General features: G+C 33.6%; 2 protein-coding genes and 1 long non-coding RNA gene across 6 annotated transcripts; all 3 read left to right on the forward strand.

Annotated features, from left to right (window-relative positions):
* The first annotated feature begins 12,600 nt into the window (after positions 1–12,600).
* Positions 12,601–212,320, forward strand: dtn (transmembrane protein 132C dtn). Its single transcript, XM_085819326.1, has 10 exons — positions 12,601–12,793; positions 95,661–96,534; positions 137,150–137,311; positions 160,970–161,171; positions 187,566–187,709; positions 190,455–190,657; positions 192,687–192,795; positions 194,118–194,348; positions 199,768–199,959; positions 209,746–212,320. Exons 1-10 carry the CDS (start codon positions 12,745–12,747, stop codon positions 211,054–211,056), a joined length of 3,477 nt encoding a protein of 1,158 aa, XP_085675452.1. The 5' UTR covers positions 12,601–12,744; the 3' UTR covers positions 211,057–212,320.
* Positions 212,321–228,797: 16,477 nt separating this feature from the next.
* On the forward strand, positions 228,798–255,650 carry LOC118186104 (uncharacterized). Of its 4 annotated transcripts, XR_015041802.1 has the most exons (5): positions 229,174–229,343; positions 229,510–229,729; positions 243,815–244,088; positions 250,146–250,201; positions 255,410–255,650. XR_015041802.1 is itself a non-coding variant. In XM_035356127.2 (3 exons), the coding sequence occupies exons 2-3, from the start codon at positions 229,529–229,531 to the stop codon at positions 243,965–243,967; spliced, it is 354 nt and encodes a 117-aa protein (XP_035212018.2). In that variant the 5' UTR covers positions 228,798–228,949; positions 229,510–229,528; the 3' UTR covers positions 243,968–244,797. The 4 variants fall into 4 exon arrangements, 2 of the variants coding, with proteins under 2 accessions (XP_035212018.2, XP_035212019.1); XR_015041801.1 differs by lacking the exon at positions 250,146–250,201; XM_035356127.2 differs by lacking the exons at positions 229,174–229,343; positions 250,146–250,201; positions 255,410–255,650 and adding an exon at positions 228,798–228,949 and having other exon boundaries at positions 243,815–244,797.
* Positions 255,651–263,698: 8,048 nt separating this feature from the next.
* LOC118186106 (uncharacterized) lies at positions 263,699–269,744 on the forward strand. The gene is made up of 2 exons (XR_015041800.1): positions 263,699–266,341; positions 269,401–269,744. It is a non-coding gene; the product is annotated as an uncharacterized LOC118186106 (long non-coding RNA).
* Positions 269,745–288,358: the final 18,614 nt, after the last annotated feature.

Here is a 288,358-nt window from a genome sequence, read left to right on the forward strand (position 1 = left end):
AACCCAAACCGCACTGGCTTACTACGTATAAATTGTTTGAGGTAGTGATGGCCATATTAACGAACCATTTGTTCGTCAATGCTCAAACTTTCAGAAAACACCCCAAATTGTTGAAATTTGTCATTCAGCTTGTCAATCAATGGGCGAATCTTGAAGAGGTTATAACGTTCACCTAGTGGAATCCTTTCTAAATCGGAGTTGTCACTGATATGTAGGTACCGTTTAATTTCCAGATACCTATTCCGACTCATGCATGCTCTAACACACAGAATGTTCATGTCTTCATCTTCACACCAATATAATTGTTCCTGCGGAAGTGAATGATAGCCAGTGAAAAGAAGTATTCCAATAAATATTTTAGGCAGTTATTAGAAAGCTGAAATTGATGATTGTTTTTCTGTCTGTCGTATATTACAGACTGCTGGACAATATAGGTGACAGTTTCATTATCAAAAAGTATTTCAAAACACTCTACTGGGGATTTTCCCCTGAGTTTTCTAATGACATCTTTTCGCCTTGTCTCTATAACGTCAGAATTTTCATATAGTTTCGAGTACTTAGGTTGATTCTTTTTCCAACTGGAAGTCAATACTTCTTTTCTCTTTTTAGCAGGTAGTAAGCAGGTACCTTTTGTTACTTCATTAGCTGAAGATTCAGTTGCATTCACTAAAACATTTGCCTCAAATCCTGCCACACGGTGAATTTCAACACACCCGGGAACATCAAGTGGTTCTTCATCATCAATTACGTTGTCATCCATGTCCTCATTATCAGAAATTTCATCAACCCGCTTTGGTGAAATTTCAACAATATCTATGGGGCTATTATCGTCGTCATCGCCAGATGCAAAAAAATCATCAGAATTTACAATTTCTTCTGTTTCTTTTAAAAAAAGATATCTTTTACGCGACATTTCCTGGAAAAAAAAGAAAAACAGTTATTTTTACAATTTTAGTCAGTATCAGCCATGATCCCCAAATGGGGATCGATATATCTAGGTTCATTGTACCCATCCAGATTACAGTATGAGGCTAAATAATATATAAATACATTAATTACTTACCAATGATCAAGGCAAATTCAGTACAACAAAAATAGTTGTTCCTAAGTAACTTTTTTGTGCTTTGAAAATAACCGTATTATTTTTCTCGTGAAAAGTAACGAGAGAACAAGAAAAATAAACTCGTGAGCTCAACTAACTGAGTCCACGTGTTTGTTTAAGATTTTCTACCCTTAGTTGCAATCTTCAGGAAAGCATAACCACCCGTAAGGGGCCACCCATGTGCAGCATGACGTCACAATGTATACAAATGTAGGTGATCCCCATATGGGGATCATGTCAGGGAATGGGTTAAGGACATTTCTAGGATGTCTTAAAACATATTATACTTCCTAATCCTTCGTTCATTCATAAATTACTGTAGCCATAGTAACGTAAACTCGATGACGTCACATATAAACTCATTCCAATCTTTTTCGATCGTAAAAACAGATCGATTTTCACGTTCACCATTCTTAAGTTTTTTTTCCTAGAGTTTAGACTTAGCATTCTTTATATGCGAAACAAACCACGCCCAGATAACAAATTATTACTCCTCTCCTAGTGGCAACACACACGCCATCTAGTATGATTCAGAAGAATTAGATCTGAATGATTGATAAAGTTTGATTGTTAAAGTGCATATTTGCCCTCTTTGTTTTCGTAAGAAGAGTTATCTAAGAAATTGTCTACTAACAGTTTTGCATTTAAATTGATTTTCGTATCGAATGAATATATATTAAATTCTATTATTTTATTTATAGATGTTGAAATACTTTGCAGAAATTAAATTCAGCATGTGAAGAAAATGCAGAATTCAAGAGTATGTTTATTATTATTGTAAAAATGCTCGATATATGGCTGCAAAGAATGATGCCATTGTTGTTGCTTCTTCTAAGCTGAAAGAAACATTCGTAACGTCTTTTCAGGACTGATAATATCTTAATTAGCATCAACATCGAATTTGAACAATAAATGAGGCACAGAATTATTTTCATTATCGTCTGTGTTTGTACTGCGATCTTAATTATGGCTTTGTAAGCTTTGCTGAGCTGTTCTATTGATATGCCTGAATTTTAAATCTATGATCACACAAGATTACTACTTCATATTGTGATAATCATGAAGGAGCTTCAAAGACTTTATTTTCTTTTAAAGATGAAAATAAAGAGCTATTTTCTAAGCGGTTACTTAGATAGCTTTCAAAGCAAAAATCTTTTGCACACTCAGTAATTTCATTATTTATTTCTTTTCGAATAACACTGAGTGATAGCCACCTGAATTACGAAGCTTATTTTTGATTGTGAAAAAGGAAATAATCATTATTTCAACCATTTAGCTACTATGTAAAGACTTGCATTATATATAGATCATAACTTGAATGCATTTTTGAGTTCCTACATAATATTCTTTTGGGGTGTACTTGTTCCTATATTTTGCAAGGAAAATTTTTGAAGTATATTTATACCTACATTGTAGTACTTGTTTTTCAGTGTTATTTCTGAAAAATGGTTTAATTGTAATTAATCAATAATTTATTTGAACAGAAACGCTGTCTTCCAGTTCAGATACGAAGCATTACGGTCTAAAACGCTATTCATAGATGCTTATGAATTTATCTCTATGGCGGGGTGTAAAATTCTTGTCAAGGTATTCTCTCCCTCCTTTCTGCATGCCTTCGTGGTGTAATGGTGGCACACTCGGAGCGTATTCGAGAGGTCCAGGTTCGAGTTCCGGCAAGGGCATTGCACATTGTTTACTTCTCCTGCTTAAAAATAGCCTAATGTCTCTTCAACCTCTTCGAATTTAATTTAGCTACTTTTTTATAAGTAATTTTAAGATACAATTATTCTGCAGATGAGTTTAGCGTACACCCCTGTATGTGCTGTCGTGGCTAGCATGTCCAGCTACTATAGTGGAAGATACGTGTTTGGAATATGTGCGAAGAAACAGTTAGGTATCAAATGTCATACCTACCTGTTATCAAAAAAACCTAAAATGCCACTACAGTGTCGCCTGAAGTAAAAATATGTTGTATGATAACTCATAACCACCCGGACTAGAGTAAGTGAGTCTCGCCCCTCTCTCCAGTCGTCTTTTAACTGGAAAAAAAATAGAAGGAATAAACACAATGCTCCCGTGTTTGCCGTTGCTGTGTAGGTAGTTAACACATCAGCTAGCAAACTGGAATATCCGTATTTCGAATCCCAATAAAAGCAGAGTTTAATTTGCTGTATTTTCTGCTTAAATTCTAAAATGTCTGCACACGTTTATACATATCTGTACGTTATATTTATATTGTTAAATATTAAAGATGCTGTACGTTTGTATGTATGTTCCTCAAAACTCCAATGTCAAATTTTGAACACACATTATCGTCCACCCGAACATATGTACCTCGAAGCTGAAATTTTGGATAGGAATTTTTTTAATTTATTTCATATTTTATGCGAATTTAATGGTGTTTTAATTAACAAATTAGGCGATTTAAAAGCAATATGTTGCCGCTCTGGAAACCGTAAGACTTTAATGTTTCAAATTTACTCAGAGAACTGGACGATTTGAAAGAAATATGTTGCCACTCCCGAAAATAAAATATGTTTACCTTCTACCAACCATTCTGTAGCCATTTGCAAAGCAATATTTAATTTTTCTTTCAAATAATCAGTCTGCTGTTTTTAATAAAATAAGAAAGTTCTTCTTTTCTGTTATTATCAATTACTATTTGTACCCGTGAAATGACACTAGCTGGATTCATTAAAATTGTTTGATATATTTTTTATAATAACTATTTTAGGCCGCTGGTTCTCGCAAGTAATGAAAAAATGGACGAAACCCATCATTCCTTCTCATAATAGTAAATTTTACGGTGGATCAAAATGCCATAACGCGAATTAGTTCTAGGAGTTCAAGGAAGATGTTCTGATCAAAGATGTGCTTGATTATTGTTCAACTTGGAAAGAATTTTCAATCATTTTTATTATATATTTATTTAGCCATAAACAAAGTTCAGATCATAAAGTTAGAACTTACATGAATAAAATTATTTTTACAAAAAATCTGATTCCCGAGCATGTGATCTTAATGTAAAATCAATGAGGAATAACATATCTGAAATATCTGTATGGCTGCCGTTCTGAGTTATCAGTCAGAACAGCAAATAATTCCAAAAAGTTCCTGATAATAGCAAACTTTGTTGAATAAAGGTGGTCTAGACCGGAAGTTGTGAAGACTTTTCCCCAAACTTTTACGACTTCCTCTCAATCTGTAAAGTCTTGATTAAAGATGCTATCGGTGTTATCGAAATATTCCAGAGGAAGGAAGGAATTTCAAATGAAGGAATTATAGGAATTATAACGACTGTCTCCTGAATTTTTGAACTTAAGAGATCTATATTGGTCGAGAGAAATTAATCTGCAACAAGACAAACGAAATCAAAAGTAAAGTATAAATTAATGCAAAACAAATGTACGAAATCAAAAGCTGCGATTGATAATGAAGGAAAAACAATATCGAAACATGATTTCATTACAGGATATTTTGGCTTTCTTGAGATCGATAAATAAACAATTGCGCTAAAATTCTAAAAGGTCTATAGATTATATGAAGCCATCATACAGTATGCATGTATAGTGAAGCGATATATTTTCATTGGATAAAACAATTATTTATAATTAGAGAAGTTAACTTCTTGACATCAATTTTCCTAACTATCTTCGAGGATATTAGATCTTCTGTAATTTTGCGATTATAAAATGTTTCACGTATTTCGAAAACGTCTGGGAATTTCAGACTTTTTCTATCACTTTTTAATTATCTGAATTATTAAATTATTTTTCTTTTTTAATTGATTTTAATATTTCTTCCTCTAAAACATATGCAAACTATGATCTGAAAGTTAATTCAGATCAATTAATAAATTCAGATTAATTAATAAAATGCAAACAAGAACATTCAATTTAAATTTACTATTCCTCAGTTTTGGTAGTTTCCTGAAACACTACACAAGACAGTTTTCCTAAGTTGCGTAAAGTAACCTTCAGTTGGCTTATAAGGTATTTCTCCCGCCTTCTTAGCATGCCTTCGTGATGTAATGGTCAGCACGCTCGGCGCATATTCGAGATGTCCGAGGTTCGAGTCCCGGCGAGGACATCGCTCATTTTTCACATCTTCTCAGCATCAAAAATCCTAATGTCTCTACAGTGGCGCCCGAAGTAAAAGGTGGCGGATGATGATTCTTCACCACCAAGATTTGGCGATTGGGTCCCCTAATCCCCAGTCGCCCTTTAAAAGGGGGGAGTATATAAGACATCTTTCTTTTCTTATGAATAATTCTTTTTCTCTAAACTTAAAAAGCCTGCAACCTAATGTAAAATATCTAGTATATACACATAGATTTCATTATTTATTATAAGAATTATGTATACTATATCATATGTGTACACACATATAAACACTGAAAGTATAAATATCTTCCTTATACGGCCTATTAAATTATACACGTTTAATGCCGCATTTCATTTAAACTTATTTCCTATAATTTCATTAGCGATATACTTCATTATTCAGTCAATTCAGTTCTCATCTCGCAGCAAGGCAAAAATGCATAAAACTCAAAAAATCTTCATTAAAATTAAGGACGTCATAGAGGAAATTTGAAAGGTAAAGAAGCTACTAGTTTTGAAAGGGGAAAAAAACTTTTAGAACAGAAAAGGGCATAAAGTTAAATTTGAAACTATGTGGTACGTACATATTACTTTTCGCATTTGATAATTTATGTATTATTTAAATATACTGAATAAAAAGTTTAAAATAAAAAAGCATAAAATTATTGAAAGTGTATTAAATTCTCTCATTGCAAGTTATTATAACCTAGTTTTTATACTTTTCGTATTGCATTACTTTACATTACCATTTTGCAGCGGAGTCGCTTAATGATTCATGCTGGTCGACAATCTACCAATTCTCAAAGTTATTGACATGCAAGTGAAGTACAAGTTTTAATTGATCCTTTATGTTATAACACATCATTACTTACAGTTAACTATGATAATTATTATTAATATAAGCCCACCAGCGGTCGCTGAACACTGGTAGTTCGGTCCGAGGTTCGAATCCCGCGAACGGGCTGGCTGCATGGGCGTTTTCATGGTTTTCCCCATGTGTAACGTGTATACAAATCAGTTTTCCAGAGAAAGTCCTCCACGAAGGGATCCCTCCTCTTAAGCAGATAGCCCTAGTGTGCTTTGCCATAATTAAATACACCAAAAAATATTATTAATTATATTAATAATATTAACATTAATAACAGTAACTCGGTTTTAGATCTCATTTTCTAAACTAAAAAATAAACTGAATGTTTCCGTATCTAACTTAAGACCTGAATATTTCCGTACCTAACATAATTCCTCTTCTTAAAAAAGTTTGCAGTCTTTCGTTTTACGTTAAAATAATATTACATATATAAAACAGTAATTCTTCCAGCCTTAGTTTACGCCTGCTCCATATGGGGACATGCTGCCAAAAGAAAGCTTTATAAAATTTAAATTTCGCAAAATAATGTCCATACAGAAATAGCTGATGCTTCTTTGTTTAAAAGGCACAGCACATACAGATTTAAAAATCAAAACTATCCCAAAATACATTTTCAAAAATTGCTCATATTTTTTACGAGAATATTAAATATAATCAAAACACTGTAATTTCAATTCAAAGTCATTGAATTACGGCCATAAGAAAAGCATGCCTACTCAGCTAATACTTTTCTTATGTAACAATTAGCATCATTTTAAGTTGCCGTCCTCTCGTCTTCGGACAAAGAAAAATTTAAATATTCTTGACTGACATCCCACTGCACTTGACTCTCCCCATCTGCAGTGGAGTAGAGGGAGCAACTTTACAGATGTTCAAAATACTATATATTATTTTCTAAAATGAAAAAAAGACAAATTCAGAATTCAAGTTTGACGTGTATATAATCCGGTGTGTGTGTTAAAAAGTTGGTGGCTTTAGGTGCTGTCGTTTTTTCATTGCAAGGAACATGCATACATATGTGCAGATTCTTCAAAATTTCATGATAGAGACTTCTTAAATTTTTAGCATCAGCATTTATTTAAATAATGCCTTCATTCGGATAAAAAAATCTTTTAAGTAGCCAAATATATGAAAGTAGGTACATACTTTGCTAACTTTTCAATTTACATTACATCACTAGAACAATCGTAAGGACAGTGTAGAAATAAACAGATTGGATTCATTGACCTTCCAAATGTCGACAGCGAAATTCCTTTCGAATACCTAGACACCTTTTATCTTTAAGAAGATTGTAACATACTCTTTTCTGCAGATAACATTAAATCACAAGAACAACATGAGGTTTATTACTTGCTCTGCCGATAAAGATTGATACAGTAGGTTTCGAAAGGAGAAGCAGGTTTTACTTGCTTGCAAGGTTGCTACTTTACAAATACAACAATGCATCTTAAACATCTAAAGGGGAAAGAAGAAAAATTACCTTCAGTTGCATGCAATGTATGCTATTAAAAACAGTTGTTTTTCACTCCTAGATTGGCCAGAGTGTGCAGTGTTATGTTCATTGGCTTCTTCAAGTTTTCAGATATGAATTATTTGTGATTTTTCTTTCAGCAGATTTATCATAGACAGCATAACGCTTATCCTTGTTTAACACACTGCCAACTTCTGTAAAGAATTGTTGCAGCAAAATATTTAAATATTGCTGCGCAACTGGCACCTGAATGACATAAAAATGGCCATCTTTTTTATATGTGTAAATGGAATGTAAGGAAAGTAAAATTTGCCTTTTCATTTCTGAACCGCGTTCTAGTAGTTTGACTTAGAAAGTCCTCCTCGAAGGCACCCTCCCTTAAGGCAGATAGCCCTCGAGTGTTCTAATTAATCTAATAAAACCAAAAAAAAAATCTAGTAGTATGAAGCGCCCATGACACAATTTACTTGTCTAATTTTATTTATAATTGCATATATCAATTTCAATATTACTTTTAACATTATTTTTTTTTCTTACACAAAATACTTTCCTATTTGCGGACACATTTTACACTGTTACCTTAAATTGGAAAGTCTAAATAATATGCTGAACAAAGGAGGAAAAGTAAGCGAGGGGGAGAAATAAGCAAGTAAATATGATAATTAGTCAACACAAATGGAAAAAAAATTAGTTTAAATTCATATTTTTGGAAACCAAAGTAAAACTTTATAGAGTTCTCAAAGTTAGACAACATTGGAAAATTGCTTCTCTAAAGCTGTGAAACAATTTTGAATTATTAAATTTTGCGTTATCAATACTAATAATGAAAATTATAAAAAAATCTGACTGAAAGGTTTTAGTCTTTGAGCTCGCTCTATCAGTCTGTTGTTACACTCACTCTTACTAACTTTTTTGTGTGTGTGTGTGTGTGTTTTTAGCAATATTTGCTTCGACTTACGCCATATAAAACTCAACAGCAAAATTACAAAAATTTTAAGAACAGCACAGCAGTATGCGTCTAAAATTAACGACGCAGGCTTTGTCCCTGAAGGACTATTGTTTTAATTTTGCGATTTTGCGTTGAATCACCATAAATGCCCGTTCCTGCATTACATTTAAAGAAATTAAATAATGAAAAATCTGCATAAATGTATGTATATTTCTCGCATTGTGATAAAACAACGATTCATAGAGCCATCGAATTTTGAATGACGTAATATGGGCATGTAGAAGACCACATTTGAAATTTGGAATTTGTCTTATTATTGGTTTCATATTTTGTAAAACTTTAACGAATTTTTGAGTAACAAACTCGACGATTTAAAAGCGAGCAATGGCAACACTCTACGGGGGAAAACTAAAATCTTTTTATCTCCAGCGGACGCGGAACTGTGTATCGGAAATTCTAAAGATAGGACCATTTTAAAATTATTTTGCGACATTGCTACTGAACTGAATTTTATAGTTTAAGTGATATTTAATAAATAAATGTAACACACAAAACGTTAAAAAAACGCCTCTTTAGACGTAATTTAAAATCTGAAACCTTTCAATTTTTTTTTTAAATATGATTTATTTTAGTTTTTTCTCAGTTTATCATACCAATGCTCATTCATTTTATAATGATTATACAATAAATGTTTAATGAATCGTATAATGAATATTTAGGTACTAATATGATTGATTTAATGGCTTAATAATACTTAGCTTGGGAAATATATTAAATTTTGCATTTCCATCAACATTTGAATTCAAAAAAACTTCAGTCATATCATATAGAATCATTGCATTTCTAAGTATTTAATGAATACTTAGATTGGGAAATATATTAAATTTTGCATTTCCATCAACATTTGAATTCAAAAAAACTTCAGTCATATCATATAGAATCATTGCATTTTTAGTGAAAAATGTAAAGTTATTATGTTAATTTTATTTATGATTTAAAAATAAATCAAAAGTTAAAAAAATATTTCGTTATGACTTTAATACATATGCGTTATGCTTAGTGTTAAAATGCAGTGGGTGCTTACACATTTTTAGAATATCGATAAAGAATTTTAAAAAAAGCGAATGTTTGGAATAAGAATTTCTGGCAGGCGCTTATTATTTGAAATGAGAAATATCGTCAGCTGCTTTTAAATTTATTCTTCTTTCAAACTGTTGCATCTGAAGAAGCTGTGGATTATGTTTCTGCTCTTTCCGAAGAGAAATATTCCAATTCCATAATTCAAAACCGATGTAAAATACATGGTGTTAAAATTTCTAAGTGTAGAATAAACAACATTATTAATTGGGAAAGAAAAAAACAATCATTGCTGAAGAAGACTCCAAATGAAAACCGAGATACGTACGTACTGTCTCTAATGTTTCTAAAGTTAAATCATTGGCAAGAAAAGAAATTTCGCCGACGCAGAAATCAATTGCATAGTTTTTAGATACATCTGTAGCAATAATAAATAAACCAAGATTTATGTCTTGAAAAAGCTAAAAACCACAATGTTCACTAGCTTTTGCCAAGGCATGCGGTTTAAGGCAGAACAATTTGTAGAACCTTGTATGAACCTATGTACTATTTAGCAGGAGATAAATGGAAATACACTTGATGAAGCATGGATTTACCTAAACGACTGAAGCAAAAAAAGTTCTATTATCGAAAACGAAGAGAAAAACATGTACAAACTGATTCCGTTAATGCAAAGAAAGTTTTAGTAAATTCTTTATGATTGTCAGAAGAATTTATAAGGTATTTTTCCCGCCTTCCTGGAGTGCCTTCGTGGTGTAGTGGTCAGCCCACTAAGCCGGTACTTCAGAGGTCCGTGGTTCGATTCCCTGCGAAGGCGACTGCTAATTTTTTATCTCATCTGCTTCCCCCCCAAAAAAATACGCCTAATATCTGTACAGTGGCGCCCAAACTAAAAGGATTGTGGACGATGATTCTCCACACCCAGGATTTGGCGAATGGGTCCTCTAAAAACCTCAATCGCCCTTTAAAAGGGGGAGTATATAAGGAATTTCTCCCGCCTTCCTAGCGCACCTTCGTGGTGTAGTGGTCAGCACACTGAGCCGGTATTTCAGCGGTCCGTGGTGCGATTCCGGGCAAAGACTACTGCTAATTTTTCATCTCGTCTGCTTCCAAGTAATAAAAAAAATACCTAATGTCTCTACAGATTGATTGTATTACAGAGATTCCATTTCTTTATTCCAGTGACCTTCAAAGAGTAAAACTTCGTCAAGATAAAACAACAAGTCTTACTTTGAAAAGTACCACTGCCTTCCTCGAAAAAATTAAAACTGATACATTATTGCTCATGTCAAGTTATTCCTGCGAAGTTCCCTGAGGTTTCAGCTGTGGGCTATTGTGCATTTGGTCTCTTAAAAAGAGCTCTAAACGCAAAACCACTAAGATTGCAAAAGCAACATGTTTCAAATCGAAAAGTACCACTACATTCCTCGAAAAAATTAAGACTGATACAGATATCGCGTATGTACCTATGTACTTATTTCTGCGCAGTCCCCTGACGTTTCATCTGTGGACTATTGTGCCTTTGGTCTCTTGAAAATAGCTCATTCTAAGCGCAAATCCACCACGATTGATGGACTCCGGAAAGTAGTGGAATTTTACGAAGCGCCCTTCTGTCATGGAAATCATGATGCACACTTATAGTCCAGAAAAAAGGCTATCAGATCGAACATTTAAAAATGTGCTCTTTTCATTTCAAACATAAATTAAACGCTCCGAAATCATTATAAAAATGTGTAAACCCTTTCTGCATTTTATGAATTAAGCATAGAGTAAGAAATAATAAGTAGGTCAGTTTTGATCAATAGTTGCAGTTACAGTTAAGTCATCAGTAAAGACATCAAATTGCAGCACAGGCAGTTTTTAGTTTTAATTTCTTTACTCCTCTCCTACTTTAATAAAAAATCCTTAAAATTTTATTAAAAAAAAGTTATTTACAGTTATTAGTTATATATAGTAGTTTATAAAATTCTTTTCCCTATTTCTCACTATTTAAAAAAGATTCAGTAAATTATTTGAAAAATGCACTCTTACTTTTACATAATTTAAAGATTATATTGTATTAGCAATGTTTAGTTTTTCAGATACCTTTTTTTAAACTGAAATAGTAAAAACAGTGTAAAATTTTGAAATACCATTTATCCGAAAATGAAAGTAAACTATTTTGAAAATTCTATTACGCTTCTTATCTTTTATTTTTCTTTCAGATATAATCCTTTGGGAAATTATTTGAATTTAATGCAATACTTAAGGTCGAAAATACTATAAAAGTTATTTACAGTTATTAGTTATATATAGCAGTTTATAAAATTCTTTTCCCTATTTCTCACTATTTAAAAAAGATTCAGTAAATTATTTGAAAAATGCACTCTTACTTTTACATAATTTAAAGATTATATTGTATTAGCAATGTTTAGTTTTTCAGATACCTTTTTTTAAACTGAAATAGTAAAAACAGTGTAAAATTTTGAAATACCATTTATCCAAAAATGAAAGTAAACTATTTTGAAAATTCTATTACGCTTCTTATCTTTTATTTTTCTTTCAGATCCTTTGGGAAATTATTTGAATTTAATGCAATACTTAAGGTCGAAAATACTATAAAAGTGTATTTTAAAACTATCAAAATATATTTTAAAGCAATTTCATATTTTCATAAAATAGATTGTATAATAGTAATGAGTAATACTGCTCAGTTTTTTTTTTTTTTTCCTTCGTAAAATTACAACGCTTTCTCTGAAAAATTACAATGCTAGAAAAGTCTTCAGAAATTAACATTAAAAGCGAGAAAGCCAAACGTAGAAGAAGGAGAAAAAAATCAATCTATTCCAACTGCATTTCAAACAATACTGCTAATTTCTTGGCGAACGCTTTCGAATTTTGTACAATTAACGAATGCTAAACAGATACAATTATCGCAGCGTAACAATATAGTTCCCTCCAGCTACACTGACCGACGACGAAGCACGGCCCCAATTTTTCCGCGGATGAATACAGATCTTTCACTGAACGCAGCGACTCAAAGCAGACAACCGAAGGAAAACAAGGCGGTCCTAGCAGTGGCCGCCATGACAGTCGATAGAGTAGCTTTCTGCGACGGCCGATCTTCTAAAACAATGCTATTTTCACTATGTTTGCCTCCGTGTTTGAAAACCAAATCTTGAAAGAAGAAACATCATGTCTGAACGGATGTTTTTCCTTCTGATTTTTCTATACGCCGTCGCAGGTGAGTTTAGTTTTTCTTTACGCGAAAAATCATCTGATCCATAGAAAAGGGGAGGGGTATGGAGAGCGCGTGAAACAGTAGTGGTGTTATTTTCCCTGCAATACAATTCTTTCAAGAGTAAATTGGGAATTTTGAGAGGATTCCGTTTCGCATTCTTTAAAGATTTCGCATTAGTAACATTTAAAATTTATATATTACAAAAAATATGGCTGAATTTGTTTTGGTATTTAATATATCTTCTAAAACTGTTCCGATCTGAGAAATTTTTCTGTAAAAACATTGTGGTTTATTTATTCTTTTCTTTCCATCTTAAACTGATACTTGTTTTTATGAGTTTGAATATTACAGATAAGAACAATATAAAAGCACATGTCAATATTATTTTATTCTTATAGTACTTTAAAAACATTTCATTTAGTTTAGATATTTAAAGCTAAAATTAGTAAATAAATTACGTAATTAAAATTAAAATATAACTACGATTGTAAGGAATAATTTGGATTCGGGGAGGGGAGAAAAAATCAATCTGTCTCAAACATAAAATATTTTTCTGTGAATTTAAATATTTCTCTTTGTTACCATGAAATTTAGTATATAAATTCTGCAATGTACTAAGAAAAATACTTACTTACTCTCTCTGTATATATATAATAAAAAAACTATAAATTATTTCAAGCTTTATTCTAAAATATCATTTTTTACTGCACGAAATATGTATAATTTTTTTATTGTATCAAACCATATTTTACTGATATTTTCATTCGTGAATCTAAAAATAACTCTCCTAAATTTTTTTCCCATGCTTAAGTGCTACAGCATTATTTGGCCAAAGATTAATTATTAATTAGTTATATATTTATTACACTCTGTATACTTTGTAATTGATGCTAAAATGTCTTTATAAAATATTTTTAAAAACATGTATTTTGATTTTATAAGTAACTTGTTAACAGGTATAATAAGTAAGTTAAAGCACTTAATATATATGCAGATTTTTTGCTTGGTTACTAACTTATACTTTTGGAAAAAATCCGCAGTTCTGCCATCTTATGACTATTTTTTTTTTTTTTTTTTTTTTTTTTTTACCTTCTATTTTTAATAGGATATACTGGAATGTTCTTTAAACATTTCTGTGTAAGTGGATTGCTTTAATGTTTCTAGATATGTAAAGAGTGACGGGTATATAAAATCAGCATCCGTATTAAATGATTGTTAGAAAAAGCTATAGCTAAAAATTATTGTTACCTAAATGTGAATGTACAAATAAAGAAAATATTTATTTCCAAAAAATTAGGCTGAGTTGATAGAAAGATCATAACATTGGGACCCCGCTAAAATCGCAAATATGAAAAACCGTTATTCTGAAAAAATTGTAGTTAAGGGTGGACATTTTAGAAAAACAGAGATGGGAAATTTACACAGTAGCTCTTTTATACGCGTGTCTATCTTTTGGCATAATGAAAACATTGAACATTTGACCTGCAAAACACATTTAGGCGAAAACAGGAAAAGAAGAAAGATGCAGGACTTTCACCCGATGCAAGTCAGAACTCTTCTGTATTTTCACATTTTACTTCATTTAAAACACTAGCCGCGCGCGCAGCTAGCCGCCTAAAATTGTTATTGTAAAAAAAAAAAAAATATATATATATATATAATAATTTTAATGATTCCAGTTAAAGTAATATCACAAGTACAACTAGTAATTAACAATAAGGGAGATGAGAAATCGCATTTATTAATTTTAAACCCTCAGTTTGTTGATCAATAACATATAAATTACATATGAAAAAAGAAAAAAAGTCTGAAAGCTTTCAGATTTTACAACGTTTTTCTAACGTTTTCTATGTTACCTTTATTTATTAAATATCATGTTCTTCGCACTTAAACCATAAAATTCAATTCAACAGCAATAACGCAAAATTATTTTTAAATGAGCATATTTTGAGAATTTTTTTTTTTTTTTTTTTTTTTTTTTTTGGTACAGTGTTTCTATTTTCTCGCTTTGAAATCGTTGAGTTTGTTAGTCAAAAATTTTGTTAAAGTGTTACAAAATAAAACAAATTCCAAATTAGGGCTTCCAGATGCCCATATTCAGTGGAGGATTACGTTATTCAAAATTTGATGACTCTAGTTACCGTTGTTTTAATACAGTGCCAGAAACATACATACATTTATGCATATTCTTCATTATTTAATTTCCTTAAACGGAAATAATATTTGGTGGCAACGATTTGAAAAGTGAAACTGGCATTTAAAGTTTTCAACGCGAAACGCCAAAACAAAATTAATACCCCTTCTGGGCTAACGCCCTTTCGACTAAAAAATAAAGTATTTTACGCTTTGCCGAATGACAATAACCGGCGCTTGGAAGATAAAAACTAAATATTTTATTTTGCACAGTCGCAACACGAAGTCTGTTTATTAAATTTGAAACATAAATCTCTTACCTTTTGCCGAGTGGCATAACATTTTCTTTAAATCGCGTTGTTTCCTCATTAAACCTGAAACTTATATATCTTATGATTTGCCGAATGGCAAGGCTTTGCTTTTAAATCGCTTAGTTTGTTAATCAAAATTTCATTACGTTCGCACAAAGAATACAAGAAACAAGTTCAAAATTCAGTATTCGGCTCAGTGCTGAATATGTTCGGGTAGAGAACTTCAAGATGTTCATAGGCTGGTGCTTTTTCCCCCAATGCTAGGAACATGCATGCATACATACAGAAGAATTCTGCATTATTTAATAACAGTGAGGATTTTCCTCTGTTTTTTGTATATTTCTATCATTTCAATTGCTCTCAAATATTAAAATAGTGTTTTAAATAAATTAGTAAAACTTTAAAATGCATTTTTTTCTCTGCTTAGGGGGGGATAAGATATTTCTGACAATATTGCGTGCAATGTAGAGTTTCCATAGCATCAAAAAAAACATAACTAAAGCACTTCATTCTAAAATAATTATCTCACCGACGTTTGATAATGTATTTAACTATTTCTTTAACTATATAATAGTTTAGCTACTCATATGTTTGATCACCACAATGCATTATTAGCTTTTCGTTTAAAGAAAGGAATAATAAAAATAATAACTCTTTGATTCATATTAAATTAAACGTATTTAACTACAGAAAGAATAAGAAATTGTCTCTTTCCCCCCCTTATAAATATTCTTCCAAGGTAAAATATATTTTGCATACATATTTTGCATATATTTTGCATATATATATTTGCAAGATATATATATATATATATTACGATATACATTGTTATTATTCATATCAAAGAGAAATTTTGGGAATTATCTTCGATATATCAACCAATTCAAGCACGGACATGTCAAAAGATAAGTCGATTTGTTCTTCCAATCGGATCATGTGCTTCACCAGCGCCACCTACAAGCTTTTACTTGTTTCACCGTAATTCGATCGTATTATAAGTTTTAGGTATAAACTAGTTAAATTGATATTAAATGCGTTTGCTATGTAACTGTATCAAAAATTATTGGAAATCCTCTTATCCTTTCTGAATGTAGAATTTGCATTATCTTTATTACTCTGTTGTAAGGCTCGTAAGAGAAGTATATCAATATTATGGTAAATACATTTTATGTACATCGAGAAAGAAGTTTTCCGTTTTACATTTAATATAGTTCGAATTTTCTTTTAATTTACAAAGTAAACTGAAGTATCCAAAGACGAAGATTATCACGATTTGGAATGCGCTTGAAACAATGTACGCTAGCTTAATTTAGTTAGAAATTTTTTAAAAAAGTAAGTAAAGGGCAGTAATAAATAAAAGCCTTAGAGATTTAAACTGTTTTAAAAAGTTAATGAAAGCAGTTGCAACTTCTTATATTTTATTTATTTCTGAAGTAAGCACTGATTGACAGGATCCTCTGATTTTTCAAACAAACTCTGCAACTTGGAATTGTTTACATCCAAATATTCTTACTTGTTGAGGTTATTATTTTACATCTAACTAAACATTAGGATAAAAATATACTATCAAATAAGTGGTTCTGAAACGACAAAAGCATTCCCAAATTATGACAAAGCAAGTAGAAACATAGTTCGATTTTACGTTTTACAAATTGCGCTTTTATCGAAGAGAATTATGATTGTTGAAAACATTTTCATATATTTGAATTCGATAATAATAACTATATGCTTTATAATTTGATTTCAGACATGCACTTGCAATTCAGCACTATTAGTAAGAGGGTCTTGTAGTTTATTCGTTATTGGAAGTACAAGTGAGAAATAAAATCCACAGCCATTCTTTTTGAAAACACTGTATATAACGTTTCTTAGAACAGTACCCGGCATTTGTTTTTACTTCCTTGTACGAAGTAAAAAGGAAGTATTGTAATCGCGAAAAGCTTCAGGCAGCATATTTCAACGAAAATATCCAATTTGACCGCTTTTGAATGCAATTTAACGATGTTTTTGCGTGATATCTGTGCGTAAGGACAGAATAAAAGACTCTTTTCCTCCAAAAAAAAAAAAAAAAACTAAAATAACTGTTTTAAAATGAATTCTGAAGAGAATTTTTCGTGGCGTCTGTTACGTACGTATCTCGTATAACTCAAAAACGAGTAGCCTCAGAACGTTGAAATTTCGTATATAAGATTACTATAACATGTAGATGTGCACCTCGTATTTTGGTTTCAATCGGCCGCGCCAAACGTTTATAAATATATTTATAAATATATCCACTCTGTTACCCGGCTCAGTGATCTCAGTTTCTTTACTCTTATATGTTTGTAAATTGTACATTTTTTGCTTTAAAAATGATTGAATTATGTTGTTTTTATCTTCCGGTTAAGGGCTTTATGCCTTTAGTAAATCTGTATGCAATATTTTTAGAATTATAAACAATTTTAAAATTGTTTAAGTGCCGCTAAGCCTAATTTGATGGCGGCCATTGCTCTTGTTTACATTTGAAACAGCTGAGTAGCGGATTTGTTGCCAATCTAGAGAAAATTAGCTTCGCAACAACAAAGATAAGGCCTTCATTTATTATTCAAATTATGCTTAATCCTTTCTGGATTTTTTTCGAGAAAATAAGCGTTTAAGAGTTACTTCGTAATATTTAATACAGATATTTTGAGTTTTTATGTATTTTTGCCTTGTCGCGAAGGGAAAACTTAATTAATTGAATGAGAAATACTCAATTGTCTGTGAAAAACTGCTTCTTTTTTGTTTTGTTTGCTTAATTTCTTTTATACATAGTTCTAGCTTTATTATAGTATTTGAATAGAACATGTGGCAACGATTAGATAATTCTTTAAATGATATAAATTTTGTGCATTCTGAGTTATAATATGAACGAAATGTAGTACTGTTAAGTAAACCTAGCGCCAGAGTGTCGCTATGGTAAACAAAGTGAATTTTAAAGAATGCATTTATTCTATTGTAATTTATGCGCTGTCGGCGAAGTAGGTTTAATTAAATCTAATAAGTTTAAATAGAAAAATGCAAGAAAAAATGTGTATAATTATTTTCATTATATTTTTTTAGAATATCTTACTTTATTAAAAAATTCTAATAAATAGACTTTCGGAAATTTTTTCTAATTTTTATTTTGACATTTGTTAACTTATTCTTTGCAATGCATCAAATAATTCCGCATTATCTATCTCAAACAAGAGTATAGGCAAAATTTTGGTACCGCTAGACATGTTTTAAATCATTCTAAATTTAATTAATTGAATTGTAATAAAAAACCCTGTTTTCTCCTCTTTTGTAAATATATTAAAAATAAAATTTAGTCACTTACAGCCTACAGAAAAGAAAAAAATAAGTGTTTTCAACGTTATGCGTTTTAGGTGCATTCTTTGCAGAGTAGCGTTAGTGGCCGAAGAAAATACCAAAGAGGCAAAAATGCTCACTTAGCAATGATATTCAAAAATAATTTAAATTCCTAAGCTATGTTAATTTTGTAAAGGTAAAACAAAAGCAAGATTAGACTGTTTTTTTATGAGCTATTTTATAAATGTCTCCTTTAGCTTTTAGATTTTCTCTACAGTATGTGGAATATAATCTTTCCAGGAATGTCTATTTACATTTGGTATATTTTTGTTAAAATGGCCAGTAAGATACTGCTTCTTAACAATGTTTTAATTACCTTACATTTGTTGTGTGCGGTATTATATTAGCAGCTAATCCCCATGTCTCTTGTGTATTATTCTTATACTATTTTTAGCACCAGAAGGTATATTATTTTCAATACTCAGCTTTGCGTTGAATCATATTTGCAGAGTATCACTTTATCAATCCAGAGTCGCCCTTATATATATATGTGTGTGTGTAAGATAAAAAGTATGCAAGCAAACTACTAAGTTTAATTTCCTTTATTCTTCATTTTAATTTGAGTACTTCCCCCTCTGTCCTAAAAATGGTAACTATTTATAATATATCAATCTAAACTGCTTTATTTAAAAACTCATCCGGATCATACTATCTTATGTAACACTGCAATGCAGATGGCGTTTAGCTAATCAGATTAAAGACTTCAATTAAGAACGGATACTTTTTTACTCTTATCGCTCATTTTTCTTCTGAATGCTTAGTCATTTTTAGCTTCTGCTTCGTTCTTGCTAACGCGCACCGCTCGCTTCTTTGTGTCGTCCATTGTCTGAAGATGTGCTAAGCTTTAAAAAATGTGGGGGTGCATATTGTGCCCATAATTATGTGAATCAGATTATGTGGCTCAATAATTAGCTTTATCCAATAATAAAATTATGCCGAATCGACGGCTTAACTATTACATAAACATGTGGAAAGCAAAGTGCAATATATTGTTGGTAGATACTGCTTCGTAAAAGTACTTTTTGGATCTAATAAAACAATAATTTTATTATACCAAATTAATTCGATTTAATTTGCTTTATCGTACGGTTTTATCAAATTTCGCATTGGTAATTGGTGCTTCATTAAACAACTCTGGTATTCATAATAGTCAAGTGCAAAATTTTATCATTTTTCTCAACTTTTTCTCACAGTTACAAAAGCTATAAAATGTTTTAAAAAAACTGTGAAGAGTAGTTGAACCTGAGAGAATAATCGTCACGGGTATATATGTTTATTGAATGAGAATATATCTTCCATGAGATAAGATTACGAAACGGAGTTAAAAAAGATAAAAATGGACGGTCATTCATTGAATGAATGAAGGCACTGTTTGATGGAAGAATCCAGCTGTTGCTGTTTTAAAAGAGAAACAAGAAACTGATAACGAAAATCATGAAGCTTGAAAATGTTAAACGTAATCGGTCTCCTTTTCCTTCTTTTCTGTTTCCCCTTTCTTGGGGGTGGGTTGGGGAAGGGAGAATTTGAAATCAGAAAGCTATAGATTACAGTCTAGCACCTCAGAGGAGATTTTATCTTTAAAAAAAAAAAAAAAAAAAAAAAAAAAAAAAACCTTACTTTTTCTAAATGATGAAATTAAATCTTTAGCGTTAAATAATATTAAAACTCAAATAAAGGATTTCTGTTTCAAAAGTTTCAATATCTGTTTCTACCTTTCTTACATGAAGGTGCCATAGTATAAATATATAGTAAAGTATCAAAATATGTGTACTAAAAAATATAACACTGTTTGAATAAAGTTTCAAAAAATAATTACATGCAGACGATTGCAATATATATATTTCTATAAGATTTTGTCATTTTATTGGAATTTATTTTGATCAGATTGTAGTGTACATTAGAAATATATTTTGAAAGTTTGCAGCTAATATATTATAAGATATTAAAACAGAGTACGCAATAGAGAATATATTCTATGATGTATTATAGGCTATAGGATATAAAACGTGTTTATTTAATACACTAGTAATATTATATAATACTTATTATTATTAAATTAGCACAAAATATTATTCAGAAGATTGATATTGATTTAAAATTAAATATTTAAATAATACATTTTCTTATACCGAGGAGGAATGAACTTTTACAGTACGGAAGAGAAATGGAGGGGGGGGGGAATTGTTACTAACGATAAAGAATATGTTGCTGTTACTAAGTGTACCTTCCAATTTTGGTATAAATCTCATTAGTAAGTTATTATATGTATATATGTGTCTCATTATTATATGTATATGTATACGTATATGCATGTATGTGTTTTATTATTATTATGTCTATGTATGTATGTGTATGTATGTGTCTCATTATTATATGTATATGTATATATGTGTATACCCACTCTCTTACCCGGCTTCATGAGCTCTGTGTTTTTATTATATGTTGATAAATTGTGCATTTTTTTATCTTAAAAATGATTGAACTATATTGTTCTTATGTTCCGTTTACGTTATGTTTTCATGCTTTTAGTTAATATGCATGCAACAGTTGTAGAATTATCAATCATTTAAAAGTTTAACTGGCGCTAGGAATACCAAGGCCGCTGTTTATTTTTATTTCAACCTCTTAAGTAGAATCGTAAATTAAGTCAGTCGGTGCACCAGCTTCAGCGTCTTTTTGCGCAGTTGTACCCAAATTGTTTTTTAAACTGTTTTCAACTGTATTAGGTTTTTCTGTATTTCACAATCTTTAATGAATATTGAGTTTTTATGTATTTTTGCCTAGCCGCGAAGTGATAACTGAATTGATTGAAAGAGAAATATATCTCTAATGAAATTCGAGGATATAAATTTAAATGAAGTGCAGCAAAAAATGTGAATAATTTAATAAACCTTAAGATAAAGTCATGTGGTGTACACATCAGATATTTTGTAGAGATATTAGGTTATTTCGAAGCAGGAGAGATGAAAAATTAGCTACGCCTTCACCGAGAATCGAAACGTGGACCTCTCAATTACGCACTGAGCTTGCAGACCACTACACCATGAAGGCTCGCTAAGAAGGTGGGAGAAATACCATATAATCTTAATGTTACGTTATCAGTCAAATTACTAAATTGTGAAATAATTTTTCAACTGTGAATAATCAATCGTTTACTTCCAACAGTTATTTACGCGAAAACATCCAGTGATTCTGCCAAAAAGAAATCAGAAATTACGTTAAAATTTCTTATACATTTCATTTGAAACACTTTTTTTCGCTTTGAAATGAATAGCTTATTTTTGTAATAAATTAAAAATCGATGATAAACTTCCGCCCATAGTGATAAACACCATGAGTGAACTACCTAAAAGCTTATAATGATAATTATAAATGATGCATCCTGGATGTCGTGCTATGTAAAAATTATAATATTAAAATTCATTCATCTGTTGTTCAGAGAGTTTCCTCTTTAAGTAAAAGAAAATCATCAGTTTAAAAATGATTATGAAGCTAAACAGATAACTATCTGTTTCACATATTCTGCTGCTCTTCCTTTAACACATCAAATTGTTAAAATGTTATTGTTACTCCTATATGTTACTCATGGAAATTGTTACTCCTCTCTGACCATTACCATTAAGAAAAATGTCAATTTAGGGAGAATGCATATCGTTTTTGCAGTCTAATCTAAGAGTAAGTCTTAATGATCTCAGGGATTTTAATGTATCACTACGTCATACAGAAGCGAAATGGAATAGCATAATGTTAAGGGGTAGTTAAGGGGTAATGGAAAGTAATGGTTATCCCACTTACATCGCAAATTCTGCCCTTAGTGACTCAGCAAATATAAATTATATCTTTCTTGTAAACACGCTCCATCCATTCTCTTTTCAGTATCATCCAGTTTATCTTTTCCAGTATTGTATATACCTAGTATATCTTCTGGTGATAATCTTGTCACGGAAACGACTTATAACATTCTATAAAAAAATACTTCTTTTAAATGCTATAGAATTATGGCCTGATTCTTGATAAATCAGTTTAGAGATCTTCTATCAAATTTTATAAAATTGTAGACATAGCGTCTATCGAGTTATGTATAGAGATTCTATACAGATATGTGTCGACATTCTACACAGATTTGAGCAGCTATTCTTTAAATAATTGTACAGTTTCTAAAGATTCGACATGTGGAATGTTATGCAATGTGGAATAGAATCAACTAATAGAATTTTAACTGAAAATATCAGATTCAGAAAGCTATAGAAAACTGAGCTATAATTCCGAAGAATTTTAAGCAAGTTCTTGGTTTTGCTTTTCTGTAAAACATTCCACAGAGAATTTTGAGGATTTAAAAGTATTATAAAATCAGTAAAATTTTCTTTTAGAATTAAAATTTTTTTAAATTTCATGTTATGAATGAAACTTTTTAACTTTGTTTAATAAAGTATGTTAAAAAATGTTTCAAAATAATCTATGGCAAGGCGGAAAATAAAAATTTGGAATAGACGTGATTTTTTTATTGACAATACAAGATTTTATTTCATTTTGATATGAAAAGGTTTAAATAAAAATGAATATAATTTTAATGATAATTAAGTTTAACTAAAATTAAGAAACCGTTTCTTTAATCGGCGGTACGCATACAACGACTAACAGGATTAATTTCACGAATTGAAATTTTATAATTAACAGCGTGAATTCAAGCCTTTAATTAATTTTTAGAATTTAAATTGATTTTACTTTACTTTTTTAGAAAATCTAATTTTTTGTGTTATATAATCAATACAGTGTAAAATAATTTCACAAACTATTACATAAATTTAGAATTTCAAAAATGTTAAACTAGAGAGGTAAAAAGGAAAAGTTTCCATTTAATAATGATTCAACACTTATCAGTAAAAAGTATTTATAAAAAGTCTTTATTTTTGCTCTGCTATATCTCATACAGTACATCAAAAACTGAAAATTTGCTTTCATTACAGTTTAAAACTGTACATATTTCTACAGAATACCATGTTCTATAAAGACTTTATAAAATTTCTATGAGGTTTTGAAAAGCAACATTCTATAGAGTTCTAATCTGTAAAAGCATTATAAAACCTCTATACAATTTTTAGAAAAACATTTCTGTAGAGTTAAGTTATATAGGATACCTATACGTTATATAGGAATTTATGTAGTGCTTTGTCAACTTTTGTAAAAGGTTTCGTAAGGTCATGGAAGTGTGTCATATCAGTTCCATTAAATTTCAGTACAGGAACTACCTAAACTACTGGAACATAACGTATAAATTCATAAACTCATTAGAAAGACTTCCCGCGACATCATTCCAATAATTGATACCGTCAGACAATCGGCATCTGCACTAGTAATCTATTGAATTATTTCATATTGAAACTGGCACGAAGTCATCTTTGAAAGTAGACCGAGGATCAATTATCTACTTTGAGATTTGCACTCAGATGACTAAACAATACCATAATGTTTGTACACGAACTTTATTTGTCCTTTTATCCAATCTAGATCATAAAATAGGCAGATGTCGGGTCAAAAACGGCATGTATATCGAGAATTAGTAAGGTCTGTAACAAACACTGAACCTGATATTTTTATAATTTTTTTTCTATGTCACCCAAGTCCTTTTCAGGTGGGTAATGCTAAAACCCAGCAGATTTTTATGATTTATCCTACAAGCGTGTTTATTGGTGGTTTATTTAGTTCTAGTATTGTAGAATTAAACGTGATTAATTCCGATGTGATTGGTAGTGTAATTAGTATTAATGATTAATAAGATGTCCGCTGCCACATCGGTAGTCGCGGACGCGAATCCCAGAAAATGAATGGATATTTGGAATTATAAAGTGTTCGGCAGAAATAATCTACCACTTTCAGCAGTTGGTAGCTCATGCGCCCGCATACTGAGTTTAAAATTGAGCAGGGGTAGAGTGGAGAAAGAAGGATGTTATTGTAATTGTAATGGATCGTTGGACTAAGACGCATAGGGCTTTAATGATCAAAACGTATTTCAAAAGTAATGACAGTATAGCAGCTACGCTGATGAAATTTCGACAGCAATTCAACATTTGTAGGCATGAAAGAATACAAGAACGGCTCACAATATGGAGGTTGGTTAATCAGTTTCGTGCTAGAACAAGAAGCTACCGAGAAAGCCGAGGACAGGTCGTATACCAGAAAACACTGAGAGGGTATCAAACGCTGTTGACAGGAGTCCTATGAAAGTTTTAACTTCATAATAGCAGGCCATCATTTAAAAACTGAAATTTTGAAGAATATCGTACTTTAATATTGTACTGGTTATCATCAATTAAGGAAAAAATCACAAAAATGAGTTACATAAAATGAGTTTACAAAAAAAAAGTTACATGTAAAATTTAATGAAACTCATAGAATTAATTTAATGAAACATAGTAGGTATAAAATAACACAAAAAATATCATATAATTATGGTGTTATAGAAATTAAAATATGTATAAAATGAACAAACCGGATGTGTCAGTTTTGTATAGGAAAATTATTTTCAGTATGGAGCACAACCTAGAAGCAATACAACCTACAGCGATGTGCTTTGCTGTCAATTATGCAGTCTATCATTTCTGTAGAAAGTGAGAGCCATTTCTCTTGCACAGGCAGTTGCAAGCATGGCAAAGGTCGGAAGAGGAGGACTGAGAGCAGCTATAGCTCTTCTTAAAGCATCCCAAACATGCTCGAAAGGATTCAGATCCGGTGATCGAGCTAGTCACTCCATGTTTGCTGAATATTTGCTGGAGATAATTATCCAGGATGCGAGCTCTGTGCGTCTAGCGTTGTCATTCTGTAGCAGGAAGTTACCACCTATTGTCCTGGCATAAGGGCGAACATAAGCATCAAGGATGTCATCTCTGTAGGCCTGAGCATACATGGTGCCACGTGGAAAGACATGGAGGCCTATGCGCCCAACCCAAAGAGGTACCATCCCTAAGACAGACACTGCCTTCTCCGTATGCATCCTTTCACGGATGTTTGGTGGATGATAACGTGTTCCAGATTCTCTCCAAATTAAATAATGCCTACTATCACTTTGGAGGTTAAACCTGGATTCATCCTTGAAGAGAACAGCCTTTAGCTGTCTAGCGGAGATATTGACGTGCCCACCTCAAACGTTTCGTTCTATAACGTGGCATGAGCGGCACGCAAATGGCTGGTCACCTCGCATACCGACCTCCTTCATGAAGCCTTCTACGTAAAGTTGACGTTGTTACCAACCTTTCGTTGGCTTCAGCAAGGGAGTATCTGAATTGAGTCGGAGTTGAAATTCTATTCCTTTGTGCTCATAATAACAAATATCGGTCATCAGCATCGTCGTGGCAGTTAGCCGTCCTTAGTTGTACCTCCTGGATGCCGAATCTGGGGTTAGCAATTGTTGTCAAAGTCTATGAACCGTAGAAAGACTCGCATTTAGCCATCTGGCCACTTCTGTCTGACTTTGTCCTGCCTCTAGTTTCTTAATAACTCTCCATCGCAGTTTTTCGGCCAAATGACGCCTGGAGGTCATTGTTACAAATTGGTTATTCCAGATTTCATATCTCAGTATCACAGCGAAATTTGCAGGCTTGCTCTGAAACATTCAATTTTATGCTCCCCACAGATGACGTATTTCCATTGCAGCGCCACTAATTTGTATACTGCAGTTTTAGTTAGCAATTCTTACTTGACAACATATTCAAATTTTATATGGATTGGCTTATTTATATGGATTGCTATTTTTGTGATGTCTCCATAATTTTTGGAAGCCATTGTATTTAGAAGTTGCTCATAGCATATTGAAGAAACGTTTATAAAAGAACATTTCTTCTGGAATTTAGCTGAAAGTACATTTAAATGGTACATTTAATTTATTTTGTGAACTTGGTCTACCGCATATGAAAGTTACTTGTCATATTTTCTTAGGAAAAGTAATTAAGAATAAATACCAGTTTTCGATGAAAGAGAAAAAGTAATAAAAGGGAGGAATATGAAGCAGAAAAATGATAAATGAAATTACAAGGAAAACTTTGGAACAGTCAAGTCACGCTACTGTAACAATACTTCAAGATGGAGGTTTGTTAGCACGGAAAATAGGTGGAAACTTAATCTAAAATTTGTTTCCCATGAATTATTTTATTGAAAATTTTGTGAAGGGAAAAATTTTCCAAGAACTGCAAGTAACCTTTTATGGGCGAATTGCCAAATTAGAAAAAATAAAGAAACGAAGTTCCTGATAATAATATATTGTTGAAAGTGTAATGAAATTCCACGGAAATAGTTCTTTTGTCTCACAAGAGTCGTGAAAATTTTCGCCGAGATTATGTCTTTGTCTTTAGTGACAAACTGTTAAAACGTTATTCTGAAAATATCTGTTGGACCATCTTCTCACTTTCCCATCTTCAGTATATTGAAGATTCTTCAGTATGTCTTTCATCTTCAGTATGCGAACTTGATTTATAGTATACTTAAATATGACTGAATAAAATGTATGTTCGCTGTTTATTTTAAAAGTAATACTCAGCTGGTATCGTGAATCATTTTGAAGATTCCTAAAAGAAGTTCAATGATACATTCAAATTCCAGTTGGATAATTCACATTGAAATCCATTACAGTCAGAATATAAAAGAAAATATTTGTTTCGTTTCGATTTTGTTAATCTTTAATCTTTCTATTTTTCGCATCATGCGTAGCTAATCTGCAAAATACAGCAGGTACCATGAATCATTTTGGAAATCTAAAAAAGAGGCTCAGTGCTACATTTAAATCATAGCTGAATAATTCTTATTAAAATCCACTTCAATCACAATTTAAAAGAAAACATTTTTACTTCCTTGTAAGAAATAGAGGAAGAAGTGTAATCGCGAAAAACTTAAGGTATTACATTTCAACGAAAATATCCATTTTGGCCATTCTCGAATTTATTCAGGTTTTTTTGCGTGACATCCGTACGCATGGACAGAATAAAGCACTCTTTTTCCAAAGCGGATTTTAAAATGGATTCAGAAGGGACTTTTGTAATTACGTATGTATGTATTTCGCATGACGTAAAAAAGATTAGTGAAAAATGATTTAAAAGTGATTGAACTATGTTATTCTTACGTTCCGGTTAAGGTTTTTATGCCTTTAGTTAATATGCATGCAACCGTTGTAAAGTTATCAACAGTTTAAAAATTGTTGTAGGTCGCCATCGAGGCCTAGCACAATCGAGGCCGCCATTTGTTTGCATTTGAAACTGTAGTAGAACTGTGAGTTAATTCAGTTGGGACACCAACTTCAGTGTCTTTTTGCTCAGTGAGGCCAAAATTTAAATTTCAAATTTGTGCACCGAAAATTGTCTTCCTGCCCGTTGACCAAATATTTGTTTTGACGTAGAAATTCTAATTTTAACTTTAAAAACATTTTTTTAACTGCGTTTTAGGTGTTTTTTTTTAACTGCGTTTAATATAAGGGTGTCATGTGGTGTCCACATCAGATGTTTATGTTCCGTTTCACCGTTCTCAGTGTTTACGTACTATATGCATTATATATATAATTAATTACACGTATATAATTACAAAACAATTCTTTTGAAAACAAAACACAAACATGCCTAGTATTTTCGCGCATTAAGCTGAAGAAAAATTATCGTTAAAGATATAAAGTAAGAAATTTAGAACTAATATTTCACAAAGACCAGAAATTGAAATTCATAATTAATAAATTTCAAATAATTAGGCTGCTAACCTAAATTAAAGTTTATGGAGGAAAACTTTAACCCTTGTCTTTGTGATGTTAGTTCTTTTCATATATATAATTTTTTTTGTATGATTTTGTAAAACATTATTTTTCTATGGAATTCTGTTCTATAAGAGGTTTTATAAAACATTTCTAGAGTCTTGTAGAGAAGTATTTCTATAGAGGACTACTTGAAAAATTCCACAACAATTTCTGTAGAGCTCTATTAGCCTCTAAAAAACGTTGCGTAAGGTTTAGCTTGAATTAGAATCTGTCGTGTGCTGCAAGTCTTGTGTATTTCTCTACCGAAATCTGCATCAGTGAGTAAAGAATAATATTTAGTTGAACACTGCTCGAAGACAAAAGATTCGTGGATTGATTACCATACAGCCCTCAAGAGCATTTCAGCAGGTGCGCAACGAAATCTAAAAAGCAGGTGTTCAAGTAACACTTTTCAGTCTGGTTTTCGTTTTCTTTCTTTCTTTCTTTCTTTTTTTTCCCAGTACCTACATCTTGTCAGACGGTGACCAAGGAAACGACGAAATGACCCCTACGAATGATGCAGATGTTTACTTTGTGAGGAGCGTTGGAACATCTGCCGTGAAGTCCTTTAAAAGAAGAAATTCGTTATGTCCTTTTAAAGTCCGAATTAAAATCCTGTGCAGTACTATATTTATTAAATTTACATTCAGCTTATATAGAGCTTACACGTGTATAGAGTTACAGATAAATATTCTTCGCGAAGAACGATTGTATTTTACTAGCAATTTACGTATCCCAATATCTCAGTGATCATTTATTTAATTTTATTTTTATCATATATTGTTACTGTTAGTAAATTCTTGAAGGAAATCTCTTCGAGGTGTTTACTGTTTATTCACAGCTCATTGATTTCCCTTTAAATACAACCACAAAATGCTTTATTGCCTAGCATAAAATGTCACCGAATGGTTTCGCGCCTAGTCAAAATGAGATAACCCTGTACGTTTAATATAAATAAAAGAGTATTATCATTCTTGAAGAAACACAGAAAAGTTCTGTAATTCCTTCGTATTTTTTCAAGGAAGCTGTTCTGCCAATTTAAATTTACTAGTACTAAAATCATCAATGAATGATTAAAATTAATTCCTTTGTTAAAAGTTAAAAATACTAACTTAACAAAAGAATTTAAAGAATCTGTTAAAATATTTATATTTTGACTTCTTGTGCTAAGTGACAGTAGACGATCTTTTGTACTCCGGGGGGGGGGTTAAAAATATAATGTGCTTAAAGTCAGTCGATAATTCTATCAGTGGTGTAAATGTTTATAAAATATAGCTAGACATATTTAAGAGATAGATAGATTAGATATAGCACAAATTTCATGCGATATATATTTTGTTAAAATTCAAAATAAATAAAAGATAAAACTGATAAACAGTGCTTATATCTGTGTACTGGTATAGAAGTAAAATTAAAAGTCTTCTCTCTCAAGATAAGGCTACGGCAATTTGTAAACTTAAAGCTTTCTTGCTAACTACTCCGCCAAATGTTACGTATTACAACATTTGATAACTTCTTGCACTTGATGAGAAGACCCCCTTTCTTTACAGGGAGGCCTCCATTTGTTGGTATTGAAATTAAGGAGTGCTTTTTTTCAATTGATGCAATTTTAAAATCGAATGAAATGCTTATGAAACAAAATCATTCCATTTCTGGTAGCTAAGTTTCCTAATAAATCATGTAAAAGACGATCATGTTAAAAATAAGTATGATGCATATGGAAAAAATAAAATAGAATATTGTGCGAAATACTCAAGATTCAGAGCAAAGAAAAAGTTCTTACAAATCCTTTCAAAATCTTTATTTAAATCTGTAAATGATTTCTTTCGTTTAGACATATTTTTAGTCCAAAGGGACTTGAGTCCCGAAGGACTATTACTTTCGTTTTGGCATTTTGCGTCGGACGGATAAATGTCGGTTCACTTTTCAAACTGTTGCCATAAAATGTTAGAGTCCTGCATTATATTTGAAGAAATTAAATAATGAAAATCTGCGTAAATGTATGTATATTTCTCACATTGTCATAAAATAACGGTACATAGAATCATCGAATTTTGAATAACGTAATCCTCCAACGAATATGAGCATGTGGAAGACCAAATTTGAAATTTGAAATTTATTTTATGATCGATTTCCTATTTTTTAAAACTTTGACGAATTTTTAATTAACAAACTCAAGGATTTCAAAGCGAGCAATGGCAACGTTGTGCAGAAAAAACATTTTTATCTCCAGCGCATGAGTCTCTGTATCGGAAATTCTAAAGATATGCTCGTTTTAAAACTATTTTGCGATATTGCTGTTGCACTGGATCTTATGGTTTAAGTGCGAGGAACATGATATTTAATAAAGAAAGGTAACACACAAAATGTTAAAAAACGCCCCTTTGGACGTAATTTAAAATCTGAAACATTTCAGATTTTTTTTTTTTATTTTTTATTATTCTATAAATTTGTAAAAATAATTAGTTATACTCTCTATGTAAATCATCCTTCATAAAGAAATAAATATGGCAATGATTCAAGAATGAAAACATTCGAAGCAAACAGCACGGAAATGTATACTGTAAAGAAATATCTAAGGTTATATGTAAGAAATATGTAAGAAAACTGGCGGAAACTGGGATGCCACGGACTATTTGAGTAATTAATAACAGATATATATATGAGTAATTTTAATCTTAATAACTTTACAGGGTTACAGAGGTAACATTTAAAAGTTACAGAGGTTTGACATGTAATGTTACAGGAAGTAACTGTGAGAGCAAAATGTAGTTTTTGTATGTGGATTACAAAAGGATGTATCTGTAACACTTACAGATGTGCATCTGTAAAAGTTATAGTTGTTTGATCTGTTATGTCACAGGAAATAATTGTCTGAGCATAATATACTTTTCGTATGTGGAGTATCGAAGAATGCATCTAGGGTTACATATGTTTGATCTGTAATGTTACAGAAAATGATACTGCAAGCAGAACGCAATTTTCGATAAGGATTAGCAATAGCTCTATATGTAAATTACTGGCATTCTTTTGTAAGGTTACTGCAAGTGATTATGTAAGCAGAACATGTATTTTGATACGAAATATCAGAAGATATACAGTGGAACCTTGAGTTACGAGTTTAATTCGTTCCAACATTGACATCGTATAGCGAATTTCTCCTATCTAGAAACAAACTTCTTCATTGAAAATAATGGAAATCTAGTTAATCCGTTCCACACCCCCAAAATATCAACATAAAAATCAATTTTTCTAATAAATAACAGTGGTAAATAATATAACAGTAGTTTACCTTTTTGAAGAGTCCTTACTGGTGATAAGGATGTGGGAAAGACGAAACGGTTTACTATGGGGATAAAGAGTCCCCCTTCTGATTCAGGAAGGCTTTCTCTTCTCGGGAATTTTACCCCACTGGAAGCAGGTTCTGGGTCAGAATCCCTTACCTTTCTTTTAGCTGCAGGCTGCTTTACCAAAAACTTATCTAATAACACTTGCTTCTGTCTGCTTTTTAAAATGCCTCTAAAATGCGACACTACATTGTCATAGAGCTTCTTCTCCTGTTCTCTCCTCCTCTAACGAAAGCTCATCTACCGCCTCTTGCTCCTTGTGAAGTCTTTAAGCTCATCCGTTGTAAGTTCTTCACTATGCTCTTCCATTAACTGACCCAGATCAGCACCATCCATATCCAGACCCATACTTTTGCCCAGAGATACAATTTCTTCGACTAGCTTCACTGTGTTGCCCACAGGTTGAGGATCGAAACCTAAGTCAGGAAAACTCTGAGGCCACAGTTTTTTCGATGTTGAATTCAGGGTCCTCAATGAGACTTCTTTCCAAGCCTTATCAATGAGGTTAAAACAGTTTAGGATGTTGGAGTGATCCTTCCAAAATTCTCTGAAGGACAGGCTTGTATTTGGAGTCACTTCAAAACATCTTTGAAACAAGGCCTTCGCGTACACCTTCTTAAAGTTCGGAATAACTTGCTGATCCATAGGTTGGAGAAGTGGAGTGGTGTTGAGAGGAAGAAACGTGATTTTATGAACTGAAATTCCTCCAGCAAATCATCTTCAAGGCCTGGAGGATGTGCAGGAGCATTATCAAAGGTGAGCAAAGCCTTGAGTGGCAACTTATTTTTATGAAGGTATTTCTTCACTGAAGGACCAAAAACTTCATTGACCCACTCGATGAAAAATTGCCGTGTTACCCAGGCTTTGTTGTTGCCCTGCCACATCACACTCATTTGGTTTTTCTGCACCTTCCCCTCTTGAAAACTCGTGGATTTTCTGAGTGGTAAACGAGCAGACGCAAAACAAGAGGGTAGCCTATCTTTCATCGGCTTGTGGTCAGGCGAAGATTTCTCCTCTTGCGTGATGTACGTCCTCTAAGGCAATTTATTCCAAAAAGACCTGTTTCATCACAATTAAATACTTGCTGGGGATGAAAATCCTCACTAGTAATATATTGTAGGAACTCTGGCCGAAGTTTATCAGCAGCAGCTGTATTAGAGTTCGCAGCCTCTCCATGTCGTACAACAATGTGAAGACCATCCTGTTTTTAAATTTTTCGAACCATCCACGGCTTGCCTTAAATGCTATCTCAACTTCAGTCGACATTCCTGGTGGTTTTCGAAGAAGGGCCAAGTAAAAATTCTTAGCCTTAGCGCAGATGATAGCTTCCGATACCGAATCGCCTTTTAAATGCTTCTTATTAATCCGCATGAACAACAGCTTCTCAACATCTTCTAGGAGTTTTTGACGGTGCTTGGAAGTAACGGGTTACCATTACTTCAGTTACCATCAGTACAATGCAGATCGTCGATGTCGAACAGCCGTCAGTCTGCACCAATTCCGTCATCTCTTACACCACGCTTATGTTTATCTATGATTTTTTCCTTAATTTCAACAGACATGGCTTCCTTCTTTTTCTTTGCAGCACTATCTGAGGCAACAAACTTCTTGGGCGAACATTATTTTCAAGTTAAATGTAAAAAACAACTCACAAGCGCGCAAACACGTAGATCAAAGAACGCTGAGTGATCTGACGAGGGGATTCCCCGAGTCGAGCCGGATCGGGAAATGGCGCCATGCATACCAACAGTGCCACGCATGCACGTACTCTTGTATTTTTAATTTTCCGGCTTAGCTTTCCTTTAATATTCGTCACGCGCTACACTGCACGAGGAATAAAACAATTTAATTTATAATTCAACTAACATTAGCTATTTAAATACCAAATCCGTAACAGTGTTTAAAGGATTTATAGGGGGATATTATTTACCTGTCGTTACAGAGCTTTTCTCTGACTCTCTTACCTAAACATCATAATTGATATCAAAGTTATAATTTAATAATAATTATAAAATCCTGTCGTAGCATACAGGCTGCACTTGTTTGTATGTTTCCTTCTTTCTTCGGCTCTAGTGTAGAATTGGGTGCTCCTTCGATTAGCGACAATTTTTTTTTTTTTTAAATTTTGGTGATGAAACCTCATTTCTGGTTACCACGATAGTTTTAACTTTGTTTTAGCTTCCTGAGTTTTTTTAAATGAAAAGAGATTGATGTGTACATGGACAAATTTAAGGCAGTGCTCAATGCTAGTTTGTGCAATTCTGGGATTTTTTTAAAGTGAAAACAGATCGATGTGTACATGGACACAAGAGTTTGTGCAATTCTTTGACTTCTTGCTTTGGTTTTCTATAGCGGACATCTTGAAATTGTGCCTTCCTGGCGCCGATTTTGGCGTCAAAAAACAATCGCCAAAAACAAGGTGCACCCAATTGTAAACTTTAACCTTTTCTTCTATTTCTGTTTTTGAATTTCATTATCAGAATGATTTTTGACAGTGTTAGAAGATTCCTTATATCGCTAATGCAGTTCAGAAACGTAATTAATTTTTAACGTTGAAATTATGAAAAGCAACATGAAATAACACGAAAATATTATGAAAAATTTCTACTAGTACAAATGTTTCTTTACTTATTAACAGAAATAGTCTTTATGTGCTTTTTAGTTTTACGGTCTAAAAAATTCTTGTTTACCTTTACAAATTTAACTTGGCTACTTTTATGATAAGAAAGTTTTACGAAATAATTATTTTGTTGTTTGAGTTTGTAAGGATTTAGCCCATATGCCTGCGTATACTTTCGAGATTAGCACATACAGCTAGCAAAGTGGGTATCTGCGCTTCGAATCTTTAGTTTATTAAATTTTCTTTTTCCAAAAACTAAAATTGTTTCTAAAAAGACTCCAAATTAAAACTGTTGTGGATGATAACTCATCATGACATAGGTTTGAACTACTAAGCCTACTAAGTCTAACTACTCAGTCTCTCTTCAGTCGCCCTTTAAGTGGGGAAGAATATAAGCACTTACCGCAGTGCCCCGCATGTGCTCTCCTGGTGTGACTGATAAGCATATCAGCTAGCAAAGTGGACGATCAGTGGTTCGGATTCTGGTAAAGACACAGTTTAGTTTGGCACATTTCCTACTAATTAAGACTCAATAACACGCCGAACAAATACTCAACGAAATTCTGAATCAATATTTCCTACTTCCAAAACGTTTAAATGTCTCTACAAGTTTACACGTATACTTATATTATTTAATATGAAAGAAATATTTTGAAGTAACTGGGTTTTTTAGTTTTTTTCATTATAACATTCCTCAGGTTAATTTATTTGTTGCATTTTGTGAAATAGTTATATTTGTATTTTCATCGAAGGGGGGGAGAGTCTGGAGTAAAAACACGAGAGTTAACAAAGCCAAATATCTCTTTTTTTTTTTTTTTATTTCCTTTTTATTAGCTATTAACTCTACGAGAGCACTATAAATATAGCTAGAATATTTTAGGTATTTCAGTACTCCACGCCTGATGAAATGTGATTGGTTTTTCCCCTCCAGACGTCTCCAGACCTTTAATATAGATTAATCATTACAAAAAGTGGAAGATGATAATTTACGCTGTGAAGCAATTATCGTCTTGTTTAGAAGAATGCCGTAAAGAATTGCAGCATTTCTTTAAATAACATGATAAGCAGGTCTAAAAAGGACGTTGTATATTTTTTACGCACGAAATTGTATTATTCTTTTGCTTTTATCAGTTCTTTTACCAGTTAAATGTATATACATTTATATGCGCGTGAAGAGATATTTTTCGACGTTTTTTAAAATAACTTTGTCAATAAAATTTGTGCTTACTTAACAATTGGCTTTAACTGCAAGGAACAGAGGCTCAAATTTATTGCAACTATCTTATTATATTTATTTATTTATTTATTCATTATTTAGTTTTTGAAATTAACTAAGAAGCACAACCTTTAAAAAGAAATATTATAAAAGCCTTTTGCATGAATTGCCTAATGAAATCGAAAATTCGTGGAATACTGAGCCATCTTTTCATGATAATGCTGTTCATTTGCTGTCGTTGCTAAGGAAACAAGGGTTCCAGGAGTTGGAGCATCCTCTTGAAACCCAAATTTAACTCCAAATGATTACTATTTGCTCTTCAAACTGAAATCTGACTTGTGTGGAAATACACTTGATCATGATATTGGCGCAGAAAGAGCAGTTATCGAACATTTTGAGGACATACCTTCAAATTTCATATTCAGAGGGTTAGTATTGCTCATTTTTAAACAATTTGAAAAATGTACAAAGAGATTATATTGAAAAATAAACTATATATTTCCCTGTCTCTTTTTAGAAGTATCAGGCCTGAAACTTTTGGTTCTACCTGCATATTAATCTTGGCATTCAGTGGGGACGGCGAACGGTTGCTTACTTGCCAGTAAAATCTGTATCTGCCACTTTACAACTAACCAGAGACTGAAAATTATTGTAACTGTTCCAGAAATTTTCTTTCCTTCCTGTTCAAATTAATTTAGATTATCATGGAATATTATAACATTTAGCAAGGACGGTGAGGATTGCTTAGTTTTTTTTTTTTTTTTTTTTTTTTTTTTTTTTTTTCATTCGCACAATAGATATATCCTGCGTAATTTGCTGCTGTTTATGCTCTTATTTCTAAACAGCAGGCATTGTTAATTTATTGTTATTTCATTTTTAACGCGGTGTCTATGTTGTAACTAATAGCAGTATTTTTGGAGTATTTTGTAATCTGAATAGAAATAATGCTAGGACTCACTTTTATAGCAATCAATTATATAATTTTTATGTAGTATCATTTCTATAATAACATAATTTCAAACTGCACTTCGTATTTTAGAAAATAATAAATAAAAAGAAAATAATTTTCTTCCTTTCCTTGCTTCCTTGCCTCCTGTGCCCACTTTTAAAGCAGATAGCGGTCATCCAAACAACGGAAAAGGCGAATATGTTGGCAGTGTATTGTATTGATTAGATACCTCAAATATTATAGAACAACGTAACGATAGGTGAAAATGTAAACTGCGCAGAATGAAAAATACTAATTTGATGATCCAATTCGCATGTAATGAATGAGTCAAATGATTTAAGTCGAGATTTGATCTCTGCAGATTGACTTTATATTGATTCTAATGTGGAATTCTAAGTGGAATTGCTATTTTTTGTGTAAAAACTTGGCAAAAACTTCTTTAAAACTAATTCCCTGTGTTAAAGTGAACTTTTTTCCTCAGCTGGCGCTATACCTTCTCATATTTTTTTTTAATTAAAATTGCCAAAGTATGAATATTTTTTGTGTCATTAAATTTTCTTTTTCTTTTCTTTCTTTCTTTCCTAAAAAAAAAAAAAAATTGAAATAATGTCTGCTGCCAACGGTTGCGAAAAAAAGGGCGGGTAAGGACATTTGAGCTCGGCGTGTAGTTAATAAGGATTGTATTCCATAGAAAAATTAATTGCTTTTTATTATGCCGTTACTTCACTGCTATAGTCAACTAACACCAGACATGTGGTTTCCATTTTCGACGCTGAATGTCTACCACCACATATTTAGCCAACCCCACAGTAGGAAAGGGGAACACCCTACTCCCGTCTGGCTTCCCACTGGGTATTCCGTCACGGTTGGTTCCCTGATGAAAAAAAGACGTACCCCGCTTGTCACGAGACAGCTTTTTAATATTCGCGAGCATCCCTTTCCGACTCGCAAACCACTTTTCCTCCTCTTGCTGTGCGACAAGAAGTAAAAAATAATAACAAATTAAACGCCACCGCACGCAAATGCCGATCGGCTGCTGTGTCTATTTGTTATTGGGCAGGACAGAGGTTAAGTGAATTAATCGTTTGTGGTCATGCCATAAGAACCTCCTTTATAGACTTCTCGGCTGCCGAGCGAAGGTGACTTAAAGAAGGCACGTAAGACTGGGCGTTCTAAAAATATTAAAGCATTTTAAGTGAGGCTCGAATGACTCTTAATCGTTCCCATTGAGAAAGATAAAACAATGCTACGTAACCTCCGGACATCAAGTTCTTCAGATTCCAACCAAGTTCAGTTTAAACTGCTCAGAACCGGCGAAAGGAAAAGAGATGTTCTCCCCTCCGCCCCAAGCGCCCCGAAAGTATACGTACATCTGGTTTCCCCGTTAAGCCTAATTTCATCTAAAATTCCTTTAAAATCATTATTGCAATTAAATACGCTGAAATTTACAGTTTATTTTATTGATAGTATCTGCATATACTGTAATACAATCTATTAAAATGTCTGTAAATGACAATCTATCTAAATTATAATATAATAAATATATCTAAATTTTTAAAAAAATCTGAAAGATTTCAGATTTTAAATGAAGTCTAAAGGGGCGTTTTTTTAACGTTTTGTGTGTTACCTTTATTTAATAATAATTAATAATAATTAAATATCATGTTCTTTGCACTTAAACCATAAAATTCAGTTCAATAGCAATGTCACAAAATAATTTTAAAATGAGCATATCTTTAGAATTTCCGATACACAGCTCTGCGCGCTGAAGATAAAAATGTTTTTTCCCCGTAGAGTGTTGCCATTGCTCGCTTTTGAAATCCTTGATTTTGTTAATCAAAAATTCATTAAAGTTTTACAAAATATGAAATCGATCATAAAACAAATTTCAAATTTGGTCTTCCACATGCCCATATTCGTAGGAGGATTACGTCATTCAAAATTCGATGGCTCTATGTACCGTTGTTTTATCACAATGCGAGAAATAAACATACATTTACGCAGATTTTTCATTATTTAATTTCTTCAAATATAATGCAGGGCTCTAACATTTGATGGTAATAGTTTGAAAAGTGAAACGGACATTTATAGAGATTCAACGCAAAATCGCAAAACGAAAACAATAGTCCTTCAGGTACAAATATCCTTTGGACTAAAAATTTTCATGATATTAAAATTAAATTTTTTAATTTAAAGAAAATGGTTTCATTTTAATAAAAAAAAGTCCTATATACTGCCGGGGGAATGGGGAATGTACACATAAAACAGCACATTTTTGAACAAATTGCTAGTAAAACTAGATGACATAACCAAACAAATTTCAGAAATATAAACCAAATGAATGACTTTTCGCATTTATAAAGTCCGATCAGCCTCTATTCTCTCAAAGAATCGAACACGTGAAATTGTTTACACATTAAAATTTCCATAATCAAAAAAAAAAAAAAAAAAAAAAAACACCTCGAAACCTAAAGCGCAGATTTAATTTCCATCTAGTAAAACTAGCCAATTTGAAATTACACCGGTGTGATCACGGGCCTCAAGACTCGGAACGTCTGAACGGGTTAAAATTTAACAACAACAACAAAAAAAAAAAAAAAAAAAAAAAAAGGATTTAGATTTTACAGATTTCCAGAGGAATTTCAAATCATTTATCCAAACATATGGTTCATCAAGGTCACAAAGTATTTCCATTTATCTCCTGCTGAATAGTTTCTCTACAGGGTTCTACAAATTGTTCCGTGTTGAGCCGCATACCTCGGCAAAAGCGTGTGAACGTTGGTTTTTTAGGTTTTTTAAGACGTAAATCTTGGTTTATTATTTTATTTATTGTTGCTACAGATGTATTGAAACACTTTGCAAGTAATTTCTGCATCGGCGGAAATTCTCTTGATACCAATGATTGAACTTTAGAAACATTCTAAAAAGTACATACGTTTCTAGGGTATTTGTTTTCCATGTTTCTCAGGTTTTTTCCCATGTAAAATCCACGATTGGCGGTTTTCTAGTTTCCGATTAATAATGTTGCTTATTTTGCACTTCGAAATATTAACACTATGCATTTCACAACATTTTTGAATTATCGAATAGGAATATTTCTCTTCGGATGATCCACAGCTTGTGTACATGCGACATTTTGACAGAAAAATAAATTTAGATATTGATTTAGCACATTGAGCTAGGAAAGGGAAGAATCCTTGCAACAGCTGAATGAGATTTTCCCGTTTCCTTCTTGGAAGACCCAAGTGAGGTATTTTGTAACGTACCGTTGCTTTGTAACTACCGTTAGTAAAGTGTTTGTAAATACTTTAGTATTTAAACTTCATCAACAATGCAAGTTATATTACATATTTATTCAGATTAATTATATATTTTGAATTCTTCCCAGTGTTCTGGCCTTAAAAGTATTTTACATTACTAAAGCATTTATTATTCACGCCATTTTGCATCTGTTAAACTTAAAAAACATGGTTTTTAATTTATCTTCGACGCGACATAAGAAATATCAGGTTGAAATAGGATGAAAAACATACCATTGTAAAATTTCAAAATTGGTAGACAAACATCCTTAGTTTTGTTGTAAATTTTATAAGCTCTGTTGGTTTTGAAGGTAATCAGACGCAGGCTCCTCAGAAGGTAATAACCTTCTGAGGAGCCTGCTTTCGAATTATAATATAAAATGGTAAAAAGATTCTTTTTTCAAAATGCGATTTAAATTGTTTTTAAATTTGATGCTTCAACGATTATTCGCACCTATCTTTGTCTAATGAACAAACTAAAAATATCAGAAATTTACTGTTTGCACCATGGAATAGAGCAGGTACGTATCTTTCAAATAAAGAACGTGTCGGAGTTTCAGCATAATTTTAAATTTTTCGACATACGTTTGATTTTTTAGAGTGTTTGACGCTCATTATTATAAAATTTCGATATCTAAAAATGTATTCGTTCCAATATGTTTAACTTTTCACAAATTATAAAACAAACTCGTAAAGTTTAACTCTGTTGGGTATCATCCAATGTTAAATTCTAGATCTGATGGCAGACGAACTAGAAGACTAAAAATTAATTAGAAATACTAGATGCAGTATGAGAGTACTAATAATTATTTGTCACCCGGCCTCTGACTAGCAATTCGAGAGCTTTTGCTTAAAAAGCATTAGCAGACATTTCTTGGTAACACAAACGTTTGCTTTATGAAAAGCTCAAGATATTAGTCACGGTGTTCAAAATTAATTTTAGTCTGGACGGTTGAAAACTTTTGAAGCTGCATCCTGTGTTATTAAAACGGGAGAAAAGAAATAAGGAAAACGAAAATTCCAATTAAATGCCCCATTCGCAGCCCTTTTCACGCCTTCGTACGTGCCCGTTTCTCACCATCTTCCCTAGACCAAGATAACGTTTCTTTTTTCGTTTGGCTGGGGTCGCGAAAATTATTTGAGTGTCTGGAGCGAGAATGGAGAAGTATAATGAGTTATTACGAGATGGGAAGAAGTTTCGCTGACCGTGCTCTCATTTATCATAATTATTTTTCTAAAACCTATAAAAAGAAGAAGGTTGGTAATTATTTGGCTTTCGTTTAAAATTCTAATGAGCACACGAGAAAAGAAGTAAATCATAAAAATATATGAAAAGAAAGTATTTGGCTAATTTGAAACATATACATCATATGCGTAAAATTCAATTTTAATTTAATTTAGAAATTAACTGTAGTGCATACAATTTAATAAAATGCAGTTATCATTATAACGATTCTTTGTGTTCTAAAGAAGAACGTTTTAAAAGCGACCGTTATAATGAAAGTGGGTCTAACATATTTAAAACAGACGGGACATTTTGCATCGATCGTTGCACTGATTGGTAGGTTAATTCGTTAAGCCAAAATAAACAGTGCCTGAAATAAGAACCGAGCATGAGCAACACCGCTTAGAAAGTCTAGAATGTGTTCGTAAAATACACTAGGGTACGGATACATTCGTGGAAGTATTTCAAAGGAAAACTGATTAATTTTCGTGTTAGGCCCACCAGCGGCCAGGCGGTAAAAGCCGCTCAACACTGGTAGTTCGGTTTGGGATTCGAGTCTCGGCGAATGGGCTGACTACATGGGCGTTTTCGTGGTTTCTCCCATGTATAACGTGGATACGAGCTAGTTTCCCTTAAAAAGACCTCCACGGAGCATCCCTCCCTTTCCGTGTAATGTCTAAGGGCAGAGCACATAATAAAGTGAAAAAAAAGTATTCGTATTACATTTTTCTTCATTGTTTAGTTTACTCACATTTCTGCACAAATCAAATCTTATTTATTTTATGATAATTTGCAATAGCGATTTTGATTATTAATTTGTTTTATAAAATTCTGAGCAACTGGGCAATACATGTATTAACAAAATGTTTATATTATGTAAAAAATTATAAATACCTTAAGATACCTTTAAAATTTCGAAATATCGCGAAAATATAATATACTTAAAGGTCATTTTCCTGATAACTAATTAATTCCTCCAAATGTGAAAATTTGTATGCTTCTTTCGATATCCTCGATAGGGTAGTTGCTACTTTATGTTCCAAATAGGTCAGGTTAAGCTTTTTTAATTTTCATTTAATTTATAATTATACATATCTGCGCAAAAATTCTGATATAAATTATTGTAAATTTCTTTACTCGATAAATATAGTGATGCAGAGAAAATAAAGATTTGCTCATAATGAAAATGGAAAACATTAAATCGATATGAGTATTTATGCATCTTCATTTTAAAAATGTATTTGCCTTTAATTAAATTTATTAAACTTTTTGTTTATTTTGGAAATGATGGGTTTATTGATTCACAAACTCATGTGAATGTTACTGTGAAGTAATCTAGTTATTAAATATATCTAAATTTATAATGATTATAAATATTATTTAATAACCTTAGCATTTACTTCTAAACATAAATTTAAATTCTGTCGTCAAATATTATAAAACTGTTTAGGCAAGAATTGTTCATACAGGAAAAACATCAATTAAAAGGTATTGTAAAGCACAGTCCATGAGATGCGCACTTAAGGAAGTTGTAAATTAGAATTTATGGAATGTGTAGTGTTGAATTCAAGAATTATAAAAATTGTTCTATAAATATTAAAAGAGTTATATCCTTACATTTGCTAATTCAATTACAAGTTTTAAATAATATTAATAAACTCCCTTTTCTTAACCCTTCCGAAATCCTCATAGAAAGTAAAGTACATGGAAATCAGAAATCAGCAACAATATTTAACGTGCTTCACTATTAAAATAAAAGGTGCTTCTAATTTGAAATGAAGGAAACAGAGCATTAATTATAGAATGACTATAATTTTGGATTTAGAAGATGTCTCAGAAGCCCAAAATCATCTCATATTTGAGAAATTTCAGAAAGAGTCTCTGTAAATAGAAAACGAAGTAATGCGAGATTTGAATATTAATAATACAATAAACTTTGAGTTTAATTTTTGTAATCGTTAACCGAACAAAATCGAATTACCTTAAATTTTCATTCTAATGTGGTTAGCGGAAACTTTTGAAACCATTCCACTCAAATTTAAGCAGTTATGAGCACGGGAAAAATATAGCGTTTAATTTCGTTGAGAATTCCATATTATTTAAAAATGTATTCTTTCACATACTTAGGATACTAAAATTCTTTCACATACTTAGCATACTAAAATTCTTTCACATACTTAGGACACTGAAATGTTGTAGAAAAAGAAAATATATCCATTTAATACTTATATTTACAACGTAATTAGAAAATATTTATCTCCAAACGTGTCAAAACATATAGATCTTAATGGCAAGTCATTGAACATTTTGATAAATAACAATTTGTGTCACTGCATTAGCGGGAGTGTATGGAGAAAACCAGTTCGTGCCTTTCCTTTCCTTTCCTTCCTCCATGACCAATATTCAGTGGTCTTCCAGAGGACGGACTGGCTGCATGGCCTGTTTTGCGGTATATGCCGTAAAAATGAGCTAGTTTTCCATAGAAAATTCTTCACGAAAGCCTCCATTCCTAGCGAGATAACTCTTGTGTGAGTCGCTGTAATCAACTTTGCGCCGTCGGCAGAGCAGTTAGTCATCTTAGATGGCAGCTTATTACCGTTTTAAGCCCTACTTGTCGGATTTTCTGTCTCCAAATGACCTTTGTGCATGCATCCCAAGACTATCATTGTCAGAACAAAAAACGCCGAAAACTCACTGTAATTAAATAAGTGACTGTGCCACAATATGCCGTATTATTTACTATACACCAATGGAAACAGAACAGAATATAATTACTAATGCACAGTCCATATACAAACACGATGTATGAATGCATGTACAACACGGTAGGGTAAAAATTACAGCGTAGGAGGAATTAATTTAAACTCTTAAAAATTCTCCTTGCTATGCTTGTGCACTAAGCATATATTGATTCTTGCAGGTGTTTTTTGCCCAAGCATATGTTTTACAATGTTAGAAATAACACTTGTCTCTGGGCAGTTAAGTTGGGTGGCCGGAATTTCCGGCCACCTAACGCGTGTAAAGGTCATTTTATAACAAGCTAGAGAAATAATTTGTATTGGCAGACTGAAATGTTTTATATATGTTACCGGCAATGTATGAAATGCAGACATTTAAAATTCCTTCAACATTCTATCACATCCTCCGTGTTTAACAGCCAAATGAATTTTATGAAGTACGTGAAATAACTGACGCCTTCTTTAACAGGATAAATTAATTTACTTTTGCTTTCCACAAACATCACATCATAACGATTCAGCAACCAATAGTCTCGTGGTTCCTTCTTAGCAGTCATTTTAGCTTTTTAACGTCATTTATTAACTTCTGGTAAGTAGTTTCAGTTATTCGAAAAGAATCGCAGGTGCATTTCATACTTTCCCGGTTTGTCATTTGGCATTCTATAAAATGCCTAGCCAATGTGTGAAATGTTTAATCGTTTCATACAATCCTGGCCAGTTTTCTAGGCATTCTATAGAATGAAAGATTTCATACTTTGCCGGTAACATATACAAGCATCAAAATTTCAGAAGGGCACTATTTACATAAGTACACTTAGTTGTTGCACAAATGCACAAACAAAAAAAAGGGGGAAGGAAAGTTCTATATTTCTCATTCTACTGCGTCAAATGACGAAATTTAAATTACTTTTTTAGGTCTCAAAAGTGAGACTTAAGATATATATTAAATTTATAAAATGGCATTGTTCAAAGTTATGTATTTTGACACAAAATCGGACTTTTTCTGGAATATCATACCGATTTTTTTTTGCGGTTCAAATTATGCCAAAGTGACAATTTGGTGTCCGCCGATAACATCGCGGCAAAAACATCGCAGACGAAAACGTCGCGGAGAAAACAACGCAAGGCGAAAACGTCGTTCTACAAAACATCGTGGGTGAAAACATCGCAAAGAGAAAACATCGTGGTACAAAACATCGTCGTCGAAAATAAAGCGGTTCAAAAACTTCGCAGTTTAAAAACATCGTCGTCGAAAATATCGTGGTAAAATATAAAGTATCTACAAATCATCGCATGACGATAACATCGCAGACATACTTTTTTCAAGTTTTAATAATTGTAAATGGATATTCCCATAATGATTTGTGAGCGCAAGATGTAAAGAAGGATAATTTTTACTTTCATATTTTTTTATTAACTAACAATTTTTTTTCTGAAAAAGTAAGAAGGAAACTTAAGCATAGAAAATTAAATGCAACTTATAGATTATACTTTTCAATAAAAATTACCAGTAAAACTTTATAAAAAATCATTTATTAATGGCCTTTGTTGATTAATTATGTCGGTTTAAAATTCTATTAAGTGCTATAAGCTGCATTAATTTTCTATGCTTAAGTTTCCTTCTTATTTTCTCAGCAAAAATATTAGTTAATAAAAAATATGAAAGTAAAAATTATCCTTCTTTCCATCTTGCGCTCACAAACATTATGGGAATTTCCATTTACAGTTATTATTAAAACATGTCTGAGAAAAGCATGTCTGCGATGTTATCGTCATGCGATGATTTGTAGATACTTTATTTTTTACCACATTTTCGACGCCGATGTTTTTAAACTGCGAAGATTTTGAACCGCTTTATTTTCGACGGCGATGTTTTGTACCACGATGTTTTAGGAATGCGATGTTTTCTCCCACGATATTTTGTAGCACGACGTTTTCGCCTTGCGTTGTTAAAAAATTAGCTCCCAAAATGTTAGCTCCTCAGTGCAATTGGATTTTTTATATATTTATTACTATCTCTTACTTTAATTAAACTTAACTTGATTCCTTCTTTCACAACTCTCAGTTTAAGTTTAATCCAAATAAAATTCTCAGATATTTTCTAATTTATTTTCAAGATTTGTATTTTTTAGTTATTTTTATGAATTTTTCGAAAAAATTAAAATATAATCTGTAAAATTTTCTATTTGAAATGTAATTTAAATTTTTTTCTATTACTTTAAAGTAGATGTATTTCTAGGCATACCTGCAAAAAATTAGAGTTCTTTATTCAAAATTTCTCAAGGTTTTCCAAGGTTAGAAAATAGGTTGCCATAAATCAAGAATTACGCCAAGAGAATTATTCTTGACGTAAACTGAAAAAAGTGCGCCAAGATAAATTTGTAAACTTCTCACCATATTTTACAAAATTTAATATTTAGGCATAATTTAAGTCGTAGAATTGAAATCGAAATGTCCTTTCAGGAAAAGTCCTATTTTGTGACAAAATACCGCTATATTTGAACCTAATATATGTTTTAAGCCTATGTTTGAACCTAATATATTTTCAAGACATGAAAAATGTAAATTAAATTTCGTCAATCGGCCCCCTAAAACGGGAGATATAGAACTGTTCCCTCTCTTTTTTTAGCCCAAAGGAGCGTTAGCCTAGAAGAGCTACTGGTCTCGAAATGGCATTTTGCGTCAGTTCACTGTAAACGGCGTATCCCTTTTTAAATTGTCGCCACTAAATATTATCGCCCTGTATTATATTTAAAGAAATTAAATAATGGAGAATCTGCATGAATGCATTTATGTATGTTTCTCGCATTGTGAAAAAACGATAGTACTTAGAGCCATCGAATTTTGAATAACATAATTCACCACCCAAACATGGGCACCTCGAAACCCGAATTATGAATTTCGAATTAGTTTTATTACCCATTTCATATTTTGTAAAACTTTAACGAATTTTTGATGAACAAACTCAACGAAAGCGAGCAATGGCAGTACTGCAAACAATGAAAGATTCTTATCTCCAACGCTATCGGAAATTCTAAAGATATGCTGTTTTTAAATATTTTATGATATTGCTGATATTGTTGTATTGTTTATGTGGTTTACGTGCGAATAGCATGCTATGTAATTAATAAAAGTAACACATAAAACATTAAAGAAACGCCCCTTTTGGGGGGCAATGTAAAATCGGAAAGCTTTAAGTTTTTGTTGTTATTGTTGTTCAGAGTGTACACTTAGCTATACATAGGCCACTGAAGTGGAACAGTTGCTATAATAAACGGTTGTTATAATAAGCAGAAAGTATATGCATGATTTGTTAAAGTTACATGCTTTTAGCAAGATGCATTATCCTCCAAATTAATTTATTCCCCAGGTTAAATTGCATAAAAATACAGGCAAATAGTTAATATTTTTCTACTAAATGTAATATGAGTTATTCCTCATTTCTGTATGTTTTTTTTTTTTTTCTGCTGTCAGATTAATCATGTTTTGGAGTTAACCGAAGACCGAACCGAACCGAACCGAACATGTACACCGGTTCGGTTTTGGAGTTAACCGAACCGGTGCCCATGTTCGGATAAAAGATGGAATCTCAAATATTACCACAATTCTGCTATATATTAGTTTGATCGAATAGTTATTTAAAGAGGCAGTATTATGCTGGGATTAAATTCAACACCTCTTTTCCGCAGACAGGTTATCTTACCAAGTAGATAATCCGGAACCCTTAATTAGCTCCCCATAATTTCAACCACGAGAATCGCATATTATTAAAGTTGATTGATCTAACCTTAATACATATTTATCACAACTTCAAATGGCAATATTATTAGAGTTTTTCGTTACATACCAACATGGTGGTAAAATTTTTCGAAGCATAAAATATGTGTCCTAAGTTAGTTGTAAACAAAAAACTAAAATAAAATCACACGCTTCAAACACTGTTTACTGACAACGTTTATTCTGAAACAAAAACATTATTATAAGAGACACAAAATAATACATCTAATTTTATGAAGACAACTAGAAAACGATGTTTGGCTAGAACTATTAAAATGGATGCTTATTTTTATTCCTACGTCTGTATTTGAAATCACCTAAATTAGAATCAATTGAAATACAACTACTACCGTAGTGTACTTTAATTTTATATAAAAAATATTTAAAAAATGATAACCTAAAAATTCTGAAAGGTTTTCAGATTTTAACAGTCGCCCAAACAGGTTTGTTATGGTTTTTTACGCTCTCGCTGAGCTCGCAGTCTACCAATCTCTGTTACACTCACTGCTATTGCTCACTGCTGCTTTGTAACATCACATGATCAGCGAATCCCCCTTCCTCATAAAATACTAATGTAAATTCTTTATCACGAAATTTTCCCGCTATTAGAGTAAATGCTAAAGTGCAAAAGTTCCACGAATTTCCACTTTTCATATCGCAGCTTTCCTGTGATTTTGCCTTTTTTTCTTCATTCCTGCGATAAAATTACTGACGTTATTACTCGTATAATCTAGTACTGAGTCAAGCGATACTGCACAGCGTAAGTGAAATTTAGGCTTTTCAATAACGTATTACAGAAGTTTCAGAGAATGAGAGAAAAATAAGGATTTTATTCTGCCTTTCTAGTTGTTGTTTTGTGTATGATGAAATAACAATACAACAAAGCCTCTATTAACCGGATCTCTATCAAACAACGCCTCTGCTAACCGAGCTGGCAATCAATTTAAAGAAATAATTGGGGAAATGTAGAAACCTTAAACATTAATAGCGAAAATAAGTATCATTCGCGAATTCCTGAAACTGCCTGCCGTACCCTGGGGTTACACGTACCACAGTCTTGAAAGACACTGTTTATCTGTATCTAAAAAGAAAGGCTTTTACTGAGACCCTGACGTTGCCTTCTGAAACATTCCTACCTACATGATTCGAAGTAACTTTCTAATATGTTAATTTCTGTAGTAGGCAGCGTTAAAACCATTACTCAATAGAGAGTATTAAAATTAGAGCTCTTGGATTTGGCGATCTTTTTTTCATTTGCATGTGGAACCCGAGTAATGATCTTGTTTATGAAAGCATTTGATTCATCCATGCCTCTCCCAGCACTTTTCGATGTTCCAGAGTCTATATAAAGTACTAGATAAAAATGTGAATATTTCAGTAGTTTAGAATTCTTCATAAGAATTAGTTATAGGTTTAATTAGCAATAATATTTTTTAAAAAATCTGAAACCTTTCAGATTTTACATTACGCCTAAATTACGTTTTTTAACGGCTTGTGTGCTGCCTGTATTTATTAAATATCATGTTCTTTGCACTTAAACCATCAAATTCAATTCAACAGCAATATCGTAAAATAATTTTAAAATGAGCATATCTTTAGAATTTCCGATACACAGTCTCGCGCGCTGGAGATATTTTTTTTTTTTTTTTTTTCGTACAGTATTGCTATTGCTCCCTTTGAAATCGTTGAGTTTGTTAATCAGAATTTCGTTAAAGTGTTACAAAATATGAGATCGATAATAAAACAAATTCCAAATTTGGGCTTCCAGATACGCATATTCGGTGGAGGATTACGTCATTAAAAATTTGATGGATCTAGGTACCGTTGTTTTATCACAATGCCAGAAACAAATATACATTTATGCAGATTCTTCATTATTTAATTTCTTTAAATATTACACAGGGCTCTAATATTTGGTGGCAAGTGAACTGACATTTATAGTAAACCAACGCAAAATGCCAAAGCTAAATTAATAGCCCTTCTGAGCTAACGCCCTTAAGGCTAATAAAATCACAGAATACGAATTATAAACCAGTGGTTATGTTCTGCCACGGTAACCATACTCAGTTGACGTTCCTTTTCGACTTACGCGATATCCAACGCAAGATATGGGCGTTTTCGAGGTTTTTCCCACGTGTAACGTGTTACAAGCTAGTTTCCTTTAGAAAGTCCTCCACCAAGGCATCCCTTCCTCTAGGCTGATAGCCCTCGCAAACTTTGCCATAATTAAATAAACCATACCAACACAAGACAGCTGCAGGCTATCGACTGACTGACCGATCACCCTTCCAGTTAACTGCCTAAATCCCAATGTTCTTCTCAAAATCTGCATAACCCTCTGGAAAGAACGAGCTCATGACTAAATTCTATGTGATAGAATAATATGCAAACTGTCATGAATTTCGCAGGCAGTTTGTGAGGGTTTATCTTTGTTAATAAGACGAAAGCAATCACCATATAGACGAATTCTTTTTAAAATTGAGGGAAGCTCGTTCTCTGAACGCATTAAAAAAGAGAAATTTACGCAAATATTTTTTTAATTTTCATAACCTGGGTCTAAAACGTTGGTAGGAAAAATACGCGAGAGGAAAAAATATGCAAGGAAATACAGTCTGTTTGGTTTTTCGATGTAGTGACTTTATATTTAGAAAGAATACCTCTTAGTGGTAACTTTTGTGGTTACTTTAGGGTGCTACAATTGGATATCGGAGGATCAAAAGTTTTTCAGCATTTGGTGATTAAATTCTTCTATGCTTGTTTTCAAAGATCTCGATTACTATATTTTTCTAAACCAGATAGAAAGAGAATATTTCAATCTACCGCTTATCATTTTTCTTTCTCTGCAACTTTAATCTCTTAGAAAAAGGACTTTTGGACTGGAAACGAAATTTGCCTTTTGAATTGAATAATACGAAGATTCAAGAGCCAAAGAAGTATTCATCTCAATAAGAAGTGATTATTATTCCTGCTTAAATCAACAAATAAAATGTCGCCTTATTCTTGAATAAAGATTAATATCTCAATAAGTGGGTGAAGAAAAATCTATTTCCTGACGCCTCCATGGTTCGCAACCCAACCCAAGGGCCGGTCGGTGTCACGTTCATATCGATCGTGCTCATCTCATTGAGAGTAAGGAAAGAAGATAAAAAAAATATGTGGACAAGATGTCTTTCGTGTTCGAAATAAATTTGTTTTTCTTAAAATTGATCCTGATCGAAGAGTGGCGGAGGGAAAATTCGATTTCGGAATGTGTCCCACTTTATGGTGGACAAGTTCTAGAGAATTTTGGATTGATCACCGCTGTACAGTTCTTTTGGACATGGTGGGTTGTGTTTTTTTCTCTTCTTTATAAAGAACTTTTTTGGTAATGAATAATGGACACTTTTGTCGGTATTTACTTATTGCATCTAGTATGAACTTCTTTTCTGGAAAAGTCTGAAATTTCTGCTTTTCAGAATGGGAAATAAGTGAAGTTTAATTTTATACAGCTTGGGCAGCCAGTCCACTAGACGGGGCCAGTCGGACATGGACAGTCAGTCAGAATATAACCGAACTGCACACTATTGTAATTGGAATACATTGTAGAATTTTTGTAAGTTACACGGAAGTACACTTTTATGTATAATAAAATAAAATTTAAAAATTTATGCTTATAAGTAAACGTTTTTTGGCTTAAAGTATAACTTAATAAATCGAATGATTTCAGACTCAACTGCATGCGGGCCGAATGCATGTTCTGAAAGCACCTGACGGGACGGGATTTTTTTAACAAAATGAAAGTGAATTGAAGGAGAAAATATATTACACTATACTTACATCCAATAACCTGTGTAACTGGATAACCTGTGTTTCGCGTGATGTAACCTGGATAACCTGTGTTTCGTGTGTGCTGTGTTGCATCAAGTTTTATTAAATTTATAATATACTTGGAAATTTTAATTTAATTCTTTTTTCTCAAACATAGTTTAATTGAAAATTGATTCCACTAATGTTCAGTTGCGTTTTCTACATTTCTACAATGTTTTTCTCTACTGTGACTATTTTATTTATCAAATTTACATTTTAATCCCTACCTGCCTATGGCTAAAATTACAAGACTCTTTCGTCCGGTTTTTTTTCCCTGTTTTCTTCAGATGCCCAGTCACAGACTAATATTTATCAAAACATATACAAACAATAACCATAATTCACACGATTATTTAATTGAAATCTTAAGTTTGGCATTTCAAGAAATTTCTGTTGGTTGCACTTCTCTTGGTCAACTCAAACGTATTGACAGCTAAATATTAATATATATCATTGTAAATTAATATAGTATATCATTGCTAAATTTATAGCATTGTTCTAATCTAGGTGTTTCAACACAGAATCGGACTTTTTCTGAAATGACATGCCATTTTCTTCCATGTTTCAATTCCACGACTCAAATCATGCCAAACTGCCAAGTTTTGTAAAAATCGCTCGAGTAGTTTTTAAAAAATTAGTTTTCAAAATCTTAGCTCCTCAATGCTAATTGAATTTGATATATATATTTATTAATATCTCTTTTTTTTAATTAAACTTACTTGATTCCTGCTTCCAGAATTCGAAATTTAGGTTCAATCCAAATAAATTTCGCCCATTTTTTATGATTTATTTTTAAAATTTGTATTTTTACATAATTTTTTTAAAAATTTTTCGACAAACATTTTGAATTATAACTTATAAAATTTTTAACATCACCTTGAAATAGATGCATTTCTAAGCATACCTGCAAAAAATAAGAGTTTTTCATTCAAAATTTACTAAGAAATACGTGAATTTACATATTGGCGCGTTTTGAAATTTGGCATGTTTGTTATAAGTGATAATAACGCCAAATGTGGTTTACGCACTTTGGGAAATTATTTGAAATAATGAACGATGACTTTTTTTCCGCTCGTTTACAATTAAAAAAAGGAAAGGAAAGTAGATTGCTATAAATTAAGGAGTTCCCCATGTGGGGAAAACTGAAAAAAGTGCGCCAATATAAATTTCTGAATTTCTCTGTAAATTTCGCACCAAATTTTACAGAATTTATTATTTAGGTATAATTTGAGTCGTAAAATCGAAATATGGAAGAGAAAATTGGTATGTCATTTCAGAAAAAGTCCGATTTTGTGTCAAACTACCTACATTAGAACAATGCTATATACAAATCTAATACATAGCCGAAGTTGCGCATTCGAGACATGAAAAAAGCAAGTTCAATTTCATCAATCGGCCCAGTAGAACGGGATATATAGAAGAGCCCCGTTATTTTATTTATCTCTTTATTTAGTTATTGATTTTTAGCGCAGTGTACATTAATGGGTTAGTTATTTCCTAACAACCCAAAGTGAATCACACCTTCCATTTCTCATTGCATGCAGACCCACCAGCGGCCGAGCGGTAAAGTCGTTGAACAGTGGTAGTTCGGTCCGACGCTCGAATCCCGCGAACGGGCTGGCTGGATGAGCGTTTTCGTGGTTTTCTCTATGGGTAACGTGTATACGAGCCAGTTTACCTTAGAAAGTCCTCCGCAAAGGCATTCCTCCCCTTAGGTCGATAACCCTCGAGGCTTTGCCATAATCACAGACACACACATTGTATGCAGAAAAAACCTTTCTTCGATGCAATCCTGTTTTTTTTTTTTTTTTTTTTTTTTTTTTTTGTGAGACTTCTTTTTTGCACTCGCTCACTGTTTTTCCGATTAATGTTATCTTTATGATTAATAAGAAGCATTAGGAATTTCACTACTTCGGAACCCACGAGTTCCTATTCGAAAATCCGTGCATTGCAATCTCTCTATGTGCAGTTTGAGATCATCAGTGACATTCAGAATGACTATGTTTAATCATTTCGCATATTAACAGCCAATTTCGTGCAATTCGAGGATCGCAATTGTGAAAATTTGTTAATTATAGGTATTTGAGTCCTCTTTTGCGAACATCCCACCCCGAAGAGGCTATAAAGAAGTATTACTAAAACTACAGCCGCCCAGACGGTATCATGATTAAGGAAGCCTACTGCGCTACCGAAGGGTACGGATTCGAATCCCGGAGAAGGCATAGATATTTGTTAGTATCATCGTGGCATGGGGGAACTCTAAATATACGGCCAGCTGAAAGTCCTCTTGTGCGGTTTGGTGGTAGGGAAGAGGGGGAGGAGACCCTTGCACCATCCCCCCATGGTGTTCCCATGGAGGTAGGAAGTAAGAAGGAGTCGCCCTAAACAAGTTTCTCCGTACCCTGCTCTGAAGCACCGGCGATCCCTACGTGGTGACCAAAACATTGGGTCATTTACCATTGAGTTCTATGGGATTTGACGCGTTCGGGTGTAAATATTTTGTAATTACGTTGCAAATATACATATAAATGTATATATTTTCTTTTTCTACAACACTTCAGAGTCCTAAGTATGTGAAAACAACATATTTTTAAACAACATTTCATTCTGAACGGAATTAAATGCTATACTTTTCTCAGAATGGTTTAATTTGAATGAAATATTTTCACAAGTTTTCGTTAATTACATTAGAAAAAAAAAAATTAAGGTAGTTCGATTTTATTCGGTTAAGGTACAAAAATTAAGATCAAAGTTTATTGTATTATTAATATTAAAATTTTGCATTATTTCTTTTCTATTTATAGAGCTTCTTCCTAAAATACTTTCTTAAATATGACATGATTTTTTGGCTTCTTTTAAATCGAAAAATGTAAGTCAATTTATAATTAATGCTCTATTCGGTTCATTTTAAATTAGAGAATTATTAGGAAAATAGTATTTGACTTTCTCTGAACATTTCTGAAAGGGAATAAAATAAGTGTTGTTTTTTTTTTTTTTTTTTTTTTTTCAAGTATTATTTAAAACTTGTAACTGAATTATTATAAAATGTAAAGGGAATAATTCTTTTAATTATACTTATCAGATTTTTTTCTTTTTACCCTTCATTTCAACAATACATATTCCAAAACTCTTTATTACGTTCTTAAGTGCGCATCTCATAGCATTTGCTTTACAATACCTTTTAACAGATTGCTTTCCAATACGAACAATTCTTGCTTAAATAGTTTTATAACTTATTTGTCAACTGGATTTCAATTTATGTTTACAATTCAATATTAAGGTTATTATATATTTAGATAACATTTATAATCATTATAAATTAGATACATTTAATCATTAGATTTCTTCACAGTACTATCACAGTTGTTTATAAGTGAATAAATTCTTCATTTCAAATACATTTATAAATAATTTAATGAATATTTAAGTATTTTGTCAAAGGCAGATACATGCTTTTTGCAAGCACATGCATAAATACCCATACATATTTCCTATTTATCATTTCCGGCATGTGCAAATCTTTAATTTCTGTGCATTCACTATATTTTTCGTGTAAAGTAATTTACACTAATTTAGCATACACCCGAAAGTTTTACGTAAAAAATATATATGAATATAATTTGAATGAAAATTATAAGTATTATTTTTAATACCCACTCAAAGGTCAGTTTTTCTTCAAAATTCCCCCACGATGGCATCTCTCTCTTTAGGCAGATAGCCCTTGCATGCGTTACTCTATTTAATAAAAACTTAATCTGACCTATGTGCCTAATTACAAATATTTTAACATACATAATTTTATATTTACATTTAGCCATCAAGTTTCAAACTTTTCAAATCTTCTAGAAAATAAATTTTGGCAGATCTCTTTTAGCAATTTTCTTAAAATCTATATTTTTGTAGTGCAACTGCTTAGAATTTTATAAAACAAATTCATAATCAAAATCGCTGTTGTTAGTTATCGAGAAATAACCAAGATGTGATTTTTGCGTAAATGTCACTAAACTATACAAATTGCTATTATCCATCCCACTATGAATGTTTCTTTCATGCGAAAGTGTCCCTTTTTCGATTTTTATGGAACTGTCGTGTGTCGAAATACTATCAGAATTTTGTCAAGCGAGCTTCTGAATGTAAACAAAAAACACCCCGTCTGGTGACCCAAACTTCAAAGCAGTGCTTCACTTCTAGCGCGGAATGGCCCCTCCTCCCTTTCCTACCTCCATGGGTGTTCCCCTTCAAAAGCCGGGGTGCAAGAAGAAGTCCAGCCTCCTTGAGTGTCTGGCAACCATTCTCCCATGAAGTACATGGACAAGACAAAAACAACAGCAACTAAAACTACAAAGTAATGTAATAGAAAAAATCAAATTTAAGCATAGAATGAGTTATTGCCTTTAAATTACTTTTTAAGTAAATAACTGAAAATTTTGTTTCTTGTATTTTATTTTCAACAATTGTCACTATATAGCTAAATCACATTAATTTTCAAATCACTAAACACAGTTTAACTTCCTCTTAATTTTATTACTGTAACTTTAAATCGATTCACAGAAAGAGGGAAAAAAAACCTTGTTGACCTTGTGTCTTTCGTGAGTAGAAGCTTAGATAAAAAAAGTGGAATTTTAGATTTGCTGTCAACGAAGCGTTTGCTAATGGCCTTATATTATGGGCATAAATTAATTTTTTATACCTTCATACAAACTGTCCATTGCGTTCGCACAACTTTAATATCGTGAATAACGTATCCTTTCAAAGAATATAATAAAATTATAAAGAAATATGAATTTCTAAATTTAAGCCATAATTTAACAAAACAACTTAGTGTTTATTTAAAAATAACTAAGTTAGAAAAGTAAGTAAAAGCCTCAGTAATTTTTCTCGTGTATTAAGTAAAATACTTTAAACTTGAATTTTCAATTTCTTAAATGTTATCTATTTGAATGTAGATAGTTCCTTATAGCTTGTAAGCATGTAATGCTAGTTTCAGATTACTGACATATTTTTTTTCTTACGTTTGGCTTTGTTTTGCCCACTTAAAATTCAAAATACTACAAACTGGACTCCAAATCCCCTAAATTTTGTAAAACATTCAAGGTTCAAAAATTCGAATCTTCGCGTGTTTTTCGTCAGTCGAACCGTTTGAATTGTAGTTTAATATGCCATCACGCGTTTTAACATAAAATACTGAAAACTTTGTCAAAGGATTGGTGTCATTCTTGTCCAGTAAAAACACATTTATTTAAAAAAATTGAATAAAATAAAAAGAAAGGAAAGAAAGAAGGCTCTTGCAAATTTAGTTACATTGGATCACTAGCAACACCTTCTTGAGGACAACACTCCTAAAGTTTTAAAGATAATTTAACGTTTTATATTAAACTGCGTCTATTCTTGAAATAGTTTTATTTTTTGTGCACTTGGTTTGATTTACAAATATTCTAGAAAGATGGAAATTGTTAATTTAAATATTTTTTCGAGTTAACTTTTTTTTAGTGCTTGTGTTGCTTTAGGTATTTTTCTACGAAGTATTATTAAACCATTGCCCCGGTTTTGCAAGCGAATTTCTTTTTCTTTGATTAAATTAAGAGTACAGTAAATTAGGCAGAAGTAAAGTTGATGATATTATAATAATTTTATATTCATATTTACTTAGGACATTGAAGGATTTATATTGTGAATAAAACCCCGAAAACGTTTATAGGTTTATAAATGAGTGCTTTCAATCCAACAATGTCGAAATTTCAGGTAGTTGCCTTTATAAATATTACTTGAAAGTTCAAGATAATCTCTGCGTACATTAAATGCGAAATGTCTTTAACGTATTAAATAGATTATTCCTGAAATAGCTAGACCCAGAACTCTAGATGATAGCCATTCGTAACTCTAGCTCCCTCTCAGTGTGTGCCTTTGTATGAATTTCTGAGTTTTGGTGGGGGTTGACATGTAATCGATTGCGAGTCTCTAAATTGGAATCTCGGTCAGCTATAAAACAGCGATGCTAGCATTTTCATTGCACCGTTCCCTCTCCAACTGTAATAAATCTCCTACGAGTACTGAATATCATATCGATCGGCGTATGGGCACTTGCCAAATCAAGTCCTTTCCTTATATTCTATTCTTTTATATACCGCTCTTCGTTAAGTTGGAATATAATAACTGATTTAATCTAAGTGACCGAATAAGAAGATCTGGCCTTAACTGAAGTGGTCCATTTTCCTTGGTCTACTTAACTGTCTGGCATAAAAGCAAAACAGGAGAATGCCCACACATTTTTTTTTTTTTTTTCTGATTTCCATTTTGTTATTCGTATTCAGTTAAAAATATAATTTGACACGGTTATGTTTATAGAAATTTGGCAATGCACACAAGGGCTGCGTGCCTACGGGCAGGGATATTTTCATAGAGGAAACTTTCCAAGGGAAAATGGTTCGTATGCACATTACACACGGGAAAAATGACGAAAACCGAACGGAAAAATGACCATCCCTTTCGCCTAGAATCGAAATCCTAGTATTCAGCGTTCTGAACACTGATTCAGCACTACTATAGGACATATAACTTGATGCAAAATCTCTAAAGGAAGAAAGAACTTTTAAAGCTTTCTATTGTTGTGTAGTTCAGTTTTCCCCGCTAGGGGGGGCTGCAATCTGTAGGATGGTGAAATGATGATCGGACCGATTAAAGGGTTTCGTGCGCTCATGTTTCACGAGACTAAACACATTACCAGAATGAAAGAATATTTCAGAAGAATGAAAAGACTGTTCGAAGCAGACCATCAGATCATATTTAATGTTAACGATTTATTATCAAGGTATAGTGCATAAGCAAAAAATTGCTGTCGATAGTTTATAAACTTTGGTGTTGGTGTTGGTGTATTTAATTATGGCAAAGCACACTAGGGCTATCTGCCTAAGCGGAGAGATGCCTTCCTGGAGGACTTTCTAAGGGAAACTGGCTCGTATACACTTATAAACTTTGAAACAGTTCCGAAAATGTTTGTGCACTGGCTACACAATTCTGTCTGCTTTACCGTAGGGAACTCAGTATTTTGTGGTCAAATGCTTGGAAAACTCTAAACCTTTTTTAGCTTCGAATACATCGAATTCAGATTTACAAATCTGAATATCTACTGGCAGTGTGGTGCGTTTCCATTTCTGGCACTAGTTCTTCGACAAGTTAAATGATCGTGATATGTGTGTGTATAGGTTAGTTTTCGCTAGTGATGTTGTGGCATTTTATTTAACTTTTTTTAACAGTTTTGTGATTCGTCACCTACTCTCTAGCCCAGACGTTTATGAAGATTTAAATTAAAAGGAGAATGAAATTGTAACCAGTATGATTCTGAGTAGGAGGTTGGCTGCTTCCCCAAGCAGCCAGCCGCTGATCCGAGTAGAGTGTATGTCTGCCATTGTCACGGTTGCTCATTGTTGAAACTTCGTCTTTCCAACCCATTTAGTATCGTAGCTTCGCTCAAATTTACTGGAATTAAAGCTCAACTAATATGCTATAAAGATTCAGCAAGTTGCTTATCATCAGAGATGAAAAATGTTTTGTATTATCTTAAAGTCAATATCTTACAAACCGTAAGAAGTAAAGTTTTATGTTAACTTTTACGTTTTGAGTTCTTGCGTCCATAGTAAGAAGAGAGGAAAGACGATAACTCGCCGACACGTAGAAGTAACTCCTAAATGAAAGCAATTAGTTACAAATAGTTAGATATCTTCAATTGTTATAAAGTGTCGTCACTCTGATCAGTGTAGTGGTTAATGCTCATAGCTGCGGTACTGTTCCCCTCGGGTTCGAATCCCCGAGAAGGTATGGATGTTTATACGTTTGTAAGTGTAAATATGGTGGGCCAAATATCCTCTCGAGTAGTTTGGTGGAAGTGTAAGAAAGAAGGAAGACCCTCACACCTGAAAAAAAGGGAGACCCGGCATGTTCTTCATCAAAACTGGGGCGGAGTTTAAAAGCTAGTGCTATGGGAATACACCTGTACGACCAATGGTGAATTTCTGTTGCCTCGCCCCATTTATACCTGCTCCTATTTGAGGTGTCATTTAATCTATTGGGAGTCATCATAATGTGAAAATCTGTAAAACACATACATGAAAAGAAATTCTCAAAAGTGAATTTTTCTGTGGCTATGTTTAAGAAGAAACTGTATGGCTAATTTTTCTTCTTGGAATACATTATCACTTATCTTAACATACTATCTGAATGGTTAATGTTAGAGGTGAAAAAAAGAATTCAAATTGTAATCCTCCGGCAAGCTGAAGCCGTTCTGCGTTTCAGTGCTTTCATAAGAAACTACTTTGAACAGTACCTTCCACAGCAATAAATTGGATATGGAGGTCTAATGGAAGAGCTTCTAAGATTCCCTGACATAAACATTCCGAAATTTCTTTTAATGGAGTTTACTGAAAGATAATGTATGCATCTCTCTCTATAGCATTACTGGAGTTGAACACATGGTCCAGAAATGATGTATTAAAATTAATTATGAAATACTCCATATTGTGTATGAGAAACTAAATATCAGTCTGATGTAATTAAGAGTGCTTTTGGCATTCCTTCCTTAACTGACTCTGATGCACAAAACCTTTGTGATTTTTCTTTCTCTTCATATGCGTTTTGTAAATCACATTGCAAATGTTGCTTGAATAGTAAAATATGATATTCAGAAAAAAGCATTTATAAACACTTTGTGTTTCTGGTGAGAAACGTGTGTAATAATTCCTATAATTTAGCTACATTATATTTAATTGAAAATAAGAAAGGTAGGTATTGGATTTTCCCTTACGAAAATATCTTATCTTAAAACATGTATCATAATTCTTATATTTAGCTACATTATATTTAATTAAAAATAAAAAAGGTAGGTATTGGCTTCCCTTACGAAAATATATTCTATAAAAAATTCCAATGTTAAAACTTCTTTGGAATCTTTTATCATTATGTGCTGCAGAATTGCATAAAATTTGAAGTATAGCTTTTACAAAGTTATGTATAGAGGTTCTATATAGTTATGTTTAGATATTTTATAGATATTTGTGCAGAAATTACATAAACATTTGTCCGATGTATAGAATCTAATGTAATGTGTATAGAATCAACTAATAGAATGTTACTGAAAATATTAGATCCAGTTTATAAAAAACTGAGCCATAGTTCTAAAAATTCTAAACATGTTTTATTGCTTTAATTTTCTGTAAAACTTTCCATAGGAGTATTTCAGAGCATTATAAAATTAGCAAAAATATAATTAGAGATTAATGTGAATGAATTAATTCTTTATTTCTGAAGAGAATTTTAAACCTAAGTTTTGAAATATTCTACTACATTAGGGGGAAGGGAGAATAAAAAATTTAGGAACAGATGGGTGAATTTTTTTCCTAACAAAAAATTTCAATAAGTTTTGATTTCAAAATAAATTTAGATAAAAATGAGAACAATTTAAATAATTTAATTTTTAATAATTGTAATTAAGAAACTACTTCTCTTGTCAGGGGTACATGGAAAATAATTAGAAGCATTAATTTCAGGAATTAAAATTTTATAATTAACGACAAACAAAATGTAATCTTTTAATACATTTTAATCATTAATTTAAATCGATTTTACGCTTTCATAAGATTTTATTTTTGTATCATATAAGCAGTACAAATTTTCAAATCACGTAACATAAATTTAGAAGCTAAACAACGGTAAGCTAGAGGCAAGCATTTCAATTCGAAAACTGAATCAACACTTTCTTTAATGTGTTTGTTTTTGCTATTCTGTATGTTATGTAGTACATCAAAAACTAAAAATTTAACTTTGATTACGGTTTGAAAACTTTGCAGATATCTAAATACTTTATAAATTTTCTATATGATTTTCAAAACAATATTTCTATGTAATTCTATTCTGTGAAAAGTATAAAATGTTGTATAGAGAAGTATTTGTTTCGAGAATTGCCTATAAATTTCTGTAGGAATTCCTCTAGAACTCTATCAGCTTCTAAATTTTTTTCATGAGGGAAAGTAAGGTATGTCATACGATTTATCATGAAAATATTCGAATAAAGAAATTCTGTGATATATCTAAGGTCAGTGGAAGCATCTGTTACGAAAGAAAATCGGAAAAATGCGTGTCCTCGGTTGGAAAATTAACCAGGAACTAATTCTATTCTGTGAAAGCTTTAATTTAACAAAATTTTATAGAATTTCATAAAGAAGCATTTCTTTCGAGTGTTGCCTATAAATTTCTATAGGAATTTCCTCTGTCAGCCTGTAAATTTTTTTCATGAGGGAAAATAAGGTATGTCATATGATTTATCATGAGAATATTCGACTAAAAAAAATTCTATAACATATCTAAGGTCAGTGGAAGTATCTGTTACGAAAGAAAACTAGAAAAGTGCGTGTCCTAGGTTAGAAAACTAACCGGAATGGGAGAAAGTACAGGAAATGAAAAGTCTTGTTTAACAACCGGTTCCAGCGAAGTTGAACCGAATTTAATTCTTAGGCTTGATAAACTTTCTATTCATTCTTATTTAAACACTTTTTTTTTTTTTTTTGGTTAATATTCTCTAGAAAATTTACTTCATTTCAATGTCTAGAGGTTTAGTAATAAATATCCATCATATTTCTTTCAACAACGCCGAATACTATAATTAGTAGCCAAAATGTGACGAAGGATAGGAATCTTAATGACAGCTAGATGCGTTTCCCAAAGAACTCTAGATGGATTTGCACCTATTGGGCTCAGCAAGCGTAATTATGGGAAGTGGTGATCCCCACCCGTACACGCTGATGATGTCGCTCAGCGAACATTAGTGGCCGCCATTTTCTGATCCTAATTACGCCCTTCCGTCTTTTACAATTCGAAGGCGTCGCGATAATTACAAATACCTAATTTCTTAGTGGTCGTAAAGCATGGAATTGCGTGTAAGTGAATAGAATATTATCATTTAAATTTTAAAGAAGAGCATTCTTGGAATTAGTTGTTCTCTTACGCTGCGCATTTTTTCATCAGTAAAGATCAAATAGTCAAAGTCATCTGCATTAGGAACGAAATCATCTAGTTTAACTTGTCACATCGATTTCCTATCAAATAACTAATGTTTTGACGTGACTGCACACATCAGCACGCTTTAGCTGGGCACAAGTCAGTAAATAAATGTAGTCGATCTATGAAAAACATAGACGCTGAAAGTCTGAAACAGCATCGCTACAGTTACTCTCTTATAATTTTGAATGAATTAAATGGTTTTAAATTAATTAAACTGTACAGTCATTATTTTTTTTAAGCAGGAGATGTGAAAAGGTTGTAGTGCCCTCGCCGGAACTCGAACTCTGGACATCTCGAATACGCTTCCAATTACACCACAAAGGCAAGCGGAAAGGAGGGAGAAAATACCTTATATATTACCCCCTGTTAAAGGGGGATTGGATTAGGGTACCCAAATCCTGATGGTGATGAATTGTCGTCTACCACCTTTTTAGTTCGGGCGCCACGGTAGAGTCATTTTTTTTTAAAGCAGGAGATGTAAAAAATGTGCATTGCCCTCGCAGACACTCGAACCCTGGACCTTTCGAATGCGCTTCGAGTCTTTTTCCAATTACACTGCGAAGGCATGCAAAAGGAAAAAGAAAATACCTTATAAAACGTCAACTACAATTTGCAGTTTAGTGTTGAATGGATTGGTTTGGTTTATGTGATTACGACAAAGCCTCGAAGGCTATCTGCTTAAGGGGAGGGATGCCTTTGTGGAGGACTTTTTAAGCAAACCGGCTGTATACACGTTACGCATGAGGAAAACTGCGGAAACGCCCATGCAGCCAGCCCGTTCGCGGGATTCGGACCGAACTACCAGTGTTCAGACATCTTACCCCTCGGCCGCTGGTGGGCAACGTAAAATGCCAATTAATATACAACTCACCCATAAAAGTCTTTACCTAGCCTTCGCAACCGCTATTCACAAACATAGACTACCACTTACAAAAATGTTTCAAATGACGCAAAGATTTCTGCTTTTGTGTTTCTAAGTTTTAAAAATTTAATTTTTTATACGATATGAAACTTCACTTTTTATACATTTCCCCGATCTTTACATTTGTATTTTAAAAAACGTTATACTCATTATAAAACATAAAAACGTTGACTTCCATACGACAAAAATTGGCTTAGGTATTAAAATTCAAAATTCGTAATTTGCATTAATGAATCTCTTAATAAATAAATCAGAACAATTCTAGGTTGATTTCTCACCTTAAATGTAATTCTGTCTGTTCCTTTGTGTTTTAATACTGTATTTAATTTATAATTTTGTTATTACATATGTCGAAAGAATTTTCACTCAGGTAGTTCATAAAACTGAAAGTACGTTATTAATATTTACATGAAGTTTTATTACTTTAGAATCAAAATCTGGAATCTGGAGATCGGGGGAAAAAAAATTAAGGTAAAAATATTCTTTATTTTTAATTAAGGTGAGTAATATTACGAGATGACTGTGTACCAGTACTGAAGCCTGCCAGTGTTTTCCAGAACACGAGTTCTATAAGATTCAGTGAATAGGTGTCCGCCGATAACATCGCGGCAAAAACATCGCGGATGAAAACGTCACGGAGAAAACGACGCAAGGCGAAAACGTCGTGTTCCAACGCATCGTGGGAGAAAACATCGCAGGTCTAAAACATCGGGGTACAAAACATCGACATCGAAAATAAAGCGGTTCACGCAGTTTAAAAACATCGTCGTCGAAAATATCATGGTAAAAAATAAAGTATCTACAAATCATCGCATGACGATAACATCACAGGCGTACTTTTTTCAAGTTTTAATAATTGCAAATGGATATTTCCATAATGATTTTTGAGCGCAAGATGTACAGAAGGATAATTTTTACTTTCACATTTTTTTTATTAACTAATAAATTTTTGCTGAAAAAGTAAGAAGGCAACTTAGGCATAGAAAATTAAATGCAAGTTATAGATTATACTTTTCATGAAAAATTACCAGTAAAAACTTTATAAAAAATGATTTATTAATGGCCTTTGTTAGTTAACTATGTCGGTTTAAAACTGTATTAAGTGCTATAAGTTGCATTGATTTTCTATGCTTAAGTTTCCTTCTTATTTTCTCAGCAAAAATTTATTAGCTAATAAAAAATATGAAAGTAAAAATTATCCTTCTTTTCATCTTGCGCTCACAAATCATTATGGGAATATCCATTTACAGTTATTAAAGCCTGAAAAAAGCATGCCTGCGATGATTTGTAGATACTTTATTTTTTGCCACGATATTTTCGACGACGATGTTTTGTACCGCGATGTTTTAGAACTGCGATGTTTTCTCTCACAATGTTTCACGACGTTTTCTCCTTGCGTTGTTTTCTCCGCGACGTTTTCGTCCGCGATGTTTTTGGCTGTAACCATCTCCATCTTGAAAAAATTTATATTGGTCAATACTTTTCCCAATAATCTGCATAGAAAGGTCGTCACTTAGTCTCTTGGCATCCGAGACATTTTTCTAAGCTTAAAATTTTACGTTTAGTTGGGTACAAATGCAGACATTTTGCTCTCTAATCTGCGTGCGGCCTGAATATGATATCTGATGTTAGTATATAATATCTCGAATAATTTTTGTAGTACGGAAATCACTTATCACACATTAGTGAACTCTGCACACGTAAAAAGGTACCGTTATATATCTTTAATTCTATTGGGTCGACTAACAAAATTTAATTTGCGTATTACATATTTCGAAAACTCGACTTAGGATATGCATTAGATTTATATATAGCGTTATTCTAACGTAGGTATTTTGACACAAAATTGGACTTTTATGAAATGACATGCCGATTTTTTCCATATTTCGATTCTGTGACTCAAATTATGCCAAAGTGCCATGTTTTGTAAAAATCATGCTAGTTGTTTCTAAAAACCTAGCTCTCAAAATTTTAGCTTGAGCTTGCTATGTATTTATTAATCTTTCTTTTCTTATTAAAGTTAATTGGTTCCTTTTTCACAATTTCGAATTTTGGACCTATAAGTTCAACAAAATAAAATTCGAAGATATTTTCTAATTTATTTTTCCAGTTTGTATTTTTTAGTACTTTTTTATAGATTTTGCAAAAAATTTGAATTATAACCTATAAAATGCTTGTCATCACCTTAACGTAGATGTATTTCTAGGCATACCTACAAAAAAGTTGACTTTTTATTCAAAATTTCCCAAGATGTACGTGAATTTTGGCATATTTATTATAAGCGATAGTAACGCCAAATATGATTTACGCACCTTGTTTCATTTGAAAGAATGAACAATACACCTTTTTTACCTCCTTGTACGAAGTAAAAAGGACGTATAGTAATCCCGAAAAATTTCAGGTATCATATTTCAACGCAAATATCCATTTTCACCGCTATCGAATGCAATTTAACGATGTTTTTGCGTGACATCTGTGCGTAAAAACAGAATAAAGGATTCACTTTCCCCCAAAAAATTAAAAAGCTGATTTAAAATGAATACTGAAGAGATTTTTTTTCGTGGCGTCTGTACGTACGTATTTCGCATAACTCAAAAACGAGTAGCCTCAGAACGTTGAAATTTTGTATATAGGACTGCTATAACATATAGATGTGCACCTCGTGTTTTGGTTGCAATCGGCAGCACCCCACTCTGTTACTCGGCTCAGTGAGCTCAGTTTCTTTATTCTTATATGTTTGTAAATTGTGCATTTTTTGCTTTATTAATGATTGAATTATGTTGTTCTTATCTTCCGGTTAAGGTTTTTATGCCTTTAGTAAATCTACATGCAATATTTGTAGAATTAGCAACAATTTAAAAGTTGGTTGTGTGCCGCTAAACCTAATTATTTTTCCCATGGCGACCATGTTTGTTTATTTCTGAAACTCAGCAGAATAGTATACTTGTTGCCAATTTAGAGACAGTAAGCTTCACAACAACTAAGATAACGCCTTCTTTTATTATTGCGAATTAAATCATGCGTAATCCATTCTGGAATTTATTCCAGGAAATAAGTGTTTAAGATTTACTTCGTAATTTTTAATATAGATATTTTGAATTTTTATGTATTTTTGCCTTGTCGCGAAGTGAGAACTAAATTAATTGAATGAGAAATATTGAATCGTCTGTGGAAAACAGTTTCTTGTGTGTGTGTGTGTGTTTGTTTGCTTAATTTATTTTATACATCGTTTTAGATTTATTATAGTATTTTAATAGAACATGTGGCAACGATTAGATCATTCTTCAGATGATATAAATTTTGTGCATTCTGAGTTATAAAATGAATGAAATGTAACGATGTTAAATGAACCTAGCTCCAGAGTGTTACTATGATAAACAGATATAGTGAATTTTAAAGAGTGCATTTATTCTGTGGTTTATTCGCTATTGACGAAGTAGATTTAATTTAATGCAATAAGTTTAAATGAAATGCAAGAAAAAATGCGTATAATTTAATATTCCGTACAAAGAAGTCATGTGGTATACACATCAGATTTTTTCCGATGGTGCACGCTGAGAGAGAAAGGAAAATAGATTATCATACATTAAGAATTTTCCAAGTGAATTATCTATGTTGCAAACTTTAAAAAAAAAGTGTTCCAAGTTAATTTTTTAAATTTTTGACTCAGTTTTACAAAATTTAATATATAGGCCTAATTTGAGTCGTAGAATCGAAATACGGAAAAATATCGGAAAATCATTTCAGAAAAAATTCGATTTTGTGACAAAATATGTAGAACAATGCTGTATATAAATCGAATATATATCCTAAATCGCGCTTTTGAGGCATAAAAACTAAAATTAAATTTTCTCAATTGGGCCAGTAGAATGAGAGATATATAAAACTATCTTTTTATTTTTTATTTTTTATTTTATTTTTTTTTTTTCCGAGGGGCGGGGTTCCAGAGTGTACTTTTTTTATATAATGTGTACAACATTTTCCGAAAGGTAAATATAGGGACCAGAGAACCGTATAAAGCTAGATTTTATAATTTTTGCGATTTTTTAGTGTTTAAAACTGCCAAAATATGAATATCTGCTTTTTACGAAACATTTTAAATCATGGAAAATTGGCCGTAGGAATATATATCATAATTATATTAATTTCTTATTATGACAGATATTGATGAACAAAATGTGAAAGACCCTACTCATTTAATGGTAAATAACCACTTGTAAATTGATCGTAGGTTGCTAATCGTTTTGACTTCTACAGAGCGGACATAGCATTAAATGAAATGAAGTTAAAAGTTTTCTTAATTATAGCTTAACTATGTATTTCCATCTATGAACTAGATATAAAGACGGTATCGTTAGTTGTTTCACGGGTTCGAAATCCAGTTTTATGTTATAATTAGAACACAGATAAATGAAAAGCAATTTCTGCTTATTTCCTTGTCTTTGTGTGGGAGAACTAGATAGAAAATATGCTGAATATAAAATTTCACCTGCGTTTGTGCGTTTAAGCGATGCAGATTTCGAACACTTCTGAAACTTTTAAACTTTAATACCATTAAAAAAATTTTATCAAACATAAAATGTTCAATCTCTTCTACTCAATACAACATAATCTGTAAAAAAAAAAAAAAAAAAAAAAAAAAAAAAAAATTACCTGCTTTACTTTTTTCGGTTTTAATAAATTAGATGTATAAATGTTTGGTTAAATGCCAGTTAACCTTTCACTTGAAACTAATCCGCCCAACCGACGTACTGAGGGGTCCGGGTTCGAATCACAGAGAAGGTCTGGATGTTTGTAAATGTATACTGTCTGTGCGGCATGGGGGCACTCTAAATATGCAGGAAGCCGAAAGTCCTCTTGAAAGTTAGTGGAAGGGGAAGAGGGGGGAGACGCTCTAACCGCCCCCCCCAGGGTGCTCTTCCTTAAAATTGAGGCCAGAACTGAGCTAAATTGGGGCTGTCACATATATGGAGCTCAAGGCTCATGCTAACGAAAGGCGCATTTGGCTTTTTGCAATTATGAATGTCTTAGTTTTCTGAGATTTATCAGGCATAGAATTGTAGCAACAACAACAACTTGAACTTAATGTGTTTGTTTATATCATGCATAGAAACTATATTTTCGATAAAAAATTTTTAACTTGTTTGAGCAATCCAGAAATATGCTCAGTTTGGAGGATCAGTTTAAAATTGAATGTGTAAAGATTAATTTGCAAACATTTAAGTGGTAGAGCTTTATAGAAGGCTATTAGTAAAAATTTTATAGATTATAATTCAATTTTTTTTGAAAAAATATAAAAATTATTTTAAAATACACATTTTAAAAATAAATCATAAAAAATGCGTGAATTTTATTTGGAATGAACCTGAATTTCGAAATGTGAAAGGAAGAATCAAATACGATTAATAAAAAAGAGAGATTAATAAATGTATACCTAACTCAATTAACATGGAGGAGCTAAAATTTTGAGAGCTACTTTTTTAAAAACTATTCGTGCGATTTTTACAAAACTTGGTACTTTGGCGTAATTTGAGTTGTAGAATTGAAATATGAAAAAAACATTGGTATATAATTTCAGAAAAAGTCCGATTTTGTGTCAAAATACTTATATTAGAACAGTAAATTTAATACATATCCTAAGTCGCGCTTTCGAGATGTGAAAAGCGCAGTTTGAATTTTGTCAATTGGCCCAGTAGAACGGGAGATATAGAACTGTCCCATTTATTTATTTATTGCACAGTGTACCTTATTCAAAATTTAAGGGCTCTAGGTACCATTGTTTTATCTCAATACGAAAAATATGCATACATTTATGCAGATTCTTCATTATTTAATTTCTTCAAATATAATACAGGGCGATAATATTTGGTGCAACGGTTTGAAAAGTGAAAAGGGCATTCACAGTGATTCGACGTAAAATCGCAAAACGAAAACAATAGTCCCTCAGGGTCAAAGCACCTTTGGACTAATAAAAAAAATAATATTAAGTATCACAGCAATTATATCGGGAACACTAAAATTTAATCCCAAAATATTCCATAATTTTTTTTTAATATTTTGGAGCAAGTTTATAACCGGAAGACTATTTTCTCCCTGTATGTCTATAAAATATTTAAAGAAATATCAGAGCCGGACTTCGGCTAAATCTCAGAGTAGTTTACTTCAGATGGCATACATAGTGGAAGCTGACTGACTATTAATAAACCACGTGAAAAATAATTTAAAGGAAAAGTGTTTGGCGCATTGGAAATACTTGCCAAGTCGCGTGAATGATAAATGCATGCCAATATAACGTAATAGTCCAATATAAAGTTCATTTTGATTTTTGTAATTAATTATGCACATATAGCTGCAAAAGGAAAATAGAAGTTCTCGTAAAATTCATAAAATAAATGCTTTAATTTTGCGCAACATTTAATATCAATATAAAATATTTCGAATATTTCTTTCATTATTTTATATACAGAACAAGACAAAAGTTAGCAATAATTAAGCATAAATACAAAACTAAGGGGGAATTATTTTCCTTCTTGGTAGACAACTCAGTCAAGCCTAATTTAGCTATTATTCGTTGGCAACTTAAACCTTGGCGGATTAGCCATTTTTAAGATGTAATCAATATGTCAAGCGCATGCTACAAGTGTTTAAAACTTTTTTTCTACTTCACTTCTTCCATTTGATCTTAATTTTTGGCATTGAACTTTCATTTCCTTTTTTGATGGATTTTCTATTGAATGTTTCAAATATTTTAAATAACTTAATTAATCTTTTAAATAGATGACTATGTAAAACGCTGAAATTTTGTACTGCTATAATATCTAGTTGAGCACCTACCTTTTTTGTTGTAATATGCCGCACCAAACATATAAGTAGACAGGCTCGCCTTCTTACCCGGTTAGGTGAGCTCTGTGTGTTTTATTCTTATATGTTGGTAAATTATGCATTTTTGCTTTAAATTATGCTTGAGTTATGCTGTGCTTATGTTCAGGGGAAGGTTTTTATATCTTTAGTTAATTTGCATGCAATAGTTGTAGAATTATCAATAATTAAAATGTTTAAGCGGCACTAAGCCTAACATGGCTGTCATTTACTTACATTTAAAACTCTTAGTAAGATAGTGAATTAAGTCAGTGGGTGCACCAACTTCAGTGTCTTTTTGCCTAGTGTGACCAAAACTTAACTTTCCATTTGAGGCACCGAAAATTCTGTCTTCCTGCCCATTGACTGAATTGAATGTTTTTGAGTAGGAACTCTTAATTTTAATTGTAAAATTTGTCTTTTTTAACTGCTTAAAACTGTATCTGGCGTTTTAGGTTTCTCTGTAGTTTACAGTTTTTAATGATGATGTTTTGAGTTTTTGTGTATTTTTGCCTTGCCCCGACGTAAGAACAGAATTGATTGAATGAGAAATATGTTTCTAATGAAATTCGAGGAAATAAGTGTAAATGAAGGGCAGCAAAAAATTTCTATAATTTAACAGGCCATACAAGAAAGTCAAGTTGTGTCCACATGTGATACTTTTATCGTAAAAGGAAAAGCCATCTCGGTGACAGCATTTAATTAGATGAATTAAATAATAAATTAATTATTGTTTGATTACTTAAATTAATGATATCCAAATACTTTTCAAATTCATCTCATTCAAATATTAGAAAAATAACCTCTAGGATTAATTCAGTAAATTCTAACCATTTGAGAAAGAGTTTAACTGAATGTATAGTGTATAATTCCTCTATTTTGGAGCTCATACTTCGTTGTTGACAACTTTTATTTTTATTGTTCTAAATATATATAAAAAGTTTCAGTTAATTTATTTGATTAACTATTTTGAAAGTGTTCTGTAATGTTTGTTTACTTGGTGTATTATCGGGGAATTAAAAATAAAGTGATATTCGAAGCATAATATATAACTCTCTCTATATCCATTTCTTTTGAACTAACTTTGGAAGGGGGAAGGATTGATTTACGATTCTCTCTTCAAGGATACTGCTTTATGATGCATTCTAAGTGTTAAGCAAAAATATACATTTTAGAATACAAATTTTTTAAAGATTTATTTCAGTTTGAAAGCCATGAGGTCATACAGTCTTTTGATAAAAAATATGTATTATTCCTTTATCCTTTATTGTTGGCTTTACACACAAACGAGTTAACGATATTTTTTTCTTAAATAAATATTTGATAAAACTAGTAATGCTCTACAGGAACTCTTTTATATCTACTCACTTAAACCTAAACCTAACTCTTCTTTGTGCATCAAGCGTCTTAAGTAAAGACGAAAAAAAGGGAAAATGCGTTGTTCCCATATAATTGTACGTCATCTCCCCCCTCCCAAAAAAAAGGGGTCATCTTACGTTTGAGGTACAAAAAAATCAAATAAATGGCTATTGTGGACGTCGAATGATGCTACTAAGACTCCTGAAATACTCTTTCAGAATCCAGTGCCATGCATTTTTCAGAAGCCCTCCAAAAGAAAAAAGATCTGCTCTCTATTAGAATAGCACGGGGCCCCAGCTTAGTAGCGGCGACGACGAAAATCAATGCATCCGTGGTGACGTCACATTCTGAATCATTAATCTCCAAAGAGCCAAAACGGAGGCCCGCTTCCTCTTCTGAACGAACACAATAACAATTTACGGGGACGCGTTTATGGTGCTCACGTAACGGACTTTTATCACGTTAAGGGGTTGGGGGAGGGAATTAAGTTCTGCTAGGTTCTACACATTAAACCCCTCCCCAAACAAACAAAATGAACCTGGAATGAGATCCAGCAGTACTCCCATTATGTTTTGGAAAGAATCTCTTTCCTCCTCCTCCTCCTCCTCCCCTCGTGTATATTATAGTATAGCTGAAGATTCTGGGAAGTACATTTTGTTTAAAAGCCGTCTGCACACGTGAGGTGAGGTTATTTTCATACAAGCCACAAGAGATTTAGAATGTGAAAATAGTCATTAAGGGTTTAATGCTCAGTAAAATGTAAGTGAAGTTTCTCTTGTGTTAATTTCGCAGTTTTGTTATAGTACTGAAGCAAAACCATCATCAAAACTTCCCATAAAGAGGCCAGAATAGCTTGTTTCGTATAACGACTATTACTTACTGTAAGATTAATTTCAAAATAGTTGTGACTTTTCTCTCACCTTCATATGACCAAAAAATCAAAAGTCACTTTAAATTCGTGTAAATGATACTCAAAACTTTTCTGTCATCTTCAGATATACGAAATTAATTTTTTATGAACATTTTTTCGGAGAAAACAGAGAATATCTTTTATTCCATGAAAAAGCATTCATGATTTATTGTTGTTGTGATATCCTTCTTTTGTGCTTAACAAACTAAATGAAGTATTTAAGACTCATTCTGTCTCTCTTTTTTTTTTAATTTCTTGTACGAAGTACAGGAAGTATTCTAATCTTAAAAAATTTTGGATATCATATTTCAAAGATAATAAGGAAACATCCATTTTGACCGTTCCCAAATCATTTGGACACTTTTTTTTTCGTGACATCTGTACGTACGGACAGAATAAAGGTTTTTAACACAGGACAATACTATTTGGAAAGTGAAACGGACATTTAAAGTTTTCAACGCAAAATGCAAAAACTAAATTAATAGTCCTGCTCGGCTAACGCCCTTTAGGCTAAAAAGTTATATTTCGAAAAATAGCGAAATTTAACTTTTAATGCGATCTCCCGGTTCCTGTACTTATATTTGGGAAAGTTTTATACTCGTTGTGAAAAATAAAACTATGAGAAATTTGCTCCCGTATGACAAAAATTGACAGAGATATTTAATTTTCAAATTTGCAATTTTTGATGTCATTTTCAACTTGCCTTGAGAAACAGGTTAATTAAATTCGAATAATTCGAGGAAATAAGTTTAAATGAAGCGCCGTAAAAATTGTGTGTAATTTAGTAGGCCGTAACTAGGACGTCATGTGGTGTCACATTACATTTTTAAGTTTTGTGGACGCAGAACTGATTAAATAGAGAGCAAACAGAGCATGCGCTGCGGTCTTCTAGTTTTAGGCGGGCCCGGATTTCTCTTATAAGATTTAAATTATGTTATATTTTACATATTTTACGAATTCTGAGTTCCAGAAATACAGACTTAGAAGTATGAAAAAATTTTAAACAGTAGAAAGGATTTCTTCCACGAGGGAAAGCAAGTGAATTGTTTAACTCTGCATTTTATTCATTTATTGGATTACACTAATTCCGTTGTCTCTCTTTAAAGTAATGTTTGTAGAGACTTTATTACGAAGTATGACCAATCAGCAATCCGAAAGACAGGGGTTCGAATCGTGACAAGAGCATCGTTAATTTTTCATGTTTCACTAGAGATCAGTTAGAAGGAGAAAATATGAAAAATCAGTGACGTTCTCACTGGGATTCGAATTCGAGACTTATCGATTATTATCCAGATAAAAGTTACACCACTTTAGCCAAATTTGAGTTACATCATGAAGGCGGGCAGTTAGAAAAGTTGAAAATTCTTATATTGTTCCCTATTTATCACCCGCCATATTTTTACTCGATCGCCACTGTTGAGCAACTTAAAATTCTTTTAACGACAGGCAAGATGAAGAATCGATAATGCTTTTGTCAGGATTCGGACTCCGAACCTTACAATTGTCAACCGGACATGCTTCCAAAGCCGGACATCACGAAGGTACGCAGTTAAGAAGGACATAATTTATTATAACTTATTAGGTTTTTCAGAAGCGGAAAGTCGGAATCAGCTTTGTTCTCGCCGGAATTTGAGCCATGGATCTTCCCTTCGCGAATAGGGGGCTATTAATCGCGAATAGGGGGCTAGTATTCAGTGGGTGAAACCACTGAATACTAGTAGTTCGATTCGAGTTCAAATCACTGAGAACGGGGCTGGCTGCTTGAGTGTTTTCGGATTTTTACCTGTCCATAACATATATACAAACTATTTTGATTTAGAAAGCCCAAATGCATCCCTTTTCTTAGGAAGATATCCCTTGAGTACTTTGCCATAATTTGTATTTGTAAATTGGATGTGCTGAGCACTTACACTATTAATGTACGCAAGGGTAGTGTGTACATTAACGGTGCAAGTAATTCTTCACAGGTTTGTAACCGATAATAATTATAATAATTCTTTACAGGTTCGTAACTGATAAGAAATCGGTGGTTTTAGGTTCTTTCAAAGGAAAAAAAAAAAAGGTTTGAAATGCATTAAGTTCGTAATTTTTATATATACATATATAGATTGAAACATTCATGTGAAATTCAAACATCTACAATGTTTCAAAAGTTTCATGAGAAATCACGTTTTAAATTAAAACTATGAAAACGAAGCGTACGAAGCGAACAGTAAATATATCTTTTGCATATATCTCATCTTTCAATAAAATATTGAACTACTAGCTTATTTCATAAAACACATTTATGTAATTCGGACACGTATTATCCATCGCACTGAAAAGAATTAGAAGGGGTGCCTGCGTAAGAGGTCTAGCATAATAAGATTATTTAATATTACATGAAATTAATCAAATTATGATCAATAATAATCATAATTGTATATATGATTATTATTGGTCACGATTGTAATAAAATATTAAATAATAATTGATGTAATTATTATTTAATATTTTATTACATAATGTATATTAACGTATATATTAAGTAATATAACTAATAAATATACTACTTAAATTTTAGCTATTTTAATTATTATGTTAATTAAATTAATAAATTATTATTGAACGTGCATGCTAATTATCCAGTGTTATTTTCATCAGAACATATCGAAATATTTATTAATTAATATTAATTATAAATATTTATTAATTAAATATTTATTATACCTGGGCAATGTATGTTTTGTCGATGAAATTAAACTCCATGAAAAATGTTTTCCTTTCTATGCCTTTACCCAGCAGTAAACATCTGGCTGTTCGCATGCGAGATCGGTTATATCTCGTAGAAGAAATACCATTTCACAAGAACACTAACTGTTTTTGTGAATCACAGGAATGCGTGATGGTTGCCAGCGTATTTACTAAATGTCAAAGCAAAATAAAAAGCAAACTTTGTAAATAGACAAGCAAGTTTCATTGGTGTATGTTGAAATTATGATTCTGGTATGTGTTTTATCTCAATTACTTAATGAACTTCTATCCTTCCAGCTGGAAGTGAAGACTTCCAGTCCTAAAGAAGAGAGGCTCCCTTATGTGAATATTACTTTCAGATTACAGTAATTCATCATTTATATTTCATTAAGAAATGGTTTACAAACACTTTTCAGACATTAAACATTAATTTCTTAGCTCCAAAATTAAGAATTTAAAATTGTGATTGGATTTACAATTGAATATGTTTGATTTCCCCTTTTTGTTCTTTTTATCTCTGAATTAGTTCTAAAAAATATTATCTAAAACGGCAATGTGTGTATTATTACATAATGAAAAAAGAATCTGTATCAACGAATGTAATTCCTCGCGCTGTGGTAAAACCGCAAAAAACAGAGCCACCAAATTTTGAAAACACGTAATCCTCCATTCGAACATGTTCACCTCGAAGCCCGATTTTCGAATTTTTTTTTTTTTTTTTTTTAATTGATATTTTGTGCGAAGTTCATGAATTTTTTATTCTCAAATTCAGCAGTGTGTTGCTACTTGGCACAGCATAAGATATTTACGTTTTTCAAATTTAATTAGAAAAATCAACGATTTAGAAGAAATATCTTGCCAATCGCCAAAACATAATATATTTGTATTTCAAACTTAATAAACAAAACTCAGTGATTTAAAAGAAATGTGTTGCCCTAAATAAAATATTTTTATTCTTCCGCGCACCAATATGTTGCCATTCGACAAAGCGTAAGATAGTTTATTGTTCTTTTAAATTTAGTATGTTTGTTATTGATTAACAAATTAAGAGATTTAAAAGCAAATTCGCAGTTTTTTTTTTAAAGGAGAAAATATTAATTATTAGTTGGAATCTTGAAATTATGCTTAATGGGTAAAGTATTTTAGGTTGCCGTTTCAAGCTTAAACAATTTATTTATCAGTGTTTATTTATTAAGTCTTTAATTGTTGACGAGTTTATTCCGACCATTGAAAAGTCTCATAAGCTAACGGATAATAAAAACAAATGGATGAAAGAGAATCAGTTAATAGAACTTTCCCTTTATTTGTTTAAAAAAAATTCATGAGGAATTAAAAAATACAGATTGAAGATAGCAGCATTCTTTTAAAAGTCATGACAAAAAAAGTGTTTTTGAGAAACATAAGCGGTCACAAGTTTGGCGGGATTTCGCAGTTAGTTACAATTTAAAATGATTTCAGTTCAGAATGATATTTGTAGGAATATAATTCAGATCCCAAAATAATCAATTATGGTACAGTTTTCTACAATAAAATTAATTTCTGATGCTATTGATTTAGATGATTTTTGTTGTAAACTCCAATAGGTAACTCCTGTGTGAGAACTGTAAGAGTAGTAACTTCACAGAATAAGGGTTAAAAGTAAACTTTATTATTCTTTAAAATTTACAATGCGTTATTTTTGACGCTAACAAACTAAGCCTCTTCTTGGGTCGTAACTGAAATTCAAATAACGATCTTAAAAATTTAAAGATATGTACAAGTAATAGAACTACGTTATAGGGCTCAGCTAAATCCCGTTTCTTAAACCCCCGTCGAAAACTAGTGGCAGTAAATAAATGCAATTAAGCCACGCGAACCAGCAATAACTCTGGGAGCAAACGCTCAAGCAGTAGAGGTGACGGCAGTAGCCTAACTCCCCCTCTTTCCTACTAAAACTCTGTTTTTAAATTCCTTCTTCAACGCAGAATTTGCATTCCTTTACGCGCGTTACCAAATTTAAATATTCTGGCACTGACAGTTAGGGGAATGAAGGCTTATAGGAAAGAATAACAAATTAAATAAAACTGTTTATTTAAAATAAATATAAATCCTTACAATGTAATATGAGAAATGTTAGATTCAGTTCTCTGGAAGTTGCTAAAATTTTTTCTATTTTATTACTGTTGTAATTATTACAATGGCTGTTTACAAATTTGAGATCGATTTCTATTCTCAACATACTATCAAGTTTTACTTCAGATATTTACACGAGAAATTCCATTTCTTTATCTTAAAGACTTCATCAAGAAAAAGCAAGATTTCCTTCTCCAAAATATGCAACTGCATTTCTTGGGAAAATGAAGACTGATACAGGTATTCCATATATACATTTTTAAGGCATTCCTTCAAAGTCCTCTGACGTTTCACCTATAGACTATTGCGGCTTTGACGTCTTGAATAGAACTCTTTCTAAGCGCACACCCATCACGATTGATGGAATATGAAAAACGCTGAAAGAGGAACGGAAATCAATACTCCTGGGAAATTTGCAAAAATCCCTTCTTTCGTGAAAATCACGATGCGGACTTCCAGTCAAGAATCCAGCCACAGATTTCAAGTTGAACATTTTAAAAAATACTCCATATATTTTAAATATTAATTAAACATCAGTCCCGAAATCGTTCTAAAAATCTGTAAATACCATCTCTAGTTTAAACATTTTAAACGTGTTTTAATCATTTGCATCTGCTTACTGGTGTAATATATGGAATTATTCAAATATAAGACTATTTTCCATTTTTTATCTTTTATCATAAATTAAATTTATTTACATCTGCTGACCAAAAAAACGCTGCATATGCAAAACAAAAATTGTTTTGAATTACATTATGAGAGCGAGAAAGTTCATTATTTTTAAGTTGCTGGAATTCTAAATGTATATTCTAAATGTATATCCAATTGAGTCATTTTGTTGAAAATGGCAAATAACGATAAGTAAAAAAATATAGAGATTCTTTCAAAATTAAAGAATCAAGGTACCAAAGGCATCCTGATTGCATAAAATTCTCTTAAGAATGTTGACAATATTAACTTATATTATTAAACATTATCCCCATATTTATCTAGATGGTCAAAAATTTATAGACAAAAAATTAATATTGTCACTCTACCGCAAAATTTCCATTGTGTCTTTCCGAAAACGATTTACATCCCTTATGAAAATTCTGACAATACTTATTGATGAAAGTAATCATTTCCTTTCAGGGAAAATGAAAAGAAATTTTCTGCCAGAATTCTCTTTTGTCAGCTGCTAGCTCTAAGCTTCGTAAAGATGAGCAGACTGCATAATTCAAAGGGTATAATTTCTTTGAAAAATTCCGATTAGGCGCTCAGAGAAATGGCAGCGGATAAAGAGAGTTCGTAGAAAAGAAACAGAATGCTGTCTTTCGACGATTGGAATGATTGATGAACGGAACAAAATTCGCTTTCCATTCCATACTTTCTTAATGAGATCACCCTATTTTATTCCTAATCGTTATTGAAATTTTCTCTAACTGCTTCAAAGTATGCAAAATTTTACGAACTAATAGAACTAAGAAGTAACTGAGATCGCTTCTTGAACATCTTGCAGTGGAATGAATAATTTTGAATCCTTGAATTCATCGGCTGAACATTGAACGAAATATTATTTGTTCCTTAAGTTCTTATACTAAAAATTAGCGGGATTAGAAAAATGAAAGTACACAATGTTTAAAAATTGCCTCGAAGAAAGAGCGTAAATATTTCAGAATACTGTATTGAAATTCTTGTTTTAAAGAACAAATTACTTTTAAACAACTTCGTAAATCTATTCTGAAAACTGTGTATCACATTGGAGTAAAAGAGTATATTGCAAAAGGATTTAATTACATCTTGAAACTTTTCGTGTTTTTCAAAATGGTTTCTGAGATAAACTAAAATTTATAACAAAATTATCAGATTACAAGTGATGAACAAACTAAGTTTTAAAATTCTATTATAATTCTTAAAATAGTATGAAGCTTATGTCCCAAAATAAAAACTACATGCGTTTTTAAACACCTTGTCGAAGTGTTTATTTAGTAAACAGATTTAGCGGTCTCATAAAATATTTGTTGCAAGCATCGAGCGCAAGCTATTCAGGGAAATGAATGTACAGTTATATTTTGAATAGTTAAATCTTTTCTTTAGTAACTAAGCCCGTAAATTTCCGCTATAGCTATAATTTGTGATGAAATAATAAAATAGCAAGTTTTTTCCCAACGATCTGGTATATTACTACTTTTAACAGTTAGTTTTAGATATATGCTTATGCTCTACATCTTGATATCCTTGGCTAATTAATACTTAAGCTAGTAGGCTAATCTTAACTATTTAGCTTCAAATTTATTACGCGTTAAATTAGAATCAATATATGAGGATTTTATTGTAATTTTTTTAGGTTTTAAATATTTTGTTAAGGTTTTAAGATTTTAATATAACTCTACATAGTTTTAGTCTGGAAGCTAAAATTTTCAGATTGAAATTTCATTTTTTTTCATGTGATGTGTTTTCATTGAATCCTAAAAATGCTTCAAACATTTTTTATCATAAAAATTAGTTTTTTTTTTAAATATTATTTTTTAATATTTACTTGTTATTTTTCGCCAAAACGTATTCAGTAAATGTCTTCCAGTTTTCAACTTAAATTCTTTCAAAGTTTTCGTACAGTTCAAAAATAATATCTTTCATTGCAATTTTTATTTTTCCTTTTTTTCTTTCGAAGATGCTCTTATTATCAGTATAGTAATCATTTTCTTTATTACTTTACATTTTAAAAGTAATACTTATGAAATATTTGCAAGCACTACGCTTGTTGCTGGCCTCTTAGCGCTAACTTAGAAAGTCCACCATGAAGGCATGTCTTCTCTTATGCACATAAAATTCGTTGGTTTGCCGTAACTTAATAAACAAGTAAACAAATGTAATGTCGGTATCATAATAATTATCATTTTATTTATTAAACTGTATTAATAAAATTCTTAATTATGGAAACTATTACAAATATCCTTAGTGTTAACAACCAGTAAATCAGAAAACGGCAAAAGTACCAGAAAAAAAAATCAATGTATTTGTTATGATTATGGAGAAGCAAATTACCCAGACTTGTTTTCGATCTGAATTAGAAAATAATTTAATGCACAATCAATTAAATGATGGTAGAATTAGTTCCCAGAAATGATTAAAGAACAGGAAAGGAATCGAATGCAGAATCAGTCGTCTGAAAACTACAAAAACGAGCTCTATTTCGTAATTAGCGTTTTGAAAAAGAAGACAAAGATTTATTCTGAAAACGCTTTTTAAATGAATAAATAATGTGTATCTGATAGTTTTTCAATACCTACTTTTGTTTTCCTCTGCTGATTTTCTTTAAACAGTTTCCAGGTGAATAAATTTTAATTTGAATATCGTCTAAGTATTTTTCTTGAAGCAGCTTTCTTAGCATTTTAAAAATATATTTCTCCTTAACCTAACAAATTATACAATAAAACAGTGCTAATTTCCATTTCCTGACGAAATCTGAAAGGCTTTATAGTTGCTTCAGTATTATATAAATATCAACCATCTTCCCATACAAATGTTTGGTTAAAACTCTTGTTTTCCTCAAGAAATAGTGTTCGAATGGTTTATCTGTATTAGTTTATGTAAGATTTGTAATCCAACTTTAAAAACTGTGATTGTTAGCAGAATTCTGTCATTTTGAGATGCAAAAATCTATTATAAAGGCTCAGGGGTATTTCCAGAAGCAATCTTACTTCTTCAAAAGCAAATAATTCAAACACAAGCAATTTAGAAATTGCTGCATCGAATTCCATAGACATGTAGTGCTCTCTATTAAACAATGTACCAAAAAACATAACAATGTATACAAAATTATATAAGAGCTGAGGTTCATTATTGTTAACTAATGAGAACTGGAACTAGGAATTAATCATTAAAAGAATTTTATTATTAAATTTGTTATTATTATTATTAAATTTATTTTTATTAATCATGCAACTACGAATTTTTTGGAAGAGTTTAACAAAAGAAATATTTTTTTAAAAAATGGTTGATCGACGTTTACGAGTAGAAGCTCCCTTATTTTCTACAGTAATAGCATATTCATATCTACTTCATTTTGTTTAAACATAAATCTTAATTTGGCACATGTCGTATTAATGCATATTAAGAGGATTTGCTAGAAATTCATAATAATACATAGAAAACAATAAGGCCTGCAGAATCATTTAAAGAAGCTAGTCGCAAAAGGAAATCAAAAAGAATGTTCAAATTCGGGTATTGTTCTGCCTCACCGTTTTGCCAAATATTAAAAAAAAATGGCATAAGGATTTTTCCATTTATTTCATCCGAAAAAAAACTGTCATATTTAGCTAGTACTAGCTTCGACTTTTCCTTTTTGGAGATAAAGTACTGAAAAAAAAGTTATTACCGATAATTAAAAAAAAAATCAATTAAAAGTATTTAAATACAAATTATTTTTTTAAGAAATATATAGAGCTTGCAATCTATTTGTTGCAACGAAATTTCATCGTAACCATAAGATTTTATTGCAGACGATAATGTATGGAATACGTTTTAAAGTTTTTCAGCCGACTTATTGCAGTATATTTATTTATAACACTCGTGATATAAAGTAACGAGTGCTACAAAATGTTTTTTAGAAATCTAGATAAAAGTGACTTTTTAAATGATTAACTTAACGTTGTAATCGGCAATGCACTTTCATATTTTCGAAGATAAATAAAAGATCTTATTCATCGCCGATTGGCAATAACATCTTATTCGTCAGTAGCGATTTTATTGAAATCGGAACAATAACCACTGAAAAAAAAATCTATTAATTAGAGGAAAACAGCAATAACTAACAAATAACCTATGAACATAAGAATTATGAATATAGTTATGCTAAACAACTTTTTATATCTTATAAATTAAGTTTTTTGGACGATATAAACACGAGGTTGCGTTAATAAGGTTTACAATAATAACTAATAAAAATATCAATTTAAAAAGAATCGTATTTTTTTAAGGAATTCCTCATTCGAAATATTTTCTGTTTTCAGTCAGCAGATTTAACGTCTTAGCAAAATGAAAAGTATTATAACTGGAGAGAAATATTTATTGTCAGCCTCGTACCCCGCCCAGTGAAATAAATTCATAGTTGTTTCGTAGTTGTTCATAGTTTCATAGAAAATGTTTTACGCTGGCAATTTTCGTCATGCTTGCCTCATTCTAATGCTATTTGTGGCTTTTTAATGCGCCGATCAATTTGTGCAGAAAAAAAGTAGGTGTTGTCATTCGAAAATTTCGAAATTTTTTCACTGTAACCGTAAGTGGGAGAGCTCTATTTTTTTAAATCATCACAATCTCGAACGCATACCGTCAAATAACAATATTGAGATCTTTCATTTCGATTGGTTAAGCGGATATGCCGTTAGGGGTTCATATATCGTGCACGCTTTTTATAACCACTATATATATATATATATATATATATCTGATATTTTGACTTGAAGAAAGAAAGTTGCAACGGATTTGCGTTGCAGAGGTTTAATTGCGTAGTTAGAAAGATGACACTCGAATACAGACGTGGCTGCTTGGAATCATAATTTTATTCCATGATAATGCACATCAAAATCATTTTTTGTGGACAAGATATTTCTCGATCATATTTAAATACAATAATGTTTATGTACACGGGTTAAAATCGACACCAAAGGAGGAAGATTAAGCAGAGCAGAGCAGCGATGTTTTGCAGAGCAAGAGAATTTAAGGAAAGGAATGCTCGAGAAGCAGTATTTATACAGTACAAAGTCCGAAATCTGGACGTCCATTATCTGGAATGAACTAAAATCCGGATCTCAAAACCACCAACATCGTTTTCTTGTAGCCTTTACGCATACGCATTTGTTCCCCCCCCCCTTCGCGCATAATAAAAATCTGGAGAGTCACGATTCTTAATTTCACTTCGACACTAATAAAATACCTTGTTATTAAAGAAAAATCATTTTAGCATAAATTTCTAGTGCCGGCGCTCAGTAAGCCTTAAGTATATGCGGGAATTCATTTATTCAGGACTCAGATAAGCATGTGCAAGGAATAGGCATAAGTATAATAAATAAGTAATACAATTCAGGCTTAATTGTCTCAATGCGCGATGGAAGCAAGATAAAAGTTAGCAAAACAATTTGCCTATAAATATGTAAATAATCAACCAAAAAGTCAAAAGAATTAAAGGAAATGTGAAATACAAAAACTACAGAAAATGCATAGGAAGAGGGATGCAATCAAATCTGATTTAACTTTATCAAGAGCTGGTGCATCAGAATGAATTGAACTCCCCTGGAAAACCACTGCGTTCCTGTTCATCCAAAATTAGTTGAAGAACCATTTTAAATCAATTCATTGTAACAGGTAACCCGAAAATGTTGAACTCCTCTTCGATACGGAGGCAGTCCATTAACCTAATCCATATATAAAAAATTCTAATGTCAAATAAAGTAAAAGAAATTAATAACTTGCGATTCTGTAATATTAATATATATATATTATATATACACAGGATGATTCTAAATTGTTTTTAGAAATTAAGAGGGATGATAGTACCCATCCAGACGAGCAATAATTACGATAGAACATATAGGGTCGCATTCCACTCTGAGATGTAGAAATGAGGAAAGTAAAAATGTGTGGGAGGAGGAACAAGGAGACTATCTCCTAAGACTATCAAGAATTAACCTTATGCAAATTTTGCACCGAGAAGAAGTAGCATTTTGCTCTTAGCTGGTGCTGGAGAAAGCCAATCAGAACAAATGGTGTCCTTGAAACCGGCACAGCAACATCGCTTCAACTACACTGGTTATCATAAATTAAGGAAAAATCACAAAAATAGCGATAACTCCCTCAAAAATAAGCCAAACCATGTAAAATTTGAATATGTTGCCAAGTAAGAGCAGCTGAGTAAAACTCCAATATGCAAATTAGTGGCGCTGCACTCGGAATACGTCATCTGCGAGGAGAATAAAAGTCCATGTTTGAGAGCAAGCCCACATATTTCACTGTGACAGTGACATCAGAAATCTGAGATAGCCAATTCGTAACAATGACCTCCAGGCATCATTTGCTTGCTACGATGGACAGCCATTGGGAGACTAGAGGCAGGATAAAGTCAAGCAGAAGTGGCCAGATGGCTTAATGTGAGTCCTTCTGTGGTTCATAGACTTTGGAGGTGATTTCAAACCACAGATTCGGCCTCTAAGGAGGTTCAGCCAAGGACGGCCAACTGCTACGACGAGCGCCGATGACCGATATTTGACATTATATGCACGCAGGAATAGAACCGTTCCGACTCTTCTTAGATCCTCCCTTGCTGCAGCCACCGGAAGGTTGGTGTCAACGTCAACTGTGCGTAGAAGGCTTCACGAAGGTGGTCTGTATGTGAGACGACCAGCCATTTGCGTGCCGCTCTCGTCACGGCATAGGAGGGACCGTTTGCAGTAGGCACGACAACATGTACACTAGACGCTTGATCAGTGGAGGGCTGTTCTCTTTACGGATGAGTCCAGGTTTATTCTAGAAAGCGATAGTACGCGCTATTTGATATGGAGAGAACCTGGAACCCGTTATCATCCGTCAAACATCCGTTAAAGATATGCATAAAGAAGGCAGTGTCTGTGTTTGGGGTGGCATCTCTTTGGGTGGACGCACAGACCTCCATGTCTTTCCAACGGAAACCGTGAATGCTCCGGTTTATAGAGATGATATCCTTGATCCTTATGTGCGCCCATGTGCCGGGTGATACTGTCCTGTTACAGGACGATAACTCAAGGCCACACAGGGCTCGCATCATAGATGATTATCTTCAACACAAAACAATTCTGCGCATGGAGGGGCCAGCTCTATCGCCGGACTTGAATCTTATAGAGCACGTTTGAGATGATTTAGAGAGACGTCTAGCTGCTCTCAGTCTGCGCCCTCAGACCCTTGCAGCGCTTGCAACAGCTTTGCCAGAGCAATGGCTCTCGCTTTCTATGGAACTGATAGACCGCATAATTGAAAGCATCAGGCATCACTGTACACTGGTGTGCAAAAATTAAGGACGAGACAGTTTTTTCAATATAACTTACTAAAAGAGAAATCAGAGGGATAAAAAGAAGCTTTATTGAAAAAGTAGCATGGAGCGCAATGCGACTGAAGGCCGAAACATCCCTGTGATGGGTGTCCAGCAAGAAACATCCGGTCACTAATAGGGATATGATCTCCCCTGACTGCTAGGCAGGTTTCACAGCGTCTGCCCATGCTGAGAATGAGGGTGTCAATGAGTTGTTGAGGCATTGCTGCCCATTCGTCTTGCAGCGCCAATCGAAGCTCCGGAATCGTTACTGGTGGTAAGGTACGAGCTGCCAAGCGTCTGCCTAGAAAATCCCATACATGCTCGATGGGATTGAGATCCGGAGATCGTGCCGGCCAATCCATACGTTCAATATCCTCACTCTCTAAGAGCTGTTCGGCAGCTACTGTGCGGTGACATGGTGCATTGTCGTCCATGAAAAGGAACTGCGGACCCATAGCGCCTCTAAAAAGACGCACATATGGAAGAAGAATCTCGTTACAATAACGGGTCCCGTTGACTGAACCTGCGTCGAAGATGTGAAGGTCTGTACGACGACCAAGCATGATGCCTTCCCAAACGAGAACACCGCCACCTCCATACCTGTCCCTTTCAATGATGTTCGAGGGATGATTGCGGCTTCCCCGCTCTCTCCAGATGAGTATGCGATGAGAATCGCTACTCAGACTGAATCTGCTCTCATCTGTAAAGAGTACTCGTCTCCATTCATTGTCTCTCCAACTCCGGTGTTCCCGGCACCACAGAGAACGCCTTCTCCGATGGGCAGGCGTTAGAGGTACACACCGTACAGGGCGTACACACCGTACAGGGCGTACCGTACAGGTACACACCAAACAGACCACCAACGTGCAGTCTTCTGTCCACGGTAAAACACGATATCGGTCGTCCAGTCGCCTGTGTCGTGTGTCTAGCGATTTCTCCCACTGTCTGCCGCCTGTTTCTTCTAGCCTGTAAGGCAATATACCGGTCATCTGCGGGTGTGGTTCCTCGTGGACGACCACTACTAAACCCCCGGATAGCTGTTCCTGTAGTTTGAAATTGTCTCCAAAATCGTGAAACGATGCTGTGAGCTATTCCGAACTCTGCAGCTACACTTGTCACACTGCGGCCTTCCTCCAACTTCCCAATGATTCGACCTCGGGTAAAAGCATCCAGATGTCGTCTAACAGATCGATTATTCGCCATTTCTCGCTGAGGCAGCAACTCGGTGTGATTTTAACTGCTATACGACGTGCAATCTATTTGCCAGAAATACTGATCTTACACCGACAACATGCTTTATACTACTCAGACACTCCCCCATTACGTCTACCTGCATGTCTGCGCATGTGCTACCGTACATCACCTTACTTAATCTCCGGATTGGTCTTTCTGTCGGCTCTGCCTCTTCGTTCAGCTGATATGCTAATTTTTCGACTTCGTCCTTAATTTTTGCACACCAGTGTATGTGCTGTATTGCTTCTAGAGGCGACCATATTCCCTATTGAAGGTGCTTTTCCTATAGCAAACTGACACCTTCGATTTGTTCATTTTATACATGTGCTAATTTCTATACTACCATAATTGTCTGGTAATTTATTTTTGTGTTATTTGATACCTTGATATGTGTTGTATATTGTGGGTAAGTTTTATAAAATTCTACATGTAACTTTTTCAGTAAACGTGATTTTTGTGATTTTTCCTTAATTTATGATAGCCAGTGTATTAACTTGGTAACATCGTCCGCGAATGCTGTGGCGGAATACACGGACGTCGTACGAGGAACTGGCAGATATTCACTTCACATACGGTGAAGTAAAAGAGAATGGACGCGAATCACGACGATTGTACGAACAGTGGTCGAATTCCAACTCGTCGGACTCCAAGTCATCCAACTTTTTCTAGTGTTAATCGAAGAATGAGAGAAACTAGTTCTTTTGCCATCTCAGAAAGCAATGCAGGACGTTCCCAAAATTCACGAACGCCAGAAATGAAAGAGCGAGTTATCGGCATTTTGAGGACATTCTGTGAGTTTTTCACTAAACAATATATCTGATTGCGCAACCTTTGGTCTCGTTCGTTCACTTGTGACTTTAGGCTGGAATTCTAATACATAGTCCGTCTTAATAGACGGAAAAAATAACAAAAGAAAACGGAAAAAATAACAAAAGAAAACGGAAAAAAAAGCATTTGAAAATCAAAATATTATTATAAAGGGAGAAAATAATACTGAAATTTAGATTGAAAAAATCGTTTTACAGAGGTTTATTGTTCTAGAGAATATAGCAATATTGAGGGGAGATTAACATTAGTTTATATGAAAAATCACCGGGACCACAAAACATTATTGTAGTAGAGGGAGTTATTGTTGTATCGGGTATCGTTGTAGCGAGAGTTTACTGTATTCCTCTTTTCTGCCTATCGAGTAGAATGCGACCCTATGTTCTATGGTAATTAATTGCTCTTCTGAATGGGTACTATCACCCCTCTTAATTTGTAAAAACAATTTAGAATCACACTGTATATATATATAGATAGATATAGATAAATAGATATGTATATGTAAAATAGTCGCCCAAGAGGATTTGAAAACCGTGAGGTCGACTTAAAAAATCTGAATCCATTCAATTTCTTTTTCTTTTCTTTCTTTGTTTCTTTATAACTTTTTGGTTTTATTTATTTATTTTTTGCTTTATATTAATTAAAAAAACATAAGTAAAAATGTTAGGATCGAAATTCATTTTTATTGCTTTGCATTATATCTTAATTCTAGATTTTCATTCTTTCGTTCCATCTTATTTCCCAGTTTAACTATCCCAGAGTATAGAACCTTCTCCAGGATCATTCCCTTTGTATTTTAAGTATAGAAGGAAACCATTTCTATTGAAAAAGAAATCGGAGACATTTCCTCTCTATCGTCTGATCTCTTCTTTTCGCTATTTAAGGATGAGGGAGGAAAGCACATTGTTGGATGGTACCAGGTGGAAGACTTTAGGGAGCAGGACACAAGAAAACTCTTATGTCAACAGTCGACTGGGAAACAAAAATGCAGAAAATAATATCCCACACGGAAATGGGAAAGAAAGAAGTTTGGTGTTGTTTGACATTTGATGTTGGAAAATAGGCGCTTGGTTTTTAAGAGTTGAGGATGGATGACTGCGAGTTTATATTACTGTAAATATTATTTCTTAAATATATTACAGAATGCAGTCTAAATTATATAGTCAAAATTTTAGATAAAATAGTTCTTTCGAACTATATAAAATTGGAAAATACGTATTTTTTAACACATCAAAGAGGTTTTTCTGCTTTCCGTGCGTGTGGATAATCGTGGGCAAATAAAATAGAAAGCTGCTCCCAGTCAAACCAGGATAAGATCTTTCACTTATCTTAAAATTACAATAGCAAATTTCTTATCAGTTTAACTAAGCGAGTTATTAAAAATAATACTTTTACTCTAGTATTTTAGTACCTATAAATTTGAGTACTTTTCGATGGTAATGAGCCGTACGAAATATGTAACCATAGCCTTATGGTAACTCATATAATTAACGAGTGTTAAAGAATATTTATACGTTATATCACAAGGTCATCTATTATAAAGTCGAGATATGACTATAAAGCCGAGTTATAAGGACCGATGAGAAACAAATGCACCATTGAAAAAGACCTTATAGCCAACTTTACAATTAACAAGCGTTGTAAATATTTATCCGTTATAAATTATATATAATTTTATGTTATAAAAATATTGTTATCACATTTGAATATAGAAAAACATACGAGGCAAATTTCCCCAAGAAGAGAGAAGCCTTGGTGGAGGACTTATCAAGGAAAATTTATTCTTATTAACATAAAGAAAACCACGATAACTAACCACACATCCAGCTAGTTTCCCTGGGATCGAACCAGGGTTGAACTCTCAGTATTCAGCGGTTTTACCTACTCGGCCACTGGTGGGAAAAGAGTGAATAATAGCACTTGACGCAGGTTATGCATCCTATGGTTTGTTTACTTCCAACGAGCTGATTGCATGGCATCGTCACTGTGGTGGTGCGTGACGTGTAATAGACGCAGCAGGCATCGTCACTGTTGTTCCAATGTATTACAATAATATAAGACAGTTTCCCTCACGAAGTCCTCCTCGAAAATATTCCTCCCAAGACAGATACGCCTCGAGTGTTATGCCATAATCTCTTAATTAACCAATGGACGGAAAAATATTGTGGATTACAATATTGTGGACTACGTAGAATCATTGCGTGGAATGTTGCAATGTCTGCGTCGTAGTCTGGAAAGTTTGGCAGCGTTTACTCTAATAACCCCCCCCCCAGGAGCCTGGATTTTCCTGTTCTTAAAGTACTGCTTCTTTCTCCTTTGCATTCGCCATTTCATTTTTACCCCTTGGCAATCATCAGTAAAATGTGAGCAAATATTGAAAATTGCCACAGCTTCAATTTATAAATAAATCGCTTTTGTGCAGTTCTGAATCCTTTTATTTTTTTACCGACTGAAAAAACAAAGAATTTGGCTTGCTGGTAAAGAAAGCATCTATAAAAACTATGAACGATCACAATGGAATAACAAAGCGGACTCTTTTTCTCTTACAAGGCAACTGTAATTATTCATGTGAACTAAAAACGATCAGTTTCGTGAAATTCGAAGAATCGTGGGAGAAAATATGGAAGGAAACGAATAACAGAATGGCAACTTTAACATAAACACTCATATCAGATTTAAAGGAAGTTATTAAATTCACTGAACAATACGCATATGGAAGAACGGGAAGAAGATATACTATTCAGTTCAGCCTAGCAAAAAGAGAATAAAGGATGACTTTTGATGACGCTTCTCCTAATATTTAATTTCTAAGGTTGAGTTTCAGCAGTGCAAAAAAGCGTTTAAGACTGAATCATTTTACATAATAACAATTTTTATGAAGTGTAATATTATAATGGCGAATGGTATTCTATATAGAATTATTCTGGTTGCAATGCCACAAAATTTGATTAGTGTTTCCTTCATAATTCTTTTGTCATGATAAAAGAAAACAGGTCGCGAGATTTATAGAAGTTTGCTATTTCTTTGTTTGGTCTCGTATATTACTAAACTTGATGAATGCATCTTAACGGCAGAAATTCTAGTGCTTATTTGCTTAATTTTATGAATGTCTTTAGCGGAGTCTTTATAGAATTTCTGAAGTGTTACGCTACACTAACTTGTATTTATCATTCGCACACTTTGGCAACTGTTTGTACTGCCCTAAATATTACACTACTCTGCATCAGTAAGTGTGAATCGATATATCACAAGAAACATACAACCTATAGGTGACCTGTAAACAATAGCTATTATAGTCACCGTTGTCTTTGAATTCAAATAATATTTTAATAATCTATTTAAATTTATTATCTGCCCCATACCGGTCGCTTTGTTAACTACATGTGACTGTGAATCCTAGGTCACCAGTGACCAATGGCTTAAATAGCGCTATTATTTTTTTAATAATATAGCTAAATTTATTGCCCCTCGTTCCACATTAGTGATCATTGAGTTGATCACCAATCCCGTTGACATCAACAGTGTCCTTCAATTTATTTTATTCATCTCTCTAAACTCACTGCGTTGTCCCACACTAGTGACCTATGAGTTTACTAATTTTAACTGACATCTATACTTGGAAACCGGTAACCATTTTCCTTGAACATCACCAGTTACCTTGGTTTAATTTTGGACCTGTGACCAGTGGTAGAGATGGTCAAGAATCACAGATCACCTGTGACCTTCAGATACAATATTCCCCGTTGTTTTTCAGTTTAATTTTATTTTAATAATGTACCTAAGTTTACTCGCAAGCGCTAGGTAACCGGTGAAACTTATGTTACCGGAATCCTACGCACTTTCAGGACACTGTTACCTTTAAGTTTAATTTTTATTTTAATAATGTATCGAAATTGATTGCCCCCAACACTTTTGATCAGAGAGTTGGTCTCCAGTCACCAACAGTATTGACATCAGCGATGTACTTCAACAGAATTTAAGTCTAATGGCCTGTCTAAATTTACTGCGCTGTCCCATATCAATCACCTATGAGTTGACTGCATGCAACTGTCAACTATACTTCGTCACCGTTGACTATGGTCTTTGAAGGTCACCAGTTTCCTTTGGTTTCATTTAGACTTCTGACCAATAGCTATGATATCAAACCGTAGGTAACCTGTGACTAAGACTTACAATGATCATCTCTGTCTTTCAGTTTATTTTAATTTTAATATGGTATCTAAATTTAATACGCTTCTCATACCGTCCACCTGAATTGACCACAAGTGACTATCAGTCCATAGGTCTTCGCTGTTAATAGCCTTGATGTCCACCTGTGTCCATAATTTTATTAAAGCCACGGGTCATGTATTGATGAAGTCAAGGTCACAGGTCATGCAGTCAAAGGCCTTGACGTCATCAGTATCTTTCTGTACAAATTTTTACTAATAATATGTTTAAATGCAATACTCTTCTCGGTACCGGTGACCTTCGAGTTGACTACTTGTGAATACGACTTGCTACAGCTTTCTTAAAGATCGCTGGTATTCTTTGGCTTAATTTGAATTTCATACGGTGGACGGAGGTGTCTAAATTTACGGCATCGCCTTACAATCTGTGACCATCAACCTTTAGGACGGAGGCGGCCTGTGGCTTCGCATATAACACAAAAACCTTCTCAAGATATCTTGAGGGTGTTGCTGACGAAATCAGCGCACATCTCCAGGGATACCCAAAATATTCTTTTAACTTTCTAAACACAACCTTCCGACTGCTTAAAGTCTGAGGATATCGTGACTATCCACAATGTACGGATATTATAAGGATTTAAAGTTATACTTATCGCATCCTCTCGACGTCCTATAACATCCCCCCCAACTTTCCAAACACATCCACTTGAGTGTTTAATTTCATATCCCAGTATATACTCTCTCCTCGACTCAGTTAAGTCTCCTCGACGGTATGCAATATATTGTAGTCTTTCTTACCACAATCTCGAGACATTCCGAAATACTCCCTTCTAAATATATCTTTCCAAATGTTCCCATTCGCATAACAACCGTTAGGTCCTGTCGGCAGTGTATGTATGTATTGTGAGGATTTAAAGAGCTGCTCACCAACTCCCAGCGATGACCATCCATCGATGGCCTTTAAGTATGTTATTTCCTTTTAATGATCTATCCAACGGAGATTTAATTTATAGTCTCCTTATTTATAGTCTTTTCGCGAATGTTTGACACATAATTTTAATTAACAAAAGATGCTTCTAATGCTGTAATTACGTATCTGATACAGAATTGTCTGATTTTTTATAAGCGATTTATGATAATGAATTAAATCTAACGTTACCATTTGCATTTGTTTTTAACTTCTTTTCTGCCCGATCATTCATTCAACAAATCTGAAAGGCGACATAAAAAACCACAATGAGGCTATAGCTGAAAAATTGTTTTTTGGCAATTGCAACTTGCAAATCATCAAATATTCTGCCCTTTGGAACATTGTTAATGCTTGAAAATGATTTATTATTGAAGCATTTGAATCCAGATTAATGAGTGGTGGGGAACTATCTGCTTTTTTTTTCTTTTATTCACTGTAGGATTGCATACTCAACTGGGAGAAAAATCGTTAACGACTTCCAATAATACCCATAGTTTTTTAGCTTTTTTTATTGATGTGTGTGTGTCCATTAGTTCTCATGGAAAAACACGATTTTAACCGCATTTAAATAAAGAGTTAAGAAACTAATTAACTTTTTGCGCTGTAATACTGCCAAAGAAATCATCAGAAGTTCGTCCTAGCTGTTGTTAGAACGCAGATGTATTTTTCTTTAAACCATTTACAAGAATAAATTACCAAGTTTTTTTCCAGAGAAGCTTTACTGTTTCATGCTAATATCCAATCAGTCTTTAGTATAATATGTTAACTTTTGTTACTATGGTAACAAATATCGACGTGCTTAGTCATTATTCATGCATGTGCTGTATTCTTCGTGTAGTTACAAGGCTAATGAAGTATTTAATTCTTACAGATGAATGCATTTTCCGTATCTCTTATTTTGAAGCAATTACAGAAAAGTAAAATTTGCATATCTTTTTAATCTCTAGGATGATATGATTTATTTAGTTATATTTAATCACAGTCAGTAGAATTAAGTGAATGAAATTGTAGTATAAATAATAATTTATCGTTCTTGCTCCCTTCCCCCTCAAAAAAATCGCAGTTTGTAAAATTCATATTACAGTTTAATATCTAGGCAAAAGAAATTACTACTAAAAATTAAAAAAAAAAGAAAAAGAATTAAGAATGATAAAACGTAAAAACAAATTAGAGGAAAAAATGATTTTGCATCAGCTAACCTACATGTGACGTTAGAAATATCTTTTATGAAATAAAGCTAATAAATATTTTTACGAAAATTAAAGTGAGGATTTAAGTGTTAATGAATGCTTTTATTGCTACAAAGTTGCTCAGTTTATTCAATAATCAACTGATTAAGCATGAATGGTAAAATCATGATCTTGTGTTTCGATGAATACTAATACTCTGAGAATCGGTTATGCGTGAGAATACGTTTGGAGGATAAAGGAAAAAAAACTTCCATTTCGCGCAGTTGCAATACAATATCTTCCAAATTTCTACTTTTCTTCCAAAAATTTCTTTTCTCCGGCTGAATATTTATAAAATTAAGTAAAATCTAAACTTAAATTTCATGTCGATTTTACAGAAAACCTGTATACATTCTGAAAACAAATTAATGCGATAAATTTGTATGCATTCTGAAAACAATCAAGAACGATAAATTATTATTTATACTACAATTAAAAATAATGTCGTGAACTGCTTTTGTTGATAGGTGCTTTAAACAATTTCTCTAATATGAAATAACATTTTTCTATATACATTATTGGCCGCTTATTAAAATTGCGTCCGTTCTAAACGCATATGAGTTTATTAAGCGGCTGAGTTTAATAGACGGCAGTTTGTGTCTCCATTAAGAAAAACATTAATAAAATCTGTATTAGATATACAAATAGTGCGTTCGTTGGTCTTTAAAAGCGAGCGGCAGCTTATACAGGTTTTGTCTGACACAGTTTTAACAAAACCACGTCAACATAATATACCTATATAGCTTCTGAGTATGGAATTAATTTCATGTTAAATTTAACTTTAACTTGATTTTTTTGTAACTTTATTAACTTGATTTTATTGCTGCAATCATATTCAATGTTACCAGTAAATGCCATAATGTGTACCTTTTCCCATAGGAACTTAATATAATTTATTTTAGTTAAACTTATTTTTCTACATGGTGCATCAGAAAAAATGTAAACTCACAGATGAGATCTGCGTATTGATTTCGAAGTTGAATTGAATTATCTTTGCAATATGGAGTATGGTGTTTGGCGACACATGCCGGTACTCTCAAGTCTGTAATATGTAACTTACAATGTATGATAGCTTATCAAAATGGCCTTGGAGGACCTTCGTATAAAGCAGGAAATCGATTATATTAGAAGTCCTTCGTCAAGCAATTACAGAGGCATGTGCAGCAAGCAATCTCCATGAAGACATTGATCAATGTTGTTCAAGCAACTGCTTGTAGCTGGGCAGTGTGTCTGGCCGCTTCTGAAGACATTTTGTGTCTGGTCGCTAAAGATTATGAATACATTAGCTTCGAGTATGCTGCCAATGTTTGATCCCACTCTGACACTTTAAGGACTTCAATTAACTGTACACGTAACAACTGTAGGAAAATTGTATTAAACCTAATTTATGATAGGTAATATTATATTAACCAAGCTCGATACTAACACTCAGGAAAAAAATTTCTTTCGTTTGCAGTGGAGATTGTTACGTGATTCTGCCTGTATTTGATTTTTAGAACATTGCCGGGTCTCGTGACGCCAACTTTAATTGTGGCATTCGAAAAAATTGGTCCCTTGGTCTGGTTTAGTTATTAGGTAATGTTTACCAATGGAGAGTGCCTGTAAATTAAATGTTTATTTGGTCAATGCTACCCGCAAGGACAAAACCTCTAATCTTCCGCTCTGTAGCATGACGATTTTATCGATCACTCCGAAAACAGCTGTCTCTGGAGAGAGTCGTATATACCGTGTTTTCGTGAACGGTGCTTGCAGCGCCACCGCATGTTAAGTGCGCATACATTTTTCTGATTTTTTTCTTCTTATTTTTGTTATTACTACGGTTTCCTGCCATCCATTATAAAAATGGAATTTTCTTTTATAGCGGGAAATGGCAAAGTCGATGTTACGTTGGACGGACGAGACGGAGGTTTTTTCCTACGGACCCATCCTTCGGACGACAGAATCATCGGCAGCCCTGATGACGAGGAAGAAATTCGGCGTTTTACTTTACTCCACTCTAATGCACCAGTTACTCTTCGGTCCCAATTCGGACCGTTCGTTGCAAAGCAAATTGTCCATTCTGCCTCATCTCTCCCAAGATCCAATGACAGTAGTTCTGGAGATGCCAGAATAGAATCTCTTCTTCAGTTTACTGGAGACATTACAGCACGCCTGGTCACTCGGGAAGTACGACGGGACAGACCTGTACTAAGGGTGCTTTTCCACAGTGCAAGAGCATCGGACCCTAAGCGCAGACCAGGAAATGTGCCCACCGCTGAAGACGCAACTGAAGGGGGTAAAATGGCCGTCGCTGATTCTTTGTGTGTAGTTCTTTATGTGCACAACCGTGATCAGCATTTAATGGCTGCCTGCAGTCCAAGTGAAAGTCGTGACGGTGTATGTCTAGCTCAAGCCACGTTACCTGTGTCCTGGTGGCCTCCATTAGAATCACCAGCATGGAAGAGTCCGAAAACCCAGAAGACGTGGGTTCGAGTGGAATATGCTATTCTTCAAGGTGGATCTTTGGAATGCAGCGATACCACGGCGCTTCCAGTAGCAGTACCTGCTGGTTTACCGAGTGTATATCTAGAGGAGATCCCATTATCTGGAGCGCATGGTAGCTATGAGGAGGTGAAAAGTGATGATGTTGTTCGCATCCTTGTACCTCAAAGTCCTGTTTACCCACGGTCTAAAGTATACGTTCCAGTGTACCTTCAACCAAATCCTGCCTATCCTCCTTATGTGTTTGTTATTAGGTAAGTATATTCTGAATTTTATTAATTTTTATGTTCAAAGGATTATCGAAATGTCATGTATTCTGCAGAATTTTCTAGGCCTCTAAGCCAATTTTTTAAAGTTGGATTTAGTGAAATTGTTTTCTACTTTTGAAAGCAGGCCAATTTTATTATTATTATTAATATTAAGAAAAGTAAAATTTCATTTATAAATTTATCATTTTTTTTCATTTATATTTTATTTATTTATATTTGGAATTTCATTTATGAATTAATTTCATGGTGTGCTGCTGCGAAGAAAAAAGTTTAAAAAAAAGGTTAAAAAAAGTAAATGAAATATATTTGAAGATGTTCTAAAGTTTTAATTTAATCCATTTTGTTAATATTAAAATTAAATTGTTAAAGATTCCTACCGGTAAGAATAAAACTGATCCAGAGTTTGTTCAGATTCAGACTGATTCAGTAAGGTCTTTGATTTTATGGTGAGCGAGATTTAAATTTCCTATGGTAAGATTATAGTTTCAAATAGGTAAGAATTTTACGCGTACTAGCCCTATATAAGCCTTTTACGTATACTATACTTTTACGTGTACTATACGTGTAGTAGATTTGAAATTCAAAGATATGTTTGTAATTTTAGCCTAATTTATTTTGGCCTTTTCACACCTAGTAGAGGACAGTTCATTTGAGACTTGCTGAATGATTTGTAATAAATAGTAGTATTTTTTTTAATATAGTAAATTATCTTCTTCACTGCGTACCTTCGTGACGTAATTAGAAGCATGTTCAGCTGCCAGTTGGAACTTCGAATCCCTGCGAGGGTACAAATGATTTCTCTACGTTATTGCGCTCCAAAAATTCTGTTTGCTGTATAGTAGTGAATTCTCGACTAAAATGAGTTGCCTCCTAGGTCCTCTTCCTTCCCAGTCGCTCTTTAATTGGGAGAAAATATAAGGACCTTTCTCCTTCATCACTTCACTCATTTACATGCGCGTTGTAATTGGAAACACATCGCTGGCAATCGGAAGTTTCGGATTTCCAATCCTGGTGAGGGCATCATTGATTTTTATCTTCTTTCCTGCTTCAAATAAATATCTAATCGCTATACACAGTAGTGATAGCTTCTGCGTCCAATGTGACAGTCCCTTGCAGCGAACGAAAATTCGCCGTAACTAATAGGCTCCAGATATTGAGCCTGATTAAAAATATAATCTTAAATTACATTGGAAGAGTAGTTAAGTAAATAAGAAATGTGGTAAAAAAGAAATTTGCAGGTTATCAAGTTAAATGAATACAGGGACAATTTCTAAACCTTTTAGCAAGTTTCTAGAGTTTAACTTCTTCTTTTGGCTAGATCTCTGTAATGTCACATCAAAAAAAGAGCTCTGTTTTCCCCCCAAAGGAGATTGGGAGGAAATTAAACGATAGTATCAAAGAATCTGTAAAATCGAATAAGTCTGTTATGGTAAAATGCTGGATAGCTATTTATCTTACGATACCTGCCCACTTTTTGTATGGGAAGTTGAAAATTGTTAGAACAATAGTGTAAGCTTTAAAATTAAAATAACTATAATAGTAGCAGTGAAAACATTAATATAAGAAGCACCGTTACTTGAAAAGTGAAAAATGCTAAAATCAAAATATTAGTCTCCTCTATTTAATGTTCCAAACAGAACTTTTCAATAGGTAAGTATTTTAAACACCGAACTCGGTCGATTAAGAGCGCCGAATAATATGTTTCGTTCCTCTGGATAATGTGAGATTTTAAAACATTTTAAATAAGCCCTTTTTTGAAAATGCAGATCACAGAGTCTCACATTTACTTGAGCTTTCCCTATATGCTATCCGTACTCTGAGAATTAAACTCACGAAAAAATAAAATTGCTAATAGCAGTATTGTGAAAGAAAAATTGGTAGAACTGTACAACTTTGAAACCTTCGAAAACTTAATTTACTTATTTATATAAAATATTCAACATTTACGAAGTCTCACTTAGAGGGATATCTCGAAATCTTGAAGTCCTATCTTTCTTTATTAAAACTTGTAAAATTTACAGTTGCCGTATCCAGATGCGCTGCTCAAAATGGCTGAATTTGCTGGAAAAGTAATACATATACAAAGGCAGGTTGTCAAATTCTATGTTTGGAACTCGGCTTAGCCGGGTTGCCATATCTAGAATCATTAAACAATCGTTGAATTTGGAAGGGAGACATAAGTACATGGTGTAAAGCAAAGAAAAAGGGATGCTTCCAGAGTGGTGCATTTTGGCGGGCTGTTGGCTGTATAATCTTAGTCCAACCGTGAAAACGTGTTTAACATATGTGAGGAGATTTCGGTGAGCTCACAACTTATGGGATAGTAAAATGGCATCATATCATACAAGGTCGTTTTGAAAACAAAATGGCCACTGGTCTTAAACGTAAGAATTTCGATGAAAACCAATTCTTACCAAAAGCAGTGGAATAAGATAGTTAAAAAAAAGATTGAAGCCTTCACGTAATCGAGCTTTAATATGTTTTTGAAAAGAAATTGGCCCTTTATTAGTAAAAATGAACGTTGCCAGAATAGTTGTTTCTAAACTAAAAATTGAGAAAATACATACATATTTTACAAGAGAATAATTACATTAAGAAGTTATATTATACAAAATTAATTACATATGAACTTTAAATTACCTGTAATACCATCCTATTTTACCCGCCTCTCAATTGAAAGTAAAATAATCATATCGCTGTAAACATGTAATTTAAAGATTGTAGTTAATGCTTGCTTTTTTTAATGTTTGGAAACTTTTAAATTTGGGAATTCTATTTTCTGTGAGCAGATTAATTAATAGCAGATTAATACAGATTTTCATATATATAAGTAATAAATGAGCATTGGAAAAAGTCCAGCTTAGTGCTTCTCGTATTATAACTGGCTTACGCAACAGTTGCACGAATAAAATTGCGTTCTATGAAACAGACCTTCAACCCCTTAGCCTAAGAAGAAATGCTAGCCTTGCAAAATATTATAATAAATTTTACAGTTATGGCTCCCAATACAGAACTTCAGAATTCCTGCAGCACTGGAGTAATAAACAAAGACTTAAGAAAAATTGCCCACTTAGTCAAATTGAGTATGCTGGTATAATTGACCGTAATGTTGAGCAGCATTCCTTGAAACAATGTTTAGATCCGTCTGAGAGACTCCCTAGAGTCGAGTTTCATTCGGAACTTTTGTCTTGAGTTTCCAAGAAAAATGATATTCCGGCCCTGTTACGACAATCTGCCTTAAAAACTATACATGCAATTCCCGCTGAAGCTACCCTTATCTATACTGATGGTAGTAAAAGCGAGGACTCTCGTTCCGTAGTGGAGTTGTCATTAAATGCACAAATGGAAATATTGTTAATACTGTCTTTTTCTGAAAATAAGACATCCTCCGAATATAAGCCCTATCGTGATTTTTGGAACTTTTTGTAAAATAAGACATCCTCCAAAAATAAGCCCTATCGTGATTTTCGGAACTTTTTTGTAAAATAAGACATCCCCTGAAAATAATCCCTAGTTAAAATAATGTGACAAAAAGAATTCGTTAAAAAATGCTGTTGATTTATTAAGTATAAGTAATAATATGTTTAGCTTTCCTAATACTCGTATTTCAGAGAAATGTTTGAAACAAAATAGTCCGAGAAATTAATTGTTTACCTCTACAGTTCGTTTCAAATTAATTCTTGGAATTTATCTTAACCAGCTCACCGTTTGCCCCGAGAGAGATACGTTCACAGGCAAGGCATCGTCATCCGTTAGCGTCGACAGACTCTCGTCGGAATTTGGGCTGAACCGTAACCCCCGAGACACATACGACGCAGCGACGATAGCTATGTCGCAAGACATGAGAGATTCGGACCAATGATTCAACAGGAAATGGATTTCGAAGAAAATCCAAATATAATTCAGAATTTTATTTATGACGATGTTCCAGAAGAAGATGACATGACTTTAATTGAATAAATTTAAATTTCTGTATTCTGTGTAAAATAAATATTAAATAAAAATATATAAATATACTTTTATTTTTGCCCTCCCCCGAGAATAATCCCTAGCGCGCATTTTGGACCAACTAAAAGAAAGTAAGACAGTGTCTTATTTTCGGAAAACGACGGTATAAAAAAAGGAAATTCTGACTTCTGTTCGGTTTTTAAGAATGAGCTTATAGCCATCGAAGAGGGACTAAACGCCGTTTTGTCCTTTACAGATCTTAAGGCAGTATGGTTTTTGTCTAACAATCATGCGTCATCCAATATCTTTCAAACTGGCGGAGAGTTGGTGATAGAGTTGGAATTGCAATTCTTAGCAAGCTTAAGCAGGTCTCGTCACTCTGCGAAATGCACCTTCAGTGGATTCCTTTCCATGTTGGCATATGGGGGAATGAAATGGCAGACATTCTGGCGAAGGAGGGTTCTGAAGAACCATTACTAGTTACCAATTCATTGACATATCTTGAACTGTATTCCATTAGAAGATATGCAGACAGGCAAATTTGACTCGTTACCCCAAATCATCCCTGGTATCAAGCTGATTGTCCTGGAAGATCTCTTGCTATTGATTTGCCATAGATGTGTTGAGACAACACTTTCCCGATTCTTCAGTGGACACCTAAAAGGACTTACTTTTGAGAGAGGTCTCAAGATTCACCCAATTTGATCTAAATGTCAAAATGCACCGGCATCACTGGCACATATCCTTGAGTTGCCTGGAGATTGTCTCTTGAGGACCTTTACAAGTCTCGTAAGCTTGTTTTCGATTTTCTGAAGGTGAATGGACTCGTGAACCTTGTCTAGTATATTCCTAGACATGGAGATTAGTAACAACAACAACAACACAAATGAGCAACATAATACATAAAACATAAATGGACTTTAAAGGTAAAAATCTTGCACTATCGCTTCTAAGACTATAAATTTAAGGTAAAGTAATAATTTTTTTTCTTTTCGATTATCCCCTAGGAAATGAAGCACAGAAATCTTGTGAAATCTTATTAAAAGTTAATTCTTTAGAAGATTGAAAAATACTTAGTAGAATTTTAAAAATGTAATGGAATTCATATTAAAAATTCAAACTAATAAAAAATACTTACCAAAATAAAAATACAGATCAAAAGAAAATTAATTACTGTTGATCCTGTGGAAGAAGGCTGATATTTCAAAGGGTATTAGTCTTTTTCCAAAGAATTCTCAATAATTAAGAAATGATCACGTTTCGCCTCTTCATATATTTGAATAAAATTTTTTCAAACTTCAAAAACAGTTAAGTAGTATAATATTTTTGGATTTAAATTAGAAATTTTCATATGCAGGAAGGAAATGGGCCGACGAGATTTAATTTGACGCATTTACAAAATAGTTTTACTGTTTTCCTATTTAATTTTCCTAATCTTGCCAAAGGGAGATAAGAACTCCCGCCTTCCCGACCTCGTCCGTACCATTTTTATTTTCTTCGTATACAGCCTATCAGAAAGCTTCTTTCGTATTAATTTCGCGCCATTCCAAATCTACATATAACAAACAGCTCAAAACGTTCTACATGTTTTATAGATCCTTATATTTTATTATCCTTTTTATATCCTACATCTTTTATAGAAACTCTAACCGTCCTTTGCGCGAGTTTTAAAACGAACCTCCTTTTCGAATAAAGACAAAGGCGATGAACACAAGCAACTAAAGAGTTTAAATTGCAAGTTAAAATTTAATTTTTTTGGCCAAGATAGTTTCCTTCTAACTACTGCTGTTTTAAAAGTGTATAATTTGATTTGATTTCTTTCGTTTGTGTGAATTACCGACATGTGCATAAATTGAATATTCTCTTTATATTTACCAATCATCAGTTTAAAAATATTTTGTAAATATGTCGAATTAAATAGTGTCGAAGGATTTCCTTCGTGTATATGAAAATGTCTGATTTAAATCTAAATATATTATATTTATCTTTTTTTTCGGCTTTTGAAAAGAATTTCATTCAGATATACGAAAGAGACGAACGAAATTTAATTATTGTATATTCTATGGAAGAAGACTAATCCCATTTGAAAAGTCGTCCTTCTCTTGTGGGATCAACAGCAATTAACATTTTATCTATATTTTTATTTGATATGTATTTTGTATTATTTTGAGGTTTTAATATGAATTCCATGTACATTTTAAAAATTCTACTAAGGATTTTTCCATAGTCTTGTCTCAGTCCTCTAAAGAATTAACTCTTAATAAGATTCAAAGAGTTTTTGTCTTATTTCCTGAGGCATAGTCGGAAAAAAAAAATGATGTGATCACATGACCTTCTGCAAGGCAAAAGTACATAAAAACTCAGAATACCTTCATCAAAAATTGAAAGATATAGAAAAACATAAAACACCAAATACAGTTAAAACAATTAAAAAAACAATTTTTACAATTAAAATTACAGTTTCTACGCAAAAACAAGCAAGAAAGCAGATTTTTCGGTGCACAAAATTAAAAGATTCGTTTCGGTCCCGCTCAGCAAAAAGACTGAAGGTGGAGAAAGACTTAATTCAAGTTCTAAAAACAAAATTAGACTTAATATATATATGAGGTGAGTGGGTGTATGTATATGTACTATATTGAAAATACTTTTCGTACGGCTGATTGCAACCAAAAAGGTAGGTCTCAGCTACATGTGATAGTAATCCTATATAGAAAATTTCATCGTTCTGAGGCTACTCGTTCTTGAGTCATGCAAGATACATAAATACATGCGTACATTCGTGCAGACGCCAGGAAAAAAAAATCTCTTCTGAATCCATTTTAAATCAGTTTTATAATTCGTTTGGGGAAAAGAGTCCTTTATTCCGTCCTTACATACAGATGTCAACCAAAAACATTGTTAAATTAATTGCATTCGATAGCAGTCAAATTGGATATTTTCGTGGAAAGATGGTACCCGGAATTTTTCGTGATCACAATACTTCGTATAAGAAAGTAAAAAAAAAAAAAAAAACTATAATTATATAATACAGGGTAATTCTACGATCATTGGACAAACTTGCAGGGGAGACTGAGCATACTAAAACACGTATTTTTTGTATAGGAGTGTCGGGTCTAAAGTAACGTGTTAAGGCGCGAACGCCAAAAATGACACGGGAGGGAAAATGTGTTTATTTACAAAAATCAACGCAAAGTTCTTCTTTGCAGCAATACAGTATTAACAAGAAATGTTCAAAATTGCGTGCACCAACACTATTACATTCTTGGTAGCGTCGTAGAAGGGATAGGCGACCACTTTGAAAATGGCAGCATTTCGCACACGCTTGTAGCCGCAATATATAGTCGTGCAACGACGTCCTCCAAGTGGGTCTACGGAGTCGCGGAAATATGCGCTATATAAATCTGGCTAAAGGGGTTGCCATCGGATTGGTCGACCACGCCCAATCCATCGAGCCGCAAAATTCGCATCCAAGTAATTCCGGACCACCAGGTGGTAATGGGCTGGCGCACCATCATGCTGGGACTACATGTGATCACGAACGACAGCCGGAACTTTCTGCAACAATTCCAGTAAAATTTCTTGCACAAAAATATGATAACGTGAGTTATTGAGACATGCAGGTAAGATGTATGGGACTATGAGGTACCCGTTAGTAATATCTGCCTACACATTCACAAAGAAGCGGATTTGGAATGCATGTGGACGTGTGATGCGTGGATTATCAGTTGCCCATAGGTGACTGTTGTGCATATTAAAGACGTCTTCCTGTGTAAAATTGCCTTGTCCGTGAATAGCGCATCCGATGTAAAATCCGCCTGCACCGCACTATTCTGAAAGAACCAACGACAGAAATACCGCTCAAATGGTAATCTGTCGCTTGCAAGGATTGGTATTTCTACAGATGGTATATGTGCAAGTAATTTTCAGTAATTGTCTCCAGATGGTGGGCTGATTCACACGCAGACGACGCGCAATAGCTCTGCTGTTCCCATGAGCAGCGCCATATATTATACGCATGTCAGCCCTTTCCACCATGCGTAAACTCACCCATCATGCTCGAAATCACAGTTGCGAATGACATTCTTCCGCTGATGCATCGGATAGCGGTTTGTCCAGCTCACTACCGCTTTCTACCCGTTGCATTGCCAGCGAAGCACAGCTGTAGTTTGTATTACTGTTGGTGATCGAAATTTTGAACATTTCTTGTGAATACTGTATTGCTACAAAAAAGCATTTTGCGTTGAATTTGTAAATAAACATTTTCCTTTAGTGTCATTTTTTGCGTTCGTTCCTTAACACGTCACTTTAGACCCTAAATTCCTATACAAAAAATACATGTTCTAGTACACTCAATCACCCCTCCAAGTCTGTCTGATGATCGAAGAATTGGCCTTATGTAATGACTTATGTAAAGCCTTATGTAAAGGAATGCGCAGTCGAACGCTGGAACTCTTAACAGCTTTCGATATCCGTCATGGCTGATGGTTAAGGCATACCAACGAAGGTAATAAAAACTGGATTTCTATAACTCACCAAGCTTTATTTTCGCACATAATCAAATCATTTCTTAGGAGATAGGATATTTCTAGATTATAAGCAATTGCAATATTTTTCATATGCGCTTTATATCATCTTAGAATAAGAAAAAAGGATGGCATAGCAAAATAGAGATGTTCGCTAGGCGGAAGCTAGGAAAGGAAAGCAGCATAATAATGACTTATTTATTGTGCCAAGAGTATTTATACTAAGTTTGTTGTAATTGTAGAGACAAGCTATGATTGATTAATGTTAGTTTTAGTTGCCCTTTTCCAGCAGCGTTACATAACGGAAAGATCTCGAATTTGGGAGAACAGAGGAATTTAGCGGGAGAGCACCAAATCTAGAATGTTAATTTTGAGATCGCCAATTATTTTTAAAGCAGCTATCGTATTTTATTATATCTTACATATATATATATAATTAACAAGCAATGTAGTTAGTACAATACCATAAGACCAATTTTGTCTAAATAATTTTTTTGCGCAATATGCTGCAAAATTAAAGATATGAGAAATTGTAGAAAGCTCGCCAAAAAGTTACCAGGAGCTGTGGTTCCAAAAAAAGTTCAACACATTTTTTAAAAAAACAATGTCATTGAAGGGTGAAATATTAAGCTACACGTTAAATTAAATACAGTAAAATACTAATCTTTGGAAACTAGTACGGCAAAAAATACAGTAAATACCTATCGATGTGACAAGTGTAAAGTTAAAACATAGAAAAACCAATCGATGGAACAAGTAAAACATAAAACAAACATAAACATATAAAAATATAAAAATACAAAGCTGGAAATTTCTAGCTGAACGTCGAATTAAGCTAACTCCATTACGCGTTTCGTCAAAACAGACTATTGAAACTTTTGCGTTACAAATTTTAATTAAATAGACGAATTGTCTTTGAAAATTTATTAGTCTCAATTCTCTGTTCTAATTTCCCGACACGTCCTCACAAAATGACACATTAAGGTGTTAAAAGATGTAAAAATAATTTCGATTTACAAAAATTAAGATAAAAATAAAAATAAATAGCAGTCTGCTATTAGTAAAAAAATACAATAACTTACGGGCTGAACCTGATATATGTATGTGTGTGTGTGTTTGTAAAATATAAAATATCTATCTTTCAAATAATTTCAAATAATAAATTAATAATATCCCTTTAACTTCCGTTTTCATTCTAAATATTAACAGTGCAATAATTTTTCTGAATGAACTCCCTGCAGTTCTGATGCGCACTTATCGATGAAATCTGAACCCAACATCTGGACATTAATCTGCCGTGTGATCTGAAAGGTAATTCGGTATAAAAGGCAACTACGTAGCAACTCCCCCTCTGTTCGCTCTTCTCTTCTGCTTCTTTTTGCCCACCAGCGGCCGAGCGGTAAAGACGCTGAACACTGGTAGTTCGGTCCGAGGTTCGAATCCCCGCGAACGGGCTGGCTGCATGGGCGTTTTCGTAGTTTTCCCCATGTGTAACGTGTATACGAGCCAGTTTCCCTTAGAAAGTCCTCCACGAAGGCATCCCTCCCCTTAGGCAGATAGCTCTCCAGGCTTTGCCATAATCACACACACTTCTGCTTCTTTTGTCTGTATTGAGTTTGCTTTTCCAATTTTCGTCCATTGTTTAAAAAATGTAAGCTGTATAAAACTGTGGGGTGCATGGCGCACCCATTGTGATGATGGGCATTATCAAGGAATAAAATTATGGGTAGAATTTACCATTATGTCTCTCTTCGAGTGTCATGTTTCTAACTACGCAGTTAATCCTCTCCAACGTCAATTCGTTGCAGCTTTCTTCCACCAAGTCATCTTATTACATATACAGAGACTGTTCACACATTTTTAGACGATGTATATTGTATTCACAAAGCTAAATTACATAAAATTCTTGGGCTTTAAATGTTCTATTTGACATCCCTTATTCTGAACTATCTTTCGACGCCGCAATTTCCAGGATAATAATGCCTTTTGAAGTGGCAGAAGAGGTATTCTATCCCATTCCGCCCGAACAGCTTTCCAGAATCCTGTTAAGGTTTTGGGACAACGTTTGGATAATGCAGTTTTTAAAAGTCCGAAAGCACAAAAATCCATAGGTGACACATCGGGAGATTTAGTAGGGATATCAGTGAAGGGTATGACCTTGATACCACTTTTTTGTTCCATTTCTTTTAGGAAATTTACAGTGGATTTTGATGTGTGATTTCTAGCTTTGTCCTGATGGAGTCTCACAGATTGATGGCACTGTGGGTAAAGCGATGGTACTTCATTCAGAACAATTGGCGATAAAATATGTTCCTGATAGTATTTGGAGTTAATCTTGACATTTTTTTGCACTCTCTTTATTTCTAACTTGCCATTATAAGAAAAATCAGCAACAATCATGAATCCCTTAGAAAAACTTTCTTCCGATTCTTTGAACCATGTACTTAATTTTTTTTCTCCCCTTTTATGGTAATAAATGGCTCTTTTTTTGTTACAATCATTTAAATACACCCATGCTTCATCTATCGTGACAATTGTTTTCCATTTTTCTTTGGACAAGTGTTTCTCATATAGAATTCTGCAGCGTGTCCTGCCTTGAGCGATATACTTTGGAAGAAGACGATGCACATTGTGTTTTTTCGCTTTCTTAAGATTTAAATCAACGTTTATCACTTTGTTTACAGTGGACACCGAGCATTTTAAGTATTTTGCATCTGTCCTTTGGCTAGAGGGATTTTCTTTTAACATTAAACAACGTACCTTTGCAATAGTCGAAGATATCACAAAACCATGACTCTCACATCGTTTTTTGGATAACGCTGTATGCATATTTCTCTTCGGAAAGAGCGTAAATGTAGCCTTCGAACCACTGCTTTGTTAAATTCTCCATTTTGAATAAAAACAAAACTTTCAATCCACAGACGATAATTTGGGCTTATAAAAACATAGTACAATTGCAACTACTTCTTTTGCAGCAAATGATGTTTTATTACCGCTTACCAAAATCGTCTAAAAAATGTGAGAACAGCCTCTGTATATGATAAAAACTTGGAGTAAGCTGCAACAAATTGACAATGGTTCTCTGCATTATAACTTGGAGAGATTTTACTGCATAATTAGAAAGATGACACTTGAAAGAGAGACTTCTAGACAGACGTAGCCGAATTGAACACAATCTTTAATGCTTGACACGAACTAATTATCGAAACCGTATTTTTTATTACACCTCAAAAACACAATACACTCACCACAATTTATATAACCCCGTTCACATGCAACGCTCCGCCGTTTGTAAATATCAGGGAGAAAGGGGGATATGAAGCAGTTTTGCCTTCTTGACCAATTCGAATGCACATCGTCTTCCATCCCTTAACCCACAAGCCACTGCGAGCAATAACGCCAGAAACGTGAATCTAATTGGTGGATTTCTAACTTTTTTATATCTTTTTTGACATTGTTTGCTATTGCTATAGAACGCTATTGGAGTTTAACTCTTTAAATAATCAAAATACACCTAAATTAATTTTTGGTGCAATTTTAGACGAGACCAAATGGTTAAAAGATAAGAAATAGCATATGCTGGTTTTAAATAAAATGTTTTATGTCTGTTAAAATTTCAAACTTTGCTTTTTGGAAAAAAAATGAATAAAACGGCAAATTAATATTATTAATATTAATTTATTATAAATGCTTTAATATTGATTATAAATGTTTTAGAAAATATATTATAATTGATTCATGTATGAAAATTGTTTTGAACGTATTTTACAAAGATTTTAAAAAAAAAGCTTGTAATTTATGTTTATATTAACCAACTGAATAGCATATATTAGGAGAAATAACTATGGTTAAGAAACTGGCTTGGGTTTCTGCATACTTTCCATACCAGCCACGATCCTCTGACACGGAAGTGCTACCACACACACACAAAAACACATACATATATTTCGCATAATTTTAGGAAACAAAAAATTTTCTTCGTTTTTATTTTCTAGATAATTCTGTAACAAAATTTTCTTTTATTTCTTCTTGTTATAGGGTAATTTTCATTTCTAGTTTCCAAAATTCTAAAAAAGACTTTAACTTGATCACACAAGTTATTTGTCTTTAATTTTGTAGGATTTGTATTTTTACAAAACACTGATAAAATGCCAAAAACCAGTGACCTTTTTACTAGGCAACGGAGGTTTTTTGATATTTTGTACTTAAGCACCTCCCAACCATCAGCAAATTAGTCACGCTGATTTGTCGGAGACGCCATGCCAAAGATTTAATTCAAGGTGTTATTGTCTTATTAAATACTGTATCATATTATTAGACATTTATATTGAATTGTTTTCTTAAGGTATTATATCATAATGTTTTGCATTTATTTTTTATATTCCTCTAAAATATGTCAATGTATTGTTAATTAACTACATTGAAAAGGTTATATGACATTTGAGGACTTATTTTTATCTTGCGGAGTTACTGGCATCAAGAGACTTTAAAAAGCATTGTCATTCGACTTCAACTAATTTTATGAAAGGACTTTTTTAAAACAAAAATTTCAATGGACATTTTGAAGAAAAGTAAGGACTTTCTGATTCTAATTTATTATTTAGTATTATTCTTGCATGTATTATTGTCTTATAATTCTAACTTATATGTTTATTTATAAATTATATGTTTATTTATAAATCATACCTTCCATTGTAAAATTCTATAATTAAGCATTTTCTAATTATATGACAAAGATCATGAGTTATGAAAGGGCATAGTTAAAGCCTGTAAGCTATGTCTTGGATGTTTTCTTCATGTCTTTCCTCATACTCTAAATTTCTTCTTGCTTCACTAATGTACTAATGCTTTGCTCTCCCGGCCTCTCGTTTTGAGGGGGCGGGGATGTAAAATATAAAAAAGTGCGATGGCTTTGCTCTACGCGAACAGGTAACCTTTAATTAACTTTCCGCAATTTCAGAATCTTTCCCCTAGACCAGTACTTTCGAGAACATTCTGGCATGTTACGTAATCGCTACTATAAATGAAGAGGTCGCACCATTTTTTAGTCAGATTGCTTTTCTTCTCCTGCCGCTTAAGCCATTTTTGCTGCCACTTCTTCTTCCCTTTGTTAGAATAGTTATGACGTCGAAAACTTAACTTTAACCTTATTTTAATTTAAATCATTATTGGATATGTAGTTTTGGAGAATCTAAAAGAATAATGATCTGGCTATTTTAAGTGAATAGATATGGAGTTTTAAAAAATTCAATCTTTCTGTGTCATCATTTCTGCTGTAAGCCACTCAGTTATGTCTGGAATTTGATGCCAAGCTTCATTTATGTGCCCTGCTGCCAAAATATTACACATATGTGTGTTTGTATTGAAATTCAGTAGAAAATTTTTTAAGAAATTTGAAATGAATAAAGGATCATTTAGCCAGTTTACATTCTTTAACCTGCTTTTTCTAAGTTTTTAGAATAGACAGGGAGAATTAAACGGTTACCGTTAGTTTAAATGACAATTTTTGTTTGCATATTTTTTATCTTATATGTATATTTCATCTCATTGATCTAAATTTCGGATTTAAATTTAGATTTTCAAATGTGCTGTTATGTTAATATTACTGGTTAGCTGGATGCTGATTACGAGCGAATTTACTGTTTAATCAAGACGTTCATTACTGCAATACAACTTCGATTTTTTAGATTTATCCGCAAAATACATTATCACTTTTGCCCATGGCGTTTTCATTCATTTCTCTCTCACACTTTTTTTTAAAGAAATCATACAGTGTATAAGCGCTTTTACAGCCACGTAACTCTGTGATCCATACGCTTTCCGTCCCCCCCCCCTCTCCAAAAAAAGAAAGAAAGAAAGGCCGCGGAGTAATGAAAGATACTTTGTTTTTCGGCACTATTTCTCAGTGATAAATAACACCAACATCAGTTTGTTTTACCAATACCGCATCGCGTGATTCTTTATCTCTTTTTAACTTAATTATTTAGACTGTTGATTGATATGTGTTTTTCATCCACGCATTAAAAACTATCTTTTTCGTAACTGGTCACCGCTCTTTATAAAATAAAATTGCTGTTATAAGAAACATCCATAAACCGCGGAAAATTTCTCACATGTATGACTTTCCATCTTAGTGTCCGCGATCGAGTTTCAGTACGTTAGGTTATCAAGAGGAGAAAAAAAACTCTATTAGAACCTTTTTTTCTCTCCCGTCCCTCTAATCATCTTCCGAATTAGCTCCAACCGCGTTTTAGTGTCAATTTTTGCTTCCGGTCGTCAGAGGGTCGAAGAGGGATGTCTTCTTGAAGACAAACAGCGAACAGCCGTCTCAAGAATTATTCTCCATGTGGTGGCCGCAGATGTTGTGCACGTGTTTCTTTTTTCTACCTTCGCAGACAGTGACCCTCTTGTGATTTTTGACATCTTAGCTATTCGTTTTAAAGTGAGCAGGTGTATATGATAAACCTTTACGGCTCTCTTATAAATGTGATCACAATTAGTACAATCTTCTTGTTTTTGGTGCGATGAGTTCTTAGGTTTTATTCATTAAATTAGAAAAACAAAATTCTTTGTATAGGTATATAAGAAGCGCTTTTTATCGGAGCGCTGTAAGAAATTAGACTCGTAAATTATTTCTTAACATCAATTGGGAATGTTAGATTTTCTATGGGTATTTTTGCATTATAGTATATTTTCAACACACTTGTCTCTTTTCTATTTTTTCTATTTATTATTTATTATTTTTGTTAATAATATTGTTATTTTAAATCTAAAGGCACTTGAAGGTGGATGCGTCAAAGTACTTCTTTTCCTCTTTGAATAACAATGATTTCCATATTATTTCGCTTCATTCTGTCTCCATGTGATGTTCGTTGTTCTTTCAAAGGGAGCAGGTGTTCGAAAACGCTTCTCAAGTGTTTGTCTCTAGAATATTCATTAGATTTACTTAGACGTCTGGACACCCAGCTTCAAAAATAACAAGCCGAAGAGGAAATTTATCTTGCGTTTAAAAAAACGCCCGGAAACGAATGACTTTCTTTTCAGCATTTTCATCAAGCTAAAAAAAAAAAATATCGTTGACTCGGTATTCACCATCCAACTATGTTTATCCTTCTGTTCATACTACAAAATACCAGCAAATCGAATTACGCGATATTGCTAAAGATCGCATATTTTATTGAAATGTGTAACTGAAAGCAATATATCCATTTCAGCGTTATAGAAGATAGCGGTGAAGTCATGATTTGCCAAGATGATAGTAGAGAGAAAGTAAATTAATGGTTATTCAAATACAGGTCTAAAATTTTTCGAGAATTAAAACAAGAAATGGAGGGTGGCTATATTACATAAAATGTAAAACAATTTAAAAGGTTTAACGTCAAAAAGTCCATAACAAAATAAGAATATTTTATGACTGAAATTGAAACATCCATTTCGGCTTGTCATGTTTCACAGAAATCCGTTAAATGTCTTGTTGCTCTGGATTATATTTCTTAATTTAGGCACATTTTTCTCGCTTTATAATTTTATAATTTTAATTTTTAAATCAACATAAATATAACGTATTTTAAGATCGAAATATTACAACGTCTTATATTGTCGGTTACCAGTGTCAGATGCCATTTAAAGAGAAAATTTGTTTTTGTAATAGCTAATGCAACTATATAAATTTTAGCTGGTTGCATTACATAAGCTGTTTTTAAATTTGAGATAGATGTAATAATATAATCATTGATATGTAATAATTTAAAAGATAATGGGTTAAATTCTTTGAGCAAAATGTATAACTTAAATGCATATTATTCTTTGAATTATTAACGATTGTCTATAACAGGGTTACTTAAACGTTTTTGTGTGGGAACCCTATAATATTTAAGAAAGTTTTGTGGGACCCTCCCCATAAGCGTTGCGGAAATCTGACACACGCCGTGAGTGAAACTATAAGTTTCTTCACTTGTAATATCCTATTGCAATTTTAGGTCATTAACTTAAATTTTTTAAAGGAAAGTTTCTATTATAAGAAATGCGTCAAAAAGTTTTTGGTTTTTTCTTTATCTGTATTGTCTTCTTTTTATCTATTTTCAGGTACATTATGTAAAAATATTTGGTAATTGTAAAATTATTATAATAGTTTAAACAAATATTAAAACAGCTAAAATTTTTGCTGACCCCTTACTGCAGGTCCCGCGACCCCAACTGGGTCGCGACCTACAATTTAAGAAACTCTGTCTATAATATTGTTGTTTGCTGCAAGTTCATGGATATTTGTCAAATAATTAAACCATATGAACAGAACGACTTGAAACTTTATTGAGGGAAACAGCAGCTCATGCAGTAAGATAAACAGCTCTAAATAGTCCAAAGAAAAGAAAAAGCATACATAAGGTAAAATTCTTAATGTAGCTGTTAACAGTCGCAAACCAAACAATTTTAAAGCGTTACTCAAGTCAGGAGCTCAAAACAGTCACATAAGTCGCTCGAAACAGTTGCATAAACTAACTGACTGCAGCTCACAGTCTTCTGTTAATGGGGATGCTCAAGGAGGTGAGTAAGTACTTCTGGAAAATTATTGCCTCTAGGGCCTTTCATAGCACTTTTCCCGGAAATTTCCAGAATGTTAAAATGGTTCATTTCCTTAACAACGTAACAAAGTGAATTGTAATCGGGTATACAGTGCAGCCCTCTTTCTATATTTCTTTTTATTCTCATATTTAATTAAAACAACAGAACTTTTTATGGCGACTTTTTATGCAAAGCGATATGAGAAGACAAAAGGCCTAATCTACAATCAAAAATTGTTAACGCAGGCCATTTTTTAAATTAAAGCGAACAATATTCAACTAGCAACTATCTGTTGTTTAAGCAAACACCACAAAGCTCACGAGATTTATCTACCTAAGGGCTTTGTGCAGGCTTTTCTAAGCGAAAGTGATTTGTATGCACATAAGGCATGGGAAAATCTACAATTAGTGGAGTATAAGAGGTTAATTTAGTGTAAAGCTCTAAGTTATTGCCTAAAAAGTAATTTTATTTATTAAGTATGTTGTTGTAAAAAGTAAAGCGCAAAAAAGGACACTCCTGGTACAGAAATTAACTGTGATTTTTAATTTCAACATTTGCGGTTTTCGACGTCATTTTTGGCTTACTTACTTTGTATTCTTTTGTGATTTACCCGTGTGAAAGATTTTTTAGTTTATAACTGTGTTATTCTGGTACACCAAAATAACCTTTCACACAAGTAATTTAGAAGTCTTCAGTTGCTAAAATTGTCTTATTCTCGTGAAGTTTTATTATTTTAGAATCATATCCTAATAAAAAATAATTAACCTATAAATATTTTTTATTTTTTATTTATGTAAGTGATGCTATCAATTGCTGGTGTGCAATACGGAAGTTTGCCACTTTTTTCCAGAGCACGAATGCTATAAAATTCTGAGATAAGGAAAACGTTATACTGATCCGTATTTTTCAGAATAGTCGCAACTAATTTTTAGCTGTGTACAGTTGGAAATATTTCTTACTGCAATTTATGTACACCCCTCAACATGATCTGTTGTTGTTTTGTCCAAACATCAGTGCAGATAGGTCAGTTAGAGCCAAAAGTATCTAAAACAGCCATAGCGACGTCGATGATTCTCGAAGAATATAGGAACTGGCACTCCGGGGGAAACAAGACCAATTCTGAAGAACCTGACCCGTACGGCAGGACAGTCAAAGATGCGTGCTGGAGAAAGTCGTGTACCAGGAAAGTGACCAGGATTGTGTACTAGGGCAGCAATTATAACTTCGCTGACCATCAGAGGATATTTTCATTCCTTCAAAGTGTTCTGTTCTCAGTCTGCCTATGGTAGATGAAACAATTCGACTGTAGTTTAGCTCGGGAATAGAATTTTTCTTCACTTATTGGGAGATGAGTCTTCGCCTGGCTTATGCATTTACATCGGCAAGGGGTTAAACTTTGTAAACAGGAGTAGCATTTCGGGCTTCTTTGTCGAGGGAGTCGGCCTGCTCATTGCCAGAAATATCAACGTGTGCTGGAATCCACTGAAGGGTGCAGGCTTTTTGGAACCTCTATTATTGTGTTTATGAGCACAACAATGTTCTGGGCAAGTTGAGAGTTGCGGCGCTGAATCGCTTGGAACGCAGATTTAGAGTCAGAAAAATTATAATGCTATTGGAATTCTGAACTGCTTTGGAGTGAAAAAAAATCCAAAGCACCCTTCATAGCAACCGGCTGGCAGGTATAATTTGAGGTAATTTCTCCAACAGAAATTTTATGAGATTCATGTTCGCCATTTACGTGTATAAAATAGATGTAAGAGCCTCGTTTATTGAGTCGATGTTAGAGGAACCATCTATGTAGACAACTGCTAGGCTGTGAGCTGAGTTTGTAAGATCATTTATGTTGTGGGTGCCTTTCTCTCCAAGTAATGCCGCTGATTCGTTTTTAATGCAAGTTTGTATTGGGGGACCCAATCGCCAAATCCTGCTGGTAAAGAATCATAATCCAACTCCTTTTAGTTCGGGCGCTACTGTGGAGTCATTTAGAAAGGAAATGACGGCCAGGAAACTGAAGAAATCTGCATTGCCTTCGCCGGGACTCGAACCTGGACCTCTCGAATACGCGCCAAGTGTGCTACCGTTACACCACGAAGATATGTAGAAAGGAGGGATAAAATGCCTTAGAAATTGACGACAAAATTTTTTTGCCCAATTAGAAGATATTTAATTTCTCTTTCAAATTATTTTGGTTAATCATTAACACTTAGCAATTCAAATACAATAACCGTAGATAATTTCAATTATTATTAATTACTAACTATATCAGTGGAAATAGACTGAGCGCCGCCTGAAATAACCACTGACCTGACTATGTTGTAAAAGTCTTACAGTGTTAATAGTCATCCTGGCAGAAGGGGATATTTCTTCCGCATAAAAATATAAATATATATATTACATGGACATACAAGGCCTGTATATAAGCATAGATATGTTAATTACAAACATTGTCTTGTACAAGTTACATGTGATAGTTACATAAAATCATGATAGTTATGTGCACATTTAAACATTATCTGAATTCATATTTACAATACTTTCACTGAGATAATCAAAGTAAACTTGTAACTCATTTACACGTTGACTGGATTTTCAATGTCATTTTAAACTGCTTTACAATATTATTTTTATCAAGTACATACAAACTGGATAGTAATATGCTTACATTACGATAGTTTTGCTGTTACTATTCTACGGGGTGAGCTATTTTTCTAGTGTTGATTTTCAGTTGTCGCAGTATTTTGATTTGCTATTAAAATTATACTGAAAAGATGCAATTCTCTAGGGAGGAGGAGAATTTCTTAGTACCTTGCTGAGCAAAGCCTGATCACCTCCTCTATCTTGGTTTTCGTCTACTTGTTACCGCAGGTATTCGCATTTTTAAATGCAGTTTATCGGTTTGTGGGCAGTGAAAATAGACTAGCTGATGTAATTAAAATCATCTATATATATATAAAGAAGAACGTTTGTTTGTTTGTACTTGTGTATTCATACAAATCTGCAGTTTCATTCCAAACTTGATGATATTTTGCACACTCAGTTTTCAAAAACAAGTAGGTCATTGCCTACATAGGATTTGTGAAAACTACCCCATGGAGTCCACATTCAAGGTGTTCATATTAGAAAGCTGGGCTGATGTCACCCACCTTACGTTGTCGCGTTCCCTCTATTAGTGGATGTCATTTTTGTTAAGCAAGGAATTTATAATTGTTTGCTTTTAAAATTAAATATTAATATTTCTATAAAGTTTCAATTTTGAAATCACGTCGCCTTTGTTACGTCCCACTATTAGTTCTTAAAACGTTCGAAGTCAGAGGCTGTTTAGAACAGTGTGGAATTTTCCAGAAGAGTGCAGAACCTGTAAAATTTAAGTTTTTCACGAATCTATAAGTTTTTCAGGAATATTTCGTAAGTAGTAAAGAAAGTCTAAGTGGATGGTTATTTTTCGAAAGATCATTTCCTCAAAAAGACATAATAACAAAGGAAGTACCAGTTCTTATTAAAACCTTTACGTGGCGCAAGTTAGTTCTACATTGTTGTAGTTTTATTTGAACTTGGTAAATTTTTCCATTGTCTGCCTGAGATTTTGAAAACAATACCCATTTCTTCAGTCAACAGAAACCCTGGGTAACGCCCGGTACTTCAGCTAGCAAAGAAATAACTAAATAAAACAATAAGAATATTACAAAACACAAAAAATAATGATGCATTCGAATGAATTAAAATATTTAGAACAAATTTACTACAATATCAGGTTATCTCCGGACTATACTGCTATATAAATCATTGTTTTTTTATATCTGACTACTTTAATAACACTTAAGCATAGCAGTTTTACTTCTTTAGGCATCTCAGTTATAAAGACGTATGCTATTATTCTTAATAGCTTTCGCTAAATGAGGTGCCATTTTATGAATGTTTCCAGTTCTTAACTTAAACTCCTTTTTTTCCCGAAGGAAATGATTCACTATTATTATGGAAACTTAAAATATGTGCATGTTCATCTTTATCGGTTGATACGTAATTATTGTATTTGTCTAATTCTTATTCGGGATTCTCTTTATTTATTCCCAAAGGGATCCATTTTCGATGTAATACGTGGGGGCCATTTAAGTATGGTCCCGAACCCTATCATAAAGACAAAGTAGTGTATTAAATTTCAGTAGTGTATTATTCAGTGTCTTGATAGAAATATTTATGAATTGTTGAAACATCTCTTTAAACGTCACATTCTGTTTCGCTAGGGTTTCGGCTAATCGATAAGTTCTGTATCGACTTTGGGGAATATCGATTACTCACCTCTTCTTGTATTTGGAATGTCGACAACAAATTGCAGCAACCGTTAGTGTCGGCGGTAAAGATCTTAAAAGATGACTTTGCTCACGAACTACTGCTGCAGTATTTAAAAGTAAAATCGCTGCATATTTGCGCTTCATTTTTGTACGGAAAGACATCGTTAATCATAGTAACAGCTACGAATAAGAAAAGAACCGATATCACTTTCGGTGGCTTTACCACAGAACTTTGAAAATGACTCATTCAGAAAAGACTTGATGGCGTCATGTTTTGTAGGTGTAACTTACTGAATTCATTCCATCACGTGAGAAAAATAATCCTTCTTATTCGCAGTTTTTAAGTGAAATGAACATTTTGTCACTTCTTCACTAAAGCTTTTTGCTGGCATTTATGAAATATGGTATATAACCACATGATTGTTTTGCCCTGTATGAAATGTATGGTATTATAAAATATTTCATTAATTGCAACCATGTTGCATATGTTAGTAAGCTTTGTCAAATGAATATATTACACAAATTTAATGTTTATAAATTGTATACACTGTTGTGCACTTCCGAGAGCATAGAGATCTCCTTAATAACTTTCTCAGACGAACATGAAAAATTTTAAACTTTATTGAAATAAATAATAGCTTGTTCAGCAAGGTAAGTAGCTATAAATTACCCAAAGAAAAATAGGTAAAAAAAATTTCCTTTAATATGTGAAGAATAACACAGATCGCATATATCATTCACGAGTAAAACTCTAAAGCAAGAGATATAGAGCTCGGTATAATTATATAATTCTGATTAGACTCGGCTAATTTTCTGAGCTAACTCAATGATTCCGAAGACTCAGACGCAGCCGTATATACAGATTCTCCTAGTATTTTTGGAAACATTGTTCCTAAAGCTCCAAAAATTAATTTCCTGAAACTTCCAGAATGATGATAAATTAGTAAAAAAGTACCAAATATCATTGAAGTCCATCAGGAAACTTTCTGACTCTGTCTCAGTTTCTATATTCGCAATTAAAGCATCGTTCGACTCAGAATAACTACACTATTCAGAATTTAGACCATAATATATTAAATAAACTGTTACAAACACAACTTTTGATCACAAATTTCATTAAACAAAAATGCATAACAAACTTTATTGCATGAAATACACTAAATTAATTAATTAATTAATAATTTTTATAAGGTAGACTGCGAGCAATTAAAATTGCTACAGCTGGAAGGAAAGCGGAAGCAGAATCTTATTTATTATGCACTACAGTATAATGGGAAGACATGATTAACTTCAGGTGCTTTAGGGCAGTGGTCTTAAACCCAAACTATATGCGGGCCGCATGCATCATCTGACAGCAGTAAGCAGGCGACATGCACGACGTGAAATCATCTAAGGAGGGGGCCTGACATTCTTAACGAAATCCAAACTACAAGCTAAATCTTATCCTAATTTGAAAATTCACTTACTAAATAGTTATCAAAACATACATAAACAATAATGGTTGATCTTTACAATATGGTAACTGGTAGTTTGGCGACATTTTGGAGGCGATAAAGGTTACTACCTGGGACTTTGGTAATAATGTGAGCAGTACTCAGTTCCGATTACGCATTATTTTGTGTGGGGGAAATGAGAAATCATGGGATATGTCATGTGATATTAATGGACGAATTACGGTTCTTTAATCGGAAAAGGGGGGAATTTGGACAAGTATCTGTGGATGTATATTATTTTGTATTAAGCTTCATTGTGTGAAGTAGGGTTGAATAATTTTGGGATTGTATGGCGCTGTCTAAAGTGAATTGTAGATGTGATAAAGATAATTTTTTTTTATCAAATTCTGTCAAATTCGGAAAAAAAATCGTTCAGTAATTTTATTGAATCCATAATAAAAGTGTATCCACCATGTAAGGAAGATTCGGAAGAAGATTAGGTTAGTTAGACTTTGTTAAGAATGTGAGTAGTATTCAGTTCTGATTACGCATTATTTTGTGTGAGGGAAATGAGAGATCATGGGATATGTTATGTGATATTAATGGACGAATTACTGTTCTTTAATCGGGAAAAAATCTGGCAATTTTGTATTTGGCTTTATTCTGTGTTGTGTGAAATAGTGTTTGTGAATTTTTGGATCCCATGGCCGTAACTAAAGTGAATTCGAAATGGGTATTTAGTGGTATTGAAAAGGATAGTAATAAATGTTTTTTAAGGTTGTGCGAGAGAGAAATAAAGATGTTTTATTATGTTATTTATTTTACCTGGTATCTTGCTTTGAAAGATAAGTATGATTTTAAAGATTCTGAAACAGAAGGAAGAAAAGTGTATCCGCCACGTAATCAAGATTCTGAAAAAGATTAGGTAAGTTAGTATTTTTAATTATTTGAGGATATTATTTTTATGCATTGTTGTAAATGTATGGTGGAAAGGAATTTGGTATTATTGGGAAAATTGTTATTAGCAATGATTTAGTTTAAAGTAATTAGGATTGTAAGGTAATTTTTATTAATTTAATGTATGTGCTCATTTATATTTTAAGTAGTGTTTTTGAATTTAATTATATTTTAATGAAATGATAGTTATTTTGTGAATTTTATGTTTGTAGGAATTTGGTATACGTTTAAGTTGAAATATACGTGCATGGAAATAATTTAAATATTTGATACTAAGTATTTGTAATGCTTTTGGTATGAATTTGTTGGTGACGTGTATAATGTAATAGATGATTTAGAGGTAAAAGTTTTTGGATATTTTATTTATTTTATATGTGGAAATGTTCATATTTGTAAAGGGTAAATACTTTTTCGCGATCAGGTAATTTCATATATGTTCTTTTTACCGGGTTTAAAGATTGAGAAAAATGTCATGTATTTTCGTGAAATTTTTGTAATTTATGAGAAAAAAGTAGTGTACATGGATATAGTGAAGAGGGTGCGCAATGCCATTTTTGTGCAATTCTGGGATGTTTTTTTAAGTAAAAATAAGTCGGCGTGTACATGGTTTATGTGTATGTGTTATTTTGAAAAATGCGTAAGGAGAATGGTATTGTGCAGTTTTTCCTAATTTTGCAGTGAATATTTGTCATGATTAAGCAGTTTTGTTTGATAAAATTTCTAGCATAAGTGTAATTCGGCTAGTAGATTGTTGGAAGAAGTGTTCAGGAGATAAAAAGAAAAGAAACATGTCTTTACTTCGTGAAGACAAAATGGCGGCGGGGGAAAAAAAATAGAGGGTTGCTGTAGGAGAGTTGGTCGCCAAATTTTCGCCAAAAAATCGCCAAGTTACCATAATGTAAAGATCAACCACAATAATAATAAGACAAAGTAAAACATTTAAATTTACTGTGCTTATTTTCTATTTGTAACAAATTACTGTTTCTACGATGATAACATTTTGCAGATGGTCATCTTCGCCCATGATACTATTTCAATAGGCTTCATGACGGCAATCATTAGACACAACAACAACATCATCATTAGAAACGACAACAACAACAAATTTCTGTTAGTCACATTTCGTAATCCAAATGTACTAGCAACTAAATATTAAATTTTGGAATTGACATTTACTTCAAATAATTCTAATATGTAAATTAACCACTAAATAACTTATTTTTAACATAAACAATTATGAAAACTTACTAAATTTTCAAGTTACTAAATTTTCAAAGAAAACTTCCCCACTGGAGCAAAACTTGAGAACACATCCGACAACTTAATCTTTTTAAGTATTAAATTTTTTATGGATACGTGCAGAAACAAAGTGACACTAAGGCTAACAAGGCCGCCATTTGTATACATTTGAAACTCTAAGAAGAATAGCGAATTAAGTCAGTTGGTGCACCAACTTCAGTGTCTTTTTGCCCAGTGTGACCAAATGTTAACTTTCACTTTTGTGCAACGAAACTTTTGTCCTTGTACGCGTTGGGCGAACTGCTTGTTTTTGAGAGAAAACTCTTATTTTAATTGTAATTTTTTTTAATGTTTTAAACTGTATTTAGTGTTTTAAATTTTTCTGTTTTTTACAATATTTAATGAAGATTGAATTTTTATGTATTTTTGCCTTAATGCTAAGTGAGAACTGAACTGGTTGTATTAGAACTATATCTGTAATGAAGAAAAAATAAGACTAAAAGAAGTGCAGCATAACATTTGTATAATTTAAAAGACTGTGAGTCTATGAATCAATTCAGCTTTCATTTATGCTCTTGTTACAAAGCGAAACACGCTAAACGGAAATGAAGTGGAGGAAAAAAGCAATTAGGGAAAGTGCTAAGCGTATCGTTTTCATGGTTACGAGATAAGCCGATTGGGAAAGTGACCGTGAAATGCCTTTTCTAAAGTAACAAACTATAGCAGTATTTCGTAGCATCTGACTAGCAGATACCAATGGGCCCAAGCATTGTAAGGACTGGAAAAGAATGGCTCTCCAAGTAAAACTGATTGTAAGAAAACACCGCATTGACTGGATTAGCTTTATTTTCCGAGAAGTGCTTTTGTCGTTTTAACGCTATTCTGTTCTTCAGTTAAAACTCAATGAAAGACAAGTACCGCAAACAAGACGATAGATTAAAGTTTTCGAGAACTCAACTGGAAATCAACCACCTTCTGAGAGGAGTAAAAGGGAAATAAAAAAATGTAGTATTGCCATCTAAGGAACGGTGTGGTGTATTTAATTATGGCAAAGCACACTAGGGCTATCTGCCTAAGGGGAGGGATGCCTTCGTGCAGGACTTTCTAAGGGAAACTGGCTCGTATACACGTTACACATGGGGAAAACCACGAAAGCGCCCATGCAGCCAGCCCGTTCGCGGGATTCGAGCCTCGGACCGAACTACCAGTGAACAGTATCAGCGTCTTTACCGCTCGGCCGCTGGTGGGCCCCATCTAAGGAACGAAAAATGCAATCAGAAATGCTGTGCTTGTAGATGGAAGGACGTGTATTTGGATAATGTTTGCAGAAGTAAAATTGAATTTATTCCTTTCAGTTCTAGATTAAATAATCTTTAATTTATTAAGGCTACAAGTTATGCATAAATGCTTATTCTTATCTTGAAACTTCAGGAGTTTCCTATTGGCTGTTGAGGGTACAAACGTATTTATTTAAGAGAAAGTGTCTTAATATAAATCAGTTTTAAATTAAGTCATAAGTTTTCTATTATTTCATTTATATTCTTCAATTCTTTTTATTCTGGAAATTGTAGGAACTATTCTGCCCTCATTTGCGCGCATATTAAGCGAATTTATATTTGCAGATAAGTAAAAAATGCACGAATACGATCAACTATATACATTCTGGAAATAAATGCATTTCACTGCTGCTTTTTTGATATGAAGACAAAGCAACTGCTTCCAAAAACCATCCTTCATATTTTTACTTTTGGGGGGCGTCATATTTTTTGGCAAAGAGCCAGCCAATCTTTACAATTTCCAGAATATAGCATATCGATCTCATCTCCGTACCCTACGCCGGATAGAATAACAGTTACTCCTTGTCAGATTATTGCACCGTGTGGGTTATTGTAAATGATCCATGATGCAATCTGCTATCTCCGGAAAACAGAGAATTTTTTTTTATTTGTCTGCTGCGAAATTTTGCGTGTTTCAGGACACATCTAGCATTAATGTGGCTTTTGTATCGAAGTCAAATAATATATGAGAAAGCATTGTGCTCCTCTCTTTCCACTCTCATGCAGAAAGAAAGCTGAAATATTCCCGAAAAAGGCTGGCAAATGTAGGCCTACGCTTTTTCAAAGTTTAGGACTGAACTTATGAAGTATCAAGGCTCAAAATAATCGAATCATTGTTTTAGTCTCCTGCATTTATTTCATGCTTTTGACACGTTCGTACAATTTCTGGATCGCATTGTAGAAGCCAATTGTTAGACTATACTCATAATTCCTCTTCCCCTTTCAGTTATTTTTCTGAACTTCTGATATTATCTAAAAATATTTTGGAAGATTTTACTTAAAAGAGAAAATCGTCTTCGGATGCCAAATCTGGCGAATTAAGTAAGTACATCATACTGGCGAGTCAAGTATGTAAAAGTTACAATTTTTTTGCTACAAACTTTTTAAAATTAACTGCAAGGTCTATAGAAGCGTTATTATATAATGCAAGCTTTTACCCAATTCATCCATTTCTGGTCTAATGAGCCCACCAGCGGCCGAGCGGTCAAGACGCTGAACACTGGTAGTTCGGTCCGAGGTTCGAATCCCGCGAACGGGCTGGCGGCATGGGCGTTTTCGTGGTTTTCCCCATGTGTAACGTGTATACGAGCCAGTTTCCCTTAGAAAGTCCTCCACGAAGGCATCCCTCCCTTTAGGCAGATAGCCCTCGTGTGCTTTGCCATAATTGAATAACCCATAACCCATAACCCTCTGGTCTAATGTGCAGAAAGAAAACTTTTCAGAAACTAATCGAGTACATCGCCACAGAAATAATTTTTAATGTGTATAGCACAGACGCAGGTTTCTTATGAACATTTTATGGTTTTTTTTTTTTTTTTTTTTTTTTTTATACCTTGTATGTAACATGAATTGAAACAGTTTCCGTTGCAAAAGGCTCTTCGGAGGCACGCTTCTTGCAGACAGATAACTCTCACGTTCTTCTTTGTGTATCTTAAATAAAGCCTGTGTGGCTTATTTTAGCAAACCGTTATACTTTTGTGCTTTTCTTTAGAAATGTTTTTCCCCCCAATGGCAGATTGTGAACAATTACAAATGTAACCCAATCCATTAATCTATACAAGGCCAGATGTGGTGGTCTCTTTATTATGGAGGCACCTAATAGGTGGGCAACCATCGCCTTTCCTATGAATGGGGATAGACAGTTACAACCATGCCTTCTCCAGGATTCGAACCCAGGCCCTTCGGTATCGCAGTCAGCTTCCCTGACCACTATACCGACTGGACGGCTAGGAATGGTTGTAGAGATTTAACAAAAAGCAGTTCATTTACTGTGGCGTACATCTTTTGCCGATCTAGCATTGGTGTGAGACTCAGAATTTGTTAAGCGCTTAGGTCTAAAGCCTGCTGTAGCTGCATTCGGATTGATTAGGTAATGAATACTGGTATGCAGCAAGTGACAATTAATAGTCTCTTACCAGTTGCTTAGAGAATCCCAATTGGAGCATGGTTAAATAAGTTGCAGTTTAATTGTTAATTAGGTTTAACCTTACAAGTTATGAGAATCTGCCATTGGATTTTACAAGCGTAACATCAATAGGGAAAACCTTTGAAGTATTGTGTAGACTTCTATGGCGGAAGACTGAATAGATCAAGTTCCCACTGCAACATCGTCGAGCTTCCAAGTTGGAAAAACTAAGACTATTTGTCTTTTTAATATTTATTTAAAAAAATAACATAGGTTTTATTGGTTAATTAAAAGTAACGTTATATCATTATTACAGAAGGGGAAAGATAACAGCTTTCCTGACGCATGATGCGTCTTACTCTCTCAGCATATCTCGACCGACAACGAGTTAGTTGCCGCAAACAACAAGTTTATATTAGAGAACTTCATGTTCCTCTAGGAAAGGAACAGCAGTGTCCGCCATGGGCCGGTGAAAGTGATGAAGGAAGAATCGTTAAGGACACTCTCCCTAGCGGTGTATAACCATTACTGGTCTGGTAAGCGAAAAGAAAGCGCTGTTTTCTCCGAGAACTGCCGACAGGGTAAGATACATCATACATCTCGCGTCGAAAAATGCTGACGTCTTTCCCCATCTGTAATAATGCTGTAATGTTACTTTTAATTAACCAAGAAAGTCTACGTTAAGTTTTTAAATAAATGTTAAAAACACAACCGGTCTTAGTTTTTCCAACTTGGAAGCTCGGCGACGTTACATAACGCTTTCTGGGTGTATGAGTTAGGAAACAAAATATTAGCAGTTCAAACTACAGAAAGAAAAACCTTGGCTAAGAAGATTTATATACGAAAAGTAAAAAAAAAGGAATATTTTGAGCAAATTTCTTGTAACCCGGAAGTAGCACTGTCAAGAATTCGTATGAAAGAGTCGAATGAAACAATGTTGTATGTGTTCCTGTAATGTAAGTAGTTGATACGCCAAGCTAGCAATAGACCATGGTTCGAATCCCAGAGAGAATATAACTGATTTTTCACATTCGAAAATCTAGTAATCACTGTAGATATTATATACCGTCATGATCGTTATAGTGGTTTACTATGCTAGCTGTTGTATCTTTGGGCTTGGCTTCGAATTTCGGAAAAGGCATTGATGTTTGTTAGTACATAGTGTCTGTGCGGTATGGGACAATTAAAATACTGGCATGCGCAAAAGTTCTCTCAAAAGATTTGGTGCATAGGAAGAGAAGTGGAGAGATCCTTGAATTTGTTTCTCTCTGTAAAAACTGAAGCGGAACTGCGTAGGCAGCTGTATGACCAGTGGTGAAATTCTGTGTCCACTCTCTTCTACCTGTACCTGTAAAGTCTATACTGTAAATATCACTTCTGCCATGACTGAATACCGATTCAGGCAGTTCCTAGCTAGGCCGGGGTTAGGTATTTAAAAGCCCGTTGCAATCTCTGTGGGTCACCAATTCTATTGCTGAGCACTTCCCTAAATTCTAAAAATTTTGCTGCCATGGAATTCTGCTTTCCATTGCCTCTCATATATTCTAAAAATTTTACTATCCCAAAATTTTGCTGCCCCTAATTTCTGCGTCAATTTGATACCGCACCGTTTGCACCGGCCGTGATGCCGAGCCTGATTTTCATCTATATTTTGGAACTGTATTTCCAACAAAAACCTCAGAGGAAAGGATTTAGTTATGTTCCCAAAGGGCACGATAGGAGAACTCCTTCTCATAAATATAAAAGGTAATGCCTCTCTTAAAAGGAAAAAATGAAAAATGTTATAACTGTTAGATCGGTAGATCCTATGCTTATTTCAGTTTTTATACACATGTTTCTAAGATTTCATGAGTCATCATGGGCATGAAATATGGGATTTTTGGCCCATTTTATTTACAGTATATTGATTCATTTTTCCTAGAATCCTGTGGTAATCAGTAATTACTGTAGTGTATGTGACATAACCAGTAACTAGTGTAATGTACGTGATATATTCAGTAACCAATGTAGTATATGTGATATAACCAGTATAGAATGTATGAGTGATATAGTATATGATAACCAGTATAGTAAAACCAATTACCAGTAAAGTATGAAAACCAGTCTATTTAAAAATCTGTGATAACCATTGCCACAACACTTTACCAGCAGAAAAAAATACATGGAACTGATATTATGCTTTGGTCCTTATGAAAAAATACATACAAACGGTTTGACTGTTTTTGCATAAGAAGGAAAGATGAGATACTGAAAACTCATTCTTCTCACATATATACTTGAAAGCCCACCAGCGGCCGAGCGGTAAAGTAGCTGAACACTGGTAGTTCGGTCTGAGGTTCGAATCCCGCGAACGGGCTGGCTGCATGGGCGTTTTCGGGGTTTTCCCCATGTGTAACGTGTATACGAGCCAGTTTTCCTTAGAAAGTCCTCCCTTTAGGCAGATAGCCCTCGAGGCTTTGCCGTAATTAATAACCTAACCATATATACTTGATGATGAAATCAAAGCAAAATGGATCAATGGGTAATTCAGATTTCAATTTAGTTGGGGAAAAGTTGTATCGGTATATCATCACCTTCCACTAATCGCCTTTTGAATGGGAATGAATGCAAGAATTTTTTGCGTTCTTCTGTCCAGGCTTCTGTGATATAACTAATTAGCACATCCACATAGCAAATGGAACATCCGTGGTTCCAAGCTCGCCAAGGGCAGAGTTGAGTTTTCCATGTTTCCTTCTCGAAGTTGTCTAATTATCGCTAAAAGGGCGCATAAATTAAAATTGTAGCGGACAATAACTTGTCACCAGCTGGATTTGATCCACTGGCTGTCATGTCTCTTTCTAGTCACCTTTCAAGAACAGCATAATATAAGGAATTATCGCATTTCCCCGTGTGTGCTGTTAAGTTCCAAAAAAGCATAATAATTTTTACAAATTTTCTGTCACTATAGAACGTAGATATTTCTACAAAATGTTCAAAGTACCTTATAGAAGCATCTATGTTTAACAGAAGCAACATCAAAGCAAGGCATTTTTCTCAATCCATATAGTAAAAGACTTCTATCATATGATCTACTATTCTGCTGTCTGATTCATGTCACTCGATAGCTTTCGTTTTCATTTCAGACGTCATATGATTAAAAAAAAAAATATTACAGTTCCATCAAAATAGTGGTTACCAACGCTAACGCTTCTTGGGAATAATAAGAACCTGTACCGGAAAAATTTAGAGCTTTAGGATTCTCGGAAATATTAAAACTCATTTCTTGAATTCGCATTTGGACATAACGCAGAAAATTTTTATGGATGAAGTAAGTGAGCAGAGGAGAGAACATTTCCATCAAAACATTAAAGAAATGGAGGAAAACACGTAATCCTTTAAAACGTATGTTGGAAAATTATTCCTGGGTGCTGAATATTTTAAATCGGGAAGCATGGAATAGAAGAATAAGCAACAGAAGCGACTTACTTCACTGTCAAATGAAGAAAGGGTTACTCCACTTTTTAAATTGCGTTTAGGAGATACTGTACGAATCGCACGTTTGTAACAGTCCTGCATCGAGTCAGTCGCTTTGTGCCATTTTGCCAACTGAATTTGCTCACCTTACTTCTTTGTATCTCATTCTGGTATCCATAATATTTAAAACTTTTTCAAGTATTCCTTTATTATTCCAGTCAGCTTTGATTAAACGGCGCTAACGTTTGTCGTTAACCGTCGCCAATTCCGACTGTCCTAAATGTGGTCATTCAAAGTCCGCTTGCCACGAAAAGAACTCTGATCAGGGTGGCCATTTTGGAGCAATATATTGAAAAGGGAAGATAAAAGGCTAAAAGATTTAAAATCTTTCACTGCTGTAAACTGTGACTAAACTTTTGATAAACATAAAGCGACTTATCGGAAAGTCTAAACATAAATACAGAAGTTTGAAGAGGGTGTAAAGACCCTTTTATTTTAATCTCAATAAGATGAAAGGCACTTTAGTGCTTACGGATCCTCCAAAATTTATAGCGAGAAACTCAAAACAGAAGTTCAAATGTAAAGCTAACTTTAAATAACTAATAGCCAAATGATACACAGAGGAATTTAATCGCGAAATTGACTCGGTCGTCGGCGTGATTAAACTATCGGCAAGTAGCAAAGCCGAAGACAGGAACTCTTATCTAGAATAGCAAACCTAGTAACCCAGCCTTCAAACGGAGGAACACGCTCCGATCTTACAATCTCAAACCCTCACTTAAATACACGCGAGTTAATTTGCATCCTGGTGGGAAAATGAAAAAAGAGAAGTGACAATAGACATCCCAATCATAAAATAATTGTTACGTAAAGTAAATAAACCCTACGTTTTTCGCAGCCAGGATTTAAGTAATCGCAGTAAAACAACCTTTTTTTAACAATCTTTGTAAACACTTAAATTTTAACTAACCCAAGAGCAATTTCTTACAAGCAAGTAACTTACAAACTAAACTTAACACTAACTTACATATTCTGGATCTCCACAAGAAATTTTCATCCTAATACTTTTTACATTCAAAATGCTTCATTTACCAAACAGTACGTTTTACATTTAAAAACGTTTGCAGCTACTCTCCTTCCAGAATCTGGAAGGAGAAAAATTCTAGCAGCAAAATGTAACACATTTTACATCATTTTGCTTTTCAAATTACTTTATCCGAAGCATATGTATAAGTGTTTCAACACTACCATCTAACCGAAATCCTACATATTAGAAACTTACACACACTAGACCTCAAAAACACCTTAATTTCAAAACTGCACTTAATGTGCTAATACAAATAGATCGTTAAACTTTTGCGTTGGCTGGAGAGCCTAACTTTTAATTACAGGCTTACCACTAGCTTTTGCTCTAACTCAGTGTTATCTTACTTTGCTGGCTTACTTTTAAACATTTTCTTCACACTTCAAGAATTTAGCTTTTACTTTAACACATGGATTAGCATAACTTTTTATGTTTGCAATACTAAACTACTAAACATTCATTACATTATGAAACATTCATTACATTAAGAAAATTCTATTCAATTTATACTTTACGTAACATGTACATGAGTTTCTCAAAGTTATTTTACAATATCACGAAATTCCGTCAAAATCAGAGTCTTGGACTAAAATATTTTTAGACTAAACTGACAATCATTGCACATAAATGCTTAATTAAATTCAAAATTTTTTTTTCAATCAAAACGGAATTGATCTTGCTTGAGGCAAAACTTAAGATAACCAACGACTGTTGCAATTTTATATATAAAACAAGAACTGAATACATGGAGAAAATTAATTACACTTATCTTTTACTTCTCTGGCGGTCGCTCATCCTCTTGGCAATGAACTCCTGCCATAATGGGAAAAATTTGGTCTTCTGCACTCGTAGTCATCTCCAACATACTTTTGTAGCTGTGAAAAATAAACGGCCTCGTGAACTCAACCGTTTTTCTTATGCCAAGATGACATGAAATTGACGAATCATGCAATTCTTGCAAAACGCTTATCCTTAAACTAGGTGGGATAACCGATCTTAATTCGTTGCTATCATTAGCTTCTTTTGAATGAAGTAAGGGATTATCAATGATTGCACAGTTCAAGGCTTTGTTCCTAATAGCCCGTGTGTCCTGATCTCGAAATGGTCAAGGGCATTTTAGATAACCATAAATGCTTTAAAATTCGAGGTTCGTTTTTAATTCAAAAATAATAATTTCACAAGAATCAAGGATTTTTAGTTGTTAGCATAGCACATTTGACTTTGTTCCCCCTTCTCATCTAATTTTATTTTAATAAAGTATCAGACATCCTGTTGTATGTTTAACGATTAATTCTTGCAATTTATGGGCCCATCTAACAAAGTCTTGGCGATAAATTTTTGACAGAATACAAACGACCCACAGCAGCGCGGCCTGTAACCAGTGGCTTCCCAGCATGCGCTCTAAATTTTTGTGCTGCTAACAAAATATATCTAAATTTTTGTGCTGATAGGAATTCCTACCCTACCCTAGCATATAATTCCTCTATGTAGGATTGAGATTTCTACTGAACTATGCAACCGGTTGTCCATTTTGAGTTAGCACGGCGCCAACCGCGTGGTCTGAGGCATCTTCTGCGATTTGTAAATTCTCATCGCCTTCAGGAAAGGTCAACACTGGCTCTTGAATTAACGCTTGTTTAAGTTGTTCGAACACAGTATTTGCTTCGGCAGGCGAAGTAAATTTGGATTTCTTTCTTTTCGATTTTCATAAAGGCTTAGCTATCCTAGCAAAATCTTTGATAAAATTCCTAGAGTTAGAACACATGCCTAAAAACAAGGACAACTTTTTCGCTGTATTAGGTGGTGGGTAATTTTTTATCGCGATTATCTTTGAGTCTTTTGTCTCGATCCCTTTTTCCGATTTCTTATAGCTTAAGTAACTAAGTTCCTTGGCGTCGAACTTAACTTTCAAACATTTATTTTTAATCCTGCTTTCGTTTAGAAGAGAAAACACTTCATGCAAATCCCTAATATGTTCATCTATAGTCTCGCTAGTTACGATATCATCTAGATAAATAAAAGTGTTTTTTTACTGAGGGCAGGTCTTAATATTATGTCCATGGTCCTCTGAAAAGTATGGAGAGCTCCACTTAAGCCAAAAGGTGTTCTTAAAAAGGCATAAATACTTTGTGACAAATTCGGTTTGGGGAACATTTGAAGTTACACAGACTTAAATACCTTGAAGTAAGATCTAACTTTGTCATGTAATACGAAAATTTAATTTTTCTATTAGTTTCTTTTATTTTGGTCAGTGGGTAGACTGGATATTTAGTAATACTACTTAGTTTTCGATATTCAACTGCGAATCACCACCCTTTATGGTCTGCAGGTGGGAGATTATTCTTCTTTCACCGTAGTTGAACCAGGTTAGCCTAAAAGCTACTCATGAGAATTATTATTTTATTTCTTATCATTTCTTGTATGTGTTATTCGATAATTTGGTCTTAAACTTTGTCATAACGGTTTAAGGCTTTGTTCATACAAGGAAGGCATTTCTGCTGTCGAGACTTTGGCTCACAACTTGAGTGTGGCCTGATTTCTCATTAATTTTTTTAAATGACTTATCAAGTGTTCCAATTTGCTTTGTGCTTCAATTGGCAGATGCTTTAGTTCAGTTTGCAGGGAATGTGCTTCTTCCTTCTCCATCTCCTTCATCTCCAGCTGCAGCGTGGTCTCCTGAAAATTTATTTTGCCCCAGCTGCCTTTAAAAAATCAATCCCTAAATGTATTTAGGCCTGAAGGTTTATTACAACGTCAAGTACTACCTTCTGTTGCGCGTGTAACATGACCTTTCCCTCGCTTAGAGCGGCAGTAGCTTTTTGTTCTACAACCTCAAATATTCTAAATCTTCTGAAGCATTTTCGAAAACATTTTTCTCTAGGAAACTGCATTGTGTCCAGGTGCCTAATAGTGCACCATTACAACGCTATCTAACAATATTTGTATTACAAGCAGAACCGATGTTTTTATTGCTACCGTATTTAGTTGAATACTGGAGGGATTCTTCTTGCCTCCGAGGTAACTGTACCCTCTTATTTTCAGTGACCTTCATTAGTTTAATTTTTGCTTGCTGCTTCCTCCTATTTCCTCTTTTGATCTTTCTCTTAGTGATCGCCATTCGCGGTTGAAAATTTTTGTCTAATTTCAAAACGTTTATTTCTGTCAAACTGTGGCCTGCCATTTGGGGTTGGGTCCATAAAGTTGTCGATTCGACCTCTGGCCATATCTGCTGTACACGTACTTTAAGACACTCTCTTGCTTTATGCTTGGATTTCTTAAAGATATTTTGGATTTTTGGTAGCAACCTGGGCAAAATAACTTGAATAACTCTTTATCGGTCTTTTTCCCATATCACAAATTAACAATTTGAATTTTTAGTAGAGTTGGCCACTTCGACTTTCAACTGGCATTTACTGAAAAGTTCGACTTCTAACTTGGCTGTATCTGTTACTATGAGGAATGCTTTTACAAGGGCTCTTTTAAATGTTACAGATTTGTAGGAGTCACTTTTTGGATCACCCAACAAAAATTTGCCGAGGCATTTGTACCAGTTCAGTGGCCGCCATCTTAATACGGCAGTTGCTTTTGTAACCTTCTGATCTTCAGATACTGGATAAAGTAGAAATTGCAAATCTAAATGTTCAAGAAAAGCTATTTCTGAACTTCGTGTTTTTCATTACCGAGTGACTGAACATATATTTGGGTTAATATGTGCTAAATAAATTCATTATTTATTAATATGTAGGCTTTTCCAAACCAGCCATTGAAAAGTATAAAATACATTCATCGAGTGATTTTTCACTAAAAGTTATTGCTATCTTGATGCAGTCGAACCTGACTTACGGTAACATTTTGGTCCCGTCCTAACTTCCGACATATTTAATGTTATTTTATACTTCTGTAGAAAACTGCAAAAGGTATGAAAATCGGATACAAAGCGTATGGATATCTTCGCCTGAAACTGTTTTGCATTTTTCATAATTTTCCCACAGTTTCTGTAAGTTTAAACAAAACAGTTACTAACTGTAAAAATCTTCTACATTTAGAATCCGTAAGGAAAACGTACTTTACTTACTTAACTTCTTTATCCACATTACGATCCGTAAAGCAAGACACCTTTACGTTTTGTCTTACCTATGTCTGACATTTCTTCAGGCCAGACGTACGGATAATAGTTCTTTAGGTTTAACAAACAACATCGCCAATTTCATATGCATTTTTTTAATTCCAATATTTATAACAGTTTTTATAGACAAAATGGGATATGTTTTGTCTCAAACTCAATTTCGAAATATGCGCACAAAGTAATTGTACTTGATTTGCTTGCAGTGGAAGAAACTATAGTAAAATTTTCAAAAATGTAATATTTTGCTATGAAATAGTTATTAGGAACAAATGCTCTGAAATTTTGTACGACGGAATTTCTTCCAGGCAAGCAAAATATAGTGGTAAGTAAGTTTGTTGATTAATTTCTGCAATAAATTGTAATATGTACATCAATATTATATAATGATATACATTGCAAGTAGTAAAGAGGATTTTTGCAATTATAAGCCATTATTCTTTTTGTTTTGTAAAAAATCAGTAAAGTGTGCCAAAGTGTTGGCTCTAATGCGTAAATATCGGGTATACACTGACTACCAATAAGTGTTTGGACACCTGTGGTAGAAAAGAAAAGCTAACTTTATTCAAAATCAATAGTTGGTAGAGCCTCCACGAGAGGTAATTACAGCGTGGACCCTCCGGGGCATACTTTCCACAAGTTTTTGTATAACAGCTAGTGGTATTTTCTTCCACTCGGCTTGGAGAAGACATAGAAGTTTTTTCACCGATTTTGCATGGGTAGTGCACCCCTGAATTCGGCGATGCAACTCGTCCCAGAGCTTCTCGATAGGGTTCAAGTCTGGACTCTGGGCAGGCCAGTCCATTCGATGAACTCCATTGGCACCATACTAAGCCTTGGTTAACGTCCAAACATGACAACTGGCATTGTCGTCCTGAAAGTAACAGGGGTCCAACCCGTAAAACTGCCACAACGTAGGAAGCACATTGTCATCCAAAATAGTGCAGTAGGCATCGGAGTTGAGCTTACCATGAATGGGGACCAAGGTTCCCAGCCAATACCAGGAGAAACACCCCCAGACCATAATTCCACCTCCGCCGAACTTGACTGTTGGCACAATGCATTCTGGCAGGAGACGTTCTCCAGGTAGACGCCAGACACAAACCCTGCCATCCGAACGGTAAAGGGTGAACCTTGATTCGTCACTCTAAAGAACCCGTTTCCACTGATCTACGGTCCAATTTCGATGTGCTTTGCACCACATTAACCGAGCAGCGCGGTTGGACTTTGTGATCAAAGGCTTATGGGCAGCAGCACGACTATGAAAACCAAGCAGATGTGCTTCCTTACGGATGGTATTCATTGATACAATACTCCCGGATGCCTGTTAAAACTCCTCGCGGATGAGGGCCATCGGTTGGGTGCGGTTCTTCCGAATTTCTCTGGACAGCACTCGTCGGTCTCTATCTGCCAGTTTCGTTGGTCTGCCGACTCGGGGCACATTCCGACAATCACCGCTCACCTTCCACTTCTTAATCACATAGGCCACTGTCGATTTTGGGTACTTCAGATCGCTAGATATGTCCCTTCAGGAACGGCCACATTTGTGATACCCAATAATTATACCTTTCACGAAATCAGAGAGCTCCGAACTGCAAGGCATCTTGCATGCGACTAAAGCCGATGCTGTTTCCTACACGATATATATACCGGCGGAGTCCGTGACGTACCTTAGGACCGCAGATATCGTCATTTGCATAGGTGTCCAAGTACTTATTGGTAGTCAGTGTATAATCACAGACTTTAAGGTTTATTTTTTATAACCTATTTTACAATTTGTTAACGTTATAATTTCTAAAATAAGGTATATCTGAATGAGAAGAGAAGGTAATGAATATCGTTTGCTGAAAATAACTTTCACAAAATTTTTGTTTGAGATGCAAGTTAAATCAGGGAAATTTTCTTTGAGAAAAATAAAGAATATAGGGCTTATAATAGATTATATACTTTTAAATGACTCCAAATAGGTTTATTTTTGCAATTTTTAAACATGCTAAATTAATTAAGAACATGCTGTTATTTGATTGACTTTTAACATCGATAAATTAATCAGACTCAACAGTTTTGCAATCAGGAGCAAATGGCACTATCCGAAAGTTTCCCGAAGCACCGGTGGCCATAGGATTGCTTGTGGCTTTATATCGATTTTTTAAATGTGGCATGAAACGCTAATTATTATTGAAGGATTTATACAAAAAAAAAAAAAAAAAAAAGGGGGGGGGAAACGAGAAAACTATTTAACCCTAGGGTAAAGCGTGTGGGTGAAATGTGACCCAGTTATATTTGTCGCAAATTTCCAACACTGTGTGTTGATTTTCGGTGTCGCGCCTTTCAGTAGCTGAACGTTAATTATAGGTGTTTATTGTAGCGGCAGAAGCACAAAAATGATTTTCCTTATTCTAGATATATTTTTAACAGCTGGGTGACGCCTGGTAACCACGCTTCTAGTTATGTAACACAAAGATACATGCCTAACACAAGGTTAAGTGCGAAAGGCACTATCTGTTCTAAATTTATGTAAGTACGAAAAGCACCAATTATCATAAATTGTTGTCAATGTGCAAGGTGCTAACTGTTCAAAATCTTTATAAATGCGGAAAACAACAGCTGTCTTAAATTGGTGTAAGTCTGTAAGGCACCAACTATTCTAAATCTTTGTAAGTGCGACCAGCATCAACCGTTCTTAATTTCTGTAACTGCGAAAAGCACGAACTGCAAAACATTTTAAGAAATACTCGGCTGGTCCTTATGCGTTCCCGCTGTTGCTGTCTAAATAGTTTTTGCAAATGTACTACTCCCACATTATCTGTAGTTAAATATTGGCTGCCAACTGCAATTCAGCCAGACCTGACTTTCAGTAAAAATTGGAAAGGAACTGATGGTAAAAGTATCGTCTTAACTCGTAAACTCAACCTCTTAACTCGCAAACTCATCGTCTTAATTCGTTGTTGTTGTTAGCTCGACCATTTTTCATAAATGTTGGCTCTAATACCTTATTCCATAGCATAAAAGAGAGGAATTTGCATGTCCCGCCCCCGCCGACGATTTCATAATGATACCAGCATCTTTATGCAAGTCGGCAACTATTCACCAAGACTTTATATAAGTATATCCACATCTCAGTGAAGGTTGCATTCTTGATGACATAATATGAACTTCATGAAGGTACCAGGAGCTTTCCGACGTACACTCTGGAGTATCCTCATGTGTCTTTAACTGTGCTCAGCTAGCGGAAAAGTTCCAGTACCTTCCATACAAGTTGGCCGCGCCGATGAGATCAATCTCATCAGCCGCTGCATATAGTAAAAATACTTTAAGTTAGTGATAAACTTATGCATAATCAATTATTGCTTTTAATCAACAATTCCTTTTAGCATAACTACTTTTAAAAAAATAGTTGTATTAGGAAATTTCGCTGTGTATTTTTATTGAATATTTAGGCGTAATGTCGCTGTTAATTTTTAATAAATAAATTATGCAAATTAGCCACTGTTGTACTGTTTTTTGATTTTTTTAATGTTTTTTAGAGCCCGAGTGAAGAACGGCTTGAGGATTCTTGGTGCACAAGTTTCCCCTTCTTCCCATTGGAGCATAACGGTTGACATAAATCCGAGGCAAACCATTGCCACCGTGACTGCTTTTGTCAAGGATACGTCTACCAAAGCACCCCAAGAGGGAGCAGATATGAGGTAAATTATATTGCAGGAACTCTGCTTTTTAATATAATTGAATAATACTATTGATAGCCTTTTATACTTAATTACTATACCTACAGATAGTATTTTAATTAGCCTGAATTTTTGGTTCCTTCAAGGGAAAAATATATAAAAACCAATTAAAGAAGACCTCGAACACAAATACAGTGAAACCTTGATTCGTGAATTTTAATTCGCTCTTGAAAGCCTTTCGTCAACCGAAATATTCGTAAACCGAAACAATTTTCTCCATAGAAATTAATGTAAAATAGATAACTTCGTTCTTGAACAACAGATAGTTGTTTACTTTGCAACAGCATTTTGTCCGTATGTTCTTAACCCAAAACTAAATGAATTCATTAAATATGAAACAAAAAGGATAAATACAATATTAAACAGATAAAATATACGAAAGCTTAATTTAATTTTACTGTATCTCTACGAAAGGAAGAGGAAGGCATAAGTCGAAAATGATGAGGAAGATGTTACTGTTTCAATAAGGCATCCCCTTTCATAAAAACATCATGTAACTATTCACTAGTCCATCCTGTAATTGTCTAATGTAATTTGTTATTACCGACATTTTAAAACGTTTGCTACTGCCTTATCAGGGTGACATTGCATGAAATTTTCCATTTTACCCCTCTTTGCATGAATTTCAAGAATTAGAGAACTAGGATCATTTTTCTCTTCCCCTGAAGTCATCTTCTATTTCTGAAGTTGTTGTAGCTCTTTCTTGAATTCATTTTATGGTTCTATAATAATTTCTCGCCATCTTTCACGTTAACTTCCTAGCCCATGGTTTTCCCTTGAAACTAAATATCATAAATAAAAAAATAAGAAAGAAATATTCTAAATGTCAGAATTTCTGCTTGCAACCCTTTTCAGGCCATAATTTTGCTCAGGCCGAAGGCCTACCAGCGGCCGAGCGGTATAGTCACTAAACGCTAATAGTTAGGATCGGGGTTCGAATCCCGGTTAACAGGCCAGCTTCATGGGGGTTTTCGTGGTTTTTTCCCATATGTAACGTGTCTACGAGTCAGTTAAGGCTGCCCTTCTCTTAGATAGTCTCCAGTGCTTTGCCATAATTAAATAAACCAAACGTTCAGGTCGAATAATCACTTGTTGCCAGGCTGTGTTAAGCGATTGGTAATATTAAAATGACGTTCCCTTGAGTGTTTGTGGCATGGTTTATCTCAACATATCTCTGGAAATAGTATATTGCCGTATGAAGTGTTCGTAACCGGAAATACTGTCATGATGACAGGGCCGATTCAAGGGTGTCGGCCGCCTACATGCAAAAACTTAGCGTGCCGCCCCTCTAGAGAATTTTTCATATTTTGACTAATACTTAACGTTGACGTTATAAACTCATCTAACTGTATAAGAGTAAAAAGTAAAACATTAATAAAAATGCAAATAAAGTCTGATGTGCAAAACTTTATTTTTTTGCCAGCTAATGGGTTATAACAACGACAAAATGCTTTAACAAAATACTAAACAAGCAAAAATATTACCTTTGAAATTAAAATAGACATTTTATAATTAGGAATGTAAAACGAGAGTATTTACTCAGAAAATATACCGTATGTTCCGGCGTATAACGCGCACCTATGATTTCAAACTATATTTTTTAATTTTTAGGTATATTCGTCGAATAACGCGCACCCTTTTCTTTACGAAGAATCATAAAAGACGCATGTGCAATGCTCTTACTCTTTGAAGTCATTCATTCGAAGATTCTTCCCAGGCTTTCAAACAATGGTATGCAGAATTGACAAGAGACAAGGAGAACTATATGCGTGTGATTGATGTGAAAGGCACAAAAACGGTTTGTATAAACAACAGGTCACGAAAAATCTCACCTCACCATAGCTGACGGTACAAAAATTAAAACCGATGGTTGCTTTTAAAAGAAAGACTCTGGCAAAATGGAATTTCCCAAATGGTGTTTTCATTTTGTTCAAAAGAGAGGATGATGGAGGAAAGCGGCGTAAAATTGTGGGTGAGAAATGCTTGGCAAAAGCGTCCAGTTGCCTGAAAGAATCCAGAAAGTCTTTTAGTTTGGGGCATGTTCATATTCCATCTAACGGATAAGAGGAAGAAATTTCTGAAATAATGTAATACAGACATGGCAGTTATTCCAGGCGCATTAACGCCATTAATTCAGTAGTATAATGTAGTAGTTCGATACGTGTGTGTATCAATAAAATATTCAACGAAAATTTAAAACGACAGTGAAATACATGGGTATTAGAGTACATGTGTATTTACAAAAGGAGGCAAATGCTTTATGCCAGTCTAAAAATGGTGTGTGAGCGGATAATAAAAGAGCGAAATGAAACTGAAATCGAAGTAATTCACATTTAAAAAATGTAGTATTTCTAATAATGTAAATGGAACGGAAGATGATTATTTATTTATGGTTCAGAGTAGTAGTGATGGTGAAGATGAAAGAGAATTCGATGATGCGTTTGAAGACATGGCGGAAGACAAATATAATGTTATCCTATATTGAAACTTTTTAAACTCATGAGCTGTATCATTTTTAAACACATAGCACTTTGCTACATGCAGAAATCTAATTTTTGTATGCTCATCTTTTTCTAACTTTTAAATTTATTATTTTTATATCCGACGTATAATGAGCACGCGTAAATTTCGATCTTATTTTTTGTATTAAATGTGCGCGTTATACTTCGGAATATACGGTAATCTAATAAAAAAGAGCACTAAAGTATAAATCTCGTGAAACGAAAAGTATATAAATCAGTCCTGCTACAAAGACTATCTAATGATTAATTACTACAAAATAACTTTCCTGCTTTCTGAGAAAAAATTTCTCAATAATTTCGGTGAAATAAATTTTTTCAGAAATTTCGGATTCAATAGAGATGATGGCCAAATCTGAAAGCCTTTCTTGTGACATGTTATTTCTCGGGTAATTTTTAATTTACTGAAACTTCTTTCTCCTGAAGCCACAGAAACAGGTAAAGGTTAAAAAAAAATCCTTATTGCTAGAGCAAAATTTGGAAAACAGGGAACGAGATCATTTTTTTAAATTATAATATCTCAATTGGCAGTTTTTACCTGGAAAAATATCTTTGAATGAAGTTATTTTATTAAAGAGTTGTATACCGTCTATATCTTTCACAATACATCTTTTCTCCTGTACGTATAACTTAATTCTAAGTTCATGCAAGCTTTCATGGGGTCATCATTATAAATGTTGTGAAACTCATACAGAAAGCAGAATATTGAATAGCACTCACATAATAAGGTAAACCTTTCATTTACCAAAGAAACCGCATGATCAAGAATTGCAAAATAGAAAGGAGTCTTGAATTGCTGGAAGGGACTTGAAACTGGTTTATCACTGGTCTAGTAATAAAATAAACGGACCATTTTCCAGAGCTTCGAGATGGGAAATTCGGGATCAATGCCTAAATCTCTAGCAACTGTTGTTGCTGAATCGACAAATATTTTACAATTATCGTCAGATCTTTGGAGAACTAATTATTCTTAAAATCATCTAAGCCATCAATGAATTTCGCGATTTTTAATTCAGGATTTTGAAGCATTTTACCCAATAGAATCAGTTCTTGATAATAAATCATGCCAAATTAAAATTGAACAAAAAATTTAAGTGTTTCAAGATTTTTAATTGTTGATTCAGCATCCATTTTTCTTTTCATGACTCTGGTGGTATCTTCAATGCGGTAATAATGTTTTTAGGTCTTGTTTTAGAGGTACAATAGCATTGATGTGACTTTCCCACCTTGTTTCACTTAATGGTTTAAAGTTGGATTTTTCTCGTGTTTTTTTTAGTAAATCCCATTGATATGGGGGCGCAGAAAAGTAATTATATACCTCTTGTACCATATAAAAAAAAGACCAGAAATTTCACCACTAGAGCTGGCAGCGTCATGAACGATGAGATTTAATGTACGAGCCCCACGCTTTAAATATAATACTCTAGGATTGATTTCGAGAATCCGTTTCTGAAGCCCCTATATTTTCCCTCTTCATGTTCGATCCATTATCATATCCCTGACCCCGCATACCTTTAACTTCGAGCTGCAGAGTAGGTAATAACTTCTCTAATAGAAAATTGCACAGACCTTCTCCAGTGGTATTAGTTACTGGTAAAAAATCATAGAATAATTTCTAACATAGCTCCCTTACCGTTAATAGTGTTCACACATCTAATTACAAACGTTACTTGTTCTGTGTGACTAATATCTGGTGTAGAGTCGAAAATTATAGTGTAATATTTATCTTATGTGACAATGCGTTTTATCTCATTACGAATAGATTCGGCTAACGTATTAATTATTTCATTTTGAAAATACTTCCATAAGTAGTGTGGAATAGGTGTTTTCTTATTTTTGAATTTACTGCAATTATTAAGGTGTTGTGAAATAACTGGAACAAATTTGGCCTACATGTTCACTGCCTTTAAAAAGTTACCATTATCTCTACGATACAACTTCGTGCTAGATCCTCTAAATGCCGTATTTTGACTGGCTAAAACTTTTACTACAACAATCACACCAAAACAGATAATAATAGACAACTTTGTTATTTAATTTATAAATCGATGGCCAGGCTAAATGCGGTGACAATTCAACACGGCTTCATCAATTCAGTCTTAAATGTGATACGTACAGCAGGTGTTATAAAAAACCATCAGATATACTATATAGACCATGATTAACTTTTAATACATGTTTCTTTTATTTCTGTTTTTAGTACTATGTTATGAATCTCTTGATTCATCTATTTGATTACATGGCATCTTGTTACATTTACGGCTTTAAAGAAAAGGCATAAAATCTGCAATTTTTTTAATGTAGTACTAAAGTTCCTACAACATAAAATACAATTTAAGAACTTCGGCAAACTTCGCTAATTTTATTATTCCTACGTGAGTATTGAAGTGTTTTTCAAACAGACTTTGTAATTAAAATCACTTAATCAAAAGAAGCTACAAGGTTTTTTTTCTCAAATAACTTTATACCAAATAAAACTACAAGAAACTACCTTTTATTAGAGATATAACGCTTAAACTAAAAAGGAAGACGAGCATTGTTTATAAGAGTTGTAAAAACCAAAGACACAAAAATCACTTCTTTCTTCTATTTTGTTTTTCTAAATTTTAAGGCTATTACTAAACTGAAAACTTTTATTTTTCTCAAATGCATATTTAATTTAAACACTCCTATGTCTTAGATAATATTAACCATATTAGATATTTTCAACAAGCAACTTTCGCAAAAATCATTTTTGAGACTCCTTTATTAAGCATCGATTCACAGTGCGCCGCCAGTGCCGCTGATAAGCAAACAACCTTTTCTCATGTGGTATTGTCGGCTCTGCCATGAATTTTGCTGTCAAGTGAAAGATGTGTGTAAACAGTAGACATTAATGGACAATGGACCAACACACTGTGCACTAACATTCTATTTTTCTTAAACTATGCTATTCTATTGGCAAATCGGGTCTTAATTTGGTTTTTCAATAACTATTTAAAATTCAACATATTTATTCGACTTATTATAAGTTTTATTTTGAGCAATTCGTAAAATCTTTTGCTTGATTGATAGAACTGTACGCGGCCTGCGGCCACCCCTTGTTTTCGCCGCCCGCGTCTACACCCTTGCACACGTGCTAGGATCGGCCCTGCATGATCCGACGTTGCACTGTAATGATAAACATAGAGCGTCTTCAGTTCAACGTTTATTCACGAACACCAAAATTGAAACACACTACGTGTAAACGAAACATGATGTCAAAGTTTTAGATGTAATAAACACTATTATCATCGATTGACAAGCTGAGAATACATAATCATGAACTAATACATAATCATGAATACATAATTGAACATTTCGAATATACATAGGCATTCATGCTGCTGAAGAAAGGATATACAAATACATATTTTTTGTATGTTCCAAATGTTTGGATGTGTAAAGCATGTTAATTCGCAAGGAATTACAAAATTAAAATTAGATTGCAGTACGGCAAAAAGATGTACATATCTGCATGATGTATTCTATACATGTGTATGAGATAATTACACAACAACAAAGAGAGTATTTCAAAACCTATTTGCGAGACACTTTAGGAACCTCTGATTTTACATAAGGTATTTGAATTTTTACTTTTAAGAGGCCCTTGCAATGCTGAAATTATTTCTAAATCTTCTAAAATGGAAAACACGATTTAAGATCGGAATAATTGAATCTTTTTTAGCCCTCCGCACATGAAGGACTTCCCATGCTTTTCTCCTCTGCCTATGTCAAAGGCGTCATTGTCTTTTGTGAGGCCACTTTTGGGTAAGCTTTGGGAAGCCTGCATCAATTCAGCTGATGGCTGAAATTCTTACGTTCTCCCATTTCGCAGCGCGTTTGTGGTAATTGCATGAAAAAAGCTAAATGCGTCGCAGTTTGCTTTAACCCAAATAGTACACTCGATTTTCATTTTTTCACTCTGTTTTACAAATAAAGACGTATGTGTGGATTCTACCGTGAGTGGTGAAATAAAGAAAGATAGTGAAGTTGGCTGTTGAAGTAAAGAAAGATGGATCCCACTTTGAGTTTAAAGCATCACGAACTACGGTGAATTTTCTAAAAATTAATTCGCAGATTTAGTGTAAATCGTAAGATCATTAAGAGAAGCGGAACAAAAATGCATTAATCCCTGGACGAGTTCTATCTTAATTCAACGTCTAACAGATGTAAGGAGTGGTAATTTACCACATTACCGAAGCTCAAGTAAAATGGCCTCACATGTAAAATAGTCTTGCATTTTTTAAATAACTTTGCAAGTCAAAAATTTTGGCTTGTATTTTTGTAATCTCTGTGTATTTTCCTCACATTGCGTAAAAATGGCCTCACCTGTAATCACCAAATTTTGAACGCAAGTAGTTTCTCCTTCCGAATAAATGTGCGTTTAGAAGCCATAAATTTTATTTCAGAATTTGTTTGTGATGTATTTCATATTTTGAGCGAATTTGATGAATTCTTGTTAATAAACTCAACGATTAAAAAGAGCGTAGCGTTGCCACTTTGCAAAGCGTAAGATATTTATGTTCCAAATTTAATCAGAAAATTCAGGAGATTTAAAAGAAATGTACTGCCACTCTGTAAAGCGCGAGATATTTAATTAAAAGAACTCAGCAACATAAAAGTATTAATCTTCCATGCGCAGTTTGTTGCTATTTGGCGAAACATAAGGTATTTAATTTTTCTTTCAAATTTGGTGTGTCTGTTTTTGGTAACAAACTAAGCGATTTAAAAGTAATAAAAGTATTCCTTTATCTCTGTTATTGTAAATTTACTAGCTGGATCCGTGATATTACACTAGCTAGGCTCGTTAAAAGTGTTACATATATATATTTTTTTTATAGTAACTATTTAAGACAGATGGTCCAGACTTGCGTCTGGTCGATCCAGCGGCTATTAAAAAAGGGGGGATAAAATTCCGTAGCTCAGTGAGAGTGGGTTCTTAGTATAAGTAAAAACCCGAGATGAAACACAAATGCAAAACTTATGTCACACTGAGCGGTATATATGCTAATTTATGCACACCTGTTGTTTGTAAAAGAAGAACAAGGCCGCAAGAAGTACACCTGTTCTAATTTAGTGCGCTATTACGTGTTTTATTTTACACTGGACATCTCTGTTGCAAATAAATTCTTTTCATTAATTTATAAAGGATTTTTTTCAAGGAAAAATAGTTTGACACGCATTGCTTTTACACTTTCTTAAATGTATAATATCACATAAAAGTACATTTTAATAGGAATTTCTTGCATTCCTTGGAAGAAAAACACCATGATTGCAGAATATTGTTGCGTGTGTATGTGTCGTAATAGACTGAATGCCCAAGTCCGATAAAAGGTTAATAAAATCTTTTCTTATAAAAAAAATATAATTTTTTTCAGAATTCTTGAATTTTTCTCAGAATAATAAAAGAAATATACTTCTGGAAGAAATATAATAAAAGAATATAATTCTGGAATTATGGAATTTTTCTCAGAATATTTGTACAAGTGTTCACAATATCACACAAGAATAAGCAAGTCAGAATATGGTACGGCATGTGTAATAGGCGTGCAAGTCAGAGTATGGCAATATGTACCATGCAAGTCTGAATGGGTAGCGATAACCTAAGTACCTAATTATGTCATTCTAGATAAGGGCGGGCGTGGTGCTCATACCAATTAACCGTAACGGTAGAGGGATGGTGCCCACGTCCTCCGTCACTCACTCACTCTTGTGTATCGTCGAGTGCATCGCGAGTTGTAGCGTGGAGAGTCTCGAGAGTACGTGGAGTCTTGAGAACGACCAAGCAGAGTCGGGAGCTGTACTCTGGTGCTTCGCAATGAAGCTGTCTCCACCGCTATTGCCTGACAGTGTGAAGGGTGTGTCGCTGAACGTGTCAGGGTGTTTATAACAGTTCGACGACTGTAAAAATGATTTTGGAGCTATCTAATTAATATTGGTAAATAAAGTGTGTTTCGATACTTCATCAATTGTCGTCGTTATTCACTCCAAATCTACGAACCCCGTACGAACGTGAAGGAAGAAAAAAACGTAACACTTTTACGCCTTATTTTCAAAACAAGTCGCAGCCATTTCTTATCAAATTGATTGTTTCTTTCAAATGGCGTACAGTTACATGGAAATTTTACCAGATAATTCAATTTTATGCCCTAAGGCCATTCGCGGTAATTAAGTCAATTAGGATGCAATCACAGCGCTCACCCGAAGGCGAAATTAAGAGAAGGCAAAGTCAAGGGTTAATTCATCCATTCTAGTGAGAATGCACTAGCGAAGTAAAGAACTGCGATTTTACATAATTTCTGAGTAAGCTATAAGTACGAATTGAAATAGTTCTTGTAATTAAACTTGTATTCGTTATTAAGATTAAATTTGAAATTAATGTAGATAATTACTGAGAGAATTAGTTTACGTGAGATGAGATCACTTGGGATCACGTGATATGAACCGGCTTACTGTCTTTTTACAAAATTTTAAACAATATTAAAATGTTCATGCCTTCAAAATAAAAAATTCTTAGAACTAATATTTGTATACTGTGTGTTGTCGCCAATATAGTCGGCTTGGCGAGATTTGCGCCAGCGAAACGGACAAGTACCTAAATTTTATATCTGAAACATTAACGATCGGTCAAAACGATTGTTCTCTTTATTACTGCAGTCTACCAGTCTGCTTTTGCGCTTACTCCTGTTAATCCTGTGGGGTAATACTCTTGTTAATCCTGTTAATCCTTTTATCTAACAACTAAATGAGGAGGACCCTACAGCTAAGCGAATAATCGCTTAAGTTTAGTAACAGAAACGTAAACTCGAGAAGGGTTAATTATCTTTTATTGCTCAAAATAAGAATGAGCAGTTGGCCACTTTCTCAGGTCGTACAGCAGAGCCAACATTTGGGATTGAACTCAAAGTAATAGTGTAAGGATCTTAAGTTTTACTAACGTTTATTTTATTTTAAATCTTTACTATCACTTCTTATTTTCTACTTTCGGCCAGAATTATAAGCGTGAAGGTTTTTATGCAAAGTTTGTCTGGCGAACGCCAAGTATTTAAGTGTGGCCTTTTTGCCAAGCGTATGAGAGGAAGCAGTGAGTTCGAAGCAGGCCGCTTACCTTAGAAGTTACGCAGTTGCTGTTCGCCTTCCAGGCCAGAGGTTTTAATCCTCTTGATAAATTAAACGTATTGTAGTGTTCACAGTCTCTGTGCTACATACGCTTCCTGTTTTTATAAGGCCAATCTTCCACGTGTATTGTTCTAAAGTTAAATTAGAGTTTAGTTTTATTTTTATACTTTTTTACGTTAGACCCCGAGTGGAGGGTCAGTGTATTCCGAAGTACGGAAGTTATTGTATATAGAGAAAAATAAAGGGTTTTGTATACCCTTCGTCTGTATCCTGTCTACTTACCACAATTAGTGAACATAGCTTTAGTAAGCTCTCTGTTCCGAGTCAGGTCCTTGTATGTTCCCGAAGAAGGTTAGAAGGAACATTGAACCTGATAATAGGAAATAAGAACCTAACTAATGCTTAACTGAAGAGATACAGCCAAAGTTATCATAATAATAAATAGTTGGCCCCTAAATATCGAATTATCTAGTGAAGCTATCAAAGGCCTGTAATACAGCCGAGTGTAGTAACAGCTTAGAAAGGCGTGGCCAAAAGGCAAACGCGCTCTAGTCAAGAACTCTAAGGCTGTCTCTCGAAGTCGGTGAAACTTCAACTTAAATACTACTCTTACTCATTTGCATTAAACGAGATTCTAAAAACACATTCTGGTACGAAATTGTAAGCTGAAATTAGGAGAGATAGGAAAAGAGCTTAAAACAACGGTTAAAACTTAGGATAACCCTTACAACCCTTTATTTTTTTTATTTTATTTGTCTTTCTATCTTTATTATTAAGCATCGTTTCTTCGCACTTACGCCACATCCAATTTAACAGCAAAATTACAAAATTTTAAACAAAGCAGAAGATGTTTAGAATTTCCTATGCACTATTAAGTTTTGGAATACAATTTTATACTTTTTCAGTTTTTTTCTCAGTTTATGATATCTATATTCAGTTTCGTAAGTTAAGAGGGTTAACAAAAAATCCTTCTTGTCTTTTTGTTATTAATTTCTTATGTATTGACTTCTTTTTTAAACATCACGTTCTTTGCATTTACGCCACATAAAATTCAGTTCAGCAGCAAAATCACAAAATATTAAAAAACATCATATCTTTAGAATTCCCTATAGAATGTTAGAGATTGCCATATGCATTTTTATATTCGCTATATAATTTCTTTAATAACTAGCAGCTGGCACGGCCAGCCGCCTAAAAAAGTTATCATAAAAAAGTATATAATGATTTTAATGTTTCCAGTTAGTGTAATATCATACAAATAATGAATATTTCTAATTCTACATCTCTTGGTTTTAATACATGTTTATTTAAATCAATCGCATTAAAAAGAAGAAAAAAATATTCTTAAGAGCTGTGTTTATTGCTTTTAAATCACTTAGTCTGTTACTCAGTAACCTTCCAGATTAAATTTGAAAGCATCTTAGGCTTTACTGAATGGCAACACGCTGGTGTGGAAAAAATAAAAGTATTTTATTTCCGGCCGCGGCAGCAAATTGCTTCCACAGAGCCGACTTCCTTAACTAAAATTGAGAGACAATTGTCTTACATTTTTCCGAATTTCAACAGCCTCTCGCACTGGTATAAAAATGTTTTGTTTCGAACAGTGTTGCTACTGCTGGCTTTCAGACTGTTGAATTTGTTAATTAAAAGCTCATAAAAGTTTTACAAAATATGAAATAAATCATAAAACAAATTCGAAATTCAAAATTCGTGTTTCCAGGTGGTTACAGACGAAAACATCGAGGACGAAAACCTCGCGGAGAAAACAACGCAAGGCGAAAACATCATGGGAGACAATAAAGCAAAGAGGAAACATCGCAGTTCTAAAACATCGCGGTACAAAATATCGTCGTCGAAAACAAAGCGGTTCAAAAACTTCGCAGTTTAAAAACATCATCGTCGAAAATATCGTGGTAAAAAATAAAGTACCCGCAAATCATCGCATGAAGATTACATCACAGACATGCGTTTCATAAATGGATTCGCAAGATGGAAAGAAGGATAACTTTTACTTTCATATTTTTATTAACTAATAAATTTATAAAAAAAAAGAAATAATTTTCACTATTTGTAGTATCAGATTAACAAAATTGAAGAAAATAATCTCATAATTAGTAATTTTTTTATGGATAAGTTTGCGATTACTTATCTTCCTTTTTCTAACCTTTTTTAAGCTATACTTTTCATGAAAAATAACAAGTAAAACTTTATAAAAAATAATTTATTACTGACTTTTGTTAGTTAACTATGTCAGTTTAAAATTCTATTAAGTGCTTATAAGTTTCCATTTTACATTTTCAGTAAATATTTATTAGTTAATAATAAAATATGAAAGTAAAAATTATCCTTCTTTCCATCTTGCGCTCAAAATCATTATACGAATATCCATTCACAATTATTAAAGCCTGAAAAACGCATGTCTGCAATTTTATCGTCATGCGATGATTTGTAGGTACTTTATTTTTTGCGTGATATTTTCCACGACGATGTTTTTAAACTGCGAAGTTTTTGAACCGCTTTGTTTTCGACGACGATATTTTGTACCACGATGTTTTCTCTTTGCTTTATTTTCGCCCACGATGTGTTGTGCCAAGAAGTTTTCGCCTTGTTGTTTTCTCCGAGACGTTTTCGTCCGCGATGTTTTCGGCGTACACCTTCCAGGTGCACATGTTCGGGTGGAGAACTACATTATTCAAAACTCTGTAGTTTTCTCAGTATGCGAGGAACATACTACAAGCATACATGCAGATTCTTAATTATTTAATGTGTTTAAAATTACTATAGAGCGATAGAATTTTCTGGCAGCAATTTGGAAGTGAATCGCCGCGTATAGTGAACCAGTGCAAAATCCCATTTAAAACTAATAAACCCTTTCGGGCTTAAAAAAATAACTGCAATTATACCTTGAAATACGAGTTGAATTTGTTCCGTGATCGAGCTCGTAAGTTAAAATTCTCGTATCTGAAATCAGTTTTCCCCATTGAAATTAATTAAAATATGATTAAGTCGTGCCAGCACTCATTCCAATTTTTTTGTTAAATGTTTTCAACATAAAAAAATATTTATAATAAACAAATATTATATGTAAACAAAACAAAAATCTAATAATTTAATTTTTTAATAAAATCTGAAAGATAATTTAAAGAAATAAACAGATACATACGTATTAGGTTATTTTCCCCCCTAATTTTAACTTAACTTCCTCATTTTTGCATTTTCTTCTTCAGTAATTTTTTTCTCCTTTCTTTTCTCTCACACTTTCATCTTAAAGGTGTTTCAATAGAAACCTGTCCAGAGAGATTTGTTTCTTTCTCCCTTTTAAAATGTTTCTGAAATGAGTTAGGCAAGTGTCATTAAATAGCGTTGCTGCACGACCAGTTGCAAGCTTTTCACAGTGTTTCTTTTCTAAAAAGTATGAAACTTTTTTCCACAACACATCCTTTATCTCACTTGAAGAGACAGCCTCCTACATTTCTGGCTCCTCTGCAGTCTCTTGAAGAAATTCCATTTATTGCTGCGTCTATAATTCCATCAACTTTTCCTTCATCAGTTCCTCGAACTGTGCTGTGACAAGCTCTTTGATATCTCCCTCATCCACTCCCAGGCTCATGGACTTTTCAAGATACACAACCTCCTCCAGCATTTCCTGTTCAGGTCTAAATCCATCAAAATCCCTTTCAGTAACAACGTCAGGCCACACCTTTTTCCATGCAGACGTCACGGTAACACAGTGCTAGGTCATATCAACAATTTTGAGGCATATGGCAGCACTTTAGTGGTTCTTCCAGAACTCTCGAAGGCTTAGGTTTGTGTTCTCTGTAACTTCAAAGCAATGTAGAAACATGTGTTTGGTAAAAAGGTTTCTTGAAACTGGAGATCACCTGTTGGTCCATTTGCTCTAGGAAAGAGGTGGTGTTGGATGACAGGTAGGGAATCTCTATAAAGCTGAACTTCTCCAGGATTTCATCCTTAAGGTAGGGTGAAGGGCCAAGCATCATTGTCAAAGACGAGAAGGAGTTACTTGAGAAGATAATTACCTGCAGGTATTTCTTAACGGCAGGACCAAATATCAAGTTGAGCTGATCCACTCCGCAAAAAACTTCCTGGTGACCCATGCTTTTGGGTTTTCTCTCTACATAACCTGTAGCTTCTGTTTGAAAACCTTATGCGTCTTGAAAACTCTGACTTTTCGGGTTTTCTGACTGGTATACGAGCAGCAGCTTAACCTTAACCCTGTATTGTCACTTCCATCATTTTGATCGGACACTAGGAACTAGATCAGAGTTTCTCAAACGTTTTGAATTTTATACCCCACAGATAAAGGTCAAATCATAAAATCATTTTCCGATTAACATTTCCCGTCGTTTTGCATTCAAACTGAGCATTCATTTTTAAGTGTTTCATGCAAACATTGCACTACCGAAAATAATGTAATATTCTATTACTGATGCAAGTACCATAATTTGAGAAAACTCTGGAGTAAAGATTAGAAGATTTTTAATTTTAAATATTTAGTATCCTAAGTATGATCTTAGTTACTCCCCCCCAGTATAACCATCTATACCCTTAGTTCTTGTGATTTCTTTTTCCGAAATTATGTGAAAAATCTGGCATTTGTGCTACATAATCCCGCAAAACCTACATAAGCTTTCGAAATGCATTTCCACTATTATTAGATGCGACAATAACCATTGGCATAATAAGACTTATGGTTAGTAAGTCAACTAAGCACAAATTTCGATATCGCCTTGAGATTACACGTGGAAATAAAGAAAGTTTTTTTTAAGTTGCGGACACTTGCCTCTTCAGCATTGGCCATATCTGAGGCAGTGTGGAGGCACCTAATGGGCGGTCACCGTTGCCTTCTATGAAGGGACGGACAGTTACAACTATGCCTTCTTCAGGATTCGAACCCAGGCCCTTCAGTATCGCAGTAAGCTCACCCTAACCATATATCATCTGGGCTGCAGGGAAATAAAGGGAGTAATCTCGAACATTTTTAGATAAACATTTGAAATTTTCCCTTTTCATTCATCTAAATTCTGCATATTTACGCCTGCTATCTTTTTTTAAGTAGTTTATATGAAAATATTTATAGGGTAAAAGTATCGTCTACGTAGCGGAACCATACCGGGAAATTTAAGCAGAGGGTAACAGTATCATCCACGTAGCGGAAGTGGTTCCACTGCGTAGACGATACTTTTACTTTGTTTGAAGGTAATAAAGATGATTTAAATAAAGTTCTTTCAACAATTATTTCTACTGATTCTGCTATTCAGTTCACTTTTGAACTTGAGACTTGCAATTCTCTTCCGTTTCTCGATATTCTGGTCAAAAGTAATACATCCAACTTCAGTACTACGGTTTACTGTAAACCTTCATCGGTTTGCCTTCCACCACACTTTAAATCATATTATCCGACTAAACAAAAGTTAGCTTCATTTTATCCCTATGTTTTCCGTGCTCTTCAAGTTTGCTCCTCCAAACTATCTCTTGATGAAGAACTAAATTATTTAAAAGCAGTAGCTGTTGACAGGGGTTTTTCACCCAACGTTAAAAAATTCTCATCTCAACACATCAAAAGACACACTCTTGTTTTAGGAGATTATAAAAATTCTGTTGTCATTCCTTTATTTCCATCAAATAGCTATAACATTGCACATATTTTACAGAAATTTAACTTTCGCGTCGTTTATTCTCCCATCAATAAAATTCCGAGTTCCATACTCAAGGACCCCATTCCGGATATGAATTCCTGGGGTATTTATAGGATTCCTTGCCAGTGTGCTTTAATTTAAATTGGCCAAACTAAGAGAGCCTTAAAATTTCGCGTCAAGGAACATGAGGCATATGTTATAAAAAGGAAACACATTTTTGGAAGGATAAATTATAAAAAGGAAACACATCTTCTGTTGCCCAACATTGTTGGTCCGAAAATCACACTTTCAATTTTTCGGCTACCAAAATTATTCAAAAATCATCTTCCATTGGAACACTGGATTTTCTAGAGGCATTTCACATTGAAAAAAATCTTTCTGTTCTAGCTAATGATCCTAATTCCAATCCATCTTTGCCTTCGGCTTTTGAAGAAATTATGTTTTAGTTCTGGTTTCATCAACAGAAGGCGCCACTAGCTTATTTTCTGTCCAGACTTTCTTATCTTATCTGATCATTATATCCTATCTCATTCATTTGCTCTTTTGCAGCTGACGATGGTGGTTCGGTAAAACCATCGAAACTAGTCCTGTAAAAATTTTAAAATATAACGTTGATTTTTGTTGTTTGACTTCTGAATTAGAATTTGTTCGGCGTGTTATTGTGTCTTAATTTCACATATTGCCTAGGCATTCTATAGAATGCCAAATGACAAACCAGCAGAATATGAAATACGTCTCCATATTATATATAATGCCTGGGAAAAGTATATAATAATTCGTGCTCTATATTGGTTGTTGCAAAGAATGTGACAGGAGATAGTTTTTAAGTCGAATTTTAAAAAGAAAATTTAAAATAACTATATATGAAATTACAATTCATTTTCTCTTCTAAAACTTGCTTAGAATTGAAGGCATTTCTGGTTATGAAATTCCTCTCTGGTTAGTTTAATTTGCTCAATCTAGTGGAAGTAGCCAAGGATTCCTCAAGTATATGTGTGAAACAAACTGCTGAAATATGACATGTCTTTATGTGAAAAAGGTAGTGAAGTGAATTCCAAATGTCATTCAAGTCTACCATGCTGCAACGGATAGGTTAATTTAAATTGTTTATTTTTTGTATGGAAATTTTGTTTCCTTTAATAAGAAAAAGGCATGAGTTTTGTTTTGTACAATTTGAATTTTTCTTTATGCATTTTGAATGAAAACCTTTTAGTGGCACTGCTTCATTCATTTTTTTTTTTTTTTTTTTTTTTTTTAAATAACATTGTTGTATTTTTGAAGAATGAACGTCTTTTAAATAATACTCTTATCATGACTTTTCTTTCATACTTCCTAAAAAGCATTTATCATTCTACAGAATGCCTACGTATTATATATAATGCCTAGATAATCTTAAGTCCATACCCAAATATCAGTGGGTTCAGCCATTTCTGGCTCTGACAAGGTACAAATTTCATTCTTGGATTACAAATTTCATTCATTACAAATGCCTAGATAATATTCACACTAATAATAATGCTCACATTTCATACTTTGCCTAAAACCGCCAGGCATTCTGTAATATGCCTAGATGTTCTACAGAATGCGGGAGTTTCATACTTTGCCGGTAACACATCGAATAGTATAACATGAAATAATATTATTGGAAATGTATACAAGTAATATTATTTAAATAATGTATTATTGCTAATATCTTAATTACGTGCAATAACTAAGTCCTGGCGTAAATGAAAGCTAACAGTATCATTTATCTATTAGCTTCTAGCTGTGAAGATTATCACGTATCCCTCTTGAAAAGATACCATGGGTTAGATTAGGTATTGCGTATGTTAAGGCACAAGAGCGCTATCTACATAAGGAAAAAAAGTGTGTTCGTAAAGACTGTCTAAATCTAAAGGAATCTAGATAGTATTCACGTTACATATAGGGAAAAACAATAACACGTTAGAATCCAAATAGAACTAACAGCATTCAGCGGTCTTAACCACTTGACCAATATAGGGAGAAATTCGTTTACTTTTCCATATCCTTTCCCATAAATTTTTCAGTGTTCTTGAAAAGAACGGCAAGAAATTTTTATGTTAATTTTTGGTAGTGAAAAACAATATAGTATAACTTTTCATGTGTTGAAGACTGTTGGATTGTAAAGAAATCCATTTAAAAGTGGGATATAAACGTCAGAGATGATATTATAGAAAATAAAAAAAATCGTCTGTAAATTCAAAAATTAACCTGTGTCACTTTTAAATATTTTTGAAGTAATTGTGGATGGTTAAATGATTGAGACAAAATATGCAACGGCTATAAAAATAGCTAAAAAAAGTTTAAAATCTTTTTTCCTAAGTTCAAAGGTAATTTGAACTTCATATTTTGTTATCAATGGCAAAGGCCTTAAATCTGTGCATTTACATCACTGAATATTTATCTATTATCAAGCATGCCTGATTTATAGCCAAGAAATTGAGTTTCCTTACAAAAGTGCTTATATGGCAACTATTGATGGATGCTACAGCTGATATTGAATACGACTTATTGGTTATTAATTACCAGGTGATTAGAACTTTGATGGGTTCCGGAATTTTAAAGCTGCGCTGTTGAAGTTACCTCCTGCTATTTTAACTTTATTGGATGGAGATTAGAGATCGTAATTAATTGCATGTGTCAGTTGCATCAACTAGTAAACAATATATGATGGATGCTGAAGACGTTAAGAAATATTTAAATGATGCCTATAAACTGTTAATGCTATAATAAATGAAAACTACTTGCTGATGCTGAAAAGATTCTGAGTGCTCATTTCTCAAGGCTGAGATATTTTAGAATGCAATAATTTATCGCTAAAATTTGTGAATAACTCTACAGCCTTTAACTCTGTGCTAATTTTATCTGTTACTGAATTGGCCCTTTTAAAATTTCTTAAAATTTTATTTATATAAAATTCCTTTCAAAATTTACAATTCTTACGGAAAATTGTTTTTTTGCTCCTTCTTATCATTTAACATCATTTATATTTTTATAGATTATATCCCATGGGGAAGAAAGATCTGCAAGTTTTGTAGATCTTTATTCTCCCTAATAATACTTCTTCACCAACAGAATCACTGGAATGGATAATTGTCCTATTCGAAAGTGCAAAGAATAATTCCACTATCTGCTCATGAAGCGAATACATTCTTATCGTGTTTAAAAAGCAATTGTGTCAACCTCCTCAGCAAGACGAAAACATCATACTGTTGTAAACAAAATATTCTCCACACCCAGGAGGATAGAGGAAAAAACAAAGGACATTGGTTCAGTAATCGAAATATGATAAAGTATTTAAACATAAGAAGCCCACTTAGATGTAGCTGCCAAATTCATACCGACAAATTCTGGTTTGGGTTTCTTAGCTGCTTAAACAAGGTCCCTTACAATCAAACTCTCGGTAGATGAATGTAGATAGGGCTATAATATCTGATATAAGCCCATGCAGCTCCAACTCACGAACTCAATGACCAATAAATGTCGGTGTTCTTCAAAACAAGGCTTTCATCCCCCCCACCAAACAGATGAACACGTGGGGGAGTTACTGAATTTATGGAATTTCTTTACAATCCCTGTCTCTGTATTGGCCCCATTCTGCGTCGGCTTCGAATATTTGTAGAAAAAATCGTCCTGTCTAACTGCAGGAACCTTTGAACTATATATTTACATATTTATTTTATTTGCGCTATTAAAACTTTCATATGCTAAAGATGCACTTTTGTAATTTCTTCTCGTTTTCAATTTGTATTAGACTAAACACAAAATAAAAACTTCCCTCGAAATATTATTATGACGTTACTGATCGGATTCTATTAGTGCGAACAATTACTTTTTATCAAGTATAAATCTATAAACAGGATTACATTTCTAGAATTTTTTATTAATTTCCCTTTAAAGCTCCTCTCTCTATTTCTTACATACCTACTTAGCAATCATTTTCTTGAAAGGTACAGAATTATTATTTCCGTTTAACAATCACAATACTTCTATTTTCCCACTTCCTTTTCTTCATAATATTACGAAAATTTATCGATTATACCGCATTAAATGTATGAAAAGGCTAATTTTAATCAGTGAGCTGCTTGCGTAGGTCAGAGTAGATATTAAATAATAGATTTTGTAACTCCTAATAAATATTTGGTTACGTCTCTTAGGTGTGCGATAATAAACTTCCGTTGAACGCATGTATAACAGAATGTAGAATTCTTGGTTAGGCTCGGTTTGGTTTGGTTAAATATGACAAAGCTAGCGAGAGCTATCTGCTAGTAAAAGAAGTGATGCATTCACGAAGATTAACAACATGCCCGATTTTTACGACTGTGTAAAAACGCGATCCCAAGAGCTGTGATTATTTTAATTTGCAGTAGTTTTTAAAGTTTTCTAAACTATATGAATATTTTTCTAAAAATATGATAGTGTTAGTGAAATATAAAGTTCATGCTTTATGTCATCTGTACGGATTCGAAATAACAAGTATAAAACATGCACGTGAAAATAAGCGCTAATACAACTACCGGGAGTTTTTATCATACGAAACTCTACCGATGTGTCTTTATCTATTTATTTAAGGAGAAAATATCATTTAATTTTTTTCCTAGAAATCTACTGTCGTAATCTTTGAAAATCTCACACTCTAGTTCAAATGAATTTCATTAATGGAAAATTACTGTTTTCGACTTTTATTAAAAGTTTACAAGACTGGATTAAAGAAACGATGAAGATTTTAGTACTTAAGAAATTCTACGTAATCTTTCCTCACTTGAGTACAATGCACAGAATGTTCATACAACCATATCAAACTGTCAGAAAAGTTCTTGTTTGGGATGTTATTCAACTTGCGTGTGGCTGTAGCTTGAATGTCAGCTACTTCGGGATAGGGTTGACCCTTTCATGTGAAACCTGATTTTCGGAAGAAAAAAAAAAAAAAAAAATCATTCTGCGCTAAATCAGGTGAATACGGTGATGGCTGAGAACTGGCACACTTTTTTTTTTTTTTTTTTTTCGCTAGAAGTTTCGCCACACCTTCAGCCGTGTGAACAGGTACATTGTTGTGCAACAAGAAGAAATCCTTTCCCTTCCATCGTTTCAGACGAACCCGCTAGCATATAAGCATTCTGTACCGCGCCACGCTCATTGGGGAAAACCCCTCCTCGTGATTGGATGTGGCTTCCAATGACATCATTTCCTCTTCGCTTAGGAACGCCTTGATTTTCCTTGGGCTCGAGGTTACACATCCATACCCTTTTTTTATATTTTGTATATTTTTGATAGCAGTACCGAAAATGTTATTACGTGCATTATTTTTTTCTTACTATGAGATTACACTTCTTGCAACACTGTAGTGTGGGGGAATTTAATGTTAAAAATTTTATGATTTTTTTTAGTCAGAACAAGTATTATTTCTTCTTGTGCTAACTCCGTAAATTTGTATTAAGTGCAGAAATTTTTAATAAATGCATCTTAATTCAAAGCCCTTCATATTAAAGGTGTTGTGATTATTAATTCATTATTTTCATGTTCATTATATATCTACTCTCTGCTAATCTCCAAAAGCATGAGACAAGTCAGTTTTAGGAAATAGCAAAAACAACTTCGGGAGCTAACATAGTACACAGTAAATTCACAATATTTATAATCAGACTGAAAAAGAGAAATTTATTTTCGAAGTTAGACTAACACAGATTTGGAACAGAGAAATAGATATACTTATTTTAAATTGAATAATATTGCTTTACGAATATTGCCCATTTTTTAATGCGTAGCATTTTTTATACCGTTGTATAAAAGTATTATTTGTCAGAGAAGGAAGTTTCTTTTCTTATACAAGTGTATTACATTCAGTGACAATACTGAATGCGCGTTTTTCTTTCATTTAAGGCAACCGAATATTAGAATGACATGTATAACATTTGCAAAGGAAATATTTTCTGCAATGTGAGTAAGGCAGACTACAATAAAATTGCAATAATAATAGACTTACTAGCACACAATGCTTTTACAGTTGGATCGAGATCGTCGTGTTTTGTTTTTTGCACTAAATTCATGAACTCAGCTACTTATATAATCAACGCGAACGCGCTTAAGATTGCTTCTGATATTAACAGATTTTTGAAAGGTTTTATAATTTTATTATTCCTGAAACAGGAAGCCATTTGCAGAACGCTGCAGCTAAATTGTTTCGTTTCACAGATTAAAAAATAAATAAATAAATAATTCTCACTCTTCCCTGTCACTGAAGCGTGTCATTCAACGGAAACAAAACTGTAAGAATCCCCCTAAACGTCATTACCCCAAGAAAAAATGATGTCATCTGAAAGTATGTTCAATCACAAGTACGGAATTTTCCCTATGTGCGTGGCGCGGTATAGAATGCTTGTATGCAACCCGCTAACTCCTCTTGGACACCCGGACCATGACACCAGGAAACCATTCCCAGTATTATCCCAGTTACGATTCTCATTTATGGTTTATATTTCAAGAAGAAAATCTGATTCGGAACTTTTCGAACGAATGGTTTATTTTCCAGATCTAGAGATATTATCTTCTGGAATGAATTACCATCTAGGAAACCATAGATTCATCATACTTTCATACCTGAAAATCTTTTACTTCCATTTAAAATAATTACTTTTAACTATTAATTGTTATTTCAGTAAATTACCATCGAACATTAGACATTCACAGATAAATTCCCTTCCTGAAATGTTATTACAAACGCTAAGGGATTATAATTCATAAATTCTTGTCTTATCTATAAATAAATAGCATTGCAAACAATTTGTTATTAGCTGAACAGTCAATTAATCCCTGGCGTGTTTTTGCTGGACCTGAAATTTATTACTCTATTTATATGCTGCCTACTGCTTTTATTGTTGACTAATTAGTAAAATGATGGCAGAAACACGTTGCCATGGTATGCCATGGTGATGAAGCAGAGTAGCTTGATCACTGTGAAGCTTCGATCAAATTTCATTTATTTTGGAGAGAGCATCTATCCATTATAGAAAGAGATATATCAGAGCAATAGCAGCTAAGAAGTTTCCCGCGAATGTTCTGAAATTCTTTTTATTCTGGGCTGTGTATCATACTAATTTTATTCAATAAATCTTATCCAATTTTCTAAAGCAGCAAGACATCAAGAAGAAGCTAATTTATTTAAACTGTGTTTGCAAAAGAATACTTTGCCAAATATAAGTGTAAACTTCATTAAGTTATGCATATCATACTGAAAAGAATAATATTTTAAGCTTTTTACTACTTTTAGAAAGTTTCCTAACCGAAAAAAGGGAAATAACTATACAAAAGAAGAGTTAGCATCCGACATTAAAACTCATTGTTATTCATTGATAAATAATTTCAACATGAATTTTCCTGAAGATTATGAAAAAGAAGATTGGATTAAAAATCCATTTTGTTTAAATGTACCTGAAAATTTTTATTGTGAACAAAACATGTGATAGAAATTTCCCGTGATCGAACTCTTAACTGAAGATTTCAAAAATAACGCACGTGTTAACTTTTGGCTGAACCAAAAAAAACAATTTAAAGGCATTTGAAATAAAGCTATTACATTTTTATTGCCTTTTTGCACAACGTGTTTCTGTGAACAAGGATTTTCTTCCATGCTATATTTGAAAAATAAATACAGAAAAAAATTAATTGTGGATTCTAATTTACGGTTAAAACTAAGCGAAATAAGACCAGACATTGAAATTGATCTCTTTCTCAAACAGACCCAAATTTCACACTAAATTTTAGAATTAAAGTATTATAACTTAAAACCAATTTTTAATCTAACATTTTTATGTGTGTATATTTAATACAGATAGCCAATAGGTTGTAATAATTGCAAAATATATTTTTATTAATATCTCTATTGAGAAATTGAAAATTAATCATTGTAAAATGTAGTAAAAGTGCTATTGTTCAATTTTTGTTTTGATGGTACGCATTAGTCAAAACGTTGAGAACCGCTGCACTAAAGGGAGCAATCAGGACATGACGTTAGCGTCGATGTTGAAGAAGTGTGGGGGAAGGTAAAACCTCGCAAGTACCAAAAGCTAGGCATTTGGAAAAAAATGAATTGTGACAATTGCTAAAATATGGGGAAAAGTCATCTAAAATATTATTAAAACCATAAAACTTAAGAATGTATATATTATTTTAGAAATCAAGGCTTGTTCGCATATTATAATTAAGATGTCATTTCCAAAAATTAAAGAAATTTAAATTTTGGTGACATTACTTTTCATACCACATTTCTCAATTTTTCTTTGCAGTGCACAAGAAGTCTTCACGTGGTTGTTTGAAGTGGAAGAAGGAGCTACTTATAATGACAATGGGCGCATAACATGGCAATTAAGATACATGCTTGACTCAAATATGGCGGAACAGTATGATTTTGATGATGATAATGCTAAAATTACTTCACGATTGGACATTCATAAAGATGATGTACAAGCTGTTTTACCTATTGCAAAAGTATGTTTAAAGATTCAGTAATTCGAATTTACTGTTCGTTATTGTTAAGAATGTTTTGCTATTCAATCATAAGTTATCATCATCATGCAGATAAGCAAATTTAAAAAGAGAAACGAATGGGAAAAGAAATAATTTCTAAAATTAACATTACTTTAGTGTTCAGTGATTATTATATGAACGATTATATTGTTGAACTAAACAAAAGAAGAATTCCTTAGTTCTCTGTAATTCCCTTCCCCACACACACATACACACACAACTTTAGAGGAGATACATTTTTAAATATTGAAATTTTAAAGAAATTCCGAAAAATGTAATATAATATATAAACTATAAAATTAAGCAAATTTAACTTTAAAATAAAATCCTGGAGAAAACGTCTATAAACTTATAAAACAAAAAAGAATATAAATTGCGCGGCTTATTTCATTGCAAAATAATTTTTAATGCTAGTTAATCTCTACACTATAATGTTTTATACAGTACGCTGGGATGAAAAATGAAGATTAATAAAATGAAACTAGTTCTAAATCTAAAATCTACCTTACAAACATCTGATTTGTACACCACGTGACTTCCTTGTATGAAATGCTAAATTATACGCACATTTTTCCTGCGTTTCATTTAAACTCACTTCCTCGAATTTCATTAGAAATATATTTCTCATTCAATTAACTCAGTTCTCACTTCACAACAAGGCAAAAATACATAAAAATTCAAAGTATCTATATTAAAAATTGAAAGATACAGAAAAAAATAAAACACCAAATACAGTTAAAACAATTAAAAACAATTTTTTTTACAATTAAAATTACAGTTTCTACGCAAAAACAAGCAATTCGGCCATCGAACCAGAAGGCAGAATTTTCGGTGAACAAAACTGAAAGTTTACTTTTAGTCTCACTCAATTCTACAACTATAAAATAGCATAAAAACTTAACCCGAAGGCTTAAAAACCTTAACCGGAAGATAAAAACAACATAATTCAATCATTTTTAAAGAGAAAAATGCACAATTTACAAACATGTAAGAAAAGAAACTGAGCTCACTGACCCAACTAACAGAGTGTATATTTATATATACATATATTTATATATTTTTGGTGCGGCTGATCGCAACCAAAAAGGGAGGTGCACATCTACATGTTATAGCTGTCCCACATACTTACTTATCTCAGTTGAATTGCTGTATCGCCAGTTATATGACTATCAGCATTTGTAATCAATTGGTGGAGCATTCTAATGTGGCTAGGCCTAGCCAAAAATCTAACTTAAAAGTTTTAGTCTAGTTTAACTTAACTTAAAACTCTCATAGACTGCCTAACAAAGAACTGCGAAAATATAAAAACAATCTAAAAAGAAATCATTCAGCATAGTCAAAGTCTTAAATGATCTCTTTACTAATCACAGGTCACAAATACCCGTCCTCGGAAGTAACATTATAAATTCCACTACAAATTTTAATATTTTACTAGCGGGCTGAAGCCCGCTTATCATTGTTCGTTTTTAAAAGAATTCCCATGTTCAAATTCGCCTACATTCGAAAGTTGGACCGAACTACCAGTTTCCGGAGATTTTAACCGGTTTATTCCCGTATGCATCCATACGGTACTGCATACACCTTACACATGCGGAAAATCATGAAAACATACATGGAGGCAACCCGTTCGCCGGGATCGAAACTTGGAGCGAACTACCAGGGTTCAGCGGTTTTGCGCTTCTTGCGCGCGCTTTATTCACATATGCATCCTGAAGACACTGCATAGACGATACACATGCGGAAAATCACGAAATCTCTCATGCAGCCAGCCCGCTCGCCGGAATTCGAAAGTTGGACCGAACTACCAGTGTTCAGCGGTTTTTTGCGGGCCGCGCCCGCTTTGGTTACATATGCATTCAGAAGATACTGTTTACTCGATACACATGCGCAAAATCACGAAAAAACCCATGGAGCCAGCCCGTACGATTGGATTAGAAATTTGATCCGAACTACCAGTGTTCTCCACCCACTTTATTCACGTATGCATCCACAAGATACTTCATAAACGTTACACATCCGGAAAATCACGAAAACATTCATACAGGCAGCCCATTCGCTGGTATTCGAAAGTTTGACCATACTACCAGTGTTCAACGGTTTTGTGCGGGCTGCGTCTGTCTTATTCATAAATGCTTCCATGAGGTACTGCATACACATTACACATGCGTAAAATCACGTGAACACCTATGGTGCCGGCCTGTTCGTCTGGATTCGAAAATTGGACTGAACTGCCAGTGTTCAGAGGTTTTAGGCGGGCTGCGCCCGCTTTATTCGCTTATGCATACAGGAGATACCGCATACACAATACACATGAGTAAAATCATGAAAAAATGTATGGAGGTATGCCGTTCAGCGGGATTCCAAAGTTGGACCGACCTACCAGTGTACATCGATTTTACCTGGGCTGCGCCCGCTTTATTAACATATGCATGCATAAGATACTGCATACACGTTACACATGCAGAAAATCACAATACTCATGCACCCAGCCCGTGTTCGCCGGTATTCCAAAGTTGGACCAAACTACCAGTGTTCACCTGTTTTGATCGGGCTGCGCCGCTTTATTCACGTATGCATCCAGAAGATACTGCATACAATATACACAACCGGAAATTCACGAAAACACCCATGCAGCCAGGCCGTTCGCCGGGATTTGAAACTTGACCTAACTACCAGTGTTCAGTGACTTTACCGTTCAGCCGCTAAATGGGCTGTTGTAGAAAGTGTAACCGCTTAAATTTTCGCATTTATTATTCAAACAGTAGATTCGTTATTAAAATTCTTTTTATTTTATAAACTTCAATATGATCACACACAAAACTGTATCAATATATACATTAATGCAATAAATAATTCATAATTAATTATAATAAGAAAAGTTTTCATATACCATCTCCAAGAAAAACATATTCAATTTAAATCCCTGAACGAAAAGAAATTTTTAGTGAAAATTTAATCTAGTATTCTAAATAGTAATTTCAACTTCTTGTTTAAATATCTGCATAGAAAATTTTTAATCTAAAAAAAATCAAAAATAAATTTTAAATATTGGAAAAAGAATAGCTATTTTTATTTATTGCAGATTAATCCACTTATCAATGGGATAAACCAACCTGCAATCAATTCGCAACAACTAAATGAAGAGACAGTTTCTATTTATTGTTTTATTTTATCACACACAAAATTGAAATTGTATAAACCGTGAATGTAATATTTAAAGGAACATTAACAGAAACATACAACACGAATGAATAGATCTTTAAAAAAATAGGAAGCAAATCATTAAACATATCGCAACAATCTAAATGTTGATACTTGTTTCAAGTCCATAAGTTAATTAGAAGCAAAGATATTAATTTTTAAATAATTCTCCACGTGGTAATCCGTGAACTTTGACCTTTCCGGCAACACAACGCTTGAGCGGATGCCAGCTGTTTCTCCCCCCCCCATCGCTTCCGAAAAAGCAATTTTATCTCAGCGAATTCCGAGACTGTTGCCACTCCGGAAAATGAATTAAAGTTTTCGCAGTTTTTAATTAATAACTCTGCCAATTTTTGTCGTACGAAGATGGAACCGGTACCGTTGGATTCCTTGATTTTTTTGGCATCCGGAGATATGCGTTTCGAAACGCAACTCGTCGCCGTTCCCGAGTTATTCGAGAAAAACGAATTTGGCACTCGGCCAAATCCCTAAAACAGGGGAAACCCGTGAAAAAAGTGCAAAACGTAGGGAAACATAGGGAGAAAATCAGTTTTTAATTAATATCTCGGCTAATTAAAGTCGCACGAAGATGCCGATGGTCAATATGGCGAGCCACGAAAATTCCGAATTCAACGGTACCTTCCGCTAAGCTCTGCACCCAGCCGTTCCGGAGGAGATGATGTTACAAACAAACAAACAAACAAACACACAGACGCGCACAGATTTTAATAGTATAGACTAGCGGGCAAACCCGCCAGCTGAGCGGGCTGAAGCCCGCTTATCATTGTTCGTTTTTAAAAGATATCCTATGTTAAATTTGGCCGGTATTGAAAAGTTGAACCGAACTACCATTTTTAGCGGCATTCCGCGGGCTTCCCCCGCTTTTTTCACCTATGCATCCAGAAGTTACCGCATACACTATACATATGCGGAAAATCACGAAAACACCCATGCTTCCAGCCCTTTCGCGGATATTCCAAATTTGGACCGAAATACCAGTGTTCAGCGCTTTTGGGCGGGAGCCCGCCCAAAACAGTGTTCACGTGTGCATGCAAAAGATACTGCGTACACCGTACACATGCGTAAAATCACGAAAACACCCCTCCAGCCAGCCCGCTGCCGATTCGAAAGTTGGACCGAAATACAATTTTTCAGCGATTTTGCGCGTGCTGTGCCCGCTTTATTCACGTATGCATGCTGAAAATGGTGCATAAACGATACACATGCGTAAAATCACGAAAACGAACATGGAGCCTGCCTGTTCGCCGGTATTCGAAAGTTGGACCGAATTACCAGTGTTATGTGGCTTTGCGCGGGCTCTGCCCGCTTTATTCACATATACACCCAGAAGATACTCCATACACTATACACATGCGTAAAATCACGAAAACACCCATGGAGCCAGCCAGTTCGTCGGGATTCGAAATTACCGCATTACCAGTATTCTGTGCCCGCTTTATTCACGTATGCATCCATGAGATACTTTATAAACGATACACATGCGAACAATCACGAAAACACCCATGCAGCCAGCCCGCTCGCCGAGATTCGAAAGTTTGAGCGAACTACCAGTGTTCAGCGGTTTTACCCGGTATCCGCGCGCTGTATTCACGTATGCATCCAAATTTTATATACAGTACCCCGGAATTCGAAAGTAGGACCGAAATACCAGTGTTCAGCGATTTTGTGGAGCGGGCTGCGCCCGCTTTATACACATAAGCATGGAGAGGATACTGCATAAACGATACACATGAGTTAAAGCAAGAAAACACCCGGGGAGCCAGCTGGTTCGCCGACACCGAAAGTTGGATCGAACTACCAGCGTTAAGAGGTTTTGAGCAGGCTGCGCCCACTTTTATCACATATGCATCCAGAAATCACTTTATACACTATACACATGCGGAAAATCAGGAAAACACCCATGCAGCCAGCCCGCTCGCAGAGATTCGAATGTTTGACCGAACTACCAGTGTTCAGCGGTTTTACCCGGTATCCGCGCGCTGTATTCACGTATGCGACCAAATTTTATGTACAGTACCCCGGAATTCGAAAGTTGGACCGAACTACCAGTGTTCTGTAGTTTTGCGCGGGCTGCTCCCGCTTTATTCAAGTATGCATGCAGAAGATACCGCATACACGTTAAACATGCGAAAAATTCCGAAAACACACATTGAGCCAACACGGTCGCTTGGATTCGAAAGTTGGACCGAACTACCAGTAATCAGAGGTTTTGAGCGAATTTCGGCCGCTTTATTCACTTATGCATCCAGAAGATGCTGCGTACACGAGGCACATGCGTAAAATCACGCAAACACCCATGGACCCAGCCCGTTCGCCGGGATTCGAAATTAGGACCGAACTACCAGAGTTCAGCTTTATTCATTTATGCATCCAGAAGACACTGCATACACAACAGATATGCGTAAAATCACAAAAAACATGAGTGTAGCCTGCCTGCTCACCGGGATTCGAAAGTTACCGTATACCATCTCAAAGGAGCAAAAAAAAGTGTGAATTTAATTTTTATTGGTGCGAACTTATTTAAAATATCATTTGCATTAAAAGATAATATCTAAATTAAGTGCACGTATCTAATAACATAAAAAAATATATTATTCCGAAAAATCAAATTTATTATTAAAAAAATAACAACATATTTTTAAAAAATAGCTTTTTCAGATTTTTTAATTAATATCCCAGCTGATTAAAGTTGTACAACTTCAAGAACGTCATCATTTAAATTTAATGTAATATAATAACTTTTATTCAATATCAATAAAAGAATTAACGTGACAATCATCCTAACCTGAAATTAAAAAAAAATTGTGAAAAGCAGCTGTTTATTTAAAATGCCTACATTAACGAAATATTTTTAAAATACAGTTAGGTAACATGCAATCGCGTGCTTTATTCAACTTTAGAATATAACCTTGATTTGTATCTGCGGCGATTCAAGAAACTGTTGCAATCGGAAAAATGAGCCCGAAAATTAGCGTTTTCACAGTTTTTAATTAATATCTCAGCTGATTAACGTCCTACGAAGATGAGAATGGTATCATTGGATTCGTAGAATTTTTTGGAATCCGCAGACACCTGCCTCGAATTCCAACTCAGCGCCGTTCCATAGATATTTAAGAAAAAAGAAATTGACACGTGACCTTTCGCCAGCACAAATCTCGAGCGGAAGCAATTGTCATCCCCCCGGCGCTTTCGAAAAAGCAATTTTATCTCAGCTAATTCCGAGACGGTTGCCACTCCGAAAAATGAAATAACGTTTTCGCAGTTTTTAATTAATAACTCCGCCGATTATTGTCGTACGAAGATGGGACCGGTATCGATGGATTCGTTGATTTTTTTTCGAATACGGGGACATGCGTTTCGAATCGCAACTCGGAGCCGTTCCGCAGATATTCGAGAAAAACGAATTTGGCACTCGGCCAAATCCCTAAAATAGGGGAAACCCGTAAAAGAAAGTGCAAAACGTAGGGAAATGTAGGGAGAAAATCAGGTTTTAATTAATATCTCGGCTAATTAAAGTCGCACGAAGATGCCGATGGTCAATCCGGCGAGCCACGGGCATTCTGAATCCAACAGTACCTTCCGCAAAGCTCTACACCCAGCCGTTCCCGAGGAGATGATGTTACAAACACACAAACAGACAGAGGCACACAGATTTTAATAGTATGCATGCAGAAGATACCGCATACACGTTACACATGCGAAAAATTCCGAAAACACACATTGAGCCAACACGGTCGCTTGGATTCGAAAGTTGGACCGAACTACCAGTAATCAGAGGTTTTGAGCGAATTTCGGCCGCTTTATTCACTTATGCATCCAGAAGATGCTGCGTACACGAGGCACATGCGTAAAATCACGCAAACACCCATGGACCCAGCCCGTTCGCCGGGATTCGAAATTAGGACCGAACTACCAGAGTTCAGCTTTATTCATTTATGCATCCAGAAGACACTGCATACACAACAGATATGCGTAAAATCACAAAAAACATGAGTGTAGCCTGCCTGCTCACCGGGATTCGAAAGTTACCGTATACCATCTCAAAGGAGCAAAAAAAAGTGTGAATTTAATTTTTATTGGTGCGAACTTATTTAAAATATCATTTGCATTAAAAGATAATATCTAAATTAAGTGCACGTATCTAATAACATAAAAAAATATATTATTCCGAAAAATCAAATTTATTATTAAAAAAATAACAACATATTTTTAAAAAATAGCTTTTTCAGATTTTTTAATTAATATCCCAGCTGATTAAAGTTGTACAACTTCAAGAACGTCATCATTTAAATTTAATGTAATATAATAACTTTTATTCAATATCAATAAAAGAATTAACGTGACAATCATCCTAACCTGAAATTAAAAAAAAATTGTGAAAAGCAGCTGTTTATTTAAAATGCCTACATTAACGAAATATTTTTAAAATACAGTTAGGTAACATGCAATCGCGTGCTTTATTCAACTTTAGAATATAACCTTGATTTGTATCTGCGGCGATTCAAGAAACTGTTGCAATCGGAAAAATGAGCCCGAAAATTAGCGTTTTCACAGTTTTTAATTAATATCTCAGCTGATTAACGTCCTACGAAGATGAGAATGGTATCGTTGGATTCGTAGAATTTTTTGGAATCCGCAGACACCTGCCTCGAATTCCAACTCAGCGCCGTTCCATAGATATTTAAGAAAAAAGAAATTGACACGTGACCTTTCGCCAGCACAAATCTCGAGCGGAAGCAATTGTCATCCCCCCCGGCGCTTTCGAAAAAGCAATTTTATCTCAGCTAATTCCGAGACGGTTGCCACTCCGAAAAATGAAATAACGTTTTCGCAGTTTTTAATTAATAACTCCGCCGATTATTGTCGTACGAAGATGGGACCGGTATCGATGGATTCGTTGATTTTTTTTCGAATACGGGGATATGCGTTTCGAATCGCAACTTGGAGCCGTTCCGCAGATATTCGAGAAAAACGAATTTGGCACTCGGCCAAATCCCTAAAATAGGGGAAACCCGTAAAAGAAAGTGCAAAACGTAGGGAAATGTAGGGAGAAAATCAGTTTTTAATTAATATCTCGGCTAATTAAAGTCGCACGAAAATGCCGATGGTCAATCCGGCGAGCCACGGGCATTCTGAATCCAACAGTACCTTCCGCTAAGCTCTACACCCAGCCGTTCCCGAGGAGATGATGTTACAAACACACAAACAGACAGAGGCACACAGATTTTAATAGTATAGACTAGCGGGCAAACCCGCCAGCTGAGCGGGCTGAAGCCCGCTTATCATTGTTCGTTTTTAAAGGATATCCTATGTTAAATTTGGCCGGTATTGAAAAGTTGAACCGAACTACCATTTTTTAGCGGCATTCCGCGGGCTTCCCCCGCTTTTTTCACCTATGCATCCAGAAGTTACCGCATACACTATACATATGCGGAAAATCACGAAAACACCCATGCTTCCAGCCCTTTCGCGGGTATTCGAAATTTGGACCGAAATACCAGTGTTCAGCGCTTTTGGGCGGGAGCCCGCCCAAAACAGTGTTCACGTGTGCATGCAAAAGATACTGCGTACACCGTACACATGCGTAAAATCACGAAAACACCCCTCCAGCCAGCCCGCTGCCGATTCGAAAGTTGGACCGAAATACAATTTTTCAGCGATTTTGCGCGTGCTGTGCCCGCTTTATTCACGTATGCATGCTGAAGATGGTGCATAAACGATACATATGCGTAAAATCACGAAAACAAACATGGAGCCTGCCTGTTCGCCGGTATTCGAAAGTTGGACCGAATTACCAGTGTTATGTGGCTTTGCGCGGGCTCTGCCCGCTTTATTCACATATACACCCAGAAGATACTCCATACACTATACACATGCGTAAAATCACGAAAACACCCATGGAACCAGCCAGTTCGTCGGGATTCGAAATTACCGCATTACCAGTATTCTGTGCCCGCTTTATTCACGTATGCATCCATGAGATACTTTATAAACGATACACATGCGAACAATCACGAAAACACCCATGCAGCCAGCCCGCTCGCCGAGATTCGAAAGTTTGAGCGAACTACCAGTGTTCAGCGGTTTTACCCGGTATCCGCGCGCTGTATTCACGTATGCATCCAAATTTTATATACAGTACCCCGGAATTCGAAAGTAGGACCGAAATACCAGTGTTTAGCGATTTTGTGGAACGGGCTGCGCCCGCTTTATACACATAAGCATGGAGAGGATACTGCATAAACCATACACATGAGTTAAAGCAAGAAAACACCCGGGGAGCCAGCTCGTTCGCCGACACCGAAAGTTGGATCGAACTACCAGCGTTAAGAGGTTTTGAGCAGGCTGCGCCCACTTTTATCACATATGCATCCAGAAATCACTTTATACACTATACACATGCGGAAAATCAGGAAAACACCCATGCAGCCAGCCCGCTCGCAGAGATTCGAATGTTTGACCGAACTACCAGTGTTCAGCGGTTTTACCCGGTATCCGCGCGCTGTATTCACGTATGCGACCAAATTTTATGTACAGTACCCCGGAATTCGAAAGTTGGACCGAACTACCAGTGTTCTGTAGTTTTGCGCGGGCTGCTCCCGCTTTATTCAAGTATGCATGCAGAAGATACCGCATACACGTTACACATGCGAAAAATCCCGAAAACACACATTGAGCCAACACGGTCGCTTGGATTCGAAAGTTGGACCGAACTACCAGTAATCAGAGGTTTTGAGCGAATTTCGGCCGCTTTATTCACTTATGCATCCAGAAGATGCTGCGTACACGAGGCACATGCGTAAAATCACGCAAACACCCATGGACCCAGCCCGTTCGCCGGGATTCGAAATTAGGACCGAACTACCAGAGTTCAGCTTTATTCATTTATGCATCCAGAAGACACTGCATACACAACAGATATGCGTAAAATCACAAAAAACATGAGTGTAGCCTGCCTGCTCACCGGGATTCGAAAGTTACCGTATACCATCTCAAAGGAGCAAAGAAAAATCTTTAATCTAAAAAAAAAAAAAAAAAAAAAAGTGTGAATTTAATTTTTATTGGGGCGAACTTATTTAAAATATCATTTGCATTAAAAGATAATATCTAAATTAAGTGCACGTATCTAATAACATAAAAAAATATATTATTCCAAAAATCAAATTTATTATTGAAAAAATAACAACATATTTTTAAAAAATAGCTTTTTCAGATTTTTTAATTAATATCCCAGCTGATTAAAGTTGTACAACTTCAAGAACGTCATCATTTAAATTTAATGTAATATAATAACTTTTATTCAATATCAATAAAAGAATTAACGTGACAATCATCCTAACCTGAAATTAAAAAAAAATTGTGAAAAGCAGCTGTTTATTTAAAATGCCTACATTAACGAAATATTTTTAAAATACAGTTAGGTAACATGCAATCGCGTGCTTTATTCAACTTTAGAATATAACCTTGATTTGTATCTGCGGCGATTCAAGAAACTGTTGCAATCGGAAAAATGAGCCCGAAAATTAGCGTTTTCACAGTTTTTAATTAATATCTCAGCTGATTAACGTCCTACGAAGATGAGAATGGTATCGTTAGATTCGTAGAATTTTTTGGAATCCGCAGACACCTGCCTCGAATTCCAACTCAGCGCCGTTCCATAGATATTTAAGAAAAAAGAAATTGACACGTGACCTTTCGCCAGCACAAATCTCGAGCGGAAGCAATTGTCATCCCCCCCGGCGCTTTCGAAAAAGCAATTTTATCTCAGCTAATTCCGAGACGGTTGCCACTCCGAAAAATGAAATAACGTTTTCGCAGTTTTTAATTAATAACTCCGCCGATTATTGTCGTACGAAGATGGGACCGGTATCGATGGATTCGTTGATTTTTTTTTCGAATACGGGGATATGCGTTTCGAATCGCAACTCGGAGCCGTTCCGCAGATATTCGAGAAAAACGAATTTCGCACTCGGCCAAATCCCTAAAATAGGGTAAACCCGTGAAAGAAAGTGCAAAACGTAGGGAAATGTAGGGAGAAAATCAGTTTTTAATTAATATCTCGGCTAATTAAAGTCGCACGAAGATGCCGATGGTCAATCCGGCGAGCCACGGGCATTCTGAATCCAACAGTACCTTCCGCTAAGCTCTACACCCAGCCGTTCCCGAGGAGATGATGTTACAAACACACAAACAGACAGAGGCACACAGATTTTAATAGTATAGACTAGCGGGCAAACCCGCCAGCTGAGCGGGCTGAAGCCCGCTTATCATTGTTCGTTTTTAAAAGATATCCTATGTTAAATTTGGCCGGTATTGAAAAGTTGAACCGAACTACCATTTTTTAGCGGCATTCTGCGGGCTTCCCCCGCTTTTTTCACCTATGCATCCAGAAGTTACCGCATACTCTATACATATGCGGAAAATCACGAAAACACCCATGCTTCCAGCCCTTTCGCGGGTATTCGAAATTTGGACCGAAATACCAGTGTTCAGCGCTTTTGGGCGGGAGCCCGCCCAAAACAGTGTTCACGTGTGCATGCAAAAGATACTGCGTACACCGTACACATGCGTAAAATCACGAAAACACCCCTCCAGCCAGCCCGCTGCCGATTCGAAAGTTGGACCGAAATACAATTTTTCAGCGATTTTGCGCGTGCTGTGCCCGCTTTATTCACGTATGCATGCTGAAAATGGTGCATAAACGATACACATGCGTAAAATCACGAAAACAAACATGGAGCCTGCCTGTTCGCCGGTATTCGAAAGTTGGACCGAATTACCAGTGTTATGTGGCTTTGCGCGGGCTCTGCCCGCTTTATTCACATATACACCCAGAAGATACTCCATACACTATACACATGCGTAAAATCACGAAAACACCCATGGAGCCAGCCAGTTCGTCGGGATTCGAAATTACCGCATTACCAGAACCGCATTACCAGTATTCTGTGCCCGCTTTATTCACGTATGCATGCATGAGATACTTTATAAACGATACACATGCGAACAATCACGAAAACACCCATGCAGCCAGCCCGCTCGCCGAGATTCGAAAGTTTGAGCGAACTACCAGTGTTTAGCGGTTTTACCCGGTATCCGCGCGCTGTATTCACGTATGCATCCAAATTTTATATACAGTACCCCGGAATTCGAAAGTAGGACCGAAATACCAGTGTTCAGCGATTTTGTGGAGCGGGCTGCGCCCGCTTTATACACATAAGCATGGAGAGGATACTGCATAAACGATACACATGAGTTAAAGCAAGAAAACACCCGGGGAGCCAGCTCGTTCGCCGACACCGAAAGTTGGATCGAACTACCAGCGTTAAGAGGTTTTGAGCAGGCTGCGCCCACTTTTATCACATATGCATCCAGAAATCACTTTATACACTATACACATGCGGAAAATCAGGAAAACACCCATGCAGCCAGCCCGCTCGCAGAGATTCGAATGTTTGACCGAACTACCAGTGTTCAGCGGTTTTACCCGGTATCCGCGCGCTGTATTCACGTATGCGACCAAATTTTATGTACAGTACCCCGGAATTCGAAAGTTGGACCGAACTACCAGTGTTCTGTAGTTTTGCGCGGGCTGCTCCCGCTTTATTCAAGTATGCATGCAGAAGATACCGCATACACGTTACACATGCGAAAAATCCCGAAAACACACATTGAGCCAACACGGTCGCTTGGATTCGAAAGTTGGACCGAACTACCAGTAATCAGAGGTTTTGAGCGAATTTCGGCCGCTTTATTCACTTATGCATCCAGAAGATGCTGCGTACACGAGGCACATGCGTAAAATCACGCAAACACCCATGGACCCAGCCCGTTCGCCGGGATTCGAAATTAGGACCGAACTACCAGAGTTCAGCTTTATTCATTTATGCATCCAGAAGACACTGCATACACAACAGATATGCGTAAAATCACAAAAAACATGAGTGTAGCCTGCCTGCTCACCGGGATTCGAAAGTTACCGTATACCATCTCAAAGGAGCAAAGAAAAATCTTTAATCTAAAAAAAAAAAAAAAAAAGTGTGAATTTAATTTTTATTGGTGCGAACTTATTTAAAATATCATTTGCATTAAAAGATAATATCTAAATTAAGTGCACGTATCTAATAACATAAAAAAATATATTATTCCAAAAAATCAAATTTATTATTAAAAAAATAACAACATATTTTTAAAAAATAGCTTTTTCAGATTTTTTAATTAATATCCCAGCTGATTAAAGTTGTACAACTTCAAGAACGTCATCATTTAAATTTAATGTAATATAATAACTTTTATTCAATATCAATAAAAGAATTAACGTGACAATCATCCTAACCTGAAATTAAAAAAAAATTGTGAAAAGCAGCTGTTTATTTAAAATGCCTACATTAACGAAATATTTTTAAAATACAGTTAGGTAACATGCAATCGCGTGCTTTATTCAACTTTAGAATATAACCTTGATTTGTATCTGCGGCGATTCAAGAAACTGTTGCAATCGGAAAAATGAGCCCGAAAATTAGCGTTTTCACAGTTTTTAATTAATATCTCAGCTGATTAACGTCCTACGAAGATGAGAATGGTATCATTGGATTCGTAGAATTTTTTGGAATCCGCAGACACCTGCCTCGAATTCCAACTCAGCGCCGTTCCATAGATATTTAAGAAAAAAGAAATTGACACGTGACCTTTCGCCAGCACAAATCTCGAGCGGAAGCAATTGTCATCCCCCCGGCGCTTTCGAAAAAGCAATTTTATCTCAGCTAATTCCGAGACGGTTGCCACTCCGAAAAATGAAATAACGTTTTCGCAGTTTTTAATTAATAACTCCGCCGATTATTGTCGTACGAAGATGGGACCGGTATCGATGGATTCGTTGATTTTTTTCGAATACGGGGATATGCGTTTCGAATCGCAACTCGGAGCCGTTCCGCAGATATTCGAGAAAAACGAATTTGGCACTCGGCCAAACTCCCTAAAATAGGGGAAACCCGTGAAAGAAAGTGCAAAACGTAGGGAAATGTAGGGAGAAAATCAGTTTTTAATTAATATCTCGGCTAATTAAAGTCGCACGAAGATGCCGATGGTCAATCCGGCGAGCCACGGGCATTCTGAATCCAACGGTACCTTCCGCTAAGCTCTACACCCAGCTGTTCCCGAGGAGATGATGTTACAAACACACAAACAGACAGAGGCACACAGATTTTAATAGTATAGACTAGCGGGCTGAAGCCCGCTATATATTGCTCGTGTGTAAAAGAGTTCCCGTTTTAAATTTCCCCGGTTTACGAAAGTTGGACCGAAATACCAGTGTTCACCGGTTTTACCCGGGCTGCGCCCCCTTAATTCACGTATGTATCGAGAAGATACTGCATACACGTTACACATGCGTAAAATCACGAAAACAACTTGCACCCAGCCCGCTTGTCGAAAGTTGGAACGAACTACCAGTGTCTAGCGGTTTTGGGCGGGCTGCGCCCGCTTTATTAAATTATGCATCCAGAATATACTGCATATACGACACACATGCGGAAACTCAAGAAAACACTCATAGAGCCAGCCCGTTGGCCTTTATTCGAAAGTTGGATCGAACTACCAGTGATCAGCAGATTTGCGCGGGCTTCGCCCGCTCTATTCTCGTATGCATCCAAAAGATACTGCATACACGATACACGTGTGTGAAATCACGAAAATACCCATACAGACAGCCCTTTAACGGCTATTCGAAAGTTGGACCGAACTACCAGTGTTCAGCGGTTTTGAGAGGGCTGCGAACGCTTTATTCACATATGCATCCAGAAGATACTTCGAACACGATACACATGCGTAAAATCACGAAAGTACACATGCAGCCAGCCCGCTCGCTGGACTTCGAAGGGTGAACCTAACTACCAGGATTCAGCGCGGACTGCGCCCGCTTTATTCGCGTATAAGTCCAGAAAATACTGCATACATGATAAACATACCTAAAATCACGAAAATACCCATGCAGCCAGCCCGATCACCTTTATTCGAAAGCTGAACCGAACTACCAGTGTTTAGCGGTTTGTGCGGGCTGCGCCCGCTTCATTTACGTATGCATTCACAATATACTGCATACACGTTACTCATACTCAAAATTATGAAAACGTTGATGTAGCCAACCCGTTTGCCGGGATTCGAAATTTGGACTGAAGTACCAGTGTTCAGCGATTTCACTGCAAAGGCTTTTTGCCAAGTGTAACCGCAAAACTTTTCGGGTAAAATATTCAAACAGCAGATTCGTTATTAAATCTCCTTTTGATAAACATCAACATAATCACACACAAAAGTGCATCAATATATATATTAATGTAAATAATCAACCATAATTATTTATATTAAGAAAACTTTTCATATACCATGTTGAAGCATCAGAAATTCAATTTAAAACCCTGAACGAAAAAATGATTAGTCAGAAATTAAAATAAATAGTTTATTTATATTTATATTTATTTTTTTGCTATTAAAATTTCTTAATTAAAACTATATTTAATATTAGCTTTATGCGAACAGAAACATTTGTTACCAAAAATACGACAGTATATATATTAATGAACTTATATATAACAACAAAAGCAGTGAATGATTACGTAGCTCAGTAACACAAATGAGCACTCGGATTTAAGCTATTAGAAATATTAATTTGTATTATTCAAAGTTGCTTTTCTTATTCACATCCAAAAATCACGAATTGTTCGAAAAATGCACAAAAAAAAACCTATCTCGGCAACTAACAGTCCGATCGGCTCGAAAATTACAATCTTATAATTGCCAGATTTTGAAAAGAGGTTTTGTGTTTGTTCCAAACAGATTGGCAAATTAGAAGAATAATTAGCATAATGAATAAAAATCCTCCACTGCGTTAATTTCATCCATGGCGAATGGCCTTGATGATTCCAAAAGTCCTGTAGAAACCATCTCCCCTTCCCGGACACCCGTCGCTTGCGAGTCGAAGGCCGTCAACCCAGTGTTAGGAAGGGGAGATAAGGTAGTAGGGCTTTTTTAATGAACCTGCTAATTAGGCTCCTAATTAGCAAAACAGTTTACAATCAACGCTAACGTTCATTTGAGCATCCGGGAAGTGCAAAATTCGAAATTTGAACGATATCGGTTAATTCTTTCAAAAGTTACGTATTTTGTGCATTTTTCCGGCTCAATTTCTCTTATTAAGAAAAATTCACTAAATATTTGTATCTCGGGAACTAATCATGCGATCGGCTCCAAATTTAGAAATTTACGACCGATGGATGGTCAGATGAAGGATGCTCTTTGTTCTAGATGGATTGGCAAATTAGATGATTAATTAGCATAATGAATAAAAATGCGCCACTACGCTAATTTCACCCCTCGCGAATGGCCTTGACGATTTCAACAGTCGAGCGAATACCATCTCCCCCCTCCGACACCCGTCGCTTTCCGAGTCGAAGGCCGTCAACGAAGAGTTAGGAAGGGGAGATAAGAGTAGTAGCGCTTTTTTAATGAACCTGCTAATTAGGCTCCTAATTAGCAAATCAGTTTACAATCAACGCTAACGTTCATTTGAGCATCTGGGAAGTGCAAAATTTAAAATTTGAAAAAAATCCGTCGGTTAGATCCGGAGATACGTATTTTTGGTGAATTTTTCCGGCTGATTTAGTTTAATTAAGGAAAATTCGTAATTTGGGAACCAATCATCCAATTTTCTTGAAATTTTGAAATTTTTAATTCGCGGATCTTCAAACGACGTATGCCGTTTGTGCCAAGTCGATCGGCCAATTAGAAGCTTAATTAGCGACATGACCGAAAATGCTCCAGTACCTTAATTTCGCCCCTTCCCGCGGAAAAATGTCCCTTTAATAGGGAAAAACCCAACAAAGAAAGCGAAAGAAATACCAAAAACGTAGGGGAAAATGAGTTTTTAATTAATATCTCGGCTAATTAAAGTCGCACGAAGATGCGAATGGTCAATATGGCGAGATACGGGAATTCTGAATCCAACGGTACCTTCCGCTAAGCTCTACACCCAGCCGTTCTTGAGAAGATGAGGTTACAAACAAACAGACGCGCACAGATTTTAATAGTATAGACTAGCGGGCAAACCCGCCAGCTGAGCGGGCTGAAGCCCGCTTATCATTGTTCGTTTTTAAAAGATATCCTATGTTAAATTTGGCCGGTATTGAAAAGTTGAACCGAACTACCATTTTTTAGCGGCATTCCGCGGGCTTCCCCCGCTTTTTTCACCTATGCATCCAGAAGTTACCGCATACACTATACATATGCGGAAAATCACGAAAACACCCATGCTTCCAGCCCTTTCGCGGGTATTCGAAATTTGGACCGAAATACCAGTGTTCAGCGCTTTTGGGCGGGAGCCCGCCCAAAACAGTGTTCACGTGTGCATGCAAAAGATACTGCGTACACCGTACACATGCGTAAAATCACGAAAACACCCCTCCAGCCAGCCCGCTGCCGATTCGAAAGTTGGACCGAAATACAATTTTTCAGCGATTTTGCGCGTGCTGTGCCCGCTTTATTCACGTATGCATGCTGAAGATGGTGCATAAACGATACATATGCGTAAAATCACGAAAACAAACATGGAGCCTGCCTGTTCGCCGGTATTCGAAAGTTGGACCGAATTACCAGTGTTATGTGGCTTTGCGCGGGCTCTGCCCGCTTTATTCACATATACACCCAGAAGATACTCCATACACTATACACATGCGTAAAATCACGAAAACACCCATGGAACCAGCCAGTTCGTCGGGATTCGAAATTACCGCATTACCAGTATTCTGTGCCCGCTTTATTCACGTATGCATCCATGAGATACTTTATAAACGATACACATGCGAACAATCACGAAAACACCCATGCAGCCAGCCCGCTCGCCGAGATTCGAAAGTTTGAGCGAACTACCAGTGTTCAGCGGTTTTACCCGGTATCCGCGCGCTGTATTCACGTATGCATCCAAATTTTATATACAGTACCCCGGAATTCGAAAGTAGGACCGAAATACCAGTGTTCAGCGATTTTGTGGAGCGGGCTGCGCCCGCTTTATACACATAAGCATGGAGAGGATACTGCATAAACGATACACATGAGTTAAAGCAAGAAAACACCCGGGGAGCCAGCTCGTTCGCCGACACCGAAAGTTGGATCGAACTACCAGCGTTAAGAGGTTTTGAGCAGGCTGCGCCCACTTTTATCACATATGCATCCAGAAATCACTTTATACACTATACACATGCGGAAAATCAGGAAAACACCCATGCAGCCAGCCCGCTCGCAGAGATTCGAATGTTTGACCGAACTACCAGTGTTCAGCGGTTTTACCCGGTATCCGCGCGCTGTATTCACGTATGCGACCAAATTTTATGTACAGTACCCCGGAATTCGAAAGTTGGACCGAACTACCAGTGTTCTGTAGTTTCGCGCGGGCTGCTCCCGCTTTATTCAAGTATGCATGCAGGAGATACCGCATACACGTTACACATGCGAAAAATCCCGAAAACACACATTGAGCCAACACGGTCGCTTGGATTCGAAAGTTGGACCGAACTACCAGTAATCAGAGGTTTTGAGCGAATTTCGGCCGCTTTATTCACTTATGCATCCAGAAGATGCTGCGTACACGAGGCACATGCGTAAAATCACGCAAACACCCATGGACCCAGCCCGTTCGCCGGGATTCGAAATTAGGACCGAACTACCAGAGTTCAGCTTTATTCATTTATGCATCCAGAAGACACTGCATACACAACAGATATGCGTAAAATCACAAAAAACATGAGTGTAGCCTGCCTGCTCACCGGGATTCGAAAGTTACCGTATACCATCTCAAAGGAGCAAAGAAAAATCTTTAATCTAAAAAAAAAAAAAAAAAGTGTGAATTTAATTTTTATTGGGGCGAACTTATTTAAAATATCATTTGCATTAAAAGATAATATCTAAATTAAGTGCACGTATCTAATAACATAAAAAAATATATTATTCCAAAAAATCAAATTTATTATTAAAAAAATAACAACATATTTTTAAAAAATAGCTTTTTCAGATTTTTTAATTAATATCCCAGCTGATTAAAGTTGTACAACTTCAAGAACGTCATCATTTAAATTTAATGTAATATAATAACTTTTATTCAATATCAATAAAAGAATTAACGTGACAATCATCCTAACCTGAAATTAAAAAAAAATTGTGAAAAGCAGCTGTTTATTTAAAATGCCTACATTAACGAAATATTTTTAAAATACAGTTAGGTAACATGCAATCGCGTGCTTTATTCAACTTTAGAATATAACCTTGATTTGTATCTGCGGCGATTCAAGAAACTGTTGCAATCGGAAAAATGAGCCCGAAAATTAGCGTTTTCACAGTTTTTAATTAATATCTCAGCTGATTAACGTCCTACGAAGATGAGAATGGTATCGTTGGATTCGTAGAATTTTTTGGAATCCGCAGACACCTGCCTCGAATTCCAACTCAGCGCCGTTCCATAGATATTTAAGAAAAAAGAAATTGACACGTGACCTTTCGCCAGCACAAATCTCGAGCGGAAGCAATTGTCATCCCCCCCGGCGCTTTCGAAAAAGCAATTTTATCTCAGCTAATTCCGAGACGGTTGCCACTCCGAAAAATGAAATAACGTTTTCGCAGTTTTTAATTAATAACTCCGCCGATTATTGTCGTACGAAGATGGGACCGGTATCGATGGATTCGTTGATTTTTTTTCGAATACGGGGATATGCGTTTCGAATCGCAACTCGGAGCCGTTCCGCAGATATTCGAGAAAAACGAATTTGGCACTCGGCCAAACTCCCTAAAATAGGGGAAACCCGTGAAAGAAAGTGCAAAACGTAGGGAAATGTAGGGAGAAAATCAGTTTTTAATTAATATCTCGGCTAATTAAAGTCGCACGAAGATGCCGATGGTCAATCCGGCGAGCCACGGGCATTCTGAATCCAACAGTACCTTCCGCTAAGCTCTACACCCAGCCGTTCCCGAGGAGATGATGTTACAAACACACAAACAGACAGAGGCACACAGATTTTAATAGTATAGACTAGCGGGCAAGCCCGCCAGCTGAGCGGGCTGAAGCCCGCTACATGAGGGAAGGAATGCCTTCGTGGAGCGGCCGCTTTATTCACGTATGCATCCACAAGATATTCGCTAGCTGGCTGCTCCCGCTTTAAAAACATGCGGAAAATCACGAAGACACTCATGAAGCCAGCCCGTTCGCCCAAATTAGAAATTTGGAACGAATTACCAGTGTTCAGCGATTTTACCCGGACTGCAACCGCTCTATTCCAGTATGCAACCACAAAATACTGCATACACGTTACACATTCGGAAAGTCCCCACCCATACAGCCAGCAAGGCCCAGGAAACCCCCCATGCAGCCAGCTCCTTCCCTGGGATTCGAAAGTTGGAGGAAACTACCAGTGTTCAGCGATTTTACCCGCTTTATTCACGTAAGCATCTACAAGATACTGCATAGACGTTACACATGCGGAAAATCACGAAAGCACCCAGCCCGCTTGCCGGGATTCGAAAGAACCGAACTACCAGCATTCAGGGATTTTACCCGTGCTTCGCCCGCTTTATTCGCGTATGCATCCGCAAGGTACTGCTTACACGTTGCACATGCGGAAAATTTCAAAGATTTTCCGAACTACCATTGTTCAGCGGTTTTGCGCGTGCTGCGCCCACTTTATTCACTTATGCATCCAGAAGATACTGCATGCATTATACACATGCAGAAAATCACGAAAACATCCATACAGCCAGCACATTCGCCGGGATGGAACGAACTGCCAGTGTTTATCGATTTTACAGAGGCTACGCCCACTTTATTCACGTGTGCTTCCAAAATTTATTGCATACACGTTACACATGCGGAAAATCATGAAAACACCCATGGAAACAGCCCGCTCCCCAGGATTCGGAACTTGAACCGAAATACTAATGTTCAGCGGTTTTGCGCGGGCTACGCCCGCTCTATACACGTATGCATCCAGAAGATACTGCATACACGATACACGTGTGTAAAATCACAAAATTACCCATGGAGCACGAAAACACCCATGCACCCAGCCCGCTGGCCGGGATTCGAAAGTTGGAACGAACTACCAGTGTCCAGCGGTTTTGCGCGGTCTGCGCCCGCTTTATTAAAGTATGCATCCAGAATATACTAAATACACGACACACATGCGGAAAATCACGAAAACACCCATAGAGCCAGCCCGTTGGTCTTTATTCGAATGTTGGTCCGGACTACAAGTGTTCAGGGATTTTAACTGGGCTGCGCCCGCTTTATTCGCGTATGCATCCAAAAGATACTGTATACACGTTACACATGCAGAAAATCATGAAAACATACATGGAGGCAGCCCGCTCGTCGGGATTCGAAAGTTGGACCAAACTACCAGCGTTCAAAGACTTTACCGCTCAGCCGCTAATGTACGAAATATAATCACGAAAAATTTTGCCTTTATTATTCCAACAGTAGATTCGTTATTAAAATTCCTTTTCTTAAACTTCAACAGAATCTGCACAAAGTTCCAACAAAATTGTTTCACAAGAATATAGTTAAATTAAATTTAAATAATTCTTTTGCGTCGTTGCTGCAAGGAATGAAATTTGAGTTTAACAAGTAGTCTCTATTCGTATAAAGCTCATATTCAATTAAATTTTAATTAAAAAATTTGAATTGTAAAATAATAATAATTATTATTATTGCTGCGAACTAATTTACAATATCATTTAAATTCAAAAAGCATATGTAAATTAAGTGGACGTATCCAAAACCATGAAAAAATATATTATTCGGAATAATTAAATTTATTATTCCAAAAAATAATAACATACTTTAAAAAAAAAGCGCTTTCAGATTTTTTTAATTAATATGTCAGCTGAATAAAGTTGTACAACTTCAAAAACGTCATCATTTAAATTTAATGTAATATAACAACTTTTACTCAATATTAATAAAAAAATTAACGTGGCAATAACATATCGTGGCCATTATCCTAACCTGAAATTTAAAAATGTTAATTTAAAATGCTGACATAAACGAAATATTTTCAACATACAATGACATACAATCGCGTTCTTTATTCAACTTTAGAATATAACCTTGATTTTTATCTTCGGCGATTCAAGAAACTGTTGCAATCGGAAAAATGAGCCCGAAAATTAGCGTTTTCACAGTTTTTAATTAATATCTCAGCTGATTAAAGTCCTACGAAGATGAGAATGGTATCATTGGATTCGTAGAATTTTTTGGAATCCGCAGACACCTGCCTCGAATTCCAACTCAGCGCCGTTCCATAGATATTTAAGAAAAAAGAAATTGACACGTGACCTTTCGCCAGCACAAATCTCGAGCGGAAGCAATTGTCATCTCCCCGGCGCTTTCGAAAAAGCAATTTTATCTCAGCTAATTCCGAGACGGTTGCCACTCCGAAAAATGAAATAACGTTTTCGCAGTTTTTAATTAATAACTCCGCCGATTATTCTCATACGAAGATGAGACCGGTATCGATAGATTCGTAGAATTTTTTCGAATACGGGGATATGCGTTTCGAATCGCAACTCGGAGCCGTTCCGCAGATATTCGAGAAAAACGAATTTGGCAAGTAGCCAAATCCCTAAAATAGGGAAAATCCGTGAAAGAAAGTGCAAAACGTAGGGAAATGTAGGGAGAAAATCAGTTTTTAATTATTATCTCGGCTAATTAAAGTCGCACGAAGATGCCAATGGTCAATACGGCGAGCCACGGGCATTCTGAATCCAACGGTACCTTCCGCTAAGCTCTACACCCAGCCGTTCCCGAGGAGATGATGTTACAAACACACAAACAGACAGAGGCACACAGATTTTAATAGTATAGAAATAATAGCAGTCCCACATACAAAATTTCAACGTTCTGAGCAGTGGCGTAGCTAGAACTCTTGGGCCACATTGCAAAAAATTTTCCTAAAAAAAAAGTTTAAAAAGGGAGGAAGAAAGTCTAGATTTGAAGAGATTTTTAAATAAAATCCAGTAGGTTTTACATGCAAATATATTTCGAGTTTCTATATAAAATCTGCGCCAAACCAAGTTTTTTTCGCTTAATTTAACAAGCTAGTAAATATCTGGTTATGTTATAAACTGACAGACAGCATGATAGGTAAACGTACAAAAAAGAAATTACACTAATATATAGCGCTTTGTGATCAACTGAGCTTACGAACATGACTTATGCAATAATATACAAGTCATAAATAAGAACTTTTGTAATGTAAATGGTACATTTGTTAAATATAAAACGTATTTATCATAAATTTCATGAAGAAAACTATTTGAACATACAATTTTTGTAGGAAATATGTATGGTAAAGTTATCCCCCCGTTCTTTTAAGAAAACGTTTTGGTACACTAAACTACTCGAATACATGATTTTTATACGAGATTTATGTTTAAATATGTAAATGTAGTTCAGAAGGACATTCATGGCCCCCCTAAGTCTTCGGGCGACTGCATTCCTTGCATACCCTTATTTACGCCACTGGTTCTGAGGCTATTTGTTTTTGAGTTATGCTAAATGCATACGTACATACGCACGGACGCCACGAAAAAAAATCTCTTCTGAATCCATTTTAAATCAGTTTGTAAGGATTATGTTAATTTTATTAACAGCTAAATTTTGAGTTAATTTTGAGTTCTTTCCTGTCATATTCACTTCCGTCCAGAATGTAGTTTTACAATCACGTCTGAATACATAATGAGGAGGAGCGGTATTTAACCGCGAAGTTCTTCTACTTGCTGAGTTAGAGAGAATCAGAGTTTCTGATTAGCGCGCGTCCGCCTTTTTGGCTACTCTTTCTCAAAGCTGTTATTACGCTCGGCCGTACTTAGGCCCTTGATAGCTTCGCAGTCCATTAGCGTTAAAGGGCCAACTCGGTTAGAATCTTGATAGCTTCGGCTATATCTCTTTAGTTTAGATTAGTTTTAGTTTACTTCTAGGCCTCTTAATTTAATTTTAAGCCCAAGTGTCGGCTTTTATTGTACACTCCAAGACGGAGTTCTGTTAAATCTTATTTGAATAATAAAGAGTTATTTACCCTTCCATCTTGTTGTTTCTTGTCACACGAACTCAAGCTATCATTCGCTTATCAGTTCTTAAGATTCTTCACTCTCAACTGTAACATAACATTTACAAGTGGAGAACTCTATTCAACTCTATTCCTTTACAATAAGTTAAATCCTTTGCAAATTTCTTTTCTCTTTTATGAAAAGAGAAAAGAAAGATAAATAAAGTCAATGTTAGAGAAAGGTATAATGGAAAAAAAAAAAAGGCATAGTATGGCGTACAATAACGTCATTTTCTTGAAAATCTGAGAAATTTTCCTGACAGATACATTTTTAGATGTTGAAATTATAGACGTAAAATGGTCAAAAAAGCCAAAATTAAGTAAATTATGTTAAAATCCAATAAAAACATTATTTAAAAGTTTTTTTAGTTTATTCTTCAAGCAAAATGATGATATATACTGAAAACCTCCAGAAAATTTGTTTCAACATTAAATAAAAAAAAATTTAAGTTGAATTTTGAGGGGGGGGAAACGAAACTAGCTTTAAGATTCACGTTTTTATCGTCTAAGCCAAATATTTTTCAAATTTTGCCGCTCTTGACATATCCATCTCTGCGCTATGTCAGGAACTTGCATACAGATTCTTCATTTTATAATAATAAAATACAAAGATTCAGAATAGAAATATACTGAATCTTTGCTTCGAGTTTGCTGATAAGATTTAAACTAATTTCATTTTTCTTACCTGTGAAAAATTTTATTCATTGCCATGTACTTCATGAAGAGATTACTTCATTTAGTATTTCTAAATAAAGGCTACTTTTGCTATTTAAGTTAAAACATTATCCAGCAATCTTTTGCAGTCCACCCTTAAAAAACTCTTTATAAAGCTGATAGAACCGCATAGAAATTGCTGTGAAGTTTCATAGACCGTCCTGCATAGATATGCTGCTTCTCAATTAAAACCAAATTTTATTCATATACCTTGAATAAATGAATAAATCTATTATAGTTTTAAATGGAGTTTTTCACCCCTTTTTCCCTCTAATTTAATGCCTTTTAGCTTTGATATTTATGTAACATTTTGTGCAATTTTTGTGCAGTATTTCTTAGATAATAAAAAAAAAATTGTCTTGTAAAAGTGTAAAATCAATTTAAATCTTAAAATTACTTGAAGATTCAATTTACACAATTAATTAGGAAATTTTAATTCTTGCAATTAATGTTTTTAATTATTGTTTATATACTCCTGATAAGAGATATGATTTCTTAATTTTAATTAAACTTAATTATCATTTCAATGATAATTAATTTTAATTAAACTTAATTATCATTTCCATGATATTTGTTTCCATTTAATCAAAGCGATACTGAAATCGTTTATTAAAAAAATCATTTCTTTTATGAAAGTTTTTATCCTCCTTCTTTATCAATGATCATCTCAAAATTTAAATTAAAAATCTCTACTTAAAAATTAAAATTTAGTTCATTCTTTTGAATGCCAAAAGAAAATTTTCTTAATTTTATAATACTTTTAAATACTCAAAAGCTTCTATAAGATTTTTTACAGAAACTTAAAGAAAGGAAATTTATTTAAAATTCTTTAGAATTATGGTTCAGTTTTCTATAAATTGGAACTATTATTTTTAGTAGAATTCTGTTAATTGATTCCATGCACAGTATGTAAGATTCTGGACGTGGGACTTCTAGAAACTGTGTACAATTTTTATAGAATCTATGCATGACGCTATAGATTCTATATCTGAAATTTTATACAATGCTATAGAAGATTTCTGATTTAGCTTTGAGGAAATTTAATCATAATTCTAAAGGATTCTAAAGACGTTTATTTTTGAAATTTTTAATAGAATTCTGTAAGATGTTAAAATGTTTAAATCTGATCTGATTCTTCAGTTTCAATTAAAATAATAGCAATGAAATTAGTTTTGATAATTTAAGAATAATTGCAATACTTTTTATTTATATATGCTTTGACAGATTTAAAAATGTTAAGGCAATAAAATTAATTAATTTACTTGGTTTTCTTTAATAGTCTAACCAGCTTTTAAATACGGCTGTGCTGAATGGACGGCAGGTATCTCAGCCAATGAAAGTGTTTGTTGTCAGTCAAGCGGGAAAGGTAGGGGACGTAACTTTGCAGTCATCTTGTCATGCGGCTGATGAATCCATTTTAAAAGTAAGTATATATGATTAAGGGAATAACTAAAATAAAATTTATATACACATGTACTTGAATTTTAAATAAGAAAATCTAGAGCGGAAATATGATAATATCGCAAGACCTTTGCTATAGCTGGTGCAATAGATGCAGCCATACCGAGCGACAAAATTTTTAGAATTTAGAAAAGCTCCAAGCAGCAACATTCAAGAATGGCAAACCTTTTAGAATTTAGAGAAGGTTCTGGCTAGAAGAAATTAGGGGCAGCAAAGGTTTTTTTAGAATTCAGGACAGACACCGGGCAGTAGAATTTAGGACCGCAAAGACTAAAGTGGGCGGCAAAATGCCTAACCCTGGCCAAATGCATGATGACGAGTGGCTTTGTTCCTATATTTTTGGAGCGTAAAATTACTTGATTATTTGGAAATTTGTTAAGTATCATATGAGAAACACTGAAAACAATATGTTTTTTTTTTCTTCCCATTTCCCTCCCAAAATTTGTGGATCAGTGTACAGAGTGTTCCAAGAAACATTTACGTATTACAAAGTGTTATTTTGTCCAAACTATCGATCACTGCGCCTCGGCTCGGCTATTGGCAAAACGAATACATAGTCTAGTTTATATTAATAGCCACTAGATGTCAGTTGTCTTCTATTTTGCTTGGAAACCGTCACATGTTTAAAATGGCTATTCCGCAGCAAAAGTCATTTTGTGTTCTCGAGTTTGCGAAGTGCAAATCCATAATTACAGTGCAAAGACGTTTCAAGTTGAGGTACCAAAGTGATCTTCCGAATGGATGGAACATTTGCAAATAGTATTAACTTTTTGGAAATACAGGATGTGTATGTAAAGGAAAGAGTTCTACCCAACCTCGGGTTCCCGACGAAAATGTTGCACGAATTCAAACTGCTTTCCAACCCCGTAATCCTCAAAATCAACTCGTCATGCCAGTCGGGAGTTACAACTGCCTACAACGACAATTTGGCGTGTTTTGAGACATCGGTGTGTTATGAACAAGTTACATTTGTTACAGGCTTTGCTTCCTGATGGCAAACGCAAACGTGTGGCATTTTGTAACGAGATTATTGATGCTGTTGACAATGATAACACTTTCGCACAACGCATCGTGTTCAGTGATGAAGCCACTTTCCATGTTGGTGGTCATGTAAACAAACACAATGTTCGAATTTGGGGCCTACAGAACCCACAAGCAGCCATTGAACATGTACGAGATTCGTCCAAAATCAATGTGTTTTGTGCGATATCCCGATCATCTGTTTACGGGCTATTCTTCTTTGATAGAAACACGGTTAACGGTCAGCAGTATCTCGCTATGTTACAAAACTGGTTGTTTCCGAGGCTGCACGAAGGCAACTTCATTTTTCAAGAAGACGCCCGCCTCACTGGTGTCGCCAAGTGCGCGATTATCTGAATGAAACTCTACCTAACCGTTGGATTGGTCGTCAAAGACCTGCCGACTTAGCATGTCTCCTCGCCTCCACGGTCACCGGGTTTGACACCCTGTGACTTCTTCCTAAGGGGGTTTCATTAAAGACAGCGTTTATGTACCACCACTCCCACAGAACCAGGAAGAGGTGAAGAACCTGATCCGTACTGCCATAACATCAGTGACGACGGACATACTTGCCCGAGCATAGGAAGAATTTGAGTATCGATGTGATATTACTCATGTCGCTGATGGAGAACATATTGAACATCTGTAATCTGAACTTGAGAGATTCGTACATAGTACGTGTGTAAAGTTTCATATTCGTATGTCATATAGTTTAATAAATATATGCATTCGAAATACGTATATTCTTTTTGAAACACGTTGTATTTCATTACAGTGAATGCTGGATTTCTTAGAAGTATTACTGCTAGCATTTGAGTTCGTAATGGATTGAATGCACACAGAACTGATGATAGCTTGATATAATTTATTTTACCGAAAAGAACACTTTACAGTTCTGAAATTTTCCATAAAAATACTCATATAGCTTTTCTCAGTGTCACAGAATGTAATCAGTAGTTACAATTCAAACCATTAAGGACATTAAACACAGCGCAGTGCAAAGCGAATCTTAAGAACGAAGCTCGCGTGAAGATCTCATTACTCCAAAATTAATTCTGAACTGAATAACTGAGATCTGACGGTCACTGGGAGCTTATATAGTTCTAACCCGGCCGCCGAGAAATCTCTAACACTTTCTATTTCTCTAAATTAATGGAAGGCAGGTATGCTTAAAATTTCATATAAATGCTGGATACGTTTAAAATTACATATAAAGGCCAGATACGGTTAACTATAGTTTATGAACTGTATTTAATAAAAGCATTATATTGCTGAAAAGCTATATTAAGCTTTTTTTTCTTTGTTTATAAAGAGGATCTGTTTTTCAATAGCAGAAATTGTAGATTAGAATCCATAAATATATTAAATATGCAAGCAAAAACTTTCGTAAAAATACAATATAGTTAAGGTACATTTTAAGTATCAAAAAAATTCTAATGCTTTGTGAATTCAAAACTAAATAATATGTAAACAGTTAAAAGCTGAATTCGATATTATAATAGCTATTATTAATGTTGCCATTTACAGCGTTATGCAGAAATAAAATTGTTAATTAACCTTAGGTTGTTTTTATTACGATAAATTCGCATTTTCGTTGACTATTTTTCATGCAGTTAATTATTTTCTTTTGTGTTTTAAAAACTGTTTTATCAGTTTTAAATATTTCTGACTTCTTTTTTTTACATAGGTTTCACCTTCCTGCACATCAGTTTACCTTGATGGATCTGAAATTCGAGGTTCACAAAACGCTTCAATATTAGTAAAATATGGCACATACACTGGACAGGCTCATTTCTTAGTCTGGATGCCTGAGCTACCTCTTACTATTAGAATTTCTGATACCAAACTCAGCCAGATTAAAGGATGGAGGACTCCACATTTACAGAGAGGGTATTTGCTTTATTTTTCAAAAATAAAAATTTTACTTTCAAAGGTCATATTTCATATTTATCCAGAATTATAAGACATTTTTCAATATAATATATAGAATCAGACCTTCGTTAACGGACCTTCCACTTTAGCAAACACTTCCCTTAAAGGAGAGTTCCTGAATACCCGGATTCCTCAAAAAAGGGATCAGTTCACTCCCATTTAATACATGCTCCCGGATTATGGAGAATAGTCTTGATACTGTCTGCGTCTGTTAATAGGAGGTTTGGTTGTATTTAGTTTACAATCCTATATCAAAAAGTGCTTTTAATAACCACCCAAATGTGTTAAATTATTAACTTGTAAGTACACTTCTGACATATAAACGTCAAGTGCCCGAAGTATGATAATTATTATAATAACATAGTATTTTTTGCTTAATATTACTTAATCTTGGAACTTCATGCTGTAATGAATCGTATATATTTTTTTAAATATTTGGAATATGTGTATTAGCATTGATATTTTTTTCATACAGTGATATTTTGTTTGGCATTAGAGTAATTTTAGCAGTGATCTGAATAATCGGATCTGAATAACTAAGCTAGCTCAGACTCGATCCTCGCTGTATTTTTGTAAGCAAATTTCTTGAAGATAGTTGATCTATTATATCTAGTTCTTGCTCACAAAATTTAATTAATGTTATTGCAACAACATTTTATAAAACTGACTGAAATGTGATCGGCCTCCTTCGAACCAGATTAATGGTCTCATTCTAACCATTTGTCTAAAGTTTTCAATGTTACATCATCACAGAATATATTCTTGTACTATGTACTATCTAACTGTATGTCAATTAGAACATTCTCCATAATGTCCTTATTATTGTGACCCGAGCTGTTTAAAGTCCTCAAGAGACCGCTTGTTGATGGTTTGAGCCAAAGCAGGAACTCTGTTCAAGGCTGTTTTCGTATTGGACAGATTCTAAGTCACCGTGATGAGGACTGCTGATCATTTAGCGATGTTTGCGTGAAGCATTAAGTAGGATTGCTGTTTTGGCGAAATCCATTAACATTTGGAGCCGTTTGAATAACTGAGGAAATAGTAAATACACATTCCAGATTGTTCGGAAATAAGGCTGTTTTTTTGATGGACGGATTACATGTCACCGTGATTAGGACTCAGCTGATCACTGGACTCTGCGGCGTTTACGTGAAGCATTGGTTTGCCCGTTTTACCGACATCCATTAACAAGAAGGAGCCGTTTTAGAGCCGTTTTAATAGCTGAGGAGATAATAAGTAAATACCAATTCCAGAGTGTTCAGAAATAAGGCTGTTTTTGTAATGGACGGTTTATAAGTCACCCTGATTATGACTGCTGATCATTTAGCGACGTTTACATGAAACATTGGGTAGGACTGCCGTTTGGAGAAATCCATTAACAAGAAGGCTCTTGGAGCCGTTTGAATAATTGAGGAGATAATAAGTAAATGCATATTCCAGACTGTTTGGAAATAAGGCTGTTTTTGTGATGGACGGATTATAAATCATCATAATTAGGACTGCTGATCATTTAGCGATATTTGCGTGAAACACTGTGTAGCACTGTTATTTTAGCGAAATCCATTGACAAGAAGACTTTTAGAGACGTTTGAATAGCTGAGGGGAGGAGATACTAAGGAAATATTCATTCCAGACTGATTGGTAAATTCAGTGATCCTAAAATATGCGAATGACTTCGTTGTTTCGAAAATATCAAATATTCACTTTATCTGAAAATGGAATACGTCAAGGATATTGAAAATGTGAATGGAGAAAGTTAAAGACATAGTTTCAAGAGAAAAGGCGCTATTTATTGGCAAGTTATCGGCCTGCCTTGGCGCCAGTGGCTAAAATTGTGATGGCAGTTAATGCGCAAATAACAAATATTTTTATTACGATGTTGTAATGACTGAGATTGTCTGAGTTTTTATTAAACTGCTTAAATGTGATGTATTTTTTCTGTGATTGGAGGTTTATGGTATTTCAGCATTCCCATTTATCTTTCTAGGAAGCCAGTAACAAGCCTCGGCTTTCAGTCTGGTCGAAGTAACGCTGGTCATAGATCAAACTTTGCTACCTCTTCACTGGCAAAAAATGATCGATGGATAGATAAAGAAGTTAGTATAAGAAAATTGTATTACTTTTGTTTTCAGACGTTAAGTTTGTAGATACATAATATTTCCCTTTCCAATAAAATTTCCCCCTCAATTTAGAATGCCATTAATGTATTGGTGCGGGCTAAACGTATTGTCTAATTTTATCTAAGTGAATAATTTCTATAATGGCTTTTAATTTCGATATAAAATATTTTTATATAAGTTTCATTCTGATACAAAATTTTAAGTTTTATACTTATCGTTTAATTATATTTTTTTAGAAATTTTAACCCCAGTTGAAACATTTGTTCTTGTGGCAAAGTTTATATTGTTAAAGGAAATAAATATGGTTGCTGTACTTGATAGATATCGTCAATATTGAAGCGGAAAGATTCCATCAAATTTTAGTATAAATCTTTAGAGTGGGGAGATATTTAAGATGAATATTTTAAAAAATTTTTCGTACAGTAAATTTGAGAAGAAAGCATTGAAGCCTTTTCTCGGCTTTTTTAAAAACTTTTCTAATTTTCCAAAGTGATTATCCCGACTTTTGTACAGCTTATAGCCAACTTATTTGAATGTGAAGTCTTAGACTACTTTATTATTACTTTATTAACTACAGACAACGTTTAAATTTATTTGATTGTTATTGTTTCAATTTACATCACTAAAAGTAGTAGTTCTTGTCTGTAGCACGAGTCGTGCCTTTTATGTTATAAGTTCGGATTAAATAAAAAGGTTAATCAAGACAGAAGAGAAACACTCCTCAAATAAATCATAAAAGTGAAGCAACAACCTGTGTTAGACGTAGATTTTTAGCATAAAAACTCTATCGATTTCGAGGGCGAACAAAGTCCTTCTTCATTAGGAGCAAAGAAATCTGCAAATAAAAAACCAAGTTACGAACATATTTATACCGTAAAGGAAGTCGAGAGAGACGACAGAGTAGCGCCACTAGATGGCGCTTACATTTTATATTGCTCGTTTACTTATACTATACATTTTATTACTTGCTACTCGCGTACTCATATTTATCTTATACTACTCAGGCTTTATATTGCTTTATATTACTTGTAGTTTATATCTATTTGCCTTATATTACTCGCGCTTTATATTACTTTATATTATTCTTATACTATACTTTTACATTACTTTTATATCACTGTCTCATATTATTGGTGTATTTATATTACCCGCGTATTTATATTTCTATTATAAATTATTTATATTTCTAATTATTCGCGCTTTTATATTGCTTGCGGTACTTAAAATTTCTGGCAAAATAGTTAAATGAATTATTTTAAAGAATATTTAAGTATGTTTTTATTTTTATTTTTTTTCAGGATTTTGATATTGTATGCAGACTCAGGTATCAGCAAGGAAATATTGAAGTATATACAAGGTTCTTCAGTGTGGATCACAACTCTGGAAGGGAATCATATCTTCTGAGTAGAAAAGCAGAACTGCGCATAACGGAGTTGGTGTCTCCGTTTTTGCGTGTGGCTGACATGCGTATTGCAACACTCCAAGGAACAATAGTTCGGGGCATGCAAAGTGGAAGAACAGAAGTTCAGGTATTAGAATATTATTAACAATTCGCATAATACTTTTATCAAAACTAATATTTGAAGGCAATATCTTTGCCAGCTACACGCTCATAGAAATCTCTTTAATAACTACGCTAAATGAACAGGAACGAATTGAAAGTTTATTGAAGAAAATAAAATTCATGGAACAAGATAAAGCAGCCATAAATAACTCACGATTCACAAGGCATATTCTCCTTTATATGTGAGGAATATCATCAAATATCACTCACAGAGCAACGTCCAAGCAGCAGTCACGTAGCAAAACCCAGTACAGTCGCACGACTCTAGATTGAACAACTGGCCCAATTGCTGTCAGCTGCTTGCAATACCCTATTTATATAATTGCTCAATTTAAAGAAAGCAAGAGAAAAATAGCATTAAGGGCTTCAAAATACGTTTTTCGGAAATTCCTACAGTGTTTTCAAGTTGGTGGGAAATCGACAAATGTGACCCGCTTAGTGACAAACAGTTGTTACGAAAAACTGACGAAGAGCTGCCGCCAAGGTCCAGCAGGCGGGTTGTCTGTATCTGGGGCTCAGCTTGAACACTCCTTACAATTCAAAGATTAATCTTTTCAGAATTTCAAGTTCTACAATTTAATACACGAAATAATTATTTACAAACTGAATAAATAACTGCACGAAATGAAAACTTACAAGCAAATTCATTTAAACGATCAACCGCCTAAAATATTATTATAAAAAAGAAAAATATACATAACGATGTTTTAATGAGTCCAGCTGTGTAATTTAAGCTTTAAGCTAATAATTAATGAGCCAGCTAATAATTAATACTAATAGAAGATTTGCCTTTGATGCTTATTGTTTAGTTTAAATACTAAAAGTATAATTCTAGCTATAATACTACAAATTTTAGCGCTTTTGATAGCACCATGGGATCATCCAGGAATGGGATATTTGATGCTTACAAACTCAGTGATCAATATTTTTAAGGTACTTTTATGCTGGAGAGAAACTGCGAAAAATGATGATTATACTCAAAATTTAGTATTTAGTAAATCTTAATAATTAGAAAGACATTTTCGCTAGTTTACTAATACAGGCACAAATGAGTGGGAAACCAGAATTCTACCATTAAATTGTACAAGCAATAGTCGCAGCTAACTAACTGTTCCTCTCCTCCTCAGTTATGATACATAGCACTTCGGGGAACAGTCAAGGGTCTCCCACACCTCTCTCCCTAACACAACATTACTCGAGAGTACTTTCGGCTTGCTATTACTTTTGTGCTGTTAGTCCACATAGACAAAATACTTACAAACACCCATGTTTTCTTCGAGATTCGAGTCCGGGCCTTCGGTATCGCAACCATTATCATTGACCACTATACCGATCAGGTCGGCAGTTTGTTGCGGTAGCAGAATGAGACTTGAAAGATTTTCTTTGCTTCAGTAATTGTGTTTCACAGTCTATCTGCAATGATATTTGTCTCTTCTGGTTGCACGTAAAATTTATCGATCATGAATCTATCCTCGTATTTAGTGTGACTTTGTAGAGCTTGATGGAGTTTTGGTCTAGAAAAGTGCTTACATCAACTCCAGTTTGAGGTATGCTTCCCTAGGGAGTTTACGCACTTATGTTAGGAAGCACCAGGACTCATGGTTAATGCTGCATTTGCAACATCTAGGCCAGGGATGTCAAACTCATAGGTACACTTGGGCCAAACAAACAAGGTTTAACTTTAGGCGGGCCGCAAAAAAAAATCAATATTCATAGGAACGTAGATTTATTTCGAATAATACAATAATAAATATATATATATATATTTATATAGAAAAGAACAAGAAAAAATTAATGTTTACGTCCTGATAACTTGACATCTCTTTTCTGCTATTATCTTTCCTATTTCGGGAGAAATTTTGTTTGCAGTGATAACTTTCAACGCTGACCCAAGGTGAGCATCATTAATACGGTTTCTGATAGAAGACTTATTACCTTTCATGACTGAAAATAACTGCTCGCACCGATAAGTGCTATCAAACATGGAAATAATTTCATATGCGAATTTTGGAGTGTTTTCAAATCTGGCTGGTAAATATTTGTAAAATTCAGGCACGCCCACTTCAATGAATTTTGCTTTCAAATTTGAGTTGCATTGAATCCCGATCACCTCCATTTGCATATGGCTGGGTACTGAGTCAATACTTATTGAGAAAATCGAAGAAAACAAAAAAAAATTGTCTTCGAGGGAACTAAAATCATTAAACCTCGTTTCAAATTCAGTTGTTAAATTTGCAATTTTTTCTGCGTATTTTTGATACGAACAAGTGTCATCTAAACTTGATTTGTTCATGTTGCACGTCGGAAAGTGCGTCAAATCTTCATTTTAAGTTGTTTTTCCCAAAGAACTAGTTGACATTTGAATGCTTTAATTATGTCAAACATGTTCGTAATGATATGATCTTTTCCTTGTAACGATAAATTTAAATCGGTTAAGTGTTTGGTTATATCAACCAAGAAAGATAAATCTTATATCCATATTGGATCGTAAAACAAACTTACGTCTTGATTTTTCGTTTTTAAAAACTAACATATTTCTTCTTTCAAATCCCAGAATTGTTTGAGAATCTTGGAGCAAGATAACCAACGTACCTCGGTATAGTAGGACAAACCCGAATATTCACTATCTAACTCACTTAAGAAAGCAGTGAATTGACGCTGATTTAAACCTCGAGATCTTATAAAATTTATAACTTTTTTTATATATGACAAAACATTCTCCATATTTATTTATTACTTTCGTGTATAGAACTTCTTGATGTGTAATGCATATGATGAATGTTAGAACCGTGAATTTCACTAAGTTTTTTTTCTTAGTAATGCTACGAAGCCCTTGTTTTTCCCGGTCATTGATGGAGCGCCATCTGTAGCTACAGAATCTAATTTTGCCAAAGGTAGGTTGTATTTCTGCAGAAGTCCAAAAACACAAGTAAATATATCTTCTCCTGTGGTAGTACCAGGCATCGGTATTAGTTCCAGTAATTCCTCAAAAATGTTAAAATTCTTGTCACAAGAACGAAGAAACACTGCTAATTGAGCTTTACCACTAATGTCCGTGCTCTCGTCACAGGCAATGGAGAAACTTTCGAAACTAGATGATTTTGCTTTGATCTGATCACTTAAATTCGCGGCTAAATCAGTAACTCTTTCCGCAACTGTATTTCGAGACAATGAAATTGATTGAAAAGCCTTAACATTTCTAGGACAAACAATTTCTTCAGCTTTCATTAGGCATTCCTTGATGAAATCACCGTCAGTAAAAGGCTTCGAATGTTTAGCTATCAACTCGGACAAGACGTAGCTTGCATGTACCGCCGCTTCACTTTCTTGCAATACTTTACTAAACATGGACTGTTGCTTTTTCACTCCTAACTTGAGCTCTTTCAACTTTTCTTCTCTCATTAATCCTTCGTAATTGTTATATTTCGATTTGTGTTGTTCGTAATGACGTTTAATATTATATAACTTTGGTACATTAATAGTATTATTACATATCAAGCAGATTATTTTATCTTTTATTTCATAGCAAAAATATTCTAATTCCCATTTTACTTGGAATATTCTATGTTCGTCAGCGATTTTTTGTTTAATTTTACTACCACTTGGTTTTGATATAGACATACTGAATTCAAAGGGCTGGAATAAACACGGTTAACGTTAAAAAGTTAACAAAAATTTATTCTTTCCACAACAGATAAATCAAAATGCTGAAATATTTCTTCAAAAATTTCTAAAAATATCACAAAATGTCAAACGTTTAGCAAAAATAAATTCAAAACAGAGAAACTAATTCTATCTCACAGCGAAATCGCTACAAATCAATCACAGCATTAAGTAAACAAACAGTTCGCTAAAACTACAGCTACTACTGAGATGAGTTGTTTGTTCTCGGCTTTTATAAGCTTTATAATTATTTTCTCGAATATTCTGGAAACATCTATAAATATCTGGATTTTTGTGGATGGCAACAGCAATTACGAGATATTTATTTATTAGGTATTAAATGCACGCGCTGTTCTATTTTTAACCTTCCAACGCAGCTGTCTTTTCAAAAATCGTCTGCGTTGCTAAGGCAACATGAAGCAAATCTAATTACAATTCTAAATAAAAAAACTAATTAAATAAATAACTATTAAATCCGTAACAATATGAATTAAGTAATAATTAATAATAAAGCAAAGTGCATGCACATGCATGCACCAATATATCGTACAAAACTATGATTGGAAAACTGAGACCATGAGTTCGGCCACATTCGGCTATCGGTTGATGCGTACAAGTTCTGAGCTCACGTGTCCCCCAAAAGCCGAAGGTAGCTGAACGCAAGCTACTCACACGCATTTGTAATTTAAGTAGTGTGTGTGTCAGCTCGCTGTGAGTAATCTAACAACACTGAATAAATTATCGTTAATTACTTAGCAGTAAACATTTCATTTTTTTCTTCGTCGAGATGTTATTTTATTATTATATATTATTATTTGCCGATATATTAGCCGGGCCGCAAAAATATTTGTTGTGGGCCGTATGCGGCCCGCGGGCCGCGAGTTTGACATCCTTGATCTAGGCGGATAGTTACTCAGAGATTGTGCGTTAGGAAGTCGCTAGCAGCGATGGCGTTGGGTTTGTCCTCGTCTGCCGCGATATTTCTGAATTTAATCTGTTAATCAATAACAGACCTTCAATTTCAAAGCAAAATAAAATATCTGATGTTTTGTTAAATAAAACCACATCTGCGCGCGTGGAACATAAAAACATTTTATTTCGGGAAGTGGCAACACGTTTCTTTTAAATCACTGAGGTTGTTGATTAAATATAAAAGACAATTATCTTACGCTTTGTTGAAAGGCAACAAATTTTATTTAAATCACTGAGTTTGTTCATCAGAATTTTATTACATTTGCCCAAAAAACATAAAATTTAATTTAATTTAATTTAAAGAAACAGAAATTCAAGATTTGGGTTTCAACATGTACATATTGGGTAGTGAATTATGAGTGTTGAAAGTTTGGTGGCTCTAGGTGCCACCGTTTTTCAACATTGTGAGGTGCATATAAACATACACATTCTTCATTATTTAATATTAAAGAGAGGATACAATAAAATTATTAGATAAAATCTATTAAATGAATGAATGAATAAAAACAATAGATTTCATTATAAAATCCATAAAAATCAAAATTATAAAAAATATTTACATTAATATGTACATACGTAATAGAATATGTGACATCATTAGTTTCGAAAAGCATTCTGCATTATTTTTGTCCCCAAGGTATTTTGTATTGCATATTTGTAAAAGTAAACTGCTTTTTTATATGTATTGTTTATTAATATGCTGTTTCAAATTGTCATTAGCTTTTAAAAATTGATTATTTTTCTTGAAGGTTTTATCTCCTATCACTGGAAGAGTTAGTGGTGCTAAAGAAGTCCGTGTTGGTACTGACAAAGAAACTATTACTCATTTAGAAGTAACAGTTGTGACTGGGCTGCAATTGACTGTAACACCAGACGAGTCCTTGCCTGGTGTTTTTATAGCGCAAACAAGTGTAAACCACAAATTAACATCACAGTATCAAGTAAGAACATAATCCTATTTTCAAATTTTGGTATTTGACATGTCTGAAAATGAAGAATACTTTCTGCTTACATAACAGAATAGTAATATAATTTCTTTTGAAATAAAGGTTTAACTTCCTTTTCTGTTCCGTACAGCAACAAATGTTGAAAATAAGGCAAATAAATTACGCTTTTACAGTAATAAGACTTTACAGCATTAAGAAACGATTCTCCACATTTATGATGCTTAGGAAGTATATATTTCACAATTATATTATTTCTAAAATTGTGCCTAAATATTTGAAAGATAATTCTATGAAGATTAAACTCACGCTTCTCCAGGAATAATTTCCTTAACTTAGAAGCTATTTGGTTTCTCCATCGTTCACTGATAGTTAACCCAACTGCGAGGGAAAAAAAATGTTGAATATTTTAACAAAAAGGGATTTATCATAGGCATATTTCTGCGAAGATTTGATAGCGTATGGCCCAATATACATATATAAAATGATCAAATTTAACTACCCATGTGAACTAGATTCTCTAATCAAAAGTGAGAAAACACGATGTGGATTCATATGAGTATTTTTGAAGTGTTAGAAATGGAGCTGTGCGAGGTTTCATTTAGATTCCCCTTAATTTCATGACGCCTAATGCTCTGAATATCCAATTATGCATACCTGACTAAAATTTGGTACAGAAGCTGACTGAGCTCTTTAGAAATTCCTATACAACTCCATAGGTGATACTATATAGCAGTGGTTTTCAAACTGTGTTCCGTGGAACCCTGGGATTCCGTGTGTCAATACTCAGGGTCCCACAAGTCAAAAATTTGAAAAGAAATTAAATAAAACTTAGCATATGGTCATCATATGTCAAAGAGCATGCTGTGCAAAACCAAACAGTTTGCTAATGGAAAATTAATTGAATTTAGACGAGAGTGTTAAAAATTGTAGAATGGAGCAGCTTTTTCAACTGAAGAAAACTATAAAAGAATATTTCCCAAAAGCAAAAAATTAAGTCTAACTGGATAAAAAAAATCCGTTCGAGTAATGCGATAAGGGAACAACTTACAGACATATCAACAGATTCGACATTAAAATCCAAATTTAAGCGAGTAACTCCTAAATTTTTGGTTGTAGATTTGAGAAGAATTCGTAGAAGTTTATCACACAACTATAAATATTTTAAAGCAATTTGGAACAACATATTTAAACGAAAAATCTTTCTCATCGTACGTGGAAACAAAACATACGTGGAACGTATACGTAATACGTACGTGGAACAAATTAAATGCAGAATATGAAATACGACTGCAGATAACATCAATAAAGCTAGACTTCGACAGTTTGTGTAAACAAATGCAATAAGAGCCTTGTCACTAAATATAATACAAAGTTAGGTGACACCTGGAGCATGTGGTTAATACTGTTAGTAAGTAAATTACACTAATTTTATGTTAAAATATTTTAATTAAAAATGCAATACGTTTCTTTAATTACTCTTATATACTTGTATTATACTCTTATATACTTGTATTGTAATTACTCAATACTTGTATTGATATACTTTAAATATTATCATTGCATAAAGTATCTGTAACATATTGATCTTCTTTAAGTATTATTTTATGATCTATTTTTCTAATGGTGGGATGAGGTTCCCCGAAAAAAATCTTTTAGTTCTAAGGTTCCCTCTCGATAAAGTTTGTAGATCCCTGCTGTATAGAAATGCTGCTCTATAAAATTCTTCAGGAAGTTTATAAAATTTTATAGAAGTACTCATTTACAAATTCAAAGAAAAAAATTATAAATCCTTTACAGAATATTATTTTATGCTGATTTTCAAAGTGTTTCAAACTGTAATCAAAGCAAATTTCCGATTCTGGTGTATTATAAGGCAGTGGTCTCAAACTCGCGGGTCCCTAAGTCAATTTTATGCGACTTGCGAATACATTTCAGTACGTATTAGTTGCAAATACGGTGCGTGCTTACAGTTCTGGAGACACTAAAGATATGGACTGAGTTTATGTGCACAACTGCTATTGAAGGTAAAAAGAGAGAATGCATAGATTACGGATTTATCTTTGCCACTGTAGGCTTATACGCTAGGCCACGTGTCTGAAGTAAGGTGGAAGAATTTCCTCATTGGTGCAGTGAGTAAATTTAGTTTGCTAGCCGACAGCTGGTAACCCTTCTCTATTCTGGTGTTTCCAGCTTAGATTTATAGTAAGTTTTTTAGTTATTCAACATATTGGAATTACCTGAAATAAACGTCAAGCTAAAAGGCAGCTAAATAAATCTTAATATTTAGATGTCTGTCCGTTTGATATACAAATTATTGTCAAAAGAAATTTTTGGTAGGTACCAACTTTTAGACTTCGGAGAGAAAATAAATATAAATTAGAATTTTTTCTTTTGTGTTATTATTATTGTTTATGTATTTTTATAAATATTTAGAAAGCGAAATTCAAATCTTAATTCATTTTTCTTTTGTTGAAAATGTTTTTAAAAACATTTTCTTGCCTTTTTAGACCGTGAAGGGCTCTTTTCAGACCCGCATGCAATTTGAGTTTGAAATCATTGCTATAAGTGATACAAAACAACAAAAAAGAAATACACTTTATTCAGAAGTGTTTAATAGTTTTTAATGGAATTTTTTTTTTTTTTTTTCCTCTGTAGCTTAAGATTTTTTAACCTTAAAATTAACATTTTGCGCAATTTTTTATACAATATTTCTTACATAATACAAAATGAAACCTTATGAAACCATGAAATTTAACTTAAAATAAATTAAAGGATTGAATTTAATTCTGTTATTTATAAATTTTTATTCCTGAAATTAGTCCTTTCAATTATTGCCTATATACTTCTGAAAAGAGAAATAGTTTATGGATTTTAATTGAACTTAACTGTTACTTAAACTGAATTTATTTTTATTTAAATATTTTTTACATTAAAATGTTTTTTAAATTCTTTATTAGAAAAAAAAATCACATCTGTTCTGAAAGTTTTTATTCAGTGTCATATATCAATTTCAAAATTTGGTTAAAATATTCTGTTGAAAAATGAAAATTTAATTCATTCATTTTAATACCAAAATAAAATCTTCTTGATTTTATAATGCTTATAAATATTCAAAAGCTTCTTTATGATTTTTTATGGAAAATTAAAGTATGGAAAAGTGTCAAGAATCCTTTTGAATAATGGCTCTGTTTTCTCTAAACTTGATCTGATATTTGTAGTAGAATTCTAATAGTTGATTCTATACACATTACAAAAGATTCTAAGATTGAGACCTTTAGAAACTGTTATAAAATCTCTGCATAAATCTCTATAAAATTACCTAGATTTTAGAAAATTGGAACATAATTCTAAAAAATTATTTCAAAAAAATTTAACGTCGAACTGTTTTATTGAGTTTTATTAGACATTTTTAAGGGCAATATCTTCTGACACAGTTATCCAAGTCGATCTTGAGGATCTTGTGTTAAAGATGGTTCAGTTTTCCACTATAAGCGACTAGCTTATTGTTGCGAAAGCGAGTTCTTATTCTAAGGCAAAACTTTACCGTATCTAAAATCTTTCTATATGAAGAACATCATATCTATATCTATAATCGATCTATATTCGACAAGGCTAAGTTAAATATTTATTTACAATATGTACAGTTAATTAATCAACATACGGAAAATTCTACAAATCAAAGGATATGGCTTAATACGCCATTCTCGTCTAGCATCTAACTAACTTTTTACTTCCGGTGAGGGCGCTGCTATCGCTGTATGACATCATTTATAAAGTGGAGACTCTTTTTTAAACGTTGGAAAAAACATTTTCTTGCGATTTTTCGTCAACATGGGATAAAAGATCGATTTAAAAGGAAAATTATTTTCGCACGAAAATTCGAATGCAAAACATCTTGGCAGGACATTAAATAAGAGCTGACTTTTAAAAATGCATCGATTATACATGGAACAAAGATCATAAAAGCCATATCACATTTACATTATTATCTTTCTGAAAAAACGTTCCCTCCCACAACTAATTTGAATGGAATGTTTCTAGCCTCTGTTTTAAGAGGACGGCAAAAAAAATTTTATTCGATGTTGTGTTTCACGTATAGCAATCAATCAGAAGAAAAGAAGGATCACGGAAACTAACAACCTGTACATAACCAAACTGTTTAAAACTCTGGAAGTAAAGAATTGTTTCTGGAAGTAAAGAAACCAAAAACTGCGTTTAACTATGGGTTGAAGGAAAATATTGTCCAATCTGACAGTAGTTTAAACGTCTGATGAATATGTAGGCGCTCATTGATCAAAATTAAATTCGGGCAAAGGAGATTCTTTACTTCTCCGTCCTTTAATTATTTACAATTAATGCAGAGCGAAAACGCGACGCAAAAACTAATAGGAAAAATCTGAAAGTTTTGCAAAATAAAACTTTTAGTGCAACGCATTACTGTGCGTAATTATTGAATGTTCTTTCGTTCATAAAACTGAGCACATTCATTGCGACGCAATAAACTACAGCTGGAGAATTCAAAGTTCTCTGCGATTATAAATAGCACTGAAAATTATCATCCTTTTGTGATTCAGCTGTATGGCCGAACACCGTTTCCATCACGAACGCTAGGCATGCCATTTTTCATAATAAACGATGGTAATTGCTATTAAAGGCAGAAATGAATTACTAAGGGAAAAATTAGATTACTCTATTTCATTTTGACTGAACATTTTTCCCGAACAACAATTCTTGGCTATGTTTTTTTCAATTTCAGTTAAGTTTCCTAGAAGAATTTATTTAGGATACACAAGAAGGGACTCTAAAAATACAATCTTATTCAGAAAGTAAAAACCTATGATTAACAAATGCGTATTATATTTGGAATTAATATTTAATATTTTAATTTTAAGGAATTTAATCGTTGAAGTTTAAATATTTTTATTTTTCTGTATCTTTGATACACTGAAAGGGTAGAATACATTAATAAACACCGTGGCCATAAAAGTTCTTATTCGATCTTTGTTTTCGCAGTCATCAGGGCCGCTCCTAGGCCATTGGCTGCCCGCGTATTTTCCAAAGATTGCCACCCCCAGATTTAAAAAAAAATGCTCAATGATTAATAAAATTTTACTTCATACTCATTAAGTACTTACATATAACAAATTGTATAAAAAGTAGCTACACATAACAAGTACTTACAATGAATTTAATGAATTTTAAAATATTTAGGCGTGGTATAGCGGAGTCCGGCTGCCTTAGATTTTGACCGCCCGCGTACTTTTACGCGCTGCATCCCCGCTAGGAAGGCCCTGCCAGTCGTTAGTCATAGACAGATACTTCCACTATAAAAATATTTTAAATGATACAAATGCTCAGTTTTTGGCATTTTCAAGTTAAAGAAATTAACTTTTTAACAATAACGAAATTTAACTTTTTATAATTGACCGCGGTTTACTAGGGAAGTGTTCTAGTTAGAAAAATACTATGATATCCATCGTCAAAAATTAAAAATAAAAAGTGTAACTCCTTACGACAAAAACTGACCCATATATTTAATTTTAAAATTTTGGATGTTTGACGTCATTTTTAATTTACTTTGAGCCTAATAAATAAAGTAGAATAGTTCGAGGTTCTTTTTTTCACCTTAAATGTCATTCAATGATACTCTTTCGTGATTTATTACTATGTGAGATTCCTTAATTTATCGTTTTTTTTTCTACAACTAGTACGCCAAAAGAATCTGCTCATAAATAATTTACGAGTTTTCAAATGCTAAATATACGTTATTAATATTTTCATGAGGTTTTATTAATTTTGAATCAAAATCTAATAATCATAAAAAATTCATTTAACTAGAAATATATATATATATATATTAAAATTTTTACAAATAATGGTTTAAGTTGGCTCTGTGCAAGTACTGGTTTCTGTGAAATAAGATTTCCTCTTTGAAAAAGTTTACGATCATCAGTAGGTTTCACGATAATCTACATAGGAAAGTTCATCACTCAATCTTCCGATCTTAATCTATTTCTTAATCACTTTTTCTTAATCTTTCTAACTTTAGAAATCTTTCAATGTTTTATGCCTAGTTACCTGAAAATGCAATTATTTCACTCTTCCATTTGTGTATTCCCTCGAACATTGTCTTTAAAATGAAATCTATTCTTTTTTTTTCGTATGGAAATGATATTTTTTCTGTTGTATTATTTATAAAACAATATTATCAAATTTTCATAAATATAATTATAGAAACCTACGAAAAGAATGAAAAGTTAAATTTTGTAATTAAAAGAAAACTTTTTTAATTTATAAATGTCAAAACAGGAATACCTGCATTTAAAAACTTTTTGTAACTGAAAATGTAAGCTTACTGCCAGTGGGTGCTAAAATAAAGTCCGGGTAAGAAATTTTTATGGACACAATATTACATACTTACTTATTATGTTAATTGTTTATACTTGTAGGGAAATTTTACAGTAATTAACCTGTCAGTTACAATTTCAGCCTTTACTATAACTTTTTCTTTCCATATTCCTCACCAGAATGCAAATAAGTAGCCAGGATTTAAACTGACGTTTTTGGGTTTTAAGACAGAGCATGTTTATGGCATCGCGTGCACGCGACGTCTTAGTTTCCTGCCAGCCCTGATAGTTGCAATTATTTGGCTTTGCGTTTTCTCGCTACAGGCATTTTCATTCTGACGTTTCGATCGAGTAATTAGCCGGTTTTAGTAGAGTAATTCATTACATAGTCTTTGACAACTGTTCCACGTTTAACTTAAATTTGACTTTTCTATTTAGTTGCATCAGCATGAGTTGTGGTTATATTGTAGCACAAGAGAGTGCCTTTATGTTCTAACTTTTGCTTAAATAAAAAATGTTATTTTCAACCTCCTCAAGAATTTGTTTCAAATATAGCGATAATTTACTTCACGTATGTTGGGTTATAGAGCTAATTTAACATGACCAGGTCAAGTGCGACCTTACACACTGTATTAATATTAATTAGTATATTAATAAAAATGTGCTAATGTGATACATCTTGTCAAAATGTAAAAAAAAAAAAAAAAATCCTTTCTCCAAAATTCCTAAAATAGTAATTTATGATATGGAAGTATCTAAATTTTAATCAACGTTGCTAATAGTTTAAATATGATAAAGTTTGGAAGCTCTAGAACATATTCCCGAACTTTTTCTTGGATCGACCCTTTTTTAAAGAATGTTTTCTTCATTGACTTTCTTATATTTTTCTCTATAATATACATCTTACAACATAATCATAATACTGTTACAAATTTTGTATTCATATAAATAATTTTAGCCAAATTATACATAAAACCGTTGTATTACTTATATAATGGAACAAATAGAACCAGTATAATGTAGCGATCTCGGCAAATCGGCGAGATAGCCTCATGGTGGTAACTAATATTTGTTGTCAAATTTGGCGAGACATCGCACAAAGTCGCCAAACTTGACGCCCATTTGGTGACACTTTTCTCCCGTCTCTGTGAAATTGTAAGTGACCTAAATGCCTATATGACTGTAACTGTATGCGGCCCTTATATGTAACTGCAACCATATATGCCTTCTAGTAAAAGCACTGAAAATTTCTCGGCAGCTGAGGGAAAACTATGTAAGACCGGAGAGCATCAGTTCTCAGAGTAGATTTTTAGTTCAGAATTGACTTCTGAGTATTGAGTGATTTCCGTGCGAGCTTCGCTCTTTAGATGCACTTTGCATTTCTTTGTGTTTGACGTCCTTTGAAGTAGTAACTACTGATTGTGCTCTATCCTAATAAGAAGAGCTGTACGAGTACTTTTGTGGATGTTTCAGAACTTAATGTTTTTTTGGGAGGAGGGGAATAAATTTTATTCGGCTATTATCGGTTCTGTATGCATTCAATCCAATACGAACCTGCGCATACGCAATACAATTAGTTATACGTAGCATACATATAGATAGCAATTAGACTAAGAGTCTGAACGAAAGTTTTGAAAAAAATTTTTATTAGATTTTTGGTTTTATTACTTTTTTATTATCGCTATTTTTTATTTTAGAACTGTAAACAAATTTTCAGGAACAAAATTATAGATTCTTATTGCGCTAAGACTTGTGTTTTAACATCCTTTTTCAAAGTAATAATCTTTTCTTGTACCATAGATGTATCAAGAGCAGATATAGCGCAATTTCATTGACCCCCAAGGGGTCCATAGAATAAAAGTGACTAGGATAAAAAGTTATACCTTTAAAGTGTTCCCAGTTTGAGTTCTTTTGTACTTACCACTGAAATTGCTCGGATATTAATATTTGACGCTATTATTACAATTACTTTTTTTTTTTTACTTCATGCACTTTAAAAATTGATTTTATGCAAGACAGATATCACATTTTATAGTACTAAGTCGATTCATTTATTTGAAATGATAATGCTGTAACTGAGATGTTTATATTTCTAGTTATATGAATAGCAAATCAAATTTATGCTTTTATTGTTTCGATGATGGTAAAAATTTTCCAAAATTCACTAATCATATCACTTTTTGCAAATTAATGAACCACTTTTCCTGTGCGTAATTGTTAAATGAAAATAGGGGATAGCAAAGAAAAGGTCCCTAAATCTACCTAGTTTCTCGCTTCTCAGTGCCATTCCAAAGCATTAGGATTGAAGAAAGCAAGGCTTGCGGTAAAATAGGTCCAACATTTACAGGTCTGCCAAAAACTTACAAATGCACTGGACGCAATACTGAAATGCTGTAGCTATTTAGAAAAGGAATCGTAGTCTATAAAAAAGATCGAACCCCATAACTGCTGTCCTCCTTGGGCATTTTAAATTTATGTAAATCATCATGAAATCCTGCTTCACCTTGATGTCTGCGAATTTCTCTATAAAATTAAAACCTTTCACTCAGCCGCATTGGATTTGATCTCGTTAGGGAATATTTGAATAACCATGGCTTATTCTTCAGTAAGCTAGACAGCCATTTCACTGCCTTGGATTCCAAATTGACCAGAAATCCACTGGTATATTTTTACTGTTATTAGACAAGTCTTTAAAAAGTGTCTAATAATTTTCAGAACTGTCTATTAATCAGAGAATATGTCCAGCCTAATGATATGATCCGTGCGAGAGTATAGCTACAGAAAGCGGTTTAAATGTAATGCAAGTACCCCTCCTTTTCTCTGCCGAAGAAAGAGAAAACTTGATCGCTAGCTTGTTTCGACAGCTTGATCAAGAGTTACAATTCCAAAGTGTGAGGCTGCCAGTTGACCTTATGGAATTTTTCTCAGGTTTTCGATCATTTTGAAGAAATTAAAATTGGATATAATACTTAATTCCTCTATTAATTTAGGAATATGACATATACAAAAAACGTTATTTTATTTTTCACTGTTTTCAATAATCTGTATAATTTTACAGTTTAAATTAAGAAGAAAAGCACTCTTACGACTTTCCACTTATCTAATCGTAGAACTACTAACTAATAACAACTTAACACATCAATTATTTTATCAAAAGCTGAGAAAAATTAGTAGTATCATATAAACTAATCCATTTTATTTAAAAAAACAATCTTATTTTTTTTTCGGATTGCCTGTTGCTTTCAAATATAAATCAATTAACTTTCAAATGATTTTATTATTTATTTCTAATCGCTTATTTATTACTAAGTTCTGTAATTTTGCTTGATAATTATAGAAAACAAATTAGTGAAAAAAAATGTGTTTAAATTTAATACATAGTATAAAATTGAATTCGTTTGATGATCATCTACTATTTTGCCTTTTATTATAGGAAGGATTACTGAATATTAAGCTACATTTTTCTGATGGAACATCAACGCTGTTAGCGGATATTACGGATACTGATTATCACCTATCTGTTGACACCTTTGACAGTGGAGTGGTTGCTTTTGCACCAATGGCTGGACTACACCATCCACGAGTCATTGCAATAGGAAAAGGAAAAGGAGACTTACTCCATGTAACTTTAGAATTAGCTGAAAGATGCCAGAAAAGAAGAAGCCAGCCCCTTGCAATGGCATATGCATATATTGATGTTGACTTTTCAAATGAAAAAACGGTTATGAATGATGTAAGAATGAAGTTATCTAAAAATTCAGCAGACACAGGGAGAAAAAGATCAGATCATATTGATTCTTTCTCTTCCTCAGGAGCTAGTGATACTGGGGAATCATATATTAGTTCCAATGATGCTAGCTCTATTTTGTATCAAGATGCCATAAGTCATAGAGGAAAATCTCACTATCATGAACCTGCAGTACAAGCACGACAGAATCTTGTTCATCCGTCAGACCTTACACCTTTAGAAATAGGAATGTATGCTTTACTTGGCGTTTTCTGTTTAGCCATTTTAGTTTTTCTAGTTTCTTGTTCAGTATTTGCTGTCCGATACCGTCGCAAACAGGTTCCTCCAGTTACAGCTACGGGGGATTCAGTTGCTCATGCGCATGATTGGGTGTGGCTTGGCAGAGCAACTCTCGAGAGGAATTCCGTTAACACTCGCTGCTCACAAACATTAGTACCAATGGCAGATTTTAATGGCAACCACCAGTCTGACAGCTTGGACACTAATACTTTAAAAGTCCAAAGGCGGGAGAAGAAAATTGGAACTAGACAGATTGGGAGTGGGTGCCGTAGCAGTAACTTGTCTTTTCCTGGTTCAGAAATTAGTATCAGAATAACTACCAATCCACAAGAGTTAAGGGAAGAAGAAATGGCTATGTTAGAAAAGGGTACATCTACTTGCATTCCAAGCAATGTTCCTCAGACAGGTATTCCAAATAATGTAGCTAGTTCTACTGTTTCTAGAGAGAAAAGAGTTAGAATTGTAACAAATCCAGTACCACCTCCACTGCCACCTGGTAACCCCTTAAAACTATTTCCAGCTCATCCACCCCCACCAATTCCACCCCATCGAAACTTCCCTCCTCCTGTCCCTCCCCATCAGAGACATTTGAGGGAATTTCAAATGGGAAGATTTCGTGGACCAGCAACTGATGCTGAGTGGGAAGCTGTTGCACAGGGTATGAACTATGATCAATTAATTGAATACTTTGAGAATTTGAAGGAATCCAATGCATGAAAAGAAGTATTGAAATGAGCATGTCACGAATTTCCCCTCAGTTCCAGAAGCATTCATTGCCTTTATCGGCATTACTCCGTGTTTTGCTGAAGGAGAAACATAGCAGGGTTCAAACTTGCTGCAATTCTAGTCTATAACTCATACCACTCGTTGATGTTTACGCTTAAATGGATATGTGCATAACCAAAGTCTTACCATTGAAAGTGCACAGTAAGTGGATATGTGGGACTTATGCCTGCAAAATGATGATTTGTCTGTAGCTTCTAGTCTACCTTGCTCCGTAAACTTTATTAATTTCACGAATTGGAGAGAAATCTTCAGGTTTTATTTTACATTAATACAAAAGTACTTAGCTTAACATTATGCTAATCTTGATGAAATAATGCATTTAGTGGTCTGAGAGATGGAGTAGGAGTTCATTTTGTCACATAAAATATGCATAGGAGAAAATTTTGTATCATATGTTTCGCTTATCAGTCATTTTACCAAGTAGTCATAAACATTTTATGCCTTTCATTCGCAGAACCTGCTGTATAAAAACTTGCCTTTCTTTTACTTGAATGCATTTTGTTTGTAACTTAAGTAAAAGGAAAACATTCAAACACTGGTATGAACTGTTTATATCTCAAAATAATGTGTAGAAATCTTCATTATTTCTGTGCTAATTAAAATTATTTCATATACCTATATTCAAATAATTTCTTTAAAAAAATATTTATTGCATTTCTTTTTTAGATCAAGAACAGTTTTATATGAATGTTGATATCTGAAATTCTACAAATAGAAGGATTAAGGCTGTAAATTTGTTATGTTTTATATTGTTGCCTTTTATAGAAGGTTTCAGATTTAATGATATAGTGCAGTAGAAATTTCTCAAGGAAGTCATTTTTATCAAAATATTTTGAGATTTTAATCATAACAAAAAATTTGTCTTTATCTTTCTTCTTATCTTTGTGAAAGAAATTAAAAAACTTTTACTATGATAAATAGGCACTGTATAAAAATTATTAAAAATTATTCACGTTGTTTCATAGCAAAATGCCATGACAAAACGCATACCATTATGTATTTTATATGTTACATAGCTTTCCCTTTCTGTTGCATTTATATAAAAGTGATTGATTTTTCTTATTTTTCAAGTCTTCTGTTCACTGCCTTTTTGATATTTTTACTTAGTTTCTATGTTGTACAAATTTGTGTCGAGAGATAATGCCCTAAATGAATTTGTATCTATAATCAATAAACTGTATAAATTATTTAATAAGACTGAGAAGTTTCTTTATAGAATTTTTTTCTTTTATTTACTGTTACCCAAGCATGAAGAATACACATCATAGAGATAAAGAATTACTATTAATACTGAAATAATCATTTTTTTCTAGTGTAAGACAATTTAAAAAACTTAACAAGAAAACGAATTTAATATTCTTACATCAGTCTGTAAAGCGAATGCTTGTCACGGCAATCACCTCTAAAAGTGACCAAGCTTTTGAGACTACAAATAAGTAATATTTCTAAGCGTCGTCTCTGTAAGGCGACGAACTCCGCAGAAGATCAAGAACCATAGGTAGTATCTTATAGGAAATTTCCTATATTTTTAAGCAGATTTGACAATTTCTGAAGAAATTTTCTTCTCACTAAATAAATTTCATGACATTTGTAAATATGTGACTGCATACGCGCAAATGTTGGGTTGATATATGTTCAAGATGAACCTTTTTAAAAAATTATAAACTTTCTACTAACTCTGTAGGGATTTATATTTATTTTAACTAACAAGTTAAAATTTAATTTTAAACCCTTTCCTATAAGCCTTCATTTCCCTAATTGTCACTGCCAGAATGTTTAAATTTTGTAGCGTGCGTGAAGGAATACAAATTTCTACTTTGAAGAAAGTATTTAAAAGCCGAGTTTCGGTAGGAGAAAAGGGAGAGTTAGGCTCTATCAGCCACCTCTGCCGTAGATACATTTGCTTATTGCTGGTTCAAGTGGCTTAATTGCATTTATTTGCTGCCACTAGCTTCGAAAGGGGTTTAAGTTACGAGATCTGCCTGAGCCCTGTAGCTTAGGGCTATCATTGTGTTAATATCCTCAAATTTTAGTTTCGTTATTTGATTTTTCAGTTACCGCCCAAGCAGAGGCCAAGTTTGTTTGCGTCGAGTTGACGCATTGTAAATATTAAAGAGCCAATAAAGGGTATTTTAACCCTTCTCTTGTGTCCTGCTACTCAAGTTTTCAAAACCACTGGACTCTACAACTGAAGTTTAACCACTGGATTCTACAACTCCAATAATTAAAATGCGTTTGTTTTAATATATAATTAAATAATTTATATATATATATAACTATTTCGATATATCTATAATTCACTTATTCGCCTGTATTTTGAAAATAATCAGGTACTGCCCTTTATCAAATACACGTAATGTAGCTAATTTAACAAATGCAACTATTTTGAGTGGAAGATAAGTACTTCAATATAAATTTAAAATTAGGTAAGAAAAGCAATTGTCTTCGAGGTAAATTAAACGTAGGTCGAATAGGTCAAAATTTTTACAAAGGTGGCAGAAACATGATAGATGATTTCTTAGTTATAATTTAAGAGTAGTGTGTCTGTTAATTATAATTTTCATTTTGATTCTGCGATCATTATTTACCTAATGTTTTTCAGCAGTGAATTTAAGTATTTCATATTCATAAAAATTTATCTTTGCTAACGAATAGCATTATTCCCAATCCATTTCTTCCCAAAGCTTTCAAAAGCGCCTTATCAAATCTTAAAATTTTTTATAAAACTTAAGTCTTGATAATAAATCTCTTTCTTAATATAAGTGACGAAGATCACGAAAAATACTAGAATCATTAAAAATGCTTTTCACAAAATTATACAAATGTACACTCGTTGCCATAAAAATTTGCGCATCAAAAAATAGTTGTCAGAATCAACCAAATTCTATATACGTTGTGAATGCAATGTTGATATATTAGTAGTCATTCACATTTAAGGAAATTTGGTTATAAATTTAAAGCAAAAGATTCATTCTCGTCACAGGAAATTTACAAATGGATGGAGGTTCTAGTATCCTATTAGGCACCACTAGCATGAATACACGATGCTATACGGCAGGCTTTTGTTGGCTGTAAAATATCAGCTGAAAGTTTTAGTGGCAAAGACTTAAAGAGGAGCGAAACAGTGCCCCAGAAATGAAACGTTATGCTCTACTAAAAGTCAGCCACAAAATTTTGCTTTTTAAATTCTTGAGCTAATGCCTTTCAGATCATGGATCATTTCCGACTTACTTTAATGCGAGAAATTTATCGTCCTCTGTTACTTGTGGATTGTAATCGATGAATACACTGCAGTCTTAATTGCCTGCATTAAACTACTACTTGGGTTCAAGCTTATGCAAGTAGTGAATATAAGACAAGTCTATCATTGACGCAGCTAGAGGGAGCGATTTGCCCTAGGCGGAATACTTTTGGGAGCGCAAATTTTCGTTCGAAACATATTATAATGGTAGTCATATGTATCTCCAGAGCAAAAAGACTTAATGAAGATTTGGATGATAGTAATGTTCTTTACGGTTATTTGTATGCAGAATATTTTCGTGTAGGGATAAAATTCTTCGTGTAGGGATAAAATTCTACTCGAATGACCTTAAAAAATGGGTATTGGATCATATTCACTTTCGAAAGGGGACACAGGCTCATATTCACGTCCTTTTTGCAGGTATGAATACAACGTTACATACCCTACGCCATACCTAAGGTAAACCATATGAATTAGCCAAATTTGAGTCTGATTCGAACTACCAGTATTCAGTCATCTTTTTGTTATATATGTTGACTCGTCAAACATAGATAAATTACTGTTTATTTATAAGATTTAATTAGAGTACTTATACATAAGAGAGACATTTGATGCTACATGGTCAGCGGCAAGTGACGAGAGAGTCGCATGACAATTACCGCGCATTTGCGTAAGTGCACTACGATAAGGTTAGAGGCACTGCCATCTATCGGCTAGTATAGTAATTAATATCTAGCGCTTTATACCCTCAGTAACTGGCGCGAAGTGAAGAATCACTAGTTGTCGAAATGTGAGAGAAATTAAATTGAGGAAAGAATAGTTTTTACTGTTAACAGAGTTCCAGAGAAATTACAAAAAGACTTCAATAGCTTCATTTTCTTGCTATGCCTTCCTACTTCGCCGAAAGTTTTGAATGGAACATGCGAATGACAATTCAATTATGATCATATTGACATTAATAACGAAGAATTCTCTACTGATAGAAAAGTACAGAGTTTTATTCTTGTTACTGCTCGAGAAATCAAAACTGTGAGGCAGAAGGACAATCGCTTTGAACTTTTAAAATTTGTTCTAAAATAGTTTCCAAAATGATATTCCAAAATATTGTAAGTATACTTCGAATTTTCCTGACAACTGCTGTCAGTGTTACTTGTAAACAAAAAAAAATCTTATAGCATATCATCAACGATTTTGCTAACAGAGAAACGAACAAAATAGCACTTTAAAGTGTAAGTAAAAGTTTTTATTTCAAAAATTAAGGCAGAGCTTTTTATTTCTCTATGTCGCTCTGATATTTTAGATTTAATTATTTGATGGAATACAATGCACACACCATTATACAAACACACATACTTTTAGTACTGCCGATTGCGACAAAAAAAGAAAGGGCAAAATTAGATGTAGTAGTAGTCCTAAACGAGGTGTGACAAAAAAAAAAAAAAAAAAAAGAGAGAGAGAGAGAGAGAGATAAAGAAACTATGTAGCTTGGAAAAAGAGTGGAGTTGGCAATAACTGTCTTGGTGACGGCAATCCCACAGACCTCCTCTATCCAAGCTGCCAGGTTCAACTTAACCGATCACACCAGTTGGGAGTATTGCGTCTTTGAGTGAACATGTGCAACTGCATTCTGCCGGAAAAAATGTCTAATGTAAAAACCGAACATCGAATCAACATCAAGTTTCTTGTGAAACTTAAGTAATCAGCCACGAAAACATTTCAAATGTTAACTGAGGCTCATGGAGATGAAACTTTGTATCGTGCACATGTGTTTGAATGGCATAAGCGGTTTTCAGGGGCAAGGGACAAAGCACGCATGTCACAATCAAAATTCAATGCAATGTTAATTGTCTTCTTCGACGTTAATGGATTTGTAATGATTGAGTGGGTTCCAAGTGGTCCAACTGTTAATCAACACTAATACACTGAAGTACTAAAAAGACTTCGTAAAAAAATTAGGGAAAAAAGGCCATAGTTGTGGAGTGATGGATGGCTGTTGCACCAGGACAATGCACCTGCTCACACGGCCCCTATTTGTCAAGCAGTTTCTTGCCAGCAAAAACATTATTGTGCTGGGACATCCTCCTTATTCACCTGATTTGGCTCCATGCGACTTTTTTTTTTTTTTTTTTTTTTTTTTTTTTTAGTCCAAAGGGATTTGAATCCCGAAGGACTATTAGTTTTGTTTTGGCATTTTGCGTCGAACGGATAAATGTCGGTTCACTTTTCAAACTGTTGCCATAAAATGTTACAGTCCTGCATTATATTTGAAGAAATTAAATAATGAAAATCTGCGTAAATGTATGTATATTTCTCACATTGTCATATAATAACGGTACATAGAGTCATCGAATTTTGAATAACGTAATCCTCCAACGAATATGAGCATGTGGAAGACCAACTTTGAAATTTGAAATTTGTTTTATGATCGATTTCCTATTTTTTAAAACTTTGACGAATTTTTGATTAACAAACTCAAGGATTTCAAAGCGAGCAATGGCAACGTTGTGCAGAAAAAACATTTTTATCTCCAGCGCGTGAGTCTCTGTATCGGAAATTCTAAAGATATGCTCGTTTTAAAATTATTTTGCGATATTGCTGTTGCACTGGATCTTATGGTTTAAGTGCGAGGAACATGATATTTAATAAAGAAAGGTAACGCACAAAATGTTAAAAAACGCCCCTTTGGGCGTAATTTAAAATCTGAAACATTTCAGATTTTTTTTTTTTTTTTTAATTCCTCTAAGTTAAATCTTGCTTAAAGTGAAGCCATTTTACCTTAGTTGAAGAGGTTCAGGCAGAAACGGAGAATCTTCTAAAGGGCCTTCCAACAGAATTGTTACCAGCAATGGCAGCACCGAATGCAGAAGTGTGTGAATGCTGAAGGGAACTACTTTGAAGGTAATAATGTCACGGTGAACTGATTCTGTAAGTACAATAATTTATTGTACCAGTCTCTTTCTTTTTTTTTTTTTTTTTTTTTTCCCTCTGTGTGTGTGTGTGTGTCACACCTCGTAAACAGAGTTTCAACGCTCTACGGCTAATCGTTTTTGAGTAATGCATGATACATACGAGTATATATACACGTAGGTATATATACACAGACATCACAAAAAAAATTCCTTCTGAATCCATTTTAAATACATTTTACAATCCGCTTTGAAAAATATTGTCCTTTATTCTGTCCGTACGTTCAGACATCAAGCAAAAAAAAAAAAAAAAAAAAAAAAAAAAAAAAAAAAATATCCAAATAGATTCGGGAACAGTCAATGGATGTTTCTATTGAAATACGATACCCGAAATTTTCCGTTGTTACAACACTTTGTTTAGTTTACTAAGTTTAAAGAAACTAAAAAAAAAAAAATATACATTAGTTCATATGAGTTGTTATCAAAAATGTTTTTACTAATACATATGGTAAGCTTTTCGAAAATACATACTTTTTTCTCGAAATGCATTATATCTTTTACTTTCCCTTTTGGTATAAGGATTTAACCACGTATCGATTGTCTTGGACTATCTTGCGTTCGAATAATGTTGCAGTCCCCGATGCTCAAAACCTTATCGTTCAAAGGCATAGGTTCTTTCTCAGGCTTGTTTACCAAATTCATCTGTAAAGTAAAGACGAATTAAGAACACATTGTAAGTTCAAAAATTAACATTTTTTAAAATTGAAATTCTAAAAAACAGTATTTTTCAAGAAGGTTACTTATGTCTGTAACGTTTTTGTTTCTTTACTTTTAATTCATGCCCGAAACGGTGAAAAATCAAAATAAAAATCTAATGAAGTAATTAAGAATACTGTCGATCGTTCCAGCAAAAAATATGCGTACACTCAGGGTGAAAACAGGGGAAAATGCTGAACGTTTCTTCTGAATAGACCTACACTGACAATAAGTATTCCGACACCTATGCAAATGACGATATCTGCGGTTCTAAAAGGTACATCACGGACTCCGCCGTTATATATCGTGCAGGAAACAGCATCGGCTTTAGTCGCATGCAAGATGCCTCGCAGTTCGAAGCTCTCTGAATTCGAGAAAGGTATAATTATCGGGTATCACAAATGTGGCCGATCCTTAAGGGACATATCTAGCGATCTGAAGTACCCAAAATCGACAGTGGCCTATGTGATTAAGAAGTGGAAGGTGAGCGGTGATTGTCGGAATGTGCCCCGAGTCGGCAGACTAACGAAACTGGGTGATAGAGACCGACGAGTGCTGTCCAGAGAAATTCGGAAGAACCGCACCCAACCGATGGCCCTCATCCGCGAGGAGTTTTAACAGACATCCAGGAGTATTGTTTCAATGAATACCATCCGTAAGAAAGCACATCTGCTTGGTTTTCATGGTCGTGCTGCTGCCCATAAGCCTTTGATCACAAAGTCCAACCGCGTTGCTCGGTTAATGTGGTGCAAAGCACATCGAAATTGGACCGTAGATCAAAGGAAACGGGTTCTTTATTCTATGACGAATCAAGGTTCACCCTTTACGTTTCAGATGGCAGGGTCTGGGTCTGGCGTGTACCTGGAGAACGTCTCCTGCCAGAATGCATTGTGCCAAATGTCAAGTTCGGCAGAGGTGGAATTATGGTCTGGGGGTGTCCCTCCTGGTATTGGCTGGGAACCTTTGTCCCCATTCATGGTAAGCTCAACTCCGATGCCTACTGCACTATTTTGGATGACAATGTGCTTCCTACGTTGTGGCAGTTTTACGGGTTGGACCCCTGTTACTTTCAGGACGACAATGCCAGTTGTCATGTATGGACGTTAAATAAGGCTTAGTATGGTGCCAATGGAGTTCATTGAATGGACTGGCCTGCCCAGAGTCCAGACCTGAACCCTATCGAGAACCTCTGGGACGAGTTGCATCGCCGAATTCAGGGGTGCACTACCCGTGCAAAATCGGTAAAGGAACTTCTATGTCTTCTCCAAGCCGAGTGGAAGAAAATACCACTAGCTGTCATATAAAGACTTGTGGAAAGTATGCCCCGGAGGGTCCACGCTGTAATTACCTCTCGTAGAGGCTCTACCAACTATTGATTTTGAATATAAAGTTAGTTTTTCTTTTCTATCATAGGTGTCTAAATACTTATTGGTAGTCAGTATAAATCGGATAGAAACTTTGACCTTTAACATAAGAAAATGTCTTCCCATTTTCCGTCATTTGAATTGAATAATCTATATTTAGGTCTGTCCCCGATTAATCCAGATTATTCTTTAAATAGGTTTTGAATGCTTGTCTTTTTTCACTCAACTACCATTTTAAAATTTTTAGCTTTCAATCTTTATTTTTATGTAATCAACCTGTCAATAGAATTAAACGCTTTTATTTTTGCTCTTCGAATGTAACACTGCTATATTTATAAAGTGTCAGTCAAATATGGCACAACACTTCAGCCAGTCATTCTTAAAAGTATATACTACAGTCTCCGCTTAATTGGGGCACCGCTTAATCGGGACAGCCGCTTATTTGGGACTAATCTCAAAGAACAGATACCAAACTAAGAAGCCAATAGAAAATTTATATGTTTAATTGGGACAACATTCCGCTTAATTGGGACAGTAAATTTAAGATCACAGTACATATTACGAGTTTGTTACGGAGCGTTGTCTTACAGCTTATTGCGCATGCGTTGCCTTACAGCTGATTGTGTATGCGTTGCATCACAGGCGAGCGCAAGGGTGTTCTTATTCAGTTACCATTACACCTCGTACGTGACGACTGTTTCGATTGTTGCATATTTATTCACTCACAATACACATCGCGCGTGAACAGTGCATAAACTTATTGTTCAAAAATTTAACCCTTGCCAAAATGCCAAGAAATGATTTGACACTTTCTAGCAAAATTTCTTTGCTAGATAAAATAAAAAGCCAGCCACCTAATACGTCACCTAATAATAATATCGCCGGCTCGCTGAGATAACTGGAGTACCAAAATCTACCATATCGCGTGTCTTACGACAAGAATGTCAACTGCGTGAGGAATAGGTTTTACAAGAAGGACAAGCAGGAACATCCAAAAGGAAAAGCGAGGGGAAGGATCCAGATATCGAAGAAGCACTAGATAAATGGTTTTCTATTGTTAGTGGCAGAGGCGTAAATATCAACGGCCTGATATTGAAGGCGAAGTCAGAGGAGTTAGCTAAAAAACTGGGCCGCAATGATTTCAAAGCAACTGACGGGTGGTTATCGCGATGGAAAACAAGACACAACATTAAATTTAAAAAAGCGCACGGTGAAAAGGGCAGTGCCGACAAGGAAAGTTCCGAACAGTGGAAAACTGTGAAAATTCCTACTTTTTTAGAGAAATTTTGTGCTGATGACATTTACAATGCTGATGAAACCGGCCTCTATTATCGTGCTACGCCAGATGGTTCCTTATGCTATAAACACATTGCACTGACTGGTTATAAAAAGGCGATGGACCGCATTACTGTATTATGCTGTACAAATATGTCAAGTACTGACAAACGAAAGCTACTGATCATAGGAAAAAGTGCTAGACCTCGCTTTAAGGGGTTGAGCATGGAGGGTTTACCAGTGGAGTACCGTGCAAACAAAAATGCGTGGATGACTTCTAAAATTTTTCGAAATTGGCTTACCAGTTGGGACCGAAATTTACAACATAAAAAAAGAAACATTTTGCTGATTGTTGACAATTGTGCGGCACACCCTCATTTAGACAATCTACAAAATATACAGCTGGAATTTCTTCCGCCTAATACCTCATCTTTAATGCAACCAATGGACATGGGGGTAATAAAAAATTTTAAGACTTTGTATCGTGGGAAATTGGTTAATTACATATTAGAATCCATTGATGAAAATTTAGTAACAACTCCCACAACAGCCAGAGAGATAAGTTCAAAAATTTCCCTTTTGCAAGCAATACAGTTTGTCGCTGATAGTTGGCGAGCTATAAAAGCCACTACAATACAGAACTGTTTTACTAATTGTGGCTTTAAACCCTTAGAAATTTCCGAAAATTTAAGCAACGAAAAAAATGAGGATATATTGCAAGTTCCTATTTGTATTAACTATGAAAAATTTTCAACAATAGATAACAATTTACCATGTTACGAGGATAATGAAAACTGTGAGGATTCAATCCTAGAAGGTATTAAATCAAAACATGGAAAATTATACGAAGATGACGATGATGATGATGAATCACCTGTGCCTGTGACTAACCAGGAAGCAAAAAAATGTATTGCCATGTTACAGCGTTATTTTATGCAGGAAGGAAATGAAGGGAGCCCTGCATCCGCACTTTATTACAATTATTAGTAATTAGGCGAGATTTCTCGTGGAATTGCTTAGCTAGTTTATAGTATATGATTCTGAGTTGTGTTCGTTCAGTTCTTTCCTCATGTATTTACGTTCAGTTCCTCCTGTATTTTGCTATTCCGCACATACCATGACTGATTTGCTGTAGACTCGTATTCTGCGCGATCTGTAGTTTTTCCGATTAGTTCGGCATGACTGCACCTAGGCAGAGCTGGCACAACATGACATGGGTAGCACAAATCTTTCTAAATGAGCAGTTTGTTGGCTATAGGTAAAACGCTTTCGAGCAATAAGGGAAAAGAGTCTTGCTGTAGATGCTCGAAATTTCTAAATAATAGATATAATATGTGGTGTCCATGTCAGAGCATTAACGAGAATCACCCACAGATAAGCGCCTTGCTTTGCCTAGGGAAGAGTATTGCCGTATAGATGTATATTTAAATTTAGTTCCTTAGGTAAATAGAAACGTTTTTGATTTATCAACTTTACTTGCATTTTTCACTTGATTAACCAGGCCTCTAGGGAATGTATGTGTTTTGTAAGTGTTGTATGGCTGTTCTAAGAAATATGTTTTGTGCAAAGATCGCTGCGTAATCATCATACATTCCAGTTAGAGCCCGTATCCCACAAGAAACGCGGAGTTCTAAGCTCAGTAGAAAAATTCCCAGAAGTGTCCTAAGAGGGACCTTTGTGGGACTCCAGCTAAGATAGCTCTGCGAGTGGAATATATATTAGAGTGGAATGTGTCTGTCTGTAAGGAAAGATTTAATGATGTTTGCGGTGTACTATGATGTCGTAGCTTGATTATTTTGTATATGTGTGCGCCCAGCCAAACATGATCAAACCCTTTGGATATATACAACAACAACAAAAAACCCTCAAATCATTTTCTTTCTTTGCATTCTACTTGTGATATAGTTCACGACTGTGTACTGCTAGTGCGTTGTTGAATGCCTTGGGTGGAAATAGAACTGGTTTTGAATAAGTATATTCTTTTTCTTCTATAAAAGAATGGTTTCTGTTTAGGATTACTGCTCCTACGATCTTGCTTAAGAAAGGAAAAAGATTTATCGGCCCTTACGATTCAAAAGATGTTTGCGATGTCCTTCATTTTCAGAATTGATGTCCCTGCTGAAGTCTTCCAGATAGGTAAGTATTGATCTCTATAATAATATTTATAACTTTCTCAATTTGAGCATTTGAAGAAGTGGCACTTTCGTAATTATCTGCTTATTGATTCTAATGATAATGCTAGGCTTCAAAGCCCCCTTCATAATTCTAATAACGCACAAAGTTGAAATTAAATGTAAAATGTAATTCTTTAAACTTTATCCGTTAGCGATAATAACAATAAAAAAAGCTGATGCGTACACCACCAAACTTCCTTCTACGGCATATTAAATTATACGCACTTTTTACGGTATTTCATTTAAACTTATTTCCTCGAATTTCATTAGAGATATATTTCTCACGCAATTAATTCTGTTCTCAGTTCGCGGCAAAAATACGTAAAACCTCAAAATATCTTCATTAAAAATTGAAAAATATAGAAAAAAAATAAAACACCAAATACAGTTAAGAAATAAAATTTAAAAAAAGAATAAATTCTACAACTAAAATTAGAGTTTCCACGCAAAAGCAAGCCATTCGTAGCTAGCAGGCAACAAAGCAATTTATCGGTGCACTAAAATGAAAGTTTAATTTTGGTCCCACTCGGCAAAAAGACACTGAAGGTGCAGAAACTGAATTCACTATTCTGCTATGTTACAAATGTAAACAAATATGGTTGCTATGATAAACAGAAGTTAGGCGTAGCCGCGCTTAAATTGTTGATAATTCTACAACTATTTCATGCAGATTACTTAAAGGCATAAAAACCTTAACCGAAAGATGAGAACAACATAATTCAATCACTTTAAAAGCTAAAAATGCGCAATTTACCAACATATAAGAATTTAAAAAATCTGATGTGTACACCACATGACTTCCTTGTAGACAATATTAAATTATACGCATTTTTTCTTCCATTTCATTTAAACTTATTGGATTGAATTAAATCTACTTCGTCGGTAGCGCAAAAACCAACCAATGAAAAAAAAAAAAAAAAAAAAACGCAAAGAAATGCAAAGAATGCATAAAAATTATATCATCTGAAGAATTATCTAATCTTTGCAACATGTTCTATTCAGATACTATAATAAATCTAAAACGATGTAAAAAAAGAAATTAAACAAACAAAAGAAATAGTTTTTCACAGACAATTCAGTATTTCTCATTCAATTAATTCAGTTCTCACTTCGCGACAAGGCAAAAATGCATAAAAACTCAAAATATTTATATTAAAAATCACGAAGTAAATTTTCAACTCTTATTTCTTCGAATAATTTCCAGAATGGATTAAGCATTATTTAATTCACAATAGTAAACTAAGTAATTCACAATAGCAACAACTATTCTGCTAAGTTTCAAATGTAAACAAATATGGCTGCTATGGTAAAAATAATTAGGCTTAGTCGCACTAAAACAATTTTTAAATGGTTGATAATTCCACAATTATCGCATGCAGGTTAACTAAAGGCAAAAAATACCTTAACCGGAGGATAAGAACAAGACAATTCAATCCTTTTTAAAGCAAAAAAGGACAATTTACAAACATATAAGATTAAAGAAACTGACCACACTGAGCCGAATAATAGAGTAAATATATATATACATATATTTATATACTTTTTGTGCGGCGCGTTGCAACTATAATGGGAGGTGTACATCTACTTGTCGTAGCAGTCCCATATACAAAACTTTAACGTTCTGAGGCTACTCGTTTTTGAGTTATGCGAGATACATACGTTGGCACAGATGCCACGAAAAAAATCTCTTCAGAATTCATTTTAAATCAGTTTTATAATTTTTTGGGGGGAAAAGAGTTCTTTATTCTGTCCTTACTTACAGATGTCAAGCTAAAGCATCGTTAAATTGCATTCGATAGCGGTCAAAAAGGATTTTTTTCGTTAAAATATAATACCCGAAATTTTTCTAGTAAAAAAATTAATGCAAAATGCTTTTCGAAAGCCAAAGATGTCACATATCCTATTACGTATGTACACTGTGGAAAAAAAAAAAAAAAGTTTAATACTATATCTCCCGTTCTACTGGGACGATTGGCGAAATTCAAATTGCTTTTTTCATATCTCCAAAGCGCGACTTATGATATATATGTTAGATTTATATATAGCATTGTTCTAACATACGTATTTATTTTCTGAAATAACATGTCAACTTTTTTTTCCATATTTCGATTCTACGACTCAAATTATGCCTAGGTAATAAATTTTGTAAAATTTACGGAGAAGTTCAAAAATTTATCTTGGCGCAATTTTTTCAGCAATTTTTATGACGGAGCGGAAAAAAAGGCACTCGTTCCTACTTTTTTACATTGTACATGAGCGAGAAAAAAGTCACACTATTCCTACTTTCAAATAATTTTAGAAAAGTGTCTAAACCACGTTTGATGTTTTACCGCTTTCAACAAATATGCCAATTTTTTTTCATTTATAAAAATTATTTAAAAATGCAAATTTTTAAAAAATAAATTATAAAAAATGGGTAAATTTTATTTGTAATGAGCCTGAATTTCGAAATGTGAAATAAGAATCAAATAGGGGTAATAAAAAAGGGAGATTAATAAATATATACAATTGGCATTGAATTAGCATTGAAGATTTAAAATTTTGAGAGCTAATTTTTTTAAATCTAGTCGTGCGATTTTTACAAAACTTGGCAGTTTGGCGTAATTTGAGTCGTAGAATGGAAATATGGAAAACAATTGGTATGTTATTTCAGAAAAAGTCCGATTTTGTGTCAAAATACGTATATTGGAACAATGCTATGTATAAATCTAATATATATCCTAAGTCGCACTTTCGAGTGATAAAAACGGCAAGTAGAATTTCGTCAATTGGCCCAGTAGAACGAAAGATATAAAACTTTTTTTTTTTTTTTTTTTTTTTTTTTTTTTTTTTTTACGCAGTGTATATACAGACATCATGAAAAAAATCTCTTTTTAATCCATTTTAAATTAGTTTTATAATTCGTTTGGAGAAATAGAGTCATTTATTCTTTCCTTACGTACAGATATCATGCAAAAACATCGTTAAATTGCATTCGATAAGGGAAATGGATATTTTCATTGAAATATGGTACCCGGAATTTTTCGTGTTTACAATACTTACTTTACTTACTACAAGGAAGTAAAATGAGCTCTCTGAGCCGAGTACCAGAGTGGATCTACATATATAATACAGTTACGTTATTTTTCTACTTTTCACGTTCGTAAGTACGGGGTTCGTGCGGATTTGGAGTGAATAATGACAACAGCACTTCATAGAGTATCAAAACACACTTTATTGACCAGTATTTTTCAAGACAGCTCCAACCACACTTTTACAGTAATCAGAAAACTACTATAAGCACGCTAACACAATCAGCGACACAGCCTCTATGTTATCAGGTTGTAACGGTGGAGGCAGCTTCTGCAAACCACCAGAGTACAGCTCCCGACTCTGCTCGGTCGTTCTCGGAACTGCTCGTACTTCGAGACTCTCCACGTTATAACTCGCGATGCACTCGACGATACACTAGAGAACGGTTCCCGACTCTTCAGTTCAATCGTTCCCGGTGCTCAACACACTCTCTCGACGATGCACTAACCGCGATACACTAAGAGACTCTTTTGGGGCAGTCGACGACAAACTCGGCACTTACTGACTGACTATCAACTCGATGGACTATCACTAACTCCGCACTGAATAACTGACTGACTGTCCGCGTACCAGTAGGGTTTATATAGCTTTTGGCTTGTGTTCGAGAATATTCTGGGCTAAACCAGTAAGAATTCGTTCCAGAAGGTTCTCAATCCGTCTATGGCATATCGCCAATTTTGTCGCCAAATGTGGCCACCCTAAACCTGCTTTGAGGTGAAGCTATCCCACCGCTCCTTGACATTTCGTAACAATACTTTTGGTGCGGCTGATTGCAACCAAAACTGGAAGGTGCCAACAACATACTATAGCAGTCCTGTATACAAAATTTGAACGTTCTGAGGCTACTCGTTTTTGAGTTATGCGAGATACATACATACGTCGATACGTACGTACATACATACGTACGCAAGTACGTACAGACGCCACGGGAAAAACTATTTAAATCAGTTTTATAATTCGTTTGTGATAAAAGAGTCCTTTACTCTGTCCTTACGTACAAGTGTCACGCCAAAACAGCGTTAAATTGCATTCGATAGTGATCAAAATGGATATTTTTCGTTGAAATATGATACCCCAAATGTTTCATGATTACAATACTTCCTTTAGTACGTACAAGGAAGTAAAATTCACATCAGCATTGGCGGTATCTATTTATTGACTATACAGACACAGTTTACAATTCATGTTGTATATGTAATGTCAATTTATCATTAATCAGCAATATTTAAATGAAAATACAGTAATTTATTTATAATTTAACAATATACGAAAAAATACGAAGCTGAACTTGTTTCAGAAGCGCATGCTCATGTGCTCGGAATCCATTCGAATCGACGAAAATTAACTAACAATTTTCTTCGTTATTTCTTCATTTCTCGGGAAACTCCTAAAGTTGTTTTCGGAATGATTTGAATAATTTGATGCAGTGCATCCATCTATATTTCTCAGAATTGGATAGCAATCTATCAACACACATGTAAATAACACAATGCTAAATCTTAAGTACCTTGGAACACTTGAATTCTGTCTTCGTGAACGTACAAACAGCATAGCTACCATATTGATTCGATCGTTTTCAATGATGGATTCGGGCTGATCGTTACAAGAACTATCGATCGCAAGGTCAAAGTGATCGTTATGTTTCAAGTGAATATCGAAACAGCGAAGCCACTTGTAATTGGTGACGTATCACGACTGTGGCCTTTAATTCGAAGATTCTTGGTATAGCCCAGTACCTTTACAATAAGACTGAAATTATGTTTTGTTATTGGGAAGTTGGGGCATTGCGAAGCGAGAGTGCAGACTGAAGATTCCACTGAAATATTATAAATATTGTTGGTGAAAAACTGAAATTCACTGATGCTTTACTGAGAGTTCTGCTTTCTCAGACTCTGTGTCATAGATCCTTTGAAGGCCTTTAACGAGCGGAGTGGTTTTGTAGCATTTCTTATGCGCAGAGGCTGCTCTCTATTTCGAGTTATCAGTAGGCAGAGAGGTAACATAGCTAGACCAATCGAATTGTGCTTGTTATTTGTTTCATTCCTCAATGCATTGTGTAGCTGATTCATGCTCCCCTTGTCTTCCAGATTTCTTATTCGTTCATATCTTCTTCAAGCTGCGTTTCACTTTCTAATGAGATCCAAGAGTTGAGGTAAATGTTTAATTTTCTCTTTGTGAGCTGTTTCTCAGCATGTGTCATAGGCAGAGATGGCAATTTCAGAAAAGTCTGAAACTAAACTTCCAATGTCATCCTCCGAGTATAACGGTGGACAGTTTTGCTTAGAACTTTTATGTGTTTCAGCCAATCGTTAATAAAGACTTCTTTGTCTAGTGTCATACAGCAGCTAGTATTAAGGAAACCCGGAGTAAGTCATGATCTGAGAATAATTGATCCCTAACTTCAATATCCAGCTTGTAACTTGTATTTTTTTTTAAGTGGCAGAGGGTCAATAGTTTCATTTGAAGCAGCACTATACTTTTTTGGGTTTATAGAGCTGCTGTTCGGAATCACATTATTTCAAAAGAATACAGTACAACGTACAAAATTATTTTAGAACTATTATCATCAGAGTCACAATTTTTTTTTTTTTTTTCAATTCTTCTTGGTAAAGGAAAAACACTTTCCTGCACAGAAATGAAATGGTGAAAAAATTAAATGCGGAAAGGTCGGAGATCATCATTCGTTAAGTGGTGTTCGACCCGAAGGCCTTTACCACTACATGTTTATCATTCCCCTAAGGACCTGTAAAAGTTCGATAAATTCCATAAAAATGGAAAAATCCTGTGCACTTATAATAAAAGTGCAAAGTCTTCAGTAGTGAAGAAGTTGAGCAGTGGCGCCAACGATAGTCGTGGCGCCATCTATCGGCCGATGATGAAGTCTTCCTTGGATAAGCAATAATAGCAATTAGATGTCGTCAGGCTGGGCACATAACTTTTGCATATCTTTTCGCAATGGCATATTTTTTACACATTATCGTAAATGTGACACAGTATCGTAGTACCATCTTCTTTAATCACGTGAATGAAAACCAAGTCAGTGTGCAGAATATGTAGTCTTTTATTGTAAATTAAACTATCATACGTTTCTGTTCCTCAGTTTTAAAAAAAAATTGACTCCATTTTCTTTTATTTGCATAATATTTTAATTATTATCTTTTTTTTTTTTTTTTTTTTCAAAGGGAGTTATAATTTGCAGCTTTTGTCCCTGCCAATTCTCTAGAATGAACTTAAATTTATTTCACTAGAATTGGCAATATCATACTTTTGTTGATCTGTTGCAGCAGGTATACAGAAGAATTTAGTGTCAGTAGTGCAAAGCGAAGTTCTTGGAGTTAAGTTTATGTAATAAAATTAATTGTCAGTTTTGTTTTAAACTGAAATCTTTTAAATATGTTTCAGTTCAAGGAAATAATCTTAGTTTAATCTGGTATATTTTTCAGAAATTCTCTTTTGATTTAATAAATGTTATATAATTTATGAAATATGCTGTACTCAATTCCTGAATATTCTGTATGATCATATAATGAAATTTTCCGTAAGAGATTTATTTAAAAAATATTTTTATATTATTATAATTTTTTTTTTTCCCTAAGATTTGAATAACTTGGGATCATGTTTCAAGGAGGTATAACAGAACGAAGGAATAAATTTTACAGCAAAGAACAGTATAATTCTGATGAAAGAAGGAATAACTCATCACTCAACGCTCAGAATATGATTTTTCCATATATTGGACCCCCTGGTTCAGGACCCGGTTTATTAGGTAACCGACCTGGCGCCGGTAAAACAGAATATCTTATTGCTTTAGAACATGTAAGTAAGCCGAAAATATTTGTAAATGTTACTCATTTGAGTTAGAATTGGTATAAACAAATTATTGCACTTACATTTTATTATTAAGTTTTCCAATATTTTTAGTTTAATATGCTTTATAAATCATCTTGGTATAGGTAAAATAGAATATCTTATTGCTTTAAAACAGTGGTCTCAAAATCAAATTGCAGGCTAGCAGAATACATTATCTGAAAACAGCTGACGGACAGGAATGTTTTTAACTGAATGAAAAATTTTATTTACTGATTATTTATCAAAACATTCATAAATGATAACAATAACAATGCAAAGAAAAATTCAATTTTTTTTTTTTTTTTTTTTTTTTTTTTTTTTTTTTTTTTTATAATATAAAGGTAGGTTTGGTACTGCTTATTATCCTGTGGACCATTGGCAAAAATTTTGGCAGCATTTTGTAATCGGGAATCGTTACTGTGGAATTCTAAAGAACACAGTCATCCATAATTGACACTAAATTCTGCTACTTGGCCAGTCAGTGGGATAATACATGGGTACAGTTGGTTCTGTAAGAAATATCTCTTGGTTACACTTTGCAATGCAGATGTATGAACAGCTAAATATTAAAATTTCAGATATATTCATTTCAAATAAATCATATATTTTAAATAAACCTCTACTTACATTAAAAATTTCCCAAGTGGAGCAGAATTTGAGGATAAATAATAATAACCTATTCTCTTTCCTTTATTTATTAAATTTTTCTTTGATGAATACAGAAAAAATATATATTTTTTCTTATTAAAGAGATTAATCTTATTGCAAAAATTCATAACTGAAAGTATTTGTCTTTTAGCAAATAAAAATAAATGATAAGGAAATTTGTATCTTCAAATCTTTACTTAAACTTTATATCACAGTGTATTGTGATTAGCTCCGTTTGTAGATTTTCTGATGTGCTATGTTTCTTTTTGTAATGAAAGTAACGAAAAGTTCGACTCGAAATCCTTAAAATTTTTAACATTTTCTTTAAATTCTTAACTTTTGGGAAATGTATTCGCAATCTGTGTAAAATTCTTTCAAGGGCTGCATGTGGCCTGCCACTTTTAAGGCCACTGCTTTAGAACATTTAAATAAGCCACAAATGTTGACATGTGTAACATATTGCTGAAAGAATTTGTATCATTAGATTGTTACATTGGAGGACTTTTGTTAGTTTGATGTTTTTTTAATTCTTTTATTTACATTTGCATAAGAATGTTTACCTGCTTTAATTAGAAATAGAATAATTTAAATACAGTAACTATATAAATAAACTACATTTGGAATGTTGTTCTATGTGTACTTTTCTGTTCGCAACACTTCTCTAAAAAACTGCCAAAGTAATGTGATTTCAGTTAAAGTTAATATGAAGTTAAACTTAATAGGAAATAAGTTAATATGAAAGAAAACTACTAACTTTAATTTGACAATAGCCTTTTAATTCCTCATTTTAATTTGGCTATGTGTTCCGAAATCATAAGTGTGTCATTTGGGAAACTAATCCACATAATGTTATCATAGTAATCCCGCAATACACATATCTCATATCCAATTGAGGAGCCCAAAATTTAAACAGAGACCAACTGCATAAATATCCCATCTGCTGAATGTACACTTATTTTTCTACTCCTTGCTGCTGCTAGCACATGTCTGTTTGCTTCAGTGTATTGTCTGTTCTTTAAAGGTGTATGTAAAATTGTGGGGGTGCTTGTTGTATCCATAAATGATGTGTAATTGAAGATATGTATAAAAAATGTCCAGAAATAAATTATGTATTGAACTCGGCATGTTTGTCTACAAGCAGTTATGTAGCAGTCATGGTGGGATGGTGATAAGAGATGGCTGAAACACTGATTACGTAGTAGACTGAATTTGGGACAAACTTAACTAGCTTGACGACTGAACATATTTTGTTTCTGAACATAAATAGTTTGCCCACCAGCGGCCGAGCAGTAAAGTCGCTGAACACTGGTAGTTCGGTCCGAGGTTCGAATCCTGCAAACGGGCTGGCTGCATGGGCGTTTTCGTGGTTTTCCCCATGTGTAACGTGTATACGAGCCAGTTTCCCTTAGAAAGTCCTCCATGAAGGCATCCCTCTCTTTAGGCAGATAGCCCTCGAGGTTTGCCATAATCACACACACACATAAATAGTTTTTTAGAAGCTTATTCTTTAGAAATCACTGAGCAATGTGGGTGTAATCTGCAGCCTCCAATTTTATATAAAGCACATCACATTTTTAAAACAATAAATGAAAAATACGGAAGTACTGTCATTTAGAGACCGAGTTGACAAAAAATATCTCGCCAAAAATGTTTGGCGAGAAACTTTATCAATTTATATAACTTATATAATTAATCAGCACATATTTAAATCATCTGCTAGCAAGAATGCTAATGTTGAATAGAATTTTCAAACTGAGTGGCTAAAAATATTGACAAGATCACGCAACTGTCAGAAGCTCTCTCAACTAAAGATTAAAAAATACCTCAGCTTAAATATAGATAAAGCTCATTTTCATTCTAGGTAAGAATACGAAAAGAAATTATAGTAAAGATTTAGATCATAACTGGTTAATTAACATGATGCTTTAAAAATTGAATGACCTAGCTCTTATTTTAAGTGGTCTCTACTAGTGAACGATTATGGACTGCTGACAGAGTGTACGGAAACCAACCCAGACTTACGAGCTGGCCACATGGTTTTCTCCATCTAAACCACGAATATGAGCCACTTTTCCTTAGAAAAGTACTCTATGAATACATTGCTTCCCTGAAATAGGCATCCTCCTTGTGTTTTGCCATATTCAAATAACCAATTTATGTACCATTTCTAAACTACAAAAACCAGAAACTCATCAAAACCTAATGTAATTATCCATTTGGGAGGAGTATGATAGATACACTACCAATAGTTCAATAATGAAAAGTACAATATGATAGTGTATCTATCATACTGTACTTTTTGGCAGAGTAAAGATTTTGTACTGAATTAAATTAAGAGTGTTTGTTCATCTTCAAAAGTTCTCAACATTCAGTGAAATGAAATGTGGAATTACTACTGCACCTCAAAGCTAATTCACTTTCTAAAACACTTGTTCTTTAAATAATCAGGGATTTAAAGTTTAAGAGGTTTGGCAATACAGCGGGTCCAAGGTCGTCAATTTCTGTTTCATGCGCTTAAGTATGTGCACTAGAAATTTGAAATCCTTTTTTCTAAAATGCATTACATTCATCAATCAAAAACTTAAAATTATTATCTTCAATGGAATTTAATCAGGTCTGTTTTAAGTCAAATTATTATTAGCAAGCAAATTATTATTAGGTATACAGATGCTTCACTGGCCACTGTACTCTACTGACCTGTCACCAATCGAACACATGTGGAATGTGATTGGACGCCGTTTGCAGACTTTGCCCCTGCCTCGTTCAGAAGGCGAGCTGTGACAAATGGTTGAAAGGGAATGGAGAGCCATCCCTCAGGACACCATCCACACTATTATTGACTCTATGCCTAGACGTGTTTCTTCGTGCATCACTGTCCACGGTGGTCCTACATCCTACTGAGCCGATGCCGTTCTCACTCTGTATTCTGACTATCATTTTGAAAAAAGATCACTTATTGCTGCTTGCTCTCTCTGTCTTTTTTCCAAATTTCATCACTTTCTGACCACTCCTTCTTGGTGTTGCATTTTCAATGTCGAGTTGTGTATTTTGGGCAGTGGCAACACATTTCTTTTAAATTGCCGAGTTTATTGGCTAGATTCGAATATTATGTTTTGCTGACTAGCCATGCATTTGTTTTATATTGCAGATGGTTTTTCTTTAGATTATGGTAACTTGGCAATTTTTTGGCGAAAATTTGGCAACCAACTCTCCTACAGCAACCCTCTATTTTTTTTTTTTTCCTGCCACCATTTTGTCTTCACGAAGTAAAGACATGTTTCTTTTCTTTTTATCTACTGAACACTTCTTCCAACAATCTACTAGCCGAATTACACTTATGCTAGAAATTTTATCTAACAAAACTGCTTAATCATGACAAATATTCACTGCAAAATTGGGAAAAAGTGCACAATACCATACTCCTTACGCGTTTTTCAAAATAACACATACACATAAACCATGTACACGTCGACTTATTTTTACTTAAAAAAAACATCCCAGAATTGCACAAAAATGGCATTGTGCATACTCTTCACTATATCCATGTACACTGCTTTTTTCTCATAAATTAGAAAAATTTCACGAAAATACATGACAATTTTCTGAATCTTTAAACCCGGTAAAAAGAACATATATGAAATTACCTCATCGCGAAAAAGTATATACCCTTTCCAAATATGAACATTTCCACATATAAATTAAATAAAATATCCAAAAACTTTTACCTCTAAATCATCTATTATATTATAAACGTCACCAACGAATTCATACCGCAAGCATTACAAATACTTAGTGTCAAATATTTAAATTATTTCCATGCACGTTTACTTCAACTAAAACGTATACCAAATTCCTACAAACATAAAATTCACAAAATAACTATCATTTAATTAAAATATCACTAAACCATGTACACGTAGACTTATTTTTACTTAGGAAAAAAATCCCAGAATTGCACAAAAATGGCATTGCGCACACTCTTCACCATATCCATGTACACTGCTTATTTCTCATAAATTAGAAAAATTTCACGAAAACGCATGACAATTTTCTGAATCTTTAAACCCGTTAAAAAGAACATATATGAAATTACCTAATAACGAAAAGTATATACCCTTTCCAAATATGAGCATTTCCACGTATAAAATAAATAAAATATCCAAAAACTTTATATCTAAATTATCTATTATATTATAAACGTCACCAACGAATTCATAACGCAAACATTACAAATACTTAGTGTAAAATATTTAAATTATTTCCATGCATGTTTACTTCAACTAAAACGTATACCAAATTCCTACAAACATAAAATTCACAAAATAACTATCATTTAATTAAAATATAATTAAATTCAAAAACACTACTCAAAATATAAATAAGCACATACATTAAATTAATAAAAATTACCTTACAATCCTAATTACTTTAAACTAAATCATTGCTAATAACAATTTTCCCAATAATACCAAATTACTTTACTTCCACCTAAAATAATATCCTCAAATAATTAAAAATACTAACTTACCTAATCTTCTTCAGAATCTTGCTTACATGGTGGATACACTTTTATCACGGATTCAATAAAATTATTGAACGATTTTTTTCTGCGAATTTTTCCTCCACACTTCCTCCGCTAAATAAAAAGCAAAATTCTCTTTATCACATCTAGAATTCACTTTAGACAGTGCCATACAATCCCAAAATTATTCAACCCTACTTCACACAACACACAATGAAGCTTAATACAAAATAATATACAGCCACAGATATTTTTCCAAATTCCCCCCTTTTCCGATTAAAGAACCGTAATTCATCCATTAATATCACATGACACATCCAATGATCTCTCATTTCCCTCACACAAAATAATGCGTAATTGGAAGAGTACTGCTCACATTATTACCAAAGTCCCATGTAGTAACCTTTATTGCCTCCAAAATGTCGCCAAACTACCAGTTACCATATTCTAAAGTTCAGCCTTGCAGATTTCTAATTAATAACATAACATATTTATGTTTTGCCAAGTGCAACATATTGCTTTCAAAACGTTGAGTTTTTCATTCAAAAGTTCACCAAATTGCACAAAGCATTATGCAAATAAATAACAAATTGAAAATTCAAAATTTAGGCGTCAAAGTGCATATGCCTGGGATTGTGTACGTGCATTCAAACTATTGTTGCTCTGTGTAGTGCCATTTTTCCACAATGCGAGAAACATACATACATACATTTTTCACTGTTTAATAATAGAGATAAACTAATTAAATTTGAAATGTAAGTTAAGTATCTTATGTTTTGCTGAACTGAAAATCTGCTACGCAGGAGAGGATGTAGAAGATAAATTAAATATAATGTTTTGTGCAGAAGCTAATACTTGCTGAAACCTGCTTCCAGAATCCTATATTCTTTTCATTTGTCATCAGGATAGGATTCAAAATTTAAGCATCGAGGTGCATATGTCTGGTATTGTGTACATGTGTTCAAACTGTGGTAGCTCTAGGTAGTGCCATTTTTCTACAATGTGAGAAACATATATACATACAGATTTTTCACTATTTAATAATACAGATAACAAACTAATTAAATTTGAAATGTAATTTAAGTATCTTATATTTTGCTGAACAGCAACACTGAAAATCTAATCTATGCAGGAGAGCATGTAGAAGATAAATTAAATATAATGTTTTGTCCAGAAGCCAATACTTGCTGAAATCTACTTTTAGATTCTTATATTCTTTTCATCTGTTATCAGGATAGGATTTTATATGGAAATAATTCAGCAAACATGTTTAAATAATGCTTGACCTTTTTCAATCTCTTGAGCAATTTCAATAATGGATCAATCAACCAAAATTTTTGTTGACTTTTAAAACTTTGCTCCATATCAGATTCCCTACCAAACAAAAAAACTTGTTTTATTGCTTTCAAAGTGTTAAATAATTAGCCAAAACTCTTCTTTAGTTTCATATTCATAATATTGTATTTGAATTCCTATCTTCTTGTATGCATATTAAAGAAGATTATTTTCAGCTATTCTGAATGAGAATAAAAATGTTCCTCGCACCATTACTATACTGTTCATTAAATTTAAGCTGTTTTACTACTGTTGATTTCTTTAATGATGCTTTAGCTGGGTCATGAAAATATACAAAATCATTTGCATACTGATGCAAGATCCCCTATGAAATGCTGCTACTCAATGCAAAATGGTAATATAAAATTTTATATAAGTAAAAAAAAAAAAATTGATTAACAGATTAATAATAGCTTAAGAAAATTATTTTACTCAAACATGCTAATTGTTTTTCACATATATAAAATTAACATTGACTTTTCAGCATATATGCATTATTAAAATATTTAAATAATGTACAAAATATAATAAAAATTATGTACACACTTTTCAAATTTATACATGAATAGATTGGACATGTTCTGAAGATGTTTATTGTATAGACAGAAGGATTGCAGACAAACGTAGCCATAGATACAATATAATTTTATTACTGGATAAAGGAGTTCTTGAAAGACATAATCTGCTTCACATGTCATCATTATGGTGTTATCGTAGACAATGGATCATACAGAGAAGCAAGGTATTAATAAAAGACAAGCAAGCAGAAAAGTGACACATTCAGAAGAAAGCACGGAAGAGAGTCAAAAACATTTTGGTTTCAACTTAATCTTATTTAGGAATTGGTTAAAATGTATCTATCTGCTTTGCATCAATCTGAAAGATCATATTATCCATTATGCATCTGCCATGAATTTTGTCCTTTTTTTTAATTCTAAACTTTAAGTTATTAAAACAGCTTATTGATACACACACAACAATAGCCCAGATTGTGTTATTGCTGGGTCTGGGCATATATTTGGCTTCTCTTTCAGGGGTGTCAAAATGCAAGGCAGGTGAATAATGGAAAAGTACCAACCTTTCTAGTTGCACTACTAAATGACCAAATTACCTGTTTCATGGTAATCCTAAAGTTTTAGTGTACTTCAGCAACAACATTAAAAAGCATAAAAAATGCATTATAAAATAACATTAAGACTAAAAAATTTCATAAATTCAAAACCATTTTTGAAAGATACTAAATTATCATTCTCTCATAACTTCAATAATAATAGTTTTCACTTCTTTTTTAAACAGCAGAATTAAATAATTCGCCTTCTGAACAAGGCAGGGGCAAAGTCTGCAAACGGCGTCCAATCACATCCCACACGTGTTCGATTGGTGACAGGTCAGTAGAGTACGGTGGCCAGGGAAGCATCTGTATACCTTGTAGAGCATGTTGGCAGATGCAAGCACTGTGTGGTCGGGCGTTATCCTGCTGAAAAATTGCATGAGACAGCCCCTGAAGGTAGAGGATTGCCAACGGCCGCAGTACATTATCCAATTATCATTGGGCCATCCATCATAGTGCCCTCAATACGAACTAGAGGTGACCTGGAATCGTAGGCAATAGTGCCCCAAGCCATTATTGTCGTGCGTTGGGGCATTCCACAGTTACTGCCAGATTAGATCTGTCTCCACGTCGACGCCACACACGTATGCAGCGACTATCACTGGATAAACAAAAGCTCGACTCATCTGAGAACACGACGTTTCGCCATTCTGTCATTCACATCACTCTAGTCCGTTACCATTCTAAACGTTAGCGTCTATGCTGTGGGGTCAATGGCAATCTTCTTAACAGACACTGTGAGTGCAGGCCACGTTCAACCAATCAACGGAAAATGATTCTGGTCGACACGAGAACATCCAGAGTATCTTGCACATGCTGCAGAATCGCGGTACAGGGACTTGCAGGACCGCCACAGCTTGTCCGCGGATGCGTCGATCCACGCATGCTGACGTCACTCTGGCTGCACCTGCACCCCTCCTTCTTCTCACATTTCCTTGTTCCAACCATGTTCGCCATAGCCGATGCACCGTGCTCGCATGCATGTGGGTATCAGCTGTGATTTGATGTATGGACCAACCCGCTTTTCTCAGTCCAATCACCATATCCGTCATAAAATCATCTATCTGCTGGAAGTGCCTTCATTGACAGCTGCCTGGCATTCTCTCCTATTACACGTATCCTCCGAGACAAAAAACGACTTTCTTCGATAATTCGTCTGGCAGAAATAATGACACGAATATTGCCCATTCTGCACATTCCTTCCATTATATCTTACTTCACGTGCGTCGGAGAGCTGCGCATTTCACATCATTCGCATAACTCAGTGACGTGCGTCTACTGTAAAATTTGCATAAATTTCTGACCACTCCTTCTTGTTGCATTTTCAATGTCGAGCAGTGTAAAATATGTTTTCTTCCATGCTATTGTCAAAGCATAAATTATTTGATTTTTCTTTCATGTTAATTATCAAAGTGAGTAATTTAAATCCAATAAAAGCTTTATTTATATTAGTAATTAGTAGCTTGACCAATAAAAATCGCAATAACCAGATTAATTAAACTGGTTATATATATATATATATATATATACTGAAAAGTGATTACATTATGACCACCCTCTGTCTGTAACATTGGGCTTGCACAGGAACAAAACCACTGCTTGCACAGCTGATGTTGGATTATGCAAAACAGCTATGCATTGTCTTTCCAAACATAGTGCAGATAGCAACATAATGGGGAAAGCAGCTGATTTATCAGACTTTGATAAAGGTAAAATCGTTATGACTCAACGACCAGGAACATCAATATCAGAAACGGCACATTTAGTAGGCTGTTCATGTTCCAGTTGTTGTGAGCACATATTGAAAGTGGTGTATAGATGGTGAAATGAGAAGTCGCCGGCCAACAGTGTGTTATTGAGGGTGTATTGATTCCAAAGGAGAGCAGAGATTGCTACACATTGTTCGCCATCACTGAAGAGCTACAACAGCTGAAATCACCACCAGCTACAACAGTGGTGACCCAGACAGTGTTTCTCAAAACAGTGTGCAGTGTACATTGCTGTGTATAGGTCTATGCAACCAGAGGCCTAAGCATGTCCCTGCATTGATGCCACACCATCGCCAGCTGCATATGCAGTGGGCCAAGAGACATCGGAATTGGACCTAGAATGGAAGAAAGTTGCATGGTCCGACGAATCACGTTTTCTGGTCCGTCACATCGACAGGCGTATGATAATATGGCAATTTTCGAAAGAAACCCAGGCTCCTGGATGCAGTTGGATGGAGAAAAGCCGGTGGCGGGGGGGGGGGGGGTTATGGTGTGGGCAATGTTTTCATGAAGCACATTAGGACCCATTATCCCCGTAGAACAGTCCCTGACATCTGTGTACCACGTGAACATCATTGAAGACCATATTCACCCATTCATGACAACTGTATTTCTGGCAGGGGATGGTGTTTACCAACAGGATAATTCACCATGTCATAAGGTTCAGTTGGGTGGTCAGTTCAAATTGGGTGAATGAGTTGGCCCGTCCATTCGAGTGATATCTTCTGTTTGCAAGTATTCTGACACCTCATATGCTCAATGAGGCCAAGCATTGTCATCCATCAGGAAAAATTCTCAGCCAACAGCATCCCTAAACAGTCTAAATTGGGATTCCAATACCTGGTCCACATATCTCCGAGCTATTACAAAACATCCTTGAAACATATGCAGCTTGGTGCCGCCATTGGTCATGATTTGCCCCAAACCACGGTTGCAGAAATGAAATATTGCACGGACAAGGAAAGGCAGATTGTATGTTCCTTCCTCTCTCCAGATCAAAGCACATCTAGAATCACTGTTTAGACCACAAGTAGCACACAACATTGCAAACTGGTCCGAGAGGTTGCAAAGTGGTTGTGGTAACTTTTACGACGTCTTTACAACATTGCGACGATGAAAAATATTTTCCGTTGCATCTTGGCAATTTGATGACGTCGCTGAAATGTGACAATATGACTGCTTTTAGACCTGGTTGTTTTAGCAATTTTTTCATAATTCATCACCATTATTTTTAGAATGAAAAGAGACTAAATCTGCCCCTTCAAGAATCTGAAGTCCGCATAAGATTTACTTTGCAATGTTTCATTACTTTATTTCATATAAATATATTAATCTAAGGTAAATTCATCTAATGAAATATAAATTTAATATAAATGCTTTTCAATTATTAAATTTAATTTACCAATTAAATTTAATAATAAGAATACATGCTAAATTATTCTTTAAAATTTTGTAAAATAATTAATACTTGAAATATTTTTTTATAAATGTTATAGCAAAATATTTAAAAATGAAACTAATCTATAAAGTAAGTTATTAAGTTATGTGTTTTATATATTTTAAGAAATCATGTTTCCGAAATCAATGCAAATCACGTTAGCAATTACTTCACTACTGAAATATGACTTTATTTATTATTTTTGAAGAAAGGACGAAATTGTTTGAATTAATATGGTGACATAATATAAACCATTTTACCACATATAGTGCAAAAAGTACAATTTTTCGCAAAGATATGATTGTGCATGAAGATGTATGTATTCATGGATAAAAATGGGGTGATTTTAAGACTTCCGAGAAAACATCCAGTGTTAAAAGACGATGCATATCCATGCATATTTAAACACTTATCATGGAAAACAACAAAATTATGGATTTGATAAATTACTAATAAATGTTGGCATAAAAATTAGAGAAACTGTACATTGCTTTTCAACCGGTGACATTCCATGTACATTATTTACTTTACTAGATGCTTATATAAACGAACATCTCGAGGTTTTGCACGCTTTGGCTAGCTGCCAAATTCGATGTTCGAAGAATTTAGCTACGCAGTTAATTGAAAGCTAGACTTTGTAGCTAAGAGTGGTAAACGGAACGGAAAGATTCCATCAGTTATTTCTAGTAATTTGGTAAAGGTGCCATCTGTAAGGCATTTGAAAAGACTGACTTCATGTGTGAAATTGAATGAAGCAATGACTTATATAAATAATATTGCTTATATTAAATGTAAATGTAATGCATTGTCAATCAAAGAAAGCACTGTGAATCTTCTCATTGTTCTGTCCCTATCTACGTACTTCAACTGCCTTCAGCGAGTGAATTTGCGTTACTGTGAGTACCTGTTTGGAAGCCTCTGAATTGAGGAGAAATCATCGTGAGAAGCGGAATTTTTGCTTATTTTGTTTGTGAATATGTGCTCTACAAGAAGTCTATCCAAAATTTTGGAAACATGATTTAAAAAATATTGAATGCAACAAGCTACAATGCTAATCGTGAAATAGTATTCTGTTTTGGTGTTTTATGTGTTGCGGGTGATTAAAAAGTTATATTGTGGTTTGTGCCTCGGTTATAACATCCTAAGTGCTATATCGTATATCATGCATATTAATGGGTCATTGTGTTCATATTGAAAGGTTTTTTTCTCAGAATTAATTCTTATAAAACCAAAAATAACATACAACGGTTAGGCACTTTCTGGTTTTGCTGAAAATGCAATCAGTGCAGAAGTAACTACAATTCAAACTGTTATGAAATGTTCATTATTTTCAAAATACAAAGAAATTATTGGACTGGTACCAATACTTAATATGACTGCTGAAGATGAGTTAGATATATGTGACAGCAAGAAGCAATACATTAAAATTAATAATAATGCACATTCTGTACTATGTTGTCTTTTGTATGGTATGCAAAAAAGGTTAATGATTTTAAACAGTGTATGAAATGTATGATCGAAAAAACAGTGTTAAAGAAACATTAGCATTTCTAAAAAATATTGTAATCTATAATTATGTGATATTTAATTGTGTAACATTAAAAAACACTAAATATTTTTTATTGATTGCAAATTGCAGTTTTATTACTTTTCGTTTGGTATCTATTCTTTCGAACACTGTGTAATTCACATTTTTTTTTAAATATTGCTGTTATTGTAAGTTTATTATATTATCTCAATAAATGAATGTTGGAAATTAGGTTTTATTTTTTATTAAATTTAAGTATTTTCTATTGCCGTTATGTATGTTTATTAGTTTATCTCAATAAATGAATGTTGGAAATTAGGTTTTATTTTTTATTAAATTTAAGTACATTCTATTTCTTTGATGACTAGTGTAATAAATGCAGTTTATATTAAAAGCATATCACCAGATATCAATGTGTTGCCATTTGACAAAATATTGGATTTTTAATTTAAATTTAATTTATCCATTCTGATTAGCAAACAGTTGTTTGAAAGTAATAAATGTGGTTTATATTAATTTAAATCTTCATTTTACTCTTATTAATGTGTCTAAATGATATAAATTAAACACACTTTATATATGATATTTCCGAGTGATAATTTTTATAATCATTTACAGTTTTTTTTTAATTAATGAATTGCATTTATAATAACATATAAAACTGGCATAATTTTTTTAAATATTTAATATTTTACATTTTAAAATTATTTTATGTATACATATATATTTTTTATCAATTAAAATTTTTAATGGTAAACTCTTTTTAGAGGTGTTAAATTGTAACTGAAGTTTCTTTCTTTTTTATCTGCACTTTTAATGAAGTTGCGTAGTTTTTTAAGAAAACTGGTACAGGATACAGTAGATTTTCAATCTTAGCCTTTCATAAATAAAATGTAATTCTTTTATTTAATTTTCATCTAGTTAAGAATAAAATAAGATTGTATGTTTAGTTTTAATACCTATCTGAATAAAAATTAAGGTACTTTTCTGTTATCAGGAACAGAATCAGAAATGTATGTATGTATGCAACATATACATACATATAGTATATATGCATACATACATGCATTCGTATATTTCTGAATCTGATCACGATAACAGAAATGTACCAGAATTAATGCCATTGTTTTATGTGAACTAAAATAGTGATGGTGGTTTCTTTAAACACATCAAAATTAATGTCTTTTTTTTTTTTTTTTTTTTTTTTTTGTGTGTGTGTGTGTGTGGAAGACTAGGTGTTTTATATTTTTGCTTTGCAAGTACAAAGATATTTTTAAAAAAATTAACTGTATAATCTCTTGAAATAAAATATGACAATAGAAAATTAGAAGTCCCTTATTTTCATCACAATAAATGAAGGCATTGGTACTTTTCTGTTATCAGAAACAGGTTTAAAACTATGTTGTTTGTGCAGCATGCTAATTTAATATTTATGTAATGTATTATGTTGTTTTGCAATGTACTTTAATTTTATATTTATACTATTTGCATCTGTAGTTATCAATAAGCCAGTAACTGCATAAGTGGTCGGCTGGTAAAAGATAACCGAATTATCCTGATATTTTGGTCAATCTAAATGGGCTTGTGATGTCAGCTATTTTGAAAACCTGGAGACATAATGTATTTTTAAATTTAAATGTGTGAAATTATGTGTGTATATACGTAAAATTTCTCCCAAATTTAAGTCGTATTATTTTTCAGTATGCTGCTAGTTTAAAGCGTGCCTTAACTATTATAACTGAGTTGAAGAATCAAAAGAATAAAGACTTGGATGTTGAACTGGAGTGTGATTCCGTCTGCAGTATTGAAAGTGAACTTAAAAACAAGAGTGACGACAGTGCTTCCAGCCTATAACTGCAAGATAAACTATCCTTTAATTGACTTATTTGCATTTATGTTTTAAAAATTATATGATCAGTTATATCATAAAGTGATATTTACATTATCAAGACCATTTTCTGAAAGGAGATTTTAAGTAAGTGATACAGATTTTTGTAAGCTTTGTACAGTGCATTTATTTTAAGAGTAGGTAGTTTTATGAAAAAAGATTTTTATTAGGCTTTACATATTGTTGATTCTCAGAAGTCAAACAACAAAAATCAGCGTTACACGTACAAAATTTTCACAGGACTAGTTTCGATGGTTCGGTAAAACCATCGAAACTAGCCCTGTGAAAATTTTGTAGGTGTAACGCTGATTTTTGTTGTTTGACTTCTGAGTATTTATTCGGCGTGTTATTGTGTCTTAATTATATTGTTGATTATTAATAGATTATTGGTGATGGCTCTGTAACATGAATATAAGGCTGTTTTAATTGTTTTATAAATGTGGGAGGGGAAAATAACTGTTCATTAATGCTGTAAGTTTCTAAGGCATTTTATTACAGTTTTTAATATATGTGGATTTAAACTTTTTTTTTTGAAAAATTTTTTTATAAAGTAGAGACATTTTTTGTGAGGAGAAAGTATTAACTATTATCCAAACTGATTTAATATTGCAAGTCAATGAAGAATTTGTTTGAAATGCTATAAATGTAACAGTAAAAAATAGAATTTTATAAAAGATGTGATGTTTTTGGTTGGTCATTGTAATATTTACTGAACTAAACAAAAATGGATTTGTTCAGTGAAATAATATACAGTTTTACCAAAGTTATTGGAAATAAAATACAGTTTTACCCAAATTATTGGAAGATCTCAATTGTTGTTGGTCACACAATTTAAAAAAGGAAGAAATTCAAGGTCAAAAGGCTTGAAAATAGTTACTGAATGAACTAGAATTTAGTCCTAGTTCCAGCTAAATATGAAGCATGATCACTTGAAACTCGTTTAAATAGCTTTATACAGAAGGCTATATCAACAGATATGGTACTTGTAGAATTAAATAAAGCTGGCCATCTATGTACATTTCATATCCTCTTTCCATATGAGGCTGAGTTAGTATCATAAAAGTATTTGGTACTTTCTGATCATCCACAGCCTAGATTTGATAGAACTCCTATGTTTTGAGTTTACACGCAAGATTAGTGAACCCATATCATGCATGGAATTTATACATTTTATATCTAAACATTATCTACTGGCTGCTAAACATTATCTACTAAACATTATATCTAAACATTATCTACTATCTTATTATCTAGCTATCTAAACATTATCTACTGGCTACTAATAAGTGCAAATATTGGTTGTAAAAATTTTTCCTTTTCTCTTTTAATTTCATGCTTTTTTATTTTATTACTTCCTCCATATTGAATTATTATTTTATCTGTATCAAAATGATTGTTCCATTTTAAAAAACAGTGTTTTTCCCTGCTCTGTCACTAATTTGTATCAAGTATGATACAATTAAATGAATATAATAAGTATTTATTTAACTTTTATTTTATATATATACTAGCAGCTTCGCTGCCAGCCTTCGTCTGGCTTTTAAATGTACCGAAAAAATGGCTGAAGGGAACACCAAACGTTAAATTTAAAAACTGCACAGAATTTTACTCTGCAGAACAACTTCATAAAAAAAAGTTATTTCCGTTGAAGAAAAAAAAAATCATGCAAAATTTTTCAATACCTTACAAACAGTGAAATAAGCAAAAAATAACATGAAAGAAACTCAAAAAACAAAAAATTCCGTGCAGAATTTTACTCTGCAGAACAACTGTATAAAAAACATTAAAAAAATGTATTATATGTATAAAAAAATGGCAATGAAATCTCTTAAAAACAGTGACATAAGAAATACAATGAAAAATTATTGCCCATATTTCTAAAAGAATGAAACTATTAAAAATGATGCGATTTCATCAAAAATCTATCAACGACAATAAGAAAGAAAAATTGTTGCCTGTGATATCTTCATTCTGAAGTGTTGAGTCATTATTCACAGTAGTTGTCTTTTGATTACTTATTGAAAACAATAACAACATGATTGAAACAAATATGAAATATCATACGCAGCACAGTGCCGGATCTACACCTCTTACCATATCATCGTTCCTGTGTTCTAACTATATTTTCCCCTTGCCGCGGGAAAAGCGACATCAGTTTATCCTGATTTGTAAAGAGGCGAGATGTGAGAAGTGTACTTGAAGGCTTCATTTAAAAAAATTTTTTTTAATGCAAAATATTATCATTTTTCCAAAATTCTTTTTGTATAAGCAGTCGCAAGAATGAAAGTTTAACGTGTCCAAAAATCAAAGAAAAATAAACTGTACATTTTTAAACATAAACGTTTTTAGAAAAAATCTCGTTGAAAAGGTGTTAAGCTCACTTTGTTAAATAAATTTGTATTTAATTGATTTACTGAAAGACGAAATTTATTTTAAGTTCGTAAAATAGCTAAGTGCCTACGTTTCATGACGATGTGAAAATGGAGTGCGTAGAGTAAAATCTCGCTTTCCTATAGCCCATTATGTCTGAAAATGACACGATTTCGTCACAAAACATAAAATTAAAAAAATTCTAAATCGAATTCCGAAAAAATCGCTTCGAGGTGCACTGGCTGTTGTCTAGATGCACCTGTGTACCAAATTTCATAGCCATGTGTTTATTAGCTCACACGCAGCGTGAACGAAAGACACACACACACACACACAGACAGACTCTTTGTTTTATTATATGTAGAGATTAATTTTTATTTTGTATATATAACATGCAATTTAATTTTTTTAATTATTCATTGCTTCATGGACTGTATTAATGAGTTTTATGGTGTAAATAATGAATTTCAGGAGCCTGTTTTGAGATCAAAACATTGTCTTTTTCATTTTTTCTTATTTTATTATTCAGATTGAACAGTGTATGTTTATTTTATTCTCTGCCTTCTTGGCAGTGGCTTTCCAACTGTAGCAACAATGCAGCATAATGAAGTATGTTTGCAAAGTGGAACTATCCTAAACTTTTCTCAAATCCCTTCATGTACTTCGTGTCAATGCCTCTTTATTTCTGCCTCAACAGTAGTGGATTTTTCTGTATCGTAGCAGCATTTGGCTCATTGCAATATCCTAGAAACAGTTTGGTTGATTTTTACTGATAGCCACTGTAATACATGCTTAGGTCTTTCATTTTAAAAGTTTCTCAATAGCTCCTGCAAAATCGCATTACTCTTTTCAAGCTTTTTCAAGCTTCAAAATTGCATTTCTTCATAGCTCTATAAAAAATAATTAAAATAAATCAACATATGTATAGTATTAAAATTCTTTTTTTAAAAATAGAAAGTAACTATTCAAAACAAACATTTTTTGCACTTCAGGCTATCAGTGCAGCTAATATACATAAATTGAAAATATTAATAATTCAAGTGAATTATTTAATTGTTACTTGTTAAACATGGGAACAGAAAATGAATAAATGATAGCATCTGAAAATTATACCTCTACATGGCTATCTGTGTTGTCTAAATTTGGAGTCAGTCCTGATAGCTGTATCTATTTCCACAATATAACATGCCCTTTCTGGAGCATCTGGTCAGCCATTGTTTCTTCCCCCAAAAAGGAGTTTTATGTCATACCACCGCATACAGTCCCGCACCAAGCCTAATTGGCGCCGTCGTGCAAAAGTCTAGCAAGCGCCTTTATGTAGTGACGATGTTAAAGGGACATCGCTTATGGTTAACATTAAAAATGAAGCATTATTAACATAATAATATGAAAAACAAAAAAATACACTTTATTTTTACTTCCTTGTACGAAGTAAAAAGGAAGTATTGTAATCGCGAAAAGTTTCAGCCAGCATATCCATTTTGACCGCTATCGAATGCAATTTAATGATGTTTTTGCGTGATATCTGTACATAAGGACAGAATAAAAGACTTGTTTCCCCCAAAAAAATTATAAAACTGCTTTAAAATTAATTCTGAAGAGAATTTTTCGTGATGTCTGTACGAACGTATGTACGTACGTGCGTATGTATCTCGCATAACTCGAAAACGAGTAGCCCTAGAACGTTGAAATTTTGTATATAGGACTGCTATAACATGTAGATGTGCACCTCGTCTTTTGGTTGCAATCGGCCGCACCAAATATATATAAATACTATATTTATATATATATTCACTCTGTTACTCGGCACAGTGATCTCAGTTTCTTTACTCTTATATGTTTGTAAATGGTACATTTTTTGCTTTAAAAATGATTGAATTATGTTGTTCTTATCTTCCGGTTAAAGTTTTTATGCCTTTCGTAATTCTGGAAGCAATATTTGTACAATTATCAACAATTTAAAAGCTGTTTAAGTGCGGTTAAATTTTAAATAACATGGCAGACATATTTGTTTACATTTGAAACAGCAGAATTGTAGATTTGTTGCCAATCTAGAGAGACTAAGCTTTGCAACAACAAAAATGATGCCTTCATTTATTATTGCGAATTAAATCATGCTGAATCCTTTCTGGAATTTTTTCGAGGAAGATTTACTTCGTAATTTTTAATACAGATATTTTGAGTTTTTATGTGTTTTTGCCTTGTTGCGAAGTGAGAACTGAATTAATTGAATGAGAAATATTAAATCGTCTGTGAAAAACTGTTTCTTTTCTGTTTTGTTTGCTTAATTTCTTTCATGCATCGTTCTAGCTTTATTATAGTATTTGAATAGAACATGTGGCAATGATAAGATAATTCTTCAAATGATATAAATTTTGTGCATTCAGAGTGTCGTTATAGTAAACAAATATAGTGAATTTTAAAGAGTGCATTTATTCTATTGTGGTTTATGCGCTGTTGACGAAGTAGATTTAATTCAATCCAATCAATTTAAATGAAATTCAAGAAAAAAATGCGTATAATTTAACATTCCGTACAAGGAAGTCATGTGGTATACACATCAGATTTTTTGTCTAAATATGCAAACATTTTGTACTTTGTTAAAAACCACACTCAAACATATTTATTGAAGAATTATACGTAAATTTGTGTTCTAAAAAGCCACCAAACCAGTATAGTGGTTAGCGTTGCTGACTGAGGTGCTGAAGGGCTCGGGTTCGTGTTCCATAAAAGACGTGTTTGTAAATGTTTGTTTGTATGTTTGTAAATATGTCCGTGCAGTATGGGGACACTCTAAATATGCAAAGCAAAAGTCCTCTCCAAAGGTTGGTGTTAGGGGAAGATGGGTGGAAGATGTTCGGAAACGTTCCCCAGAGTGCTCTCGATTAAAATTGGGGGTGAAACTGAGCTAAATCGCACTGTCAACTGTAAGGTGCTCAAGGCTGTTGGCAATGACAGGGGTATCTTGCACTTCTTGCCACGAGGAATTTCGTGGGCTTGGGCTGACTATAGGTCAGACAAGTGAGCATTAGTCAACAACAACAACATGTTATAAAAAAGTAACCCTGCAAGCGAAGTGAAATAATACTACAAGCATTAGATATCAAATATATTGTTGAGCACTATTTATTATTTAAAAATGAAAAACAAATTAACATAAGTATCTAAAAATTTGCACTGAATAAATTGTTGTTCACAGCGTAGTTTATGAACAAGGTTCAAACTGTGATTGCAACAAGGCACAAAAAGTGCTCTAGGAGTTGTTGTCCAGGAATATATCCAAAATTCTTTTCTGCATACCGCTATGTTGTTGACAACGATATAGCTCAGAGTTTCAACCAGTGATGCTTTTGATTCCTGCAAAAGTTTGCAAAACTGCAGTTCAAGCATAAGATCTATACTATTTATATCACTTTGATGTTTATCAGTTAATGCTTTTTGCAGTTTTTGACATAAGTTGAGCTGATCTTCTAAATATTATGTGAACGAAAATATATGATGCCGATGCATATGTAAGGTTACGGGGGTTGCTGTAAACACGTTCGACAAATTGCTTAGTCCTTATTTAGTGTCTATTGTTGCAATCGTAGTAATTTGTGCAACATTTGACTTTCTTGTGATTTTTTTTTTTTTTTTTGTTTTGTTTTGTTATTGCATTTTTACATCAAAAAGGTAAGTACAATTTCATTTTATGTTAAACTTAGGTTAGCTTTTTAATTCAGAAAAGCGATTATGAGCATAATTACTCGAAAAATGTTTTTCTCTACATTGTAGGATTCCCCACTGTGTCCTTCTAAGTTACAGATGAATGTGAAGAATCTTAAGAACTAGTAAGCGAATAATCGTTGAGTTCGTAAGGTAGAAAACAACAAGTGAGAAGGGTGAAATAACCCTTTATTATTCCAACTGAAGTTTAACAAAACTTTGCCTTGGAGTTGTTCAATAAAGCCGACACTCGGCCTTCAGCTTAGGAAACTAAAAATTAAACTTAACTAATCTTAACTAAAGAGATATAGGCAAAGCTATCAAAATTCTAACAGAATTGGCCCCTTAACGCCAATTGACTCCGAAGCTATCAAGGGCCTAAAGTACAGCGACCGTAATAATAGCTTACGAGAGAGTAGCCTAAAAAGGCGGACGCGTGCTAGCCAGAATATCTGGTATCTCTCTCTCTAAGACAGTAGAACTTCTTGGTTAAATACCACTCCTCCTCATTAGCATTCAGATGTGATTCTAAATTCTTGCCGGAAGAGGTATGTTCAAATTAAGAAGCGATAGGCAAGGAAGTTTAACTCAAAATTTAACTGTTAATAAAATTAACATAATCCTTACAACATGAACCATTTGTTTATTAAATTAAAAATTATTATCTTTCGATAAGAAAGAATTGACATATTTACGGAGTACCACTGAATTTAAAATATACCTATTTGAGATTTGAAGTGAAGTAAAACTATGCAAGGTATTCTGAAATCAAAAATTGGCCGTTTTCCGATTTTTAGGTATACGGAAAACTGAAAGAAAATTTTTCGTTATTTTTATTACGTCTTAAATACATACTTTAAATTTGATTTATTTACTCAAATAAACAAAAGAGTACCACCATTTCCTTGAATTATTTGGTATTAATGTAATATCTCATATATTTTCCAAGCAATGGTTTAAGACATTGGTTCTCAACCTTTTAACTAACGGGTACCATACAAATTCAGAAGTCAAACAACAAAAATCAGTGTTATATTTTCAAATTTTCACAAGACTAGTTTTGATGGTTTTACCGAACCACCATCCTCAGCTGCAATTCAGTACACTTTTGAACTTGAGACTTGCAATTCTCTTCCGTTTCTCAACATTCTGGTCACACGCAACACATCCAACTTCAGTACTGCGGTTTACCGTAAACCTTCATCGTCATGTCATCATTAAATCATGTCATCTGACTAAACAAAAGTTAGCTTCATTTTATTCCTATGTTTTCCATGCTCTTCAAGTTTGCTCCTCCAAACTATCCCTTGATGAAGAACTAACTTATTTAAAAGCAATAGCTATTGATAGGGGCTTTTCACCCAACATTATAAATCAAGCAGTTAAAAAATTCTCATCTCAACACACTAAAAAGCACACTCTTGTTTTAAAAGATCATAAAAATTCTGTTGTCATTCACTTCTTTCCATCAGTTAGCTATAAAGTTCCACATATTTTGCAGAAATTTAACTTTTGGGTCATTTATTCTCCCATCAATAAAATTACGAGTTTCATACTCAAGGACCCCATTCCAGATATGAATTCCTGGGTTATTTATAGGATTCCTTGCCAGTGTGGTTTAATTTACATTGGCCAAACTAAGAGAGCCTTAAAATTTCACATCAAAGAACATGAGGCATATGTTAGAAAAAAGGAAACACAGAAGTCTTCTGTTGCCCAACATTGTTGGTTCGCAAATCACACTTTCAATTTTTCTACTGCCAAAATTATTCAAAAAAACATCTTCCATTGGAGAACTGGATTTTCTAGAGGCATTTCACATTAAAAAAATCTTTCTGTTCTAGTTAACGATCCTAATTCCAATCCATCTTTGCCTTCGGCCTTTAAAGAAATTACGTTTTAGTTCTGCTTTCATCAACACATGGCGCCTTTAGCTTATTTTCTGTACAAGAGAATCCACACGCATAGATAGCATTTTCTGCCATACTAGCATATATTTGTAAATTATATCTGATCATTATATCCTATCTCGTTCATTTGCGCTTTTTGCAGCTGAGGATGGTGGTTCGGTAAAACCATCAAAACTAGTCCTGTGAAAATTTGAAAATATAACGCTGATTTTTGTTGTTTGACTTCTGAATTAGTATTTGTTCGGCATGTTATTGTGTCTTAATTAACGGGTACCATCTAAACAAAAATTTAAAACCTTTAGTACCACCAATACAAAGTACTACTACCACCACCACCAATCTTGAACAAACTGAAATCGCATAGACTTATGAGTGTTACAGAATGCTTGAGTACTTCTTGCAAAATTGCTCAAAAATTACACTAATTCAAGCAGAGTTTTTTTTTTTTTTTTGTTTTGTTTTTTTTTTGTTTTTTTTTGTTTTTGCATTAGCTTTTAAACTGCCAAGCCGTAGTGCAAATGAAAGTTACTAGTTACATTTGTTATTATTGTATTCACTTGGTGTTCTTGGAATCTAAACTAAAAGTGGGAAAAAGACTATAAAAAGCATTACACATTAAATAAAATAAGCTGGATCATATAGTTTACTGGCACATATTTAAAGCATTGGCTAAAAAAAATGCTAAAGCCTGAATATAATTTTTAAACAGAGTTGGTTTATAAACACCAATAGCAAAATGTGACTGTGAGAAGCTCTCTCTATTAAACATTCAAAACCCTCAGCTTAAATACATACAAATCTAAGTATGTCACAGAAAACAAGCTGTTTCAAAAGTGAGTATGTACCAAATAAAAAAAGAGGGTGATTGCGGATATATCTGCAGAATGCCATAAGAAAATCATTAATGCATTAAGGTTTTTTGTAGGCTATAAGCCATTAAGAAGAAAACATTTTTGGCATGAAGAAAAAAAATTATTTTTTTGATTTAATTATTTATTTGCATAAAATTTAATCTTTTTATGTTATGCTATTTGATTTTTGCATTTTAAAATATGAAAAATTTGAACTTAATTGGAATATGGATAATATTTGAGCAAACTAAATGTAGGATGACAAAACTATGTGAAGCAATGGCACAGTGATAAAACTGTGAAAAATCATTTTTATGCTTATTATTCTAAATTAAAATGTAAATCAAGGCATGTAGTGCTGAAACTTTAATACATTACAGTTCAAGGACAGTGTCATGTCAATGTTACTTTAATTAAAAAATAAAAAAAACAGGAACTTGTGTAAAATGCAAATTAATCATTACCATATTATATTTTATTACTGTAGTATTTGTTTCAAGAGTCAACATCAGATTGTCTTTAAAAAGATAGAGTTAATTCTTAAAAAGAATGATATTCCTTAAAATTAGTTGCTAGGGTACTTTTCCATTATGCACCTACCAAGCATTTTGGCAGGTTTTGTAAGCAATTTCTAGTTGTAAGAATAGTTTCTAGATGGCAACATATTTATTTCATACACAGCACTTACATGCTATTTATTTAATAACATTATTACAATAGCATTTATTATTATAAATAATTTATTTCATTCTTAGTTACTGAAACAACATAACCCGAAATGAATGGGAACACTAGATGAGATGTGTAAATTTACAAATATATGCTAGTATGGCAGAAAATGCTATCTATGTGTGTGGCTTCTCTTGTACAATGCCAGAAAGCATGGCAGGTTCATAAAAAATTATTAAATAGGAAAATTACCAAAAGTAAACTTTGGGATGGAGTTTGGCAGCATATTACAGTTTCAAAAAATGCAAGTCATTGCATCACTAGTATAATTAAATAAGCATTTATACATTATTAATCATCAATCTGCAATGTCTTTGCACATAATTTTTCACATTTCATAGCCTATTTCTAAATGTGGAGAATCATTTGCGTTTTTTGGGGGGGTATGCTTACTTGTTGATGGGATTTATACTATTCTAATTAATGTAAATAATTTTAATTAAAACCATTTCCTCAATGTTTCACAAAATTTCGATCTACACTAAAGTAAGATCATCCTCCTTTTTTTTTTTTTTTTTTTTTTTTTTTTTAACTTAGTGATTGCTTATTAGTTATTCATAAATATGTTTACATGAAAACAAGCTTTTGCTGCAGTTGATTTACATTAAAAATGCAAACTGAAGATTTTATTAATTCTCAAACTGATATTTTTTTATTATTATTCAGTGCAATATATGTACTTGTGACAAAAAAATACAGTTGTTTCGATCCTTTCTTCACTGAATTCTATGCACTGTACTTTTGTATTTATTATCAGTGTATTTATTTACTGAACCCTGTGCATCAATGCTCTGATTGTAATGTGAAATATACACTATGTATATCAAGCATCCTTTTAGACTAAGATGACTTTTAGAGTTTTGTTAAATTCTGGCTACATTTCTCAAGTATTTTTTTTTTTTTATGTTGAATAACATTAAGTTTTTTAATTAACGAGAAATGAAATAAAATAATTATGTTTTGACATTGACAAGTTTACTAATAACTTTATAAAAAGAAATAAAATAAATCAATTACTTTCTTTTGGATACTGAGAAGTTATAGTTAACTTTATTTCATACATATATTCTGTTTGCCTTAGAGCCACATGTGGCTCATAAGTTGTGCTATAGCCACCCCTGCTATATTCGTGATTATACATATGTACTAAAACTGTATATGTGTGTACATTTATTATTGTGTATTTACTTTCTTAGACGGGATCATCTAACGGCTTGGGGAAATTGCATTTTTAAATTATGTAAACTGCAAACTAGCTTTGCATTGCCAAATATTGCTATTGTTGTGTATTTTTTATTTCTTTATTTACAACATTTTAGCTACTACTCTTTTTTAATCTTTTTGTTAAATTCATGAATGTTTTGTGAAACTTTCATGAATTTTTATTTGAACAGATTCATGTAGATATATTTATCAAAAATATCTTGTTCAAAAAGTGGCAGAAGTGGGTTATAAGAAAAATCCTGTTTCTTAATATAAAAAAAGTAAAATTTAAATTTTTGTATGCTTGACAGTTTTTTTTTTTTTTTTTTGTTATTACCAATTTCCTGAATGTTAAAATGCTTTATCGGGCGAGAGATCTGTTGCAATTTTGCACTTGCTGTGTTTTTTTTAAATTATTATTTTTGCTATCTGAATTTTTTTAATGGTTTAAATATTATCCATAGGAACTGGAAGTTATGAAAATTAATAGAAATAACTGCAAAGGACAGTTAATAAATGTTATATAAATATAAGTTATTCATGAGCAGATGTAAAAATTTCTGAAAGGGTTAAAAATTCAGTTTTTATTTATTTGCCATATTCTTGCAAATTAGTTTAAATTAATTAAATTTCTTTTCAGGAAATTCACTTTGTGAAAAGCACTGAGCAGTGGCTGAATGGGGGGGAAGAGAATCTATATCAATCATGTTTATTGTTGTTCCAATTTATTAACGTTTATCATAAACTATAGTTTCATACAACTGTATTTTAAACCTTTTGCTGTTTATATTTCTCAAATAGTTTATACTGTAAATTATTTCTGATATGTTTAAGATGTAACATGTTATGTAGATAAAACATAGTTTATTATTTACTGAAAATTTTATTGTCTCAATAGTAAATAATTTATGGGAAGAAGAACTGACAAAAAGACCGTCTGGTGACGAAGTGACTAGTGCATCACGCAGTTGAACCACAGGTCCGGGGTTCGATCCCTGGGCTAGGCAGCGTTGACTCAACCTTTCATCCCTTGAGTGGGTTGATAAAATGAGTAATAAGTTTGCCTGGGGACTAAACACCGGGGGGCCTGCGATAAGCTGACCACTTGCCCAGGGCATATACTGATGCACTGCAGGACCCAAGGTCACGAAAGCAGAAAATAGGCACTGCAGACCGTGGCTCACTAGGGCTATTGCGCCGCTGAGTTTAGTTTTTAGAACTGACCAAAATTAATTAAAATAAAACCCAAGAACTAGAAAAATAAAAAATAATCATAATCTATTTTAAATGAGACAAGTTAGGGAAAATTACTCTACAAGCCCTTTATAATGCATAGAACAGTTATCTTTAAAGTTTATTGTTCTACAGTGTTTGAAATGAATCTTTTGAATGCTTTATTAATAAATGTTCAGAAAGTTTACTTCATTGAAAGGAAATGGCATTATCTAGATTAAAATGTGTCTCTGCCACAAAATTTTTTCTTTCGAGATTTAATAATGATAATCTTATACTAACGTTATAGTTACACAAGTTCATGATAATATAATTTGGAATACATAATTTTGTAAATTACTTAAACAACTAAACAATTCTCAAGCATTATTGGCATAATTTTAAAATGCTGAAATTTTTATGAGTGGTAAATTTTTTAAAATAAATGTAACATCAGAATTATTCCATTGCTGTAAAGCTGTAAATGTTATACTTTAGAACATCGCACAAACCAAAGCGTAAGCTGCAGAATGATTAATACTAAGGCCTTCCATTCACTAGCTATTAAATTTAGATCCCAGCATAAGTAATTCTTGCTTTTTGCATGGAAGAAAATTCCACAATATTTAAAACTGTTATTTTGTCCATGTGGAGAACAACTTTCACAGAAAACGCTTGAAGAATATGAAGAGCGGTACAAATTTATATGGGCATTTTTTATATTCTGAATACAATATGCATCTTCTAGTGTTTTGAATGTTTCAGTTATTTCATGTTTAATAGTATTTGTAATTTGAATTTCCCCAAACATACTTCTGTATAAATGTAGTTATTCATGTAGTTATTTTCTGCTTGAATAACAAAATCATCTAAAGAATGTTTTAGAAATCTTTGCCTATAATTATTCAATTACTTCTGATCTAAGATCCTCCCTCTTTTGTGTGCATATATATATATATATATATATATATATATATATATAATATAAATTTGGAAATAAAATGAAAATTAGGACATTTAAAACTAAAGTCAAACACAAAATCAGCTAAGGTTGGGTAAACAATGTAATTAAATAGTATTTAAATCACTACCAACCAATCATTAAGTATAAGTTTGGAATTAAAGGTGAAAGTTAGAACATTCAGAACTAACATCAAAGGCAGCTAAGATTGAATAAAAACAATGTGATAAAAAAATAAACCACTAGCCAGGAAGACACAAGAAAATTGTAAAAAGGAAAATAATAATAATCATTTAGATGCAAACTTAAATTAATTAAACAAACATAGTTAAAACTTAATTAAGTATGGAAATTGGAAACTGAAACAAATGAATAAAACTAGAGTTTGTGAAACTGAACCTTAGAAACTTAGAACTTTAAAATTGTTCCTATCATTCACATCATGAAATCCAAGAATATTTTTCAGTTCTCTTTGACAGTCAAAAGCCACCTTGAAAATAATTGTAACTAAAGCTGCTTTTAAAAATATATTACACCTATCCATACTGGAGATCATAAGTGGCTGAGTTTATTAGATAGCAATTTGTATATTATAAACTGTGGTATCAGTTTTACACATTTCAAGTGAAATAGAAACTAACAAATAATTCATTCATTAATTCAAAAATAAAATTAATGCTAACATTAAACTATTTATGCTATTTTAAATTTTTTAAAAAAATATTTATGTAATTATGTTCCTCATGAAATTGTATCTTTTATAAGCAATTGTTGTATCTGTGTTTTTTCATATTGTTCAACAGCAGTTTTACAGTTGTATTCTCAATTTCGTAAAACAGCAGACAGCTTTTTTGATCAGTACCTTTCATCTCAAAAATTTTTCTTAGAATTTGCAGTGCTTTACTAGATCTGATTGATGATGGAATGTTGTCACATTTTCTTGTATTACTTTCGCTTTCATTTTCTGCAGTTAGTTTAATACTTTCATAGTCAGTTTTTATACGTGTTATCTCCATATTGTTGTGGGGCCAACCCGTGACCAAGCAGTAAAGTTGCTGAATGCTAGTAGTTCAGTCCCAGTTTCGAATCCTGTGGACAGGCTAGCTGCATGGGCTTTTTGTGGTTTTCCCCGTGTGTAACTTGTATATGAGTCAGTTTCCCTTAAAGGGTCCTCCATAAAGGCATCATATCCTTAGGCAGATAGCCCTTGAGGCTTTGCCATAATCATATAAATCAAAACCATATTGTTGTGAATTGACACAACGTATTCCAAAAGTGAATCTTCATAACTCTCCTCACTTAACATTAGCTATTGTTTGCAATTCCTCTAAGGCTTCTTCAACATAAAAACCACATTTTTTAAAACAGTTTACTGATTTTAAGAGATTAAGCCCCATCGTTATCTATAATATGCATGGCCTCTAGCAGAGATATTGACTGACGTATCTCCTTTGAAGTGCTTGCATTGTCAAAAAATTCAATGATATTCCTCATTTATTGAACATTTTTCTGCAATGACATTTGAAAGCTTATATAATGCCCTAAAATTAAGGCTGAATTTTAGAAATTGTATTTGCTAATGATTTTCAGAAATAGATCAGAGGTATGTGTGCTATACAATTATCTAATTAGTAAAGCTATTTTTTCATTTTTCAATTCGTTGTCACATTTTAAAAGAAAATCAGTAAAAATGCTTTTTGTCTTTCATGAGTTTTTAATGCTAATTTATGCTAGTTAGAATTAAATTTTTGACTGCTTTCAAACAATGAGTTTTCTACTTTTGTCAGTGTCCACTGCTGTCTTTTTAATTGTTGTACCCATTTTGTACATTAATGACATAGTAACTTACTCCTTCAGTTTCTTAAGCCAACTTCTGTTTCACTTTCAAATATTTATGGAAGTCCTGGGAGTGTTCTGTAATGCAGTTCCATTTTGTGTGGCTTGGATTCATCTAGAAGCCCAAATAAATTGTCTTGTATTGTTATCAGCTGCATGATGATGTGCTTCTTCCTTCTAACCATAACCATAGCTAAAGCTTTCAGCGCTGGGGAATAAGTTCCGATTTCACATTCCCTCCTATTTGCCAAGAGGGAAAAACATTTCTAACATCAATTTGGCATCTCCTGAATGCTGCATCTGGGGGCAAGTGTCTGCCTTTGTCTTCCCTTGCTACACCACTGCTTCTCACCATGCAATTTCTAATGGACGAAGTTAGATTTCACTTTCTCCAACTTGTGAGCAATCTGTCAGTTGATATAAAATTCTGTCATGGCATTTAGCGAATTGGTGGGAAAAAATAGAAACATTTTTTGTCTTTATAGCTTGAAACCATTCTGTAAAAGCAATTTCTCTGAATTATGTAGAATTATTCTCTGGATTTTCTGTCTTTTTTTGCCTTCCTTGAGACATATGCATTTTTGTATTAGTTTTTTATTAGTTATGATCCTTTGTTTAAGTAATTTGCGCAATGCTGTTTGGAATTTTTTCCAGTTTAAATGTAGACTTAATTTGGCTATAATTACCAAGAACACTAAAATCTTTTAAAAAAATACCCTTTTCATTCAGGCTTGCTTTTTTTTTTTTTTTTTTTTTTTTTTTTTTTTTTTTTTTTGTTTTGGAGGGGGGGGGGCTTAACATTTGAACGTATTTCAAATTAAGAGGCACGCAAGCAATTTACAAAACATTAGTCTTCCAATGATTTATTAAAAATTCAGAATTTACATTTCTAGCCAGCAGAAAACTTACATTTTGTCTGTTTAATTGATCTCCTTCCTCGTGATTACAAGAACAACCCTTGCATTACTTGTCCTCCCCCCCCCAACCCTTTCTGTTCAATTCAAAGACTCTTAATGTACGGTAAAGCTTAGAAGCATTTCGTGAACTTTTTTTATAACTCTGTAGGAACATAATGTTTCTATCCCGAAGATAAGATTTTGAATGTAGAAACCTTATAAGGTGAAATGCAGAAGTTGCATTTCCACCTTTTATTAACTGGTGTTCGAGAAGGAACCCATCCTCATTTACAGTGTCTAAAGCAGCATTTCTCAAACAGTGGGTCGTGGCAAGGCTTTAAATGTGTATATATCTTTTCACAATTTGCAAAAATGTGATGTTGATTTTTAAAATCTGACGCCAGCCAATCATTACATCACACCCTTTGCCGTATTCACCGGCTCCTACCGTGGTTAGTGGCTTCATCAATTAAGTTTCATCTATTATACTTACATTACATAGCGCTTCCCTTCGCACAATATTTCACAGGTCAGGACCTGAAATTGTACTATACACAATCATTTCAAATACCAGTGACCACATGTGAGGTTTCCCTTAATCGGAGTATCTGAGGAGCCTTTAATAGCGGGATAAAGTTCCTGCTGACACAGGCGTACCCAACAGTATCAAAGAAGACTTTGTATTGCTGTAAAGTTTGCAGATGCAAACCATGCGATCAAGAAATTTCAGAATCTTATGCTGGATATTGAAAGTTGGTGCACTAGATGGCGCATTGCCATAAGTGCAAGTAAATCACAATTCATTATTATTAGAGGAAAGCATGCACATACTCCATTTAGAAGAAAATTGCTATTGTTCAATGAGGAAGTTACACAAGTGCACAAGGCCAAGTATTTTGGGGTGATCTTGAATGAAAGTTTGAATTGGACTGATCACGTTACTGGCATAAGGAAAGTTTTGAGTTGTTAATAGCTTAATACCATTGCTAGGAAAGTACTCTAATTAGATTTGAGAAAAGAAAGAAGAGGCTTTTATATACCATAGATTAGACCCCTTATCACCTACGCCTCACCTGTCTGGACTACTGTCTCAGAAAAAGATATTATGAAGCTCCAATTTGTGCAAAATAAAATTTTACGAATTGTGACCAACTCACACTACTTTGTTAGTAATGCGACCTTGCACAGTGATATAAAGCTGGAATTAATTGATGAATGTCTAAGAAAACTAAATATAAATTTCTTCCATAAGGCCTCAGTTTGTGAGCATATGAGCAAGTTTTATATTTTCGCTTATAAAGTTTTAATGGAGAATCTTGATCTAAGACCATTTGCAGCCCACCTCACTAGAAACTCAAACTTTCCTACTTAATACGGATTTCTATTTTATATACTCATTTGTATTTTTCACGTTGTTTTTATTGTAGTTGTAATTAGTATTGTATGTATCTTTTTCTCAGTCTTATTTTATATGTATCTTATTTGTGCTTCATCCTCATGACTTCCCACGCTCGTCTGCGCCACACACTCAGGATAACACTTTCAGCTCTTACGTTTTTTACGCTCCTTGTGATGCTGGTTATCCTCTTCTCGACTTGGGCCTTTGGCATAATGTTTATCGAGCCGGATGAACTGTATTCCTGTATGAACTGTATTTTGGCAAAATAATCATCAGTCAGTCAGAAGACTTTGTGAGCTCATATGCTGTAACTGCATGCGTAAACACATGACGCAGAGTTGCCAATTCTCCCGATTTAGGCGGAAGACTCCCGATTTTCGACCGATCTCCCGCCAACCCGATTTACAACATATTTCTCCCGACTTTTTCTTATTCTTAAAATTTCTCACGATTTTTATGGAACTTGGCTTAATACTTTGTTATATGAACAAAAGTGATTTTGGACGTCTGAAAGCAATTGAATTTTCTCTAGATTATATCTAAAACAAAACCTTACGAATCAGATAACTTCTGCTTTGTGAGTGAGAGCATTATACGTATCCCAGAAACATCGTTCTCCAGTTCTCCAATGGGCATCGAACTCCACTGCGTGTCAGCTGGCATATATTAGCCAATGAGGACAAGGCAAGCTGTTATTATTTGGATGTCCTTTAGTTATTTCGTTCAATTTGTGCTGAGTTGTGTGAGTGCACGTGCCTTCGAGAAATAGTTTTAGAAATTATCATCTTTTGTTATGTCTGCGAGAATGAAATACTCGTGTACGTTTCAAAAATCGTACACAGTTGACTTTCCTTCCATTATTTCCTCAAGGAAATGTAATAAATTTGCGATGGGAACCGCCTGTCGTTGCGATTTTTCGAATTCGCAATATGGAAGGGCAGATGTTCTCAAACATGTGCAAACACAAAAACACAAGGATAACATGAGTTGTTTTTTAAAAAAACGAAAAATTAAATTTTTCTTCGGAAACAAAGGACCAAAAAGTTATTAATGCAGAATGTCTGTTCTCTGCCTTTTTACTGGAGCACAACCTGCCACTGAATGCATCGGATCACGCTGCAGCTTTATTTAGAAAAATGTTTCCCGATAGTGAAATTGCTAAGAAATACTCAAGTACAAGAACCAAAATAGGTTCAATTGTTAAAGAAATGGGTTTGAAAAATAAATCTTCAGTTATTGATTGCATAAAACAGCTCCGTTCTGCCTCTCTACGGATGGAAGCAATAATACCGATTCAAAACTGTATCCAATTGTTGTTTCTTTTTTTTTAATCCAGATTCTTAAAAAATTGAGTGCAATTTACTTTCTGTCCTCATTTTAGAAGGACATTTGACAGGCTTTAATATACCACAGCTAATTATTAAACTTTAAAAGAAAATGCAGGCCCTCTGGATAATTGCTTAGCACTTGGTGCCGATAATGCACCAGTATTGGTAGGCTTGAAGACTGGTGTTGCAGGCATCTTAAGAAAGGAAAATTCAGATTTGCAGATTATGAGGTGCACCTGTCACCTCTTAAATTTAGTAGCTGAAAAAGGGGCAGCTTCTTTACCAATAAGTGTGGATGAACACATTGTTGATATTTATTATTATCTTGAAAGGAGTTCTAAAAGGAAGGAAAAATTGAAACAGTTCCAACAGCTGCATAACAGCAGTTTACAATTAGAAAACATGAATGAAGTTATAAAATCAGCTAGGATTGACACCCAGTGGAGTTTAATTGGAAAACTGAAAGGTGCTGATGGAATTTTAAAATATAGTCAACTGTCTAGAATTGTGTTGGCCATCTTAACAGTTCACCATATTACCATAGTGCAGAGTGTGAGAGGATTTTCAGTGTTGTTGCGTAAGCGAGGACTAAATTTAGATTTAATATTAGTGATGACACATTAGAAAAACTTTTCTTAGCGAAAGCAGGCCTACGTATGACATCTGTGACGTTAATGAATTGGAACGCGCAGACCCTCACTAACAAGCTGGAAGAACTATATAATTTCCTTATCACACATAATATAGATATTGCTATGTTTATAGAAATATACGCAACTGCATCAAATACATTAAGCATACCAAACTATAGACAAGATGGATCGGGCACCAAGGCGGAGGAATCCTTATTACTTAAAAATAGTTTTAATTCCTGCTTTCTGAGTTCAGATATCACTAAGGGATTTGAGGAAGTCCGAGTTATTCTTGAACTCCCTAATTTGGGAAAGATGACTTTTTGTGCATTATACCCCCTCCCCAGATTTACACTTACAGGACAAATATTTAATTAACTTACTGAATAACCTCTATCCCACCATATTAGGTGGTGAACACAAACTGGGGTTGCAGGAAAACAAATCGTACTGGTGACGTACTTCATAATTTCTATTCAACAACCACTTCACTTCCCGTCTTACTAATCCCAAGCAATACCCGGATATTCTGGACTTATTCCTCGCTACCTCAAATGCCGCCATTAATCTGGAAGTAATTAATGATCTGTCCTCTGACCATGTATGTCCCTATACTTTTTGGAATTTTTAAATCATAAAATGCAAGTAACTACAAAATCACTAACTGGCTCAAGTTTACAGAAAATTGAAATATACTCCCCCAACACAAACTCTCTTAAAACAAAAGAAAATATTAATTTTACAATAAACACTCTCTCAAACAATAACAAAAAAAATGCCTTGACACCTCTCCACAGCTGAAATGTTTGCAAAAAAACATATGATAAAACTCCCCTCCCCGGACATAAGAAACATGATCCGCGAACACAGTCGGCTTAGAAAAATTTACACTTACTCCTACGATCCTGCGGTCAAATCATGTGTCAATAAATTAAACAGGAACATCAAACATTGGATTGAAGACCATAGAAAAGACACATGGAATAGTAAAATAGACATCTTTAACACGTGGTGCCTTCTGAAAATTTCTACGTAACCACAAGGCAACAAAGGCCAAAAATATGCCTCTTCAAACCAGCAACGGTCACTTTTACACAGATGCAGAAAAAATAACGGCATTCGCCGATCGCTTTGAAAAACAGTTCAACTCAATGAAATCCATGCTGATCACACATTCACAACTCATGTCAACAACTTAGTTGAAAGGTGGCTGTAAACAATCTGCCAAAATTCACAGACCCCTCTGAAATTAAAAATCTCATTACTATATTGCATAATGAGAAAAGCACCAGGTCATGATAATATTTCAAATAAAATGACTAAGAACCTCCCAAACAAGCACATCGCCAGGCTCTGCGGGATCATAAATGCCTGTTTGTATCTGAATTATTTTCCGCCGGTGTGGAAACATACCACAATTATTTTAATTTCCAGAAAATCCTACTTGCGTGGAAAATTATCGCCTGATAAGTTTACTCTCGTCGTTCGGAAAAATACTGGAAAGGATTGTTTACAAACGATTAGATTCGATACTCTGTGCACTGCCTAATCACTAGAATAAATTCCGCAGCGGTCTTTCCACTATTATGCAACTTATGAGAATAGTAGAATTTATTAGCTCTGCCATACACAAGCATCAAACCACTGCTTTCTTTATGCTAGACGTGTCTGCGATTATGGTTTTAAATTCATCAGTTTCGTCATTGTCCGGGAAGCGTAATGGCAAACCGCACATTGAGTTGAACAGTGTTAAACGAATGTCGCATACTGCGCTGCCCAGAAACAAATTTGGCGTAATTATTATGTTGGCGCGATTTGAAAAGAGGATAAATACGGTATGTGGTAGATGTACCGCCATCTGATTGTAAACAAATCCGGCGTTTAAGTCTTCGTAGAGTATATGTGCAATGTAAAGTAATTACTGTGTAAAATTAGATTTTTTTCCCGTACTGCTCCAACAACTGGAAAGTTGAACGATACGATCAAGTTTGAATTCTATTGAAGAGTGCACAAAATGGGTAAAGGAAGTAGCGTAAATGCAGATGCTCCAGTGGATAGCGCGAGCTTCAAACCAAATGCTATTGCGAGATTGCTTTCAGGTATGTATATATTTTCCCATTTCAGTAAATTTGATATGTTATATGTGCAATATGTGATATATTGTATTTTAACACATATACAGTTCATTAACATTTTTTAACATTTCCTAAATTTCTATATAATGTAGCATTAAGAAAGATGTTTTAAGAAATTTGTTTCCTTACTGTTTTAATTTTTTCGAAAAGAAACATCATTTTCGAGAAACTTCAAGAAGAAAGTTATTAGCGTAATTTTATTACAGCTAAAACTGATGCAAGGTACTTGAGTCTTTTATCTCAAAATGTGCTGAAATGTTTTGGTTGCAGTTAATATAAAATAATGTAATGAATTGTGGTATAACTGTAAAGAATTGGTAAAAATAAAATATAATTAGCTCAAATTTACTTAACTCCTTATATTATCAAATATCTATTGAATAGAAAAACCTGTTGAAATATTAAATGTAACAAGTTCTATTTTTAAAAGGCAGATGATTGTACAGCATGTAGGAATTGATGATGATTTTTAATAATCCTAAAGTAGTAGTAAAGTCAACAATAAAGTATATTTTGATGTATGTAATTTTCATCAATGATTACATAAAATTGCACTTTAATATAAAGTATGCTTGGATTGTTTTCATGTATACTATATATTATTGCAAATTAGTTCTTCATAAAATTGTATATTTCTGCTGTGAAAAAGTATGTATGCAATCATGCAAGTTGTAGGAAAACATGTACATGTACTGCACATGTACCAGGACGACAAGATAACAATTATGACTGTCAATCATCATTTGCTGACTGTATCTGTCAAGTTGACTACACAGACTATAGTAGCCAAAGATAAGTTGTAGAAAGTGTGTTTCAGAGTTGAATATATGAATTAAAGTTAGTAGGATAATTATTCTTAACTAAATAATAAAATTTAAATAAAACCCCTTATTTCATTTTTTATAAATTCTCTTATTATTATGATGTGATTTCACAACCATTGACCCTCTCCTATTGTTAAATAATTCATTCAGCACTGAACAACATATTATTTTATTGGTATAAAAAATAATATATTTTGTGTGTATGACCAAGTTATGATCTAAGATTTTTCAATACTTGAATCATCATTTTAAAGATTTTTATAAAATGATTTTTTTAATTTCAGGCATTGGCACAGTGAATGGCAGCTGAAAAATTTTGACCCTTGTTTCTGGAAGTGAAATGTTAGATGTAAGTAGTGATGTCTGAGACCCTTATCACACGGCATTTGTTTCACATGAACAACTTGTTTCGGACAATTTTTCTGCCTGGTTTACTATTGAAAGAAAGACATGCAACGTTTTCCTTCCTTTCTAAAAAAAAAAAAAAATTGTTCATTTTCAATCAATCAACTATCAGCTTGTTTGTAATGAGGAACCAGTTTCCCATGTTAACCCCAAAGTGATCTATGATAATTGGCTGTTGTGACAAAGCAGAAAAATTGTGCCAAACAGTTATTCTTCCGAAACAAACTGACGTGTGATAGCATCCTTACTGTTAATAATACTGTGAAGCACTTAATTGTATGCTTTGCTAATGAATATGTACTAGGCAATTGTGGCTATTATGAAAGAGGTGAAATTTCAAATACAATTGTTTCAGTTACAATTATTACAGATATTATTTAATTTTGTAATAATGCTAATTAAAAATATGAATTAAGAAAATGCAAAAATTTGGGTATAAGCATACTAAATAGTTCAGAGTAAGACTTGTACTTAATTTATAGTATGCACTCATTCACACATATGATGACTCGTACACTGATATAAATTTGATATGCTTTTATACTGTTTACATGTCTTCTATATTCAGATTTGAATCATCATCTGCCAACAAATTCAGTTAATCAGGCATTGTTGACCTTATTAGTTTCTTGCAGATGTGTGAACTTTGGAAACATTTTTAGATTTAGTGTAGTTTTTGTTTGCTTTTCAGGTTTTCACATAATATCAACTAGAAACATTACCTCTTCATTTTAAAGGTCAAAGAGATAAAATAAAAAATAAAAAAAAAAAAAAACAATTAATTAGTTAATATCAAACCTAAAATGTTCTTTTATTACACAACTATTATTTAAGCCATCCAAGGGCGCAATATTTTTATAATACTTTTATTTAATTTTCCAATATATGTTATTGAAGCCATTCAAATCCCACTTGGGCATTTTCAAGCATATTAGTTATTGAATATTATGTCTGACTCTAAACACACAGGCAAAGTATGTATAATTATTATGTAATTTAACCTATCTTTCCTTCAAATATTTCTTTAAAATTACACGAGACAGGCATACATTTGAGCTTTGATTAACAGACTTCGTGTAGTCGCCATGACGGATAAGAAAACAGATGAATAATAGACCACCCATAATCACCAACATATAATGCAACGATTTGAGAATAAAGATTGCTTATTAGCATAATAGTGCACTGAATATTAGATATAAAAATTATAGAACTGAAAGATTTGTCACGTATCCTCTTTGCTTATTATTATATATATTGAAAATAAACAGTTTGCTTCTGCAACAGAATAAATATCGAGTGTCTTGAAATGTTTTGTATACCTGGAGCTTTACAGTTCAGTACATTATACAAAGAGCAGTATATATAATGATTATCAGGTCTGTACAGAAATTTTTAATGGAAAATTCTTGTGTATAGATTTAGTTGATATTTCTTATCTTGTGTACAGATTTAGTTGATATTTTGCAAGACATGGCAATATTTCAGACTTTTATTGTAATTACTGTGACAAAACAATCATTAGAAAATTATACACGTATGAAAATTATTAATATTACATTATGTAGCTTATATTAATAATTTTCATACGTGTATATGTAATATTTTGGCAGGCACAGGAATGAACAAAGCTTGACAATATAACTACATCTTTGTATGGCCAGGCATTGTTATGGCTGGATAGAAGGTTGCAAAATGACGACAAAGAAGGATTTAGCTTTTTAGATCCCACATCTTTATTCAATTCTCTCAGCAGATCATTTTGCCTTTAGATGAAATTCTCAAAATTATATATTCAATATTGATTTAAACTAAGTAAGATTAAATTTAGACTTTACGTCATATCTGCTTTAACAAAGGAAAGAACAAGATGGGAGGAGCAGCTGCAAGGTCTTGTAGCAGGGGTAGAAAAAAGCAGTCTGACGAAAATATTCAGTATTTGTATGTGTACGTATTCAGTATGTGTACTAGCGATTATATAACATGCCAGAATGTTCTCGAAAGTACTGGTCTAGGATAAGATCCTGAAACTGCAGTAAGTTAATTATAGGTTGCATGCTCGCGCAGAGCAAAGCCACTGTATTTTCTATATTTTACATGTATATAATACATATTCTTTGTGTCTTGGTGAATACATTCTACCTCGCTGTCAGGTAACAGAAACTGATGATCAAAAGATTGATGAATATTTAATAATTTTGATGAGATTATCTAGGAAAGTAAAATAGTTTAAAACGTATTAAATATGGTTTTCCAGAATGTTTCCTAGCATAGTTTTTAAATTCAGACTAAATGATACACATTATTTGGAAGTTCATATTCTTGTGTCATAAAGTATGCTTTATTGTAATTAGTCTTAGATTGTAAAGTTAAATTTATGAAAATATGATGAGTTAAAAATGTATTGCAGATATTAAACTAGATTTTTATATGCAATTTTGAAATTTTAGAGATCTTGCTTCATGTAATTATTTTTAATGTTTTTATTAAATTCTTAATTAATGCTATTATGCATGCATTAGAAAGTGAAATGAAATAATACTTAGGGATATCATTTGGCTGCATTCTGTTGTTTCTCAGTTAAACTATTCTGCATTCAAAAAATTACTCAAGGATTCTCACGAATACCAGCTCAAACAGTTCCAAAGTATTTCTGCAAAATATACATAATTACTTAAGAATTGTATCTTTTTGATAATATTATTTAGCCTTTACAAGTTACTGCCAAAATTATTTTGTAAATCAGAAATCTTCGAGGGGATTAGTGTGTCTCGCATAGTTACCCTGGTGCCACACTATAACACTGAAATTGATAGATGTATAATTGAATGTTTAATCAAAAATGTCTAATTCCTCTTTTATGATATTTCAATAATTGATATTACTGAAACAAGAAATATTGGTACATTAACATTTTCTTAATATTCATTGTGTATTTGTTATGATGCATGTATTAATGTCATTACAAGTTAGCATTTGATAATGTTTGTTTCAACAATTTAGGGTTTGATGAAGTGCCACAGAGATTATCGCTTAAAGAATGCGTGCAGGCCAACCACCAACACAAGATATTAAAAGAGCAATGAAAATGAAGATTTAACTATAAAGAAAAATCTGACTAATATTATTACTCATAACACTTAATTGTTTCGTATTATTGTAAATTTATGCGAGTTTTCCTGTATTCTGTTTATTTTGCAACTTATGTTATTGTAAATTCATGTATGTTTTCATTCTTGCTCTGTCATGCATTTCATACTAATTGTTTGTTGTGCATATTAATTATATGTGTATATTACTTCATTGAATTACTGTATTTGAATTTTAATAAACCTTTTTACCATTCAGTAGTACTTTTCCATAAAACCCTGAACATTCTAAACATCCCATATCACTAATCCTCAATTCTAAATAATACTTGAGTTTACTTACTGTTCATGTATTAATAGCAAATTTGAAAAATAATACAAGAGTGACATATTTTGAGGTAAAATAAATACTGCTCAATTGGACATTTTAAAATGTTTTTCCTTTTAATAGAGGAACATTTTTTAAGGATTTAATTATTAGTATTTGAATATTGTTTTAATATATGATTAATTAGTATATGAATATACTGTGTGTAATGAATAAGTAAGGCAGTGAATAAATTTTGAACAATAATTTCATATGAAGAAATATGATCTGCCTGCGTTAAAAAATTAATCTTTAAATCCTATTTATGAGATTATATGGCTGAAATCTGTAGCCCAAAAGCAGTTAAAGCAACCCACCTCCAAAAAAGAAGACATTTTAAATAGTTTCTTCCAAAACTTGAAATATTTAAACAATTCACGACCCTAAATTTCTAGTGAATTTAAAATACTCATTTCATTCAGTTCAGCTACTAGCCATTATATGAAATTTTCCTATATTATTAAAATGTTCCTCATGATTTTGCAAGGTGAAGACCACAAATGATCTGCCCTCATAACTAATGATGATATAATCAGCATGAAGTAGACTTCAGCGTAAGGAATATGGAACTATATATTTTGCTCTTTGTTTATTAATTAGCTCACTTTTAAAAAATTCATATCATATAGTAAGTAGTATTCATAATTTTTCTCATTTTCTTAATATTTCATTGAAGTATTTAAATGTTAATTTAATTAGCAATACCTAATAATGTCAAATGCATATATTACAGTCAAAAGTCGTTAATCCGGACTCGTCGGGACTTCGGCGATTCCGGATTATCGATTTTTCCGGATTATAGATCATCAGTTTAAATCTCGTAAGATGGCATGCAGAAATTCTAAAATTAAAAATATGAAACCGTAATTTATGAAATAAAGAACAATTATGATCTAAAGGGTATCAAAATTTGCAAAAAGAAAAAGCTTAATATTTATTTGTTTACTTTATTAAACATTTCTTTCAATGTAAGTTGTTTAAGTTTTGCATCGTTTCATGTGATAATACTTTCTCTTTAATTCTATTAAACAGACATAATTTCTTGTTCAGTTACAAAGTTCCGCCGTTCAAGTCCTATAATTGCTGTGTCAAGAACACCGACTAATTTGTCAATCGAAATTTTTTTGTTTTCAATAACCTCTGTCACGTTTCTTCGCTATCGGAAGCGAATTATAATGACGAGGAACTTGTTTTAAATCATATCAAAGACGGAGCATATCGAGATGAAATACTACATTTGGTAAGGAATTATAAGCCAAATAAAATAAAAACATCTGCGCTGAAGATAAGGATAGTGCTGACAAATCAACTTCCAATTCATTACGCGCCCGCCGCTGAGCAGCGTGAAATTGATAAACAGATTTCGGATTTCAAAACATACTTTCGCTTTAGATCCTTTACATATTAACAAATATATATCGGAAATTCTATTTGATATAATCGAAAGTTTAAGCTTACCTTTATAAAATTGCTCTTACAGTCTGCAAAAAATAATAAGCCGGATGCAATTCGAAAATTAAGGAACAACGCAATCATCAACATTAACTGAAATAGATAATTTTAGCTTATACGTCCATTATACATAAAATGCGCACGCTAAAACGTATTCTGCACTTGCGCACACTCATATGCGCAGTCGTAAAAGGTCTTACGCGCACGTGTGAACGCCTCTGCGCATGTGTCAACGCGGCGCATGCGCAGAAAGTTTTTAGTTTTGATGTCCGGATTATAGATTATTCCGAATTATGGGTGTCCGAATTAACGACTTTTGACTGTATTATACAGAATGGGATTCTGACCATAACATTCAGGCAAAGTGATATACATGTTAATTTTTCAACAAGTTTCTGCGTTATGCTTTTTACTCTCTACACAATGTTTAATTTTTAATTATTATTTTTTATTATTTGTAGGACCTTAAATAATAAAAAATAATAGAAATACCAGAAAGTGTGACTTTCTTATATTATCCAACAGGAGACCTATGTTCACATCTTATATTTTGAATTTACAGTTTTCTTTTGTAGATGACAGACACCATATATTCAAAAGAAATTAACATGCTGCTGGATATATGCATGTGTTTTTCATATTTACAGCTGTTGCATGTGATGTTATGTAATCGGGTAAAAAATGAAAGAATTAAGTTTATCGACACCAAAACAAATGCATACTTCGATATAAAGGCTGCATAAAAATGAAAATGGCTAAATAAAAATAGTGAATTGAGGTTGTAGAGTTCTCATTTATTTTTATTAACCAGCTATTTTATGATAATTAGCTTTTCTTTCTTCCTTTCCATTTTCCTGCCAGGATGCTAATTTTGAGTGTATTCAAATGAGGTGAATTCATTTCGTTACTTTTGATTTACGCCATAAATGCTGGCTGATTCTGTATGAACAAGCTGTGCCCTCTGTTAATTTGTCCGAGTCTATAAAAGGTTTTTTTTTAACACCTATTCCAAACCTCTGTTGTAATTTCCAAAACATAACGAGAAGTCGCTTAAGTTTTCCAGAGTTCTCACACAGTATATATTACCAAAGTGGGTGAAACTCGTATAAGGTGTAAGAAAGACCAAAAGGAGATTTATTAAATCAAGAAAAGTAATCCGTGGAAAAGGCATTTAATCTTAATAATGAAAAATCGAATTTTACACCAAATATTCAGACTTTTGTAACTGTTTTATATTTAATTAGCGAGAGTTTAAAATAAAAATTACCTTTATATTCATAACATAGGTTATATTCTGTTAATTTCCCATAAATAAACATAAAGAATACATTGACAAAATCATTGTACTAAGCTATTTTCATTGTACTTCAAATTTAGGTTGTTTTCATGAAATTCTTTTATTAAACATTAACTTATACTTGATAATCAATCTTCAAGTTCGAAAATAAGTTAACTGTAATTGCATTTGTTTTATGATCAAATATTTTAATTTGGCATTTGAGCATTTCTAATGGCATTTCTTTTTCTGTTTGACATCTCTGCTCTGTTAAGGTTATAACCAGTTAAATTGTTACTGTGTCTCTGAAAAATCAACAGCATTCTTAAACACCATTTTAAAAATATTTCTGTGTGTAGTATTTTATCAGTAGAATTTTTCCTAAATAAATACAGAAGTTGTTATGAAAACATTTGAGAGTACATGTCTTGAAAGAGAAACAGTATTCGTAGTGTTTAGTCAATTATGATACATTAACAGCTATCATAATTGCATGTATGTTGTATGCATTATACATATATATATGCATAAAGACCCAATTTTGGCAATAAGTAGAGCTGTTACAAAATAATCATGAAGTCTAGTGGAACATACTCGTCACACATACTGGGGAGGAATCAAATTTATGTACGTATTTGCCACTCTTAAAGAATTTTTGGGGGGAATTACAAATGTACCAATTTCTTATTAATATATAATCATTTGTTAATATTAAAGGAAAAATTTATTTCTTAACTTAACTAAGCCAGCTAAGTCATAGACCGAAATATGTGTTTCTGCAGATATTCAGAACTTCCGAAACTACGAATACATTCACAGTTACAAAATATGTAAAATATATTTCTTTTAAATGCTTGGAATATTCGGAAAAATATCTAAATTCAAAGAAATGGTAAAATACGTTTCACTTGCAGATTCTTTGTTATTTATTTGATTATATCACCATTAATAACAATGTTCACCCCCCAGAATAAAAAATATATTGTTTATGTACTGAAGTCTTGCTTTGTTTCCCTTGACAAGTCAATTAATCTATCATCAATGACAATAGCTACCTTTTAAATACTTTTAATTTTGGCACTTAAAATGTTTGCATTTCAAAATAATATTTCTATGCAGCTTTTAAATAATTTTTAATGCAACAGAAATCTAAATAACTTCAAATGCTGGCTAAAATTCATTCCAATAATTCATCGCTTTAAATTTCTGTTCCTTGCAGATGATACAGGAAAAACCTTTTCTAATAATATATTTCTAATTCTACCAGGAATTAGGTCCACCAGCGGCCGAGCAGTAAAGACGCTGAACACTGGTAGTTCGGTCTGAGGTTCGAATCCCGCGAATGGGCTGGCTGCATGGGTGTTTTCGTGGTTTTCCCCATGTGTAACGTGTATACGAGCCAGTTTCCCTTAGAAAGGCCTCCACGAAAGGCATCCCTCCCTTTAGGCAGATAGCCCTCGTGTGCTTTGCCATAATTAAATACACCACACCACACCACTACCAGGAATTATTGATAAATAACCCAATGAAAAAATTGATACAGGCATAGATGGAGAAGATGTAAATAATTATTACGAAATAATGTGAAGCAGTGTTTGCATTCAAAATGTAAGATGTTATACTTATGAAATTCTGCACTTCACTTTGGAACTGTACGAATTTTCGCTCAGAAAAAGACTGAAATTCAGGATATATTAGTTACACTTTTAAGGAATAAAAACAATTCAGAATTTACCATACGTTACATTCGTACATACGCAAAGAAACACGGACATACGTAAAAAATATAGCAAGTGTTTGCAAATAACATTGAAGAAATTTTACAATTCCTTAATGCTGTTTATTTAATTCTTTTAAATAAGAAATAAAAGCTCGAATATACGTTAACAAACTAAGCGGGAAAATTCAGTTTACATTACTGAGAATTACAACATGTAAACAAATTACATCTAAATAACGAATTATTAAGCACAATATATGGTAACAATTATTAAATGCACTGTTAGACAAATTAAAATGAAACATATATTAGAAAAATAAGCAAGTGCAATCGGTATGAACGTTAAAATAACTAATAAACAAATTTCCACAACATTGCAGTTGTACACATCAATCGACAGCCATGGAGATCACGAATGAGCTAGCGTAGGGTTGCTTTTAGTCGCCAATATTTCTTCCCGCGCCAAAGGTACACCATCAAGCATGCGCAGTAAGCGAAATTCGCTTAACACTGTTCAACTCAATGTGCGGTCTGCCATTACGCGTCCGGGGAACTGATCCTTCTCATAAATTCTTTTATTAACGACCGCAACGTGCATCAGACTAGGAAATCACTACTCCACAGGCAGAAAATATCGGCGGCTCCAGTTTAAGGCCTTTACTCTATTTAATATATGCAATGGATTTTCCTATGTTCGATGACAATAACTGTTTTACCGTCTGCTATGCGGATGACACCGCAATTCTCTCCCTATCATTAAATCCCAAACATTGTATCCTTCACACTGAGGGCAGGATGCACGAGATCGAGCACTGGTGCAGAAAATGTAGGACATGTATTAACGCTTCAAAATCCCAATTACGACTCATCGTTCATCATCGCAGAAAATAGCTTACAAAAGTTTAACTAGTACAAATATTTTTGACTGTTAATTATTTGGGCAAATGTTTCTTTGAGAATAAAATTAATTCAATAGAAAATTTATTTGAATTTATCTCAAATTATATTTTTTTGTCTCTTATTGATTAAAGTTAAAAAAGGAAAAATGCCAGGGGGAGAAAGTTCATTTAGTCACAAACAATTGAGTGGAAGGAAAAATTACATGGATTGGAAATTTTCCATGAAAATGCATCTTATTAAATTAGATTTATGGGCTTGTGTAGAGGGTACAAAAGAAGATCCAGTAAAGGATACCAAAGCTCTGTCATATATAGTTGAAGGGATAAGTGAAATTATTTTCAATAGTATAAGGGATTTAACAAGTGGAAAGTATTAGCTGAAACATATGAGGATAAGGGAATCACAAGAAAGGCTTCAATAATTAAAACATTAGTGAATACCCGTTATACTGATTGTAAGGATATGTCTGACTATTTACATAGGGCCATTTCAGCTTATCAGCAGTTAAAATCTACTGGTGTTAAACCTGATGAAGAACTAATTGCAGGAATAATTTTAGCTAATTTACCTGATAGGTTTGAACCTCTTATAATGGCTTTGAAAAATTGTGGTGAGGCAATAACAGTTGACAATGTTAAAAATCGCTTGTTGCTGAAGATTCAAAACCCCTAGTCAATGAAAGTAAGGAATATGCATTTGTTAATAAAAATATCGGAGGCAAAAGGTACTTTAAAGGAAAATGTTTTAAATGCGATTTGTTTGGCCACAAAAGCTCCGATTGTCAGAAGTCACCTCTCAAAAAGGATAGATATAATGAAAACAAGTTTAACAAAAAGTCTAATGTTGGATTAAAACATAAAAAAGGGGAAGAAGCTTATGTAGTGGAAATTAGTGTAGCTAATTCTAATCCACATCCCAATAATTGGTACATGGATTCTTGTGCTTCTTACCACATGACTCCACATAAAGAATTATTAGATGATTATCAGGATGCTAGTATTCATCAAATAAAAACAGGAAGCTCAGTAATAGAAGTAGAGGGTAAGGGTAAAATAACTTTCGTCTTATCTAGAAATAAAGTATTTGGAATGGTTAGTACTTTTACAAATGAAAGATGTTTTGTGTATGACGGTAAACATTTAGTTGCTACTGGAACAGGTATGGGAGATAATTTGTATTCTCTTGATTTATGTAATGAGTGGGCTTTAATTACTGATAAAAATATTTCAAATGAATTATTACATAAAAGAGTGGGCCATTTAAGTGATGGAGGAATGACTAGATTAAAAGATATGGTCGAAGGTTTTACATTTAACGGAAAATTGTTAAATTGTATGTCATGCATTAAAGGCAAAATGCATAGACAACCATTTCCCAAGGAAAAAGCTAAGCGTGCAAAAGAGTTATTAGGCATAGTACACAGTGACCTGTGTGGGCCTATGAATGTTACATCAATTGGTGGTTCTCGCTACTTTATTAGTTTTATTGATGATTTGTCGCGAATGACTTTTGTTTATTTTTTGAAAAATAAATCTGAAGTTTTTGAAAAAATATTTCAAGCATTTGTTGAAAGGCAAACTGGCAAATCAATCAAAATCTTACACTCAGATAATGGTACTGAGTATGTAAACAATGAGATGGATAACTATTTAGCATCAAATGGAATTCAGCATCAAAAATCTATTCCATTTACACCAGAGCAAATGGGTGTAGCTGAACGTAGTAACAGAACTCTTGTAGAGCGAGCACGATCAATGTTGGTGGATGCTCACCTTGATCAAAATTATTGGGCTGAAGCAGTGCGGACTGCAAATCACTGTAAAAATATATCTCCAACTATTGCAGTTGCAGGTATGACCCCTTATGAAAAATGGTATGGGGATAAGCCAAATTTAGAATACTTGAGAGTATTTAGATGTCGTGCATTTGCTCACATTCCAAAACAAAAACAAGCTAAAAAGTGGGATATAAAAGCAAAGGAATTAATGCTTGTTGGGTACTGTCACGATAGAAAAGGCTATCGATTAATAGATCCCAAAACTCATGAAATAATAAATGCACGAGATGTACAATTTTTGGAAAATGAAATGTACTACAAAAAGGCAAGTAATATGCCAAAATTCTATGATGAATCCTCATTCAGTGGGAGCGTGATTACGACATTTTCAGATACTGAGAATGCAATAGCTGATGATCAGAACGGTGAATTGGAAGGGATGGTTAATGATAATACTCAGTCTGATCATGAATTAGTTAATGCTAGTATTAAATCTAATCACGATGAACATAATACTGCTCAAAATGATAGCCATGATAACAGTAGTGTAGTTGATGAGCTAAATATGTTGACTAGAAACAGAAAACTTAGATTCCCAAATAGTTATCAGGACTTTGACACACATAGGATGCCAGAAATGCCAATGCCAAATTTAGATCGAATGTGCTTTGTTAAAGCTTTGGCAGCAGCAACAAATGGTGTGTATTCTGAACCGAAAACCATTGATGAAGCATTAAGGGGCAATGATGCAAACCATTGGAAGGATTCTATATGTGAGATTAGTATATTAGGCCATGGGAAATAACAGATAAACCTTATGATAAGACCATTGTAGATTGTAAATGGGTTTTCAAAATTAAATGTAATTCAGTAGGCAAGATTGAAAGATATAAAACACGTTTAGTTGCTAAGGGCTATTCTCAGATTGAGGGAATAGATTATACTGAAAAATTTGCACCAGTTGTCCGATATATAACATTAAGAGTTTTATTAGCTTATGCAGCTATATATTATTGGGAAATTGACCAAATGGATGCTGTAATGGCTTTTGTACAGGGAACTCTAAATGAAGACATTTATATGAAAATTCCAGACGATTTCAGTGAATTTTACAAGCAAAACTTAAAAATTAAAGGGAAAGGTCCTAAAATTAAACAAAGCACTAGATGGTTTAAAGCAGAGTGGTAGACTGTGGTACCAACTATTAGAAAAGAGTTTAATAGAAATGGGACTGAGGCAAAGTTCTTTTGATAGTTGTGTCTATATTAAAATAAATGGAAATAAAGATCTTGTTATTGTTACTATTTATGTTGATGACTTACTCATTTTTAGTAATAACATAGAACTTAAAAATTGAGTAAAACAACAACTTAAAATTTGAAATGAAAGACTTAAGACCAGCAAATTATTGTTTAGGAATTAAAATTGAACGAGATAGAACTAAAGGGTCCATTAGCCTTAGTCAAACTCAGTATGTAGAGAGTATGCTTTGCAAATATAATATGCATGAATCTCATGGTGTAAAAACACCATTAGACCAAAATCAAGTGTTATCTAAACTGCAGATACCAACTAGTGAGGAACAAAAGTTACCTGTTCCTTATCAGGCTGCAGCTCAAGCAACACGGCCAGATATAACTTATGCTGTGAATTTCCTTAGCCAGTTCTCCAATAATCCGGCAAGGGTTCACTGGAATGCTGTCAAGCGCATCATGCGATATCTTCGAGCCACTACAGATGCTACATTGTCTTTTTCAAAGGACTATAGTGCTGATGTCCTTGGTTACAGCGACTCAAACTATGGAGGTGATGCTGGGGATCGACGATCAACCACTGGATATGTTTTCCTCATCGGAGGTGGTGCAGTGTCATGGTGTAATAAACGTCAACCAACCATTGCAACTAGTACAACAGAAGCCGAATATATGGCTCTTTCTGCATCTACTAAAGAAGCCATATGGCTCAACAAAATTGTTAAAGAACTTGGGATTATTACTGCAAAGCCAGTATTATTATACTGCGATAACAACAGTGCTATTAATCTCAGCAAAAATAGTGTGTATCATGGTAGATCAAAGCATATTGATATACATCATTTCGTGCGAAAAGCTGTGAAACTTCAGCACATTGACATACAATATAAGACTACTAATGATATGATTGCAGACTTTCTGACAAAAAATTTAAACAGTGCAAAACATGAAATGTGTGCAAAAATGATGGGTTTAAAATGAAGACCAATGTAATTTAATGTTTTATTATATGTTTGTGAGCTGATGTAATTTCTCATTGTATTTAATTAGGATATTTAAACCTAAAGTGGGAGTGTAAAAAAGGTTAGCTTTAAATATGTTCTTGGCCCATAGATGGCGCCACTGTTTTTATATTCTTCTATAACTGTGCACTCCAATAAAACTTCACTTGTGTTCCAAACTCCCAACAGGTATGTTGTGTATTATTTATTCTCATGCATGCAAGTAACCACTCTCTGCTATATTGAGTTTCGAATGAATGAAAAGGTGCTGGTGGTTATCAAAGCGGCATGCTTAGGTATGAGCCCTGACATGGAATCCATACGTTTCTGTTGCCACTAGAAAAGCGAACGGAATGTCAAGGAAACTACATAACATCCTTCTTTCGACATCTTTTAAAAAACAACTTGATCTCGCAAGGAAAAGGCGAATGTACACCTCCATTTTTCTCCCAAATCTCATTTACGTTTCCCTGTCCTGGTGCACTGCTTCAAACATAGATTTTATCAAATTACAAACCTTCCAGAACAATTTTCGCACATAAATTACGAGGGCTCCATGGTATATAAGAAATTCTGATCCACATAAAGACTTAAAAAACTGAGGATTTTAAAACATTCATTGGGCGACTCAAAAACAACTTCTTTAATAAGGTATAATGAGCATACTAGATAACCTTTAGTTAATTACGCTGACAAATTCAAATATGAACTACTAGACGAAGATTTTAACCTACGTCCCTATGCAACTCATATTTTTACATAAGATATTTACTATTTTGTCTCTCATTTTAATATCTCAATTTTTCCTTCCTCCCTGTTTTCAGGCAGTACTTCGGAGGATGACTAACGACAGCCAATCAATATATCACATCCTCTCTCTCTCGGATTCGTTATTACCCATGCGACTTCATCTATTCAGTTCCATCTAATATACTGACATAACATAGTGCTTCCCATCACATATTCTGAGGAGAGAAACGGTGGATGAAGGTTTTTGCTGCCACCTGTGGACGTCTCGGGTCTGCTATCTGCGTATGCGCGGTTCTTTGAATGCCTGCATGAGCCACTACGGATCTTCGACGACTGGTCCTGAAGATGCGCTCTATATTGTTTTACCACTTCTTGCGAAGAGCAAAGATTGTCATAATTGCTATTATAATTTTTGTACCTTTATAAATAGTTTTACTAATTTAAGTGATATTGTTAGTACATTTCTAATTGGTTGCCTGCCTGCAAGTCGCCCTCCTAGCTTGCCCCGGGTGTTTGTCAGGGGTCTTGCAAGTTTCAATCTGCTCATTCTCAGAAAAACCTTCTGTGAGTTTTAGAAGGGCGCAGATTTTACTAATCTGCGGTGCGAGTCTTCGTGCGAACCGGATTTTGTTTTCGACCACGGCCAGAATTAGGAATTTGATATGGATACGAATGGAGACAAAGATTTATTTCTGCTTTTAGCAGCTGACAAAGTAAGCTCAATAGATGAGCTAATTAGAGATAATCGCGCTACACCTTCGCAAATACAGCTTAGGGAAAGATTACTTTCATTCATTAGTAGAAATAATGCTAACATCAACAAACTTATAACACAGTGTACAACTCCAGAAGTTACAAACACAGCTAATGCGGAGAATAAATCCAAATCTGAGAAAGAGAATGAAAACTGCACGATATCAGGGCTACAAATGAAAGCATTCATACCACACCCATCACACTATTGAAAAATAGATTTGAGGTGCTTAATATGAATCAAAACTCTAGATTCAGAAAGTGACAGAATTCTAAAAGTTCGGATTCTACACTGTGCGCTCAAAATACAAATACAACCAATGAGGCGCATGTTCCCATGAAGGAGGGGTCTATTGTAGTAAACACCAATAAGGTTAACTGACAACCACAGGACCTACTCCAAACGTAAGTAATGAGGCCATGGAATTCGGCCGAAATTAATAAACAAGATCCATTAATAAATCTGTCTATCCCAATAAAGTGATTAATAAAGCTTTGCCTATTATTATATTATTATCCAGGATGGCAAGTACTGGTCAAAATACAAGGAAATGTTTTAGGAAGCAGGAATCACTTTAAAATCAGGTAAAATAAAGGCTCAAGACCACTATGAGCTAAAAGTTGATAAACATAGAAACGCGCAGAAGTTTAACTGCGTTACTTAATTCTAAGGGAGTGAAATACCACTCATTTATTTGACTTAAAAATGAGAAAGTTAAGGTATCAGTATCAGTAGTGGGCGCAGCCCGACCTACCTAACCAAACAAGTTGGTCTCATGGTCATAACAGACCACGCCCATTTCAACAAAGGAAAATAATTGAAACATAAAATAACTAAATGAAAATAAAAGACAAGGTTACCAATAGATACGCCAACTTCTGAGATAGCTGAAGAACTTTTAGAAAGAGGAGTAGAGCCAGTCGCGCAATTAGTAAGAAGCAAGAAATGGAGAAAAAATTAATCTGCCCTATCATCTTATCATCATAAATAAAAACGAAAAAGCCACAGGAATAGATAATATAAGGAATTTGTGTACACTGAAAGTTAAGGTCGAATTCTATAAGGGAAGGAAGGGGCCAATACAGTGCTTTTGGTGTCAGACATTTCATCATGCTCAGGCAGGGTGTATGCACGACCCGAAATGTATGAAATGTGTTGGAGATCATTATTCAAGAGACAGCACTAAACCAAGGGAAGAGAAACCCAAGTGTATAAATTGCAAGTTGGATTATACAAATAATTATAGAGGTTGCCCGAATTTTCCTAAGGTCAATGCACAAAACCCGCCTATGAAGAAATTCGGCGATACGGTAATTACCAATAAAACATATGCAGCTGCAGTGAGCGGACAAAACATGAATATGAGTTATAATACTAATAAAAGATACTTCTAGCTTTATCTAAAGCTAGAAGTATCTTTGAAGGACTTAAAAACCTAGTTGAGGCTTGCAATTAAACTTAACTTCTAGCTCTAGCTGCAACTGCTAGCTGTTCCAACGCGGCTACTGAAATCATGGATAGGGACACCAATAATTTCAAGGCAATTAAAATGTGAGTATGGAATGCTAACAATCTTAGAGATAAGAAAGATGAATTAGAAGACTTTATGTATGACAATGATTGATATTTGCTGATCTCCAAGACACATACCACCTCGAGAGGCAGAGTTAGCATAAAAAAATTATTGACCTACCAATGTGATCGGTTACATCACAGAAGAGGAGCAATCATCTACGTTCATTGTAAATGTTCATCGTGCTTAATTTCGACGGACAGAAACAAGGGCTATGAACTTGTAGTAGCTTCTATTCACCTGCCAAAGATTGGAGATACCTTACAGCTATAGACAACTCTCCGACTGATAAGCTGACTGAAAAATTGTTAGAAAATATTATTCCTCATTCCTCGAAGGTAATTGTTGGTGGTGATCTTAACAGTAAACAAAGACTAGGGCTGCCGCAGCGCCAATTATAACAGTAAAAGAATGAACTTCTGTTGTAGCTACACTGGGGTCACCAGTATAAATTACTGTAATATTAAGACCTACACTGACTGGAGGATGTACCGCAATGTTGTGAAAATAAGACTCCCTAGGTTAGAGGTAATGAAAAGTCTATCTGATATTGGCAAGGAAATTGATGCGTTTACTACATGCTTCAATGACTCGTATTATAAGGCCACCAAAATTAGTCAAAGATCTAGTAAACTCACTGAATTCCCCAGATACATTAATATTACTGCTGTGGTGTAATGGCCGAAACCGCTACACAAAACCTTTTTCGTGATACAGGGTGAAATGTACTTCTAACACAAGTTCTAACAATAACATAAATTTTAATAAAGTAAAAACATTAACATTCACACTTCATGATAATGTGGGACTTTGATACATTCAGTCCTGTAATTTCAGATATTTGTTGACAGGGAAATGCGCTATCGTTTCTAACATAATATACGAGGAATGATAGTTTTAGCATGCATCATGCCCATAGCTCCAGCAGAAAAAGTTCTGGCTCTTGTCAGGAAAAAACCTTTTATATATTACTGTCGTTACCTGCGCAGGGTGAGGGGCAGACAAAAGTGTCCACATTCTGACTTCTTTTATCTCTCTGTCCCTTGGAGTGACCTTCGAGGCTGCAACTGGATTCAATAATAAAGCACCTCATGGCAACAAGATTTCACCGCTGATCTGAAAGAGCTACCATTGCATTCTGAAATCATTCATCCTACACAAAGAACCTCTAAATGACCTTATCACAGTGCAAATTTTTTTTTTTTTTTTTTTTTTTTACAAATAAAGTGTCTTGCAAAATGAATATATAACAACATGACAGAAACAAATAAAAGCTGTATTCATTTTTCAAATAAAACTTTAATTCCAACATTATGAAGTATTATTTTGCTTGTTTTTCTGCAAGCTATTGATTTGTTAAATCGATTATGGATATTTGCATTGTTATATATTGGATATTTGCATGGATATGCTGTTTGAGAGGGAACAGCCATTATAATACTAATTACTTTGAAAGTTAGAATTACTCCTTCATTTAAAAAACATGAGAACTTCTTAGCTGAAAAATTACATGCTACAATAATAGCAATAATGAAATTACATCTTACCTTAAAAATCAAAGACAACGAGGAAAGAAATGCTAAAGGCAGTTTCTTGAGGGAGTGCAAACACATACTTTCACATAACCAAGCTCGTTTTTGCATTAGCTGTTGCCAAAATAGAAAAAACTTCATGCACACTCTTACCCCCTCATCTTTCCTTTCTTGTACGAAGTAAAGGAAGTATTGTAATCGCGAAAAGTTTTGAGTATCACATTTCAATGCAAATATCCATTTAGACAATTTTTTTTTTGTAAGATGTCTGTATCTGTGGGCAGAATTATGGACAGAATAAAGGACTCTTTTTTTTTTCCGAAATGAATTGCAATCTGGATTTATTTTTGTGACTGTACATAAGGTATATATCTCGTATAACTTAGAAACGATTAGCCGTAGAAACATTGAAATTTTGAATATGGAACTGCTATAACATCTGTTTGTGCATCTCCCTTTTTTATTGCAATCAGAAGTACCAAAAGTGTATTTACCCACCTCCATTACACGGCTTTTATTTTCGCAATAGTTGGTCGTACTCCTATACTTCCAGTTACCGAAGTGTTTTAAATGACGAAAATATTCATGTTTCACAAATGGCAAATTAAAAAAAAAATAATAATAATTTTGGACAAAAATGAAATCTAACTTTTAATGTGGTCTCCCAGTTCCTATACTTATATTTAGGAAAGTTTTTATTATCGCTATGAAAAAGTAAAATTATAAGAAGTTTGAGTCCCGTATGGCAAAAAAATTGTGATGTAAAATTTCCTGCAAATGCTGTTTGTCTAGCAAAACGTTCTACATTTTTAATGACATAAAATAATTATTGTTTACATTTTAAACAGCAATCACAAATTAAATATTAAAAGTTACTGTCAAACCATTTAAATGGAAGTATTCCCAGATTCAATTGTATGAAGGCAATATTATGTAATGACATCTATCTTAAAAAATAAAATAATGTTTATACGTCCAATAAGTTACAGGCCTTGAAAATAATATATATTTGGAAAATTATTCCTTAAATAAACCAAAATATCAATATTAGTCCGAGCTCTCATTGAGATGTGTTTGTGGCAGAATACTGTAAAACTGCTGCCAGGCAGCAGGTGTGAACCAAGCCATTTACCAGGTTCTTATAGCTGCTAGTTTCGTAAGTTGTAGCTCATCTAGTGCATAGTATTAATACATCATTATATGTTCCTGTCACTGATCACTGTCCTTTAGGGTTGGGCTTTCATAAACTAAGTTAAACAAGTGGCTAATTGCTCAGTTCTAAACAGGCAGATCATCATTGTGAAGTGCCTGTTTTTGCAATTATCAATATTTTAGTGTTGTGCAAAGTACATGTGCGTATTATATTCTTAAGATGGCTGGAACTATCTCAGCATTTACAGTTTAGCAGAAGTAATCATAATAAAATTCACCCTTTCAGACTGTAATATTTAGCAAAGAATAAGAAGCAGATCGCAAATGAAAAAGGTATAAATTTTAATATACGCTGAAAAAAATATTTACTTCATTTAACAGCTTCTCTTCTTGTAACTTTTTGTTCCTCAAGGCTTTCTATTATGTGAGAGACTAAGAACAGCATTAATATGAACATTACTAAAAAATATTCAGTTTATTTCAAATGAATTATTCTTACCTCGCCCCGAATGATACTAATACTTTCAAAAGATCTTACTTTTTTTTAACTGACTAGTATATAAGCTTAGTTCTTCCATTGAAAATGGTTTGAACTAGACAGGTTTCCTACTTCTATACTGGTTTTAAGACTGACATTCTATTTCATGCAACTAGCTACTTATTTATCCGAGAATTAAATCTTTTGCTTTTACTGATTTTTAACTTACTTGACTTTTTTTACCTTTTTATATTTAATGCTTATTAAAAATTTTAATTTTCAACAATTTCTGATTTTAATCTCTTTGAATGTGCACAGAAAAAAGTCTTGCCTTTAGTTTTGCATATTTTCCAAGATATGTACATGGATATATTCTCAGTATGTATGAAAATATTTCTACAATTAAATTCATTACTTTATACATTCTGATCAATAGCAATTTTTATTTGCAATGGCTTGATATGTACAGATTTACACAATGACACACAAAGAAACAGTGCTTAATACTACTTTCTTAAAAAAAAAAGTTACCATGAGGTAATCATCAGCACCAAAATATAAAACACATAGAATTTCATTTCAGTTGCAAAGGTTGCTAAACATAAATGCATTAACAAATACAGAAAAGAGAACCTGTACATGGCAAAATTTTCACTTTCCTGAGAGGAATAATGAATTCTATACATTTAAAACATATTCAGGTGAATACTATGAGGCACATTTAGGTAATTTTTCATTAACAAATATTTTAGAATTATATACATTTCAATAACATGTCATAAATATTTAAAAATTAAATTTTGAAAAAGATACTATTTAATGTTCTTTACAAAATTATATGTATTAAAACTATTTATTTCATTTTTCATCATCTAAATTAAAGTGTATCATGTATACATATATAAAAGGGAATATTTGCTTACATTGCTATTTAATAAAATAGCATCTGAATGTATCTATTTTGGGAAAAAAAGAAAAAACTATGATGATGAGTGTTGTTGTATCATGAACTTAAATCTTCCCCTTAATTGTAACTTATCTGCTTAAGTAAAAGTCCCTTCTGAAAATACCAAAGTTTTCTTTCTCTAAAAGAATTGATTTTAACTGAAACAATATGAAATGTAAAGAAATAATTGCTTTCATTTAGAAATATATATTGTGTACAGTAAAAAAATGGTCAATTTAAAAAGTACTACTAAATTGCACTAAAATTTTATCCATGTTTGAGAAATGGTTTAAATATTTTAATCAAAAATATGCTGGCTACTTGTGATTTTCATACTGTTTGCATTAGAAAGGTATCCTTCTTAAAGTAAATCCTTTGCCAAACTAAATAATCACTAATTTAGAGTTTCTGTTCTTTTTTACTTGCTAGAAAGTTTTTATTTTAATATTTTTTTCTTAATTTTAGCACTTTATGTATACTGCTAAAAAATAAAATTTATCAATGATATACTTCTTATAGCCAACCTCAATAATAAGGTTTTTCAAAAAATTTAAACTACTAGACAATAATATATGTTTATCTGCACTTTTAAGTAATGGAATAAAAGTAATTTTTATACAAATTAAATAAACTTTAATTTCTGAATAAGCAGTAAGAATTTTTGGGAATACAGAAGAAACAAGAAACCATTCATTGACAATCACTAAATGGTTATAAAACATATGCAATTTTCATTAACTATGCATGATTTTCAAATCTTCCGATTTTACCAGGAGACTCCCGGTTTCTCGACACATCTCCAGGTACACCATCAAATCTCTCGGTTTTTAAATTTTTAGCTTTTACTTAGGAAAGCCAGCAGGCGAATTGTTTTCCTGCAATGAATGAAATTTATTGAATTAATGAAACTTAAATTGGGTAAATTGCATTCCTCCACCTTTAGTGAATTTCAGGATACATTTTTTATTAAGTTTTATTTCATCTGAATTGTATTATTTTTTCTTGTCACATTTTATGATCACTTTCTTACTGAATTTTTCTTATTAAAGTTTCATTTGTCTGATTTGTCATAATCATCTGTAGATTATAGTCTGATTTGTCATAATCATCTGTAGATTATAAAACTTTATATGAAAATTTCAACCAAATATTTAATCAGTAAGTATTCACATTTAATTTTGTTTTACTTCAATTTATGGTACATTATACAGTTTATCCAAACATATACTATGCACATTTGTTATTAATTTCATTTTCATCATTTTAAAAGTTCTTTGATAAATAAAAGCTTTCTTTCCCCACTCGGGATTTGTTCAGTACAAAAGTTTAAGAATATTAAAAAATAAAATTAATCAAAAAACATAAAATTTAGATTATCTAATTAAATGTTAATACATTTTACAATCAAAATCATAGTATTAATAATCCAATAACCTGAATCACGAATTTTAAAGTGAAATTTAGTACATTTGGAATTCCTTTGAAATGGCATCATCATGCAGCATGAAAACCTTTTGGTTTCTCCCATTTTCGCACAAAAAATCTTACAGTTTTTCATATTTTAAGGTTGGAAGCTATGATTATGAATCAAAAATCATACCAATAAAAAATTTCAAGTAGTTTATCTATTTGAATATTATTATAGCCTTTCATTAGTTTACTTAAAAAAAAAAAAAAAAAAAAAAAAAAAAAAAAAAAAAAAGTCTTGAATTGTAATTTCCTTGTTAACATACAAAAAATACAAATAAACATTCATAATTTCATAATTGTTTATACAATGAAAATAATGTAAATATGTAAAAAAAACTTACACAATACATATACACTCACTCTAATTTTCATCTTATATTTTGAAGTTAGGTCCAACTCTATAAAACTGTACTGGCATAAATAATTTTCCAGCAAAGCTAAAAAAATATCTTTGAAATCACGTTTTATACA

Source organism: Stegodyphus dumicola, chromosome 6 (genome assembly GCF_044657685.1).
Source record: "Stegodyphus dumicola isolate Sdum_Otavi_A_Nest chromosome 6, ASM4465768v1".
Lineage (NCBI taxonomy): Eukaryota > Metazoa > Arthropoda > Arachnida > Araneae > Eresidae > Stegodyphus > Stegodyphus dumicola.

Bases quoted from the DNA above. Each gene is read 5' to 3' on its own strand.
- dtn (XM_085819326.1), top strand. From the start codon at position 12,745: ATGTCTGAACGGATGTTTTTCCTTCTGATTTTTCTATACGCCGTCGCA. The intron at 187,710-190,454 runs GTAAGTATATAT...TTTTTTACATAG, and splicing joins CTGATGAATCCATTTTAAAA to GTTTCACCTTCCTGCACATC. The intron at 190,658-192,686 runs GTATTTGCTTTA...TTATCTTTCTAG, and splicing joins ACTCCACATTTACAGAGAGG to GAAGCCAGTAACAAGCCTCG.
- LOC118186104 (XM_035356127.2), top strand. From the start codon at position 229,529: ATGTTTCAAGGAGGTATAACAGAACGAAGGAATAAATTTTACAGCAAA. The intron at 229,730-243,814 runs GTAAGTAAGCCG...ATTATTTTTCAG, and splicing joins ATCTTATTGCTTTAGAACAT to TATGCTGCTAGTTTAAAGCG.